At 41.0% G+C, this 257,059-nt stretch overlaps 7 protein-coding genes and 6 non-coding genes across 20 annotated transcripts; 9 read left to right on the forward strand and 4 right to left on the reverse strand.

Moving 5' to 3' along the window:
• Window positions 1–12,466: 12,466 nt before the first annotated feature.
• On the forward strand, window positions 12,467–26,581 carry Lctl (lactase like). The gene is made up of 13 exons (XM_046426476.2): window positions 12,467–12,615; window positions 13,023–13,186; window positions 13,646–13,733; window positions 14,001–14,110; window positions 15,732–15,860; window positions 15,950–16,045; window positions 17,995–18,049; window positions 18,137–18,298; window positions 22,070–22,344; window positions 22,843–22,969; window positions 23,151–23,350; window positions 24,527–24,590; window positions 26,265–26,581. The coding sequence occupies exons 1-13, from the start codon at window positions 12,501–12,503 to the stop codon at window positions 26,378–26,380; spliced, it is 1,701 nt and encodes a 566-aa protein (XP_046282432.1). The 5' UTR covers window positions 12,467–12,500; the 3' UTR covers window positions 26,381–26,581.
• Window positions 26,582–28,033: 1,452 nt separating this feature from the next.
• Window positions 28,034–58,048, reverse strand: Zwilch (zwilch kinetochore protein). 3 transcript variants are annotated; one of them, XM_046426473.2, is made up of 18 exons: window positions 57,826–58,047; window positions 54,770–54,821; window positions 52,173–52,268; window positions 50,541–50,659; window positions 47,642–47,841; window positions 46,972–47,042; window positions 45,883–46,038; window positions 44,326–44,397; window positions 42,814–42,907; window positions 42,116–42,165; window positions 41,482–41,581; window positions 40,336–40,415; window positions 38,341–38,497; window positions 37,804–37,832; window positions 35,771–35,907; window positions 34,087–34,182; window positions 31,889–32,001; window positions 28,034–28,148 (listed from the first exon to the last, which is right to left on the reverse strand). In XM_046426473.2, the coding sequence occupies exons 1-18, from the start codon at window positions 57,876–57,878 to the stop codon at window positions 28,060–28,062; spliced, it is 1,764 nt and encodes a 587-aa protein (XP_046282429.1). In that variant the 5' UTR covers window positions 57,879–58,047; the 3' UTR covers window positions 28,034–28,059. The 3 variants fall into 3 exon arrangements, with proteins under 3 accessions (XP_046282429.1, XP_046282431.1, XP_046282430.1); XM_046426475.2 differs by lacking the exon at window positions 31,889–32,001 and having other exon boundaries at window positions 57,826–58,048; XM_046426474.2 differs by lacking the exon at window positions 45,883–46,038 and having other exon boundaries at window positions 57,826–58,046.
• A 249-nt stretch (window positions 58,049–58,297) lies between these two features.
• Window positions 58,298–64,295, forward strand: Rpl4 (ribosomal protein L4). Its single transcript, XM_046426477.2, has 10 exons — window positions 58,298–58,428; window positions 59,645–59,816; window positions 60,007–60,113; window positions 60,598–60,736; window positions 61,100–61,224; window positions 62,197–62,326; window positions 62,590–62,746; window positions 63,587–63,670; window positions 63,770–63,890; window positions 63,972–64,295. Exons 1-10 carry the CDS (start codon window positions 58,426–58,428, stop codon window positions 64,206–64,208), a joined length of 1,275 nt encoding a protein of 424 aa, XP_046282433.1. The 5' UTR covers window positions 58,298–58,425; the 3' UTR covers window positions 64,209–64,295.
• LOC124080687 (small nucleolar RNA SNORD18) lies at window positions 59,863–59,934 on the forward strand. Its single transcript, XR_006847771.1, has one exon. It is a non-coding gene; the product is annotated as a small nucleolar RNA SNORD18 (small nucleolar RNA).
• LOC124080688 (small nucleolar RNA SNORD16) lies at window positions 60,303–60,401 on the forward strand. The gene has a single exon (XR_006847772.1). It is a non-coding gene; the product is annotated as a small nucleolar RNA SNORD16 (small nucleolar RNA).
• LOC124080685 (small nucleolar RNA SNORD18) lies at window positions 60,936–61,007 on the forward strand. The gene has a single exon (XR_006847769.1). It is a non-coding gene; the product is annotated as a small nucleolar RNA SNORD18 (small nucleolar RNA).
• LOC124080686 (small nucleolar RNA SNORD18) lies at window positions 62,384–62,453 on the forward strand. Its single transcript, XR_006847770.1, has one exon. It is a non-coding gene; the product is annotated as a small nucleolar RNA SNORD18 (small nucleolar RNA).
• Window positions 64,296–67,151: 2,856 nt separating the features above from the next.
• On the forward strand, window positions 67,152–71,361 carry Snapc5 (small nuclear RNA activating complex polypeptide 5). Its single transcript, XM_046426479.2, has 3 exons — window positions 67,152–67,327; window positions 69,345–69,437; window positions 70,460–71,361. The coding sequence occupies exons 1-3, from the start codon at window positions 67,238–67,240 to the stop codon at window positions 70,571–70,573; spliced, it is 297 nt and encodes a 98-aa protein (XP_046282435.1). The 5' UTR covers window positions 67,152–67,237; the 3' UTR covers window positions 70,574–71,361.
• A 2,247-nt stretch (window positions 71,362–73,608) lies between these two features.
• Map2k1 (mitogen-activated protein kinase kinase 1) lies at window positions 73,609–150,877 on the reverse strand. Its single transcript, XM_046426478.2, has 11 exons — window positions 150,352–150,877; window positions 112,211–112,421; window positions 110,331–110,477; window positions 102,737–102,814; window positions 102,035–102,086; window positions 83,728–83,852; window positions 81,209–81,410; window positions 79,279–79,343; window positions 75,885–75,946; window positions 75,332–75,377; window positions 73,609–74,635 (listed from the first exon to the last, which is right to left on the reverse strand). The coding sequence occupies exons 1-11, from the start codon at window positions 150,429–150,431 to the stop codon at window positions 74,522–74,524; spliced, it is 1,182 nt and encodes a 393-aa protein (XP_046282434.1). The 5' UTR covers window positions 150,432–150,877; the 3' UTR covers window positions 73,609–74,521.
• An 8,213-nt stretch (window positions 150,878–159,090) lies between these two features.
• Window positions 159,091–159,230, reverse strand: LOC124080698 (U4 spliceosomal RNA). Its single transcript, XR_006847777.1, has one exon. It is a non-coding gene; the product is annotated as a U4 spliceosomal RNA (small nuclear RNA).
• An 11,681-nt stretch (window positions 159,231–170,911) lies between these two features.
• Tipin (TIMELESS interacting protein) lies at window positions 170,912–184,972 on the forward strand. Of its 3 annotated transcripts, XM_046426519.2 has the most exons (9): window positions 170,925–171,061; window positions 171,749–171,812; window positions 172,711–172,849; window positions 172,969–173,047; window positions 173,249–173,324; window positions 176,532–176,654; window positions 176,890–176,953; window positions 181,158–181,364; window positions 183,630–184,972. In XM_046426519.2, the coding sequence occupies exons 3-9, from the start codon at window positions 172,720–172,722 to the stop codon at window positions 183,806–183,808; spliced, it is 858 nt and encodes a 285-aa protein (XP_046282475.1). In that variant the 5' UTR covers window positions 170,925–171,061; window positions 171,749–171,812; window positions 172,711–172,719; the 3' UTR covers window positions 183,809–184,972. The 3 variants fall into 3 exon arrangements, with proteins under 3 accessions (XP_046282474.1, XP_046282475.1, XP_046282476.1); XM_046426518.2 differs by lacking the exon at window positions 171,749–171,812 and having other exon boundaries at window positions 170,912–171,061; XM_046426520.2 differs by lacking the exon at window positions 171,749–171,812 and having other exon boundaries at window positions 170,925–171,114.
• Window positions 177,951–178,086, forward strand: LOC124080692 (small Cajal body-specific RNA 14). The gene has a single exon (XR_006847775.1). It is a non-coding gene; the product is annotated as a small Cajal body-specific RNA 14 (non-coding RNA).
• Window positions 184,973–185,819: 847 nt separating the features above from the next.
• Dis3l (DIS3 like exosome 3'-5' exoribonuclease) lies at window positions 185,820–225,035 on the reverse strand. 4 transcript variants are annotated; one of them, XM_046426515.2, is made up of 17 exons: window positions 224,818–225,035; window positions 223,419–223,572; window positions 210,765–210,893; window positions 208,440–208,575; window positions 205,979–206,155; window positions 204,226–204,304; window positions 202,892–203,071; window positions 198,969–199,138; window positions 197,461–197,622; window positions 195,351–195,598; window positions 194,733–194,825; window positions 191,427–191,960; window positions 189,784–189,938; window positions 189,505–189,683; window positions 187,754–187,899; window positions 186,994–187,168; window positions 185,820–186,905 (listed from the first exon to the last, which is right to left on the reverse strand). In XM_046426515.2, the coding sequence occupies exons 1-17, from the start codon at window positions 224,954–224,956 to the stop codon at window positions 186,597–186,599; spliced, it is 3,165 nt and encodes a 1,054-aa protein (XP_046282471.1). In that variant the 5' UTR covers window positions 224,957–225,035; the 3' UTR covers window positions 185,820–186,596. The 4 variants fall into 4 exon arrangements, with proteins under 4 accessions (XP_046282471.1, XP_058429257.1, XP_046282472.1 ...); XM_058573274.1 differs by lacking the exon at window positions 224,818–225,035 and adding an exon at window positions 224,053–224,071; XM_046426516.2 differs by lacking the exon at window positions 191,427–191,960.
• Window positions 225,036–257,059: the final 32,024 nt, after the last annotated feature.

Below are 257,059 nucleotides of genomic sequence, written 5' to 3' on the forward strand. Positions count from 1 at the left end.
GGATCTGATGGACCTTTTAGGATATCAAATAAAGGTCCCAACTCTCCTGTTGGTATACCTAGATAAGGCCTTATCCAATTTATGTCTCCTAATAACTTTTGAAAGTCGTTAAGTGATTTGAGTTGATCTACTCGTATTTGAATTTTTGGTGGACAGACCATGGTTAAGGATAATAGAACTCCTAAATAATTAATCGGAAAATTTAATTGTACTTTATCTATTGCTATCTCTAGATTATAATTTTTTAATAAGTTTGTAAGTGTGGCATAACATTCTAGCAATGTGTTTTTATCTTTGTGTGCTAATAATACATCATCCATATAGTGAAATATTTGTAGTTCAGGATTTTGATTTCTAAGTGGCTGGGTTACTTTGTTAACATAAATTTGACACATAGTTGGGCTGTTAGCCATCCCTTGAGGGAGTACTTTCCATTTATATCTCTGATCAGGACCTTCATGATTTAGTGCAGGGATAGTAAATGCAAAACATGGACTATCCTCAGGATGAATTGGAATTGAAAAAAAAAATCTTTAATATCTATAGCTAAAACATACCAGGTTTTTGGCAAAGCAGACAATTGAGGAATCCCCGATTGAGCAGATCCCATAATAACCATCTCATTATTAATGGCTCTTAAATCTTGCAATAATCTCCATTTACCAGATTTCTTTTTGATGACAAAAATGGGAGTATTATGGGGAGATACAGAAGGTTGTATATGTCCGTCCGCTAATTGTTGTTTGACCAGGTCATGGGCTGCTTGTATCTTTTCTTTAGTCAGAGGCCACTGAGGAACCCATACTGGTCTTTCTGATTTCCAAGTAATTTTTATTGTCTCAGTGGCCCTTTCTGAAAATCCAACCCATGTCTGTCCGTTCCTTCATCTATTTGTATTGGTGCTGCTATACCTTGTTCTTGTTTTTCTAATCTTTTTCCTTTCCTAAAACCTTGTCTAGCCATAATAGTGGGTGCATTTTGATTGATGTTATTTGTTAATGTCAAACCTAATTGATCTAGGACATCTCGTCCCCATAAATTTACGGGGAGATGATCCAATACATATGGCTGTATAGTTCCTTCACATCCTTCAGATCCTTCCAATCTAATATCATTGCACTTCTATGGGGATTAGTCACCACTCCTAGGCCTCGAAGCGTTTGAGTGGCTTGTTGTAATGGCCAATGTTTTGGCCATTCTTGATGAGAGATGATGCTAAGGTCTGCACCTGTATCCAGTAGCCCATTAAATTCATGTCCTTGAATATTTAGTTTTAGCATGGGTCGAGAATCTAAATTTAAAGAAAGCATAGCCCAATCTACACCTGTGGAGCCTAATCCCTTGGAACCTCTTTCTACAGTACAACTGGAAAATTTATCATGTAGGCTGGGTATTATTAGTAACTGTGCTATTCTATCTCCTGGTGAAATTACTGATATACCCTTTGGAGAACTGGCTATAATTTTTATTTCACCTTCATAATCGGGATCAATTACCCCAGGACTTATCATAAGTCCTTTTAGAGTAGAAGAGCTGCGTCCCAAAAATAAGCCTACTGTTCCTTTGGGAAGAGGTCCTTTTACCCCTGTGGGAATGATTTGAACTCCCATCTCTGGAGTTAGTACTGCTCTGGCGGAGGTGCAGATGTCCAACCCTGCGCTCCCTCTGGTTTGTCTGATGAGGGATCTGATGGACAATGTGTCCTGGGCACTACCCTGATGGGGTTGCTGGGTTCCTCCAGTGCTCTGTATATTTGTGGTTTGGGGCCCCGGAGCATTGGGCCCCCCTGTCCATTTTTTGGCAATGGAGCCCGATGCCTTTCTCCATGATATTGTGGATAAACACCTGGTCCTTGTTCATTTTTTGATAATGGAGTACCCTCTATGGTGGTTTGAGAACGGCATTCATTAGCCCAATGTCTCCCTCTACGGCATCGTGGGAAAATACCCGGTATTCTACTCCTTTGATACCTAGTTTTGTTAAACCCTCCTCCTATGGGGCAATTCCTTTTAAAATGTCCTGTTTGTTCACAATTGTAGCATGTTCTTGGCCTGGCATCTAAAGCCTGTTTTACTGCAGCTGCCACGACTTGCCCTTGTTCATTAATGTCTCTACATAATTTAATATATGTGTTTAATTCTTCATGTTTCCATGGTCTAATGACTTCTCTGCACCAACGATTTGCTTGCTCATAAGCCAGTTGTTTTATTAATGGCATTGCTTGTTCTGTATTCCCCAAAACTCTGGTAGCTGTTTGAATAAGCCTATCTACAAATTCAGTGTAAGATTCATTAGCTCCTTGTATTACCTTAGATAATTGACCTTGTAAACCTCCATGCCCTTGTAATGTCTTCCATGCCCTAACCGCATCTACAGCAATTTGTGCGTATACACCAGGATCATATGCAATTTGTTGCTGCTGATCCTCATAAGGTCCCTTTCCTAACAACATATCTAGATTTCTCTGAGGATAACCAGCTGCTGCATTTCGCCTAGCCGTCTCCTTGCAAAATTCCTCATTGGCAACCTTCCATAACAGGTATTGTCCTCCATTTAGCACAGCTTTACACATATTAGCCCAATCTGCTGGTGTCATGTTCAAGTTGGTAATGGATTCGACCATGCTTACAGTGAAGGGTGCTTGAAGACCATAGGTTGTTACAGCCTCTTTTAGCTGCTTCACTTTTTTGAAATTTAAAGCATGGTGAATTCGCTGCCCTCCTGCCTCAAATACAGGGCATGTTAATATTTGAGATCCTGTCTCAGGATCCCAACTATCAACTGCGGGGGTTGGGAGCCTCCCAGCATATGGAGGTGGCGCTGTTGGTTGGACACTTACGCCCTCTGGTGATAGAAAGGTGTTAGTAGCAGTCTCCTGTAGAGGTGGCGCTGTTGGTTGGACACTTACACCCTCTGGTGATAGAAAGGTGTTAGTAGCAGTCTCCTGTTGTAACTTTTCCCCTGATGGTTTTTTCTGCTCTAAGCTTTCTTCCTCTGACTAGCTCGAGAGACCTTCTCTTTTACTTGAATCTTTTCCTCTGTCTGACTAGCTCGAGAGACCTTCTCTTTTACTTGAATCAATATGTCTTCTCCTTCCTCTACCATTGTCTGAACTGAAGGCTTTGGACTAAGCAAACCAGATACGAACGTCCACAATGGCAATGTGCCAACTGGCAGAGTTCCTGGGCTTTTCTTTTCTATTCTTTTTAAATCTTCACCATGATGGTTCCATTGTGATATATTTAACAACTCCTCCTTAAAAAGCCATGGGGTACATTTTTGTATTGTATCAACGTATGCCCTGACTGCTCTTGATTTTACTGAGATGCCTCCTTCCTCTAACAATTTACTTAACACTCTTTCAGTTTGTTTTTTACTAATTTCTGATCCCATATTTCTACTATAATACAACCCAACAAGATGACACCAAACAAAACAGAGACAGAATGAAATAAAAATGGAACAACAAAAAATCATTATAGCCTTTCTATCCTCCTGAAATGTGCATCCGTCCTTTCTCCCTATCTGTTCCTGAGGCGTAAATAGTTTTTCCTCAGATGTGAGCGGTTTTTCTTCCGTCTCACTCATCTCCAGGGACAGGCAACTTAAAACAAAAGTGAAGCAAAACAAAAGAAGAATCTTAAAATGGCTACCCATCCTCTCGCCCTGCCCTCAGGGAGCAGTTTACCTTATCACTTACCCTCAGTCCTTCCTATGCGGCCCACCAAATGCTGCAGTCTGGCTGGGCACAATCAGGAGCCACTTGTCAAAAGAAACGAACTTTATTTTAAGAACCACACACGCCAAACAAAACAGCTCCTCAGGAAAAACCTTCAGAGCCCAACTGCCACCACCGGCTTCCCACAAGCCTCTCAACCTCCCCCACTCCTCCTGCTCTTGAGGCCGATTGGCTGGGTCACGTGGGCGGAGCCAAAAAAAGTCCCCCAATGAGCAGCTCCGTAGTCTGAAAGGGTGGGGAAACAGCCCAATGAGCATCATCGCAGAGGAGCCAATCAGCTAGAAGTTGCTGGGGCCACTGTGAGCCAATCATCAGCTGGCAGTCTGAAAGTTTGCTGGGGCCCCTTCGGCTGTGGCTCTCAACAGCTCCCTGTCTACCAAGCTTGCCTGCTCCTTCCTCAGCGTGGCGCTGTTCTGGAAGTGCTGCCTAGGGAAGGACTGCATGTCCCAGCCTCCCTTGCATCTAGGCATGGCCACCTCCTTCCCTGATTGCAGAAAGACCTGGAGGCCCCAAGCCATACACACCTGCTTAGAGGCTGCCATCCCACCGGTTGGCTCTGGGCCGGGGCTGGGCTCTGGGTCACCTCTGTCTTTCCCTTAACCCTACGGCTTTGCCCGGGCATCCCCGTGTGCACCTTCCACCCCTGGAATATCCCACAATCTCTGTATCACTCTAGCCACTGCTCTGGGCGAGGCTCATGGAATCATGGAGGTCAGCAGTAGCCTCAAACTCTCCTCATACAGCAAGCACTCACAGCACAGGGGCCTTTCTGAACATACTGACCTTTCAGAACATGGTCTAAAGCCAGTGGTCAGCCTTCTGGACTTAGACTCATCCCTGTCCACCCCTGCCTCCCTGTGTAGAGGAAGGTTCTAGTTAGCAGGAATAACATTGTTCAGATGAGGAAATTGAGGTCACGAGACATAGATGGGACTTAACTGAGCCTGCCTGCGTGTCTAAGTGGATGGAAAGCCCAGACTCTAGTGTGACCCCTGCCAGCCTAGCCTAGTTTCCACCTGTCCCCACCAAGAACCCTCAAGCATGGCAACCATTCGGTCTGTGTTCCTAGGCTGGGCAGGCCAAGTTTCGTATGTTGTGCTGTCCCTACAAATGTCCTGGGACTTGTTAGCCCACATGTTCCATGCCTCCCTTCACACATCCTATCCTCACTGGAAGGACCTACATCCATGGCTACCCCTGCACCATGTCACCATGTGCTGGGAGCCATTAGCCAAGTAGGTATGACAATTTCCTTGCCAGAGTACCCCATGTTGCTGACATGTTGCAGTGACATTGAATGTAAGTGACCTTGCTCAAGGACCAAGGCAGATTAGGGTGTTCCCGGTTTTAAGATAATCATGTTTAGGGCGTTCCCAGTTTAGGTTCCAGGTTTAAGGTTTAAGATTATTCCTGCTGGGAATAGGGCGTATCCTGCTGCCTGAGTTCCCCTTGAGTTCTCACGGGATTCAGACAGTATATTTTGGGAGATAGAAGCCCAGTGGAGGTGAATTTGGGCAGAGAACGTGGATTTGGGAAGAGAACGTGGATTTCCCCAGAACGTGATTGGTTCTGGTGTGAGTTCGGGAATAAAGAGTTGCTGTTTGAATCTACAAGCTGTGTGGTGGCTCGTGATTGTGTGCCCAGCCAGACTGAGGCATTTGTGCCCAGCCAGACTGCGGCAACCATGATTATCTGTCACTCGTGCTCCATGGAGCTGTGCAAGGTGGACACCCAGCAGCTCACTCCTGTGGCCCCCTGCACAGTATTGTAGGAGCATTTGAAGAACAAATGAAGGAACTTGTCTCATCAAATGACCAACAGAACCAGCTTCAACTGTCCCTCAGTGCCCAAATATCAAGGAGCCAAATAGCTGCAGATGCCACTTTCACAGAACCTGAAACTCTCAGCTATCGACTGTGAACGTGATCCAAGGAGAACCCAAACCATCACACGTCCCTAATTGCTCCCAGGATGAGGTGCTGGGGGAAAGTGGCTGTGTGCTGTTAGTGGAGCCTGCTGGGCAACCCAACTTAGTAGACAGCCCTGGGATCTGTGTATTCGGTACAGTTGACCCTGCAGGTCTGTGGAGTCTGTATCCATGATTCATCCAACCGTGGGTCAAAAATATTCAGGGGAAAACAATCGCACCTGTACTCAGCATTTCTTGTCATTAAATAATACAGTTTAACAATTATTTACATAACATTTACATTGTATCAGGTATTATAAGTCAGCAGAGCAGGTGCCATGGCACATGCCTGTAATCCCAGCAACTCTGGAGGCTGAGGCAGGAGGATCATGAGTTCAAAGCCAGCCTGAGCAACTTGGCGAGGCCCTAAGCAGTTCAGCAAGACCCTGTCTCTAAGTAAAATATGAAAAATACTAGGGATGTGGCTCAGTGGTTAAGCGCTCAGTGGTTCAATTCCTGTACCAAAAGCAAAACTAAACAAACAAAACAAAACAAAACAAAAAGAAAGCATCAAAGAACTAATAAGATATGAAGAAATTGCCTGGCCAGTCAGTCCAATGTCAGAAGCCTCTTCTGCCATGGCTGGATTTGCCAGCCAGAGAGTGAAGGCTAAGAAGATGGGCAGAGCCTCTGAGAGCCTTGAGAAGCCAAGGGACAGAAAAGAAGGGGAGAACTGGGAAATCACCCCCCACTTGGAACCAGAAAACCCCAGGCTGCATTCCAAGAGTAACAACGAACCAGGAGCAAACCAGTCCTAGCAATTACCGAACTCTGGCATTGAATGATCTGAGTAGGCCAGAACCTCTAGTTCAGTCAAGGTGCTCTTGGGTTGCCAGTGTCCCCACATACCGCAAAAGTGAAGTAAAGTCCTTGCCAAGGACAACGACATCATTTTGGGCCTCAAATAATTCGTAAAGGCAAGGTATTGGACAAATATCAGCCCTACAGTCAAAAATAACCAGGCACACAAGGTGTCGAGACAATATAACCAAGGGCCACCTGAAACAATAGAAATCAAAACCAGGCCTAGGACAACTCCAGGAACAAAAATGTAAGTTCATGTTAGGGTCTGTAAACAAGTCCAAGATGGCGCCTGGCATTTTGCCAGAGGGAGTGGTTTGTGAAGTAATGCCAGCGAGCCATTAAGTGTGGATATTCCTTATTGGTTGACTGCTGTATCTAGTTTATGTTAATTAAGATAAGCTGTGTGGAATGTATATATACCCCTCCTGTCCTACAATAAACGGCTCCCACTCCTGCTGTATCAATCTACACAAGTTGCTCGTCACCCCCTGGTTATTTTGCTGCAGCCGGACTGCAGCAAGTTCACACTGTAAGACAAACATGCTTGCTGGTTTTCATGAATGGAATCTTGCATCTACTCAAGGGCAAGGGCCGGAAGACGGTGCTTCATCCCCCACTCACAACTCACACCCCAGAGACCCTGAGGAGTCCTCTCTGCTCTTTCCTCTATGCCTGCAGTTCTGGCAGCATCCTCAGCCTGGGACTCCCAAGCCCCCGGATGGCTACTTACTGTGCCATTCTCCAGAAACTTCCAGACTTCCTTCAGCCAGAGCCCTGTCTCCTCTTCTAACTTCCTCTCTTAGAGCTTTTTTCTCCATTTTGTATTTTGGCCTTTTTCTTCACTGGACCAAGAGTTGTTTGGGGGCTGATCCTGGAGTGACGCCTGCTGTTCTCACCTCCAATTTCCTCTGTTCCATGCAGGGTACTTTGGAAGATGCCCTCAGAAAAGGATATGGGCTTGCTCAGGCTTCTCAGCCTGCTCATCAATATCCTACCACTGTGACCTCAATGGGTTTCTGAAGGCCAAGGTGCCCCTGGGGTTACCCCACTTCTGCCCAAGCCCTCCCAGTAGTGGACAGAATCACACATACCTGAACTTGCACCTCAGATCTCCATTGTTTTCAGCACCCACAGAGCAGGCCACATGGGCCTCACTTGACAGGTGAGAGACTGAGGCTTAAGGCAATGGGCCCAGGGGTTCTCAAGCCTGGCTGCACTTTGGAATCACCTGAGAAACTTCTTAAAAATTAAACCTGACTGCTGGGGGTAGAGCCTAGGTGCCAGTGGTATCAAAACTCTGGGGCTGGGATTGTGGCTCAGTGGTAGAACACCCACCTAGCAAGGGCAGGACCCGGGTTTGATCATCAGCACCCATAAAAATAAAGGCATTGTGTTTTGTCCAACTACACCTAAAAAATAAATATTAAAAAAAACAACTCTCTGGTGACTCTATCAAGGTTGAGAACTGCCAGACAAGCCCAGACCCACAGCCAGTGGGAAGCAGAGCCAAGACAAATTCGAAATCTTTTTTTTTTTTTTCCCAGTACTCAGAATTGAACCCAGGGGCACTCTATCAACTCTGCCACTCAGCCACATCCCTACCCCTTTATATTTTTATTTTGAAGCAGGGTCTTGCTAGGTTGCTGAGGACCTTGCTAAGTTACTGAGGCTGGCCTTGAACTTGTGATCCTCCCACCTCAGCCTCCCCAGTCACTGGGATTACAGGTGTGTAGCACCACACCCCACTTCAGAATTCCAAATCTTAAGGCATTCTCTTTCTCTTATATCAAGAAAAATTACAGGGAGACTCCTGGACTGCTGGCTGTTGGGGGTCGCACAAGCTGGAAGACAGAGCTTCACAAGAGTCTCATCTACTATGGAGCCAACCTCTTCCCTCCTTGTCCTTCCCTGACTCCACACAGCCAAAGCCCAGGGAGACAACGGGTGACTCAGATGCTTCCTGTTTTCTTGGCCACAGAGACAGGGAGATGGAAACAGCCTGGGCTGGGGTTCATGGCATAAGAGGGGGGCCTGGGGAGAGAAGGAGGCTGGAGCTGAGGGGCCAGCCTGTCTGGAGATGCAGGAGGAACAAGTGGTAAAGCAGATGGTGTGGTTTACTGGTCTCAGTGGGTAGTTTGTTGGATGACTGGGTCAGCAAAGGGAGGAAGGATTGGGGGCTAGATGTAAGGGATTTTCTGAGTCTTCAGGGATTGAAGGAGAGGCCTCAGGCTCTGTCCATATGTTTGGTTCAGGCAAAACAGACAAGCTGGGAGCCTGTGTGGGTGAGAGGAACTCCAAGCTGGGAGGCAAAGGACTTGGGTTGTCTTGTGCCTGCCCTCCCATAAATCACCGTATGGCCCTGAGTAAGCCTATATTAGCAATTTCTGACATTAGAACAAAATACCTGAGATAATGAATAAATAAAGAGAAAAGGTTTATTTGGGCTCCTGGTTCTGGAGGTTCTAGTCCATGATCCATGGCCCTACGCTTTGGGCCTCTGGTGAGAGCAGCACATTATGGATGGAGCACATGGCAAAACAGAGACTTTCCTCAGGAGCCAGGAAGCAAAAAGGAAGAGAGGACTGGCCAGGATCCCTTGGTCCCCCTCAGGAACATGACCCCCAGTGCCTAAGGACCTCCAGCTAGACCCCGCCTCCTAGAGGTTCACAGCACCTCCTGACAGTGTCACCCTGGGGACCAAGTTTAACACTGGGCCTTTGAGGGACACTCATCCAAACATAGCAAAGCTCCTGGATCTCCAGCCCCTGCTTCCTCTCCTAGGAAACGGGAGGGACGGGATAAGCTGAGCTCTGAGACTCAGAAGCGCACAACCTCTCCCAGCCAGGATGGTGGTTTGAGTAGTGGTTGTGGATGGCACCTGCTATTATGATGACAATGAAGGAGAAGTAGGAGGGAAGAGGGGGAGGGGAGGGGGAGGGGGGAGGGGGAGGGGAGGGGGGAGGCTTCCCCTCCAGCCAGAGCTTCCCACACTGAGCTCCTCTGCTGGTGATTTCTAGCATTTTTCTGTCCCCATCTCCACTCATACAGAGCCCCAAGATCAGTTATCAAAGACCCCAGCCAAGCTGTCAGATTTCAGCTGTGCCTCTTTCAGCACCCATCCCACCTTGCCCCAGTGCCTGGGGACCCACCCTGCCACCCAGGACTGAAGACCACACCCTTTGCTTTTACTAAGTCTATCCTCAGAATTACAGAACTCAGGCTACATCTTGGATGTACAGCGTCTATTATGAGGGGTCCCCAACTCCATGGCCCTGCAGGCATGAGGGGGAAGAAGAAGAAGCTGCAGAGACTAAGTGCCACTCATCTGTCCCCTAACACACCTTGTTTGTCATCCAGGACCTAATGCCAGGGACTTCAGGCCCCCACCCAGGGAAGGATCCTGCCCTGGCCCAGGTACTGGGAGATCCTGGCCTCAAGCAGAGCTGGGGCAGCCGCTCGCTAGAGTGTGTGCATGGAAGGGAAGGAGGTGGGAGGCTCACCTTCCTTCTAGCCAGAGCCAGATTTGGAGCCCCTGGGAGAGAACAGGGCATCAGAACTGTGGAAACTGGGTTCTACACAAACCCTGAGTCACCCTGCCATGCTGGGCTGACCAGCCTCCTCCCACACAAACACGGGGCCTGGGCTCCTGGGAAGAGGCATTTTTCAGAGATGACATCAATCCTTCAAGTTTTGTATTTCTTGCAGCCCTCAGTCTAGAGCACAGAGTGCCCAGGGCCTGCTGGTACTGCAGATGGCATGTGTGGGCCTGAGGCACCGGTAAGAGGTGGCCTGCAGCCCACTTGACCCTGCGGACAAGGCACTGCACAATAGGAGCAAGAGGAGGGAAGCTACCAACCCCCCAGGTCTCCAAACACACCTGGGGCAGCTGCTTCTGCTCAGTGTCGGTCACCATGGTAACCACCTCCAACTCCTTCCAGTCCCTTATGATGCCAGCCCCACCCCCAGCTTCCCAGGGTGCCGCATTTCCATTTCTGTCCCATCCCCCTGTGCAGTGTTTACAACCCCCCCCCCCCAATCCATTCCCCAGTAGGCCCGAAGCTGCTGGAAATGTCTGTGGAGGGAAGGATATGCTTGTTGGGGTGGGGGTGGCGATGGGCAGGAAATTTTTGCTCAGGGGCCCAGTCCAGCACCACTCCAAAAAGCATTCCTGCCCCCCATGAAGCTGGATGTAGAACCTCCAAACTTGGGGCAAGACCTCAGTCCCCTCACTACAGGCTTTGCCAGTGGAAGCCCAGAGGAGCCAGCACCAGCCCCCAGTTGGTCCCCTCCCCTGGTGTCCAGACACCCACCTCCTTGGCACACCACTGGCCAGTCCCTGAGGAGCTCAGGCAGGCAGTGGTGGAGGAGCTAGCTTTCTAGTTTCTTCCACCTCAAAATGGGCACAGAGCTGGAACAACCTCAGAGTGGGCCCACCTGAGGCTGGCTGATGGTCAGGTCCAGGAGAGACCCTAACCCACAAGGTGAAGCTGCTTCTAATTGCCTGCCTGACTTTTGGGGGAGAATCAGCTGTTTTTAGAATAATTATTATATTATTTAGATTCATCTCACACTACGGAGCACCAGCGTGAGGGGCACTGGGGACTCTAGGTGGACCAGGCTGGCACACCCCTGCCTCCCAGGAACCTACAAGGAGGCAGCAGGGACAGACCAGCACTTAGCCCACTGCCAGGGAAGGGCAGGGCTGCAGGGATGGAAACAGGAATGCCCAATCTGGCCTCGGGAAGCAGGTCCAGAAGGGCTTCCTGGAGGAGGTGCTGCCCATCCATAATGGGAGGAGAAGAAAGAAATGATCCCATACAGGGGTGAGACCTGCCCACAAGAGAGAGTCACACGGGGGTCTCAGCCGAGGCAGGGTGGCTGGAAGTGGAGCAAGGGTGCTGCAAGAGGAGGAGGACTTGACTGAGAAGGCACTGGGGGAAGGAAGCCCTGGTGGTGGCCCTGGCCCCCTGCCCACCATGTTCCAGCAGCAGCTGGTTGGATGAGTGAGGGAAGGAATGGATGGCAGGTCCAAAGGGAGGAGGCTGAAGTGGAAAACTCACCTTTACCTTCTACAGGGACTTTCTGTGGCAGCAGGGAGACTGAGACAGGCACCAAGGTGCTGGTCCCACCCCACCCCCCCACCCTGGGACGTGCAGGACTAAGGTGTGCTGAAGGTGGCACTGGAAGGTGGTCCTGGATGGGCCAGGAGGACTGGGGACCATCCCAACCTTGTTGCTCCTCTACCCTGGAAGGGGCCAGCTGGATCCCAGGGCCCAGGGCCAAGGCCACTGCTGACTCAGGCCAGCTCAGCACTCCTGTTGTCCCCTCCCCCTGGGGCTATTGAAGTTCTTTGTAGGGGGTCAGGCCACAGACCACACCCCCAGCCAGAGCCTTCTGCACTGTGGGCTCTGCTCTCAGGGGCAGTGCAGGCTCAGGGGTTAGTCCGAGGGAGCTCTGGCCATCAGCGGCTGCTCTGGGGTATCAGGGACCAAGGACAATCCTAAGTAAGTCGCCTGGGCTGGCATCAGAGTGGAAAGGAGTTCTCCTGATGGGACTGAGGGTCCTGGAGGGATAATCCCCCTGCCAGGAAGGGGAGTATGCAGGTGGGAGGGCTGCAGGGCCTGGGGTTATCTCATCTCCCCAGCCTGGAGCTTCCCCTCAGCAGAGATGGTTCCCCATCAGCTAGGGGCCACTCAAGGGGTAAGGGCTAGGTCTCCCCCATCAGACAGGGAGCCAGCATAGAGGGAGGGGCTGGTTTGGGCTTTGCCCACCCAGGGCTCCCCAAGCCCAACGCTGTCTTCTGCTCAGTGTTGAATTTGGGAGTGGCACCCAGTGCTTAGCTCAGCCCCTGCGGGTGGGTCCAGACAAAGTGCCCCACCTCTTCCTATCCCCCCCCCCCCCCCCCCCCCCCCCCCCCCGTCTTCGCCCCAGCCTGGCTGAATGGGCCCCACAGGTGCCTTTTCCAGGTATGGAGGAGGGCCGGGTGCCATGAAGCAAGTGCAGGCTGTCACTCTCTGTTGGGTGCTACTGTTGGTGTCCAGGCTGGGGGCCAGGGATGGCTTCCCAGAAGAGGCCTCCTTCTACTACGGAAACTTCCCACCTGGTATGTCCCCTCCACTCCTCTGCTGGTCTGTCCTCTGACTGTCCATCTGTCTGTTGGCCTGCCCACCTCAGGTGACTTGCCGAGGAGACTGGTGCTTTTACTCCTGATGGGGAGGATGAGAAACACACCTCCATATGATTATTCTAAAATAAAAGTTCCTAAAAGATTTGTTTAAAAAAATTACCAAAATAAGGCAACAAATGCTCATCAGAGCTAAAATTGTGCAAAAAAAAAAAAAAAAGTTTATAATTATTATATCTTCTTCCCACTGCTCCATACACTCTTGCTCCCAGGGAGACAGGGATGGGGGCCATGGAGGGGTCCTGCCCTGAGGCCAGAGGCAGGATGTCCTGGCTTCAGGTGAAGCACTGGGTGGCCCAGGGCCCAGCAGGGGTCTCCACCTACAGGTTTCTCCTGGGGTGTGGGCAGTTCTGCCTACCAGACTGAGGGGGCCTGGGACCAGGACGGGAAAGGGCCCAGCATCTGGGACGCCTTCACACACAGCGGGAAGGGGAAGGTGCTCGGGGATGAGACCGCAGACACAGCCTGTGATGGCTACTACAAGGTCCAGGTGAGTGAGGGGGGTGCACGTGACCTCACTCAACCAGACTCTTTGTTCAGGTGAGGGGGGCTTAAGGACTGATGCCCTGGTCCAGGGCCTCCAGCCTGCAGCTGCCTGAACCTGATCCTTGCCTGTGAACTTGCCTCCAGTGAAGGAGACAGGCCAGCTCATTGCTGGCACCCTCTTTCTTCTTGCATTGGCTTCTTGAGGGATTCATCACCCGAGTTTATCATTGTCATCTGGTAGACTTCTCAGAGTGCCCTTAGACCCTGCATTTCACCCGACTCTCAGCCACCGCAGCATGGAGAGGGAACAGGAGACCTCACCCCTAGTATTCGAGGAGCTATAGAGAGCTACGGACAGAAATGGGCCTTGGCCCAGGGGCTCCATGACCCCTACCTCCCCCTTGATGCCCACCTGGTCCCCAGGTGACCAAGCCCTGTACCTACTTATACCCCATCTGCTCAGGAGGACATCGCTCTGCTGAGGGAGATGAACGTCAGCCACTACCGATTCTCCCTGTCTTGGCCCCGGCTCCTGCCCACAGGCATCCGAGGTGAGCTAGAGCATAGTCCCCTTCTCAGCCCTAGTGCAGAGACACCACAAAGTCCTGGGAAGGGCAACCAGCCCAGGAGCCTGGCTGTGGCTGCAGCAGTCTGACAGGTGTGTGGGTCACTAGCTCCCAGCATTCCTAAAGTACTCTGAGGCTCAGGTGACTTCAGGTCTGGGGAAAGCCATAGGGTCCAGCAAGGTCCACCATAGGAGGCAAGCCCCAGGGCCTTTGTTGTAGAGTCCTCTTTTATCTCTTTTATTTCACCTACAGCTGAGCAGGTGAACAAAAAGGGAATCAGATTCTACAGTGATTTAATTGATGCCCTTCTGAAGAGCAACATCACCCCCATTGTGACCTTGTACCACTGGGATCTGCCGCAGGTGAGGGCTGGTGCAGGTTCAGCGGGGAGGAGTATGCTTGGAAGATCTAGGGTGGCCAAGGTGGGACAGAGTCTGGGGTCTGGACTCTGGCTCAGGACTAAAAAGGATTGAGTGAAGAAATCTCTTTTGGTCTTAGTTCATTTGTGCCATTGTAATAGAATACCACAGACTAGGTAATTTATAAAGAACAGTTATTTCTCAGAGTTCTGGAGTCCAAGAACAAGGTGCCCAAAGGTTCAGTGAGGTGAGGGTCTGTTCTCTGCTTCCAAGATGGCACTCGAATGGTACAACCTTTGGAGGGAAAAATTGTGTCCTCACATGGCAGAAGATGGAAGGGCAAAGGGGATGACCTTCAAGTTATTTTATGAGGGCCTCCAATCCCACTCATGAGGAGGGAGCCTTATGATTCAGTCACCTTCCTGTTGCCCTGGGAACTAAGTTTCAGTATGAATTCTAGGGAACCAAAAACACTCAAACCATAGCACCTTCTCACATGGCTGGGAGGATCCACTGCTTCAGTTGAAGTTTATAGTAAGTGAAGAGTATGAATCCCAGTGTTTCCCAAAACATTTGGCATGAAAAAATAAAAATAAAAAAAAATATTAAGAAACTTTCTTTTTCTTTGTGATGCCGAGGATTGAATCTAAGACCTCACATGTGTTAGACCAGTGATCTACCACCCAACTATGCCTCTGGTCCAAGAAATATCTTTTGATTCAGGTTTGGTAGCATGATGTATTTAAGAAGTTTATATATGTGCTGGGGAGAAGGTTTTGAGCAGGAGGTGAGAGGAAAGGGAATTCTGGCTCTCCGGAGGCAGCTCCGCATGAGGGTGGGGCACTGGGCAGGTGACTGGGCTGGAGGAGCAGGTAAAGTGGGGAGAAAGGTCAGAGGTTGGAGGAGTGGCTTGGGCCAGACCTGGAAGACTTCAATTATAGGGAGCGAAGGTGATTGGGAATCAGGGCTTATTCACAGAGAACTCTAGGTAATCACAACAGGACTGATCTGTGGAAACCCTACTGCAGGAACAGATGCCTTTAGCTGGGATAGGGCTCCCTGCTGAAGAAAGCAGACCCACCTGAACTGTAGAGACTCTTGGAGGTCTCTGATTCTATGCAGCCCTCAAATCCTCATTTGAGCCTGCATGTCTGGAGCCATATCTCATTTCCTCACAATTTATATTCCAAATGCTTTTTTTCAGTATTAGGCCTCTCCCTAGGCAAATTTTCTTAAATATCCAATCTGTCAGGTTCCTTCAAAGTCTCACTTTCCCTGCTCCCTCCCTCTTGTTTGTATGCTAGATGGCTTAAATTATTACCCACACATTTTTTAAAAAAGATGCTGAGGATTGAACCCAGCCCTCCAACACACACACTGAGCAGGTGCTATACCACCGAGCTGCATTCCCAGCCCTTCCCTCCATATTTAAATTGTTAGGTGGCTCCTTACTGCTATTGCAGTCAGAGCTCCGGGCCCACCACTCTGCACCTTTGCTCACCTCTCCCTGAACAAGGCTCTCTAAACATTCTCTGTGCTGTATTCACCCCTGTTCCTCTTACCCATTTGGCCAATTGGCTCCAGAAGTAAATCTCAGGGCACTGACTTCTCTCTCCATTGGCAGCTGCTCCAGGTCAAATATGGCGGGTGGCAGAACGCGAGCATGACCAGCTACTTCAGTGACTATGCTGATCTGTGCTTTGAGGCTTTTGGGGACCGGGTGAAGCACTGGATCACTTTCAGTGATCCTCGGGTAAGAAGGGCCCTTCTCCAGGTGGGAAAACTAGAGTGCTGCCTGCCACTTCTCACAGGTCCTGTGGTCCCTACTTGCTGTCCCCACAGGCAATGGTGGAAAAAGGCTATGAGACAGGCCGCCATGCACCAGGCCTGAAGCTGCACGGCACCGGCATGTACAAGGCGGCACACCACATCATTAAGGTGAGGTGGATCTTTCTGGGGTGCAGACTGGGTTCCAGGCGGAGGGATGAGATGACTCCCAGTGCCAGGCCAGCCTGCCCAGGGGTCTGGGGCTGAACTTGATCCTTTGCTGCTAGGCTTCCACCTCAGAGTATTCCATAGCACCTCCCATTCTGTGAGGACTTTGTGGAAAGTGTGTCCTGTCATCTAGCACTCTGCTATGACCTGAGGTGCTGTAAAAGTTGCTGCTTAAGATCTAGCCAACTGGGTGAAGCACATACATGTGGAAATTTGTCACCTATAGGTGATGGGAGGAAAAGGGTGTATGATATTGAGCTAAGGGCTAAAATCTTCAGTGAATGAGAACTGGAAATTGTGAAGGACAGCAGTTAATAAAGGTTAGTATCAATTGTTTAATAGCATGTTTTTGGAGGAGGAAGGAAATAGTTTGGAAGCATTGGAAAAGAGCAAGGCAAACACCAGCCCTCTTCTAGGCCCAAAGGCATGTGGGGTGTGAGGAAAAAAATGCCTTATGATATTTAGGGCAGCCAGGTGGTGTTCTAGGCAAGACAGGGGAGGAGACATTCAGAGAAGATGACTAGCCATGAGTTACAAGTACAGGAAAGCTGTGAGAAGAATGGGAGAAAATCAGGTCACATCATACATAGGATGTAGCTTCAAATACAAGTGATGATGCCTGCAGAAAAGGGATTCAAGGGGTGATGAGATAGGTCCAATGGACATTTTGAAGAAGGTAGATGTGTTGGCTTTTCAACACTGTAACAAAATACTTGACAAGAACAACTTAGAGAAGAAAATTAGTTGGGTTCGTGGTTTCAGAAGTCAGCCAACTCCACTGTTCTGGGCTGGAAGCGAGGCAAACATCATTCTTTCTACGCTTAATTTATGATTTAAAAAGAATTTTTTTTTTTAGTTGTAGATAGACACAATACCTTTATTTATTTTTATGTGGTGCTGAGGATCCAACCCAGTCTCACACATGCTAAGCAAGCGCTCTACCACTGAGCCACAATCCCAATCGTAAATCTGACTTACGATTTCTTAAACTGAATATTTAAAGGACAGAGCTCTGAAGACATCTTTAATAACAAACATGGAGATCACTCTTCAGGCCTTCTTATCTATAAAAGATATTAAGCTGAATAGAAGTGATTAATATTGTTTTTGAGATGTTCCACATTATCAGACAATTCTATAGTTCATTGTTTTCTAGTTGGTTATTGCTGGCTGGCAAAATAGGGAGAGAAGACTGATAAATAAGGGTTCTCTGGGAGTAACAGGCAATATCCCCAACCTTGTAGCCTTTAGATGTTAAGTCTGCTCCTCAAACTTCAGCAAGTGTGGGAATCACCTGAAAGCCTTATTAAAAGGTTGCTGGGCCCCACTCCCAGATCTTCTGATTCAGTAGGTCTGGGTAAGGACCATGAATTTGCATTTTTATCAAATTTCCAGGCGATGATGATGCTCTTGGTCCATACTTTAAGAACCACTGTTCCAGATAACCTTTCATCTCTCTTAGATGCTGACCTAGCCTTTGAAATAGACTTTACAGCAGACCAGAGAATCCTGGTAGAGAATATGGAGAAAAAATTGGATGTACATTTCCCATTTCATTTCCTGATTGTTCCATGTAGCCTTGTCCTAACTTGCAGAGCACCTGTAGGAAAGTACAGCCTGGTTGCAACAGACAAACGGGAACAAAGAATTTGTGCAACAATCTTAGAAATAATAAATGACAACATGAAGTGGTTTATGCCAGACAGTAAATAGAAATTTAAGTGCCTCTGGAAGTCAGAGGGAGACTGTAGATTGGGACAATCAGGGCTAGATTTAGAAAAATGTTAGGTCTTAAACTTTTTGAAGTTAGGAAGGAAAGACCATCCCAGATTGAAAGGGGGGAAAAGAAATAGATGAGTCAGGCACCCATGGTGAATTCCTGCTCCTTTCAGGCCCATGCCCAAGCCTGGCATTCTTATAGGAAGAAGTGGCGCAACAAGCAGCAAGGTGAGCTGGAACCCCACAAAGGAGCTGAAACACAGGTGCCAAGAGGAGCCATGTCATGCATACTTCCTACCCACCTTTTCTTTTAAGGTCTGGTGGGGATTTCACTGAACTGTGACTGGGGGGAACCTGTGGACATCAATAACCCCAGGGATGTAGAGGCTGCTGAGAGATACCTACAATTCTGCCTGGGCTGGTTTGCCAACCCCATTTATGCTGGTGACTATCCCGAAGTCATGAAAGACCATATTGGTGAGCTAAGTCATATTTTCAATTAAATTTATTTTTAACTGATAAAAACAAATATTATACATATCTATCAGGTAGCATGTGATGTTCAAATACATGTATATATTTTGTAACGTTTAAATCATGTTAAATATATCTATTGCCTTGAATACTATTGTTTCCAGGGCTGGGGTTGAAGCCCAATAGTAGAGCACTTTCCTAGCATGCACAAGGCCCTGGCTTAGATCCCTGGCATTAAAAAAAAAAAAAAAAAAAAAAAAAAATCATTTCTTTATGATGAAAACTTATAAACTCCTGGGCTGGGGATGTGGCTCAAGTGGTAGTGTGCTCGCCTGGCATGCGTGTGGCCCGGGTTCGATCCTCAGCACCACATACAAAGATGTTGTGTCTGCTGAAAACTAAAGAAATAAATAAATATTTAAAAAAAGAAAACCTATAAACTCCTTTCTTCTAGCTTTTTGAAAAGTATAGAACATCCTGGGGTAGTGGTGCACACCTGTTATAGTGATTTGGGAGGCTAAGGCAGGAGGATCACAAGTTCAAGGTCAGTCCTGTCTCAAAATAAAAAATGAAATAAAAAGGGCCGGGGATGTAACTAGTGGTATAGATTCCCTGGTTTCAATTCCCAGTACTTGGGGGAAGGGGAGTACATTATTGAACTGTGCAAGAGAACCCCAGAACTTCTTACTCCTATGGAATTGCAACAGTACCCCTTGATCAACTTCTCCCTACCCTACCCCATCCCATCCTCCACCAGGCTCTGGTTACTACTGTTTACTGTCAACTTCTGTGAGTTCAAGTTTTTATACTCCACATTTGAGTGAGATAATGCAGTACTCCCCTTTCTGAGCCTGGTTTATTTTACTTAAGGATCTCCACCACTTTGCCACCAAGTCACCTCAGGAGCAAGTTACTGAGTCCAAGTGAAATGAGCAGAAAGCAGGGAACAGAAGAGGACCTGGGCTTGGCAAGGCACTCAAGGGATAACCCAGTCCCAAAGTATTAACTAGTTATTTAAGAGCTGGAAGGTAGCAGGGTGGGATGGGGGAACATCAAACAAATCCCTAGAACTGGAATTGAGAATTCAGAACAAAGGAAAAACCATGCTAGGTCTTTGGGCTGCCCTCTGCTGTTATGCTGTCCTGTCTCCTCTGCCTGTCTACTCCCTCGTATCTTCAGTGAAGTAGATGACAGCCTAGATCCAGTTGGCGGATATAGGTTCCATTGTTGGTTCTTTGTGCTGCTTGAGAAATACTTTCAAAGCTGTGGTTTCCAAAGTGTCAGGGAATCAAAAGAATACAAGTAAAGCTTATAGAGCTTTTTCTTTTCTTTCTTTTTTTTCCTTCTTCTTTTTTTTTTTTTTTTCTTGTGGTGCTATGGATTGAACCCACGGCCTTGTGCCTGGTAAGCAAGTGCTCTACTACTGAGCTACATCCCCAGCCCTCAGTTTGGAAGCTATTAACTGCCCACATAACAGGAAATTCCAGGTAAAATGGCTTGAAAAGTAGGGAATCTATTTTCTCACTCTGGAAAATGAACAGATTAGACAAAGTAACCTCACAATCTTTTGGCAATAACTAGTTCTGTAATACTTTATATACAGACAGTCAAACTCTTAATAATTATTTCAAGGAAAAAGCCCTCATGGCCAGGGCCAGTATCCCTGCAGAACACCCTATCATTCACACAGTACATTTGCTTTCTCAGGACCCTGAGAAGCCATTGCAGGTGCCACTGGAGGACTGCACTAAAAAGCCAAATAGATTATTCACTACAGAGAAGTGTTTGGTCTTAAGGCCAATAATCCCAGACCCCATCAATTTCAATTTGGTAATGATTCAAGTGGGAACAGGGCTTTGTACAGTGTGGAGAGGAGGACCCTATAGGCAATTTTAATTATTTATTTATTTTTAGTAATGAAATTACTATACCAGAAATCTTGTTTACAAATTACTTTCAGGTTTTTGAGAATCCCCTTTTATTGGGCTGGGGATATGGCTCAGTGGTAAAGTATCTTGCCTGGCACGCATGAGGCCCTGGGTAAAGTTCTTAGCACTACCAAAAAAAAAAAAAAAAAAAAATCACCTTAATAAACATGAACAAAAGTAAAAAAGTAACTCTAGGCCGGTGCAGTCTGACATAACTTTGTGATGATGGATATGCTTTCCATCTGTGCTGTCTACTACAAATGACATGCTTGTGGCCATAGATGCCTATTTAAGCTTAAGAGTAAAATAAAATAAAAATCATTCATGTGATTGAATCTAGTCATATTTTAATAGACACATGTAGCAAGTAGCTACTGTATTAGTATAGAAACAGTATCTTATAGTTTTTCATGTTACTAAATATAACTGAAGGTAATAACATGCTAATATTTTAAAGGTATTTAATAATACAAACTTTTCATTCACTTACTCTAAACCAATAGCCACTTTGGAAATGCTTTTATGGTCATATTGTAGATCAACTAACAAAAATGTTGCTTTTCTTTATTAATTTTTTAAAAAATTTTCAAAGCTTATACAGAAGGACACATTTTAAATTTTTTCATGCACAAAAAAATACAAAGTGAAAATCAAGCCTCCCTCCATCTTCTTCCATCCTTCCAGAGGGAAGTACACTGTCAGTGTTAGACTGGGCCTATGGGAGCCAAATCATTGCTGTTTGTCCAAAGTATGTACTTATTAGTACATGCTACACTGAGCGTGCATCTTTTTTTCACTTACGCATTATCTGTTGGCATTCTTTTCATGTTAATATATAAAGTGCTGCCTCTTCCATTCTAATGGCTGCATGTTGTACTGGCGAATATTTCATTAAAAATTTTTTTTCTCCTCTCTCCTTCCCCTCTTTTTTGTGGTGCCAGGGATAGAATCCAGCATCTCGTGCATGCCAGGCAAACACTCCACCACTAAGCCTCATCCCCAGTTATTTCCAATCTTTTGCTGCTCAATCTATAATGAAGATTCTTGCACATACATCCTTTTACATGTGTGAGTAAAATATAGAATAAATAGTTTGGGGACTGGCTAGTGAAAGGACATAAAAGTTTACAATTGTGAAAGAACAAAATTGCCCAGTGCAGAGATTGTCACACTTCACACTACCAACTACAATGTGTGAACATGTCCATGTTGGTCCTATACCATCACTGACCTTCCAGAGGTCAAAATTACCAATTTTTGATGTAAGGAATAATACAGGAGTCCAACTCTACATTTTTCCAGATAGCTACCCAGTTGTCCACATACCACTTAACTAATCCATGAAAATGTTATTTTAAATATTTTTTTTTAGTTGTAGATGGGCACAATATTTTTATTTTTATGTCGTGCTGAGGATCAAATCCATGGCCTCATATGTGCAAGGCAAGTGCTCCACCATTGAGCTACAACCCCAGCATGAAATTGTTACTTTTAAATTTTTTTTTTTAGTTGTAGATGGACACAATACCTTTATTTATTTGTTTTTATTTTTATGTGATGCCAGGGATCAAACCCAGTGCCTCACGCATTCTAGGCAAGTACTCTACCACTGAACCACAACCCTGGCCCTGAAATTGTTACTTTTAAGCAATAAAAACTTTAAATTCCTTTGGATAGTATTCAGATGCTAAAATCCCAGTTTGGAAGGCAAAGATAATATTTTTCCATGCAGACGAATCCTGAAGTCCAGCTTTTATGTCCACATGCCAGTATCATAGTGGTACATAAAAATAAAATGATTGTGAGAATATAAGATTGGTTAAATCTTCTTGTTTTCTCTCAATAGGAAGAAAGAGTGAAGAGCAAGGCCTGGATATGTCCAGATTACCAGAGTTCTCCCTCCAGGAGAAGAGCTACATTAAAGGCACATCTGATTTCCTGGGATTAGGTCATTTTACTACAAGATACATCACTGAAAGGAACTACCCCTCCCGCCAGGGGCCCAGCTACCAGAATGACCGTGACTTAATAGAACTTATTGACCCAAACTGGCCAGATCTTGGATCTAACTGGCTCTATTCAGTGCCATGGGGATTTAGGAGGCTCCTTAACTTTGCTCAGGTACTTACTGTATTAAGCTCTGTAAAGAACTTTTAGACCTGAATTCATATTCTCACAGCTTAAACTCAGGTGACTACATGTGAAAGGTAATAAAATAAATCCAATTACCTATACTTCAGATTGTGAGAATAGGCCTTGCAGACCAATACCTTTTATGAGTAATTCCTTCAACATATATAATTTTAGCTAAAAATTCTTATCCCACATTTAGGTGTTTTGTTGTCCTTCTCACCTGAAATGGAATATGTAGGAAAGAACAAGACTCAAAGTGCATTTTCCCTCCAACAATGCCAATTTATTGAGAAATATATTCTTACACATTAATGCACCTCTTGCCTACACTCATCTCTAAATAAACATGTTAACTGACAGTACATGCTAAGATGTACTTGATTAGAATCTGGTAGCCTTGAATACATGTTGTTATAAGAGTATCTGATCCAGAAATCTACCTGTAAGTCAGAATTTTTAAGATATGTTACTCTGACTCACTTACAGACTCAATATGGCGATCCTCCCATATATGTGACAGAAAATGGAGCATCTCAAAAAGAACACTGTACGCAATTATGTGATGAGTGGAGAATTCAGTACCTTAAAGGATACATAAATGAAATGCTAAAAGGTGAGATACAAACCAACAATGTCTTCACATATTTTTCTGTGCACCTTAAACAAAATTTGATAACACATGATCAACTATGACTTGTCTCTAAATATCATAAATAAAAATATTTTAATATTATCTTCACAATATTATTTAAGTAAATGAAATATGTTAAAAGTGGAATAAAATGTCTTTTCAGCTATAAAAGATGGTGCTAATATAAAAGGGTATACTTCCTGGTCTCTGTTGGATAAGTTTGAATGGGAAAAAGGATACACAGATAGATATGGATTCTACTATGTTGAGTTTAATGTCAGAAATAAGCCTCGCTATCCTAAGGCTTCAGTTCAATATTACAAGAAGATTATCACTGCCAATGGGTTTCCCAATCCAAGAGAGGTAAGACTAACTATTTCTTCTGGATTTAGACAAGCTAAGCACTGGGGTGCAGTTTGGCAAGCACTTCCCCTCTTTTTTCCAAAGAGGACAGATGTATACAGCATGGCTCTGTCTTTCCTCCCCCTCACCACCTCTTTGCTCCTTTGCTTAGAATAGAGGAAGCACGCCTCAAAATTTAACTCACAACAAAGCATTAAGGACATGACTAGAGGTATGCATGAGTTCCATTTGCTCTAGGTTATAACAGGTAAAGTCAATGGAGACTTCTGGTTAAATGTTGTCTTAATGCTAATAAATACTATGTAATCTTCAAAATATGTAAAATCAGTGAAGTAAATCAAATGTAGAATGACGTTATTTTCATTTCTTTTCCCATCAAATATGAAAGCCTTATAAACATACTGGCTCCAAAAATGAGACAAAAAAGTAATCAAACTTTATAATCTTTTAAAACCTACCAAACATATCAATAATCTACAAATTTAATAATCTACAATAATCTACAATTTTAGCTCTCTATTACATGTTAATGCACCTATTGGCAAGGAATATAAATGATAATTAAAAATTCTTTGAAGGTGAGCCTAGAGGGACTAAAAATGAAAGTGGTGACTAACAGTTATAAGGCATTTGCTACTTTTATATCATTAGAAAAATACTCTGGTTGTGGTGGTGCACGCCTGTAATCCTAGCTACTTGGGAGACTGAGACAGGAGGATTTTGAGTTTCAAGGCCAGCCCTGGTAACTTAGTGAGATCCTGCCTGGAACTAAAAATTAAAAAGAACTGATGTAGCTCAGTGGCAGAGTGTCTCTGGGTTCAATCCCCAGTACCAAATTAAAAAAAAAAAAAAAAGGAAGGAAGAGAGGAGGAAGGAAAGAAAGGAAAGGGGGAGGGAAGGGAGGGAGGGAGGGGAGGGAGGGCAGGAGGGGCAAGAGGGGCAGGAGGGGAAGGAAGGGGAGGAAGGGAAAAAAAGCACAAGATTGCACACTCCTTAAAAATAATCTATTCTTTGATTCCCTCTCTATGATGCATATAGATGTACAATAAATATAACTAATTTAAACTACAAGTGGATTTTTAAAATATTTATTTATACCCTACATTTACTCCAAAAATAATTTCATACAGCAAAAAGTTAGTCTAAGACATTACTTACCAAGTGGGTTTTTATCAGGTGGAAAGTTGGCACTTCGAAGCCTTGGAAACTTGCTCTATAAACAACCAGTTACTTGCTGCAGGTGAGTATATTTTAATTCTTTTCTTTGATAATTAAATTACATAATTACACATATAATGACATTACCAAAAATCTCAAACTGTAGATCTACCTGAAGTCAATCTTCCCAAACCACTTATGATTTGATTGAATTTTTTCCTTACTTTGAAGCAATGTGAAATTTCTATCTCAGAAGCATTATAAATATTAAAAAAAATCACCATTAAAGAGTAATGTTTCAACTACTGAAATTTTATTCTTTCTGAACCACATTGTAAATTCATATACCTACCATTTTTGTTAAAGTGGGCTTATAGAAGGAAGGGAAAAGTTAACCATTATACCTACGGGAATGAAGAAAAGGTCAAAAATACTTTAGCTCTTGTACTCATTCATTCAGCAAATAATTATTAATCATTCACTATTAACTATGAGTTATTTTAAGCCCTGGGGATATAGCAATGAATAAAACTAGGTCCCTACCCTCACAGAAGGCATCATTTCTTATGAAATGGGATCTAAAAGGATCCAAGCTATAGAATAACCAAGATGCAAATGTGTATCAAGAAATGGCAACACATTTCACCTCTTTGAATTTTTTTTCTCTCCATAGGGACACTCAGAGAAATATACTTTCTGTTTTACTAGACTCATTTTTCCTCCCCATACTGAGGACTGAACCTAGCAATGCTTTACCACTGAGCTACATTCCCCAGCCCTTTTTATTTTAAGACAGGGTCTTACTAAGTTGCCCAGGTTGGCCTTGAACTTGTGATACTCCTGCCTCAGTCTCCCACATTGCTGGATTACAGGCATGTGCCTCTGTGCCCAGCAATAAACTTATCTTTAATGTGGTGTTCAAAGTAGAAAGTACTAAAGCAAACTCTTCTAAGCCAACATTTTTAAGAGCCAGTATATCACTATGTACCAACCTTCCCATATCTAAATAACAGAGACAATACTAAGGATGTATATTCCATTAAACTGAAATAAACAATGTATTTGTAACACAGAATTTGCTTAAAAGCTTATGAACTCTATAAGAACAGAGTCTGTGCTTTATTTATCTCAGTAATCAGAATGCCCAACAGAAAAATTAAAAAAGGGTATTACAGAAATATCCACTACTATATCAATGTACAAGAAACAGGCTCATCATTTAATTCTTAAAGATCAAACTATGCAAGAATCACCATATGATATTTTAACATGGGAATTCCCATAAGATACATAATAACATGCTTGAAAGTTTGGAAATGTTTCCCTCGATTTTTCTTTCATAAGTCTCTCCAGTGAAAAATTATGGGAACTATAAAACATGGCTGTTAATAATCTTGAGAGAGATACATGGTAAGCATTAAGTAACAATACACTTAGCCTTTATTATACTACCTGTAGAAAAATCCAAATTTAGGCATTCCCATATTCTTTGAAATATTTTATAAACTCTCACATAACTTGTGTGTGTGCGTGTGGTGCTGGGGATTGAACCCAGGGCTTATGCATGCTACCTCAAGTACACTACCACTGAGCCACATCCCCAAACTCCTAATTTTTAAATACCATTTAGTTTACTAGGTTCCCTTTTCTACAAAATGAGAATTAGAAAACTTGATGTCATTTCTCAAGTTTTTCCAATATACTTAAAGCTTCTGGGACGCAGCTCACCTGGTGGTTGTTCTCTGTCCCATTTCAGAGCCTTTGCTCAGTCACATGCACATGGTCTCGGAGATTGTGGTCCCCACAGTCTGCACCCTCTGCACACTCATTGCTGCCCTGCTGTTAATGCTGCTCCTCAGGAGCCAGAGTTGAGACAAGATCACCAATTTTGGAGCTTCGTCTTTCATAGAGAAATCTTCAGGATGGTCCTCCTATTTCTGCTTTGAAAGTTTGTTCATGTCTGTTTTCTGGATTTGTTATAATTACCTTTTCCCCCAACTCTTTTTGGTGTATGCTGGAATTTAAGAATTAGAAAATAAAAATAAGCATAAAATAAAAAAAATTACCTATAACTTCACCCCCGCAAAGTCAGCATTAATATTCTGCTTATATTATGCACACACTCTCACTTTACAAAAGAGATCACAGCATACAGTTTTGTGACTTGATTTTTTTCATTTTATGTAAAACATAAAATAGAAATATTACTTAAATGTACAAATGACTGCCATCTCAGCACCATCCTATGTAATGGATAGCATCACTCTACATACAATAATCCATTTAGATTATAGATCTATTAGCCAACCAGGAAAAAGCATTAGGTGGACACCAATAAATGAGCACACAAATTTTACAGAGGTAAATTTCTCATACTAGATTTGATTTATTTTAATCAATAAGCTACTTCAAAGAAATGTTTCAGAATATAAAAAGTATATTTAAGAGAAACATTTATTTAACTGTTAAGTAACAAGGTATATTTTAAAAACATTAAGGTCCATTGTATTCTTTTTTTTTTTTTTTTTTTTAAAGAGAGAGAAGAGAGAGAGAGAGAGAGAGAATTTTTTCATATTCATTTTTCAGTTTTCGGTGGACACAACATTTTTATTTTTTTTTTATGTGGTGCTGAGGATCGAACCCAGCGCCCCACGCATGCCAGGCGAGTGCGTTACCGATTGAGCCACATCCCCAGCCCAGGTCCACTGTATTCTTAAGTTTGCTAAAATTAATCTTCATTTATTTAGGAACATTTTATTCATTATTTGATTCTTCTTAATTTTGTTTCTGAAACATAAAGATAGCAAAACATATTATTCCATTAATTTTTTAATTGTTTTTTTTTTTTTTGGTTAACACTATCTGAAATCAAAAGATTTTTAAAGGGTGTTCATGTCTGAGACTTAGTCCTATAACTGGGCTGAGATGAAATTATTTTTTAACAAAACTTTGGTTTCATTATAAATGTTTATTTATTTATTTATTTTTATGTGTTATTTATTTATTTATTTTATGAGGATCGAATCCAGGGCCTTGCACATCCTAGGTGAGCGCTCTACCTCTGAGCCACAACATCATCCCCACTATAGGTGGTTTTGAAATTCAACTCTACTATACAGATTTGTTTTTAATTTTTTTTTTTTAGTTGTAGATGGACACAATACCTTTATTTTATTTATTTGTATTTTTTTATGTGGCGCTGAGGATAGAACCCAGTGCCTCACACATGCTAGGCAAGCGCTCTACCACTGAGCTGCAACAGCAGCCCCCTCTAGTATTCAGATTTAAAATGCAAAAACATTATCACTCCAAACGAAAAAAAATTTCATTTTGGTGGTTTTAGAATTGAACTGTCCTATTAAGTTGACTAAATAGAAGGTAGGAAGGAAGTAATATCTGGTAAGCCTTATATGTGATTACCGATAAATTATCCATATTCGTAATGTATTAAATCAACATTTACAATGTAGAAATAACTAAAACATAAAGTACTTAATAAAGAGAACAAAAAGTGAATTTAAATACCTTATGGAGGACCTCCTCAGCTCACTTCACTTAAAATGCACCAGGCTGCAGGTAACCATGCTAGTAAAGGGTATCCTTTCTTCCAGGCTAACATTTAGTGTTAATTCAGAAAAATCTGTAACCAGAAAGACAGTAAGATCAGAACTCTTTAACACCCTGCTGGCTTTTCTACACTGACTTTTTTATTAGCACAATAATCAAGAGGTTGACTGAATGGCATATATCTTCTACTTCAAGAGAATTTGTTAGACAAAATTTGGCCAAAACTCAGTTGGACATTGTCATCCAGGACAATTCATTTAAATATTAACCCTTTTGATGCATTTAAAATGTGATTAACAACCTAAAATTTAAGGCAGATTTTGAAAAAAATTTATCTATTTTTCATCTGGGAATATATGGCTTTATTTCTTGAGCCAAATCAACTGAGGTTAAACTGTCTTTTCCCCATCTAAACACATATTTCAGAAAAGAAAGAAATTCTACTTAGGATTTGTAGTCTTCAAGCTAGACATATATCCATTTTTTTCCTCCTTAGACTGATTGTTGTATTAAAAAAAAATGTTAAAAAGTCTAACATTTACATAGGATTAGGTCTGCTTCCTTGCAGAGCAGTATTTTAGCTTCCACACTTTCACCATTACCTGTTACCACTGAGCACCTCTGGGTGGGCAGCACTCTACTAGATACCATTTTTCCACACCACTAACTCCAAATCATTATTCTCTATTCTAATGGCAGCTAAAGGTGTATTCTTTTCTCTTAAGTATCCTACTTTTCACGTCAGTTGTTTTACTTAAGACCATAAAACCCATTAAGTATCTTGAAAAACTAGTTTTTGATCTAAGTGCAATGAAATAAAAAAATCTAATTTCTTAAATGCATATCTTTAACAAAAAATAAATCATTATTGAGCTTTAATGTTTACAATTGGGGCTTTGTTTGGATAGTTCACAACTTTTACAAATGAGGTCTTTCTTCAAGAATGCATCTTGTTTTGGGCCCAAAATCACTGAATAATTTCTAACCTAACATTAAGAATATAGGATAGTGAGAAGAGATTATAAAGTTCAAGCCAAAATTGAGTGCATTTTCAAACACACAAAATATACAATTTCATAAGAATTCTTTATTCAGATAAAAGGAGTCACTGGACCTATGCATTAGCAAATTGTTTTAATATTCAAAATAACTTTCACTTTTTTTGAAGTGATTGTGTCAAAAAGACTCTAAAAGATATGTTCAGTGTACTTTGCTTTTTCAGTATCATTGAAAAAATTTTGTTTCACTTTACATGATTTTTCTCCTAAGTTTTAAAATGGCATTTTTCATAATTGTATCACATATTTATGTCTTCAAAACTTTCTTCTGAATCATAAAAGCCATATATGTTTTCTTCTTAAAAAATGAAAACAAGTGTAGTTAAAATGTTTAAGTCAATGGATTTCAACTTTAGCTGTACCTGGAGAACTTTACAAATTATTGATGTCCAGGGCTGGGGATGTGGCTCAAGCGGTAGCGCGCTTGCCTGGCATGTGTGCGGCGCTGGGTTCGATCCTCAGCACCACATACAAATAAAGATGTTGTGTCCGCCAAAAACTAAAGAATAAGTATTAAAAATTTTTCTCTCTCTCTCCTTAAAAAAAAAAAAAATATTGACGTTCAGGCTTTCTCACCAAAAATTCGGATTTACTTGGTTGGAGTAACAGCACTTTAACAGCTCCCCAGATGATTGTTAAGGACCACCTCTGCCCTCACCAGTCCACACTTCAGGGCTAACATTTGGTTCTAGACCTCTTTATATGTCCCAGCCTGTGTTTTCCTATAGTAAATAACATTACAACTAATAGTGTTGTTCATAGGTCTGTTTGCACATGTCTGGTGTCTGATTATATGTGTGGATATTGTGACTAATGGAACGGCTAGGCTAAAGCATGTGCTCTTTTACAATTCTAGTGGATATCACCCTCCAGAGACCGTACAACTTTACACTCACACTGGCAAGGTGTGTGGTTGATTGCCTATTACCTCATACCCATACCAGCACAGTGACACTAAAGTTTTTGATCTTTTGCTACTCTGACCAGGTAAAAATGGTATCTGCATAATTTAAAAAAAATTTTTTTTTTTTGGTAGTTGTAGATGGACAGCATGCCTTTATTTTATTTATTTTTAAGTAGTGCTAAGGATCAAACCCATGCCTCACACGTGCTAGGCAAGCACTCTGCCACTGAGCTACAGCCCCAGTCCCTACATAATATAAATTTGCATTTCTTTTTTTTTAAATATGGGTAGGGTTAAACACATTTTATTTATTTATTTACTTACTTACTTACTTACTGTAGTAGGCATTGAATTCTACCACTCTCAGACCTATATCCCCAGCCCAAGCACCTTTTAAGAAACATTCAAATTTCCATTTTGTAAACTGCTCAAATTATTTGCCCATTTTTCTATTAAGTTATTAATTTTTAAAAACTGATTTAAAAGTGTTTTTGTTGTTGTTGTTTTATAGGGAATATATCCCTTTTCTGAACATGGGCTATAAATTTCTCCTCCTAGTTTGTCATTTGTCTTGCCTCTGGCATGTTTTGCCATGCAGAAATTTTTCTATTTCTAAAACTGACTTTCAATCTTTTATAGTGCCCAGGTTTTATATCACACTCAGAAAAGATAAGGCATGATTTTAACTGATGGCTCATGGAAAAATTCAGTTTTTTTTTTTAGGACTTTCACAGTATAGCTATCTGTACAGAGTCTTCAATTGACAGGTTTCTATTATGTCTGAATTAAAATATATTCTGGGGAGAAGAATAAACATTGTCTGGAAATAATTTTGAAAGATATTAATGAATAAAATAGAACGATTTGTATTCCCAGGAGTAGCTAATTAAGGTCTTTGAAGTCTTAGACTTTGTTAAAAAACTATCAGATTTGTTTTCAAACAATCCTGGCAATATCTGAATGTATTGATTGAAGACCTATGTGCATAAGAGACAACTGTATCACAATCTGTATGTCTGAAAATACAAGTTTATAGATGCTAAAGGAGGAGGACTTAGTAGGCCAGCTAATTATACAACTAACATGGGTAATCACTGAGAGAGTATAAGAAATTTTAACCCTTACTCTAGTCACAGAGAAGACACCAGGACAGAAATAACACAATTTCAAAGAGTGCAGAGTGTGGATTATGAACTAGCATTTCCATCTTATAACCTATTTTTACACCCATGTCCCTACTGCTTGACCTCATGCGATTAAAGTTCCTCTACCCAGGAAAACGAGGAAAAGCACTCTTTCATATGCTGGGCATGGTGGCACCTATAATTCCAGCAACCCAGGAGGCTAAGGCAGAAGCATCACAAGTTTAAGGCCAACCTCAGCAACTTAGCAAGGCCCTAAAAAATAGCAAGACTCTGTCTCAAAATAAAAAATATAAAGTACTCCTGGGTTCAGTTCCTAGTACAAAAAAGAAAAAGCACTCTTTCATGATTATCAAACTCTGAATTTTTCTAAGCATTACACTGGCACAAATATTTGTATGTCTCCCCCCTCCCAAACCCTTTATTTCTAAGAATAAGTTTGTTCTGGCTCAGCCTGGGTAATTCAGTGAAACCCTCTCTGAAAATAAAAAATAAAATGGGATGGGGACATAGTTCAGTAGCAGAGTGCCTCTGGGTTCAATCTTCAGCAATGCAAAAAAAAAAAAAAAAAAAAAAAGTCTGTTTACACTCAATTCAGGAAAATTATTTAAAACTAAGCACAAGAGCTGTAATAATGATCCCTTCCAGAAAAATTTAGTTTATTTTCACTTGGAATAATTTATCTAAATAGATTACAAATCATCTTTACCAGGTTTCTGAAAATTCAGATGGTCTACAGGTGAACTGTCACTCAATTGCCAAATTGTTTTAACCTTTTTCTGACCGCTATTTATTTCCACTCTCCATTTCTGTGGCTTTTCTCTAAGACCAAGAGGGAAAAAAAAATAAAAACATTAAAAGACAAAACAATGAACAGCTATTTCCTTTCTTTTACAGTCATCTAGTGAAGTCCTTATGGGATAAACACTGAAGAAAAATAGGTCATAACTCCCATTTTGAGTGCAATCAAGAGAGGAAAAGAAATAAGAATATAAATAACAATAATAGAGAAAAACTGGGTAAGAGGACAAGAGAAGCCTGGAATCTGACTCAGAATGGGGACTGCAGAGTTGAGGAAGAACCTCAGAGGTTACAGCATTTGAGCTGAGTATGAAATGATGAGTTAACTAAGCAGACAAAATCTAGGAGGAAGAAATGACACAGGCATAGGCACTGAGGGGTGAGGGTGAGATATCTGAAGAAAGTCAATGATAGCATCCTTGACTCAAAAGGGAGGAGGGAGGATGTGGCATCACCTGGGCCAGAAAGGTGCAGGGTCCAGGCACAGGAGGCCTTGAAGACCACACTTAGGCACAGGAGCACTGTCCTAAAGGTAACAGGGAGTCATTTAAACAGAAAGATATCACAAAAGAGTGTGAATTTTAGAAGATAACTTTGGCAGCAACATTGAAACAGAAGATTATGTTGACAGAGAGAACGGTTAGGAAAGAGGATTTTACCAAAGTCCAGTATGAAAAAGACAAACGTAAAGAAAGTAATGACGATGGGAAGAAAGGGCTGAATTCAAGAGGTACAAATAAGATCAGGACTTTATATCAATTTATTTTATTTTATTATTTCAATTTCTTTAACTGGTGACTTGGTAATCATTTAAAGGAGGGAGTACAGGACAACAATTAGTGGAGAATAAGTCTCAGGTTTCTATTTTAGGTATTAGATGGATACTAATGATGGTCACTTGAAAGATGAAATGCAGAAGGACGACAAAGGGGACTAGGGGCTCATTGTTGTTTTAACATTTTACTAATTTTTAACCAAAAATGTATGTATTTATCATATACAACATGTTTTCTATATATATACATTGTAGAATGGCTGAATCAAGCTGATTAACATGTACATGTACATGTAAAATTTATTCTAGCATTTTTCACCTAATACATAGGTGCCAGGTTGTACAACAGCTCTTAGCACTGGTTCAGAATTAGATTCTAGACTAACTACATGACCCTGAAGCTGGGGATTCACATCTAATAGGCATATAGAAATTTAGGTCTGAAGTTCAGAAGAAGCTGAAGACATAGATTATGAATTATCATTAGCCCAGAGAAACTGTTCTGGTGAAAACTCACATCTAGGAAGCAAGCTGACCAATAACTTAAAAAAAGAACTATTCTTGGGAGTGGGCCAGAGAAGTGAAATTAAAGTTAACACAGAATGCATGTCACAGAAACTAAGAAGATAGGTTTAAGAAAAGTATAGTGCTAAACAACAAATAGCCTATGGGTGCTTACTGAAGGAGAAAACTGATGGCACACAAGGAGCAAAAGAACATTCTTTTACTGAAAATCATCCACTGATTTTGGCAATGAGTGGCTCTTGGGGACCTTCACCTGAGCAGTTTCAGGGGAGAGATGGGGGTTTGTCTAAGAAAGAACTAAATAGAGGGGGGAAATTAACAGTGGCTGTAGTATGAGAGAAACTTCAAGTATTTTCTATGTGGAGGGAAGAATCAGGGGAGACCATCACTTGTAGCAAACCCAGTGCCCAAGTAGATAACTAACCCATCACCATAGCCTCCCCAATCCCACATTCTCCTTTTACTCCCACAGCCATATCCTTGGCCTTGCCACTCTCCTGATCATTCCACCCCTCCCACCCCAATCTGTCATTTCCTTTCTGGCTCTACTTTCTACTTTCTTTTGTGAACAATTTCAAATTGAGAACAAAATGAAGAATTAAAGGCTTGACAATCTAAAAAGAGCTGATATAAGGTCTGGGAGAAAGAAAGGGGAGGACTACTGGACTGTGGTCAGAGAGTGGGGCACTGATGCAGGTTTCAGAGGAGAAAAGGTTCTAGATTATGAGGTTCCCATGGTATAGACACCAAAATTGCCAAGAATCATGGGTGGACTTAAGGTAGAATTTAATTATTAAACTGCTTACCTTTGGTATAAGTTTTTTACAGCAGCTGGTCTAACTGGCAGCTGAAAAATGTGTTGCTCATCAAGAGGATTTTGTTTATAATATTTTATGCAGGATCTAAAAAAAAACAAAACAAAAACCAAAAACTCCTTTTGGAAGACTCATTTGGAGATAAAACTTTCCTTAGACTATCAGAAATATTTTATTGAGTACCATCTACCACAAAAGTACAAAATGAACAGCACCTGCCCAACTAAACTTAGGGTTTTTTTTTTTTTTTTTTTTATTATTAAAAGGAAATCTCAACATCCCCCTACTTCCTTTTTTCTTTCTCTTTCTCTCTCTCTCTGTACTGGGTATTGGACCCAGGGGTGCTAGGTCAATCACTTTAAAAATAAATTAATAATAGACATATTTCTCATAAATATAAAAACATGCTTAATATGTTTACGTTGAGCCCAAGTAAAGGCTCAAATCAGGACAAAGAGGTATCAGAAACATAAAAACTAAGAGGTAGAAGAGAGACAAAGACATGGCCTCCATGGTTTTCAGAGTCTGGGGTATATGAGTTAACTTGATTATACTACTGATTTTTAATGAAAACAATTCTTTTAGGTTCTGTAAAAAGTAACAATTTCAAACCTTTCTCTTTAAAATTGAGGCAAATTCTAAATTTGGAAAAGGCCCAATGGTTTATTTACTCCTCATTTGAGGGCTCTAGTACATGTAAAACACCAGCAATACATGTATAAGGATTATTCCAAATTGTTTTTAGTTCTAACTGTTCAGAATCTCTAACTACAACAATCCAACTGCAGAGGTCTGGTAATACTATCTGATTTCATCCAGTTGTCCATAGAGATGGCTGGTAATGATTGGTCTGACTCAGATTTATAGGGATGTAAAGAAGAGAAGAAACAACATTTATTAAGCACTTATTATGTGTCAGTGACCTTATACACAATTATATAATTTAATCCTTACAGCACACATAGGAGGATTATTTATTTGTTTATTGACACTGAGGATTGAACCCAGGAGTGCTTAACCACTGAGTCACATCCCCAGCCCTTTTTTATATTTTATTTAGAGACAGGGTCTTGTTGAATTGCAAAGTGCCTCTCTAAATTGCTGAGGCTGGCTTTGAACTTGCAATCCTCCTGCCTCAGCCTCCTAAGCTGCTGGGATTACAGGCGTGTGCCACCATGCCTGGCTTTACATAGGAAGTTTAATAATCTCTGATGGATCTAATGATGCTTTTCATAGAGGAGGAAACAAGATTAAGTGAGAGGAAACTTCCTAAGGAAGTTAAAAAGTGATAAAACCAAGTGTTAAGTCTGAGTATTCTGGATTCAAAACCCTTTCCTTCCTATGATAGTGACCTAGAACCATGCTAATCTGAAGACAGGGTGAACAAGTTCTATCCCGACTGGCAATAAAAACTACATATTTTGGCTGCAGTTTTTCAGAAGAGAACACCCATGTTCCTTCCTTTATTTCTTTTCCAGACTGGGGATCAAACTCAGGGCCTTGTACATTCTAGACTACTACTCTACCACTAAGCTACACCCCAGCCCTTTAGATTTTATTGAAATTTTATTTAGTGAAAAAGTTGGCCAGGCTTGTGATTCTCCTGCCTCAGCCTCCCAAATAGCTGGGATTCAGAAGAGAAGATGTATCTATGAAGCAAACAATAAAAACTTACTGTGTTAAAGAAAAGAGGAGCTCATGTTGAAGTTGAATGAAAAACATGCAACTAACTATTATTTCTAGAATATGGTGAAGTTTTTGAACACGATTAACCTGTTCTTGTATCTCCACTGATGAAGAAATGAAGTATTCCTGGAATGAAAAAAATATAAAAAAGGACTGAAACTGACCAAATTACGCTATATACATATATGATATCATGGTGAATTTCACCTTTATCTGTACTTTAAGCTATATCTCCAGCCATTTTATTTTATTTTTTTAGTATTTTTTTTTAGTTGTAGATGAACACAATATCTTTATTTATTTGTTTTTATGTGGTGCTGAGGATCGAATTCAGTGCCCCACACGTGCAAAGCAAGTGTGTATCTACCACTGAGCCACAGCCCCACCCCTTTTTCAGAGCAGGTCTCACTAATTTGCTGAGAGTGTTCTTAAACAAACGATCCGCCTGCTTCAGCCTCTTGAGTCATTGGTATTACAGGTGTGTACTACCATGCCCAGCTCCCACCTTTATGTATATCTATAAAGCACCAGTTAAAAATAAAACTATAAATAAGTACAAGGAAGACCAATTAAGTAGAGGAAAGGGAATGGGGGAGGGAGGAGGGGAGGGAAAGAGGAAATGGAGTGGGGATACTGAAGCAAATTATGACATGCATGTATAATTACATCAAAAATGAATACCAGTATTATGTATAATACACTAATAAAAAGAAAAAAGAAGGCTGAATGTTTTCTCTGATAACTGGATACTGATCCATATGGGGGGAGCATGGGATGAATGGAGGAATTTTGATTGGGCAAAGGGGAGGGAGGGTGGGGGCCACGGGGGTAGGAAAGATGGTGGAATGAGATAGACATCATTACCCTAGGTATATGTGTGATTGCACAAATGGTGTGATTCCATGTACAACCAGAGAAGTGATAAATTGTGTTCCATTTGTATACTATGAATCGAAGTGCACTCTGTTGTCATGTATAACTAATTAGAGCAAATTTTTTTTAAAAGTGAAAAAAATAAAATAAAAACAAAAAAGAAAAAAGTATAAGCAAAATAGAGAGTTAAAGAATAAGCAGAATCTAGGGCTGGGGTTGTGGCTCAGTGGTAGAGTGCTTGCCTAGCGTGAATGAAGCCCTGGGTTCAATCCTCACACCACATAAAAATAAATAAATAAAAGTACTGTGTCTAACTACAACTAAAAAATAAATATTAAAAAAAAAAATAAGCAGAATCTGTTACGTGTGGTGGTGCATGCCTATAATCCTAGCAACTTGGGAGGCTGTGCCAAAATACATTCCATTGTCATGTAGAACTAATTAGAACAACAACAACAAGAAAAAAGAACATCATAGCTGGGCATGGTGGCACATGCTTATAATCCTTGTGGTCAGGCGGCTGAGGCAGGAGGCTTACAAGTTCAAAGCCAGCCTCAACAACTAGCAAGGCCTAACAACTTAGTGAAAGCCTTTCTCAAAAAAAAAAGTGCTTAAGTGGTATGGTGGGGAGAGGGAGGAATATATGTGTGTGTATGTGTGTGTGTGTGTGAATTCTTTGCAAAATGATTCTTTAATATAAATGGGTTGATAAATATAAAATAAACCTTCTTTATAGGGCTGAAGACATTCCCTAATAATTCTAGAGAAAAGTTATAGCAGCACATTTTAAAAAAATATATTTTATTTTTTAGTTGGACACAATATCATCTTTATTTTATTTATTTTTATGTGGTGCTGAGGATCAAACCCAGGGCCTCACACGTGCTAGGCAAATGTTCTACCGCTGAACCACAACCCCAGCCCATATAGCAGCACATTTGCTAGAGCAGGATGAAAACATATATCAGTATCATCAATTTGTAAAGTAAGAGAAATGACATTGAGTAGACTAGTTTTTCATTTGTCTTACTAGATAGTAATAGTTAAGGTACTGACTGTCTTTTTCATGTTTCCTAGAGCACATTACAGACACTTAAGATAGAATGACTAAACAAAAGAAAAACCAATTTTAGAATTAAAAAAACTCACCAAGTGATTCAAAGATGCAAGTTCCTGACCTATGAAGAAAAAACACATATATGCAAATCAGTTTTAGGAATTGTCTATTACATGTTAAGGAACCCAAGCAAAACTTTCCATAGTTCATACATGAAAGAGATCATCAAGCTAAACACTTCCTCATAAAAGACCAATTTTTTTCTGACATTTTACACCATAAATACATATTAATACTATTCTAAAACTGATCACAGCTTGCTCTAATAAAAAATCACCAAGTATTGGGTATTAAAATAGCATCTCATAAAAGGCTTTTTAATTTACTAAACTTGCCGAATCTCAAATGTTTGAACTATAAGCAAATAAACAAAACTATAGTTATATTTAATTTAATATCTTTTTGAATGGCTCACAGGAGAGAAATGCTTGTTTCACAGTGAAGGGGGGGAGGGGGGGTGGACCAGGACTACAAATGACTAGAAGCAAGTAGAAAGATAAAATGTGAAAATATCTATGGATGACAACTGGACATGCTTTTTAATGTTTTGAGCTGGGAAAGGAACTTACCTACAAAAAAACTGATATAATCTTTTTTTAGTTTGTCCAAGCCAATTTCCAAAAGCATTTGAAGTGGAATAGTCCCACTGAGAGAAACTGTGTCCATGGTTCCATGATAAGACTGATGAATGAGCTTACTTAGTAGACTGTTACTCCCACTATGGAGCTAGAAATCAAGAAATTTTTATAAAACCATCCAATATGCAAAAGAGAAGTAAACTGCATAAGTTAAAAATTATAAGCTTTCATTCTTCATCTCCTGACACTACAAATTGTTTGAATATGTCAGTTTCTTAAACTGTCACTACAAATTGTTTGAATAAGTCAGTTTCTAAACTGTCACTACAAATTGTTTGAATATGTCAGTTTCTAAACTGTCTTTTCTACCTTAACTGTTGAAAAGTTCAAAGCAACTCAGAAGAGTTTAAACTTACCACCCCTAAGTGATAAGCTTAAGCTGTGGGAAAACTCTATCCCTCAATGGCCTGTGCATATATCATAAAGAATTCCTTTATGGCTATGATATCCAATATAACTTGATAATTGCCAATTAAAAAGAACTGTGAACTTAAAGATTTAATGTGTTCCAAGTGCTATATAATTCATTTTAAACATATATAAAATATTTGTCATTTTCCCACTAGTTTCTATTTATTTCTATTTTAACTTTTATCACAATCTTTTTGCATTTTCTTTTTAAAGTAGTTTCACATTTTGCACTTACTGTATACAAAAGAATTTTACTTGTAAACATCTCAAAAACACAGAAATTCTTAACATAAAATTATAAATAGTCAAAACTAAAATGCCTACAATCACTAATGCCCAATTAAGCAGAGCCTTTGCTCTCAAGTGTACCTCTGTTCAGAACTAAGAAAGCCTTTTTTCTTTTTGGTGGTGGTGGCAGGGTGTGCTAGGGATTAACCCAGGGCTTCATACATCTATGAAAGTTTTTAAACTTTCATAGTTGTGAATTGACAGCCAAGTTATTTAAGATTCCTATTAAAGAAGGAATTTTTGTTTGTTTCCAACTTTTAGCTTTTCCTTCATTGTAAAAATAGTGCAATTTCAGTATGGAAAATTTGTAAAGTACAGAAACATATAATGTAGTTGGAAAAAGTCACTTGTAATCTTTTCACCAGAGTTGACTGTTATTAATATTTTAGCATACTTGTTTTTAGATTTTTCTCTCCAAATTTTACATTTTTAAAAATATTTATTTTTTTTGAACAACTAATAAAAAAATTTATTTTTTAGGACACAATGCCTTTATTTAATTTATTTATTCTATGTGGTGCTAAGGATCGAACCCAGGGCCTTGCACATGCTAGGCGAGCACTCTACTGCTGAGCTACAACCCCAGCCCCCCAAATTTACATTTTTATACAACTGTGTATACTCCTTTTTTTTTTTTACTGAACATTATAAGCATCTTTCCACATCATTTGTCAGCAACACTTGCTAGCAACTATGATACATGCTATTATGTGGCTGTATCATTATGTACTTGCCATTCCTTTAACAAGGGGAATTTAGTTGTTTATAATCTTTTGCTACTATAAATGAAACTATAATGACTATTCTGATATATGCAATCTTGACATATTTTTGTTTATGAGTTTAGCGTGGATTCTGTCCATAGAATAATAGTTCAAAGGTCATGCTACATTTTGAGGATATCAATACATCTTCAAAATTACTTTTAAAAAAGAGTATCCCAGGAGCTAGGGCTCAGTGGTAGAACTCTTGCCTTGCATGCATGAGACACTGGGTTCGATCCTCAGCACCACATAAAAATAAATAAGTAAAATAAAGACATTGTGTCCATCTACAAATAAAAATATATTAAAAAAAAGAGTATCCCAGTTTTTATTTTCATCATTGGTATATGGAAATACTCAGACACAGAATAGTTAACAATGACAATATTAGTAGCTGCAGTGCCTGTGTCCTTACCCATCATACTATGCCACTGAGAACACATTCTAGCACTATTCAACCTACCCATGGCTGTATATCACCACGTTGTAGACTCTGGATGATCAACGTGAAACACTTCACCAAGTCTTGATATGAAACCACACCTTCAAAACCAAGTCAAACTAACATTATTTTCATATTTCTATAAATCAAAAATGTCATTAAACTTAAGAATACACAAATGAATTAGAAGAATCTGTACTTTATAGATGGGGGAAAGGAAAAAAAATTACAGAAAAAAGACTTAAAGCATTTTTAAAAAAATACTTACTTTTTTAGTTGTAGTTGGACACAATACCTTTATTTTATTTATTTATTTTTTATATGGTGATGAGGATCAAACCCAGGGCCTCGCACATGCTAGGTAAGTGCTCTATTGCTAAGCCACAACCCCAGCCCCGACTTAATACATTTCTAAGGTTGAACTGAGATTGCCAGAAAATAATATAGTAAGCAAAATATTAAGAAATACTTTTGACTTTTCTAATAATTATAAATTTATTAGGTATATATTTGTGTTCATATAAATATAACATAATCCTGGGGGTGTTGCATGCCAGTAATCCCAGCAACTGGGGAAGATGAGGCAGGAGAATCTTGAGTTCAAAGCCTGCCTCAGCAACTTAGCAAGGCCTTAAGTAACTTAGCAAGACCCTATCTCAAAATAAAAAATAAAAAGGACTGGGATGTGGCTCAGTGGTTAAGCGCACCTGGGTTCAATCCCCAGCACCATAAATAAATAAAAGAAACATAAAGCAAAATCTAATACTTTAAAAAGCAGGAGCAGAGCTGAGATTGTAGCTCAGTAGTAGAGTGCTTGCCTAGGACCTGCAAGGCCCTAGGTTCTTGATCCTCAGCACTTCAGAATAAAACTTGTCCCTCCAACCATGTCAGACCTCCTGGCTCTAATAAATTCCAACCAAAAAGCATATCAAGGTTAAAGAGAGAACTTACATAAAAAAATAAATAAAATAAATATACAAAAAAAAAAAGCAGGAGAAAAGAATAGACTTATAAAATTGCTTTATCTTAGTATAATTCTTGAGCATAATATGCCAATCTATTATTAGAAATGAATTTGATAATATAAACATAGACTGGTAGTACATACTGCATTATTTCCAAAAGATTTAAATAACAAAAAAATTTTTAATCACAATGGATACCTACTGCTGCTCATTTTGCACCAAAGTTGTTCAGCAAAATCAAGATCACCCCGCACTGTGATCAGTACGGACCTATCAACTGCAGCAGTGTCATGATTCACTGTCTGAAAAAGATATAAGTTTGAGAGAATGTCAGTTTACTTATTTTTAAAGTGAAATAGCTTAAGTTTTTAAAGGCTGCTCTGAGACATTGCAGATTTATCAACACAAAGAATAATATGAATATATTTTCTACACCTTTTCATTCACTGATGAGACATACAATAGATTTGAAAAACTAGACTTCTTAAAGTTATTTTAAAACTCTAATGCCTAGAAATGAGCATTCAGTTTTCTTTCCACATAATATTTATTAAATTACCTTAGTCTCCATTTTTCTTTTCATTAAAATGAGAACATACCTAGTTTTAATTACTAATACCACATTATGTCATAATAACATCATTTTAAAGTGTATTAGTATACTATAGCAATATCATCATATAGTGTACTGACACTCATTTCTCTGTAATTGAGTAGCTTAATAATAATGAGATTGTACCAGATCTACTTGAGATGATACAACAAGAAAGGTAATAGCATAAGCAAATTTTCAAAGCATTTCCTGTGTACATTTCTAACTAATAATAATCACTTACCTCTGCATCTTTTTTTGTAGGATCACCAAATCCATCCAGCTTATTTAAGTCTAGAAAGTAGCAAAAGCTAATTAACTTAATTTTTGTTTTCAAGTTTTCCAAATTATTTTCATCCTACTCCTATTCTCAAGTAGCAAATGGGAACAGTAAAAGCATGAAATTTAACAAATTAACCTAACTCTGCAATGGCAGTAACAATAAATACCCATCAGGTAGGGGTGTGAGAATGAACTGAGGTAACATGAAAGCCCCTGACACACAATGCTGGACACATGGCAGGTACTCAAGGGTTACTATTTCATCCTTCTTTTCCTATGATCTCAAATATGTTTGTGTTATATAAATTTCAAACTAAATCTTATTAGTTTTTTTTTTTTTTTTTTTTAGAATTACTTAGGTCTTTACCATTAGCACTTTGGAATAAAATCTGTCCCTTCAACCATGTCAGACCTCCTGGCTCTAATAAATTCCAACCAAAAAGCATATCAAGGTTAAAGAGAGAATTTACATTTAAATATACCAAGTGTAAATTCCTATTTAAGAAAAACAAGAGTGAATTAGGAATTTCATAGGGGCAATTTAGCAAGATGTCTCAAAAAATAAAAAGGGCCGAGGGTATAGCTCAGTGGTAGAGCACCCTGGATTCAATCCTCAATACCCCAGTCCCTGCAATAAGAATGAATTAGGAAAACAAACACCATTCAGAAATTCCTGCACAAGTTCAATAGCAGATTTTGGTTCCAGGGGCTCGAGCCATTCAGTCACACCAGTCTTCAAACCATCAGCCAAAACCTATGGGAGATTTTAAAAAGCCCAGAAGCTTGTTAGTAGAAAATATAGCTTAATAAATAAGGATGTATTTAGTACTATTAATGGTAGTGACATTTCTTGAGTATTTAAACTCAACTGCACTGTGAAAGTATATGGTAGATTGCTTGCCTACCATGTGTGAGGCACTGGGTTTGATTCTCAGCACCACACATAAACAAATAAATAAATAAAGGTTCATCAATAACTAATAAAAATTTTTTAAAAATGAGGTAGCTATTACTATTACTCTCATTTCATTGAGGCTAAGCTAAGGGAGGTTAAATAACTTGCTCATAGTCACTCAATTATGTAATTCCAATTAGTAAAGAAAAGCCAACAGCACATGAAAATATGCTCAAAGTCATTAGAAATGCAAATCAAAATTACAAGATACTAGTTTGTTCCCACTAGAATGGCTATCATTTTTTAAATTTGACAATATCAAGTGTTGGCAAGGATACAAAGAAACTGGAACCTTCCTACAATGCCGGTAAGAATGTAAAATGCGGCAACCACTTTGGAAAAAAGTAACAGTGTGACAGTCCCTTCAGAGGTTCAAACAGTTACCATAGACCTAACAACTCCATCTATGAAATATGTAAACATATCTACACAAAAACTTGCATATGAATGTTCACAGCAGCATTATTCATGATAGGCAAAAAGTAGAAACAACTACAATGACCATCAGCTGATGACTGGATAAACAAGATGTCGTGTATCTATACAATGGAATGCTACTTAGCACTATAAAGGACCAAACAGAAAGTAGATAGTGATTGCCATGGGCTGGTGGAGGTGGGAAGTGAATGCTAATGGGTATAGTGGGCACCATATTTCATGAAGGGGTGATGAAAATGTTTTAAAATTAATTGTTGATGTGTACAACTTGGGTAAATATACTAAAAACCACTGAAATGCACAGTTAAAATGAGCGAATTTTATGGAATATAATTTATATTTCAATAAAACTATTTTCAAAAATAAATGAAAAGAAATGAGCAGGACAGCAGCTGGATCATACCTGGCTTTGCATGCCAGGCTATATGGAATTTCTACTGTATTAAAATGAGACATGCTCCTAAGATTCAATTTGTAGAGTAGAGCTAAAATTACTGAAATATAAAATTCTTCAAACACACATTAATCTTTAGCATCAATCAAAATTCCAGTTATGAATAGGAGGCCATTTGGAATAAACTGGCAATTGACCCACCTGGAAAGGGGGGACCCTCATATAAATAAAAAGGAAACACTCTACTAGAAAATGGAAAGATTTGTAGTTACTGATGCTCCCCTTTAAAACTGTAAGGACAATCACCATGTAAGTGATATTAGCAAACTTTTTTTATGAAAACATGCAATTTAATGAAAGTTAAGAATTTCAGAAGGATACTCACAAGGACAAATTTCAGTTCTCTGTGAAGATGATTCAAACAACCTCTGGGCTCTCCTGATTCCACTTTAATATTCTAAAAAGAACACCAAATCTGTCAGTTTTAATGGGCAATAACTGCATAAGAGAGTAACTTGCATTTCAAACCAACCAAACATTTAAAAATATATTTTATAAAGCATCAATGAATTGAAAAATTAGATCAACACTTCATTTAAAACATTTTACCCAGATTCTGCCATCTTGATATAGTAACCTAAGCTCAGGGAATTGTATACCCTCTCTACATACCATAAACAACTGTACTTGCATGGAACAATTGCCCTTTTCACATGCACTGCTCTCCTGCTTCAAACACACACTTATTAATCTTTAGCATCAAGAGGACAAGGTAGAGAAATTTCAGTCAATGTATCTAAAGACTCAATGATAACTCAGCATTATCACACACCAAAAATAAAAATCCAATAGTTTTATAGACTCCTTCTAACTAAGCCAATAGAGCACTGTCCTAGTCAGAGGTTAAAGTTTTACAAATTTAAGACCTTATAATTTTTTTAAAAAGGCCAATATATGTAAATCCCTACTACAGGAAAAGCACAAAGAATGTAATTATCCAAAATCTTACCATGCTGAAGGAACCACTGTTAACACTATCCAGGTTTCTGTGCATGCATTTTTTTTAAACATAGTTGAGATCATACTGTATATATTATTTTGTATATTTCCTTTGTTCTTAAAAAGCATTTTCTATTTAAGACATTTTGAAACATGACTTTTTAAAGCCTGGATAATATATGTCACCATGGATATCTATTTTAACTACTTCCCTATTGAACATTCAGGTTTTGTTTTTAATATTTTAGAAAGAACTGTGTCCAAGATTGAATATCTTCTACATGATTTTTTTTGGGGGGGGGGGGTACCAGGGATTGAACTCAGGGGCATTCAACCACTAAGCCACATCCCCAGCCCTATTTTGTATTTTATTTAGCAACTCTCACTGAGTTGCTTAGCACCATGCTTTTGTTGAGGCTGGCTTTGAACTCAAGATTCTCATGTCTCAGCCTCCTGAGCTGCTGCACCATGGCACCCAGCAATATCTGCATTCTTAAGAACACAGGAAACCATAAATCATTTTAAGTCTCCACATAACAGACTTCATTAATCACTAGAAAATTCTGTTTTAATTTAATTTTAATTTTTTTAGTTGTTGATGGACTTTTATTTTATTCATTTATTTATATGTGATGCTGAGAATTGATCCCAGAGCCTCACACACAATTGAGGCAAGTACTCTACCACCGAGCCAAAAACCTAGCACTAGAAAATTCTTAAATTTCTAATTGTGGAATTGTGAGCAACTGATGGCTCAGCTCACTTGGCAAAACCTCCCCTGGATGCCCTGGTGAGACTCCAGGAGCAAGGCAAGACTTTCAGAGTTGTCCAGCCTTATACCCAGTGACTGCTAGAACTGAAAGCATGCAGCCCCAGCAATGAGCAAGTAAACAACCATTTAGGGGTCTTATAAACCCAAGCAGAAAAAAGGGTCCATTCGTACCAGAAATGCAGTTGAAGAGAGTGGGGGAATTTGAAGAATCTCATCGACAGGACTCCAGGAAATATCCAAAGTGATTGTAGTTTGTGATGGGGTGACTATATCATCCAAAACAGTGGACTTAAAGAGCTCATACTGGGCAAAGCCTCTGGCTGTTACCTGAAAAGAGTGCATCCAGCAGACCCTTAGCATTATGTTTTCAAATGGCTCAAGAGCCCATTTTTTTGCAAAACTACTTTGATTCTTGTCCCAAAAGAAAAAAAGCACCTTACTCTGACTTTCATTCCAAATGGAAAAATAAGAGTTCTTTTTAAGTGACAAACATTAGCTTAAAGGCAAGAAGTCACATATAGTCAGCCCTCTGTATCCACGGGTTCTGTACCAACCATGGAGCAAAAACATATCATTTTAAAAACTACATCTGTATTAAATATGTACAGGCTTTTTCTTGTCATTATTCTCTGAAAATAAAATATAGCAACTGTTTACAAAGCATTTACACTGTATTTGCTATTAAAAGTAATCTAGAGATGATTTTATGCACAAAGGAGGATATGCATCAGTTATATGGAAATACTACACCATTTTATATAAGGGACTTGAGCAACTGAGATTTTGGTATCTGAGGAAGGTCTTAGACTCTATCCCCATTGATACCAAGGATGACTGTATCTTAGCTGCTGATAATATGAAAATAAACTTGATAAATTTCAGAAGTGAAAAAAATCTCTTTTGGGGGGAGAGGAGGTACTGGAGATCAGAAATGAAAAAAAAAACTTGGGGCTGGGGATGTGGCTTAAGCGGTAGCGCACTTGCCTGGCATGCGTGCGGCCCGGGTTCAATCCTCAGCACCACATACAAATAAAGATGTTGCGTCTGCCGAAAACTAAAAAATAAATATTAAAAAATTCTCTCTCTCTTTAAAAAAAAAAAAAAAAAAAACTCTTTTGGGGAGAGGAAGTACTGGCCTTGCACACGGAAGGCAAGCATTCTACCACTGATCTACATTCACATCTTGAAAAAAATGTTTAAAACTAGGAGGGCAGGTCAATAACATTTTGAAAAAAAAAAAAACAAGAGAGAAATACTTACAGTAGACAAGTGATGTCTTTTCTTGTGTGAATTTTTTAGGTTTTCCAGACTTACAGAATAATTTTTATCAGCTACAGGATACGAAAGAAAAAATTAAAGGTACCACTGAAAATTATATTGTTAGAGAGTTAGAAAATCATAATTTCTTAAATTGTGAGGATGCCATAATACTAATAATTGTTGATATTAAATTTTAAATCACTGTGAGTGAAATGTTTATTTCAAAATAAAAGTGAAACAAAGGTCAATATCACCATCAAAAATATAATTAAAGCTAGGTGTGGTGGTACAGGACTGGAATCCCAGCAACTCAGGAGGCTGAGACCATAAGCAACTTAGTAAGACCATGTTTCAAAAATAAAATAAATTTAAAAAATCATTAAATGTTTACTATGAGTCTGGAATTATATTGTTATTATATTCAGTTATTTACATCTAAGGAAAGTTGCAAAAACATACACATGCGAATCAAATGAAACCCAAACAAAACAGGCATAACCTCCTTTCCAGACTTTCTGGTTTTTCCAGAATCCTTCCTCCAAGTTGTACAGTGGAGTAACTTCATGTAATCAACTAAAGTCCCACTGTGTACACTTCCCCTTTAATATAAATATTCAGTAAAAACCCAAAACAAAAATTATACAAATAAATACAAAGAATGAGCACTCACCTTTACAACTAACCACATACAAGACAATTCCTGTAATACTGTCATTTGTTGTGATGAGCTCAGCTCCTAGCCAACAGGTACTTTCAGGATCTGAACTGTCACATCTTATCCAAAGGGGAGGAAGGGCAGTAACTGGCTGATTAATCTTCAAATGGGTCATATTAGGATTGTGAGCCATGGTGTAAAGTCCAATTAATTGCCTTGAAAATAAGAGTAAGAAGAACAAATTTAGGTAAAGATCATAATCAAGAATTTTCTTTTTGGGCTGAGTGTGTAGCTCAGTGGTAGAACACATGCTTAACAAGGGAGAGGCCCTTGCATCTGATCCCCAGAACTACCACCAAAACAAAAGTGTGAAGCCTGGGTTTAATACCTAGAACTGCAAAAATAAATAAACACAGAACTTTAATTTTTTAAAAAATAAATGAAAAGTAAAAAATAAAAAGTAACACTATACCAAGAAGAGTCTCAAAAACATCAATTTGGAAATAAAGTAGCAAAATTCGTAAGTATATATGTATGTATATTTCACACAGAGATGTGAGAATAAAGCACACTAGTTGATCAAGAAACACAGACCATAAAGTTAAGAGTCTGACTATATGGGAGCAGCTACTAAAAAGGAGATCAATATGGAGATGGGGTGAGAATGGAAGTTGGGTGTGAGAGTAATTTAAAGAAATAATAGGTAGGAGCCAATAAGCATATCATAAGATGCTCAAAGTCATGAATCACCGGGATACTTAAGGAAATTTAAATGTGGCCTCTGAATTAGATACTAATTATAATGTTAAATTTTCAGATTTTGATCATTGTTCTTTGGTTACATAAGAGAATATATTTGTGGGCTGGGGATATAGCTCAGTTGGTAGAGTGTGCTTACCTTGCATGTATGTACAGGTCCCTGGGTTCCATCCCCAGCACCCCCCCCCACACACACACACACACAAAGACAGAGTAACAAGATAAAATCATAAACATTAAAAAAAGAGAGAATATATTTGTTTTTAGAAATTACACAGTGAAATATTTGGGGATAAAAGAATGAAGCTTCTGGGCTGGGGTTGTTGGCTTAGTGTTAGAGTGCTTGCCTTGTATGTGTGAGGAACTGGGTTTGATCCTCAGCACTGCATATAAATAAATAATAAATAAATAAAGGTCCATCGACAACTAAAAATTCAAAAAAAAAAAAAAAAAAGATAAAGCTTCTCCAATATACTATCTATACCTATTACATACATCTATACCTATATGTCATTTAAAAAAATTGCATATATATATATATATATGTGTATGTATGGTATGTGTATTTTATATGTAGCTATATAAGTGCATACTTACAACATAAATACGTACACACTATATATATTTCAATAGTTACATGTGTTGTATATAAAAATAACAATATATAATTAACAATATAGTTATACTGTGTACACAAGTGTATTGTATGTACATTGCTTTATGTATAGATCTACATAGAGAGGGAGAGAGATTGACACAGCAGATTTAGCAAAATAAAATAATTAGTGAATTTGGGTTAAGGGTACACAGAAGTTCCTGCACATCTTATAACTTTCTAAAACTTTATAAATATATCAAAACTAAAGGTTACTCACAAAATGTGTTTAAATTTTTGTTTTTTCAAAGAGATAAAACCTGAATTTACTATGAACAGATGTCCAGGAAATAAATTTCTAAACAATTTTATTTCAAAAAGGAAGTAAAATAATTCCAGAAGGATGGTTTAAAATGCAAGAAGAAATAGAAAGCAAAGAAATGATAGCATATGAATCAATCCAAAAAACACTGCCTGATGAAAACAATATCAACAATGTTCAAGTTGTCTGGGAGAAAAATAGCCTATATTAGGACTTAAACTCAAGAAGCCGTGAAAGAAAAGACTGAATAATTTAGCTACATACAATTTTAAAAAAACTTTCACAAAGCAACAAAAACAAAACAAACCTGCATGAAGGAAAGTCACTTTGCAAACAGTGTTATGGTAACTATCACTCTCTAATGATATTATTTTTATGACTCTATCCTCCAGAACTCCTTGAAGGCAAGGAATTTTTTTTGTTTTGTAAGTATGGAAAGGTTGGGCAAAGGGAACTACATATGGCTATACAGCAGGAAGACAGAAAGTGAAGCTGGAGAGGCAGATAGAGGCATTAGGGTTTCCAAAAGGGGCACAGTGCCATCTTGGGTAGGTAATTCCCAGTTGTGCTGGAAAACTCCACGCATTGCAGGACATTTACCATCCACAGCCCAATCCCAGTAAATGCCAGTCGTTTCCCTTGATGGTTATGACTAAAAATACCCCTGAATACTTCCAATGCCCATGGGGTACGGTACCATTCCATGTGGAGGATCTCCAGGACAAGTAAATGAAGCTCCTGTATGTTACTCATGTGGAATCTGGATTTTATCATAAAGGGAAGGAAGAACAACTGAAGGATTTTTAAGCAATATGATCAGGTTTTTATTTGATAAAGATCAGTATGGGACTGGGCTCAGTGATAGAGCACTTACCTAAGGCCCTGGGTTTGAGATTCTCAGCACCAAAAACAAAAAAATCACTGTGGCAGTAGTGAGGGAAAAAAAAAAATGTAGAAGAGGTGCCAGTTTAAACACAAGGAAAACAAGAAGCAACAACAAATTGGAAAAGAGTGGAGAAAGGGAAGATAACTGTGTTCTTCCTACACATTCATGATGCAGATGGAATGTCCTAATGGAGCTATTTTTAGAGAGCTGGGCTTGTATATCTTAGGGGAAAATGGAAGGAAGAGAGATATCTGGGTGCTAGATACCTATTTTTTCCCAATATTTACAAGAATGCTTCAAATTAAATCCTCCCCCCTTCCACCTCTGACCCTATGCTGAGGAAAAAACTTACCTTGCTTTCCCAACTGGTAAAGCAAGTGGTCCAACATTTTCACCAGTAGAGAAATCAGAAATAGCAGTTTCTTCAGTTTGTGGTTCTTCAACATGACTTGTTTCTTCCTTTTCTAATGGCTTTCAAAATGGTTTTAATTATTTAATCAGATAAAATAGCACTTTTTAGTCAACGCCTTACTATGTAAGGGAATAACTACAGACAGAACCTAACATACTCATTTCTATACCCATAAGCACAAACGATGGGGTTGTAGTCACAGACTAGTTTGGTACCAACAAATCACACCATTATAAGCATTTCCACTATCCCATAAAAAAGATATCAATTTAGTTGCTCCTGGTAAAGGAAACATCTGATGCCATTAGAAAAGTGCTCCAATATGCACAAAGTGATAAAATCAATATCAAGTTAAATCAAGGTAAAGATAAGATACCAAGGGAAATACCAAGAGAACCTCCCAGATTTTGTTGGATTTTTCATTTCCCAAACTGGGAGATCTTCTTTCTGGGATATGATCTTAACTCCACAGTCTTGCTCCTTGTACCTATTCCTCTTAGGGCTATCAGCAGTTGTCATTGGTATTATAGGATTCCAGTATCTATGTATTTACAAGATAGTTAAATAGCATAGCTTAGGTAGTAACAACAGTAATTTTAAGAGTTAACAATTCCTGAGTACTAAATACTGTTCTAAGTTATCTTTTATTCTTCACAAAAATCCTGAGCTAGATGTTATTATCATCTCTGGGAAAAGCGAGGTAGCAAAAGGCTAAATAACTTGCCTAAAAGCCAATATTTGAACCTAAGTGTGCTCACATGGAAACCTACATAAGAATGCTTACAATAGCTCTATTCATTATACTACCAAATGTCCTTCAAAGGGTGAATGGGTAAATAAACTGTGATACTCCATATCATGGAATACTATTCAGCAATAAGAGTAAATGAACTATTGATACAAACTGAATGAACCTTAAAGGCATTATACTAAGTAAAAGAAGTCAGACTCAAAAGCTTTCACATTGTGATTCCATTCATGACATTCTTGAAAAGACAAAACTATAGTAATAGAAAAGAAACCAATGGCTGTCAATGGTTAGGGGATAGGAGAGGATATGATTACAAAGGACTAGCATGAGGGAGATTTTTGGTGAGATGGAAGTGTTTTATATTCCAACTATAGTAGTGATTATAAGAATCGTTATGTATGTCAAAATTCATAGGACTGAACAAAAGAAGAAAAAAGTCAACTTTATTGTCTCAATTTCACTTCTTTCTTTTTCTTAATAAAACTACTAAAGCATTTAAAACTACATATATGGTTGACAGTTTATTTCTACTAGACAGCACTATGCTTATTCCTAAAAGAATTATATACACACTCCCTAATGCTGATAGAAAAATGTGTGTGTGATTATTCCCAAGGAAGCAAATCTACTTATTAAGAATCATACAGGACTAGGGCTGGGGCTTAGCAGTAGAGCACTCACCTAGCACGTATGAGGCCCTGGGTTCAATCCTCAGCACCATATAAAATAAATAAAATAAGCATACAGTGTCCAACTACAACTAAAAAATAAATATTAAAAAAAAAAGAATCATATAACCATAAAGCCCAAGCACTGCTTACCACTTTTTCCACAATGAATACTAAGTCATTTTCATTTAGAATATTTTTCAGAGGGTTTGGTTGACCTTTGTTGATCAATTGCACTTGGATATCAGCCTGTTAAAAACATACGTCAAGCAATGTTTTTTATATACATATATATATATATATATATATATATATATATATATATATATACACACACACACACACACACACACACACACACACTTTTGTACAAATATATAAACACACTAAGACTGGTTCTATGTAAGTGACCTGAAGAGATTTTAACAAGTCATATGTTTTAAAAGATTTTATTAATTTTTTTGTCCATGTTATTTCTCATGATGTTTAGAAAACTTAGCTCTTAAACCTAACACCTCTTCATGCTTCAAGGTCTACCTGAGGTGCAACTGCCTTGTAAAGTCATCTTTGCTTTGAACCACACTGACATCCTTTTCCCCAAATCACACTCTGTATTTACTGTTTTGTAGCATAAAATTACCAATTTATTAAATATTATCCTTTCTTTTGATTGTACTATAAAATTTTAAAACTTTACCACTATCAGTTTGCAGAAACTTTATATTTTTTCATTCCAAATGCAATACACAACTATTGTAAAAAATGCTTTTTTTAAATATAAGTTTTTTAAAAATCACCCATAATTCTACTACCCAGTATAATTACTACTGTTTTCAGTCTGGTTGGCTTATATTCTGTCAGATCTTTTACAAGGCATACAAAAAATTGTCACTTATGTAAAAAGAAATGTGGGGCTGGGAATATAGCTCAATTTGTAGGATGCTTGCCTTGCATGCACAAGGCCCAGGGTTCAATCCCCAGCACCATTAAAAAAAAAAAAAAAGAAAAGAAAGAAAGTATCTATTTAGATATCTGGACAGAATTTTGTTTAGTAAAGACAGGATATTCCAATAATTTTCATGAACCTTTTTCCATGTCATTATTCTTTTTCTTCCTAGTAGTATGGTTCTATCATTCTACCATCACATATTAATTCTATTTTGTGCAACATTTTGGTAGTTTCCAGTTATTTGCTACAATATATAATGGAAAGTAAATATCTATCAAAAATGTTAAGATGAACACCTAAAATCACATTAATATTGTCAAATACATCATACCCAAATTATTTGTTTGTTTGTTTAGCAGTACTGGGGATTGAACCCAGGAGTGCTCTATCACTGAGCTACATGCCCAGATCTTTTGAGACAGGGAGGGACTCACTAAATTGCCTAGGCTAGCCTTGATCATGGAAGCATGGTCCTAGCAACACCTAGATTTCAACACTGAGAATAAATTTCATGTTTTAAGCAGTCTTATTTGTGGTACTTTGTAAGAGCAGCCCTAAAAAACTATTCTTCTATTAATTTTTGTCTTGTGAATTTTTAAGAGCCTTACATATTTTATTTATACAGATGGATATACATATTAACACTTATCCACAATTATTTCTCCTCAGCTTGTCTTTTAATATATACTATTTAATTCACTAATTATTCCTATGGAATACTTGGCACATATCAGATGCTTAACAAATACATGAATATTTAAAGCAGCTTTACTCATAAGCCTCAAAAACTGGAAACAAATTGGGCTTGGTGGTGCACTCCTGTAATCCCAGCAGCTTAGGAGGCTGAGGCAGGAGGATCGCAAATTCAAAGCCAGCTTCAGCAACTTAATGAGGATCTAAGCAACTTAGTGAGACCATGTCTCAAAATAAAAAATAAAAAGGACTAAGGATGTGGCTCAGTGGTTAAGTGCTCCTAGCTCTATCCCTGGTGCCAAAAACAACAACAACAAAAAAAAAACCCAAAAAACTGGAAATAACTCAAATATCCCTCAATCAGGATTGGATAACACAATTGTAGTACACCTATAAAAATGAATTATTGATACATAAACAATATAGATGAATCTCAAATGCATTATACTGATTGAAAAAAAAGCCAGAAGGCTAGATGATTTTATCTATATATACAATGAAAAAGGCAAAACTATAGTGACAAAAAACAAATTAGTAGTTGCTAGGAACTAAGGGCAGGGGAAAAGGTTATCCTCACAAGAACATGAGGAAAGAAAATTTTGTTTGGTACTAGGAATTAAACCCAGGGACTCACACATGCTATGTAAGCACTCTATATGCTGAGCTACATCTCCAGCCCTTTTTACTTATCTAAGTTGCCCAGGCTGGACTCAAACTTGCAATTCTCCTGCCTCAGCCTTAAAGCTGTGTGCTACCACACTCAGGTAATACGAGAAAATTTTCAGAGATAAAGAAATGTTGGGGCTCGGGTGGTGGCTCAGAGGTAGAGTGCTTGCCTGGCACGTGTGAGGCCCTGGGTTCAATTCTCAGCACCACATACAAATAAATAAATTAAATAAAGGTCCATCAATGACTAAAAAATATTTTAAAAAATGTTCTATATCTCAATTATAGAAGTGATATGACTAAAGGTATTTGTCAAAACTCACAGAACTGTACCCCAAAACAGTGAAATTTGCTGAATGTGAATTAATTTCAATAAATCTGACTTAAAACCCTACAATTTTAGGGTAGAGTTGTGTTTAAAAACCAAATAAACATTTCATACCTCATAGATAAATGGGTCTTTACAGATTCCTTTCTTTTCTTCATTAAATTCTCTGAAATGAAGAACCACATGTGAAAAGTAGAGCTATAGCTTAATTAAACTCAGAAGTTAGCTGCACTTTACCTCTGCATGATATCAGTGAGGGGAAAAATAAAAATACCTATGGCAGCCCTAGGGCATAGTGGGAAAGAGGAGAAAAAAGAAGTGCTTAGATTAAGAAGGAAAAAAAAAAAAGAATTGTGATAGATTAATGAACTGCTACCCACAATTGTACACAAGTTTCTTCTTCTTTTTTAAAATTTTGGTACTAGGGATTTAACCCAGGGGCCCTTTACCACTGAGCAACATCCCAGCCCTTTTTATCTTTTTATCTTGAGACAGGGTCGCATTAAGTTGACAAGATTAGCCTTGAATTTGCAATCCTTCAGCCTCAGACGCCCAAATTGCTAAGATTACATATGTGCACCACCACACCCAGCAGACATATTTGTTTCTTAGAGGCAGCAGAAATTTATGTCGTTGGCCTCTTCACTTATGCTTTTTCAAATACATAACCACATAAATTTTGTAAGATTAAAAGTGAGTAAATTCTGATCTGACACTGAATCAGTGGTTAACTTCTGAGAAGTTACTTAAAAGTCTCAGATCTTAGATTTCGGCTAAATAGAACCATCTCTTCTCCATTTTGTGAGCTTTTACTTAAAACAAACAAACAAACAAAAAACCAGTAAATTTGACAGTTACTAAAAAAAAAATTTAAATATTTCCTTTTTAAAATACAAGCAAAAACCTCTAGGATATCATTTAATAACTATCACTTAATTCAATACATTTTACATATGAACTATAAATTAACATACTAAAATGCACTACCAAAATCACATCAGCCTGATCTACTCTCTTAAAGAGTCTTTGAAGGGCCCCAATAGCATTGTTTTAGGATACCATTTACATCTATTTGATCTAATATATGACCTACTGAAATAGAAACAGGAGAGCAGGCCTGTGACTAATTTGCTTTTGCCATATTGTGTTAGATTATGACTTATTCTTAAAGACGTTTACCTTTTAAGTATGACTCAGGGATATTACTTAGTCATTCAACAATTGTCAACAAACATACATATTTTAAGCCAGGCAGTCTTGCTAGATGCTAGGGATGTTAAATACAGTCTTAGCCAGGTAAGGTGGTAAACACCTATAATCCCAGAAACACAGGAGGCAGGAGGATGTCAAGTTCAAGGCCAGCCTCTGCAATTTAGTAAGACCTTGTATCAAAAATAAAATTAAAAGGATTGAGGATATAGCTTGGTGGTAGAGCACTATTGGGTTCAATCCCCAGCATGGGGTGGAGGCAGAGAGAACGCAGTCTTGACTGGAGTCCAAAGAGTAAATCAAGAGCTAGCTACAGGGTCATGAGTGCTCTGTCAGAGGCAAGTACTGTACAAGAAGCTGTGGTGGAGATTTAGCTAGGGCTTGAACTTTATCTGAAAGCCCAGGGGAATTTACTGAAAGATTTAAATGAGAAATATAACTTGGAGTCCAGGAAAATAGCTGTGAATAACTTACAGCACTTCAGAGAAGTCATAGTGGCCTCAACAGGAGTGAAGCAAAGATAAAAGGACAGCCTAGATGAGGTGGGAGTAGGGGACAGTGGAAAGAGAAGGAAGTTGGGGTCTTGGATTTAGAACTCTTTTAATTCAGAGACTGAATTCAAGAGTGGAGCTAGGTTCAGTGGCATACCTCTGTAATGCCAGCAACTCAAGAGGCTGAGACAGGAGGATTGAAAGCTCTGGGCCAGTCTCAGTAATTTAGTGAGACCCTGTCTTAAAACAAAGCTAAAAGGGCTGAGAATGCTGCTCAGTGTACAGTGCCCCTGGGTTCAATCCCCAGTATATTCTACAAAAATCAATCAATCAATCAGAAGAAAAACATCAGGTTAAGTGGAAAGATTAATTCAGTCTTCAAGTATTGACTTTGAGACTCCACATAAAAATTTCCATTAGGAAGCTGGATATAGAGGAACAAGAGAAGAGACAGAAACTTTTGGTGCTTACAAGTGAAGAAAAAAACTAATAACACTCATTAAATATTTGGGAAGTATAAAGGGCTTAAGTTTTATCATAGAACAACCACAGAATGAAGTACTGTATACTTCCAGACACTGGAGTAAGACCGGGGCAGAATGTGGGAGCAAGTAAACGATCAGATAGATACATACATTCTCACACTGAAAGATATCCAAGACATTGTTAGTTTCTTTTAAAATGCTAGTGTTCATCATAATGTAAAGCATTACTGCAGAGGGGAAAAGCAGTAAAGACCATGAAAAATTATAGCATTTAAAGAATAATGAATTTGTAAAAAAGGCAAATTCTGTGGCCCCCACTTCAGACCTAATAAGTGAGAAACCCTGGAGGTGGAACCTAGCAATCTGTGTTTTGAGAATCCTCCAGGTGATTCTGATACACACGCAAATTTCCGACCCACTGAATTAGACCTTTTTTTTTTTTTGTCTGAATTAGACTTTAATGTATGGTGAAGAACTTAATAGAATCCCTTTGGTTGTAATACTTAACTATAAGAACAAAATGAAGTAGTGGAGCAGTGAAAAAAAAAGGTGCTTTTAAAATCAACACCTCATGCCGTTATCATTAAAAGTGTAGATCATACGGTAACCACTTTGAACACACTATAACAATCCGTTTCACTTTTAGCAAGGCTTTGAACAGGTGAAGGATGGCGACATCCAGTTTTCCATATCCTGGGAGATGCCTCTACTTAAGTAATCACAAGCGTGCGCAAAAACAGAATAAATAAGTTGCCTCCTAAATATGTGTCACCTTCTGCCTATTTTGATAACGTGCAGATATTTTCTCCTAGGACCACAGGCAGGGCCCCCACTCTGGAGCAGGAGGCCGGTCTCTTCCCCAGCAAAGCAGGCCAAGCGCTCATTCTCAAGGTGCAGTAAAAAGCTTGGGGCGGGATCTAGATACCTAGAGAGTATCTAGAAATGCTGTTCCTATATCCAGCTATCGGTATAAACTACGACTCACTGAAGAAGGCGAGCGTAAAACTCCTCAGCTCCTCGGCTCACTTGCGCCCACATTCTTCCCCGGTCTTACTCCCGACTCCGGAACCGCCAAACTGAACTGCGCGCCCGGACGCAGACGTCAGAAGCCGTAACCCCGCCCCGCCGGGACTACTTTTACTAGTTGGAAACCAACTCCTTTTGTTCGTATAATTAAACTTTGTTTATAGAGCACCCAGTGAAATTTCTTGTTACAATAGTTTTCTATTCCCGTCAGAAATTTTTTTTTAAATAAATGTAGTGGTTGCAGAGAAAGACTCCTCCTCTCGCGAGATTGGTCACGCCCTCTTAAGAATTATTCCGCTAAAAGGAGTCCCTCCTTTCTAAGCAAGTTTTCTAAGATTTGGAAACACAGATCCCATGCTTTGATACATATAAAAAATAATACGCTGTTTTTTTAATTTACTTAGTATAGTAGAGAGATATTTTGTGCCTGCGTTTGTTCTGTGGCGGGGCACTATGTGAACAAGCTGAAGGTTACATATAGAGTAAGGAGTTCTAAGTACTTCCTTTTCCTGTGGGAGCAGCTGGGGCGAGAGGAGCGTGGCCCTCTCCTGTCCCGGCAATGGTGAGTGGAAATCTTACCTGGACTTTCGCCTGCCCGGAGCGAGAACGGAGCGACGAGGGTTCAGAAAACAAAATATGCAGGGGAGGAATCGAGGACGAGAGTTACAAAAGCGTCTGTTTTCGGGGAGAACTGGGTTGTATGGCAACCCGGCAGCCATCTTAGGCAACGTGGGCGGCTGGGCACTAGGGCGCGCCTGGAAGCTCCTCGGTCGTTCTCAACGAACTTTCGGATTCTAGCTGCTTTTGGATCCTGGAAAACTAGAGTTCTGTTGAGAATGGGAGCTCTGGGCGCCTGAGAAGGTGGGTGGTAAGGACAGGTTTGTGCCTTATATCTAAATGTGCTCTTTAGCTAGGTATATTTCCATCTTTTAAGGAACTTTGTTAAAGAGGGGAAAACTTGTATTAGGTCCTTTTTCCTGAATGCCCAGTATTGAGGTGATTTCTGTAAAAAGCTTTGAGACTCAATTAAGATTCGTTGCTGTATTTGACACCGTCTAATGTTTAAACTTTTAGCAAACTCACGGTATGACTAACGTTGGGTGTCCACTATGTTTCAAATACCATGCTTGTGTGCTATGTAATGTACTGGAGTTTCTGAACAAGACAGACAACACTATGCATGGATTGCAGTTGACTTGGACTGAAAACATAGTAATATTCAATTGTAAGTGCCTTTGACATAGGAAATTGGAGAGGATGTAATATCAACTTAAAACAGTGATTGGAGAAGGTGACCTCATAACTTAGTGGTCCAGCACTGTGCAAGGCCCAGTGCTGAACCCCAAAACTGGAAAGAACAAAAGGTGGGCCAATATCTGGAAGAGAGGAGATTGTATAAGCCATCCTTAAGACGCTACTACTTCCAGTGAAAAGTTTTTAGGAAAGATGAAGGAAAAGTAACCTGACAAGTTTTTACTAGCAAGCTTTGGAAGAGGTAAGGGGGAGCAGCAGAAATGAAAGGTTGGATGAGTGAGTTCAGAAAGTTTAGGTGGTGAAATTAAACTGCATTTTCAACCCTTGAAAATTGTGGAGCTTGGGACAGGCCTAAGAACTTATTGAAGTGTTAATAATTTGATATTGTTTGAGGCTTTATATGGTATTTAAGCCTTAAGCAATGTCTGCCTCACAAAACTGAGCTCTTATATAACTGATAGTTTGCTGTTGGCATATGAGAAGAGTTCACCTCTAATGTTGCTTGTCAATTTTTTTCCCCCAAGGCGTGTGCTCGACCCCTGATATCTGTGTACTCTGAAAAGGGGGAGTCATCTGGCAAAAATGTCACTTTGCCTGCTGTGTTCAAGGCCCCAATTCGACCAGATATTGTGAACTTTGTTCATACCAACTTGCGTAAAAACAACAGACAGCCCTATGCTGTCAGTGAATTGGCAGGTATGGATTCATGTTTTCTCTGGGTTGGTATTTTAAGGTTGCTTTACAGTAGTGATGAAATTCTACTTCATTGGTCCGTGTTTCTGAATCACATGATTTTCTTGGATATTCTGATGCTGTTTGTTGCCATGCACAAGTCAAATAGATTGGTTATGTCTAGGTAGCTAAAATTGAATTTCTTCCCATTTAGGTCATCAAACCAGTGCTGAGTCTTGGGGTACTGGTAGAGCTGTGGCTCGAATCCCCAGAGTTCGAGGTGGTGGGACTCACCGTTCTGGCCAGGGTGCCTTTGGAAATGTATCCTTTTACTACCTACACTGGTCAGTTTGTGGAATCTAGCAGACTGTGCCCGGTTTATACACATTAAATGTATTTTGAACTCTTTATGTCTAAAATATTAAGTGTTCAAGTTATCCGTTGCTTGAGACACATGTGAAATTAAAATTATTCTTCTAGAGAAAAGGCTTCACACAGGGAGGTTTCTCTTGCAATGATGTCGTAATTTGCGTCTTACTCTGTTCTCAGCGACAGTTGCCTGCTGTCAGTAAGCTGTTACAGAAGGTTGACGAAAATTGTTACTGAGCAAGACATAACCATTTCCTAATGAGTAATTTTAAGAAGTGTTATTTTTTAATATTTATTTTTTAGTTGTAGTTGGACACAATATTTTATTTATGTGGTGCTGAGGATCAAACCCAGGGCCTCACACATCCTAGGCGAGTGCTCTATCGCTGAGCCACAACCCAGCCCCAAGAAGTGTTATTCTTAACTAAGGAAATAGATGTGTAGAGGAGGCCGCATGTTCGCACCAACCAAAACATGGCGTCGTTGGCACCGGAGAGTGAACACAACCCAAAAGCGATATGCCATCTGCTCTGCCTTGGCTGCCTCAGCCTTACCAGCACTGGTCATGTCTAAAGGTTTGTAATATTTTGTTATAATTTGCCTGTGTTCATCCTAGAGTGTCTAAATTTCCCTTTATTAAGAATAGGTTTTGAATACTTCTAAATAACAAGTTGGTGATCTAACAATAGCTATGTAACTGGAAATTCTTCAAATAGTAATTATATAATTAGAAAGCTTTTCATATCACATCTCCCTCGTGCACATTTTTATTTGTCAAAATGATGAGATTCCACTTAATTGGTCCGTGTTTCTGAAACAAATGATATTTGTGGAAATTCTGATTTGGCAAATTGTGTACCATATTGCTTTTGTAAGTTATATAAAATCTTTTTCAAAGAATTCAGGTAACCAGATAAGTATTGAATTGGTTTTGTCAGGTCATCGAATTGAGGAAGTTCCTGAACTCCCTTTGGTGGTGGAAGATAAAGTTGAAGGTTACAAGAAGACCAAGGAGGCTGTTTTGCTTCTTAAGAAGCTTAAAGCCTGGAATGATATCAAAAAGGTAGGCTTAGCTGGGTGCCATGGCGCCTGCCTGTAACCCCAGCAGCTAGGGAGGCTGAGACAAGTAGAATCACAAGTTCAAAGGGCCAGCCTCAGGGATTTATCAATGCCCTCTCTAAAAAAATACATTTAAAAAGGACTGAGGGTGTGGCTCAGTTGTTAAGTTCCCCTGGGTTCAATCCCCAGTACCAAAAAAAAAAAAAGGTAGGCTTAATGTGCATATTTACAGTTTGGTGGGTTTTGTTTGTAAGTTGTACATGGACACAATACCTTCATCTTATTCATTTATTTCTATGTGGTTCTAAGGATCAAACCCAGTGCCTCACCACATGCAAGGCATGTATTCTACTACTGAGCTCGAACCATAAGTCCCAGTTTGGTGGTTCTTGATGTATAGAAATTTGTCAGATCTTGATTTTCTTTTCTTTTTTTTTTTTTAAGCATTTTTTAAAAATATTTATTTCTTGGTTGTACACAATACCTTTATTTTGTTTATTTTTATGTGGTGTTGAGGATAGAACCCAGGGCCTTGCACATGCTAGGCCAGCCCTCTACGGCTGAGCCACAACCCCAGCCCCAGATTCTTGATTTTCAAGAGGAAAACTGGGAAAGATAGGACAGTCAACCCTTAGTATCCATTGGGAATTGATTGCAGGACCATCCTTGTCTCCATAATAAGATCCATTAATGCCCAGGCTCACAAAGTGAGGTACTATAGTATTTCCATGTAACCCATACACATCATCTTAAAAAATTATTTTTACCTAATATAATGTAGATGCTACGTAAATAGTTCTGCATTATATTATCTAGGGAATAATTACTAGGAAAGACGTATACACAGTATAGATGCAATACTTTGTCAGAATGGTGTCTGAGGAAGCAAGTACTTAACTGTGAAGATCCAGGACAGATCTATACCTTAATAATTAGTACTTCATTTACCTTAATACTGAAATTGCTCATTTTGTAGGTCTATGCTTCTCAACGAATGAGAGCTGGCAAAGGCAAAATGAGAAACCGTCGTCGTATCCAGCGCAGGGGCCCCTGTATCATCTATAATGAAGACAATGGTATCATCAAGGCCTTCAGAAACATTCCTGGTAATCCTTACAGTGTTTTTGTTTTGATTACCCACACTTTGCATCCTTGTTCAGCTTTGATTATGATGAAATTCCACTTTATGGTCCGTGTTTCTGAAATAAATGATTTTGTGGAAATTCTGATTCTTAGCTGAATGAATTGTACTATCGATAGTTGAAACTTTGTAAAATTGAGAAGATAGTTCTCGGGTTCCTGGTGAAGCCATAAAGATTGTTTATATTATGTTGAAAATGCCTTTCTAATTCTCCTTTCCCTTTAAAAGGAATTACTCTACTTAATGTAAGCAAACTGAACATTTTGAAACTTGCTCCTGGTGGGCATGTGGGGCGTTTCTGCATTTGGACTGAAAGTGCTTTTCGGAAGTTAGATGAACTATATGGCACTTGGCGTAAGGCTGCTTCCCTCAAGAGTAACTATAAGTGAGTGCTTTTTTATATTTAAATACTGAACGTAGATTTAAACTGAAGATGAACTTCAGCACCTTTATTTTTAACCATTTATCTCTATGCACATTAGCATTCAGAATTGGTTAGCATAGTTTTCATGGGTTTTTAATATTTATTTTTTAGTTGGACACAATATATTTATTTATTTTTATGTGATACTGAGGATTAAACCCAGCTCCTCGCATATGCTAGGCAAGCGCTCTACTGCTGAGCCACAACCCCAGCCCCTCATGGGATTTCTTTTTTGGTTTTGTTTTGGTAGTATTAGTGTTTGAACCTCGGAGCACTCATCACTAAGTTAAATCACCCCTTTTTTTCATTGTGAGACAGGATCTTTCTAAGCTGCACAGGCTGGTTTCAAACTGCTGCAGCCTTGAATTAAAGGCATGTGTCACCACACCTAGCTGCATACTTTGTATAAATAATGGGTTTTATTTGGCTGACATTTCCCTTTATGTGCAAACAGTATGCTGGAATGGTAAATACTTCTTTGGCCAGTGCTTCTGAAGATAGTTTAGTGGAAATTTTTACTGAGTTCTGGAGAGAGAAATGGTTAAAAATAGAGATGTTGTTGGGCTGGGGTTGTAGCTCAGTGGTGGAACTCTTGGCCTAGCATGTGTGAGGCCCTGGGTTTGAGTCTCTGCACCACATATAAATAAATAAAAGTAAAGATCCATTGAGGACTAAAAAACTATTTTTTTTAAATAAAAGAATTGCCATTTAAAAAAATAATAAAATAAAGGTGTTGAAGTTTATCATCCTTAGTCAGTTACTTGAGAATTTAGGTATCCATTGTTAATCATTTTCCTACAGCCTCCCTATGCACAAGATGATCAATACAGACTTGAGCAGAATCTTGAAGAGCCCAGAAATTCAAAGAGCTCTCAGGGCACCACGGTAAAGTTCTGATGTTTATAGTATCATTCTTTCTGCCAAATTATTATTTCAAAAATATGAGTAATGTAAGTAAATTAATAAGTGTCTACCTTTTCATAGTAAGAAGATTCATCGCAGAGTCCTGAAGAAGAATCCATTGAAAAACCTGAGAATCATGTTGAAGCTAAACCCATATGCAAAGACTATGCGCCGGAATACCATTCTTCGCCAGGCCAAGAATGTAAGTGATCCGTTTGTTTTTACTAATAATGTGGAGTTTTTTTTTAAAAAAACTTAGATTTTTTTACTTAATTTATTGCAGCACAAACTCCGGGTGGATAAAGCAGCAGCAGCTGCAGCCGCAGCTAAATCAGATAAGAAAGATCAGAAGGGGGCTGCAGGCAAGAAGCCTGTGGTGAAGAAGCAGGGAAAGAAGGCTGTTGGTGTTAAGCAGAAGAAGCCTGTGGGGAAGAAGGCTGCACCTTCCAAGAAACCAACAGCTGAAAAGAAACCAGCAGAGAAGAAACCTGCTGCAGAAGAGAAAAAGTCTGCTGCATAAACTCTAAAATCTGTTTTATTCCATAAGTTTAAATAATTTTGGACAGTTTATTTTGAATAAAGAGCTGATCAAAGATGCAGTGACAAACATGTTTTGTTGGGTCTGTTTAGTAAAACTTCACTGGTCTTAAGAAAAAAATTTTTTAGTTGTAAGTGGACACAGTATCTTATTTCATTTTTATGTTGTGCTGAGAATGCAACCCAGTGCTTTATGCCTGTACAACTGAGTCATAACCCCAACCTTCACTGAGTGGTCTTTGAAAAGTAGCACTTTGTTATTCCTAATTCCAGTCTTTAATTTGGCCCCTATTATAGTCTGGTATAATGGAGATTTGGATTTACATTTAGACCATGCATTTGAGTGGAATAGTAATTTCTAAGAGCTTGATGTGGCATTCCATTTTATAAATCACTAGAAAAGCAGATGTTAGAAATGTGCCTCACACACAACCTTATGAGGTCATGGTTGCCTGTAATCCCAGCAGCTCAGGAGGCCGAGGCAGCCTCTGCAACCTAGACCATCTCCAAGTTTAAAGGGGGGGGGGGCTGGGGATGTGGCTTGGTGGGTAAGCACTCCTTAGTTAAGTCCCTTGTACCCCCCAAGAAAAGTATTTGCTTCCCAAAAAGGGCTGGATGTGAGTTAAATTCCATAGAAATTTAACATTTTGAGCAACCACAAGAGGGCACAGTTGTCTTAATACAATGTTGGAAGTAACCAGTGAATTTGGTTACCTCTGGAAAGTGCTTCTGTTAGCTTACAATGATGGAAGTCTGTTGGCACTTGTCACCCATAATTTAAAAAGATTCTAGAGGGGTTTTTTTTTGGAACCATGTGCTGGGAGCCATTAGCCAAGTAAGTATGACAATTTCCTTGCCAGCGTACCCCATGTTGCAGTGACATTGAATGTACTTAACCTTGCTCAAGGACCAAGGCAGATTAGGGTGTTCCCGGTTTTAAGATAATCTTGTTTAGGGCGTTCCCAGTTTAGGTTCCAGGTTTAAGGTTTAAGATTATTCCTGATGGGAATAGGGCGTATCCTGCTGCCTGAGTTCCCCTTGAGTTCTCACGGGATTCAGACAGTATATTTTGGAGATAGAAGCCCAGTGGAGGTGAATTTGGGAGAGAACGTGGATTTGGGCAGAGAACGTGGATTTCCCCAGAACGTGATTGTAGACGGCTGGTGTGAGTTCGGGAATAAAGAGTTGCTGTTTGAATCTACAAGCTGTGTGGTGGCTCGTGATTGTGTGCCCAGCCAGACATTGGCATTTGGTGGTCAATTGGCTTGGTGTCGTGGCATTTCTGTATCCTCCTCCCTTCTGCTAGTGATGGTCTAAAATTTGGGGGCCAATGGCTTATGCTGGACCGGTAGTCAGTGACGGGTATGATCCAATTGCAGTGGTATCAACCTAAGACAGGAGGCTGACGCCTAAAGGTCAGTTTTCCGATGACGGGTAAGAACCATATGTTGAATTGGACAACCTACCAGGCACGGTCCATAAGCCACATTAACCTCACTCCCCCACTGGCACCAAGGCCAAATTTGGGGGCCAACAGAGGTGAGGCAAAGAACCTCACCCCCCCACTGGTGCATAGACCTATCCACAAGTATGGCTGTATGCTGGACCGGTAGTCAGTGACGGGTATGATCCAATTGCAGTGGTATCAACCTAAGACAGGAGGCTGACGCCTAAAGGTCAGTTTTTCCCATGACGGGTAAGAACCATATGTTGAATTGGACAACCTACCAGGCACGGTCCTTAAGCCACATTGCTTGTTGTTTAATTAATCAGAAGGGGGGAGATGCTGGGAGCCATTAGCCAAGTAAGTATGACAATTTCCTTGCCAGCGTACCCCATGTTGCAGTGACATTGAATGTACTTAACCTTGCTCAAGGACCAAGGCAGATTAGGGTGTTCCCGGTTTTAAGATAATCTTGTTTAGGGCGTTCCCAGTTTAGGTTCCAGGTTTAAGGTTTAAGATTATTCCTGATGGGAATAGGGCGTATCCTGCTGCCTGAGTTCCCCTTGAGTTCTCACGGGATTCAGACAGTATATTTTGGAGATAGAAGCCCAGTGGAGGTGAATTTGGGAGAGAACGTGGATTTGGGCAGAGAACGTGGATTTCCCCAGAACGTGATTGTAGACGGCTGGTGTGAGTTCGGGAATAAAGAGTTGCTGTTTGAATCTACAAGCTGTGTGGTGGCTCGTGATTGTGTGCCCAGCCAGACATTGGCAACCATGTGCATGTATTAGTGCATAGATGTGTTAACCAAACATAGATAAACAAGGTCGTTTTGTATCTGGATGGTTGGCGAAGGTTCACAGCCACTTAGATCTGGTTCCTGGGCCAACTATTGGTTCTTGGTAGACAAAATGGTGTATATCATTGCGTTTTGTCCTCACAGCTTCATCTTCATGCTCTTTAGCTCCTTAAGTAGCAGTCTGTCCCCTGTAGAGTCCACTAGGAATTAACAATATGGTTCAAGTACCACAGCTTGTAGTAGAAACGGGTGATTTTGATTCCTTCCTTGGTACTCAACTGGAGGCTTGTGGAGTCAAACAGCTGCTTGGGCCAGGGGTTGTAGTCGCCTAGCCTGCACGAAGCCCTGGGCTCTACCCAAGACAGCGGGAGGGTGGGGGTGGGGGTTGAAGCACCACGTTGGAAGTGTTCCGCAGCCAGTACTGCTCTCCTGAATTATTACAGTTTGGCCACTTAGTGTGAGGAAATGCACTACCGGGGTTGAAAAACCTGTCCAAACTCAAGACTTATTTTCAGGTTCTTTTGTCCTATGCTTTAGAAATCTTGATCATTATTCATGCGTCCAAATGTCTCCTAGAAAGCCAAGCCCTTCACGTAGCTCACCACCCATTGAGTAACCGGACGACTGCACGCGCCAGAAGGAGGAGACCTGCTATGCGCTTCCGATTTGTCTTCAAGCCCCGCCCCCTATGTTTCCGGGAATTGGCAATGGCGTCATCACCGAGCGCCAGGCTGACAGAGCGTGGAACTTGGCGTTGTGACGAGCGGAGATGCTGAGCCGGCTTCAGGAGCTGCGCAAAGAGGAGGAGACGTTGCTGCGACTGAAGGCGGCCCTGCACGACCAGCTGAACCGCCTCAAGGTGACCCCACCGCCCCACCATTTCGCCTGCGTGACATCTCCCCGAGCTCAGCCCTTTGAGGAGCCTGCCTCTGCCGTCGATTGTCCTGGTCCTCATCCGTCCGTCGTGGCGCGGACCTAGCAGGTTACAAACTCGTGTAGCTGAAACACCTGGCAAGCGAGCTTTCGAATATTAGGCCCCACATCTCTAAATCTTGACCCTGCTGGTCTCGACTGAGACTCAAGAATCCGTTTGGCAATGTGGCCCCCCAACCCCATCTCCGCCCTCGCCCCGCGTCAGTGCTGATGGCCCACACGTCACATGCTGAGGACGTGTCCTCTTCTCCAAAGCTCACTTAGTCTTCCTACCCATCCATCTCTTCCTGAGCCAGTTTACTAGTTTGTACTGATTGTTGAAATGGCTTTAGTATTGCAAACCAAGAATAGACCTTTGAGATATCCCATGGTGTGAAAGATATTAAGCCCTGGGAGAGGGACTGGTCCCAAAGCTCAGAATTCCCAGTAGTTCTTGGAGCTGTTAATGACTCCATGAATTTGAAGGTTGGTGATTCATGCCTGTTTACGTCACTTTCCAGACCTGTGGATAATTCAGCCCTTGTGAGATGATCATGCTAATCCCTATTCAACTGTCTTATTTAGGTCTTGAAGTCCAAATGACATGAGGATTAAAAAGCCCTTTATAAACTGAAAAGCGTTTTACAATTTTGACTTAGCAAAACAATAAGCATTTTCCTCCAGGGTAATTATAATGACCCACAGTTATGTCTATACTGCAACAGTACCCCTACAAGTACCTAGTGATAGTGTGGATGATGGTCCCCAAAACCCAGATTCCCTCATGGTTCAAGAAACACTTCGATTTTCTTTTCCCCCTATCTTTGCTTTCTCATTACTGAGTAGACAAGCTCAGGTGTGAAGACTCCACCTTCTGTGGAGTCGGGTGTTACCTGGTCTTTTGTGTGTGTGTGTGCGGGGGGGGTGTACTGGAGATTGAACTCTACCACTGAACTACACTCTCAGCCCTTTTCATTTTTTATTTTGAGACACGGTCTTGATAAATTGCACAGGCTGACTTTCACATCTGATTCAATGATACACTTGTGTTTTCTTCCATAACTCCTAGTTCTTGGTGAATGAAAACCATAATTGAGCCAGAACACTTGTACTGCCCACTGTGCAATGTATGCCTATAATCCCAGTGTTATTGGCAACCAGGCCAGGGAACCTGTCTGGATCCCAGCTAGCTGGATTCAGCTGCCTATGCACATAAGAAAAAGGTAAACAGTGGCTAAGGTTTGATCAAATTGTATAAAGTTCATTTTTTCTTTTTCCATTGTTTGCCTATTTTTTAATGCAGGTGGGAGGCTAGATATAACCAGTCAGAATCCAGGTAGGTTCCTTGGCTGTGCTGCCAATAACACCAGTAACTTGGAACACAGGAGGATCAAAAGCTCAAGGCTGGACAACTTTGATATCGTGTCTCAAAAAAGGGTGGTGGTGGTGGTGAGGAGGAATGGAGGCTGGGGATGTAGCTCAGTGGTAGAGTGCTTGGCTAGAATGTGGGAAGCACTGGGTTCAATCCCTAGTAAAATACACACGACACACATACACATATACACAAAACCCACCTGTACAGTCCAAAGGGAAGAAGGTGGAATTTATTCCTCTCTTTAAAAGGCAGGGAAAACAGCTGTTCATGATGCTGAGGCAGGATCACAAGTTAAAGGCCAGCTTGAGCAAATGGGTAAGAACCTGTCTCTGAATTTAAAGTGTTGAGGATGTTGGGTGAATAATAGAGTGCCTACCTTGCTCAGTGCTCTGGGATCAATCCCCAGTACTGCAAAAAAGCAAAAATAAAAGGCATGAAAAGCCTGGGGTTGATCAGTAGTAGATCACTTGCCTTGCATGCATGAGGCACTGGGTTCGATCCTCAGCACCACATAAAAATAAATAAAGATATGTGTCCATCTACAACTAAAAAAAATGGTAATGAAATATCCTCAACTCTTCTTTTCTAGGTTGAAGAATTGGCCCTCCAATCAATAATCAGTTCTAGAAAAGGAGATGAGATGCTGTCTTCTCAGCCTGGTATACCAGAACAGTCACATGATGTAAGTAAAATTAAGTACATGCACCCACACCTGTATTCGCAGCAGCTCGGTAGGCTGAGGCAGGAGAATGGCAAGTCCAAAGCCAGCCTCAGGAAAAGCAAGGTATTAAACAACTCAGTGAGACCCTGTCTCTAAATAAAATTCAAAATAGGACTGGGGATGTGGCTCAGTGGTCAAGTGCCCTGACTTCAATCCCCAGTACCTCCCCAACCTCACAAAAATAAGTTAAGTACAGGCAGAGAGAGTGCAGAGTTCACTATGCTCCCCTGCTGCTTGGGTGGCCAAAAATTATAAAGCATGTTGTCAAGCCCAAAGGACTTGAAGTGCTGCTGTTTTTTTGTTTTTTGTTTTTTTTTGGTGCTGGTTCTGGAGATCAAACCGAGGGCCTTGTACATGCTAGGCAAGCACTCTGCCACTAAGCTGTATCTCCAGCCTTGGATCAGTTTCTAGTTTAAGAAGCTGGCTATTCTACATTAGTTGGCTACACTTTTGACCAATTTAGGGAGCCTACTCTCTCCTGGTCACCTGTTTGTTCTCTCTAGTTACTCGGATGAACCCTGGGGAAGTATGTAGATCTCTGTAACGATGTGTCAAAACAGAATGTGGCTTCAACTACAAAGTGTAATACTGAAAAATGAATTTCAGTCCTCATCCTACCCTCCTCTTACCACATGCCTTCAAGGAAGTCAATAAAATCATACTCTTTCTAAATACATCAAATGTGAGCAATTCTGGATGTTGTAGTTATGTCTGCACAATTCTTAAGTTAGAACTTTCTCCCAGAACCATGTTTGTAAATGAGGTAACATTCTAGTAAATCTGGGACATTTTACTCTTACCCCATTTTGGTAACAGAAGTGAGGTAGAACTTAGAAGAACAGAATATAGCAAAGTGGCTTACCTCTTAGTCATAAATGCTAGGGGTGAATATACAATTGAGATTTGATTTTGAAACATTTTAAGAATTTGCTGTTTTGCTGCCAGTATCCTTTCTACTAATCTTTGATGTCCTTGGCTAACAGATGTTGATGCATGTAGATAATGAAGCATCGATCAATCAAACTGCACTAGAATTGAGCACAAAGAGCCATGTGATGGAAGAAGAGGAAGAGGAAGAAGAAGAATCAGATTCCTAAAGGAGGATGAGACCCAGGATTTGTTCTAAAAATTATATTTCTAAGCCTCAGACACTTCTTCAGAGAAGTCCTATGGCCTACTTGAAAGGAAAGCAAGAATCATAGGAGGAATGTGTCATTGTACAAGTGGCTTCATCAGTAATAACTCAAGTTCCAGAATGTTTTAGGAAAAGTAAAACATAGTAACAAAATCAAAGATATAATGTCTTAAAGTTGAGCAGTTTGGATGGTGCAGTGTCTATGACAGGATTAGATTTAGTAATTATGTTCAAAACAAAATTTCCTCTGAAATCCTACTTGAGAAAGTCTGGAATTTGCAAAAGGCAGAGTTTAAATACAAATTAGGCTTTCCAGTCAACAGGTCTTTCAGGAAACCCAGTTAAGAGCTGTTTATGTGCGACTGAACCCTTGTGAACAGTTAGGTCACAGTCTAGGAGAGAAAGCTAACAAGACGAAGGACGGGGCACTTGAGAGCACAAGCTGCTGCCAAGTTTCAGAGACATGGAAACACTGCCCACCTTAGACTCCTTTGTGTGGCTGTTACCACATCTAGCTTGAAACATCATTGATAAAAGATTCAGAATTAATTATAAATAACCATCATAGAGCTTGCTGGTTTCCAGATTCAGGAGGAGAAAGCAGCATTTCCTCCTCTGAGGGAAATGGCAAGATGGCATAAAATAAGATCCATTTCTGGCCCTTAAAGAAGAAATGTGTCATTAAAGAAGATATTACTATGCTTGGGAGATTGGACTTTTATAATAAAAGAGATGACAACTGTAGAATAAGAGTTGTTGAACTTTGTATTTGAAATTGAGATTTAATTCTGCATATTGTCCCTTTTCTACTGAATAGTCACTTAATTCTATAATTTCCTCTCCAGCTAACAGCCAATGCAAACTAAGAATGTCTTCACACAGAACTTATGTAGCTGTTCCAGAAAAGAAGAGGAATATACTTTTTTTGTTGTTAATGTTTCATTGAGGTTATTTTAAGCTACTCTTATAGGAAAGAGCAGGAAGTTTAAGTGATATGTTCCTTAAAACACAGTGAAGACAGTTTTGGAACAAAATTTATCAAGGTATACATTTTTGGGGTCTGATTTAAAACATGAACAGGGTTTTTCAAGAGCTGGAAAAGTTCGCTGTGTATTCTAGCTCTACTGCTGACTGGTAACTGGTTGCTTGTTTTCACACCTCTTCGCAACTCTACTTTTACATCTGTAATGTGAGGATATTCACATCTGCTCTAGCAGTTTCACAAGTTGTTAAGATGCCAATGAGGTATCATCTAAAAACCCAACTGTTACTGGTGTCTCAGTAAAAGGAAGTTCGAGGCAAGAATCTGACTAAGAACTCAAAGCACTGACACTGGGAACATCATTCTTGAAAACAAGATCATTCTTGGTAAAAAAAAAAAAAAAAAAATTACTGGAAAAAAATCTTTTGACACTAAAAATGAAATACATTTAACTGTGGATAGAGAATTAAAGCACCCCTCAAAAGAAACCACTCATGAAAGCATTTACATCTGGGTTTTATTTTTTTGATACTGAGGATGGAGCCCCAGGGGGACTACCACTGAGCTACAACCCCAGCCCTTTTTTTAATTCTGAAACAAGGTTTTTCCAAGTTGTCCAGACTGGCCTTGAACTTTTGGGTCTCCTGCTTCAGCCTCCAAAGTAGCTGGGGTTACAGGTATATGCCACTGCACCTAAATCCAGGTTTTAGAAAAACCTTAAGCTATTCTTTTCTCACAAAGGATGTAGTTCGTTCATTTTAATGAGACATTCTCAATAGCCAGGCATCCTCTCCTTGTTGGCAAGACACAGGGAGTAGGTTTTAAAACTCAACTTAAGTGTTTATATGTTGAAAACATGTAAGTTAGACTGTTCTTAGAACAGCTGTTGGCCTCGTGAAAAAAAATTTTTTTTTTTTTGACTATCGTAGGCAGCAGTGTACACAACACTGACCATTTTTTAAAATCCTGGCTATAACCCAAGCTCTGGTAGCTCCAGAGTGGAACTATCTACTTTGGGTATTACTTACCAAGTTCTCTTTAATCTAAAAATGAAATAGCCTTTTTATTTTTAGACATATACATTGGATTTGGTTTTCTATAATCTGCCCTTTCAAAGAATACAAGATTTGACGTACCGATCAGGAAGCTTCATGCGTTAAAGTTCCACATATTTAAGGAGAGGGCACCAATGACCAAAGGGGAGACATGCTTTTTTCTGTTTTTAATTTTTTGTACCAGGGATTAAACTCAGGGGTGCTTAACCACTGAGTTACATCCCCAGCCCTTTTTATTTTTTAAGACAGGGTCTCACTAAAGTTGTTTAGGGCCTCTCTTAGTTGCTGAAACTGGCCTCAAACTTGCAGGCTCCTGAGCTGTTGGGATTACAGGTGTGCACCATCACACCTGGCTCATGGCTTTAATTACACTGCCCACCTTAGACTACTTTGTGTGGCTGTTACCACATCTAATTACTGTGATTTCACTGCCACCTCACAGACATGACAAAGCTGGCATCAGGCACATTTCTCCCTTCCAGGAAGGTGGAGTTAAGTGTAAGTGGTGCAAGAAGAGCTCTGCCTGGCTAGAGACTCCAAAGCCTGCAGGGCCCTCGGGTGAGCAGGTATACCCCCAGCTCAGCTCTTTGTTAATGGAAAATGGGGAATGTTCACTGAGAAATGGCTTGTGATTTTTCTCAGACTTGTTCCCAAACCCTACCTGCTGCTTTTTCCTATGTAGAGAGAAGAGGAAAAGAAGGGATCCGTCCATAAGTCTAAAGTCAAGTGGTTGAAAGTCACAGGTAAGGTGATGTAGCAGAAGAATTAGTACAAAGATTGAAATCACAGGAAGACCCATTAGTCCAATGTCCTGAATTTGTTGTTGGTGTGATATTTCTGCCTTTTAGCCTCCTTCCTACTTTCCCCACTCCCCACAACAATGCTTGACTAAATCATTTGATTTCTTCTACATTAGAGAAATTGCAAAGCCTACCACAAAAGTAGAAATACCTTTCATCCTTTAACTTGATAGTATATTTATTAGAATAAGAGACTAGATTTGTTAAACATCTGGATTAAAATGATTAAAAGGATTTTCATACTTTTTTTAGGCACTATACACGTTGTTTACAATAGCATTGGTACTTAGATTGGGGGAAGATAGAAATCTGACATATTTTAATGCCTTGATTCATTTGTGACATTCAGAGTAACTCCACCATTTTAGAAACACTAATCTAAACTTAAAGATACATATACCATTTACTACCCCACACAGTATATTTAAAAATAAATATAGAAATACAACCAGAAGTCTACAAATCAGACTGGTGAAGCCCCAGCTATCATGGCAGTGAATGGCTCTGGCTAGATTTTGATGGAAACTGCTGAATTCTACGTCAAAAGCAAAAGATGGTAATAAAATAATATGATGTACACTTTCTGGTACTCATTTTCACAGCAGCAAAGCATGCTTCACATGCACTGCCTGTGAAGGGACTTATGAGGCTCCCTCGCACTCACACTGAGAGAAGGTCCACTTGGCAGAAATGAAGGACCACCAAGTGTCAAGAATCCTGGAGATACAGGCGGCCAGCCAGTCGCGGAGCAGGAACAGCAGTGCAAATGTCAGTAAGAATGACTACCCACGGTCACCAAAGAGTCACTGTATTTCAGCTTGGCATGTGTTTTGATCAACATACACACAGACAGCCCCAAGCACAAAGCCAATCCACTTAGGGAAATAACAGTAGTAATAATAAAGACAGTAATATTAAAAATGACGACGAGTACAGTTTTGGCACATGCTGTGTTCTTCATCCTTTGTCATAAGTCAAATGCACATCTGAACAGAGACAAGCATGGGAGAGGCCCAAAAGCAACATGGCACACCACTGGGCAGAGGACTCGCTCTTTGCTGCTTCCCAAAGGATTAGACGCCAGCTGCATGGGTTGGTGTGCTGGGCTGGTTAAGGCCTATGGTGGAGCAGAGCCAACCTGCAAAATCCACTTCCTCGGCATCAGATCTCTTGATAAAAGCATGAACCTGCAAGCAAGGAAACAGGGAGAGGTGTTTTAAAAACCACCAATGGAAGGAAAATCCAAGAGTCACGTCTAGCACTGCGCCACACTTGGAGGGAGCTCCTGGCCTGCCCTTGAGCAGCAGTAGGGCCAGCTGCAGGCCCAAAGACCTGCTCCACCTGCCTCTGCCAATTATACCAATCAAGAGGCCCTAGGAAAGTCACTCACCTCCCTAGCTGCTCTTGCAGAATGAAACGGGAATAGTGACCTTCCCTTCAAGACCTCACAGACTTGTTGGGAAAGACAAAATCCCTGGTGGAGGTGAGAGCATGTGACACTGCAAGCCACAAAAGCTATGAGGTCTAGGTGTTTCACTCTCCCTGCTGCCAAGCAAGAGGAGGCAGGTGCAGAGGTTAACATAAAATAAGTCAGCAAGAGAAAAAGGCCCAGCCCCACGAAGGCCGCAGACTGGCCCCTTCTTTCCCTCGACTGCCTCAAGCCTTTCTTCCAATATCCCAGCTGTGAGGTGATTTCAGCCTTTTCTTTAAACTGATGGGAGGACAGAGGAGACTGGTGTTTGAGTCCCGCAGCCTCAGGCTCTCAGCTGCGCCACGGTGGTCAGGGCAGAAGCAGGGAATGGAAAGTAAATAAGTGCCAGAAAGATGACAGGAGACCAAATTAATAAACAGGTGCTGTAAGAATCTGAAATAAATGGACTTACCATGAGTTGCTTCAAATCTGCTCTCTCTGCGGGGTTTTTTATTAAGCTGAAAGGAAAAAAGTAATGTGAAAGCTTCTGCCTGGCGCTGGTTCTGATTCAGATTGCTTCTGTTTGCATGCCTTTCCCCCTACGCACTATAGGCTCTGAGGAGGAGTGCCAGAGCCTTATTCATCTTCCCGTTCTTGGTACAATATCATGCCCACAATACGTTAATGACTTCTTGCTGAATTAAATGAAGGTCAAAAAGCAACATGCTGGGGAGGGGCTGGGGTTGTGGCTCAGTGGTAGAGCACTGGGTTTGATCCTCAGCACCACACAAAAATAACTAAATAAAGGTACTGTGTCCATCTACAAAAAAAGAGCAACATGCCAATCCATGTAGAGCAAGTGCTGGAAGCAGTCACACCACTAAGCCCTGGCCCTCCACGAGAAAGGCTATGGCAGCAGCCAGGGGGTACTCAAGAGGGGAAAGGGCAAAGCTGGAGGGCTCAGAAATGGGGTGGGAAGTCTGACAAATTCAGGTACCCTTTCAAAAAACAATGAGCAAACTCACCATTTATTCACAAAATCTTGAAATTCCAGACTGAATACTCCACTGGGCAGTTTTGGAGGCGGCTGCAGACACATGTCAAGACATGAGAAATGTTAGACCCTGCTCCAGCCATCTCTTCCCATCCCATCCCTACCTCTGGGCAGTGCTGTGCTCCAGTCAAAAACAAAGCCTGCTGGGTCACCCTGTTGGACCCAATGGTCTCACACAGCACAGTTAAAATTGGGACCACATTATATTTTACTATTCATTCATCTGGTGAAAGAAAAAAACATCAGTGAACCTCTGTAGCCTCAGTCTTTTCTTAATGAAATGAGGAGGTTGTGCCTACTAATCTCTGGAACCCTTTGAACTCTTGACATGTGGCATGGAAACATCACCAGTAATTCTAACAGCAGCAGCTAGGGGGGTGTGCAAACTACCAGGCATGGATCAGGCCTGCAGGAGCAAGCTTTAAAAAGGAGGGGGAAAAAAAAAATCCCTTCTCTGAACCCTGGGGAGGCAGAGAAAGGTTAATAAAACATTAACTAGCAGAGGGTTGGTCAACCTGGAAGAATGTTGCCTGTATACTCCAGAAATGAGGCCGCTTTTCAGGCCTCCGACACTGGCCACAGATCTTGTGTTCCCATGGCAATTGTTCAGGGCTGCACAGGTTTATGATGCTCCAGGCAGTCCAAGAAATCTAAATGCATTTATGTGACCTGTGCTGGAAACTTGTGTGTAGCTTCCTTGGAATAAGCTGACCCCAGTGCCTAGGATGTCACTGCTCTGTGGCCTAAAACCAACAGGTGATTCAAAATTAAAAATGAAACAGCTCTAGCCTTAGCTACTCTAGTGACTGAGGGAGGTCATTTGAATCCAGGAATTCAGGACAAGCCTGGGCAACATAGACCCCCATCTCAAACCGAAAAAGATAAAAACACTGACACCGCCTACCAAAAAGTCCAGCCTAGCCCTCTCCCCTGAAGGTTCTGTCAGTCTGACCTAAGGCTAACTGCAGCCCAGCTCTTGGGAACAGTGACTCAGAGCAAGCACTGCCCTGCAGGCTGTCCCTGCTGCTGAGGGGGAATGGGGGAATAGAGGTACACAGGCCAGCTTCCATTCCTTCTCTGTGGGAGGGGCCAGGCAGGATAGGAATGTGTGCCAGCAAAGGCTCCTGGGAGGTAGGGGGTGGAGGCATGGGGGTTGGGCAGGAGGTGGGGGTTGGGCAGGAGGTGGGGGTTGGGCAGGAGGTGGGTATTGGGAGTAGGTGGTAAAAAAGAAAGAGCACCAGGGCACTAACTGGGGAGACCTGAGCTACTTTTTTCCTCGGAGCCTCAGTTTCTTCACCTGTATGAAGAAGATAAAACCAATCTGGCCCATCTCAACAGTACTTGGAAGAACTGAGTAGGAAAACATGGAAGAAAGCAGCACCAGTGCAAGTCCTCTCTCAGTAGGACTCCCAGGAACCCAGAACCATGCAGAGCAGTGTCCCCAGCAGTAGGGGATGGATGGCTTTTTCCTGACTCCAGAAACACAACATGCTCTGGCTTCCTTAAAACCTTAAGCTGCAAGAATCAGAACCCAAACTTCTTTTCTTCATCCCACATTGCTTTAGTCTAAAGCTTTGTAGACTGCAAAAAGAGGTAAATACCCTAGTACCCTGAACCAGTGAGAGTGATTTATTAGCCTCCAGGGCAAACCATGATTTTCCCTGTTGAGTTTGTAATAGACCAGGCGACATTTTTGAGACCTCTAAGGTCTGGTTTCAGAGAATGGTAAGAAAGAAAGTATTAAGAAGGCATTCTGCTGGTTTACTGAGGAAGACAAGATAAGAATGAGGGGCTGGGGATGTGGCTCAAATAGTAGTGCGCTCGCCTGGCATGCGTCCAGCCCGGGTTCGATCCTCAGCACCACATACAAACAAAGATGTTGTGTCTGCCAAAAAACTAAAAAAAAAATATTAAAAAATTCTCTCTCTTAAAAAAAAAAAAAAAAGATAAGAATGAGGTGATACTATATCTGACACCACAGCTACTTCCCAAACATGCCAGAACTTGCCCCTTCAACTACCAAGGCTGTTCCTGAAGCCAGGAATGTTGGCCCTACTGTCTCCCCTAAAATCCTGTCCTGCCCACTAGCCAAGCCCCCACCTCCTGTGAGAACCTTGGTGCTCCTCACCAGCTTCCCAACACCCCAAACCCAAGTTTGATGAATGATTCTCCATATGTTCCTTCCTTGATCCTTTTGTCAATTAAACTTACTGGCATATATTTCACAAGTATATGAGTTCTTTGTGGTTAAAGTTGGCCAAAAGCAATAAGAAAATATTATCTTTAATTTCACTTAGAGAAAACCAATCTATTTTATTCCTTCCCAGACTTTATAGGCACATATATACACATATAGTTCATTAACTGATAATAGTATACATACTATTTTGTTATTTGCTGCTTTCACACAATTTATGAATATGTTCCATATCTATTTCCACATTCATTTTAATTTAATTTTCCTAGCTTTTTTTTGTACTGGGGATTGAACTCAGGTACACTTACCCACTGAGCCACATCCCCAGCCATTTTTGTATTTTATTTAGAGACAGGGTCTCCCTGAATTGCTTAGGGTCTCACTAAATTGCTGAGGCTGGCTTTGAACTTGGCATCCTCCTGCCTCAGCTTCCCAAGCCACTGGGATTACAGGCCTGCACCACTGTGCCCCATTTTTCCTAGCTTTTAAACAGCACTTACAAGCAAAAACCCTACAATGCAATTATACATACATTTGCCTTGCTTCTCCCTCCCAATTAGTTTTCAAGACTATAGATTTTATTTTCCATCTTTGTATCCCTGGCCTACTATCCCCGTCACAGTGCTTGGTATACAGTAAGTACACAAGAGAGGTTGGTGAATGAAGGCACAAGAGTATGTAAAGGAACAAGCTAAAGCCTCCTGAATCTTGGAAAGGAAGGACTCAGAGCTACAGGAAGATGGGGGGAGGGGATGGAAGTGGGGGATTGGAACACTCCTGTAGTTTCTCAACCAGCCAATGTTTTCAGCAGCAGGAGGCATAAACCAGAACACAAACATCCTGGAGGCCATACTGTGGGAACAACTTCCAGGTCTCCCAGGCAACTCAGCCATGGCTATTAGGGCAGGGGTAGGAGTGGGGGTTGGGGGTGGGCAGTACTGGGGATTGAACCAAGGGGCACTCAACCACTAAGTTACTTCCCCACGCTTTATTTTTTATTTGGAGACAAGGTTTCACTAAGTTGCCCAGACTGGCCATGAACAGGCAATCCTTCTGCCTTGTCTCCCAAATAGCTGAGACACAGGTACGCGCTACCACCCAGGACAATGGGTATTTTCTTAAGGGGAGTGAATAAATTCCAAGGTCAAGGAAACCAGGCCATACTTACCTCATTGACTATGTAATCCAACAACTCAAAAATTGCCATGGGAGGTCGACTGTCCATTCCATATGCTACAATTTTACAAAAGGGAAAAAGAAAACAGTTCTCAGAAACACACAGGTGATCACTTATCAATGGGGCAAGGGGCTGGGCATGGACCCAGAACAGGGTTATGACAATAAACAGATCACTCACAGATAAGGCCTCAACAGAAGGAACTAGCAAAGCCCACAGTATAGAGTACTGATTTAACTTTCAAGCAGCCATCTTAAATGTTAACCACCATCTTTTTTTTTTTTTTTAAGATAGAGAGAGGGGGGAGGGAGGGAGGGAGAGAGAAAGAGAGGTTTGTTTTTTTTTTTTAATATTTATTTTTTTTTACGTTTTCGGCAGACACAACATCTCTGTTTATATGTGGTGCTGAGGACCGAACCCGGGCCACACGCATGTCAGGCGAGCGCGCTACCGCTTGAGCCACATCCCCAGCCCTTAACCACCATCTTATTGGTTTTGCTTTCCTGTACTTCCTCTTACCCAAACTCCCCCGCCTCCATTAGTGACCTACCCCACGGTACCATAACCCTAAGCCAATTCCAGAAGGCCAGGACCCCTTGACTCTGGAAAGCGCCATGGTGCCATCAACCTAAGCCAACCCCATGGTATTCCCCACCCGCCTAGCTCTGAGGCAAGCACTCCCAAGCCCATCCCCTAGCACCACAACTACAACTCCAAATCCCTACCCCACAAAAGCTGAACACCCAAACATCTCAGGGCCTCTCTCCACTCTACAGAGGGATGGCCTTTATTTGTCAGCTTTGACAACTAAACCTTTGTGTGGATCTCTGGTCTCTGTCCTTCATTTCTCGCCCGCACGGCTCTCGCTTTCTCACTTTCCTTTCAGAGTCACCTGGCCAGAGTATGAGTCTGGGCTCTGCTATATCCTACATTTGTGACTTTGGGCAAATCAGGTGACCTCTGAGATAAAGTATTGAGTTACCTTTTTTTTTTTTAATTTTCTTTTTTTTGGTTGTAGTTGGACATAATATCTTTATTTATTTATTTTTATGTGGTGCCAAGGATCGAACCCAGGGCCTTGCACATGCTAGGCGAGTGCTCTACCACTGAGCCACAACCCCAGCCCTGAGTTACCTTTCTTTATCCAGTAATGGGAACTGAAATAAGCTACCTCCCCAGCCCTTTTTATTTTTTAGTTTGAGACAGGGTCTAAGTTACCAAAGCTGACCGTGACCTTGCAATCCTTCTATCTTAGCTACCCAAGTTGCTGGGATTACAGGCATGTGCCACTGTGCCATATTAAGTACAAAGTTTTGTAAAGCAGACATAGGTAATAAATACATCTGCCCATTTCTCCTCCTTTATATTATGTGAAATAATATAATGACTAAACAACTAAAGCATTTAGTTGTATGTGGTGTTGTTGATCACCTCTCTCCCACAATGCTGGGGACTGAACTCAGGCCTTTCTATATGCTAGCCAAGTGTTCTATCACTGAGCTATACTTGACTTAGCTTTAATTCTTCCTGAACCTGGGTTTCTTCTTTTCATATCCCAGAGGTACAGGCCAGCCTCAGGGGCCACGTGTATTTTAAAATGTCAATATTGTGTTATGTGAATTTTATCTCAGTAAAAACAAATCTACCAAAACTGTCTTGACTAAAAAGAAAATTAATGTATATAAACTGCTAATAAGCACAGCACCTAGAACATAGAGGTACTCAACAAATGGTGGGAAACTGTTCATGGTTATGATAATTTTCTGCTCTTACCTGAAAACCCCTGCTGCTTCCCCCTGGCCCCAGCCTGGCATCGAGACAGAGAAGCAGTGCCGGCAGAATTACAGAGAGTCTGCCCTCCAGAAACCCATTACAACAAGGGACCCCACAGTTCAAACTGGAGACACAGCAGGCCACTCACAGCTAAGGGGCCTCCCGGGTGTCCTGGGCCTGGGGGGTGTCTCAGCTGCATCTCCCTCCACCTGGCACCCAAACATCAGCTCCAGCTCCTTGGCATCTGGAGGAGGGATGGGGTACCTCCCCACTGCCATTTCCACCAGAGAGAGCCCCATGCTCCAGATGTCCGACTGCACTGAGTAATGAGTCCCCTGGAGTCTTTCTGGCTGCAGAAGAGACAGAAACAGTTATCATCAGCTAAACTAAGCACGATCCTTGGTTTGCTAATGTTTTATCTTCTTCTGTCCCTTCCTCTGGGCAGCTCACATGCTCACATCCTGTTTGAAGAGCCCCACAAACATCTTGAATCTCACCTCCCATTTGCCTCCAAATGTCATACTTAGCAAATCCTAGCTGGTTTCATGGTTCTGACCCCTCCTCACTGTATCCCTTGTAACACACACTAAGGTGACAGCATCCAACCCACTGGGCCCCAACTACCACTTCATCCTGTGGTTCCAGCTTTGTTCATTCTGCCCACTGACTTGCATATACAGGGCAGCCTCTCCCAAGCCCACCATGAGAAGCTCATCTTGTCACCTGAGTCTAAAATAGGAAGCTTGTGAAACATGGGTATGAATGAAGTAATGCTGTGGGTACAAGAAACAAAGGATCTGAGGTCAGGTCCCAACCCTGGGACTTACAAACTACGAGATGTGAACCTCAGTTTCTTCATCTATAAAATGGGGCTGGCTGCTGATGGTAAAAACAGTAACAACAACATAACAAAATACCCACCCTTTTTACTAGTGTTATTGTGGTCAAATCAAATGAAAACATGTCAGATACTGCAAAATTCTATATAAACAGTTTGATATTGGGAAATATCAATATATTTGGTGGGAAGACTCAAGGAGAAAAAAAGTATATAGTGCTACAAAAACCATTATTTTTACTAAGCATTATTTCAAGTAGTACACGATTTCAAAAATCCTACAAAAAAATCTTTATTCTGACCATAGTTCATTTATTTAGACTGAATTAACTTCTCCCATAGGATTTTTCACTAACTCTAACGCTGAACTATTTTGGAACTGACCATGTAACCACGAAAACCCAACCAGTAAACCCTGGATCAATAAGTCCCAGGGCCTATTAATTGATTTTGAACTCGAAAGCTGGCAATTGAAGGGCCCAGGGTGCCAGCTGTTTAGTTATGATCCACTTAGGGAAGAAGTGATGAGGAGACAACAGGCAAAGAGAGCAGAAGAGAGCTCACCATGGGTCATTGGAGTACAGAGGGATGGGGACATGTGTCAAGCAGTGTTGAGTGGTGTTGACAGCAGGTGAGGGGCCAGCAAGTGGGAATGAGGATAAGTGCAGGAGTTGGCTTTCAATCCTGGCTTGGCAAGTTATGTAGTTGTTCTCTTAACCCCTCTAATCTAGAGTTCCTCACTACTGAAATGGGAACTATGCTCTATCCTTGATGGAACAACTGCATGGATCAAATGAGAACATTTAAGGATGTAAAAGTGCTTTTGACAAAGAGCACATAAAATACTGTGCATGTTAAGGTCTCCTGGGCCTCTGAGCCCGTCTTCACAATCACTGGCTGCACTTACAGTGCACAGACCACCCACTCTGACCCAGCAGAGTTGGGTCAGCACTCACCCAGACTCATGTTCCCACCTTTCCCTTCAGTCAGCTGACATTGCCCCACTCACCCAGCCTTCCCTCAACACCTGCACATGTCAGATCCCATGCCGATGCCAAGGACAAGAGAGTCACTTACAGCCTTCCCAAGGGGAAAGAAAATGATCCTGTGTTGATGTAGCCATGGGCGTGGGACAGCCACAGCACTCTGGTGGCACTGGGAGCCAGCAGAGTTGTGAGCAGGAAGAAATACCCCCAAGATGGAGTGTTGAAGGAGGGAAGATCCCCAAGATGGCTAAACTAGAGCAGAGACTCCAGCCAGGAGACCGGGTGGGCTACAGTGAGAGGCAGAGGTAGAAGTTGACATGTAGTGAGGAGGGAAAGAGGCGAGATGGAGGAAACAACTCTAAACAAACTCAGGAGTTGGGGGTACTAGATGTTAAAAGAATGGGGAGCTAGAAAGGGAGGTTAAGTCAACTTCTGCCTTGGACACAGTAATGCTATTTACTGCTAATAGGAAAGGAAAAGGTAGGACAGTTTGGAGTGCAGTCATGTCTGAACTTGTTGGGTGTGAGGGTCTGTAAACAATCAGGTAAAGACATCTAGCTAGAACTGTCTCTTTGGAATGGAAACCAAGCTCTGAAGCTGGGATGGTACAATGTCTCCTAGTGAGTTAAAAGACTCCAATTATGCACCTAGGTCCATGAAAGGCCAAGTATCTTCCTGTTAGACTTCAACTCCTCAGGGAGGACCATTGTGCCTCATCCCTCATTTCTTGTCCCCCACCCATTATCACCCATCACAATGCTCTGGCTCCACAGGGAAGGTAACCATTTGGCTCCTATCTCTGACCAGCTGAGAAACTCAAGAAAGATGACCTGCTGTTCGTACCGACATGTAGGACCTTGTGCCCACGAAGGAGTTGGCCATGGAGTCAATGAGCTGCCCGCTGACCCCAAAGTCACAGAGCTTGATCTCCCCACGGGAGTTGACTAGGATGTTGGATGGCTTGACATCTGTAGGAAAGAAAAAATAGAAAAGTAAGGAACTGACATAAGGAGCCTGGGTAGGGGAGAAGAGTCAATGTTCCCTAAAAAGGCCACCGTTGACAGTGAGTCCAGGACAACACCCCAGTCTCCCATCAGAGGCAGCCCTTGGCTTGCAAATACTGGACACCAGAGTTCCTTATTTCCCCCCTTTTTCAGGGTCCAAGGAAGGACTGTCAGGGAATGAAATGATTAGCTGCTGGAAAAGTAGGACAAAAAGCCAGTAGATTTCTTTCTACCCTTTAAGGATTCAGGCTTGGCCAAACAACCCATGGAAAGGAGTCAGTCCTCATGAATAGTCAAGATTTGAAAGTCTGTTGCTTCAATGTTAATGGTTTGGATGTGAGGTGCCCCACAAAAGCTCATGTGTGAGACAATGCAAGAAGGTTTGGAGGAGAAATGATTGGGGTGTAGCCTTAACCTAATCAGTGAATTAATCCCTGATGGATTAACTGAGTGGTAACTGGAGGCAGGTGGGGTGTGGCTGGAGGAAGTGGTTTATTAGGGGCACGGCTATGGGGTATACATTTTGTTATCTGGAAAGTGGAGTCTCTCTCTTTGCTTCCTAATCACCATGTGAGCTGCTTCCCTCTGCCACACACTTTCACCATGATGTTCAGCCTCACCTCAAGCCCCGAGGAATGGAGCTGGCCATCTTTTGGACTAACACTTCTGAAACTGTAAGCCCTTAAATAAACTTTTCTTCCTTTAAAATTGTTCTGGTCAGGTCTTTTAGTCCCAGTACTGAAAAAAGCTAACTAAAACATTCAACCATCCTTGTTGGCAGGACACAGATCTATGGGTGGAAGGTATGAGAAGCAGAAAACATAAATAACAAGAACTATATGCTCGCTGAGGCTGCAGAGCAAAGACTTAATAAGGGCAGGAATTTCTAATCTTGACCTCTATACCAAGCACAAAGCATGGAGTGGGTGCTGACTTGTGATTTTCTTTAACTGAAGTCACTTACCTAAAAGTCAGCTCACCTACACTTGCTCTGTTAGTCAAGGTGAGCCCCTAGCTACTCAAGGCCAGAGAACTCAGAGGCCTGAAAGATGCTCCTCAGAGTCAAGGCAATATGCCAGCATAAGGTCTACTCACGTCCCTAGGTTCACAATACCATCTCACATTCCACACCTTCTGCTGCCACCAATAACAGGCCACTGGCCCTTTGTCAGCAGAGAGCAATAACCTTTCACATGTCTTTTCTCCTACCATCTCCTTTGATCAGACAACTGTGAAATGGACAGACCAGGGTCATTGTCTTGATTTACAGGTGGGAAAACCCAGGCTGGGACTTGGAGTCCCCAGGCCAGGGTTTTGTGAGCAGACATCAACAAACAGTGAGAGAGTCACTCAAGGGGAGGCAATGTCAGGAGAAAAATCCTAAACCATGACAGGGAATCTTTGTGTGTGTGTGTGATGCTATGGATTGAATTCAGGGCCACCTATATGCCAGGCATATGGGTGCCCTACCACTGAGCTACAACCCCAGCATGACAGGGAATCTTTACTGAAAGTAATATGGACACTATAATAGAACATGTGGAAAAATCAGAGGAAAAAACCCAAGCCACAAATAATTCCAACCTGCCAGAGCAATTATTAACATTTTCATTATTTTCCCTTCAATACTCTTCCACATGAATCAACAGATTCTTTTTTTTTTAATTCAAAGGTCTTTTTTTTTTTTTTTTTTTTGAATCAACAGATTCTAACAGGTCTATTTGAGTATCCTTCCAAGAGCAAATTGGAAAAAAAAAAAATTTACCTTTAATCTCTCAGCAAACCCCTCTCCCACACAACTCATCTCCTGCCTCTCTCCACCACCAACAGCTCCAGCAGGGCACTGGCTGGATGCCCTCTTTACCACTCTAAGATGTGAGCCAGACAATGCTGGGCACATGGGAGATGCTTCAGAAACTCTTGTCCAATGCACAGATCCAAACTCACCATGTGCACATGCAAGCTAGCATATACACAGGTATACCCACACAGCCATGGCGTGCTCTTTCTAAGTCCCAGCCCTCATCATGTCTCCACACACAGCATTCAGATCCAGGTCAGGCTTTCGCAAGGAGCACAGGAGACAAGACCTTCCCAAATCTCTGGGCAATGCCAACCTACCACAGGTGTCAAGGCACAGACACCAGGAGGGGCCTTAAAGGGCATCCAGTTCTGCCTTTCATGGTAGAGACAAAAGGTCTAAGCCCAAAGGGTCCAGGGGCTTATTCAAGGTCACAGAGCAAAAACTGAGTAAAGGGCTGGGGATGTGGCTCAAGCGGTAGCGCGCTCGCCTGACATGCATGCGGCCCGTGTTCGATCCTCAGCACCACATACAAACAAAGATGTTGTGTCCGCCGAAAAATGAAAAATAAATATTAAAATTCTCTCTTCTCTCTCTCTCAAAAAAAAAAAAAAAAAAAAACTGAGTAAAGCTAGAAGCAGAATCCAGACCTTCTGACATCTGAACCTATCTGCCCCCCACCAGCCTTGCTGCCATATTCTTTAGCTCTCTCTGTCACTAATAGTTACAGAGAACCAACCACATGCAGGCACTCTGCAAGCTTCCAGGCACACAGAGGTGAACAAACTGATCTAGTCCCCACTGTCCACGAAGCTTAAATTTTAGTGTGAGGAGACAATGAATAAATCAATGAACAAATGTGTAATTTCAGGGAGTTTCATGGGCCATGAAGAAAATAAAAATACATGAAACCAGAGAGTGAAGGGTGCAGCTGTGATGGCTGGTGAGGGTAGACCTCTGTAGAACACGTGGTAATGACTGGGACAGAGAGGGAGGGAGCATGTGGCCTTCTGGAGAATTATACGAAAAAGTTTTGGGAGATGAGGAACTAACTGTTCCTTCCTCCAGCCTAGTGTAGGACAGGTCCCAACAAATACTTTCAGCCAAGGAGCAAGCCCAGCAGCTTTACTGAAAGTAATAAGGATCCTATAATAGAACATGTGGAAAAATCCTTCAGTGCCACTTTCAGAGGACAAATTCCTGGAAACCACTTGCTCGGGATATGGAATAGGACACTACAAAATAGGACCAAACTGGGAAGAGGGAGGTGTGTGACATGCCTCCTGGGACGTAGGGACAGATAGGCAGTCCAACATGAGTCCCACAAGAGTCCCCTCTTTCATACGCCCCACCACATGCCACAGCCTTTCTTCTGGGTGCTGAGCACACCAGCCACACTCCCTCACCCATCCCCAAAGCTCCCATGGCCTGTGTGGTGTGGTCTGTGAGACCTTGTTTGGAAGCTAGAAAGGAGCACTGGGTAAAGGGGCAGGAGGCCTGTATTCAAATCCTGGTCCTGTCACCTGCTCTACGTGCAGACTTGAGCTAGATTTCACTTCTCTGGGTTGTAATGTGCCATCAGTAAAGTGGTGACAACTGCAGCTCTTGAAACAACACAAAATGAAGACCAGGATCAAAGTGATCAAGAACAGCATATAAACAGCACACTGAACCAGAGGAATACAGACTGATGATTTCACAGGTTGCCCTCCCAGGCCAGCAGTTCATGGAACCAGGTGTCCCCTCTCCTCCTCCTGGCCCCAGCCCTCCTCCGCTGGCGCAGCCCTTCTCTGGTGCAGCTGCGCTCACGAGTGGCTGCACTGCCTCTAGCTGTCCTTGCATCTGATTTCTACTCACATGGCAAGCAAGCCTCCTGTTCAAACTTACATAACACTGCTCCCCCACCACCACCCAGACTGTCATCTCCAGCTCCCTGCACCCACCCCAGCAACAACACTGCCTGGGAGACTGCAGAGATCTATGGCAGTGGAGGGAAGGAAAGGGATCCCCTGGAGGGTTTTCCCTGCTGGAACACAGGATCTAGGAGCCAGATGCACTGCACAAGGCCCCTCCTGGTGACCTGGACACACCAACTCACTCAACTCCAGTATGCTGCTGGAGCAGCCAAGCCAGAACATGCTCTCCTTCCCCACCCCACCCTCAGGAAGCCCCAGCCAAACCGCACTCCTCTGGAAGCAGAAAAGAAGTATATGATGTCAGATAAGGTCCAGAGTTCACTTCCTGATCTCTATCAGCACCTGGAACAGCTTCACACTGGAGCCAGCCCCTCCCCACCATTCCCTTCCACCCTGTCTGTGGCAACCAGAACTCCAACGACAGAGCCCCTGCTGCTATGGCTCACCCTCTGCCTCAGAGCACAGTTCAAGACCCTTTTCCTGGCTTTCTCAGCCTTCCATCAATTCTTCACCCTCAAGGTGTCTCCTCAGCTACCTACTCCCAGTCCAGGCTGGCCTGCCTCTCAGACTGCCACTGTACAAGGGTGTGTCGCCTCCTCATCTTCTTTCTGCTGGTCCCGACATCTGAAAATCCTCCTTTCCACCCCCTCTGTTACCTCCATTGCTTGCTTCTTTTGAGTCCTCTTCCCAACATGAGATACTGCCTCGTTCCTGGAGTCCAGGGGGATTTATCTGGGCTTCCTCCCACACTGTCCTAACAGATCTCTCAAGGTGGTTCAAATGATAGGCCCAGTCCCTCAGGCCTCTTCCAGACCTCAGTGTGTGTGTCTCTCTCTGTCTGTCTGTCTCTCTCTCTCTCTCTCTTTCTTCCACTAGGGATTGAATCCAGGGGTGTTACATGCCCAGCCCTACTAATTTTTGAGACAGAATCTCACTCAGTTGCTGAGGCTGGCCTCAGATTTGATCCTTCTGCCTCAGCCTCCTGAGCCACTGGGATTACAGGCGTGTGCTACCATGCCTGACTCTCAGCTTCTCTTTCTCATCCTTCAATATGAAGAAGTGATGTGAGCAGCCTCAGCAAAAAGCAGGCCAGACTACATTCTGGAAGAAGCATCCACCACCCACTAGACTCCCAGGTTGGTGGGTTTTCCCAGGAATCCCACAAGATGCTGAGTTTGGGATACCCAATGCTGCTCCTTCTCTGCAACAATGGGCAAACCCTCCTTCCCCAAAAATGAGCAGATGAGGGTTGGCAGAGCGCTTCCCCAGCTTGTGTAAGGCACTGGTTCACTCCCCCACACCACAAAACAAAGTACACATATAAGAACAAGGAGATTGTATGAAAAAATAAAGGGAATAAAGTATTTTCTTCTGAAATCTTCTACCCCAGATATGACCACTGTTCAAAGCCCCCTGAATTTTCCCTTAAGAGCATATATTCTGAGCATTTTTTTTTTTTTTGCCACTCTAAAACAAGGGTTTGGATAAATAATTTGAGGGCCATTTATTCTACAAATACTTTTATAACATGCCTGCATGGAGCAATACATAAAAAGGGTACTGTCTTCAAGGGGCAGGGTGATGGAATCCAACAATAACAAGAACATGTATGTGCACACAGGTATGCTGGTGACAGCCAGACAGAGATATGGTCTAAATTCGACCAAGCAGCTGGAATCAGTGCCACCCTTCTGAAGCCAGCCGAGAAGGCACAGCAGACAGACAACCCAAGGTGCATGGCAGACCTCTAGCAGATTCCATCTAGGTCATTTTCTTTCTTCTTATTTATTTGTGGTGCTGGGGAACAAATGCATACTAGGAAAAGCACTCTACCACTGAGCTATATCCCCAGCACTCTTTATTATTTTGAGACAGGGTCTCATTCAGTTGTTGAGGCTGGCCTTGAACTTATGATATCCTGCCTCATCCTTCCAGGTCGCTGTAAATACAGATATGTGCCACCATGCCTGGTTCCTCAATGTCATCTTGTTGATTTGGGTAATATTGAAGGAACTTCAATAAAGATGTATGAGCATGGAGGAGGAGCAGAAGGGTAGAAGAGAGCAGTGGGAAGCACAAGAAAATCAGAAAAGTGCAAGGCAAGGAGCAAGGGCCCACTGAGAAACAAGAGTGACACATGGAAGCCCGACTAGCCCATCTGTGACAAAGGCTGGATCCAAAAGCAAGATGATCTTAGATAAGTGAGAGTAGAAGGTTTTAAAAAAGAAAGAAAAAAGCAAATGAGATTAAAAAAAAAAAAACTTATCTATTTATTTACTGTGCTGAGGATCAAATCCAGGGGCTTGGGCACATGAGGCAACTGTTCTACTACTGGGTATACACCTCCAGCTGCAAGGGAGATTCCTGGGGCACATATGAGTCCAGGTCTTTTTAACACATTCTCTTCTTTAATCCTCATCATAATGGTGTGAGGGAGGCATCATGAGCCCCTGCCCGTAGATAAGGAGAGATAAGGCTCAGCATGGAGTTGTCCCAGCAAGGCTGTACAGTAGGGAGAGGGTTCTAGAATCCTGAGGGAGTGTTCTTGCCAGAACCCAGATAGTCGGGGCCCAGGCAGCAGAGCTCATGGCAAACCACCAGGAGCTGTGCCCCAAAAGTTCAGGGAAGCCATTATTAGGAAGCTGTGGCTTGGGGAAAAAGTCACTCTCATTACAGAGGCAATAAGCTCTATTTCTGGAAACCACATCTGACTTGGGGTATGCTGAAATCCTGCAAATCTGGTTGTGAGAGAAAACACTGCGCCCTGGTTTAGCAAGTGAGCATGATGGCTCTTCCTCAGCACAGCCCATTCCCTCCCAACACATCTAACTGCAGAGCCCTGCTAGCAACAGGAACTAGAGCTAATTTCCCACCTCCTTCTGATGAACAACCGTGTTCCAGCAGGGAGCTCTGGGAGGAGGAGCATGCCTGTCAGGTCCTAACAAGCCACTAATTTTATCTCCTCCATTTTCAAGATTCTTACAACCAAGCCCAGCAATTGCATTTGAAAAGTTTTCCCTCCTTCCCCTGCAAGATTCATTAGTTTTGAAATGTTTTTTGTTCTCTAACCTCATGCACCCCTCCCTGACAATTCACTGCTCATCCCTGGACCAAAAGGAACAAAATCTGACACTTAAACATGAAATGAAGATGCAAAAGAGTTCAGGGCTTGGTTTTGTTAGCACATGTCATTCAAAGCGGTTACACTCAGAAGGGCAGGGGTAAGGAGAGGGGGATGTAATAAAAGAAGGGAAAAGAAAGCGGGGCAGTAAAGGAAAAAGCTATGGGCCCTAGATTTCCTGACACATTTCTAATATCCCCATAGTAACACCTGGCAGAGCAATCCCAAGTTACAGTAGGGAAATCCACAATGAAGTCTCTCACCAAAGATCAAAAAGTATCCTTTTTCCATTAAAAGAAACCTGCATTCAGCTGAGTGCAGTGGCACACACCTGTCCCAGCAACTTGAGAGGCTGAGGAAGGAGGACTGCAAATTTGAGGCCAGGCTTCACAATTTAGGGAGACCCTGTCTCAAAATAAAAAAGGCTGGGGATATGGCTCAGTGACAGAGGACCCTGGGTTTAATCCCCAGTACAAAAAAAAAAAAAAAAAAGCAAGAAGGAAAGATACGAATTAGAAGAAACCAATCAACCAACCAGCCTACATTCTAGCAGCACATTTCCCTCTCCAGACTATTTGGGTTACCTGGGAGGAGAAAAAGAGCCAATCAACCACCTACTGACAGGAACACCATGTTTACTAACTTGGATTCTTTTCATATGCTATTCAAGAGCAGAAATTAGCTCAAAACTTGTTTTGACCTGATGAAAGCTAATTGTGCTCAACAGAATGAGAGAAAAGACCTTGGTAAAAGGGGACAAGTCACATGGAAATCTGTTAATTTTTAAATGGAGAATTTAAGAGAATTTGTAGTAAGGCCAGTATGTTTAAGGTGACCCAGGATTTGTGCCTGGGTCACAGCTCAGCATATTTCATCAAGAAGTCCAGAAAAAAAGGTGAGGAGGCTACTCACCAGTCACTCCTAGTTAGCTCTGGGCAGGTCCCCAAGGAACAAACTCAGAACTCTTAGAATGAAGTGTCCAGTGACACATAAGGGGCAGTCCCCGGTTAGTCTACTGAGGAGCCCCGTTTCCCCTCCATGCACACGGTTGGGGAAGATTCTCTTTCCTCACACCCACTGTGGAGAATGAGGATCAGAGAACCCTGTTCCCTGAACACAGGGCAGCCCCCAGCCAGGCTGAGCCACTTGTACCTCCCATCCCCTCCAAGGGTTGCCAGCAGGTGTGGGCACTTGACCCATCCACGTTAATCAGAGCCCTCCCTCAGAATTAGCAAGATGAAGCCAGGAAGAGCTCATCCCTTTCTGGTAAGAGACTGTGAAGCCAGAAGCAATGGTTATAGTCTAGAGAGGCAGCTGGCCTGAGAGAATAGAGCCAACATGGAAAGAGAAACAAATGAGAAAAAGAGCTAACAACAATGAGTGAGTGTGTGTGTGTGTGTGTGTGTGTGTGTGTATGTGCCCGCAAGCATGCGCTGGGGATTGAACCCAGGGCCTCAGGCATGCTAGACAAGCACTCACTGAGCCATATCCCCGGTCCCTACCCATGTCTTTTATAAGTACCTTCTAATAGAAGCATAAGAGTTAATGGCATTTTAGTTCCTCGACAAAATTATCCCTCAAGTCAACAAACTGCATCTCTATCCTTCCTGAGATTTGGTTAGTTAAACCTCCAATATCTTCCCACAAAAAAAAAAAAAAAAAAACCCTCAAGAACCCTAATGCCCAGTGATCCTTTCCATAAATTACATTAGTAAATAGGATGTTTCTGTGGTGTGGAGACAGCACCACTAACTTTGGAGTAGTGAGATCTGATGTTTGAATCTGAACTCCACCATTCACTAGCTGACCACAGCCAGGTAACAGAACCTCTCCGAACCTTTCCTTGGGTGTTAGGCAGGAAGAGTAATTCCTACCTGACTGTGTCTGGCAAGTCCTAAGCACTCAATAAATGAAGAAGTTATACGTGGAAAGCACAGACTTTAAAGTTCAGTGGCTTCTTCAGCTAGGAGGGGGAAAAAAAGCTATCATTTATTTGAGAAAAAACCCAAGTGACATAAAGAATGCGGCTCCTTCTCAGCCTGGCTCTTGCCTGCAAGATCCCCATCAATACCTGGAGGATCTACGTGGCTCCCTGGTACCCTCTGCATGTCTGAATCATTTGCTCATTAGTCTCAAAGCCAGTCTTCCCTATTTGCACATGTCCAACATCCTCCTAATCTTCTGGTTACAGGGAGCAAGGGAAGGGCTGCCTGGCTCAAATGCACCCCTGGAATGACCTCCTAAACCTCTAGGGAGGAGCCCCAATGGCTGTAAGTTTTTGCTGTGTTGTTCAAGGACCTGGCAAATGGCCTGGGCTGAGTCTGGAAGAAACTCAATGCAGGCTAAATGCTGAGGGCTGCTGCCTTCCTTCTACCCATGGACAGAGAAGCAAAGAGCAGAGGTTGCCTGGGATTCTAGTGGCCTTCAGGTCCCTGTCCTGGTCCCTTCCTGGGCACAGACTACGTCTAGCCCTTGGGCTCCCTCAGGACTCTCTAGATTCTTATAAGGAATCCTCTCTTCTGTTAATACTGGCTCATTTTGGTTTCTGTGACTTGTAGCCAACAGTCCTGCCTAGGACAAAGCCCAGCTCCCAGACGGGAACCACCCCTAGTAACTGTTTTTTTTTTTTGTTGTTGTTGTTGTTGTTGTTCTTTATATGTTTGTTTGGTTTTTTTTAATTCTTTATTTATTTATTTACCTAGTAACTGTTGGTCCACAAGATTCAGTCTCTTTGGAATCCTGGGGGTTATTAACCTGTAAGTCATTTATTAGGCCAGAATGTACGCCACCTTCTTTTAGTTAAATATTTTCTCTGAAAAGATCCAAATACAAAAATAGAGATAGTAACCATGTACTCAATCACCAGGCCTCAACAATACCCTTTCATTTCCCATCTTATTTCATTTATAACCACCATTTTTTTCTTTGTAGGGTGGAAGCTAGAAGCCTTCCACAAGGTTCCATCAGCAGCCAGGATATAAAAGTGAGAGGACACAGTGGATCTGAGGCCATTTGTTGGGCATCAGCTCCCCAGGTATTCAGAGGCAGCCACCACCACCTAACAGCAATGTTCACAGCTTAGTGGGGCAGTAAGAACTTCACTCCCACAATAAACCTAGAAATGTGTACTTCCAAATAGAAACGTTCACCACATTTGGCTCTAATTTGGTATCATCAAGCCTTAAGCTGGCCCCCACCCTCAAGCTGAGATGCACCACAGATTCTCCTGTTGTTTCTCTATAGCACTGGGCATCATGAGCCGGGTTCCCCCCTTGCTTTGGGTAGTGGTTAATAAAATCTACCCCTAGTTCATCAGGTGACCAGATTCTAAATCAAACCAGCTCTTAGGGCGCAGGTCCCTCCAGGAAGTTACAGAAATCTATAACTAAAGATAATGGTAGTTCCAGCCAGGTTTCCCTTAGAATGAGGCTCTATGGTGCAGGAGGGAATAGGACACAGCTCTCCAGGGGTCACCAGGTACAGCCTCAGCTCCCTCTTACCACAACTTCCGACAAGGGCCACAGAGTCAAGTCTGCTTGCCACTTCTCCCCCTTTCCACCCCAGTACCTGATCTCTGCTCTCCAGAGACATCTAGAATAAACCCTGACTACTTCACCCCCTTGTGTCCCCTCATGTCCCTTCATTCTGCCGTTATCCTAACTCAGACCCACGTTCTCTCCATTGTGCCATGGCAGCAGCTTCCTAAGTGATCTCTCACCACTCTAGATCACCTTGGCCATAGCAGCCAGAGTCCTCTTCCTCCAAGGATAGCTAACCTCTCTTCCCTGTGCAGGAAGATTCCACTGCTTCCTGTTACCATGCTAAAACCCAGCCCCTGAACATGGCGGTGAAGACCCTCCCTGGTATTTCAACTATCCTTACTTTGTTCTGCCCCAAGCCATCAGGGACCCTGTGTTCTAGACAACTCAAATGACTGCCATTTCCTGTTGGATAAGTCTGTTTTCCTGCCTTTGTGTTTCCCTCTACCTGGACTTCCTTCCCCCAACACTGCCACACACGCCACTTTTACCTATGTTTTCAAGTCCAGCTCAAATACCACCTCCTCTCTGATGCTTCCCAAAAGGGATATGAGGAAGCACTCTTCCTCCCATCCTGTCAGCCTCTCCTGAGGAACTTTGAGACAAACTCATCTGCAACTATAATCCATCCCTGTGAGTCTAGCAGTTGAGATTATTCTAGAGAGAATGAGACATTTCGAACCAAGAGAATGGTTAACTGTTTCTCTCTGTGCGAAAGGCAGGGGAGACTAGACAGCGTGTCAATTCACTGTCCTCTTGAAGCTGTCTTCCACATAGCTATGGGATGAGATGTGTAGGCAAAGGAAGGGCTACTGCATGCATGTGATGGGCAACCTCCCAGTTAAGGGAGCAGATGATATGCCTTGGCACACACAGAGACTACTTGAGAAGGAACCTTGGATGTAGCCTCAGGCCAGATGGTGGGTGGGGGGGGGGGGAGACAGGGCCACCCTGACTTTCCGGCTCAGGGAAACCTTGCAAGAGGCCACAAAAGCCAAGGCAGACAGGACAGTGTCTAGTAAGAACTGCAGCTTCTGCAGCTCAAAAAACCATCATGTGCCAGTCTGCTGCAAACAGCCATAAAACGACAAGACAACCAACTTGATCCACTTCAGATCTTGCCTATTAGCACCAGCATACCTGAACGAAGTGGTGAAGAATTTGCTAAGGACCCCAAAGGCAGAGGCTGTTGCTGGGCCACCTGAGATACTTTGGAAACTCAGCTCTCGCAGGAGCTAGGAACTGAGAACACTCTCATAACAGTCTGCAAAAGCCTTAAATCTCATTCTGACCTGAAATCCCCAGTTTTACATAACTCTCTATCCTAGCCATCAGGGACTCTTTTGGAGTGCATTCCAAGCAGGATGGCCCCAAGGTCTAAGCCATTCTGGTATAATCCATCCACAGCTTGCTCAGATTATTGGTTGTATCTCCTTAAAAATCCAGGCTGGCTTTCTCAGTATGCTATAGGCCCAGGCTACTAATTCAATACTGGGCATAAAGACCAGGCAGGTTACACAGAGTCTGTGAACGGAAAAGAAAAACAAGGCATAATTTTAAACTGTTCTTAGCATGTATTGATATTTATCAGCTGGCAACTCTAAGGCACAAATAATTCACAAGCTAAGTTGTATGGAATCCTTGTTGACCTAATTCATGTAATGCTTCTTCAGGGTCTTGATCAAAATGAGGCTTTGATAATTAAAGTAGTCTAAAAGGAATGGCATGGTGGTGATATAAATCACTGCTTTAAATAGCATAAGACAGGCTACAGCCTAGCACCCTCTCTACCTCAAACTCTAACTCAGAGCTGAAATGGACCTTTGATCTACCACAGTAAAAAGAAACTTACCACAGATAAATTTTTGTAACTGACACTAAATGTCTCTCTCTCTCCCCTAACCCTTTTCCTTTCTTTCTTTTTTCCTTCTTCTCCCCCACCCCCAACCTCAGAGCTGGGGATCATGACTAATTCTTTTCAGAGGTCCAGGGTCAGAAAAAAAATACTCTTTCCAACCTATGTCATATATCAGGTTTTCCTCAAGAACTTAAAGCTGGTGAATCAAAGCTAACTTTTGTGCTTAAATTCTAAAGTTTTCTCTCAGGGAATTCTTTCTCTTACCTCAGTTTTCAGGAAGCTTTTTCTGTAAAGGACTAGAGAGTAAATTATTTTTTCAATTTGTGAGCCACACAGTCGTCTCTTTCAAAGGCAGCTGTTCAATTTGCCATGATAGCACAAAAGCAGCCATGGATAACACTTAAGCAAATAAGCATGGCTGTGTTCCAACAAACTTCATAAAATGTCCATAAAATGGACACAAAAATCTGAATGGACATTTGTCACATGTTCCAAAATTTTGAAAGCCATTTTTAGTTTGCAATCCATATGAAATCAAGACAGCAGCCCAGGCATGGCAAGTGGACCAGTTGCCCACTCTTGCTGCAACTGCTTGATTACTGTTTTGACCCTATGTTGATAGTTTTTTTTTGTCTTTTTGACCCAATGTTTAAAAGTATTTCTCATGGAAAAACGTTTCTTTTCTTTTTTTCTTGGGGCTGGAACCCCAGACTTCACACATGCTGGGCCTGCACTCTACCACTGAGTTACATTCTTTGCCTACTTTTTTTCCTTCCCTTTTTAAAATTTGCTTGCTTTCGGCATCCATCCCCTCCTCCTATCTTCTAGTAAAACAAAACAAAACAAAAAGAACCTCCCCATTTTTTATTTGGGATATATTCCTACTCAAACACCAAGACTTTTTGCTAGGGTGTCAATCATTGATCCCACCAAGGTGCTGAGCATGTAACTCACAGTGGCTTACCCTCTAGGGCCCTGGGCATAGCAATGGGCCCAGCATGGAAAGACACTCCCACCACAGCCAATCAGAGTAAACCAGTGGGTCCAGTAGGAATCTGGATGCTGGGGAGATCAAGTGAAATTCTCTCTCTGGGATAGGGAGCACTAAGGTCTAAATATGTCTGGGATCAGTGAGGTCCATCCAGTCCTCAGTAAAGAGAACCTGCCTAAAAGGGAAACAAACCCACACTAGAATGAGCAAGGCCAAGAGGTGACAAGAATTCTGAGGCTGTCATTTCAACCCCATCTTCATCCCTGTCTTCAGACTTCGTGGTGACTTAAGCGAACACATTCTTGAGTTCTGACACAACCAAAGAATTCTGACTAATAAATTATGTCACATCATATTCTATTTGAAAGTTGATAAAGTAATGATTCATGCATAAAAATGACAATGGTTATGTTCCACCATATACTAGTGTCATCTGTAGATACATCTTTCCTCTGGAAGACACAATTCATTTATGAGCCATCTTTATGGCCTCCATAGTGATTCATCCAGTATCTTACACTTGGCAGGTATTCTATAAATATTTTACAAATATGAATTACTTGTCTCAGATGGGGGAAGAGACTATGAGGAGAGGGGTGAGGAGCATATAGAGTTACCTATTTATGGCCATTCACCAGAAAGTCATACAGAGACTTCAGATGAATCTCATACTTCCAGGGGCTGGGGTTGTGGCTCAGAGGTAGAGCGCTTGCCTAGCATGCATGAGGCACTGGGTTTGATCCTCAGCACCACATAAAAATAAAATAAAAAGATACTGTGTACACCTATAACTAAAAAATAAATATAATGTTTTAAAAAATCTAAAAAAAAGAAACTCATACTTCCAGAGTGGTCATAGACCTCACACCAATGCCCTGATCAGCAGGCCATAAAACACATGTACCACAGTAAGCCACAGGATTGTTTCTCTCTTTGAATACCCAGAGGAAAGAGAATACACTGACCTGACAATACCAGAAGACATTACAGGGGACCAGTTCACCATGGATGAAATCCAGAATAGCTGGCGGTACCTATCCTGCTCAAGAAACCCTGCCAATGAGTCACTCTAGAATGAGGATGAGCCAGGCACAGTGGTACACATGCCTATAATGCCAGCAACTAGGGAGGCTGAGGCAGGAGGATTGTGAGTTCAAAACCAACCTATGCAACTTAGCAAGGTCCTAAGCAACTCAGCAAGACAGTCTCTAAATTTTAAAAAAAGGGTGGAGAGTGGTGGCTAGGAATGTGGCTCAGTGGTTAAGTGCCCCTGGGATTAAACCCAATTACCCACCCGCCAATTAAAAAAAAAGAATGATGAGAACCTGCTTATCTCTAGATTCCCATTTGTTGTAGACATGCTACATATGTAAGAAAGCTGGCCATGTTTACAACAAGGCAAGGTACCACACTAGGACCAGGACATATTCACCCAGTTGAAGAAAGGTATCTACCACCTAGCTGGAAAAACCATATCCAAATGCTACCCCAAATCATTTGGTCTTCCTTTAAATACCATTATTGTACTTCCCCTCATCAAAAAATAATTGTCGGGCTGGGGATATAGCTCAGTGGGTAGAGTGCTTGGCTTGCATGCACAAGGCCCTGGGTTCAATCCTCAGCACCACAAAATAATAATAATCATTATTACTATTATTATTATTAATTTCAAATGCAGGTATGCCTAGCTTTATGTTAATGGCATATCCCTAAAGAGAAATATTCTAATCAAGTTGTCATAATTTGGAAGTTTCTATGAGAAGTGATATTTGAAGGATCCTGAAGTGAACACTGAATTCTTTTTGTAAAACAATTTTTCATTATTTTTACTTATTTTTTGTTCTTGTACATTAGTTTTACTTACAGCAGAGCACATCTAGAAATCATTTCCAACCATTTAAAACCCTAAGTTCCTAAGCTAGTCTTGAAAATGAGGTGTCAACCTGCCCACAACACTCAGCAGGAAAGAATAGTGTCCCCTGATACCTTCATAATTATTTGTTTTGTTTTGTTTTTGTGATGCTGGGGATTGAACCCAGTGCCTTGTGCATGTGAGGCAAGTGCTCTACTAACTGAGCTAGATCCCCAGCCCACCTTCATAATTATTGTGGGAGCAGATGCTTCAGAGGCACTGATCCTGGACCCCCTCTAGGTTCAGGAGTTGGTGAACCCACAGCCCACCCCACCCCACAGTAAGAGTGAAAAGAGCCAACAGGCCCAGAGGCAGCAGCAGCAGCAGCACTATGGTAACTGTGAACCAGGGTGGCTGCTTTTCTGCTCCAGTGAACCAGCTCCCCAACCAGCAAAGCCTTGCTTCCTGCCAAACTAGTCTATAGGTTCAGCTTCTCAATGAATTTTATTTATATATATATATATATATATATATATATATATATATATATATATATTTAGTTGTAGTTGGACCTTTATTTTATTTATTTTTATGTGGTGCTGAGGATCGAACCCAAGGCCTTGCACATGCTAGGCAATTGCTCTACCGCTGAGCCACAACCCCAGCCCTCAATGGATTCTTTAAACAGGATGCAGTGGCGCAAATCAGTAATCCCAGCAGCTCAGGAGGCTGAGGCAGAAGGATCACAAGTTCAAAGCCATTCTCAGCAACACCGAGGTGCTAAGCAACTTAATGAGACCCCGTCTCTAAATAAAATACAAAACAGGGTTTGAGTGCCCCTGGGTTCAAACCCTAGTACCCCCCCCCCCCAAAAAAAAAGGGCTTCTCCAGCTTCTTCAGAATCCTTCTAATGCATAAGTTTTAAGAAAATTAAACCAAGCCAGGATGGTTTCTGTTGCTGGTAATTTGTTATTTATTTGTTTGTTTATTTATTTATTTACTTGGTGGTACTGGGGATTAGACCCAGGGGGGCTCTACCACTGAGTCATATCTCTAGTCCTTAAATTTTTGAAACAGGGTCTCACTAAGTTGCTTAGGGCCTTGCTAAGTTGCTGAGGCTGGCCTTGAACTTGTGATCTTTCTCCCACATCCTCCCAAGTTGCTGAGATTACTGGCATGTGCCACTGCACCCAGCACTGGTGATCATTTAAAAATCTCTACTAATCCATGCAGGGCACAGTGGCGCACACCTGTAATCAGCGGCTCAGGACACTGATGCAGAAGGATCACAATTCAAAGCCAGCCTCAGCAACTAAGAAAGGCTCTAAGCAACTTAACAAGACACTGCATTAAAAAAGGGGGGATGGGGGAGTGCATGGCTGGTGATGTGGTTAAGTACCCCCAGGTTCAATCCCAAGTACCCACCCAAAAAAACCCACTAATCCATCTACTAAGCAGCAGTTAACATTTATTAAGTGCCAACTATGTGTCAAATACTATTTCAAGTGCTTTGTATTGTCTTAATCTTTACAACATTTTTGGGAGCCTCTGTTTTCCTGAGTTTGGGGGAAGTTAACTAATTCAATCAAGGTTAGACAGTGAGTAGCATATATAAGATTTGAACCTGAATTTTAATTACTGTGAAAATAAACTGGCCATTCCTTCTAACAAGAAACGGGGTCTTCACACTGCTTTTAAATCTTGACTCGACCAGGCAACCTACTTTGACCAACAGGACATCAACTAACCTGACATAAACAGAGGTTTAAAAGGTGCCTGAATATTGTGATGTACCAGCTCTTGCTGCTGAAAACCCAAAGATAGCACTGAAAGAAGCCAGGGCTTTAGACTATCAGAGGACAGTCAATCTGCCAGCCCACAGAATGTTGGAAAGTAACAAACTGTTGCAGTTTTAAACTACTAAGTTTGTTATATAGTAAAAGGTAATTGAGGGCCAGGCAATGGCACACACCTGTAATCTCAGTGACTTAGGAGGCTGAGGCAGGAGGAACACCAAGTTCCAAGCCAGCCTCAGAAACTTAATGAGGTTCTAAACAACTTAACAGGACCCTGTCTCAAAATTTAAAAAAATAATAATAATAAAAAGGGTGGAGGATGTAGCTCAGGGTTAAGCACCACTGATTTCAAACCCTGGTACCAAAAAAAAAAAAAAAAAAAAAAGACTTGAAATAATCACTAAGCTCTCTCCAGCAAACAAATAACAAATAAGAACAAATGAAAATTCAAAGCAGAGAAGAAGCCTTTTACTCTTCCCTATTTTTTTCTCAAGAACAGAATAAGAAGAAATGGAGTTTAAGTTTCATCAGGAAAGACAACAGTTAGACCAGAGATAGAACTTACTAGCAGTGAGGAAGCCTGAAGACAGAGACGCTAGGGAGACTTGTGCTCTCTCATTCTAACCCTAACTCAGGTTTCCACAAATCATCCACTGTCTTTTTGCTCAGGAATCAAGATATGCCTTATTGTTAATTCCTCCAGGGCTTCTGGAAAAGACCCAAGAGAGCAGGAATCTGAAAAAGGAATCTGAAAAGCTGGCCAGGCTGAGCCATAACAGCAGTGCTCGATGGGGCAAGAGTCCTTCTAACAACTTCCCCTTCTTGGCTGGGCAAGTGGTGAACTCTCCACCAAAGACATCTGCACAGACCCGTGTGGCTTACCAAGCAGCTCCTTGGGTATACACAAGATAACTGGGGAAGCCAAAAAGAAAGATTTGAGAAGGTGGGAGCTGCACTAGGCAGAAGGGAAAAGAAAGCTGGTTATTCCAGGTTGATCTGAAATCTCCCACCCTTTAATGGAAATGATGGCAGAGCTCCTTGTGGAAAACCAGAGGGCTAGTACACACTGCGGGAGGGACAGGCGCGTACCAGGACCAGACAGGTGAAAGGCGCTGCCTCAGCCACCACACTACACAAAAACATGTCATGAAGACTAAAAGCATAATTCAAAGGCTTTTACCCCAAAACAAAATGAAACACACAAAAAGATGGTACAAGAACCTTGATTTCAGTTGAAATTCAGAACATAATAACTATCAAGTAATTTCTTACCTCTGTGCATAATCTTGTGCTTCTCCCTCAGATACGTCAGGCCTTTTATTACCTAGAGGAAAGGGAATGTAAAAAGATGGGAAATGGAAATAGTTATGTTCAGAAAAATAATCTATTTTAAAATGACCTAGAAAATATTTCACCAAACATCATTAGTAAATTTGCCATCCTTCCTTATCCTTTTTCTTTTTTGGCGATGTTAGGGCTCAAATTCAGGGCCTCACACATGCTGGGTGAGCACAGAACTACATCCCAGCCCTTTTTGTTCTTTTGTTTCACTGTGTTAACCTGTCCTATCAAGCAATCATCTTTTTATGTGGTATATAAAGTGTTATTTTTAAGTAAACCTAATTGTCTCAAAATTAAACAACTTTAAAAAACACTACGTGTGAATTCAAGTTTTTCTAAATCTGCAATTTAGAAAAGCAGAGCTTTTCTAATACCATGAATGGGGATTTTCTCAAAACCTTGTCTTGTTTTTCAGACACAGATTTTAACATATAAAAAGTAACTTTTCTCATTCTAATGAGAGAGAGAAAGAAAGAGATATTGTATCTAGACTCTAGATAGGGAAAAGATAGTGAGAAAAATCCCAGTTTTAAAATAAACTTTCCCTTCATTGGCTTCCTCCCCACCTCATCTATTCCCTACCAACTCAATTTATAAATGAAAGAACTTGGAAGAACAACTGAACATACTCACTGCAATGCTAACTTTTCCTAAAATTTGTTCAGGAATTCTTCCAGCTTTCTTCAGGACTTGATCCAAAGAACCCCCATCCTAAGAACAAGAATAGCAGACATTTTAATTACAATGTTTCTAATGATCATTTCAAGTGTTAAACTTTAGGAAGAAAGTAACTCTTACTTGGCAAATCTTCCTAAGAGGTTAAGGGTGAGCACCCTGTGGTTTGCTCTAAACATCAAATATGACATGAATGCAACACATTGGGGGAGGCAAAAAATTCAAGTAACTCCAATCCCATGAACTTCCATAAACAAATTAATAGTGGTCAAAGTCTTGGCTGGCCCGGAGCTCACAGCATGGGGCACTGGTCAGGAATACAGGCAACCTGTCCAAATTTAAAGCCCAATTCTGTTGCTTACTATCTAGGAGACCTTGAATAAGCTACTCAACCAGTAAAATGAGGATGATGATAGTTAAAAGGCTATTATAATAATCACAGGGCTATTATAAGGATTAAGCAAGCTACTACACCTAAAGTACTTGGAACAACATAACAGCACATAATAAGTACTCAATGAATGTTAGCCACTGTTTAAGTCACAACTTGCATTTGATATTATCCTAACAAATCAGAATTGACAAAATCCAAACAAAAATGTCACAGAAAGCAATCATTCATCCCACAAATCCTACAAAATGCTACGGACTATCTTAGGTGTTAAAGGGGACAAAGATATAAAAAGCTAATTTCTCCCCTCAATAAACGTATTACCTAATATAACAAACCAGAAATGTATAAATGAGCTACACACATGCAGAAGGGAGAAGCCGTTCTGACTAAACTCAGAAGATAACATTTGATCTGAAATCTTACTCAAGAAGCACCGGTTTCTATACCTGGAAAGGGGAGGGACAAGGCAAGGAAAGAATAGGGTATTTCAATAAGATCAAAAGCAAAGAAGCATTAAATTGCCTAGTACTCCTGGGATAACATATGGTTCATTTCTGCATCTCTTCCTGAACCCATAGTGACAGAGATCAGGCTGGAAATGACCAGCTGTGGCCAAGGCCCCCCACTGGAAACCCAGACTGCACTTTTTAGAAAACAGTGAAAGAATCCAGCCCTAGAATTTTAAGATGAGAGCCACAGCAGCTGAAAAAGAAAGAGAATGCACCCTCTGCTTGAGGAGACAGAACACATTCATAAGAAGGAAGGCACCATGAATCCTCCTCTGAAACAAAGCAGGGAATAAATGCTGCTGTGCTGAAGCTGCTAAGGGAAGGCTCAGAACAGGAGCAGCAGAAGCTGAGCCTTGGAGGTGGCAAAACCTGGACAAGCAGAGATGCTCCTACAGACAGCCTGCCTCCCAAATCACCAAGCCTCTAAGAAGCAGCCACTGAATGTGAAGACAGGGAATAATACACAACGTGATAAACAAAAGAACAGCACAACTCCACTTCTATCAAAATAAAAAAGTGCACATATATTCACACAAAACAAAGTCAAAAATGTTAGCATGAGTTACCTTCAGTCTAGGCAGTTAAGATTATCAGGGATTTCTGCTGCATGATGGTTTCTTCTTTGTGTTTTTCTATTGTTTATACATTTTCTACAATGAATAAATGTTTTACCTTTTAAATAACTAATTTGGCAAAATAGAGAATTAAATCTATAAATAAATTAATAGATACTGAGCACCCATTTTGTGCAAAGGCACTATTATGTAAATACAGAACTTCTTTCTTTGTAGAGGAGGCAAAACTCATTCAAGGATATAGATCTCCCAAATAATACTACACCTGAATCTAAGGCTAAAACCAGATTATCAACTTAAAAATTCTATGCTTATATAAAGGATAGCTCAAGCTGGATGTGGTGGTGCATACTTGTAACCCCAGCTACTAAGGAGGCTGAGAGAGGAGAATCACAAGTTCAAGCCAGCCTTAGCAACACAGCCAAGCCCTGTCTCAAAAATAAAAATGAGAAGGGCTGAGGGTGTACCTCAGTGGTAAACTGCCTCTGGGTTCAATCCCCAATATGAATGAATGAATGAATGAATGAATGATAAACAAGTAAGCAAGCAAACAAATAAATATAGTTCAGACCAATTAATTTCTGTTACTATCAACTCTGGATCACTGATGCTGATGGGAAGGTAAAATGATATGGGTGTGGATTCTCAAATGTAGGACAGTCTCACATAACATATATACATCCCTATGTACACATGAGTGACTTTTGACCAGTACAACCACCTAGTGGAGGGTAAGCTGACCAAGGAGAACAGTAGAGGATTCCAAAACTCAACCTGAATTTCAAAGGTGCTATGGATAACCTCCACAAAACAGGAAAGTGGGATCATAAATCTAAAACCAAAAAGAACTCCCCTTTAAACACACTTATTTTCAAAAAGCCCTTGGGGGCTGTTACCTCCGCTGAACTCCAGCAATCAAATCAATCCTATGACCTTGGCTGCCTTCACCATGCTGCAGAACCTCCTTTTGGTCCAATCAGGACAACACCACAGTCCAAGTTACCACCCCAATTTACCAGGCCCCTAGGAACCCCACAGTACTTCTCAATTTCCTTTACCAGTGGGAAGAGGAACTCCAGTGCAGAAAGTTCCCAATTAATTCTATTTTGCCTCCAATTGATATGGTTTTAATTCTTTTGTATGAATGGCTTTGCCTAATCATAAGAAATATATATTTAAAACAAGATTATCAAGCTGGGCTCAGTGGCACACGCCTATAATCTCAGCAGCTCGGGAGGCTGAGGCAGGAGGATCTACAGTTCAAAGCCAGCCTCAGCAAAAGCAAGGCAATAAGCAATGTAGTGAGACCCTGTCTCTAAATAAAATACAAAACAGGGCTGGGGATGTGGCTCAGTGGTCGAGTTCCCCTGAGTTTAATCCCTGGTACCCAAATAAATAAATAAAACAAGATAGCACAGCCACTGCCAAAACTGGATTCAAATAAGGTGGAAAAGTTAACCCTGTGGTTTTCAGGTTCCTTCCTCCATTTAGCAATGAACAGTACTATCTCTCAAATGAACAGAGAGCAGCCCTAGCTAACTGAAAATGTATGACTTTCCCTGGGAACTGGTAAGGTAAATATTTCTATTAATCAAGCTAGGGATGGAGTATACCTCAGTGGTAGCACATGAGCTTCCCAGTATCTCCCACCCAAAAAATACTGATTAAAAAGGAAGAAACATGGGCTCTCTTCCCTTTAACCTCCTGAGCTATGAGCAGAATAACAAGAAGAACAATGGTATTAGCAAGATGTAAGAGGCATAAGCTATCAGGAGCACTCAGAGTTGCCTACGACTAACCCTATAGCCTTCTAATTCTACTTCACTGCCAAGAACTTGCCTTCACTGACTAGAGCTGCTGAAACTGTGCTTATTTTTAGAAGCCAATTATTAACTAAGTCAATGGTACTTTTGTGAAGGTTTTCTATAAAGAAGACAAACACTTTATAAAAATAATAGCTCAAAAGCTTTTACTCCTGCATAAGAACCATCAATTCTGAGTCCCCAGTTCCCTGGTTGCTCAGCTACCACTTGAGCAGGAATTTACTTCCCTGAAGACAAGAGCATTTCTGTTCTGATCAAGAGCATCACAGCCCCCTTGGGTCTCAAAATTTAGACTGGGCAGTGCAAATACAGTTCATTTCCAGGAAAGGTAAGCTCCTGGCTGAGCACTTCAGAAGATAGGGCTCAATGAATGCTGATGATGCAAATTAATTTTTAAATGCATCCAGAAAAAAATTGATTTGAGCAGTAAACAGACAATACGTGGTGAGAAAAATATAGCAAAATGTTAGTTGTAGGCTCAAAGTGGTGGGTTTGTGGGAATACAGTGTACAATTCCTTCAACTTTCGTTATGCTTGAAATTTTTCATAATAAACTGATGTGACTTGAGCAGAGCTCTCTATGTGACACACTTTTTTTCTTTTTTTTTTAATACTGGGGGTTGAACCCAGGGATGCTTTATCATTGAGCTACATCCCCAACCCTTTTTATTTTGAGACTAGGTTTCCCTAATTTCCTGAGGTTGGCCTCAAACTTGTAGTCCTTCTGTCTCAGCCTTGCAAGTTGCTGAGATTACAGTTATGTGTCACCACATCCAGTCCACGACACCACTTCTAAAATGCTGAAGCATAAATGCCGAGCATAAATCCCAAGTGGCAGCCAGAGCAGAGTTTTCTGGTCAGGGGCAGCTGGTACAGGGGCTCTGCTGCAAGGGCCTGCTTGGAGACTGAGGAAAAGATGAGAGGTCCACAGCTGGAGCAGAAAGCTATTCTGGCACTTTGAATCCAGAGTAATCATTTTAAAACAGGTCCTCCTGGCAGGAGGACATACAAGAGGTACTGACAAATCTAAATAAAGGAAGAGGCCACTCTCCATGTTCCGGGTTAAGCCTAACCCTATTTCTGAAGCAAGCATCCTGGAACTCAATCATGCTCACCCCCCAAATGGTGTCCTTTTTCCTCTATAAAGGAATAAATCTGGGGCTGGGGATGTGGCTCAAGCAGTAGCACGCTCTCCTGGCATGTGTGTGGCCCGGGTTCGATCCACAGCACCACATACAAACAAAGATGTTGTGTCCGCCAATAACTGAAAAATAAATATTAAAATTCTCTCTCTCTCTCTCTCTTTCTGTCTCTCTCACTCTCTCTTAAAAAAAAAAAAAAAAAAGGAATAAATCTGGGTGGTATGGAACTTGGAGATGACCCAGGAAAGAACTGAGCAGGCATGAAATGACATACACGGTGCTCAGGAGCTTTTACATCTGCACTGACATCTCCTACTTGAGAAGGTGCCAGAACACAGCCATCCAGCCTGTGAATAGCTCTGGAGGACGAGAGATGCTTCTCTCATGTCTCTGTCCTCAGATCAGGTCATGTGGCATCACACACATAATAAACACCAAAAAGAGTTTGTGAACCCAAGTTGATTTACTTATATAAACCCTGACTGGTTACAAGTGCTAAAAACCATAGAAACACAGGATGTGAGCACAGGGAGGTGCCCTAGAAAAGATCCCATCCAATCAGTTCTCTACAGAGATGCAAAATCCTGAGTATACATTTACACAGAGTAACAGGGAGAATATGAAATTTAAAGAAAACAGACTTCCTCAGAGTCTCTGATGCTTGTAGACTGTGAGAATAAGCTCATTACAAAACCTGTCTGAGGCTTACTCTCTGACTAGCAGCTGGGAGGTCAATAATCTATCCCCTGAGATGGGGCTGATGTGATTAAAACTTACATAATGTGAAAAGGACTTAGAAAGTGGTGAAAGATTCAAAACTAGCTACTGTTATACCTAATCATACCACCACCCACCTTCTACAACATTAGCAGGACCTCAGGGAAAGAAGCCACCCTGGCCTTTCCTTCTAGGTTTCCAGGACCTCCACTGCCATTTATATATCATCATCTAAAGCTCTTAGGCTAGAGATGAAAACTCAGCATCACCACAAAGAGCAAAGAAACCCAAGGGATATGAAACAAGAACCCAAGGGAAAAATAATCAGCATCCTGGGCCAGGTTCAAGGACCAAGCCAGAAATGTCTCCTGCAGAGACTTACTCTAGTTGCAACAAAAAGGAACAGGAGCATTCTTGATAACCTTTAGAAGCACAGATTTTTCAAGATCTATGTTCCATATGGTACCCACAAATGTCGGCAGATGCCTACAACAGTGTATGCAGCCCTTCTTCTGATCGGAATGAAGAGACATTCAAAATAATGGGGGCACGAGCAAGATAAGAACTGCCTGGAAGGATTCTCCTTGAGTTCATTAAGACCAGGCACCAGGGATCTGGTTCTAAAGGTCAGGGCAGCTCTAGAGGGTCAGGAAGGAAATGGAGAAGGACACCAGGCTGGACTGAAAACACAGCAGCCACCAACTATGTAGACTCCTGTCAGCCTTCATCTCTAAATTGTCAGTCCATGGAAATAAAGCAAAGCTAACATTTGCAGAATATATACTCTGAGTCAGTGTGCTGGAAGACTTATATCTGTTATTTTAATTAATCCTCACCAAAACAAAGCAGCTATAATAATGCCCTTTTACAGATAAGAAAGCTGAGAATCAACAAGATAAAGAAATCTGTCCAAGATCATAACAAAGAGGTGACAATCATTCAACAAATAAATATTGAGCACCTGCTATGTGCCAGGAATATTCTAGGCTTTTTGAAGACAGTGGCAAACATGACAAAGTCCCCACTTGGATTTCCATGGAGAAAAGAGATGTGGATAAACATATGTCAGATTCCAAAGTCCCCTATCATATGCTGCAAAAAATATGACATCAGCATCTCTAGGAAATTCTAGGCTTCCAAGATAGAAATAGCCCTGATCCCCTCATCACTATCCAATAAAGTACAGGTTGGGGTCAGACTGCCTTGGCTTAAATTCTGCCAACACCACTTACTAGCTGCATGATCTAGGGCAATTCATCAATTTCTCTGTACCCTGGTCTCCTCACTGGGTGGGATAATATGCCCACTCACAAAGGTTGCTGTGAAAATGCAATAAAATATTGACTTGCCAAGTTGGGAAGCTAAGGCAGGAGGATGAAAAGTTGGAGGCCAGCCTCAGCAACTTAGTGAGACTGTCTCAAAATAAAAAATAAAAAGGGCTGGGGATGTAGCTCAGTGGCAGAGCGCCCCTGGGTTCAATCCCCAGTACCCAAAAACACTTTTTTTTTAAATTTAAGATAAGCTTGAGGCTGGTCGCAGTGGTGCACACCTGTGATCCCAGTGGCTCAGTAGGCTGAAGCAGGAGGATCGCAAGTTCAAAGGCAGCCACAGCAACTTAGCAAGGCACTAAGCAACTCAGTAAGACCCTGTCTCTAAACAAAATATAAAAAAGGATTGGGGATGTTGCTCAAGGATGGGGAAGTGGCTCACTGAACTTAGGGATATTGAGTACCCCCTGGGTTCAATCGCTGGTACCAAAAAATAATAATAATAATGCTTGATATAATATGTACCATATAAAAATTAATTTATCATTATTAGCATTAACATTACTATTGTTACTCACTAGAAATTAAAGGGACCCCAGGCAGCTAAAAAGACTGACACTCATACGTGTGAGCCCATAAGCCTGTCCCTTACTTGGACTTCCACTAATGGGCATAGGGTGGGATTACTTCTCTCCTTGTCCAAACCCCTTAAAGTAGATTATAACTTCTCAGAAGGCAGAGACTGTTTCACTCATCTTCATAATCCCAGAACTTTGTACCCAGCACACAATATTATTCGCAATAAATGATTAAAACTATATTAACCATATTTTATCCACATCAAAATCTTAGGGTCATCTGGATAGGAGAAAACTGGAAGATGTGCTTCAGACACACCACCAAGGAATCCTGGTTACTATCATCTCTCTGAAGCGAGGCAAGGAAAGGAAGCTTGTCATCCTATGAATTTGCCAAGTTCTACAATCAAGCTACCCAGATGCTCAAGATGGTGGTGTGATACAGGGTATCATAGGGAAGCAGCTGATCACTTCCCTGACCAAAGATTAGGTCAGAATCGCCAATTTTCAGGCTGCTGCTCCAGGGACCAGCAGGTCACTACATACCATGTGCTCCATGCAGATGCTGATCTCCCCGTCACTATAGAATGCGCCATAAAAGCCCACGATGTATGGGGAGTTGCATTCATGCAGAACCTGCAGCTCCCTGATGATCTGGTTCCGGATTGCAGGTTTGATCTCCAGGTGAATTAGCTGGGGAAAGAAAGGTAGAGGAAAGAGAGGTTTGTATGAGAGGGAGGGATCTTTCTTCTTAAATGTTTAAATATAAGGTCAATAGAAGCACAAATTTCTGTTCTACCAAACCACTAAGTGTCTATGTATAAGGTGGGTGCTGGCACCAAAGAATTGTAACCAGAAAGCCAGCTGTGCTTCTGCTTCCAGGAGCCAAGCCTGGGAACAAATCTAAATGGAGAGTTTATGCCAAAAGAACCTGTAGGGCTGAGATCTGAGGGGAAACTGGCCTCAAGGACTTGGTCAAACTCAGGTTGAAAGATAAAAGGGCATGAGGAACTTGGTATACTGACCCAAGATGCCCAAGAGGTTCCTCCCTGACCTCAGGTGCCTCATGTGGTTGAGAGTTAGCCAAAATCTCAGGTACTATTCTATGTCCCCTTAACACTGGCCCTTATTCTAACTGGGGAGACAAGTAACAGACAAATCAATGGTCACCTAGGGCTGGGGATGTAGCTCAGAGGTATCACACTTGCCTAGCCTGCATGAAGCCATGGGTTCAATCCCCAGCACCACAAAAAATACTGATAAGGTTGAGTATCTAAAAAATGCCATAAACAATGGTCAAAGGACATGGAAGTGTTGGTTATCGATAACTGTGGGTTGGAGCAGCTGGAAGTTCCTGACGACAGGCACTGTTGGAAAAAAATGAAAGGAACAGCACACCTGCAATCCCAGCAGCTCGGGGGCTGAGGAAGGAGGATCACAAGTCCAAAGCCAGTCTCAGCAACTTAGCAAGGCCCTAAAAGCAACTCAGCAAGACCCTGTCTTTAAATTAAATATAAAAAAAGGGTTGCGGGAGGTGCTGGGGTTGTGGCTCGGTGGTAGAGCACTCGCCTACCATGCACAAGGCACTGGGTTTGATCCTCAGCACAACACAGATGTAAAATAAAGATATTGCGTCCACCTAAAACTAAAAAGTAAATTTAAAAAAAAAAAAAAAGCGGGGGTGGGGTGGGGATGTGGCTCAGTGGTTAAGCACCCAGGTTCAATCCCCAGTACCCAAAAAAAGGAACAGCACAAGCACAAACATGGGGGCAGGAATGAACACGATGAGCTGAAAACCACGGAAGAGGCCAGCTTTCTACATGGGGGCTGTGTTCAGAAAAATGACCAAGGGGAGATAGGAATGGGAAGTCCAACTCAAAGAATGCAGCCGTGGAGGGGGTTCTGAGGCTGACTGCAGGGAGACGAAGGCAGCCCCTGGCAGGGTAGGAACACAGGAAACAACGTGATCTCAGCGTCTGGCCTGAGCATTTCTGGGCCCAGGTGAACAAAAGCAGCTACTCCTACACTTGATAAATGATAAACTGGCACCTGGTACCCCTTCCACAGCACACAGAGAGCTAAGGTAGGGTCACTTACTATTATTTCCCAGACTGAGGATAGGGATTAATACATTAACAGTCACTAGCGCATTTACCCACCACTTGATAGATGATGAGTTCAAGATTCAAACAACATAAAAAATACAAGTTAAAAATTCCATCTTCCGGGGCTGGGGCTGGGACCCAGCAGTAGAGCGCTTGCCTAGCATGTGAGGGGCCCTAGGTTTGATCCTCAGCACCACATAAAAATAAATAAATAAATAAAGTGTTTTAAAAAAAAAAATCCATCTTCCTTCCACACTTGTCCCCAGGCCTCCAGATCTTCCCTGAGATAATTCAATTACCTATCTATCCTGGTAAACTCACCTTTCTGGCCATGACCAGGCCAGACGGCTTGTGGGAGACCTTGAATACCACACCGCCATTGCCTGCACCCAGCTCGCTGATCTTCTCAAAGTCATCATCTTTCAGTTCTCCCACCTTCTGCTTCTGGGTCAGAAAGGCTTCAAGGCGCTTCCGCTGCTGCTCATCAAGCTCCAGCTCTTCCAGCTTCTTCTGCAAGGCCTCCAGATTGGTCCTGTCCAAAGGGGATCCACAGGTCAACACTATCACGAGAGTAGTCACCCAGAGGAAGACTCCCATCGTGGACAGCTCTAGAACTGGGGCCAGAGACAGAGAACTGGAGGAGGGGACTGGAGGGCAGGGTTCATCCTGCTGTGGATCTGCCACCTCTATTCCAGCCACCACAACTACTTCACCACCAGCATGCTTTACCTCTCAGGGCTTCAGCTTCCTCCTTTGTAAAATGAGAGAATTGGGTCTCTCTTAGTGTGCTTTAAGTATACAAGAGGAACCAAAGAATAAAATTGAGAATGAGCCACATTAAATTTCTTTAAAGTCCCAGTTTAAAAAGCCCCACTAAGCTGGGTGTATTGGCACAAGCCTATAATCCCAGCAATACAGGAGACTGAGGCAGGAGGATCACAAGTTTGAGGCCAGCCTTAGCAACTTAGTGAGGCCCTGTTGCAAAAGAAAAAAATAAAAAGGGCTGAGGATGTGATTTTAGTAGGTAAGTGTCCCTGGGTTAAATCCCTGGTATCAAAAAAAAAAAAAAAAGCCCCAATAATGTTGGTTTTATTAAGTTTACACCATATACAAAATAAAATTCCTTAAATCTTCTCAACTGAAAACAAACCCACTGTAAACTGAATCACAACAGTAAGAACCTTCAGATCCACTGTGATCAGGTCCCAGAACCAGACAAATCAGAAAAGTTACAGCAAGATATCCACAAAAATGATAGACCTAAAAATTTTATTTTAGTACAATGGATATAAACCCATATTCATCATTCAGCCTTTAACACAGTCCAAGGCCCTTTGAATAAGGGTCCACTGCTAAGAACTCCACATCATCTTTCTTACATGAACCAGAATGTAATATACTATTTATGATGTCCAAATCCTGATTCTATAAAATGAAGTAAAAATGAAGACATTCACAGAATAATCACAACATAAAATTTTAGGATCTTTTGATTTTCCCCAAACTTATTGCTCATCTAATCTGGCAATAACATATTTCAGGGACTTGGCCTTACTGAATCTTTCCATGGCTTTTAACTAGTGTTTAAAGAAAGGAAAGAAAATCAGTTCAATTGCAGTCATATTTCATCAGTTATCTGGTACTTAACTACATTACTTAGCTTCAATGCCAGCTAGAACTGTGCAAATGGCTTGGGAACAAGCTGGCTCTTGGTAAGCACATACTTCAGCCAGTGGGTGCTGAGCGAGTGGGCTCGGCAGAGAGCAGCCTGCTAGTCGCACACAGTAGGCTGTGGGCCTCGCTCTGTATGTTTTACACAGAGAATTGAAGAGTGTTCTGTGAGTTGGTAAAGACAGCTTCCACTGTTTCATTTGATTTCACTCCCCAGTCTAAACAGATGACATAAGTGACAAAGGTGACAAGACAGGCCTATGACACATCTGAATGCTGGTGCCCCCCACGTACACACCAGTTCTGAGCTTGGAAGCAGAAGTCAGCATAACCTTCTCCTCTTCCATCACACCCACCATCCCAAACCTCAAGAAGGCTAGGAGACAGGGGCCTCCCCACGTATGGGGAGGTCCAATGCCGCTTCACAAATAACAGTGTGTGGGGCCAAAGAAGACACAGGATGATGTCACCGACTTTCCTCACTGGATATCTCTGGAGGGAGGAAGGCTAGTGTTATGGGCTGAATTGGGCACCCCTCCCCCAAATTCCTATGTAGAACCCTAAACTCCAACTGATCGGAGACAGGATTTTCAGAGGTGATTAAGGTTAAATAGGTTCTAAGGGTGGGATCCTAATCAGACAGAATTGGTGGCCTGACAAGAAGAAAAATCTATTCCATCTTCCTCCTGACACATACACAGACAAAAGCACACAGCTCTCTGCAAACCAGGAAGCCCAACTGTGCCAACATCCTGACCTCAGACTGCCAACCTCCAGAACTGAGAGAAAATAAATGTCCCTTTAAGTCACCAGTGTTTTTGTGTTACAGCAGATGAGCAGACTGAGACTGCTGGTCAGTATTCTCACACCGCTAAAATTTTAGGTTTTAGGGCTGGGGTTGTATGTAGCTCAGTGGTGGAGTGCTCGCCTAGCATGCATGAGGCATTGGGTTCAATCTTCAGTACCATATAAAAACAAAATAAATATATTGTGTCCACCTAAAACTAAAAAATAAATATTTTATAAAACAATTTTTAGGTTTTAGCCAGGCATGGTGAAGCGTGCCTGTAATCCCAATGGTTTAGGAGGGTGAGGCAGGAGAATGGCAAGTTCAAAGCCAGTCTCAGCAACTTAGCCAGGCACCAAGCAACTTATCAATACCTTGTTTCTAAATAAAATATAAAAAGGGCTGAGAATGTGGCTCAGTGCTTAAGCACCCTGGGTTCAATCTCTGTACCAAAAAATAAAATAAAATTTTAGGTTTGACTAAGTCTCACAGTGCTCCAGCCCCTCAGGTGGAGGGACCCAGTACACATGGGGCTGTGAGTACACAGCCTGCACATGCTCGGTTTCGCTCGGTTTTCTTTCTCTCCACAAAGCAGCCCATTGATTATGTCATTTAAAAACATATCCAATGCAGACAGACCCCATAGCTAAAACTTGGATGATGTTACAGCTGCCTGGAGGGCTCAGCAGGCCAGCTGGAAATGCAGAATCCAAAAACTACTGTCATGCATGCATGTGCGCGCGCACGCACACACACACATACACACAGGGTGCATGAAGGAGAGCAGAAAGGATACAGAAAGGAGACTTACTCTGCTCACAATACTGTACCCTTCTAAATGCTTTATATTTATTACCTCACTTAATCCACACCCTACAATTAGAACAGATGAACAAACAGAAATAAACTGCTCAAGGTCACACAGCTAGTAAGTGGCACAGCCAGGGATCAAACCCACAAAGAATCTCTAACCTTAACCATGATGCCTCTTCAAAATGCTCAATACTTTCAAAGGAGGCAACTTACAAACAGAGGAAAGAATCCCAGCATGTGTGTTTAACACACTAGGGCTCAATCACACATGATGGTCTACCTCGGTGAGGGGCCCTTTATCTCAGATACAACCCTGTCTGCTGCACAATCTGCTGAGGATCTAGAGGCAGGTTAACTCTGCACTGCAACTAATACCATCCGCCAAAGACTCCCAGAAAATTCACTCCTTTTGGCAAGGAAAAAGGAATGTTGATTCCACTCACTTTCCAGCCTTTTGGGGGGGCGGGCAATTCTTTAGGAAGAAAACATAAGTCTGCACCTTGCACCACCTTCCTTCCTCCTCCACCTCTACACCGTCTCCCTCTACAGCTCACCTCACCAGCTAGGTAACTGGCTGCTCATTTGTGCTTTCAGAGGTGGAGCCACAGAGAGAGACAACAAAGTCCCTGAGTCATGATGGCAAGACGGAGGCAGGTAGGTTAAAGGCAAGCACTCGGGGTGGATTAGTATTGCAAATTAACAAGTCACTAGTGTTCAGAAGCCCTAGATTCTTATCCTAAATTGATCAGCAACTAACTGCATGACCAACAAGTCACTCAGCTTTGCCACATCCCAGATTTATCTTCTGTAAATGGAAGTAACAACTCCATACTTACTCCACCAGGGGTCAAAACAGAAAACTAATGGGAAGAAACTCCAATATTTTTGGCACATTTCTACACTAATGTTGGGGATGGGAGAATAGGGATGGGGAGGAACCAAGGCAGCAACTGCAGAATCCAGAAATCACTGGCTTTATTAATTTGCAAAACACTTTAAAAGTTTTTTTTGTTATTGGTGGTGGTGATATTTTTTGTTTTGGTTTTGATACTGGGGACTGAACCCAGAGATGCTCAACCGCTGAGCCTCATCCCCAGCCCTTTTTATTTTGAAACAGGTTCTTGCTAAGTTGCTTAGGGCCTTGCTAAGTTGCTGAGGCTGGCTTTGAACTTGCAACCCTCCTGCCTCAGCCTACCAAGCTGCTGAGATTACAAGAATGCACCACCATGCCCAGCATTTTAAAAGTTTTTTAAAATTTTTTTCAGAGAACGAAAGACAAAATATTGAATCCAAAGGTGAAACGAAATTCCTGGCTTTCAGTGCTCATGACAAAGAGATCAGTCAAAAATGTAACAGTGTTCCATACTGCTTCTTCTAGCACGAGGGATCAATGGTGTTCCATAAAGCTCATTTCTGCCCTCCCAGTGTGAAATGCTTAAAGCAATGGAAATAAAGAGTTCCTCAAGACTCAGTGGGCCAAAAACTGCCCTTTTACAACCCTTAGTTTTAACTAAAATCAGCAAAAATGAGACTAGAGATCTAAAAACAAAAACTGGAGTTCCATCACAATCTCCCTCCCCCCCCCTCTCTCTCTCTCACACACACACACACAGAGTTGTCATTCCAGGGACCAGCTGTGATCAGCTCCAACTGTCATCACATTCGCCATGTTGGAGAAGACAGCTCACTGTAACTCATTCTGCAGCATGGCTGTCTAACAGTAAACACAAGTTCATCGAGATACAAGAAGATTATAGGTTTGAAATGGGAACACAGAGAAAAACAAGGGTTGTCACTTGTGTTCTGAAAACACCAGGGAGGCACAATGAAGGAAAGGCTGATCTTATGGGCAAGAACATCTCCTTCCCTCTCACTCACCCATCTGCTGAGCCTAATTACACTGCCACGCTGGAGTCTCTCATTTATGGCTCAGCAGTTTAAAAGTCAGAAGCAGTATAAAATGCAACACAGAGAGGGAACTTAAAGACTACCTGATCTAACCCTCATTTTACAAGTAAAGAAATGGGTCCAGAGAGGACAAGGCCACATTATTTAGGGTGGCAGATCATCTAGAACAGAACTTTTTTCAAGACCCCGAGCCACTCCCAACCCTGATGGTGGCTGAACATGGAAGCTGCCACCATAGCGGGTGGCAGGCCCTGCCTCAGCCAGGAGGGCAGACTGAAGGGCAGGCAGAGGATGACAAGCAATCACCAGGCTGGGAGGAGAACCAGGTGCCAGAGCAGTGAGCCTCATCAGAACACAGGGAAAGATCATGCTCCCTTGCCTGGCATTTGGCAAGAAGGAAGGCTACTGTAGCAGGACCCAAGCTAAGAGGGACCAGCACTTGGGAGGCTGAGGCTGTAACCCCTGGATCCTCTAACACTACCATGCCCCATCAGTGAGACTGTGGGCAAGTTACCTTCTTTCTGGTCCTCAGTTCCCAAACCCATTTAAAAGACAAACAAACAAAAAAAGTAGGAGGAGGAGGAGGAGGAGGAGGAGGAGGAAAAGAGCAAGGGAGAGCTGTCTAAATATCTGAGGGCCAAGTCTGTCAATGTGACTGCAAGTGGAGGAGGTACGGAATAAGGTAGAGTGTGTGTTCAAGTTGAGGGGCTGATAAACTTCAATGGCTGCATGGGGATGTAAGAATGGGGTGGGGGACTAAGACTAGGAAGGGAGGAAAGAAGAAGGGGCCTGAGGAGGAAGGCAGGGAATGCCAAAGGCACTGCTTATCAACTTCTGTTCTTCTGCCAGTCCATCTGGGTTAGGGAGTGCAGAAGCACTGGCTAGGGCTGGTGCAGGCAAAATGGTGGGGGAGAGGGTCTATGTTCTCCCCCACCTCCATCCTGCAGGCCACTCCAGGAATGGCTAGTCAAGTAACTAGGCAATAAGATCCTAGGATTATGTACATGGGCTCTGTGAAAGAAGCCAGGCACAAAAGAGGAATATATACTGTCATTCCATCTATATGAAATTCTAATCTATGCAGTTATAAATGAGGAAAGGTCACCTTTCCAAGAGTAGCAACATGAGGGAAGTGTGTGGTGGTTAATTTTATGTGTCAACTTGGCTAGGTCACAGTGCCCAGATATTTGGTCAAACATTGTTTGGTCCTTTCACTTTCTGTGAAAGTTTTGTTTTTTTATGAGATTAACATTTCAATTGCTGGACTCTAGTAAAGCAAATCACCCTCCATGTGGGCAGGCCTCATCCAATCAGTTGAAGAGCAAAGAAAACAAGACTGATCTCCCTAAAGAAGAAGAGATTCAGCCAGTAGACTGCCACTGGACTTGAACTCCTGCTCGGTCTTCAGCCCACTGGCCTACCCTAGAGACTTAACACTTACCAGTCTTCCTACCATGAGAATTTCAAGTCCCTAAAATTAACATCAACATTTCTTGATGTCTCATGTGCACATCTGCTCCCTTTCTCTCTCAACACAGACACACAGACATACTACACACACGCCCTGTTGGTTCTGTTCCTCTGAGGAACCCTAATACAGAGCAAAAGGAAATTGCTATGTGCTTGTAATGCTCTGTTCTTGATTTGAGTGCTGGTTACATGGTGTGTCTAGTTCCTAAAAATTCATCAAACTGTGCATTTAGGATACACAAATATATACCTAGGAGTCAAGCTGTCTGGGTTTAATCCCTATTTGGCCCCTTAAGTAGCAATGTCATCTTCAACAAGTTACTTAAAAGTATTAAGCCTCAATTTTATCAGTAAAGTGGGGCTGTGATAATCACACATAGGACGTTGATGACATTAAAGCAGCTCATCATAGTAGAATACCTGGCTCACAGTAAGTGCCTAATAAGTACTATCAAGCTGAATGTTATTCTGTCCAACAATAGCATATATTAACTACTGGTCTGACATTCAGATCATTCCAGTTTTGCTTTGTTTTTTACATTTAACTCTTACCTTGCTCTCTACCACCTCCTTTCATCTACCATCACATCTTGACTCAACTTGCCCTTAACTGTCTGTTTCTTTAGCTGTTTCACTAAAGGCCTGTTAGTGCTGAAAAGCATGTGTTCTCAGAGAAGACCAGAGTGAACAAAAATGATGCCTTTATCTTGTCAATGGAGCTTACATGTAAGCAAGAATTACCAAGGCCCCGGGAACCTGGGAAGCCAACCACTGTGTGTGCAGAGAAGCATAGCCCTGATACTTACCTGTGAATTTTATACTTAGAATATGTATATGATATTAGATTAGAGAATATGATATTAGATTAGAGAATATTAGCACTGGATAGGACTTAAAGACCACCTAGTTATACTCCACTATGAGGAAAAGTGATGTACATAAATTCACAGGGCAAGTGACCCCACGTTAAACCCAGGTCTTTTGACCTCCGATGCCTTCATACCTCTTTCCCAAATACAGTATCTGACAGCCATATGAATGCTTCTCTTTTGAATAATTTTATATTCCAATGTGAAAGACCAGCTCTGTGCTGGCCCAGAAGCAGCTGATTTCCAGCATATGTCACTGGCCCTAGAAATGGGTCTGGGGGCTCCTTTCAGGAACAATGACTGAGACTTTTCTCACCTACACATCTGTCAGCAAGCAGAGAAGAGTAGGCAGCCAAGATGTGATTTGCATGTGTAGTCAATGTCAAGGAAAAGGTTAAAAAAAATCTCTGCTGAGTTCAGTGAAGCACATGATGAACCATGCAAGAGAATGACTGTACTGGAGCATGGCTTCCCATAACTGATGAAGAATCTAAGCCCAGTTGGGCATGGTGACATGCACCTGGAATCCCAGCTACTGAGGTGGGAGGATTGGTTGAGACCAGGAGTTCAAGGCTAGCCTAGGAAACATTGTAAGACTCTACCTCAAAAAAGTGTGTGTGGGGGGGCACCCTTGCCCTGTGTGCTAAGGAGTTCTGAATCCTGCTCTCACCTTCTTTCAATAAAATTCCTGCTTGCTTACCAAAAAAAGAAAAGGAAAAGAAATTAAGCCCAAAGCCCTGCACAACACCAACACAAAGCAAAGGTTACTATTGCAAGAGGAGTTATAAGAAACTTGTTCTGCCCAAGACACACCACAGATACACAGTAGAGTTTGGCTGGGAGCAGGGTACACACCTATAATTCTAGCAACTCAGGAGGCCAAGGTAGGAGGATTGCAAGGCCAGCCTCAGCAACTGAGTTAGATCCTATCTCAATATGAATAAAATAAAAAGGACTGGGGATGTAGCTCAGTGGTGAAGCACGTGTGGGTTCCATTCCCAGTACTGGATGAAAAAAAAAAAGGCCAAGTAGAATTTGGCATCCATGCAGAAAAGGGGAGAAAGCACTGGGAAAAACCCACACTTGGGAACCAAATTCACAGGGCCTATTAATGCTGAAGTGGGACAGGAACAACACAAAACTTTCCCTACCTCTATCTCAAGCCTAGCACCAAATAAAAAAGCAAATGTAAGCCAGCACAGTGATGAGTACCTGTAGTCCCAGTCATTTGGGAAGCTGAGGCACAAGGATCACTTCAACCCAGAAGCTGGAGGCCAGCCTGGGCGGAACACTGAGACCCTGTCTCTTAAAAAATAAAAATAAATAATGTAATTACCATCTATCCCTAAGCCAAGGAAAAGAGTGTGCAGAAAGACACCCCGGTGTCTAGGCATTGAGGGGCAGTTCAGAGCTGAGAAAGCAGTAGGAACACTGAGAAAAAACCTGTGCAACCCAGGCTCCACTCTATGCACAAGAAAAAAGCCACTACTGGAGGAATCTGAAGTATGTGCATTGAAGGTACACACATAAACACAATGCACACATGCCTGACTGTGAAATACTCCACCAGCGTTGGATACTTTCATTATAGATATTTTCTTATAGGTCAATTAGTCTAAACCCCTGATTTTAGACAAGGAGAAACTGGGTCTCAGAAAGAAGTGACTTGCATAGTTGTATAGACTCATGGGCATCAGAAATGTTGACACCTAGCTGGTAGTGGTGGTGCACCCCTGTAATCCCAGCAATTTGTGAGGCTGAGGCAGGAGGATCACAAGTTCAAATCCAGCCTCAGCAACTTAACAAGATCCTGTCTCAAAATAAAATATATATATAAAAAAAAAAAAAAAAAGGGCTGGGGATTGGCTCAGTGGTTAATTGCACCTGGGTTCAATCCCCAGTACCAAAGAGAAAAAAGAATGTGAAATTCTATTATGTAATGGGAGTTCATAACCCACTTGAATCAAAGTGTGAAATATGATATATCAAGAACTATGTAATGTTTTGAACAACCAACAATAAAAAATTTTTAAAAAAATTCTATTATGTATGAGGGGGGAAAAAACTGCATATGAACAAGCACTGGAAGGAAATGCAGATTAATGAAATCAGGTGTAATGGAATAGGAGATAGTTTTCAAAACTCCTGCATTTTCATGTTGTTCATGCAATAAATAGTGTGGGGAAAATACACAATGTCTTTAAACACTACCTCTATTGCTTTTCACTGTTTCACTACTACCACCAGAGACTGTGAGGCCAGGGTCATCCCACAGCATCCCTAACTCTCATAAGGGGCCTAGGATACAAACAACTCCATAGTTTAAGACATGCTAGAAGAATGAGAATCAGTTTTGCAGGAATAGGAGATATGAGGATAAAATTTGAAAAGAAAAAAAAAGAGAAAGAGCATTCTAGCAGAGGTTAATCTGTGGACAATGGTGCAGAATTGGAATTAAAAATATTGTAAACAAGTGGCTGGGGTTGTGGCTCAGTGGCAGAGTACTTGCCTTGTAAGTGTGAGGCACTGGGTTCGATTTGGGTTCAATCCTAGCACCACATAAAAACAAATAAAGGCACTGAGTCCATACACAACTAAAAAATATATTTAAAAAAAATATTGTAAACAAAAACTAAATGCTGGGAGAATAAAGATTAAAAGAGAAAAATTAGAAAATGAATTAGGACAGGTGTTTATCTTGAATTTTACTTTAAATGAAGTTGATTTTAAGCTTCTAAATGAAAGTTTTTTAAAGTTAACAACAGTTTGATTTAAAAAAAATGAATAAGGGCTAGGATGGTGGCTCAGCGGCAGAGCACTTGCCTCACACGTGTGAGGCCCTGGGTTTGATCCTCAACACTACATAAAAATAAATAAATACAGGTATTGTGTCCATCTACAGCTATAAAAAAAATTTTAGACAGGTGCGGTGGCGCATGCCTGTAATCCCAGCAGCTCAGAAGGCTGAGGCAAGAGGATCACAAGTTCAAAACAAGCCTCAGCAAAAGCAAAGTGCTAAGCAACTTGGTGAGACCTTGTCTCTAAATAAAATACAAAATAGGGCTGGGGATTTGGCTCAGTGGTTGAGTGTCCCTGAGTTCAATTCCCAGTATCCCAAAAAATAAAATAAAAAGGGCAGGACATGGCTCAGTGGTCAAGTGCCCCTGAGTTCAAGCCCTAGTATCCCAAAATAAGTAAGTAAATAAATAAAGATGTGTCTACAACTACAAGAAAAAAAAACACTTTTTAAAAAAGAAAAAAGAAATGAATAAAAACCATGTGCTCCTATCAATTTTTACAACAACCCCACCACCACCAAAAAAAAAAAAAGAAAGAAAGAAAAAAACTTATCCCTTGGAACAAAACAGGCTTCCGAAATCATATACATTACCTCCCACAGCATGTTTCTGCAGATAGTCACACACACACACACACACACACACACACACACACACACACACACACTTTGGAATGATGGGACCACCCACTCCCTAAGACTCATCTCAAATATTGAACAACACTCTGAATCAAAGAGGTTGTTGCTTGAAAGAACTGAAAGCCTAGAGTAACTTCTGCCCCAGTGGACAAAATTTGTTTCATGTCAGCAGAGATTAATTCCTAAAACATCAGTTTTCTCTAAACTTACAGAAAAATAAGTGATAATGTTTGGAGGGTTCAAAGATCAAAAGATAGAGGACAAAAAAGGAATATAACCTTTACTTGGTGGGGATAAAAAAGGTACATAACAGTATGATAAAGAATGAAATGTACCTGGGCATGGAGCTGCTGTAATCCCAGCAGCTTGGGAGGCTGAAGCAGGAGGATCACAAGTTCAAAGCCAGCCTCAGTAATCAGCAAGGCCCTGGGCAACTTGGCAAAATCCAGTAACTAGCTCAATGGCTAAGCACCCCTGGGTTCAATCCCAAGTACCAAAAAAAAAAAAAAAAAAATGAAATTTAGATTCAGCTGAAGGGATGAATTTCCTAAATACTAGGCATTGATCACCCATTAGTCCTCACAATCTGAAAAAAAAAAATAATTATACTGTTTGCACAATCCAGATATGGAAATAAAGGAGGAACAGTTAAGTAAATTAACAAGGCTAAGAGCAGAACTCCAAATTTTGCTCTTTCCTCCACACCATGCTGAAGATTTTCATGTCATTCTTACAAAATACCCTACCCGCTCATTCCTAACAACAGTTCTTTCTCCATTACTTGTTACTCCTTTAGGTTAAAAAGTGTGCTCTGCTAAATTGTGAAAGTTCCTAGAAGGACAATAAATTAAATCTACCTGAAGAGGAACTCCCCTCAGAGGAACACCCAAGACTGATACATTTTGATTGGAGAGGGAAGGGAAGAGTTATAACACTGTGCTTGGTAAAGCACTCTGGTAGAAGCAGCAAGAAGTAAAAATCGTGGTGGCCAGAAAAGAGCTGAGATTCCCCCATCGGTGGAAAAAGTAAACCAGAGGGGTCATGCGGACCTTATAAAAACAAATGAAAGGAGACCTGGGACTGGTGGAGGCGCTAGGACAAGCTGGCTGATTGCAGCCTGGGAAAGATGATCTACTCATCATTACCAACTGCCTGTTCTTGAAGACCTAATATAGAGAAGAAAGCCCTCTGAGAAACTCCCTGAGTAATAATGGTCTAGACCATTCTGTGAATCAGGGGTACCAACTCTTCAATGTGGGAGAAGGTATAGGACCTGAGGTGACCAGGATCTTAGACCTCACAATGCAGAACCACAAGGACAATCGAGTTACCAAGGTCAATAGCCCATGTTCAGAAGCAGAGCTAAGGGCAGGAAGATGCAGTGAAAGAAACACAGAATTCAAAATGTGTTTCCAATTTTGGTTCACACTGAGAAATCCTTTTTCTCCAGACTTAAATGTACAAGAAGTACATTTTTATTACCAGTGGATCCTTCTCCTGTCCCAAAGTACACAGGTCGGCCAGACTCACCTGAGTATACATCACCTCTTGGAAAAATTCCACTCCTACATCATTCTCTATTAACACTCAGAGAATCCTGATCTCGGGATCAGGGCAAACCACCACATATATGCTGGCTTAGATGCGTACCTTTATGGGGGGGGGGGGGTACAGGGGTGAAAAATTACTAGTCAGGTCCCTAAAGTAACAGCATTTGCCCTAGTACAGTCAAAACCTACTAAGAATTAGTAATATGTATCAAAAGAAAGAAACGTAATTAAAACCAAAACTGAGCTGGGGTATATAGTTCAGTGGTTCAGTGCATACTTGGCATGTGTTAGGCCTTGGGTTCAATCTCCAGCACCAAAACACAAAATCGAAAAAACTTAAATACTGATAATGCTCACTTCTATCTTCAGGGTCAGGGGTTTAGAGAGACAGAGGGTGGGGAAATAAGTCTCTATGCTAACAACCCACCACTCAAGCAGAGACCACTAGAGGACCAGAAAGCACGCCCATAGTTTAGGAGAGTCCGCACCTGAGCCATGGAATAGGCAGAAGGGAGGCTGAATAGCAGGTAGAGGTGGAGCTGGAGAACTGAATTATTTTGCAAAATAAAATGGTAAACATTTGGGGAGTGACTAAGAAGTAGCAAGAAAGGAAGGAAAGGATGTACTACAGCAGAGTGCAAAGGTCTTTTAAAACCTGATACCCAATACCACGAGATTTTAAGTTGTCTTTATTGCTGTAATAATAACACACCCTTTCCACCCCAGACCTTCCACCCAATCTGCTACACACAAATAGCTCTGTATATATTTTGTTCTTACTGTTGTTTGGTGAAAACCAGAGAAAGGCAGCCAAATTCCAAACTAGTTCAACATACAGTAAAAAGAAAAGAAAAACAACAGAAAGGGAAAAGTAAGTCCCATTAAAGAAATGACCATGAGAATGTAAACTTCCAGGACTGTTCCAGTCCAGAGAAGGACATGGAATAGGGAACTTGAGTGGACAACTGGGTAACATCCACTAATACTACAGATACATAAATGCAAAGCAGATTTATTCTAGAGTGCCCCCTGACAGGCACTGCGTGTACTAGAGGTAAGAAATGACAGGGGAACACACTCCTTGCCCTCGAAAGGCAATCTCAATGTGTATACTGTGGATATGTAAGTGACAGGGAGAAAGGACAGACAGACATTAAGCAGGTAGGTGGGTAAACAGGTAGACAGGCATCATGATTGAAGCTAAACACAGGAAAGGATACTAATAAAGGCAGTAACAACTCTACTTGTAGGACAAAATGCTGAAAGCAAGCTGGGCATACAAGGCTATTAGAACAAAGAGAAAAGACCCTAAATGCCCTCTAAGATGATGAAAATAAAGAGAAGGTCAGAAAATGTAATGCCCAAGTTTCATCCTGAAGGTTATCAATTTTCACAGAGGACAGGAAGGAAAAGCAGTCCAAGCTTGCGCATCAGCATGTACAAGCGGTTCCAAGTATCCAGAGAGTAGGTGAATCTAGGAGAAAGCCGAGATGAGGCTGGGGGTCAGCTGAGGCCAGACTGTATGGTGAAGAGCACAGCACCCCAGTAAGAAGCTGAGCAGGGTAGATGTCTATAATTTTACCAGACATTAAAAAAAGAATAATAGGTGCTCATTACAAACAATCCAACCAGTCCAGAAATGCACATGTGCCCCACCTTTCCTCAAATAATTATTGTTCGTATTGTTGAATATGTACTCTTCTAGATTCCTTCTAAGTACTATTTTGTGTGTGTGTGTGTGTGTTTGTGTGTGGTACTAGGGATTGAACCGAAGGCCTTGTGCATGCTCTACCAACTGAGCTATATCAGTAGCACACCCTTCTAAGTACATTTTTACAGAGTATGTTTTATTTTATTGTGTTTTACGCAAATGAATTTATAATATATACATTGTTCTATAACAACAAATTCTATAGTAAGAAAGTGGTAAGATCATTTTTATATTTTGGAACCAAATGTCTGGCAGCAACAGCCAGGTTGGAGATGGGGAAAAACAAGGGAGGAAAATCAGTTTGAAGGCAGTGAGGAAAGCAAGAGGAGACAAGAGCATCACATCACAGTAGCCAGGGGACAGTGAAGAGAGTGGACGCGACAGAGACTGAATTTAGTGTTGCCACATCTGGGTGACCATCTGGACACAGGCAGAGAGAAGGGGGAGTTGAGAAGAACTCCAGATTTCTGGCACGAGCAGCCAAGGCATGATTTACCACATCACAAAGATGAGGATTAGACAGCTTTGGGGGTATGAAGATGTTATATAATAATTTGACTTGCCAAGCATGGTGACACACATCTGTAATCCCAGAAACCCCGGAAGCTGAAGCAGAAGGATTTCAAGTTTGAGGACAGCCTCAGTAATTTGATGAGACCCTGTCTCAAAATAAATAAAAAAAGCTTGCCTAGCATGTGTGAGGCACTGGTTTTGATCCTCAGCACCACATAAAAATAAACAAACAAACAAAACAAAGATATTGTGTCCATCTATAAGTTAAAAAAAAAAAAAAAAAAAAAGTCCAAGCATGTAGCTCAGTGGCAGAGCATCCCCAGTACAATGGGGGGGGGGGGGGGGAGGCGGCTGGCCTTTATATGTTTCTGAAAGGTAGCCTATAAATACTGGCAATTTCCTGAAAAATAGGAGTGTCTTTGTTATTCATAGTGGGAATGGCAATTTATGCTAACAATGTGACTCATGATGTGCCCTTAGTCTGTGCCAAAGAGAAGACTAGATGGGACACTGGCAGTATCAGAAAGGCCAAATACCTGATTAGTGAGCTGGGGCTTTGAGACATGTGATAACAGCTCAACTTGCAGGGAACTGAGGGGGCTTGAAACCAAGTTCAATCATGCCTGAGTAATGGAGCTTCAAGAAACACTCTAAAAGGCTGTGGGTGAGGGGGTTGTGGCTCAGCGGTAGAGCGCTTGCCTGGCATGCGCGAGGCCCTGGGTTCAATTCTCAGCTCCACATAAAAATAAATAAAATAAAGATATTTTAAAAAGAAAAACTCTAATCATCGAAACTCAGGGAAGCTCCCCTAGTTAACAATACTTTGCATATTGTTAACATATCCATGTGCCATGAGAGTGATGTGCTGACTCCACAGCAGAAGGTGCCAGAAGTTTCACATTTAGGATCCTCCTGGACCTTGATCTATAAATCCCCAAAATCCCGGCGGCTCTGGAGGCTGAGGCAAGAGGATCACAAGTTCAAAGCCAGCCTCAGTAATGGCAAGGTGCTAAGCAACTCAGTGAGAATAAAAATAAAAAATATGTTAATATTTAAATATCTAAAGTTACGCAAGAGAATTCATTTTGACCAGGGTGCAATTTAAGTATGTAGCTTTGGGGCAAAATCACCCATCTTCCACTCATGTACACATCCTGTACTCAGGTACACATCTAGGCAAGTATAAAAATTATAGTTTAGGCTGGGTGCAGTAATGCACACCTGTAATCCCAGTGACTCAGGAGGCTGAGGCAGGAGAATCACAAGTTCAAGGCCAGGTTTGGCAACTTAGTGAGGCCCTAAGGAACTTAATGAGATCCTATCTCAAAATAAAAAGGGCAGGGGTAATAGCTCAGTAGTAACATACCCCTGGATTCAATCCCCAATAACCACCCCCCACCAAATTATAGTTTCAAACCTTCAAAGAAATGGAGTCAAGACCTGCACACACTGGCTTCCTTGAGGTGAGGAACTATATAGAAAAGTCTAGAAACTGCTGAGCTCCATTCCAGATTCTTGGAAGCCTACTGGGGATTTGTCTTTTAGGTGATGAACCCTTTCATTACCTGGTCAAAGGACCAGCTCAAAGAAGCCTTTGACAAGACAGTCAAATCCAGCCCATTGTGTATACCAGCACATAGTAAAGGCAGAGATGTTTCCGTGTAGCAAACCATAGATCTGGAGCCTAAAGTCCCAATTCCTAAACCCAATGCAGATTTTAAAGTGTTACTTTTTTCAGAGATAATAAAGCCTTACCAAATTCAGTTCACTTATTTCATTTATGCATTTTTTATTTGTAAAACTGTACCCTTCAAGGGCTGGAGTTGTGGCTCAGAGGTAGAGCACTCACCTCCCACATGTGAGACCCTCGGTTCGATTCTCAGCACCACATTAAAAAAATAAGTGAAATAAAGGTATTGTGTCCAACTACAACTAAAAAATAAATATAAAAAAAACCACAACTGTACCCTTCATTGATAATTTTCTTCTAATGTATAAAGGTACCAAAGGGCCGGGGCTGTAGCTCAGTGGTAGGTCACTTGCTTAGCATGTTTAAGGCCTAGGTTTGATCCCCAACACTAGAGAAAAAAATAAAAGAACTAATATTGTGGAAACAACCCTGGACTTTAAGTCAGGAGGTCTGGAGCCCTCCATCAACTCTGTTGACAGCTGGTCATCTGATGTAGAACAAAATCTGTTTGAAATAAATGAAAGCACTCTCTTGTCCTGTGTAACAGGGAACTATCATCAGAACCTGCTCAGAGAACGAGCAGAAATGTGTTCTGAAATGGATAAGTAGCTAGAAAAAAAAAAATTAAAGTACTGGGGATTGAATGCAGTGGCACTCTATCGCTGAATATCACTCTATCCTTGGCCCTTTTATTTATTTTATTTTTGAGACAGTGTCTTGCTAAATTGGATTGGGATTACAAGCATGCACCAGCATATCCAGTCTACTAATAAGCAGGTAAATACATTAGAGAGACACTTTTCTAAAAAATATATCTCTCTTCTAATTTATTCTTGGTTAGAAAAAATGTGATTTCTAGATGACACATCATGTTCACTTTAAATCTTCAAAGGGCATTAAAGGATATATCAAGAGGTGAAGTGGGGGGACAATATACCAATAATCAAAATTAGAAAAAAATCTAGCCAAGCATGGTGGTGCATGCCTGTAATCCCAGCAACTTGGAAAGCCAAGGCAGGAGGATCGCAAGTTCAAAGCCAGCATTGGTAACTAAGTGAGGATCTAAGCAACTTAGTGAGACTCTGTCTCAAAAGAAAAAATAAAAAGGGCTGGAGGTGTAGCTTGGTGTTAAAGTGCCCCTGGATTCAATTCCCAGTACCTCAAAAGAAAAAAAAAAAATCTACTTAGACAATACTCCACTGCATATTAAACTTGAGTTACTAGTGTGGAGCAGAATAAAACAACTCCAAAACCAGCATTACTAGCATCCTTAGGACCTTGGTCATTTGGGGTCAAAATTCTACAGGGTTGGCTTGGCATTCAAACAAAAAGCATATTCTTACAGCAGAGATAAAAAGATCTGTCCACTGAGCTCTTCCTCTTTACTTCTCCCCACCTACTTCCTTTTCTTCCAAAGGAGAAGGGCTCTCATTTACCCACTGGTTTGCCACATCCTGCCTCTGAGCTACTTCCTGGGAGCTGCTTAGGCTATTCTGAGAGGAGCTTTAACTCTTTCAGGCCCTCAGATCACAAATATATTTATAATATCCATACCTAGCATATTCACTTACAATCTAATAACTAGACTACATGACTAGATAACACTTCCAACTTCCTTTGTGTCAGGCATTATGTAAGCACTTACATAATAACCCAGGAAAAAGAGTCACATCCCTTGTTCCCATCTGAGGGCTCCAACAAGTCCAGCCTTGCTTAATCAGTCAAAAAGGAAAAAAAAAAAAATTCAATATTTATCAGCAAATGGAGGTGTACCTCAGTGTTAGCTCTCTTGCCCACATGTTCAAGGCCTAAGGTTCAATTCCAATACCACACAAACGAAAAATCAGTGTAGTTTTGATGACAGAGCACACATTTAGCATATGTGAGGCCCTGGGATCAATCTCTACCACCAAAAAAAAAAAAAAGGATCAAGAAATTCAATGTTGGGCTGGGGATGTGGCTCAAGTGGTAGCGCGCCCGCCTGGCATGCGTGCGGCCCAGGGTTCGATCCTCAGCACCACATACAAAGATGTTGTGTCCACCAAAAACTAAAAAATAAACACGAAAATTCTCTCTCTCTTAAAAAAAAAAAAAAAATATATATATATATATATATATTAAAAAAAAGAAAGAAATTCAATGTTCATAAATATTGTATTTGACATCAGCAAAACTCAATCGTATAAAGCTTCAGTCACACATAAGGTCTGTACACCAACACCGGCTTTCCATGTTTACTGATGCCTACATATGCCAGGCCTGGGCTAGAGAGGCGGCATCAAGACTTAACTCTTCATCTCTAGAAGCTCACAGAGTAGGTGGTAAAACAGAACAGGTATGTATAAAGATCACCACACACCTCCCCACAAGCGACTCTTCTCCTGAGTAGTTCATGTACAGTCCTGCTGGAGCTTTTCTGATAGAGACCATAGTCATGGTAATATCTGACCTGATTTCAACCTTCAAAGAGAGGTAGGCTCCCAAACACTGGCAATAATGAAGGAGAAACCCCAAATGAAATGTCAATAGTAATGGGTAAAATTATTTTGAGCACTTTCTATGATTTAGGTGTCATGCTGAGGACTTCTACTAACCCTCTAAACAACTGTGTGAAGTTACTTCTGAACCCCCATATTTATTAGTGAGAAAACTGGGAATCAGAGAGGTTAAGCAATCAATTCAACTAACACAACTGTTTAAGGTAGTGCCAAGATCCCGACCTCAGCTGTCTGCCTCCAGGGATCACTCCTAAGACCCCAGACAGAAGAGTCTAGGGGTGTGTGTGTGTGTGGGGGGGGGGGGGTCATACACACAACTATCATGGTATTAGAAGCAGAATAGGACATAATTAGCATCTCTTTTCCCCCTCAATTAGAAAAGACTTGAGACTTTTTAAGATTTTTCTAAAATCAATAAATCTGTAAACAATGACCATTTACTACAAGAGACACTGTGTGCCGCTAGGCATGGTGGCACACACCTGTGGGCCCAGTGACTCAGAAGGCTGAAGTAAGAGGATTGCAAGTTCCAGGATAGCCTCAGCAACTTAGCAAGACCCCTATATCAAAAAATAAAAGGAGGTGCTGCTGTTCTGGCTCAGTGGTAGGGCACTTGCCTAGCACACATGAGGCACTAGGTTCGATCCTCAGCACACATAAAAATAAATACATAAAATTAAGGTATTGTGACCATCTACCACTAAAAAAAAAATTTTTAAAGGGGGCATTGTGGGTGTAGCTTAGTGGTAGTAGATCTCCTGCCAAGAAAAAAATATACTGTGTGCACGTGAAAATCATCATCTTCAGCTGAGTTAAAACTACACCTGCTACACAGAACATGATACAGGTTGATTAGGTCTGGCTGGCTGGCCAGGCATGTGTATCCCTCCCCAAAGTTTCCACTTGGACACAAAACACACCCCCCCAGATAGGAGAGGACCAAAGACTAGACAATGGCACATCAGCAGCTGAGCTCCCAAAGCTCCCAAGCTCAGTAGCAGGAGAAAGTAGAACACTGAAGCTTCTACAACAAATAAGAAATAGATTTTCAAGTTCCAGAAATGGACCTATAGTTACATTTTTAACATCTTCAGCAGCCTGGACACCTGCTTTTGGATTATACATTTGTCTATTGTATTTGAGACATTAAAAGCTGATGATTTTTAGAGCCAAATGGTATATTAGTGTTATTCTAGATTAACTGTTAAAACAAAATTTTCTCTCCCTCCAAATATACTTATCCATTGCTTGCCTGATTTTTCCCGGCCCAAAGGTTAAATCCTATCAGTCAAACCCACTCACAGTTAACCCTTTGACTACACTTTACTGTACAAAAATCTGACAAGTCTTTAACTACCCTTATCAAAGATGTCAAGAGAAAACGTTATGGCTAAAAGGAAATTAATTCATCCTGTGCTTGGGCCCTTAAGAATGAGCAACATTTATTGATTTAAATTGAACACAGCATTAACTCTCCTCTAGTCCTAACAGAAGCAAAGGGCAATCGATGGAGCAGGGCAGAAATCAGGAGCCCTGATCTCATTCAGGTCTTCACTGCCAATACTCTGGGTTCACCACCCAATCTCACTGGCCTCAATCCCTTCCTAGGTATACAAAAGAAAGAGGTTGAACTATTATGATCAATTCCACCTCTAGCATTTTAAGGACAGGTGGCTATATTCATGGGAGAAGAAATTAAAAGGGAAAAGGATGATTAATATAATTCTATCCTAGACCCAGAAATAGCCTGGCTTAGCACAGCATTCACCTTATCAGCCTTGATTTATTAGGGGGTGGGAGGACTGGTGGGTGGGAATCACAGCCACCTACAGCAAAATTAAGCTCTGTTCCCAAATGAGTTCTGCTGAAGTGTGATTTATCCAGAATGTTAAACAACTTACCAGCAGTACAAAACCATGTTACCAAAATTGTGTTATTGCACAAACTTAACTTTTCCCCAAATGTGATTTTGCAGAGATGAGGCAGAGCTCAGAATCCTGTGTCTGTGGCCATCTGTCCTATCTCAGTCCCCAGAGAGGCATGAAGGGGAGTGTGAAAAGCCAACAGGTGCCATGTAAATTCAGCCACCACTGTCACTTATCCATCAAGGGCGCAACATTTGCTGGGAATAAGAAAGCAGCTTAACCTGCAAAAGAGGCTCACAGACGCTTTCAAGCCTTCCAAACATTCCCCGAGCCTTCCTCCAAGCCAGGCACAAAATTAATGTCACCACCAATATATGCTTCCCACCCGTTTCTCCTCTGGGCTGAAGAAGCAGATCCTTGGCTGCCTGTTTGACATGCACAAGACCTTCAACAAGAAATCCTGTTTCGGAGCCGGAGATGTGGCTCAAGCGGTAGCGCGCTCACCTGGCATGCGTGCAGCCCGGGTTCGAGCCTCAGCACCACATACAAACAAAGATGTTGTGTCCATCCACCAAAAAAAAATAAATAAATATTAAAAAAAAAAAAAAAGAAATCCTGTTTCCTCATTTGTCAAGCAGAGATAACACATCCCTCATGCCTAAGGGGGATTGAGTGAGGCAATGAATGGATGTAAAAAACATGAAGAAGGGCTGGAGATGTAGTTCTGTGGTAGAGCACTTGCCCAGCCCATGTGAGGTCCTGAGTTCAATTCTTAGCACCCAAGGGGGAGATAATAAAGAGCCCCCAGAGTTCTCAAATGCAACAATGTGACCCCCCTGTGACTAATACTATGAAAATAGCTGACCACCAATGATGTCAAAGTCAGAGTTCACTGGGACTAACAGAGCCTTGCCTTTTGGAGAAGGATGTCCTCAAGTCTCTGTCTTCCCACCAACTCAAGGCTTGTTTAGTTGCCAATAAAACTGTTCCAAATCAGATTCCAGGTCCTACAGTCTGGACCTGAAATGTTCCCCAAAGGCCCATGTATTAGAAGCGTGGTCCCCAGCTCAAAGCTACTGGGAAGTGGAAGAACCTCTAAGAGGTAGAGAGGTCTTCAGGTCATTGTGGGGGGAATGAACCCCGGTCCCCTCCCCTCTCTTCAGCTTTCTGGCCATGAAGTGAGCTGTTTTGTTCCAAATGGGCTGCCATCATACTGTGCTGCCTTGGCACAGGACTAAAACAAGAGGGCCAATCCATCATAGACTGAAACCTCCTCAATTCTGAGCCAGGATAAATATTTCTCTTTACACATTTATCATCTCAGGTATTTGTTTTAGTGCTATAAAGCTAATGTATCAGGGAACAGCTATGCACCGGAGTTAAGGAAGAATAAGGCTGGGCTTCCCCAAGTTCAGTCCAACTGTACAGAGTTACACAAACTAAAGTGTGATGGGAGATGTAGAGAACAATTTGGAGGGTGGAACAGACAACCTCTGCCCGGAGTGGGGCAGAAGAGAGGTCTGGGACAGATTTACAGAAGAGGTGACCTACCAGTTAAATTTGGGCCCTAAATCATAATTTTACATACACTGAGAGTGGAGAAGGGAATCCCCAGAAGACACAAAGCAGAGGCCTGGACCCAGGGGAGAGATGTCTAGATGAACCATGAGCCGATTCCCCCACTGGTGTCAACCACAGGAAGGGAGTGTTACCTTCCAGTTACTCCACCAAAGGTCAGTGACTCCAGGCATGTGCATGCACACAAAGCCCAGGAAATCCTTGTTAAACTCTTGAAGAAAGATGGGCTTCCTGGTGGTGCTCATTAGGCAGATGGCTGACCCAGAGAAGCTGGGAGGAGTCTATATTAGGATGCACTATGCAGCAGTTGTTTCCGAGGCACCTTTTGAAGACTCCTGTTTCACTGAAAATAATTCTTTTGCTTCCCATACATCCTAAAAAATTGCAAGTATGCCCGGTTGTTTCTATGCTAATTGTGTGTGGGTAAAGAAAGCTACAGAGGTCTGTCATTGGACGTGCTTTGAGAGTAAGAATTTTCTCTCCTTCTCACCTGATAAAAGCACCCTGGGCTGGGGATGTAATCCTGCCCTTTCCATTAGCTCTGTTCATCATGAAAAACAGTTTACATACATGGAGTATCTATGATCCTTTCTGCTGGGTAAGTATTATTATGCCCATTTTTCTGACTTAAGGATATGAAAACTTTCACAAGGTCATAAAGATAATAAGAGGCAGCTTCACTCAATCTTTTTGGGCTCCGGGACCCAAAGTCTTTCAGCGGTACTACATGGCCCTCAAGCTGTGTTACTCAAAAGTCACAAATTTGAAATAGCACTGCTATATGACACAACCAACTTCCTGTAATCCTTGTTTGTAGTCCCAGATTCTTTCTCTGCAAACAGAATTTCAACAGAACATTTCTAAGACTCCTTTAAACTATAAAATTTAATCTACCTACTATCTACTTAGAGCTTAAAAGTGTGCTGAGTGGTGACCAATTTAAATCTGTGCAACTCATACACACCTGGGAGATAAAACACCACTCCCAGTGCCCCCAATCTGCAGAGAAGAAACCAAGGCACAAAATGGTCAAATGGCAAGTATTCAGTTGCACCAGGAAAGACGCTCAGATCTCACACTTATACTCTACACTTACTGTCATTCCAAAGTACTGTGCCCTGAAAATTCTAAAGCTTGAAGACTTTCAGACTCCTCCGAAAAAGGAGTTAGTCTCTGGATTCAAATGAACCACTTGGGGAGGAGGAACTATCATTCACAATCCAACTGGGAAGCTAAGCCTTTCATGACTGCTAGTACTCATCTAACAAGAACCCTCTGAGTGGTGAACAGTCCTTTCTCAGACCATCCTGCAGTTGGGCCTACTGCCTCCAAACTCTCAAAAGCTTATTCCCAACCTTCTAGAAATTAGACCCAACTCTACAGAACAACAGAGAGTCCTCTGGATGCTCATCCCCCACCATATGATCAAGCAATTAGAAAGACCAGATGTCAAAGCTCCTAGGGATTCCTTCCAGCTGTTCCCACCATCTTTAAAGTCCTTTCTGTGGCTGTCTTTGTGCTCTCAGGGAAGACAGGCATTTTTCTGGATACGCTGTCGTCATTCCAATTTCTCCATTTTTAATCTAAGCATACTCAAACATATGATTTTAACATTTAAGAAACCCAAAACTTTAATTTCTCAGTTTCTGAACGATAACTTTCTAAACCCTGAGTGTGTTAGTTATACTGCAATCAAACATAACATTTAGGCTTCCTAAAAATATTACCCCAGTACAATGCCTCCTTTTTGCTCCCACGTGCCCATCCCCCAAGCGTGCACACATGTACTTTAAACTGTCATTTAGACACTGGAGGGTATAATTTAAATGTCTTTAATAGCATCTACTACAAGGACATTTGCACAATTCTTCACTTTGCTTCAGAGTTATGACCTAAACTGAAGCATTTACTGAATTCCAAGACTAAATAGGTAGAATACACAGATGGCAAACACCAACAATATAATTCAGACAAGAATTTTAAATGCATTAGGCTTCTCCATAACATCTGCATTTTTTTTCCCCCATTTTCAACAAAATCCTTTTAGTCCGCCTGCAACCCAGTGCCTGGTATGTATTACGTATGTAGTAAGTATCAGTTCAATGAATGTTAATACATCTTTTAATCTAACATATAAATTAGAAATCTACTGTAATTTTGGTCATAATCTAAATGTATTTGACCCTAACACAAATACCATTTGAATCAACAGCAAATAATGGGCAGCTGCTCATATTCAAAGTATACATACCTCTGTCATCTGAACTGTTTTGAAGTTGGTCTTGTTTGGAAGACAAATGGTTAGCAGCTGCAAGTTCAATTACAAAGTGGTAGGAAGGCAGAGAGGAACCAGAGGGAATCCAAGTGCCACTTCATATATTAAGCATGGAATTCCTTTCCAACAAACATCTTTCATTTCCTTGGGGGAAACTAATCCGGACATGCCCTTTGAACTTGGGAAAACACAGGGCCATGCTTTAGGAGAAAGAATCTAATTTAAAGGCTGAGCAAAGCTTAGAGAGCAGGGAAGTCTCTCTTTTTACATATCTCCATTCTATTATTTTTGTTTCTAAGGGAGAGGGTGGGTCATGGGAAAATTCACCAGGCAACCAGTCCAAAGACCTAGATTAATGAAATGTATGAGGCTGAACAGGTTACTTCCTTCCTTTGTCCCTCATTTTCTCCTTTACAAAATAGGGGCAAATTTAATTAATTAAAAGGGCAAGATTAACTGACCTCTAGACCAGCACTAATAGAACTTTCTGCAAAGATGGAAATGGTCAAATCTGTGCTGTTCAATACCGTAGCCACCAGCCATATAGGGCCACTGAACACTTAAAATGTGGCTAGAGCAGTTTAGAAACCGATTTTTAAACTTTATTTGATTTGGATTAATTAATTAATTAATTTAAGTACAAATAGCCACATGTGGCTAGTGGTTGCAGTTTTGGAAAGTACAGCTCCATTAAAACCTGTGGCATTTTATATAGTGTAGGAAGGGCCACAGGGAAAAAGCACTGGACAGACCAGAGCTCTAAACTTCACTCCACCACTTACTAATTGTGCAATCTTGAGGAATTACTTAATTTCCCTGAGCTTCATTTCCCTTATTTGTACAATAGCATGCTATGATCTTTTTATAGAATTTTAATGCAAACTTGAGACCATGAATGTAAAGACACCAGACAGGCCTTCAATAAATGGTAACTTATTTTTCCAGTTGTGTTCTTTAGGAATAAAAGTGTCCCACCTACCAACTTCATCCCACTGTTCCTTCCCGCATTCAGATCCATTTTTATTACCTCACAGATTAAAAGCTATAAGTCCTACACATGCAGCCTTGTCTATCAAGAAAGCAACTTGCTCAGGAATTGTTCCAGGTCCTCAGCTGTGGGCAAGCCTCTTAATTACCCACATCCTCTGAGCTCCCGGAACCAGTAATTTCCGCTTACCCAGTGTCCCTTCCACCTCAAATAGTCATGCAGGAATTTACAAACTCGTCCAAGTGACTGCATATCAAGCTGAAACTTTGTTTAGTGCAACCAAAAAAACCTGTTAGTGGTTTCTGGTATTTTCCTCACAAACTCTGTCCTCGACTGTCCATAAGCCAAAATGGTATGTCTTCTTTTCTATTTGGAAATACTTTAGTGGTTTTTTTTTTAATTTTTCAGTGATTTAGAATACTCAAAAATAGAAATGCAATCAGTTACATTTATGGCTAAGCCAGCATTAATTTAGTTACCAAAATAAAACAAAACAAGAAAGTATTAGAAGGAATGCTTCAATAAAATAACAAAAGTGTTACAATCTCCAACTAAATCAATATTAGAGGTATCTAATATATATATAAGTGTAATGTAATGTTAATATGATATGATTAAGAGTCTGGCCCAAAGTATGCTGGTCTTTCCTTTAGTGAATGGAATCTTTCCTAGGCTCCAATGACCAAGTTTTCTCAGTGGATTCAAATGAGTGCCTAAGATAAGCAGGATAAAATTTCTATTATACTAATAATTACTGGAATGTTAAGTGGCTCTCTTCTTCCTGTTTCTCCACCATTCCACAAACCCTTAGAGGAAGAGAAAAGCTGAAAGACAGGCTGGCAATTTGGTAGGATTTCAATCTGGATTTAAGTAAACCATTACACAAAAGTTTTACAGTTAGCTTGAAATTCTTGTTAACTTCTGAGGCCTCCCCCAACAAGGACTTTTTTGAAGGACTGTTTAACAAAGGATAATGCAACAGCAAATAATTTTGACTCTACACTCTCAAATAAGGTGAGGATCTGCTGGGTGTCTGTGTGTGTGTACGCACACATGTTTTGGGCTGGAGATCAAACCCAAGGCCTTGAGTGATCTAATTTTTTAAAACTAACCTGATATATCAGTTACAATTCAATTAAAAAAAAAATAGTTAAGCTGAATCCAGACAAATCTATGAAGACAACAATGATTGGCTAATTAGCCATGTCTTCTCCCTACAATTCCCCAGATTTCAAGACTTAACCTGACTTGCTGGTGCATACTTATGAATTATAAGTGACTCGGGAGGCTGAGGCAAGAGGATCACACGTTCAGTGCCACCTCAGCAACTTAGCAAGACCCTGTTGGGGATGTGGCTCAGCAGTAAAGCACCCCTGGGTTCAATCCCCAGTAGCAAAAAAAAGATTTGACCTTTATCTGAAACCCAGGTGGATTAATCACTCAGTTGTTCTACTTTCTATGAAAAGCAACTGCATTTAAGAACATTTGAGATTTTGAACCCTTCTTGCTAGCAGTTAAATTCAAAATAGGTCAATTCCAGAAAGGCATTCATTTCAAGGGGATTTTCGTCTATGGTTATTTTGAAAACCACTGCTTTTAAAACTGACATTATGAAGCTTAAAAATAGGCCCTCCTACTAAGGATCAAGGACTAAAATACCCTTTCCTTCCCCCATTTCCTTATTCTTTTTTCCCTCAACTACCTAGGAGAGTAGGGATACAGAGGGGTAACTTTTCCAGAGTTCAATTATCGCTTGAAAACAAAACAAAAAACAAAAAAAAAAAAAAAAGAAAGAAAGAAAGAAAGAATACTGGCTGAAGTAACCAAAATTCATTACTGGGGAAACTTGGAAAATTTTCAAACCATTAAGTGTCCCAAATGAAAACATGTAATATATACACCTTATGAAAATGAGCTGGATAAAAGTTCAACCACCACTCCAGCAATCAGAACTCTTTAACAAGTTCCTTCCCCTCCCTGGCTCTAGTTTCCTCATCTCTCAAATGAAGGCAAAGGGCTAATGTCCCATTCAGCCCTAACAGGGTCTGCTTCTACAAAACTGGGCAGCTGCTTCCTATTTTCATGGCTCCTTGGAAAGAATATAAAGATCCCTGGCCCAGAAGGTTCTTGTGAAACCTCATTATACTTGAGTGTTCCCGAGACACAAGAATTGCCCCTGAGAGCAAGAAAAGATGAGACTGTTGAAAAGAAAAAGTTATGTTTTACAGATAACAATAGTAAATTGAGAAATGCACATACTTTTAAGCAAAAAAATGATCATATAAGTGAACTTAAACTATAGGATACAAAGAAGTAAAATTCAGTTTAATCATGATGAAAACCACAAATTTTAAAATGTTTAATCACAACAGTATCGAAGTGTTAAGTGCTTAAAGTCAGGCATGGGCCACCAGTGACTTTGGAGGCAAAGGAAGGAGATCACAAGTTCAAGGTCAGCGTCAGCAATTTAGCAATACTCTGTCTCAAAAAAAAAAAAAAAAAAAAAGACTAGGGTGTAGCTCAGTGGTAGAGTGCCCCAGGGTTCAATCCCCAGTACCAAAGTAAATAAATAAATGTTAAATACTTGAAATACTAACTCAGGACACACAAGAATTTTTTGGAAGAAACTAAAATAAAAGGAAGCCATATACTCCATCTAGTTGCAAAGAGATGACAGATGTCTAAATGCTAATGAAATGTAGGCTAGTCCACACAAAAGACATGCTTTTGGAGATTAAAAAAAATATTCCTTCTTAATATAACATTAAACACAATGGGACAATGCAGTAACCACACAAAATTATAAAACTTTAGTTACAAAGCACATTAAAAATGGCCAGAAGTTTGCATGCAACTTTTCAAAATGTTCAGCCTTGTAGCACAGAACGGTTCCAACCTACCTCTCCAGCTTCATCTTTTGCAACTTGCACGGATGCACCCCTCACACTAAATTACTCCTGCACACATCCCAAGCATTCCCACTTATGCGAAGCTGCTCATCCTGCAGTCTCTTCCTGCCACGCCCCCTTCCCCATTCCCATGAAAATCCTAGCCATCCTCCAAGACCCAGTTCAAATGTCATCTCCACCATGAAGGGAGCTCTCCTAAGCTCCCTGCTGGATGGTGTTCTCCCTCCTCTGAATGAGTTTCAACAGTGCATTCTTTGTACCTCCTCTTTTGGGGCACTTTTCTTCCTCTGCAGCCATTTGTTCCCTTTTCTGGTGCCCGAGTGATAGCCTCCTCCCCTCACCTAGCATGCACAAGGCACTGCGTTCAATCCTCAGCACCACATAAATGTAAAATAAAGATATTGTGTCCATCTAAAACTTAAAAAAATAAATATTAAAAAAAAAAAGAGATCTTTGGAAGCAAAGATACTCTTACTCATCTCTGAGTCACCTACTGGCAGCTCCCAGCATAGTGACTTACGTTCAGTAAGCATTCAATAAATATTAGTTTAAACTGAAATGATGAAACACTGAAGATAATGCCATTTCAAAAATATAACTAACAATTAAAGGAAAGGATACTGGTTTTAAAGGAGGCCTTATAGCACCTATTAAATTTGCCAAAATACTAGCCTTAAAAAAAAGTCCTGGTTAGGGATATAGCTCAGTTGGTAGAGTGCTTGCCTTGCATACACAAGGCCCTGGGTTCAAATCCCCAGCACCACCACCAAAAAAAAAAAAAAGGTAGAAAGTCCTGAGGCTTGAGGAAATAGTTGAAATATATATTATGAATTGGTTCAGCCAGGCTTGATGGCCCACACCTGTAATCCCAGTCACTCAGGGAGCCTGAAGCAAGAGGATCTCACATTTGGGGCCAGACTAGGCAATTTAGCAAGACACTGTTTCAAAAAGGGCTGAGTGTAGCTCAGTGATAGAGCACCCCTGGGTTCAATCCTCAGTACCACACACACAGAAAAAGTTTTAATCTATTTTTCAGAACGTATTCTATTAATATGTGACAACAGTGGTAGCACAATGCACTAGCTCTGATTTGGTAAGTGAATTCATCTGAAAGCAAAATAAAACAAATTGGTTCAAAAACATAAAAATATCATCAAATAATAAAAATCTGGGAATTACATAAAACACCAATAAAATGCCATTTGCTTAGCCAACCAAAAGGACAAATATGAAGATTATGCCCAAGTTAAAAAAAAAAAAAAGGAGGGAGGTGTTCATTAAGTGATCTTAACTACTTAAATAAAAATGCATATAGTAGAATAATCAAAAATTAAACTAGAGAATATAATTTCTTTAAAAGGTGTTTATACATCCAAAATTTCTAGAGTTGTAATTTATTCAAAGAAGTGGGGAGGGCAGAGGTCACTCTACCCTTTTCTACTTTTTCATCAGCACGCTATAACCTCTTATTAACCTGACTCCCGCTCTGACATCAAAGCAGGATGCCCATGGGAACTACACAGAGCAATCTTAAGGCAGAATGAGCATTTTCAGCAGTTGGTTCTACACTAGGATTCAAAGAACACCTGTTTTAAAACAAAATGCCATTCATCCTGGGACGAGTTAAATTAGCAAACAGGTATGTGAGCCTCTAAATAGGTCTTCTGGGATTTGACAACAAAACCAGGGCACTGGACATGAAGGAAAAATACAAATCAAGTAGCAGTAAGAAACCACTACAAAACTGGCAGTTTTTGGAAAGGAACAACAGAAACAAAACTGGGACCCTAAGCTTTCTTCTCAGGCCCCCCTCTTCCTCTTCTCAGCCTGTGGGTTCTCTGGACTCATTTTCTCAACATGTCAAAAAGATTCACCACTTCTTGACCTGTACTTCATGTGGATGTGGAGGAAATAACTATCACATATAAAGGGGAAAGGTAGTCAGGAGGTTTTGTTGTTGTATTTAAACACTGTTTGATTTTTTTGTTTTTAGATGAGGGGGTGGGGGGTAGTCCTCACTATGTTGCCAGGCTGGTCTCAAACTCATGAGCACGCCTCAGCCTCCTGAGCAGCCGGGATTACAAGTGCTCACTACCATGCCAGGCTTGATTTTCTCAACTCTACCAATAATTACGTGCTGTATCAGCAATGCAATAGATCCAGGTGTTCAAACAGGTATCCTCCCTAATAATTAAGGGGGGAAGATATACATAAGGTACACTTAATAAGTAAGAAATTATATGTGGTAATGTAATAAGTACTAAAATGTGTGATTCACTAAAATGCCTGATATTTTTGGCCTGTGCGCAGTGGAGTTCACCTATAATCCCAGTCACTTGGGATCACAAGAGGATCACCAGAACCAGGCCAGCCTCAACAATTTAGTGAGACCCTGTATCAAAATGAAAAATCAAACGGACTGGGAATGTAGCCTGGTGATGAAGAGCCCCTGGGTTCAATCCCCAGTACCAAAAAAGAAGATGGGCACAGTGGCACACACATGTAATCCCCCAGCAACTCTGGAAGCTGAAACAGGAGGATCATGAGTTCAAGGCCAGCCTCAAATTGAGAGCCTATCTTAAAAAAAAAAGGGGGGGGGGGTGTATAACTCAGTAGTACAGTACCTCTAGGTACCTATATAGGAGATATACTTTATACTAGATCTTGAGATATGGCTAGCTTTATTCATGCTAGATCTTGAAAGATGGGTAGTATTTATCCCAGGCACCATGCTAGAGGCTAGGGAAACAGCAATGCAGTGTCTTGGTCCCTGCCCTCAAAAAAACTAAAGTTGTCAGGCACAGTAGCAGATGCCTGTAATCCCAGCAACTTGGGAGGCCAAAGTAGGAGGTCAGCCTCAGCAATTTAGCAAGATCCTAAGCAACTTAGTGAGACCACATCTCAAAATTAAAATAATAAAAAGGGCTGGGGATACAGCTCAGTGGTAAAGCACCTGTGTTCAATCCCCAGTAAAAAGATGACAACAATGAAGAAGAAGCAGCAGCAGCTGCTGCTTAAGTCTGATGGCAAATATAAAGCAAAAATAAAATCATGCAAAAGAGTAGTGGATGGGGATAAGCTCAGTGGTAGAGCACATCCTCAGCATGTTCGAGTCCCTGGGTTTGATCCCCAGCACCACAAAAAAAAAATATTGGGCTGGAGATAACAGTTCAGTGGTAGAGTGCTTGCCTAGCATTCATGAGGTCCTGGATTCAATCACTAGCACTACAAAAAAAAAAAAAAAATCATTCAGTAATTTAGTAACATGAATCAGGGTGTTTCAGATAAAGGAAGTGTGAGAAAGACCAGACAAGATAAGAAGCAGGGTGCTAGAGTGTGCTGGGGGGAGGCCAGGACAGTAAAGGGATCACTTTGTGTCACTTGGTGTGGATCACAGTAGGTGAGCTGGGAAAGAGGAAAATCAAACTGGATAGTATGGCAGGATAAACAGTCACTCTATTCTAATGTCATCTCCTTTTCTTTCAAAGGAGCATTGATAAGCAGGAGTGGAATTTTGTGTTTATGTTCAAACAAGAGCCCCACACATCTCCTTGCCACGGGCTGTCATCTTTATGAATGTCTTTTCCACTTCTGAATCTGCTATGACAGCAGAAACATTCTTCCCAAGGACACAGAGTCCACAGAATCTGACATTACTTTTCACCTGAAGTAATTATTACCTCAAAGAGCCAATAGAAGCATCCACATTCAAAACTATGAAATCAGTGTAAATCCACTTTAAAAGCGCCTAGTTATCCTGGCGCACATCTCAGAAAAGGCTATAAGAGGCCCCCCCATCAAAAGCACATCCACTTGTCTCAACTTTTCTGTCCCCTTCCTCAAGGGCCTTCACACTCAGATGTGTGTTCCTTATAAATGAGGCAGAATTGCTGATGCTGTGAACTATGCTCTGAATGTAATAATTAAGTTTGAGTATTTCAAGGTTACATACAAATAGTTCAAAATCCAAAATCACAGATGCCACCAAAGCTAAGCAATGAGCCCTCCTAAGTTTATTCAGCATCTTGAGGCCTTCAAAGCACATTTTCATACACTATCTTCCTCTGCACAGTACTCCTTCCAGGAAGAAACTGTCCAACCACTTAATCAGGTGTTTATCAAGTACCAACTATGGGCTGGGGATATAGCTCAGTTGGTAAAGTGCTTGCCTTGCATGTACAAGGCCCTGAGTTCAAACCCCTGCACCATTTAAAAAAAAAAAAAAAAAAAAAAGAACCAACTATGTGCCAGATACTGTTCTACATACCGAGCAAGGAATGAAGCAAAGCCTCAACCTTATTATGAAGCCCTCATAGTTGGGGGGGGGGGTGGAGTGGATAAACACTTATATGCTGTGCAACATCAGTGCTGGAATATAGAGAAAAGGGACAATGAAAGAAAACAAAGAACCTGATAGGTAGGACCTGTAGATCAACATGGTACATTCTTATCATCCCCATTTCATAGATAAGGAAACTAAGAATCAGGAAGTACAAAGGACTTGCATTTGGGAAAAAAAAAATGGTCAGGTCTTGGGAGGTTCCCTGCCCCACTACTGAAATGTCTGAAATGTCTGTTCAGAGTTCAGGCTTCTCCTCAGGGAGATTAAAAGTGTTAGGTTTTGTTTGTTTTGCAGTGCTGGGGATCAAACCCAGGACCTTGAGCATGCTGTGCAAGCATTCTATCCCTGTGTTGCAATCCCAGTCCCAAAAAGTGTAGTTTTAAAGAGCTAACAATGTGCCTTAAGCTGATGATGCAGCTCAGCAGGAAAGCCCTCCTTAGCATGCACAAGGCGCTGGATTCAATCCCCAGCACCAAAAACAAACCATGCCTCATCTTGGAAGGAGAGACAAACTACCCTAAGACCCAGTGATCCCACTTTTGAGTACATTCCACAGTGAACTCTCACAAGGATCCAAAAGGATCTGTGTTTAAGGAAGGTCATGGAAGCACTGTTTAAGGCAGCAGTGGTTGGAAACAACAATGCCTCAGTCTCACTCTAGGAGAACAAGTAAAATGTGGTACATGCACATAATTGCCTGTTCTGCAACCAAGAGAAATAACGACCTAGATACACACATAGCATCATGAATAGAGCTCAAAAACATGGTATTTGAGCCAAGCCTAGTGGCACATGCCTGTAATCCCAGCAACTCAGGAGATTCTCAAGTTCCAAGTCAACCTTAGCAACATAGTGAGACTCTGACTCAAACTAAAAAATGAAAAGGACTGGTAGAGCACAATTGGGTTCAATCCCTAGTACTGCAAAAACACAAAACAAACACACAAGGTATTTGCTCAAAAAAAAAAAAAAAAGATATAAAACTTTGGAAATGGTTATTGGTCATTGAATCAGGTTCAAATATTCCCTGTCTCCTTTGAAGAAGATCCCTGCCCACTTTGAAGGTCAGCATGGCCAAGTGATTTGCTTTGGTCAACAAAATGGAGCAAAAGTGATATGTGCCACTACTGGACAAAAACTTTAAAAACCTGAATGGGGCTCACAAAATTTCCTTCCCATGTAAGCACATTTCAGAGATAGTGCCTCCATCACCCTGGGTCCCATAGACAGAGCCTTTCACTAACCTGAAAGTGTGTTCACCTTCTAAGGTTTTGTTGTTGGTTGTTACCTCAACATAATGTAGTCTATATTGTCTGATGTCGATTTACAGGACAATAGTATTTAGTACCCCAAGTACAGAAACACAGAAAATAATACCCTCTACTTCCCAAGGGCAACAAAACAAGGGGGGGAGGAGGAGATATAAAGCCATAATTTAATACAGATAAAAATACAACCAAGCACATAAGTAGAATTATAAAGCCACAGATTAAACACCCTAAAGTAGGTAAGAGAGTATGTGGGAGAAAAAAGGAAATGGGAAGGAGGATGAGACAAAAGGGGAAAATAAAAGGAAAAATTAAAGGGCATGAAAAGATGTATTAAACACATTGCATAAATGTCCGAAATTTTGTTGATTTGATTCGTCCAACAAACATGCACATCTGGGGCTGGAGATGTGGCTCAAGCGGTAGCGCGCTCACCTGGCATGTGTGCGGCCCGGGTTCGATCCCCAGCACCACATACAAAGATGTTGTGTCCGCCAAATACTAAAAAAATAAATATTAAAAAATTCTCTCTCTCTCAAAAAAATCTTCAAAAAAAAAAAAAAAAAAAAACATGCACATCTATCACACGCCAGGTACTATTTCAAGGGCTACTTACAGAGTAGTGAATCAAAACTGGGAAGTTCTATGCTTAAAGTTTATGGTGTACAAGAAAGGTGGATATTAACAATCCCCAGTTTAAAAAAAATAGACAATAATTAAGCCTCAAAAAAATCAGGTGACAACAAAGAAGAATATACTTTAGATGAGGTAGGCTGTGAGCATCTCTGAGGAAATGACATTTAGATATTTAAGCTGAGAGGTGATAACTGCTTCCTCTCCAGTTAGGAAAGAGGGAGAGATTATTCATTCTAGGAAAAGGGAAGAGCAGGGCTGGGGTTGTGGCTCAGTGGTAGAGCACTTGCCTGGCATGCATGAGGCCCTGGGTTCAATCCTCAGTACCACATAAAAACAAAATAAAGGTATATTGTGTCCACCTACAACTAAAAAATAAATATTCAAAAAAAAGGGGAAGAGCATGTACAAAAGCCAAGAGGGAGCACAAACCTTCCCATGAAGGAAGTGAAAGAGGACCAATGTAGAGAAAGAAAGGAAGGGCAAGAAACGTGGTTAATGAGATTTGAGGCAGGCAGCTCACTCAGGGTCCTATAGCCCAATATAAGGAGTATAAATTTTATTTTATGATGGAACCAGAAAAACATTTTTTACAAAGAGGGAATAATATTATCTTATTTCTAACTTATTGCATTTAACACTTCAGATCCTAGAAATATGCTCACATATTTTTGTAGAATTTGCAAAAGAAGGATATGTTTGCATTCTTTTTGAGGATCCCCAAAACTTGCATAAAATTTAGGATCCATATAAGCAGCTTCATCTCTGAATGGGGTAAAGCAATTTTGACAATTTGTTACCAAGAGTTCTTCACTAGCAATGGATTTTTTTTCCTTCATTAATTCACATTATCTGATCATTTTAAAGTTGTGCCAGGACCTAATCACAGAAACGATGACCACAACAGAGTTCTTTCTACTGGCAACCCAAGATAGAGGAAGCTTTGCCTGAGAAATACTATCAGAGGGAAAAGGTGAAGAAGTACACAGCTTTCCTCCTCTTTAGTGCTAGGAAAAAGGGGGAACAGTCCCTGTTTATATCAGCAGCCTACACAAAGATGCCTCCTATTGTAACAACAAGGAGTCATGGAGGTACATGCAGATGCCATGGAAACTAACCTAAGGAGGGTTGTTTGTACAGAAGCACCCTAACTTACAGATCCACCACCGTGAATGGAAATTACCTTCCAATGTCTTTCAGTCTTCTCAACACTTACCAATAACAAAGGCATCATTTTTGGAAGGTTTACTACATACAAGCTCATTTAATCCTCACAACTATCCTAAGTAGGTTCTATCATTAGCCTCATTAATATGGATGATAAAAAAAAAATAAACCTAAGCCTCAGAGAGATTACTAAGACACTTGTCTCAGGTCATAAAACCACCACAAGTAACCAGAGTCAGACTTCAAATCCAGTCTGACTCCAGAGCCCAACCTTCTAACCACTATTTAGAACCTCCCAGTCCCACCCAAATTTTTCTCCTCCCAACTTCAAGGTAGTTTTTTCTTATCCTCTTTGTATCCTTTTCATGTAATTTCTTCCCCTTGCAAGAATACAGCTGTGGAGTCAACAAAATAATAACAGGTACTTCCACTCAATATCCACCTCTAAATCAAAGAGGAAAAGGATGATCAGTTCCCCAGAACCCACTGAGTCAAAACTTGTCCTGAGCTGGGTGTGGTGGCAATGCATGAAATCCAGCAACTCAGGAGCTGAGGCCAGGGGATTGTTAAATTTGAGGTCAGCCTGGAAACTTAGTGAAAATCTACCTTGAAATAAAAAGCAAAGGGCTGGGGATGTGGCTCAAGTGGTAGCGCACTCGCCTGGCATGCGTGCGGCCCAGGTTCGATCCTCAGCACCACATACAAACAAAGATGTTGTGTCCGCCGAAAACTAAAAAATAAATTTTTTTTTTAATTTTTTATTGTTGGCTGTTCAAAACATTACATAGTTCTTGATATATCATATTTCACAATTTGATTCAAGTTAAAAAATAAATATTAAAAATTCTCTCTCTCTCTCTCTCTAAAAAAAAAAAAAAAGAAAGAAAGAAAGAAAAAGCAAAAAGGGGGGACTGGGGTTCATCACTCACCCAGCATGGTTGAAGCACTGGGTTCAATCCTTAGTACCATATAAAAATAAATGAACAAAAACAAAGGTTAAAAAGAAAAAGTAAAAAGGGTTGCAGATGTAGCTCAGTGGTAGAGTACCTCTGGATTCAATCCTCTACTAAAAATTAAAACTTGTCCAGAAAACAGTGAGGATTACTGAGGAATCCCCTGCCCTGGGGGCTTTCTCTCTGTTTTAAGGGCACAAAATACTGTACACTAAAACTGAAGGATAGTTTCCAATGCAATCCATCCATATGTACAAGTCAATATCATGTAAAACAGCAACTCCAGTACTAAAAGAGCCTTAAAGGGTGGTGGGGGGGGGGGGGGTCTACTGGGAGCAAGTCTGAAAAACCTAGCAGAATTCACAGAAATCTACCACCTACTGCCCTTGTGACCATTACAGGTAAGGACAGAGTCATCAAGCCAACAGAGTCCCTCTAGGGAGAGGAAGGGAGGCTACAGAAATCACCAAAGGGCAGAAAGTCCATACCTACTCTATTCATTTCATCAGCAAGGATAAAGGTAAAAGGTTAGGACCCTTATCTTTTCTGGTTATGTCTCCAGCTAGATAGGCATCTCTCCCTCACATGGTCACGTTCTTTACTCAGGACCCAAAAAGAGTTGAGAGAGCAGGGCTGGGGCTGTAGCTCAGCGGCAGAATGCTTGCCTAGCATGCATGAGGCACTGGGTTCGATCCTCAGCACCACATAAAAATAAGCAATAAAATAAAGGCATTCTGTCCATCTACAACTATTAAAAAAAAACAGAGTTGAGAGAACTGAGAAATCCCCATGAAATAAGTGAGCCAACTGGAAACAGCGACTGAGCAACCTTGCATGTGGTTTCCATGGTCATGGTATTCACGTCAGGAGTTCAGACCCCATGGTCAAGTAAGGAAAGCCTGGGGAGTCACTGGTTAGGGGATGTTTATTTAATGAATGGTCAGATAAAGAAGAAAACCGCTTCCTTTTAGCAAGAGAGTTGCCAGGAAGAAGGCCAGGGACTGGGAGTCCCCAGAGTCAGCAAGGGAAAAGTCACATAGAAGTCTGTACACACACGCCCCCGCTGGCCATGCGGCCCACCGGCTACAAGGACCCACAGGTGTCAGGCACGAAGGTAAAGATAGGGAAGCTGATCCCAACTCAATACCCTTACCCTAAGCCGGTCTCAAAGGCACAGATGTGCCCTTAATTTTTTCCAAGACATTTGCCTCCTCGTCCCGTTACAGGCCAGAATCCCAGGGAATCTATTTAGAAAACAGCAGCGGGAGGCTAGGGGCGGTGTGCTAGCTTTCATTTTCTTGGGAGAAGACTGGTCAGTGGCCAAGACGACTGAAAAGGGGGAAAGTCGAGACTCGCTGGGTCCACTCACTGGTCTGAGTCAGGCGCGCAATCAGTGCTTAGTCACCGATACCTCGGCGGCGGGGAGTTCCTCGCCCCCTTCCAGTCCGAGCCCTACGTGACCAACCCGAGCAGAGCCCGGCGCGCAGTGCACGCTCGACTGGCGCTCGAGCGCCCCGGCCGGGCCTCCCCAGCCCGGCCCCCGCGCTCGCCGCCCACCCCGGACTTACTCCGCGGAGCTGGTCCCGTTAACCGCCGAGCCGTCGGGGGCCGGGTTCAGCTGGATGGGCGTCGGCTTCTTTTTAGGCATTTTGTACCGGGAAGGAGCTTCCAACTCCGAGGGGAAGGTGGCCCCTCTCGCTTCCTCCCTCTGCTCTAGCCGGCGCCCGCTGCGCGGGAGCAAGTCGGAGCCGCGGGCCCGAGGACTGACTTGGAGGGCGCTTCCTGCGCGGTCCCGTCAATGCCTAGGGGCCAGCGGCGGTCTCAGGGGACCCCCACCCCACCCTCCCGGAATCCGCGCGCAAGAAGCTGAAGGGCTGCCCCGCCGGCGCGGAGCGGGCTGCGTGCGCTCGGCAAGCTGGGATTCCCTCCCTCTCTCCTTCAGTCAGTGGGTCCCTCCGGCTCGGGCAGCCCCGCCGCGCGGGCAGCAGAACCTGGCTCCAGCCCTGGCCCGGGAAAGTGCAGGCGCCACCGCGCTCCTAAGAGCTCCGCGCAGCCGTCCCTCGGAGGGACTGGAGGGCGGGGGAGGGGCGGGGAAGGGGGAAGCCTCGCCCCCACCCTGGCTGCTGCGCTGTCTTCACCCCAAAATGGCTCCGCCCCATTGCCTCGCCGACGGCCAATGGAAGCAAATAACGACGGCAGATGACGCGGAAATACGTCACGGGGGCGCGGTGCGCCCGCCTGAGAGCCGTGGCGACTCAGGCTCCACGGCGCCCTCTGCTGCCTGGAGGCACCCAGATAGACCCACTGGAAAAGAGAGGTGTAGTGTCCAGACTCCTGCTTCCAGCTGTGCGTGAGATCCTCAGGGCCAGGTACCGCGGGCGTCCTCCTCTGAGAGCCTGGGGATCCTCTCCTCCCTCGGAAAAAGTTATCTTGATGGAGACGAAATTACAAAATAAGGAAAAGAACCTATTCTCTTATCAAGAGGGGCGACGTAGGAAAAAATAAAACTAATGGAGACACACCTTGCGCCGAACTGGGGGGGGGGGGGGGAGAGAGAGAGAGAGAGAGAGATTTTCCTGTTGTAATACTACCTAGTATAGAAAGGTGGGTACGCATTGCTGATGATAGTAAATCAATGCAACCTTTTTTGAGAGCAAATTGATAATTTTTAAAGCCTGAAAAAACTATCAGGCCTGGACTTGGGAGGCTGAGGTAGGAGGATTGAAAGTTCCAGGCTAGCCTCAACAACTTAGCAAACCCCTGTCTCATAAATAAATAATTTAAAAATCCTGACATGATGGTGCACGCCTGTAATCGCAACAACTCGTGAAGCTACTGCAGGAAGATGGCAAGTTTGAGGCCAGCCTGGTAAACTTAGACCTTATCTCAAAAAAAGGCAGGGGGTGATGCTGGAGATGGAGCTCACTGGTAGTGCAATCCTGGGTTCAGGAAGGGTGGGGTGCGGGAGGGACATTAGGTGCAGAACAAAATAAGGCCGGTGCGAGGATGCCCGCCTGTAATCCCAGCGCTCGGGAGTCAGGTGGATCGCGAGTTCAAAGCTAGCCTCAGCAATTTAGCAAGGCACTTAGCAACTCAGCAAAACTCTGTATCTAAATATAATATTTTTAAAAGGCTGGGGCTTGATGCGGTGGAACACGCCTGTAATCCCAACTGCTCGGGAGGCTGAGGTAGGAGGATGGCGAGTTCAAAGCCAGCCTCAGCAAAAGTGAGGCACTAAGCCACTCAGTGAGACCCTGTCTCTAAATAAAATACAAAATAGGGCTGGGGATGTGGCTTAGTGGTCGAGTGTCCCTGAGTTCAATCCCCGGTACCACGCGGGGGGGGGGGGGTTATTTGGGATGTGGCTCAGTGGTTAAGCCCCCTGGGTTCAATCCCTGGTATCAAAAACAAAAAAACAAAACAAAAGAAAAAACACAACAAAGTAAGATGTGCGCGTGGAAGTCCAAAGCCAAGTGTCAGCCACCTGGCAGGTAAGGAGGCTATAGAAATCTGAGAAGGTGAAGAGGGCTTGCATGTTTAGGGAAGCCGCTCTACACTGGTATTCTAGCCCTAGAGCCCAAATGGGAAGAGCAAGGCAATCAAGCTGGGGAGGCCTGGCAGCTTTAGATGGGAGATTTGTTACATCATTATGATTGATCAAATAACTAGATAAATATCAAGCATGATGGAGCCAGTTTTCTCACTGTGGGAGAATTAAATACAGCCAGATGCCATGGTGCAAGACTGTAATCCCAGAAACTCCTGAGGCTAAGACAGGAGAATCACAGGTTCAGTGCCACCCTTAGCAACTTAACAAGGCCCCAACCAACTTAACAAGACCCTGTTTCAAAATTCAAAATATAAAAGGGTTTGGGGATGTGACACAGTGGTTAAGCACCTCTGGGTTAAATCCCCTGTAACCACCCCTGACCAAATACAAGTCAGAAAACTGTTATATTTGAATTGGAGATATCAGTGTAACTTTTAGTTTTTGCCACAAGAAAGTGATACTTTTTTTTTGGGGGGGGGGGGGGACTGGGAATTGAACCCAGAAGGGCTTAACCACTAACCCACGTCCCCAGCCCTTTTTAATATTCTATTTAGAGACAGGGTCTGAGTTGCTTAAGGCCTCTATAAGTTGCTGAGGCTGGCTTTGAACTTGCCATCCTCCTGCCTCAGCCTCCTGAGCCACTGGGATTACAGGCAGACACCACTGCGCCCTAGTAATACTACTTTTTTATGCAAAGTTCAAAACTGGCAAAACTCATCTCTGGTGATAGAAGTTGGTGTAGTACTTATTTTCTAGGCGGGTGCAACAGGAAGGTGAAAGGAAATGACTTTCAAGGGCACTGGTCCCATTACAATCCATGCACTTTTCTGTCTGTGTGGTATCCTTTAGTAAAACAATTTCTAGAAAAAGGGAAATTCTTTGGAAAAAAATTTTTTGTGTGTGATACTCAGGATCAAACTAAAAAACATTTGTTTTTACTTTTTGGTGTTACTGGGGATTAAACCCAGTGACACTGAACCACTGAGCTATATACATCTCCAGCCCTTTTTAGTTTTTATTTTGAGACAGAGTCTTGTTAAGTTGCCCAGACTGACCTGCAACTTAACATCTTACAGCCTGAGCCTCTCAAATTGCTGGAATCATGGACATGTGCCACTGTACATTTTTTTTTAATCCTAAAAAGTAGGCGAATTGACCCAAATATAGTTTTATTCTGTTTTGTTTTTTACATTGAAAGAATAATATAGGCCTTTCTCAAACGCTTTGTGTCTTCTAAGTATTTTATAATTTTCATTTCAAATGTTGTGTTTTTAAAATATTAGTATCAGCTTATGTGGGAGGGGAGAGCCAGAAAAGAACTTAAAAGGGGGCTGGGGATGTGGCTCAAGCGGTAGCGCGCTCGCCTGGCATGCGTGTGGCCTGGTTCGATCCTCAGTACCACATACAAACAAAGATGTTGTGTCCACCGAAAAACTAAAAAAAATATATATATTAAAAAATTCTCTCTCTCTCTCTCTCTCTCTCAAAAAAAAAAAAAAAAGAACTTAAAAGGTAATAAAAACTGCTAGTCGCGGTGGTGCACACCTACAATCCTAGGGGCTCAGAAGGCAGAGGCCAGAGGATCGAAAGTTCAAAGCTGGCCTCAGCAACTTAGTGTGGCCCTAAACAACTCAGCAAGATCCTGTCTCTAAATAAAATACAAAAAAGGGGGCGGTGGGGATGTGGCTCAGTGGTTAAGTGCCCCCAAGTTCAATCCTCAGTACCAAAAAAAAAAAAAGGTAATAAAAACCATTCATGATATACTACTCAATGATAATCTGGTTATATGACTCCTGTGTTCATCTGCAACTGTATTGAATACAGTTGGTATTATAGAATCAGTTTTTTTATATAATCAGTTTATGAGTTTTATTTTAGAGGCAAGTCCATATTTGTCCCCTTACAAATTAAGATTCTTTTATTCTCATGCTATGAAAAGTTCAGTGGGGAAATTCAAAACTAAAACACTTCTGAGTATTGCAAACAGAAGTTATTCCATATGAAAAGTTCCACCTTCCCCCCCGCCCTTTTTTTTGGTTTTTAATCTTTACTACCACATGTTCCTACACTCTAATGAGAGAGTTCTGGTTCTGGCTCTTTATCAATTTTTTTTTTTTTTTTTTTTTTTTTTGGTGTTTGAGATTGAACCCAGGGCCTTGTGCATGCAAGGCAAGTACCCTACCAACTGAGCTATGTCCCCAGCCCCTATCAGATGATCAAATGTTTTTACTATCTTTAGTTCCCTTTGCCTAAAACTCATTCTGTTCATGTGAAGCTATTTATTAAATTTTTTAAATAATTAGGAGGTGAGGAATGTAACCCATTGTCTGGATTTTTAAGTTCATGGGTTTGGCAGCTGTTCCTGTTGAGTAACTGAGTAGAGTCAAGTGTGAAGGTTAACACCAGGGTCCCTCCCCCTCGGAGGAGATGCATCCGCTTCCTCAGTCTTGATGTCAGATATTCCGATGGCAATGAAACCACTGGGTTATTTTGGGAACCACTTTTAATGGTGACTTGCCCTTCATTTAAAGGAAAAGATGCCTCCACAAGGGTGGAGGATGATGCAATTTTAGGTGCTATCTAAGGATGTGGCTTAAACCAGACAGGATGTGAGATCCAAAACCTATGCTTTTGGAGGGTGGGGGTAGGTACTTCACCCTGGCTTCACAGATGTAGTACTGTGTTATTTTGATTTTTACCCTTGGGTAGCACAGTGAAAGAAGATACACTTGGGACTCACCAGTTTCCTAGAGAGTAGCTATGGAGAAGGAAATCTGACTTCCTTTGGAGTCAGTCTAGGATCCAGATCCCGGATATTCTTATTCTCAGTCTGGTGTAAGATTAAACAAATCTCAATTTTCTTTCCTAAGGCATTCATTTAAATGCTTGTTGTCATTGATCTTTTCTAAATTCCTCTTGCTAGGTGCAGTAGTGCATGCCTGTAATCCCAGCGACCTTGGAAGCTGAAACAGGAGATATCAATAATTCTAGGCTAGCCTCAGCAATTTAGCTATGTCCTAAGCAGTATAGTGAGATTCTGTATTAAAATTAAAAAATAAAAAGAGCTTTCAATATAGCTCAGTCCTAAAGCACCTCTGAGTTCAATCCCCAGTGCCCTCCCCCCAAAATAAATAAATATTCTTCTTCTTAATGATTTCTTTACTCAATGGAAAATTCCTGCAGCATCCTTCTCCTGTCAGGTATATTGTGAAGATTACAGGCAAGAAATTTAAAATAAGTGACCACTTGAGCTTTAGTGATCTGAAGCTGTGATCAGATAATATGGGACTTACACAGGCAGAGTCATCAGAAAGTCTGATTATACATCTTTCTATAATTTGTTCTTGCTCAGAGGCAGATCAACTTATAGAGACCTGAGAATTTGCCTGAAAAGAATTTTGTTTCCAATAATAAAACATGTATGACACATAGTCCTGGGTTTATATGTATTTTAAGGTATTATAAACTATAATTACTGGTACATCTTTGTGTTTTGTAGTTTTATATACTCCCAGGGAGCAAGGAATCTCTTCTCCACAATGTGCCAGGTTGTTGTAATTGTACAGCCTCATAAAATATAAAGTATTATGTTTTGTCATTAGATTACTGCTGAACCATAAGGCTATTTACCTTCGCTCCTTTCTATGCTTTCTCTGAATAGGTAGACCTTTGTAACTAGATCCTAGACTGACATCTGATATGAGGCTTTTGCACTTGGACAATGGGAGACTGAGTTCATTTTTGAATTTTAGAACTAGATTATAGAGGTCCTGGTGCCCAATCAGCTCACTTTATAATTGTGAAAACAGCCTCTCAGGGTATGATGGTGTCCTCCAGGGTCACATAGCTACTGAGAGGTAAAAGAGGGATATCTTCTGAGTCCCTGTGATCTTTTAGCTGGATTCAGTAGGACCAGCACTCAGGAAACCAAGGTGGGAGGATCACTTGAGCCCATGAGTTTGAGACCATCCTGGGAACTTAGCAAGAAAATAAAGTCTGTTATGTTGCCAAATAGTAGATAGGTAAAATTAATTTTGTTAGACAGTCATAAAGTGGATTTGTTTGGTGGTGATATTTTCAATTATAAAGACACTAAAGCAGGTGCTGGTGATAGTTCAGACCTGTAATTCCAGCTACCAAGGAATCTAAAGCAGGAGGATCAAAAATTCAAGGTCTTCCTGGGCAACTTAGCAAGACCCTACCTCAAAATAAAAAATTAGAAAGACTTTGGATTTAGCTCAGTGGTAGAGTGCTTGCCTAGCATGTGCAAGGCCCTAGGTTTGATCCCCAGTACTGAGGGGAAAAAAAAAAATGACACTAAATATCTTATAATATCATAAATAACAAAGATTATTTTTCCTTTCCTCCAGTTTTTTTTTGAGAATTTTTAATATTTATTTTCCAGTTTTCAGCGGACACAACATCTTTGTTTGTATGTGGTGCTGAGGATCGAACCCGGGCTGCACGCATGCCAGGCGAGCGCGCTACCGCTTGAGCCACATCCTCAGCCCTTCCTCCAGTTTTAATACCTTCAATTTCAACTGATATCATACCATATTTTATATAAATTCAATAGATTTTAATTTATCATACTTTATAATTCTTTTAAGCTTTATAAATTTGAGGCCAAATTTAGAAATTGACAAACCTAAATATCATTCAAATTTAATTCCTAAAATATCTCCCCCCACTTCTGTCTCTTTCTCTCTCTTGATGTTGCTAGTGATTGAATCCAGGCAGGGCCTTGTACATGCTAAGCACGTCCTTTACCATTGAGCTACTTCTCCAGCCCCTGTAAAACTCTTTTTTTAGAAAGTAATTTCATATAATATCCATCATGCTTATAGTTCAAATTTAGGACTTTATTTAGAAAAATAATCACAGATGTGCAATGGGGATGTTTGTTTCGGCATTTGTTTCATAAAAATAAAATGTAAACACAAATCAATGTATCTTTTTCCTTTGGGAAACTATAACAATTTGTTGATATTGGTTTCTTTGAAAGAAAGACTTGCTAAGTGGGAAGAGGATCTTTTTCTTTTCATTTTATATACCTTTTTTTGTATTTTATTTTTCTGTCTAGTTACATATATTACTTTATTTTACTTTATTCAAAACAACAAGAAGCCAGGGTATTTATAAAAAAATTTTTTTTGGTTGTAGATGGACTCAATACCTTTATTTTATTTATTTTTATGTGGTGCTGAGGATTGAACCCAGTGCCTCACAACCCCAAATAAATATATTTTTTTTATCTTGGGGATTGAATCTATGGCCTTGCTATAAACTATAATTGAGCTACATCCCAGCCCTAAAGTGTACATTTTGAATAGTTTTGACATACGCAAATAAACCATCATGACAATTAGTATAATGAACGTATCAATTATCCCCAATAGTGTCCTTATATGCCCGTCTTGAAACTCTTTCTCATCTGTCCCTTCTCCCACTATAGTTTGCATTTTGTAGAATTTTATGTAAATGGAATTGTTAAATATATCCCCCCTTTGGATTTTTTTTGGGGGGTCTGACTTCTTTCACTTGCACTTTTAAGATTCACCTATGTTGGGGCTGGGGTTGGGGCTCAGTGGTAGAGTGCTCATTTAGCATGTGAGAGGCCCTGAGTTCGATCCTCAGCACCATATAAAAATAAACAAAATAAAAGGTATTCTGTCGAATTACAACTAAAAAATAATTTTTTAAAAAAGTACCTTTATGGTACTTTAAAAAAAAAAGATTCACCCATGTTGTTGTATATATCAGTTGACTCACTGATTGCAAATACTATGTCATTTTATGGATATATCACAATTTATTACTCTTTTTAAAAATTTTTTTAGTTGTAGATAGACACAATACCTTTATTTATTTTATTTTATTTTTATGTTGTGCTGAGAATGGAACCCAGTGCTTCACACATGCTAGGCAAGCACTCTACCACTGAACCAGAACCCCAGCCCTTGTTACCTTTTGATAGATATTTGGGTTCCCCAACACCTGCTTTTTTGGATATTACAAACAGAAGTGCTATAGACATCTGGTACAAGTCTTTATCTGTGTACAAATCATTTCTTTTATATAGGTAACTTAAGAGTAAAAGCCTGGGTCATATAGTAGTTATATGTTTAACTTTTTAAGAAACTTCCAAACTATTTTCTTAAGTGTTTAAACTCTGTTACATTCCTATCAGTACCCAAGGAGAGTTCCATTTGTTCTACATCCTTGTCAATATTTGGTAGGATCAGTCTTTTTAAACTTTAAACTTTGTGTAGTTGTGTCTCGTTGTAGTTTAATTTATATGTCCTTACTGACTAATGATATTCAGACTATTTTTGTGCTTGTTTGACATACAGATATCTTCTTTGGCAAAGTGAATGTTTAGAATTTTTTTGCCATTTTAAATTTTTTGTCTATTATGGTGTTATAAGAATTCTTATATTCTCCAGATACAAGTCCTTTGTCAGGCATATATTTGCAATGATTCTTTTCTTGCCTATTAGTTTGCCTCTTCATTTTCTTTAAAGAACAATTTTTTTTTAATATTAGAGATTTAACCCAGGGGTACTTTACCACTGAGCTGCATCCCCAGTCTGTTTTGTTTTTTTTAGTTTGAGACAGGGTCTCACTAAGATGCTTAGGGCCTCACTAAATTGCTGAGGCTGGCCTCAACTTGTCATCCTCCTGCCTCAGCCTCCCCAGTTGTTGAGATTACAGGCAAGAACTGACCATTGCACCTGTTTTGTTTTGTTTTAATCAGTCTCCATAGAGACTGTCAAAAATTGCCTAGGCTGACTATATTTCAAGTTGTCATAGCATAGTATTGGGAAAAGTTTTCAATAGCAATAATCATACCTCAGATAAATTTCATAGGCTACAATACTGCCTCTGTGCAAAGCTAACCTTTAAATCTTTAGTAATACTCCTTCCTTGTGAAAATGCTTAGGGATAGCTCCCCAGCTCCCTCACCTGGTAAGAATGTTCTTTTCAAACATTTGAACAAAAGACATTTCAAAATTGTGAGAGTTTATAAAAACCTAAAGTTTTTTTTTTCAAATATTTTTCAGAATTGCAAAATAACTTACCTTTACTATTGAGGATATAGTATAAGTAATTTAAAAAGTGAGACATGAAATCAAACGGTGCTGGTCTTCTTATGCTGCATAGTTGAGTGCTTTCTTTCTTTTTTTTTTTTTTAATTTTGAGACAGCATCTTGCTAAGTTGCTTAGGGCCTCACTAAGTTTCTGAGGCTGACTTTGACCTTGTGATCCTCCTGCCTCAGCTTCCTGACCTCCTGGGATCACAGGTGTATGCCACTATGCCCAGTGGGAATGCTTTCTTATTACCCTTCTTTTCCATCAAATTATAGTTGGATGAGCCAAGCATGGTGGTACATGCCTGTACCTACTCAGAGGCTGAGGCAGAAGGATCTCCTGAGCTGGGAGATCCAGCAGAGCAACATAGCCAGATCCCTTCTCAAAACAACACAACCATTTCAGTTGGATCACATTGTATTTGGATGGAGATGAGAACAATTTACTGCTTTAATATATGGCATTAAAGTCCTCTGTGGAAGTGAAATATTCTAGTTGGGAAGAATACTGTATTTTAATAAGTCCTTTAAGTTGGTAAGCACCTGTTTACATTGCTTCTTAGTTCAACCTGAGGGTGTTAGCCAGCTTCAAGCTTAAGAAAACTGGGGAACATGGTCTACACAACAGAAGACATGGGAAGGAAGGAGAAAAATAGGGAAGGTAACATTAGGATGAAGGCTTTAGCCAGGTACAGCAGGCCGCATGGTGGAAGATAATTCCAGTGGCTGGAAAGGCTGAGGCAGGAGGATTTCAGGTTCAAAGCCAGCCTCAGCAATTTAGGCTGTAGGCAACCTAGTGAGACCCTGTCTTAAAATAAAATATAAAAAAAAGGCTGGGGATATGGTTCAGTGGTTAAGTGGCCCTGAGTTCAATCCCTGGTACCAAAAAAAAAAAAAAAAAGAAGCAGTCTTGATCAAGTACCATGTAACTCTCTCCCCATGAAAACTACAGGAGTAATTTTATTGTTGAAATTGGAGAAAGGGCCTACAGGCCTACGTTGAATGTTTTAGAACAGTAATAAGATGTGAGATTGAGCAACTCAGAGGCCCATATAATCATGAAAACCCATCTCACTGTGAACTTACAGGAATCTTGGGAAGGTGCTGGGGATAAGACTCAGAGGTAGAGCAGTTGCCTAGCATGTATGAGGACATGGGTTTAATCCCCAGGATCACAAAAAGTAAGAGAGAAAGAAGGGAAGGAGGTGGGGGGACGAATAAATAAATAAATTTTGGGAGAGACACAGGCAGTGAAAGTGAAAATGATCAGTGTTAAATCAACTGTATTTGAACTATGAAGAATAGAGAGACTGTAGCTGAAATCCTGGGCATTTGCATGATTCTAAAATAGTACAGTCTCCAGTATCAAAATTTAAACCTTTAGGCTGCGGTTGTGGCTCAGTGGTAGAGCACTCACCTCGCAAGTGTGAGGCCCTGGCTTCCATCCTCAGCACCACATAAAAGTAAATAAAAAATAAAGATATTGTGTCCATCTACAACTAAAAAAAAAAATTTAAGCACTCTACCCTTTTTGTTTGTTTGTTTGTTTAAGAGATGGGGTCTCATTATGTTGCATAGCTTGATTCAAATTTCTGTGCTCTAATTGTCCTTCCACCTCAGCCTCCCAAGGAGCTGGGATTGCAGGTGTGAGCCACCAAGACAGTCTACAATCTGCAATTGTATTTTTTTTTTGGCTTACTTGCTCCAGTGCTTGCCTAGAATCAAACCTCAAGCACCATCCAGAGCTCAAATTCAGTTAAGTTTCCACCTTAACCCTGTCTCCTTCCGTAGTCATTTCTCCATTCAGCTCAGATCCAGTTCAGTGGTTAAGTTGCTTTCTGCAAAAACTTCAAGTCCATGTCTCTTTTATTTTTCATTGTGCTTTCTTGAGAAAACCTCAACTCTGGAGTGACCTGGTTTTATCTTCTTTGACTCTTCCTATCACAAAACTGTCACACCTGCATCTAAACTTATTGTCCTTCATATTAAGAGACAGGTAGGGGCTGTGGTTGTGGCTCAGCGGTAAACGCTTGGCTAGCCTATGTGAGACACTGGGTTTGATTTCAGCACAAAATACATAAAAATAAACAAATAAATAAAAGTATTAAAAAATTTTAAAAAAGAGTGAAGTAATTCACCCTCCAATCAAAGGCTATCCCTTCTGCTTGTGACTTAAATCATTCTCTCCTATTTTCTCAAGTTTTTGCTCCTTTAATTAACATATATGTTACATGTATAAGAATGTGTGTGTGTCTATACACACACAAACACACATCAGGCATGGTGGCACACACTGTCCCACCCATCTTGGGAAGCTGATGTAGGAGGATGGCAAGTTCCAGGCCAACCTGGAAAACTTTGTGATATCCTGTTCCAAAATAAAATTTTATGGAGGGCTGGGGATTTAGCTCAGTGGTAGAGAGCAGCTAGTTTCAATCCCCAGTACCAAGGGGAAAAAAGAATGCTCAAAAGTAACACTGTTCATGGTTGCAAAACAACTGGAAACATTCCAAATGTTCTTCAATGAGAGAATGCTTAAATAAACTGTAGTGATTCAAAAATAGAATAGTATACAGCAGTGAAAATTTTCTGAACTACAGTTATCTGAAACAATGTGAAAGAATCACAGAACAAAATATAGAGTAAGACAAGCAAGCCCAACAGACTGCATATAGTTTTAATTTTTATAAAGCCCCCAAACCGTATTAAAATTGTTTATATTTTGGGCCCATATGTATATGCTAAAACTATTTTTTCGGGGAGTGGGGATACCAGGGATTAAACTCAGGGGCACTCAACTATTAAGCTACAGCCCCAGCCCTATTTTGCATTTTATTTAGAGACAGGGTCTCACAGAGTTGCTTAGTGCCTTGCCATTGCTGAGGCTGGCTTTGAAGTCACAATCCTCCTGTCTTAGCTTCCCAAGATGCTGGGATTACAGGTGTTCACCACCGTGCCCAGCTCTAAAACTATTTTTAAAAAGAATGGTAAATATAAAATTCAAAATAGGAGTGATCTCAGTAAGCTGGAGGATTCAGGAGAATGGGAAATAAACTCATATATGGAACATATAGACCAATTCTTAGAATGGATATTAGATTCACAGTTTTTATTATGACATGTGAAAACATGTTTTATATGTATCCAATATTATATTAAAATAATATTTAATATGAGGATGTATTAACAAAAGAATACATGATGTGATCTCTCTGTTTAAAATAGTTGTCCCTGGGTTGGGCTGTAGCTCCATGGCAGAATGCTTGCCTAGCATGTGTGAGGGACTGGGTTCAATCCTTAGCACTACATAAAAATAAATAAAATAATAAAATAATTATTTTTAAAAAAATAGCTATCCTGTATGGGCACAGTGGTACACACCTATAATCCCAGCAACTCAAGAGGCTGAGGCAGGAGGGTTGCAAGTTCTAAGCCAGCTTTAGCAACTTAGACTCTTAAGCAATTTAGCAAGACCCTGTTTCAAAACGCTAGGGATGTAGATCAATGGTAAAGTGCTAAGGATTGAACCCACCAAAAACATAGCTATCCCAATTTTATTTTTCTCAGTATCAGTTAATTATGTCATATCCCAATTTTATTTTCCATTTTCCCAACACAAGTTATTTCAATCCCCTCCCCTCCTCCCTCTCTCCCTCCCCCCCCCCCCCTCCAGGGTCTCACTAAATTGCTTAGGGCCTCACTAAGTTGCTGATACTGACTTTGAACTTACAACCCTCCTGTCTCAGCCTCCCAAGTCACTGGGATTACAGGTGTGCACCACCATGTCCAATCCCTTTTTTTTATTTTTTGAGACAGGATCTTGATAAATTGTCCAGGTTGGCCTGGGACTTGGAATCCTCCTGCCTCAGCCTCCAGAGTTGCTGGGATTACAGATATGCACCACCACACCTACAAAAGTTAATTATTTCTTTATACTTCTGTTATCTTAAAACAACTGTCTATCCATCTATTTAAATCCTACTTAATTCCAAGATACAGCTCAAGTTCCAGATCTTTCCAAAAGTCTTCCCTGACAACTCTTGTTCATTTTTCTTTCTTCAGAACATCCATAGCACTTATTTATTTATTTATTTGGTACTGGGGATTGAACTCACAGTGCTCAACCACTGAGCCACATCTCCAGCTCTTTTTTTGTGTTTTATTTTGAAACAGGGTCTCATTGAACCCTGAGCAGGGTTCACTGCTTAGGGCCTCGCTAAATTACTGAGCCTGGCTTCGAACTCATGATCCTGCTGCCTCAGCTTCCTAAGGCACTAAGATATAGGTGTGCACCACTGTGCCTGGGTTGTAGCACTTATCAATCTATTATTTCCAAATTAATCAACATTTAATTATATGTTGTCTTAATTATAATCAGTCAGTGTGTTTTAGTTAGGATCCACAGTTGCAAATAACAGAATCTAGTCTCATTTCTAGTTTAAACAGAAAATATATTTATTAAAGGATCCAGATGTCTCCTAGAATCTATGAGTGTGCAGAAAAAAGGCTCAGTAGCTATATAGGACTAATACCAAAATTATATTGTTCTGCTATTCTAATGTTGATCTTGTTGATGCCACCATGGGGTGCAAGTAGATCTCCCACTCTCGCTGCTGACACTAGACACTGAACATGACCTCTAACACCTCTTGCCCTACTATTTTTGGATGCTGGTTATTGTATCACAATGAAATTCCAAGTAGTGCCTCCATCTTCACTCCATCTCTCTTCTGACTTGAAATCTCATGCAGTTGAGAGACCAGAGTATACAGTATACATCTGACACATGGAGCCCTGGGAAGGTGAGTTTTTCTCTTTTGTCTCGGGAATGAACTCATAAAATAATGGGCATCCCTAGACATTTTCCATGTGTTCAAAGGTTATCTTACTTTACCAATTTAACTGTAAGCTTATTAACAGAAAAGACACTGTTTTATTACAAAAATAGAATGCTCAGTCAATACCTGTTGATTTTTACTTTAGGCTTTAGTATTCTTCATTAAAATAATACCTTTGGGGTCATTTAATCTATACCTTGTATATTACAAAAGACCAGACTCAAAACAATAAAGTGAATTGATCAGGCTTTTAGTTATTAGTAGAGCCAATATTGTGGTTTGAAGATAAGTTCTTAGGTTCCCAAAGGTATAAATCGGTTTACAGTGACAAAATAAGTCTTATGCTGAGAATTACTTGTGTACATTCTTATTAAAATACTAAGTATCATATGCTTCATATTTTTGCAAATGGTAAATTTGCAAAATTAATGTATTCATTTTTTTCAATCTTGTTATTTATGGTCATTTGCTAGTTGTGCCTGACATCGTTTCACCCCTCTTCCACAGTTGTAGAAATCCTGTGTTCCTACTGGGCATGTGGCCAACAAGAATAAAGATTACATTCCTATCATCCCTTACACCTAGGTGTGACCATGTGATTGATTACATTCTGGATAATAGGAGTAACCAGAATTGTATGCAGCTTCTGGGAAATGTTCTGAAAATGTGGGGCCATCTCAATCTTTTTTCCTCTTTCCTATTGACCAGAATATAGTTGGAACTTGGCAAGTGAGAGCTCTTGGACAGAGCTTGAGAGACAAACTTGAGAGAGGAATGATTGCATGGTAAGGAGATAGGGGACTGGATTCTAAAAACATGGAGCCCAATGCTGACTGTGGATTTACTACCTTAAGACTTCTTATATGGGAAAGACAAAATTCGATCTTGTTTATTAGAATTTTAGTTTATTTAGCTTATTTTCTTTTTCTTTCCCTTTTGCTTCCTGTAATTTGCAGTTGAGTTGATCCTAATTTGTAAACCCTGCCTTGTCACCTTGGTTGCTAATGCCACTGCAGACCTGCCTAGGTGATATCATCACAATTTTGATTTGTCACACACAAGTCAGGGGGGCAAGGGTAGCCATATTTTTGAGACAGAGTCCTCAAGTACACAGCAGACCATTATCTCCAGCCAGCTCAGTGTTTACCTAAGTGAGGAGTCCAGATAAAACCAGCCAATCAAGTGATCTTCCTTAAATACAAACAAATCTATCAAATATGTTATGCTGATTATCTTTGTAACAAAGTTATAAACTGGTAAAAATCTCAAGCGTTAAAGAAGCTATTGTAAACAATTTTAAAATCACTTTATTTTAATAAAACTGAAAATTGCCACTTTAGTTTCATTGATTCTAATGAAAATCAAAGTTATACCATATGTGGACAATGATGATTTATATTTGTAACTGAAATATTTCTGTCTCTGTTTATACTAAAACAACCCCCCCCCCAAAAAAAAAAACACAAAAAACCCCCAAAACAGCAATCAACAAGACCTGAAGATTTTGCTTTTTTTTCCTTCAAGGTACTGTTTCGGGAAACAGACTGATCTGGAAGCAGCAAGCAGCACTCAGAGAGGAGAATCTAAATGTTCTATCATGCCAGCAGGCCCAGAGGAAAACGAAACTCCAAATTCTGAGCCCTGATTCACAGTGTCTACATTTATAGGTTGTTTGGCATCATTTTAGACCCATCCTATCATTGGAGCTTTTTCCTCTTAAAAAAAAGAAAAAGAAAAAAAGCCCTAATTTATGCAACTGGCAGCCTGGTGCAGGGTCTCTAACATACAGCTTGCTTACAGAAACAGGTAAGAAGAAAGGGCTCTTTTCACAGGCTTCTTTTACATTTCAAGAGTGCAGTCCGGCTCCTAAGGCAGTTATTTATAACCCAAAAGGTAGGGACTCATGGTTAATTATGCTTCCCAGAGAAAGGCTAGGGGGTAGGGAGGACAAAACTGACCCTTTCCTCAGGCATTGGTTTATGACCATAACTTTTTTTTTTAACCAGGGATTTAATCCAGTGGCGCTTAACCTCTAAGCCACATCCAAGCCCTTTTTATATATTTTATTAGAGCCAGGGCCTTGATAAGATGCTGAGGCTGGGTTTGAAATCATGATCCTCCTGCCTCAGCCTCTGGAGTCACTGGGATAACAGGCGTGTGCCACTGGACCTAACTCATTTTTTAAAAATATATTTTTAGTTGTAGACAGACACAATACCTTTATTTTATTTATTTATTTATCTTTATGTGGTGTTGAGGATTGAACCCAGTGCTTCACACGTTAGGCAAGAGCTCCACCACGGAGCTACAGCCCCAGCCCACCATCACAACCAGGTCTGGTTTTGCCATCACAGTGTAACAAAAAACTCGGTCCCTGTCCCTAATGCAATCAACGCCAATTTAATAATGAGGACACCGTTTTGAGCAAAAAAGGAAAAAAGTTTATTGCTTTGTTAGCAAAGGAGAAACACAGAGGACTCCAGTTCCAAAGGTTGTGACTCTTGATCAGGAAGTACTGGAGGGTTTTAAAGGAACCTTTCAAGGATTACCTTCCAGGTGTGCTATGGTAGGGAATCCTAAGGGGGGGTCTCAGGGTACCCTAAAGGCGTGTTAGGATTCACTTGTTAATTTGGGAGATATTCACTTCCCAGATCCTCTGTAGGCATCTCCTTCTTGTAGTGGGTGTGTACAAGGGCAATTAACTTGGGGAAGAAAAGATAACACTTCTCCCTAATCTTGTTAGGGATGGGGGAAGAGCAGAGAGGAGAGGAAAAAAAAAAAAAACTTTTAAAAAAAACTTGGGTCAGGTTGTGGCTCAGTGGTAGAGTGCTTGCCTAGCTTGCATGAGGCACTGAATTCGATCCGAGGCACCACATTAAAAAACAAAACAAAACAAAACAAATGAAGGCATTGTGTCCATCTACAACTAAAAAAAATATTAAAAATAAATAAGCCTTAGAGCAATAAGGGGTACATTCAGAAGGTGAGAGGGAGCTTTTAGAGCCAGGGCCTTGATAAGTTGCTGAGGCTGGGTTTGTTACAATATTACTAGGGATTGAACCCAGGATTTGTGGGCTAACCAAATGCTCTACCACTGAGCTATATCCCCAGTCTGAGACTTTCCCCCACTAGTGATTGAACCCAGGGGCATTTTTAAAAAAAATATTTTTTTAGATGTTGATGGACCTTTATTTTATTCATTTATTTATATGTAGTGCTGATAATCAAAGCCTCACACATGCTAGACAAGTGCTCGACCAGCAGCTTGTGGCTACAACTCCAACCCAAGGGGGGCACTTTTACTACTGAGCTGCATCCCCAGTTATCTAAATTTTCTTTTTTAATATTTATTTTTATTTTTCAGTTTTCGGCAGACACAACATCTTTGTTTGTATGTGGTGCTGAGGATCGAACCCAGGCCGAACGCATGCCAGGCAAGCGCGCTACCGCTTGAGCCACATCCCCAGCCCAGTTATCTAAATTTTATTTTGAAACATCATCTTGCTAAATTGCCTAAGCTGTCCTCAAACTTGTGATCTTCCTGCCTCAGCTTCCCAAATAGCTGAGATTACAGGTGTGTGCCACTGTGCTTAGCAAGAATTTTTTTTTTTTTTTTAATGTGGGATGTAATTCATGGTCTTTTGGTTTTAAAAGATTTACCTCACTTCTTTTCTTCCAAACCACATCTTGAAAGCCTATCTAGATCTGTGGTAGACTTGGTTCCCTGTTTGCCAGAAAAACTTGCACATTCAGTACTCAATGTTTGATCTTTTGATAGTTTTCATTTTTCTTTTTTAACCCTATTCAGTTTTGTTTGTTTTTGATCCCAGGGATTGAAACCAGGGGTGCTTAACCACTGAGCAACAGCCCCAACTCTTTTTATCTAAAAAAAAAAATATTAATTTTTATTTTTTACTAGGGATTTAATCCAGGGTATATAACACTGAGTCTCATCTCCAGTTCTTTTTATTTTGAGACAGGGTTTCAATAAGTTGTTTAGGGCTTCACTAAATTGCTGAGTCTGGCCTTGAACTTGCCATCCTCCTGCTCAGCCTCCCCAGTTGCTGGGATTATAGGTGTGCACCATTGTACTAGGCCCCTATTTACTTTTTAAACCTTAAATTGTTTTAAAAGACTTTTTATTTTTATTTATTTTTTTGGTTATAGTTGGACACAATACCTTTATTTTTATTTATTTATTTATATGTGGTGCTAAGGATCGAACCCAGGGCCTCACACATGCTGGGCAAGTGCTCTACCACTGAGCCACAACTCCAGCCCCTTAAAAGATTTTTAATGACTTGTACTTTAGGAATATTTTTGGTGAAACTGATAAAGAAAAGATAGTTCTGTTTTTTTGTTGTTTGCAGTGCTGGGGTTTGAACCCAGGGTCTCAAATGGGCCTGGGTCAGCACCCTACTACAAAGCTACATCCCCAGCCCCTAGTCTTCATATAAGGAAAAAAAGACAATCTGGATTTGGCAATACCAATTATTTACAGGTGTGATCATTTATTCACATGGGTCTACAATTACTTAACAAAATCTTGACATTTCCTAAGAGTAAAGCATTCTAAAAATGGTGTGGCTATGGGCTGGGGATGTGGCTCAAGCTGTAGCACGCTCGCCGGGCATGCGTGCGGCCCGGGTTCGGTCCTCACCACCACATACAAACAAAGATGTTGTGTCTGCCGAAAATAAATATTAAAAAAAAAAAAATTCTCCTTTCTCTCAAAAAAAAAAAAAAAAAAAAATTTGTGGCTAATGATAGATACTGTTAATGCCTCACAACTGGAAGTAGGTACTATTTATTAATACTGTAATGAGGAAACTGAAGCACAAAGGTCACCAACCAGAAAATGATGGGCCTGAGTTCATACTCTGAGTATACTTTCAGTTCTTGTTTTGTTTTGGGAGAGTGTATAACTTTTTAACTTCTCATAGTGCTTTCACATTTATTTGATTAAACAAAAAGTGTATAATACAGATATATCTGGATAATAAAGAGTGTATTTCTTGCCAGGCATGGTGGCACACGCCTGTAATCTCAGGGGCTAGGAGAGGCTAAGGCAGGATTAGGAGGATTAGGATTTCAAAGCCAGCCTCAGCAATGGGCAAGGTGCTTAGCAACTGAGTGAGACCCTGTCTCAATAAAATACAAAATAGGGCTGGGAATGTGGCTCAGTGATTGTGTGCCTGAGTTCAATTCCTGGTACCAAAAAAACAAAAAACAAAAAACAAAAAACAGGTGCTAAGCAACTCAGTGAGATCCTGTCTCCAAATAAAATACAAAATAGGAGCTGGTGATATAGCTCACTTGGTAGAGTGCTTACCTGGCATGCACAAGGCCCTGGGTTCAATCTCCAGCACCACAAAAATGAATAAAATACAAAATTGGGCTGGAAATGGGGCTCAGTGGTCAAATACCCTTGAGTTCAATCCCTGGTAACCCCCACCTCCAAAATGAGAAAGTTTTGGGCTGGGGATATAGCTCAGTTGGTAGAGTGCTTGCCTTGCACGCACAAGGCCGTGGTTTCAATCCCCCAGCCCCCCACCACACACACAAAATACAAAATAGGGTTGGGGACCCAGCTCAGTGGTCCCCAGCATCAACAGCAAAGAAAATTGCTGCCTCAGCCATTTGTACTGAAGTTGAGACATTTGTTTCAAACTGATGCTAATTTTGTTAATTTATATTAATTTGCATATATTTTTATGGAAAAATAAAGCAAAAATGTGCATACACATTTTCATACACAATTTCAGGCACATAGAACTGGCAATTTTGTCATATTCTCTTCACATATTTGATCCATTCTTTAAATTTTTAATTTCAACATACAGAAAAGTAGAGATGGTTGAAAGTGTAGCTCAAAAAACGGAGGCATGCCAGTACCAAAAAAAAAAAAAAAGTACCTAGGATATTCTTGCTAACACTTTATCTTTTGGGTTTGCCAAATCGGGATGGTTAGATAATTTGCTGCAGATATCATTTTTGTTTTTCTTTTCTTTTTTCCTTTTTTGGGAGAAATAACCTGAGGCGCTTTACGTTATACCCCCCAGCCCATTTTTAAGACAGGGTTTCGCTAAATTACTGAGGTGATGGAGATCCTCCTGCGACAGCGTGGCGAGTCGCTGGCATTACAGGCGTGTCCCGACGCGCCTGGCTAGTTTAAAAAAAAAAAGTTAACTTACGTTAACAAAGTGCATCTACAAAGTGCGACTCGTGACAATGACAAGTTCCATGCCAGCCTGGGAAACTTAGGCCACTTCAGAGTAAAGAAATAAAAAGGGCTGGGGAAGTAGCCCAGTGGAGGCCCCTGGGCTCAATCCCCAGCCGGCACCCAGGAAAAGCCGCACTCACGCTCCAGGCATTCCGCCATCAACTCTGAAAAAACGGCAGTTTCGCAACCAATACTGCTTCCCTCTACCCTTTTTTAACTTCCTCCACAACTCAGTTTTCAACACTTCCAAAGTATAAAGTGTCCAGGAAGTAACAACTATGAACTTTAAGCAAAGGAGGAGAAAGAACCCCTCGGAAGAAGCACGGCCGAAGCAGGGAAAACTCAAGATTCGGACAGGTGGACAACGGCGTGGCCGCGTGGCGGGGCGGGGCTTCGTAAAGGCCCCGCCCAGGCCCTGCGTGTATTTGGCGCCAAACTCCGAGAGCTCTTACACTGCGGGTGTGTCGGCGTCTCGCGAGAAGTTCGGTTCACTCGCTGCGTCCAGCGGGGCGCCCACCGCGCAGAGGCTGCAGGCGGCGTGAGCTGAAAGCCGGTTCCGCGCGAGTGAAGTTCTTGGTGAGGAGGCTTCTTTCGGAACTTGACAGGAGCTGGGGAGTCTCAGGGAGCTGGTGAGGAGCTGGAGAACAGGATTTCGGCGGAGCGCGCCTGGAGCGGGGGGCGGCCGGGCCGGCCTGGACCGGTGGGGGCAGGCACGTTTACCTGCGTTGCCGTTCAGGGATGCCTGCCGCTAAGCCGAGCCTTCTGGCGAGAGCGAGCGCGTTTCCGGGTCCCTCCGCTTCTGTAGATGGCCTTATAAACACAGAGGGCGCCTTGTGGATGTGCAGTGAATGAACCCGGTTGAACCGGGGGAGAGTTGGAGAGGAGGCTGGGAGGGGTGATGTTTTCAGCGGTGGGACCCAGGGGAATTAAAGTCAGACAGAGGGCTTCTGTTCCGACGACTTGGGAACATGGGAAAGTTGGACATGGGAAACGGAAGGGTCTGGGAACGAATTGTGGTTTGGATATTACGTGTGTTAATCTTCAATCCTCTGAAAGTTTGGGGATCAGAGGAGGAAGTTAAGAGTTTGATCAGTGTCTTAAAAAGAGGCAGTTATGCCACCATTGTCAAGGCGTGAAAGAAGTGAAGGAAATGTGATCTGCAGCTAAGGAGCATCAGTTTACTGACACTCCTCGCCCTATGCCCCATGCCCGAACACTTCCTTGATGAACTTAATATAGTTTGTGCCTTGTCACCAAACTCAGAGCTCCCTGTCAACCTCGAATTTCTGAACCCCACTTGTTTCCAAAGGACTTAATTGAAACAGAGGTAAATATACTTGTTTTATTTATTTTTAAAGACTGAGTCTGTGTGTTCCCCAGGGTGACCTGGAATGCTTGGGCTCAGGGATCTTCCTGTCTTAGCATGCTGGGACTATAGGTGCATGGCACTTTGCCTGGTTTGTAATTCTTTTCTCTACTTCCTTCACTAACAAATATATATTGAGCACCTGTTGTGTACCAGCAGTAGGGATGCAGTGGAGGAACACAAAGAGCCCTACCTGGTCTAGTATGGTAAACAAACATTAAATAGGCACACAAAACCTAAGGTTGAAATGATAATTACTGTGAGACTTGGTATTATCAGTGCTTATTAAAAGAGGATTTAAATTGAGGAAATTGGGATAGATTTTCTGAGGAGGTGGTAATGGAAATCTGAAAGGGATTAGGAGTCAGGGAAGAGCATTTAAGATAGGAAATAGCAGTTGCAAAGATCCAAGGCCATGAGGGATATGGCTCTTTCAAGGAACTGAAAGAAGGGGCAAAGAGAGTTATGTAAAGTGGGGCCAAAGAGGTATAAAGAGGCCAGTTTACTCATGACTTTGGGGTTTTTATTCTTAAAACAGAAGCCATTGAAAAGAAGTCTCAGGTGCTTATTAACTCATCAAGTACAAGTCTCAGGTACTTATTAACTCATCAAGTAGTTGATGTGAAATGATTTTGTTCAAAATCATATTCAGTGGTATAGTCTATATTAGAACTCAGTGCCAGTTTCTAGCCTAGTCTTTTTCCTCATTGTTTTCTTCTTCTTCTTCTTTTTTTTTTTTTAATGATGTGTGAGTCTAAAATGTGGCTTACCCATGAACTTGCTTCATCTGGAACTTAACTGTATAATAGGAATATTATTTTGGATAAATAAGAATAATTTTACTTTTTTTTTCCCCTAGAGAAAAAAAATGTTAGAACCGCAAGAGAATGGCTTAGTTGACCTGCCAGATTATGAACATGTAGAAGATGAAACTTTTCCTCCTTTCCCACCTCCAGCATCTCCGCAGAGAGATGGTGAAGGAGCTGAACCTGATGAAGGTCTGTATAGAGTTTCACAAAAGTGTCCATGTTCACTTATCCATCCATCAGCTTATAAATAATAAATTTGTAAGTAAGGCTTAAATTATTTAATGCTGCTTCTTGATATATTTCATCAGGGTCAGGGACCAGAGCACCTGTTCCTGTACCTGTAAAGAGAACAGTTAAAAGGAATATTCCCAAGTTGGATGCTCAGAGGTATGTGTTTTCCATACACATTTATACTTTATAGCTATTGTTTTTTTCCTAATGTTACAAGCTTTGGGTTGGGATGAATTGAAAATCAGATTGTTCTATAAACATTTGTTTCCATTTAGGAGAAAATATTTTTTTTTCTATGGTCTTGGTTTGGACTTTACTCTAGGAAACTTGAAATTCAAAATGTTTTTCTATTTACAGATTAATTTCAGAGAGAGGACTTCCTGCCTTAAGGCATGTGTTTGATAAGACAAAATTCAAAGGGAAAGGTCATGAGGTAAGAAAGGTCTTATTTTCCTTTTTTTTTTTTTAAATATCTTTTATAGTTGTAGAGGGACAGAACGCCTTTATTTTATTTGTTTATTTTTATGTGGTGCTGAGGATCGAACCCAGTGCCCCACGCATGCCAAGCAAGCACTCTGCCACTGAGCTACAGCCCCAGCCCTAGTCTTGTTTTTTAAAATAGCAGTAAACTGTGGGCTCATTATGGTCTTGAGAATCTTTAAATATTTCCATTAATCATAATATCACCTGAAAAGTAGTTGTGATGTAGTGGAAAAGGTACTATTTAAAGAATTAGAAAATATGTCTGTGTAGTCTCATTTTTTGTCACATCATATGTAGATATACATACATATTATGTAAAGTTATAGCTTTAGGTAAAATCATTTCTGAGTCTCTAAGCCTGAGTTTAAAGTTATAAATTTAGAGGAAGCTAGGTGTGGTGGTGCACACCTGTAATCCAATGACTTGAGAGGTGAAAGCAAGAGGATCACAGGTGTGAGGCCAGCTTGGGCAACTTCTTGAGACCTATCTCAAATTTAAAAAAAAAAAAAAAGATGAGGTATAGCTTAATGGTAAAGTATCTCTGGGTTCATTAGCAAACACAAATACACACACACAGATAGGAGGGAATAGAATTTACTTTGTTCTTCAAAGAATGATTTTAAACTTCATGAGGGCAAAGACTCTGCCTGTATTGATCACTTATATGTCCCCAAGATATGAGACAGTGTCTGGTTAATAGATATCAGTAAAGTTTTTGAAAAAATGAAAACATTTAATAACAGATGTACACTGTATAAATGTATGTTTTAAAATTCTCTTATCTTTGAATAATAAAGCTAGGTAGGTTTTTGGTAGATAATCTTTTTATAGGGCTTTGCAGTTTAAAGTATTTCAGATATGTTCTCTGTTAATTTTCGTGAGTGATGGTCCCATTATCTAGTCACAGACTTAGGGTTTTGAGTGAGTGACCAATGGCCAATAATTAAAACTGAGCCTAGTCTTCATGTTTAATTGCCCAACTAAAATAATATTGACAGTAACATTTAGGTGTATGGTATGCAGGATAATTTGTAAGGAGAAAGAAACTGGAGGTCGTCAACAACTCAGGCTGTTGTACTACCTGAGGGATAAGGTAGTAGTAGTAGTAGTACTAGTACTAGATGAGATAGGATAGTGGTAGATGAAATTTTCAGGTATTAGTGGTGAATTGGTACTTTGAATGTATGAAGTCTTGATCATGTTTATAATAAACCTTTATTAAAATAAGTAAGTTTGTATGAAGAATAGGCATTTTGTGTTTTTTCATTGGGCCAGAATGTGCTTTGAGTTTACTTTATTCTGTATTTTGCCCTTAGAAATTTTTACTATTTTCTCACAATTTTGAACACTCACTACTTTTTCTTCTTATATTAACTTGGGACTTAACTGTATTTAGTTTTGTTTTTGTTTTTGTTTTTTTTAACTATCATGTTTTTGCAATGTTGGGGATTGAACCCAGGACTTTGAGAGCACTAAGCAAATGCTCTACCACTGAGCTATGCCCCCAGCACAGTTTTTTCTTTTCTTGGTTCCTTTGTGTCTAATGTGACATTGTGAGGTGGTTAATCAGCTACTTCCAACTGGAAAATGATTTTAGGTAATTGAATCTTTAAAATAATTTATACCTTTATTATCAGAAGGGGAGAATGAAGAGAGATTGTGTTCTTAGTATTACATATTTAGTCAGTGATAGAGTTGGTAGTTTTGACATTTGCTTCTAGTCATGGTCAAATAAAAATAGCAACATTTCAGAATTTACATAGTGTCAGGTGCACTGTTTGCTTGTTTGATACCTGAGATTGAACCCCAGTGTGCTTAACCACTGAGCCATATCAGGGTTTTTATTTTATTTCTTTATTTTTTAATTTTTGGTACTAGGGATTGAACCCAAGGGTGCTTGACCACTGAGCCACATACCTAGCCCTTTTATATTTTATTTTGAGACGGGGTCTCGCTAAGTTGCTAAGGCTTCGCTAAGTTGCTAAGACTGGCTTTGAATTTGTGATCCTCGTGCCTCAGCCTCCTGAACCTCTGGGATTACAGGTATGCTCCACCATGCCTGTGGCACATTGTTTTTATTAATCCTTACAATAACCCTGTGAGGTATGTATATTAGTCTCATACATGAGGAAATAGGTACAGAGATGTAAATGGCTTTTAAGTGATGGAATTGGAATTTGACTTTATGTAGTCTGATGTAGAGCCTGTGCTTTAATCATTCTCCTATTTTAAAATACTGTAAAGTGAAGAATGAATATTTTATAGCAAAACCAGGAATTTATAACTTTACTTTTCATGAGTCAAGTTTATTAAAATTTATTTTTAATTGACATTTTAAAAAAAAATCTTAATTGGAATTTCAAATATGGAGAGGTATTAATGGTTTGAGAATGTTTAAACTGTTCTTTCTAGTCTCTGCCCTTGGGGTTTTTAAATATATTCCTTACAGTTCTGAATTCTCAATGATTTTTTCTAAGTATATGATTTTGGGGTCTGTCAGTGTTTAGTTATTCCTGAAAGTTTTTTTTTTTATTATTATTATTCTTTTTAGATACACTTGATAGTAGAGTGTATTTTGACCTTTTATACATATATGGACTATAACTTATTCCAGTTAGGATTCCTGAGAGATATTTTGACATATTAAAGCTCATTTTGGGGTTTTACTTTACAATTCTGAAAAGACACATATTATTATCTTGGAAATTTTCTTACTGGTATTTTTTCATCTGTTTTTTAATTTTGTTTGTTTATGTTTTGTGGGGCTAGGAATTGAGACCAGAGGTGTTCTACCACAGAACTACACCTTCTGCCCTTTTTATTTTTTGAGATAGGATCTCGCTAAGTTTCTGAGGTTGGCCCTGAAATTGTGATCCTCCTGTGTCAGCCTTGGAAGTATCTAGGATTGCAAACATGCACCATCATGCCCAACTTCAGCTCCTCTGATTTTTAAAAATATGTATCCAGTGCTCTTTTAGAACTGTAATCCTCCAAGCCCTTAGTAAATATTTTTCTTCGTAAATTTCCTTCTAAAAGTTTCCTAACCTTATAAATATGACACCAATGACTTTGGCATTTCTTTTCAGTTCTGAAATCTGTTGACAAGGCCAATGTGAGAATGAGTCTTCTATTTAGCATTTTTATTTTTATGTGCCAGGCTGAAGACTTGAAGACACTAATCAGAAACATGGAGCACTGGGCACATAGGCTATTCCCCAAACTGCAGTTTGAGGATTTTATTGACAGAGTTGAATACCTGGGAAATAAAAAGGAAGTGCAGGTAAGTATTGTGATTATTATGAATGTTGTTCATAGTGCTAAACAGAACAAAGGTAAATGTAGCTGAGGTTAGATTGCTATTTTGGGGTTTTCATTTTGAAATTTGTTGTGGTAGAGAGGGAAAATTAATAGTGTTTATTTGAAGGACAATTCTTTAGAAACTAAGAATTGAATAAATGATCATTTCTCTTCCTAACATTTAGATGAAAATGTAAAAATATCTTCTTTATTGTCAGACCTGTTTAAAACGAATTCGACTTGATCTCCCTATTTTACATGAAGATTTTGTTAGCAATGATGGTAAGTATATAGGTTTATTTGCTTTATAACAATTTTGCTTTTAGAAATGGATCCAGTTGGGGTAGGTAACAGAGGACTGTGTTCTCAATCTGTATTGTGTATATAATCAGTACAGTTGATAGGAACAAGTTAAAATGCATTAGGAAATCTAGAATGTATATGAAATTTGTTTTTTTTTTTTCTTTTTTAGGGGAGTGGTACTGGGGATTGAACTCAGGGCCACTCAACTACTAAGCCATATCCCCAGCCCTATTTTGTATTTTATTTAGAGACAGGTCTGAGTTGCTTAGCACATGCCATTGCTAAGGCTGGCTTTAAACTCATGATCCTCCTGCCTCAGCCTCCCAAGCCACTGGGATTCCAGGCATGTGCCACCACACCTGGCTGAAATTTCTTTTTCTTTTCTTTTCTTTTCTTTTAATATTTTTTAGTTGCTGACAGATTTTTTTTCATACGTGGTGCTGAGAATCAAACCCAGTGCCTCACACATACCAGGCACGTGCACTACCACTCAGCCCCAGCCCCAGCCCCTGAAATTTGCTTCTTAAAGATATAGTTGCAGGGCTGCGATTGTGGCTCAGTGGCAGAGTGCTTGCTTAGCATGTGTGAGGCACTGGGTTCAATTTTCAGCACCATGTATAAATAAATTTAAAAAAAAAAATGTGAGCTTGTGAGAATTTGACAATTAATCCTTTATAGTGTTTGTTAATAAAAATGTATCAAGATAGAGTGGTCGGGCATGGTGACACATGCCTGTAATACCAGCAGCTCAGGAGGCTGAGGCAGGAGGATCGCAAGTTTAGAACCAGGCTCAGCAACTTAGTGAGGCCCTAAGCAACTTAGTGAGGCCCTGTCTCAAAATTTAAAAAAATTAAAAAGGACTGGGGATGTGGCTCAGTAATTAAGTGCCCCTGGATTAGGCAGAATACAGTGATGATGAAAGTTTGCATTTCACTTATAGTGCACATTCTGAATGTAGGATTTTAGTAAGACTCATGTGACTGTTCCTGATGTTGATTGCATTTGTTAGTTGTACAGTGCAACCATAGACAGTCACACACATTAACACAGATGGTTCCTGCCGACAGGATCTGTACAGTTATCAGATTTTCTGTGCGATGGCTCCATACATGTTTTGTAACTTTTAATAGATGTGGGAAATACAGGTTCCATATTGAATCCCCCAAAGTTAATTATAAGTTGCTTTTAAAAGTGAGATGGAGGGGCTGAGGATATAGCTCAGTTGGTATAGTGCTTGCCTCACATGCACAAGGCCATGGGTTCCATCCCCAGTATCACAAAAAAAGAAAAAAGTGAGAAGGAGTTTGGTGTGATGGTGTACACCTGTAATCCCAGTGACTTGGAAACCTGAGCAGGAGGATTGCAAGTTCAAGGCTAGCCTGGTAAGCTTAGTGAGTCCCTAAGCAATTTAAACTCTGCCTTAAAAAAAAAAAGGGTAGAGGGGAAGGCTGGGAATGTAACTTAGTGGTAAAGTATCCCTGGGTTCAATTCCCAGTACCCACCACCCTGTTAAAAAAAAAGTGAAGGAATGTGATTTAAGTTATCTGGGGTTTTAATTTGGGGGGAGGGCAGGTAGTGGGGATTGAACTCAGGGGCACTCAACTTCTGAGCCATATCCCCAGCCCTATTTTATATTTTATATAGACAGGGTCTCACTGAGTTGCTCAGTGCCTTGCTTTTGCTGAGGCTGGCTTTGAACTCACGATCTTCCTGTCTCAGCCTCCTGAGCTGCTGGGATTACAGGCCTGCTAATTGTTTTTTTTTTTTTTGGTTTTGTTTTTATCCCCTTTATATCCTAGTTAAAGCAATACACTGCCTCATCAGTGGTTACATTCATATCTTTTCCCCCATACAACATTGTTTATATTAAAGAGATCATTTACTACTAAAGCAGTTTTTCTTTTGTGGCTCATGAAAAATACTTGTTTGGGTATTTCATTATTATTGATGTAGAATCTTGTAAGCTCTGTAAGATAAAGCATATTAAAAACGTCACTGGTGGGGCCTGGGGTTGTGGCTCAGCAGTAGAGTGCTCACCTAGCACGTGTGAGGCCCTGGGTTCCATCCTCAGCACCACATAAAAATATATAAACAAAAATAAAGGAATTGTGTCCAACTACAACTAAAACTAAATATTAAAAGAAAAAGAATACCTCACTCATAATTGGTTCTAATGCCTGTTTCTTCTCCAGCAGTATTAGTATTCTATTAGTATTTTTTGACAAAGGAATGCATTTTAGTTTCTTGACACATAAATATTTTACCATTCCAGGAAGGAAAAGTGGCTTTTTAACTACAAAGGAAGGAGTTTCCAAAGAGGGTTTTGTGTAAAGGGCTGGATTAAGTATATATCACTAAGTAATTGTAGAGGTTTATTTTCATGTTTTGGGATATTTTCTACTATTTTACCTAATATCATAAGTCATAATATATATTATAGGTCAGGGATGAGATATAAATTCATATTTCAAGTGGGGATATAGTGATTTAAAATTTTCAAGTGGCTTTGTCAGATCTGTTGGAGTTATCATATCTTTTTAAAATATTTTATTATTTGTAGTTGGACACAATAACTTTATTTATTTATATGTGGTGCTGAGGATCTAACCCAGGGCCTTGCATGTGTGAGGCGGATGCTCTACCGCTGAGCCATAATCCCAGTCCCTGGGGTTATCGTTTTTTAATCCCATAATGTAGATGACGCAGAGAGAAAGTGAAGTCTCATCTCTGCCATTTTGTTATTTTTTGCTTGTGTTTCTATTCTACCTGAAGGCATTTTGTTCTTTTTCAGATCTTTTTAAACTACCACTTGTGCATTTTGCTGGTGTTTGGTAAAAACACAATGTCAGTTTACTTGCCTAGGCAATCAGAAGCATCTCCATGTCATATTATGCTGAATTTTGAAAATGAACGAGGGCCTGTTTCTTGCATTTTTCAGTTCAGTTCATAGAACAGACTAATTCTGTCATATGGACAATTGGTAGTTTAGCACTTAAAGTCCTTTCATTTTTGGCTTTTGATGCTGGGGATTGAACCCAGGTCCTTGTGGATGCTGGACAAGCACCCTACTCACTGAGCCACATCCTCAGCCTTGGCCCTCATTTTATTTTCAGTTTTTGAGATGGGGTCTCATTATGTTGCCCAGGTTGGCCTCAAACTTGCAATCCTCTTGCCTCAGTCTTCTGAATAACTGGGATTAGAGGTGTAAGCCACTGTGTCCAGCTTCCCAGTCCTCATTTTAAATATGTTAATAAAATTTAATTTTTTTTGTTGGGGGCAGATACTAAGAATTGAACTTAGGGGTATTTAACCCCTGAGGCCACATCCCAGCCCTATTTTGTATTTTATTTAGAGATAGGGTCTCACTAAGTTGCTTAGTGCTGTGCTTTTGCTGAGTGTGGCTTTGAACTCATGATCCTCCTGCCTCAGCTTCCTGAGCCACTGGGATTACAGGCATGTGCCACTGCGCCTGACTTAATTTTTCTTAATTATTATTTGCAGTGTTGGGGATTTAACTCAAGACCTTGCGTATGCTAGGCAAGTACTCTGCCACTTAATAATATTTTCATTTGACTAAACATGCACCTTTAAGGTGTTTCATAAAAATTTCTTGGTCAGGTGTGGTGGCACATATCTATAATTTAAGCAGTTTGGGAGGCTGAGGCAGGAGGTCACAAATTCAAAGTCAACTTCATCAATTTAGTGAGGCCCTAAGCAATTTTACAAGATCCTATCTCAAAATAAAAAGAGCTGGGGATGTTTCTCAGTGGCTAAGTGCCCCTGGGTTCAATTCCTAGTATTCCCCAATAAAAAAATTTTTTTTTCTTTTACTTGTTTGAATCAAGCATGTATTTGCAATATTCTCATACCTCATGAATTGTTTCTTCAGATGCAGCCACTTGCCACCATTTTATTATGTTTTGTTTTCTTTTGTTCATACTGGGGGTTGAACCCAGGGGCTACATCCCTACCCAGCCCTTTTTTATCTTTTATTTTAGCATAGGGTCCAAACTGACCTCAAACTTGGGATCCTTTTGTCTCAGCCTCCTGAGTTACTGGGATCACAGGCATGTATCACTGTGCCGTGACCTATTGCCTCTTCAAGCCACTTTTCAGTTAAAATCTGCATAATCTCTTTTTTTCTAAGGCTTCAGTTGTACTAATTTTTTCTTTTCTACTGCAGATGAAGTGGGGGAAAGCAAAGGCCTTGATGTAACTGCTGCCGAATTAGATCCCTTTTTGACAGACTCATCTGAAAGTGAGAAGTTTGCTTCTGAGTTAAGTAGAAACCTAACAGAAGAGCAACAACAAAGAATTGAGAGAAATAAACAACTGGCCTTGGAAAGAAGGCAGGCAAAGCTACTGAGTAATAGTCAGTCCCTAGGAAACGGTAAATTTTATGCTTGGTTTTATGAGTTGCCATTAATATATCATAGGCATGTTGAAAATTTTAACTTCTCTACTATCTACCTAAATAAACTACCTCCTGGAATGGAAAAGTGTGATATTAAGTTTGTGTGTGTGTGTGTGTGTGTGTGTGTGTGTGAGAGAGAGAGAGAGAGGGAGGGAGGGAGGGGAAGAGAGCTATTTGGAAATATTGAAAGAATGAGTTTAAGATGGTTTTCTGGATAGCTTAGTATCTCCTAGGATTCTGAATTGTTCAAAAATATATTCTTCCCTGACTTTAAATCATAGACCAATTGAGAATTTTAGAGCCATTTGTTGTGATACAAATAGGTACTAAAATTCTTTTTTTTTTTTAATATTTATTTTTTAGACACAATACCTTTATTTATTTTTATGTGGTGCTGAGAATCGAACCCAGGGCCTCGCACATGCTAGGCGGGCGCTCTACCGCTGAGCCACAATCCCAGCCCCACTAAAATTCTTTTTATTGTATTGTGTTCTGTTATGAGGTGCACTTTTGGTGGCTGTTCATTTGCTTATCCCTTCCCACTTTACAAACTGCCTTAAGATTTGCTCTTTATTTATTTGGAGCCAGGGATTGAACCCACAGCTTTGTGTATGATAATGTACCTGCTCTACAGTTGAGTTATATATCCTCAGCTTTAAATTTGCTGTTTTTAAAAATGATTATGGGGTTAATGCTATATAAATAAGCATTAAAACTATATTTAAAAAGAATCACAAGTTTTCTCAATTTCTAGATTTTTCCTTCAAAGTGGGAAAAATAATTATATGGTAAGTAAAGACCATATTGTAAAACAAGTTTCACTTAATATTACAACATTCTTAAATATTGTGACTACCAGTCATGATATTTTTTCAGCTAAAATGAACTTAGTTTTTATCTTTACCAATGTTTTATTAGTACCATGTGAAAAATTACATGAATATTGGGCTGGGACTATAGCTCAGTGGCAGAGCACTTACCTAGCATGTGTGAGGCACTTGGTCCGATACTTAGCAATACAACAAAGGTATTCTGTTCATCTACAACTACAAAAATAAATTACATGAAGATAAAATTAACAGTAGTGGCTTTCTTGCCATCTCAATATATACCTGGTAGTAGGTATTTAAGTCTAACCTCTTTATAAGATATAACTTAAAATTTGCCCAAATAAAAGTAATTTTCCTTTACTTTAGATCACTTTGACATAAAATTATTATGCATTTGATTTTTTGAACCTCTTTCAAGTAGTTCTGATTTTGAATGAGAAGTTACACTTGGTTGTGAGTCAGCAGTTTGAATTTAAGCCAGGTGCAGTGGTGCATCCCTATAATCCCAGCAGCTTGGGAGACTGAAGCAGGAAGATCACAAGTTCAAGGGCAGCCTCTGCTATTTAGTGAGGCCCTAAACAACTTAGCAAGACTCTGTCTCAAACTAAAAAAAAATAAAGGGCTGAAGCTATAGCCCAGTGGTAAAGTATCCTAATACCAAAATATTTTTTTAAAAGTTGGAGTTTAGTATCATTCAAGACCCCTTGCACCAGGTGTGGTGGCCCATGCCATAATCCCAGCTACTTGAGAAACTGAGGCAGGAGGATCACAGGCTTGAGGCCAGTCCCAGCAATTTAGCAGGACTCTTTTAAAACAATATCTTTATTTTTATGTGGTGCTGAGGATCGAACCCAGGGCCTTCCACATGCTAAGCGATTGCTTTACCACCAAGCCATAACCCCAGCTCAAGACTCTTTATCAAATAAAATGGGCTTGGGATGTAGTTCATTGTAAAGCATCCTAGGTTTGATCCCTAGTATAGAGCAGGGGTTTGCTAAGTGCACACATAGTGCCACTGAGCTATTCACCTAGCCCCAAGACCCTTTGCATTTTAAGTGGACTTTATACAAGTGTAAAAATCTCATAGGATTAGGTGTAATCAAGCTGGGTATCTGTAATCCCAGTAGCTCAGGAGGCTAAGGCAATAGGATGGCAAGTTCAAAGCCAGCTTCAGCAACTCAGTGAGGCCCTAAGCAACCCAGTGATAAATAAAATATAAAAAAGGGCTGGGGATGTGGCTCAGTGGTTGAGTCCCCCTAGGTTCAATCCGTGGTAACAACAAAAAAAGTAATCATAATTAAATGATCATAGGTTTTATTTCTACTAACCCAAGCTTTTGAAGATATTTATACCTTGGATATAAGATTGAATCAGGTCCTTATGAATAATAATAATATAATTTTTCCTTTAGACATGTTAATGAATACACCCAAGGCACAGACAGTTGAAGAGATTTGTATTGATGAAGACCAAAATGAGGAGTCAAATGGATTAAACAAAGACATTTTAGTCAGTTCACATAATGATGCTTCTGTAAATGAAGAGGAACAATTAAAATTAGAGGAAACACAACTGGACCAATCCTTTTAAAATGTGCAAAGGTAATTTTATGCTTCATCCAGAAGTGTTATCAAAGTTAGATACTCCTCCCCTAGAAAAAGTATCTATTAACTCTTCTGCAAGTTTGGGATTATTGTGTATTTTGTCTGCTTTGTAAGAAAACCCTTATGTAGTAAAAGTGTTTGGATTCTTGTTTAAACTCTGATATTTATTTATAATTGTCACTAATATTAGTAAAGTCTTTTTTTTATATATAGATATGACTTCATAAAGTGATTATTAGTTAAGCAGCTTCTAATACAAGTGTGTATTAAATGCCTTATTTCCACTAAATTGCATGTTTTAAGATGTAAATATGTATTTAAATTTTTTGGGGGGGTGCTACTGGGAATTAAACCTAGGAGTGCTATACCATTGAGCCCTTTTTAAGACAGGTCTTGCTAAATTGCTGAGGTTGTCCTTGAACTTGTGATCCACCTACCTTTTCCCCAGATCACTGGGATTGCAATTATGTGTCACCAAGCCTGACTTGACTTCACTTTTAAAATTTTGTTTAGAGACAGGATCTTGCTAAGTTGCTTAGAGCTTCACTGAGCTGCTGAGGCTAGCTTTGAATTCACAATCCTCCTGCCTCAGCCTCCTGAGCCGCTGGGATTACAGGTGTGTGCCACTGTGCCAGGCTTAATGTCACTTTTTTTCTTTTGGTAATGGGGATTGAACTCGGGGGCACTCGATCACTGAGACACATCCCCAGCCCTGTTTTGTATTTTATTTAGAGACAGGGTCTCACTGAGTTGCTTAGTGCTTCACTTTTGATGAGGCTGGCTTTGAACTTGAAATTCTCCTGCTTCAGCCTCCCAAGCCACTGAGATTATAGGCATGCACCACTGTGCCCAGCCTTGGTGTCACTTTTTAATTAATTTTTTTCATGGCACTGGGTATTGACCCCAGGGCCTTGTACATCCTAGGCAAGCAGTCTCTGCCACTGAGTTACACCTTCAGCCCACTAATGTCTTTTTTTTTTTTTTTTTTAATATTGTTTTAGTTGGACACTATACCTTTATTTTATTTGTATGTGGTGCTGAGGATCAAACCCAGAGCCCCACATGTGCTAGGGGAGCACTTTACTGCTAAGCCACAACCCTAGCCCCCTAATGTCTGTTTTTTAAAAAGAAATAAAAATGTCTTTGGAAACTTTTGTGAAAGTTTTTGATCACTGTTCTGCAATTATATTTTTGATAAAATGTTCACAGTGTTGCCTGTAGTTTGAGGAGTCACTTTAATAATTAAAAGGGCAAATGAAAGGCCAACATTATTATCTAACCATCATAGATTCTGGGGAAGTTCAAAGAATGCTCCTTGCTACCTTTTTGAATAGTTGGGAGGAAATTTGCCCAATATTATGAGTAACACAGACTGAGGGATGATTCATAAGTGAATTCAACAGATTGACCTTTCAGTTGGGTCCAAGTATTGGGAAGAACATTGTACAATGACACAGAGATAAAGATTTAGGAAATAAGGAAGATTTGGGACTGATGACTGTGAAGCTGTAAGTGTTGGGACCAGATGGAGAAAGGACCTGATTAGAGTTCTCCTTGCCTGCTTTATCAGGTTGATAGAGAGGTTAATTAGAGATGGGAAAGGATCATGTTGACAACAAGTTTAAAGAAGGTCTGGTTCTTGGTAGGAGATTCCTATGGAGAGGAGGGAAAGAACTAAGCCAGTTTTTAGGAAGTTTTTTCCCCCCTTATGAGAAAGATTATAAATATTTATAAAATTATAAATGTTATAAGTATTTATAAAGAAATGCTCTTACCTCTTAGGGAAAGAGTGGAGTGATGGTGCTACATTTGCTTCCATCCATAAAGCCAGGATAGATGGACATCTTCACAGAGCTTTTCAGGCTTTCTGACTTCAGATAGAGAGAGGAAGTGACAAAGATGGTTTGATTGAAAATCCAGGAAGTTAAGCACAAGAACAACGTATGGGTTGTGTGCTTGATACAAATTGCCATTAGTGATGGGCCAGGAGGCATGTGTATCAAGAGGATCATGGTTTATTGTTGCCAATAAGCAGTCAGCTAGATGATGGAGTTGCCATTGATGCCTAGAGAAACTGCTTCCCAGGAGTCCCTGTTCAGGCCTCTGTCCATAATCATGATCTAGATGAGGAGGGGATTGGGAGAGGGGGGGTTGTTTTTCCGATGATGGATTTACTGGCATTAACAAGTTTCCAACAAGTGGAATCCAACATACCTCATTATCAGAGGAATACACAACAAAATGGGGGGTGGTGTGGGAAAGGAGATTTGCGATAATAGTTTGCTATGTATCCCACTGCCCTCTCTATGCCCTATCCCCATCTGGTGCTGGGACAACTGGGAAAGTTTGAAGTAGAGGAGTTTTAAAGTGGATAGGTGGACAGGACTGGGTCTTCCCTGAAAGTGATTGAAAAGTTATTTGATAGATATTAGAAGGGACTATGTCACTGGCACTTTTGTCCCAATGAGGCAATTATTTTTTTCAATAAGACCTTTTTTTTTTTTTTTGTAAGAATTGATTTGAGACAAGATAACTAAAAATTAAGTCTAAGTTTATGAAAATTAGGCTAGCAACCTGCTTTGCACCGCCATTCTAGCTGAAAAATCAGTTTACTTAGTAATCTAGTTTTACTTTTTAACAACTTCAGTGAATTATGAAAGAATATTTTATACATATATGAAATACCTCTCCAATCTTGAGCAACTGTAGTCCTAACACCAAATTAGAAGTTTGAAAGAATGTTAAAACACATAAGATAAAGTTCAAAGAATATTTTATGTCCTGTAATTGCTTGAAACATCTAGGAGAGCTAGGTCCCTTATCTCCTCTAGAAGTGTGTATAGACTTTGCCCCTTTGTTTGGCAGTATTCTTGATATTCTTCCTGAATGATGTTTACTTTGACTTCTTGGGCAAGCTGAGCTTCTTCCATAGATCTGGTCACTTCTTTCACTAATTCACTCTTCAGCAAGAGAGAACTCTGATGAAAAAGTTCTGTGTTTGGTATCATGTATGGTTTGTTGCTTATTATTTCAAGCCTGATTGTATCAGAATGGCAACGCAAGGCTTGTACAGATATTCTTACCTATCATGGAGGAAAAAAATACATATTACTAAATCAAATTCTTTGTTATTTACAATGAAAATAATACTTAATGTAAATATAGACTTACTGTCACATGGTCAAACAAATGGAATGTAACAGATTGCCCTGCTGTTGTGGTAGAGATTATTTTGTTTTGAAATCGTTGAAGAGATCCTGGTTTCCATTCGGAACGACTATCTGGACCACATGAGATCACTAAACCATCTTTATTTTTTAGATAAGCAGCACCTTTAATCCCAAACCTGAATCAGGGCCAGAATAAAAATTCAGAGATAATGTACTTAGTATATAGATATTGTATGTTTATCTAGGATGCTAGTTTTTCTTCTAGATTAAAAATACCACTTTTCCCATGGTTTATTTATTTTTCTATAGTAAATGAGAACACAAAATATTTAGCTACGTAAGATCCTAAAATAGATATAGATGGACATACATATGTACTCGGGAGTATCCTAGGGACCAACCTCTCAGGAAAGGGTCCCACGGGTGAGAGGATGCCCCAAAGAGGTAGGTGGATGCTGGCCCGGCCCAAGCCCTTCTGTCCCAGGAAGGGGGCCCAGGGTCCCAGGTGACACTAAAATGGCCAGTTGCCCCCGTTTTGTATCTATAGTAACTTTATAAATAGTTGCTTAATATTTTTATTTTTTGCAGTCTGTGGGGTCAAACCTAGGGCATCGTGCATGCTACGTAAACACTCTACCACTGAGCTATGTCCCTAGCCCTAAATAAATATTTTAGTAAATTATATCTAATGTACTGTTTTGGTTCTACATTTTTAGTTTAATTCTGATTTCTTATTACCTATTGCATTGGATGTGACATACCTCGGTATAAATACAAGCACACCATTTGTTCTAATTGAGTAAATAACTCCATCAGATATGCATCGCTCCTCAGTTTCAGGGTCCTTGTCTTTAAAGTACATGCACTGGAAGAGCTCAGTAGACTGCTTTTGAGAATGCTGTGCTGCCTGGAAGAAGCACAACCTTGAGCATTATAACAGACCTTCCTGAGAGTCCCAGAAGAAACCTAAAATTCACATTTCTTTCTTTTTTTTTTTTAAGTATTTTCCAGTTTTGTTTTTTTTTTAAAGAGAGAGAGAATTTTTAATATTTAGTTTTTAGTTATCTGCAGACAGAACATCTTTGTATGTGGTGCTGAGGATCGAACCCGGGCCGCACGCATGCCAGGCGAGCGCGCTATTGCTGGAGCCACATCCCCAGCCCTGAAATTCACATTTCTACAGAAAATATGTCTTTAAAAAGGTTAGAAGATGTCTAACTATTATTAATATAAAAACTGTTTTCTATTATGAATCAAATCAATTTTTTGAGAACTTAGTATATCCAGTATTATCCCATCAAAAAAGTCATAGAAAATAGATTATTTTATAAAAATAAAACTTGTTTTTAGTTCATTGAAGTAGAGGCTGGCAAATTTGGGATATGTCCTTAGAGCACAGAAAAAGTATTATATATATATATATGTCCTGTCTTTTTAAAGGCTGGGCTGCCAGTGTCTCTTTGGTGGAAATGTAAATTAGCCCTACTATTACTGAGCAATTTAGTAATATGCATCAACATTTTATTTCTGTATACCTTTTGACTCAGTAATTCCCTTTCTAGGATTTACCCAGGCAATAATCTGAAAAATCCATAACAATGTATGCACTAGGATGGTTATAAACAAAACTTTCTGTAATGATGGAAATGTTCTGTATCTGTTACTAATAGGTGGCTGCTAACCACAAGTGAACTGAATTTTTAATTCTAAATAATTTAAATAATCACTGTGGCCAATGGCTACAGTATTGTACAATAGAGAACACAAACATTGGATACAGAATATTATCTTAAACATTTAGTTACTTTGTAATATTCTGCATCACCCAATGGTTTAGTTCTATACTTTACAATCTTATAACTACTAGTAATAATATGAAATAGAATAACAAGTAGCTTTGAAAATAATTAGCATATCATGTTGCTATAACTATTATATCAATTATAGGTTATATAAATGAAAAAATTTAAAACAGCACATATTGTATATTTTATAAATGAAAATGTTAGCGATGTCTAGAGTTGAGTGACAAGGGGTTAGGTGAATTTTTTGTCTTCTATCTTTATGTGTTGTTTGAACCTTTATATTCCTGCCTTTTGGGAAGAACATATAAACTATCATCAAATTTGGAAATTCAAGACAGCCATGCTGATGTGTTCCTATAGTCCCAGCTTCTAGGAAGGCTGAGGCTAGAGGATCATTTGAGACAAAGTTTGAGACTAACTTGGGCAACATAGTGAGACTTTGTCATTTAAAAAAAAAAAAAAAAAAAAAACTCCCAAATCCACATGTTATCTAAGAATACTTGCAAATATATTAAGAGTATTGTTAGAATAATTCTAGAATTTGTTAATGTGTATGGTATTCCATTCTATAATAAAGCTCAGTAGTAGCGCGCTTGCCTAGAATGCATGAGGCACTGGGTTTGATCCCCGGTACCACATACAAATAAATTTAAAAAAACAAAAAAATAAAGAGATGATGGTAAAAGAATTGTAAAATGTCTTCTTACTCGGTTTCTGTTGTTGATATGTCTGCACAATTCCTCAAGATCCTTGTTGCTGAGTAGGTTTTCTTTCATTTCCATTTTCTTATCTTTTGAAATGGCTGCCATCAACAGTCTGTGTACTATAATATCTGAATATCTTCTTATTGGAGAAGTAAAATGAGTATATTTATCTAACGCGAGACCTTCAGAAAGAAACCAAAACATCAGAATTAAAAAATGTCTGTGCTTTTTAAACAAATTGCTGAAGGTTACAGTCACACAGAAGAAAATTTTATCATTTACCATAATGATGGAACTCTTCCTCCGCACATGATCCAGTAGAGAAATACAGTGCATTAGACATAGCCTGCGTAGCCATAGAGCGTAGCAGTCTGTTTACAATAGGATCATTGGGGTCATTAGCATTATCCAGAGAATCAGCCAGTGTTTTATTGGACCTAATAAAGAACAGAAAAACCTTTATGTAGTCCCAAAGTTAAGTTAGAAGTAAGGGTTTATGGGGAACCCTTTGCTTTTTGGTCTGATTACCTTTATCTGCCAGCAGTTAAATTTTTTTTGGACACATTTCAGAAGCAACTCTTTTTAATTACAGAAATCTAGTTTGCTTTTAGGATTTAAACAAAAGAAGAATGTCACAGATTAAATAAATTTCTTTAGTAAAGCATTGTCCTGAATAATACTAGGTTGAGTTAATTCTTGTAAATAGCAGGTGGTTAAATTCTTACCAAGTTGAATTCTTTATTTTTTTTTAATGTTGTTTTTAAGTTGTAGATGGACCTTTATTTTATTTATTTTTATGGGGTGCTGAGGATCGAACCTAGTGCCTCACACATGCTGGGCAAATGCTTACCACTAAGCTACAGCCCCAGACCCCCAAGTTGAATTCTTTTTTTGTGGGGGGGTACAGGAATTGAACTCGAGGGCACTTGACCACTGAGCCACATTCCCCAGCCCTATTTTGTATTTTATTTAGAGACAAGGTCTCACTGAGTTGCTAGTGCCTCACTTTTGCTGAGGCCGGGCTTTGAACTCGTGATCCTCCTGCCTTTGCCTCCAGAACCACTAGGATTACAGGCATGTGCTACTGCATCTGGCCAAAGTTGAATTCTTTTTTAATATTTTAATTTTTTAGTTGTAGTTGGACACAATACCTTTATTTTATTTATTTTTATGTGGTGCTAAGGATCAAACGCAGGGCCTCACATGTGCTAGGCGAGTGCTATACCACTGAGCCCCAGTCCCAGCCCCCCAAGTTAAATTCTTAAAATACTTAATTTGAAGTCCCCCTGGCTTAACCTCCTGAGTTGCCTATGCCTGGCAGCCTTTCTTTTTAAATATGCTCTCAACTACTGAGCTACATCTCTACCCCTTTTAATTTTAATTAGAGACAGGGTCTTACAGAGTTGCCTAGGGCCTCGCTAAGTTGTTTTGGTGGCTTTGAACTCACAATCCTCCTGACTTAGACTCCCAAGCCACTGGGATTACACACATGTACCACCACGCCTGGCTCAAAATAATTTTTTAAAACCCAACAAGTAGGGCTGGGTTGTAACTCAGTGGTAGAGCACTTGCCTAGCATGTGTGAGGCCTGCGTTTGATCCCCAGCACCACATAAAACTAAATAAACAAACCAGGAAATACAGATTTATATAAATAGTTAAACTAGCCAGGGACTGTGGTGTCTTCCTGCAATCCCAGCTGTCTGAGTGGCTGAGGAAGGAGGATTCCAAGTTTGAAAGCCAGCCCTGGCAACTTAGTGAACATTATTTGAAAAAATAAAATAAAAAGGGCTGGGGACATAGCTTGATAGAGTGCTTGCCTAGATGTGGAGGACTCTGGGTCTGATCCCCAACATGGCAAAAATAAAGATCTGCCAATGTACAGTACTTCCTGCCATTCATCTGCCTGCCTCAAAGGAGGAATACCGTGTATCAATGAAGAAGCCTTTTGCTTTAGCACATTCCCTGAGCTCAGAAAAAAACTCCTGGTGTGGAGAAGGATGTTGGCGCAACAAGGCTTGATGAGGGAAGTTCTCCCAGATCTTCTTGGCAACCCAGTGGTTGGCCAGGATCATGCATTCAGCCACTGTCTCATGGACCTCCAGGGGTTGCTTGGGGATGAGGTCATGAATATTCTTTTTTTCATCGAGCTGCACTCGAACCTCTACCCCTTCCAGTTCCAGGGCACCACAACGGTCTCGTTTAGCTCGGATATGGCGAGCTATATCAGTCAACTTTCCAATTGCCCACACTAATTCCTCCAGTTTGGCTTGTCTGCTCTTCTCATCCAAGTCTTTAAGTTCTGGAATATCATCAACAATGCTGAAGTTTCCATCCAGTAGTTCCTGGGCTGCTTCATAGAAGAGTTTATAAGCTGATCGAATAATGGTCCTGCCATACCACACTTTCTTAATTTCATAAGAGGTTTCATCCAATTCCCACATGACACTTACAGCATACCTACAAAACCAGTAACATTGACAACATCACTATTCAGCTCTTATTTTTGAAGCAAACAGAACTTGACCCTAAAAGTAACTTGAAAGAAATTATATCACTACAGGTTTTTGGTCCAATTATTCAATCCAACCACACTAATAATAAATCAAAATGTATTTTAACTTTAATCAATGATGCTAGATAGGTTCTAAGTTCTGAAAAAATCTGAAATGAGTTTATATGTAACAATACATAATCTACTTTACAGGTCTTTATTTTGACTAGAATATAATGGCACTGATAGAAGAGTCTATTTAGCTTCCCGGGATAATACAGCAAAGCCTTTTAGATTCTACAGGATGACAGTAAGCTAAGATACCAGTCTTGATGACAGCTTAATTTAGCAAATGTTCATTCAGCAAAGAACCATTTTGCCATCAAAACACGTTGTTTCCTGGGTGTGGTGGTGCACGCCTATAATTCCAGTGACCAGGAAGGCTGAGGCAGGAGGATCACAATTCAGACCAGCCTCAGCAGCTTAGTAAGACTTTGTCTCAAAAAATAAAGAGGTTTATGGTTGTGGCTCAAGTGGTTAAACACCCCTAGATTCAATCCCTGGTACCAAAACACTTCATTTAAAAACTAGTTGGTGTGGTAGCCCATACCTATAATCCCAGTATCTGGGGTGGCAGAGGCAGGAGGATCACAAATTTAAGGCCAGCTTGGGCAACTTAGCAAGATCTGTCTCAAAAATTTAAAAGGACTAGGGATGTAGCTCAATGCTAGAACTCTTGCCTAGCATATAGTGAGGCCCTGGGTTTGATCCCCAGTAATGCTAAAATGTGTTTATGTATGTATATACAATTTGTATTTAGAAAAAAAAAAAGACTAATTTACCCATATCTAAAGAGTTCTCAAGTCAGTAATGGATCACACAACCAAACTGAAAATGGGAAAGGAATAAGAATCCCACAGAAAAGGATACACAAATGATTGTGAAACATAAGAATGTTTAACTTTCCTCATAGTAGGAAAAATACAAATTAAAACTACTGTGGGCTGGGATGTGGCTCAAGTGGTAGCATGCTTGCCTGCCATGCGTGCGGCCAGGGTTCGATCCTCAGCACCACATACAAACAAAGATGTTGTGTCCGCCGAAAAAACTAAAAAATAAATAAATAAGTATTAAAAATTCTCTCTCTCAAAAAAAAATAAAACTACTGTAAGATACCATTCTTCAGGCTGGGACTATAGCTCAGTGGCAGAACACTTGCCAGGTATTCATGAGACACTGGGTTCGATCCTTAGCACCACATAAAAATAAAACAAAGGCATTTCTATCCCTCTACAACTACAAAAAATTTCTTAAGACGGACACAGTAGCACACACCTGTAATCCCAGCAGCCAGGGAGGCTGAGACAGGAGAATAGTAAGTTCAAAGCCAGCTTTGGCAACTGCAAGGTGCTGAACAATTTGGTGAGACTCTGTCTCTAAATGAAATTCAAAATCGGGTTGGGGGATGTGGCTCAATGGTTGAGTATGTCTGAGTTCAATTCCTGGTACAAAAAAAAAAAAAAATTGTTTTCAAATATCAAATTACCTAAAAGAAAAATACAATGCACTGTGTTGGCAGGGCTGTGGGGAAATAAACACTTGCATACCTTAGTGGTAGGAATATATTGGTGCAAATTCTTGAGGTCAATTTATTGATCCAAACACAAATGATGTACCCTTGATACATTCCATTTCTAAGAATTTAAGATACACTATTTTTTTAATATTTATTTTTTAGTTGGACAAAATATATTTATTTATTTTTATGTGGTGCTGCAGATCGAACCCAGGGCCTCGCACATGCTAGGTGAGTGCTCTACCGCTGATCCACAACCGCAGCCTAAGATACACTATTTTTTAAAACACAAAGTGACTTGTGTTCAAAGTAGTTTGATAATTTTTTTTTTTTTGGTACCAGGGATTGAACTCGGGCACTCGACCACCGAGCCACATCCCCAGCCCCATTTTGTATTTATTATTAGAGACAGGGTCTCACTGAATTGCTTAGCACCTCACTAAATTGCTAAGGCTGGCTTTTTTGGTGTTAAAAAAATCATATTTGTGTACATATTAAATCTAGGAAAAATCTGGTTATCACCAGGTATGGTGGCGCACGACTGTAATCCCAATAGCTCGGGAGGCTGAGGCAGGAAAATCATAAGTTCAAAGACAGCCTCAGCAAAATTGAGGCACTCAGCAACTCAGTGAGACCCTGTCTCTAAATAAAATACAAAATAGGGCTGGGGATTTGGCTCAGCGGTTGAGTGCCTCTGAATTCAGTCCCCATACCAAAATTTTTAAAAAGTTACTGAGAAAAAGCAATAGGAAAGAACATTTCATTAAATATTTTTTGGAATCTGTGAATTTGGATTATATGATTTTATTACCTATTCAGAGATAAACAAACTTTAACTATAATAAATGAACAACTACCTAAATTCATTATTCTGATGTAGAACAGCTTCAACCAGGGAATGCATGTGTACAAAGCTATTTGTTCCCAGACTAGCTGAATTTAAAAGCTAACAGGGAAAAGAACAGAAAGAGGGGAAGGGAAGGCTGGAGAAATAAAGCTGCCTAAAAATAAGTGTACAGCAGAGTTTAGAGGAGACAGGGAAAGCAGGCCACAGGGGAGAGGGTGGTAAGAGATATTTGGAAGAGGAAAGAGGCCTGAGCAGAGAGCATCAGGTACCTCAAAGGGCCAAGACAAACTTTTAAGATAAAAATAATAAACTCACCTATCAACACCTCCCAGCAGGGAACACAAATCAGCACTGAGGATAGAGGGCAGCATGTCATAGCGACGATCTGCTAAATAATAAGTGGTGGCCCTGTGAATGACACATATGCAGTGACTGACCTTCATCTGGGAGAAACAGAACTGCTGACAGCATAGGCTGCAGAGAGGTAAATGGCTGAGACCTCAGTACAGATTCCCCAAGGCTGCTCCTCTTCATAAAGTGCAGCAGACTGCATAATAAAATGATTCCCATGTTCCTACTTTTCTAAATGATTCTCCTTTGGGCTGAATATTCTTCCACTGATGTAAGAAAGAAAGAGCAACACAAATCTTGGTCATATAAGAAAAACTGGAGTGTAATGATCCAATGTTTATATAAAAGTAGTATATTACTACATGAAAATTTAACCCATTTCAATTTAGTAGGAATCATGGTGTAAAAAGGTTAAAAAAGGAAAGGTAAATTGACCAAGCTACTATTTAAAGGGGGAACGACCACAACTTTTTTTGGAAGGGATTTTTCAGAATTGTACAAACATTAAATCTTTGCACATCTGAAATTAGCACAGATAAAAAAAATAATAGTCACATACACACACCATGGTGCTGATCTTACCTTGTTCTAGCTTCCACATCAATGTAAGAATTGGGAGCCACAAAGTGTGTTACATCTGCAATGTGGACTCCAAGTTCCAGGTTGCCATTATTTAAGGTTCTGACTGAGAGTGTATCATCCACATCTTCACAACCTTTGGGGTCAATGCTGAACACAAGATGGGTTTTCCTCAAGTCTTTACGTTCTTGTTCCTCTTCGGGACTCACCTTCCAAGGATTTTCTGGTGTGTTTACTGGCATCTCACACATCTACATGAGAGGCCAAATATTCAGCAATTTATATACCACAAGTTTCTATTAAAAAGCTCTCTTACGTTCTCAATGTAACCATGTAGAAATTTATTAATTTCCAATTACCTTCTGCATCAACCTATTTTGCTTCTTTTGATCAATCATTATTTAATGGATGCCCCAGATGTGTCAGGCCCTGGGCGAGGGTGTGGAAAGTAGGAGTCAACAGAAAAGAAAGACCCCCTTGAGGACCTTTGCAATCTGACAGGAAATGTCCCACAATTTCCACCAGCCTCATCAGTTATGCAGGCTAGCACAAAATGAATTAGCAGCTTATGAGTACAAATAATGTAATCCATTTCCAAATGATTCATCTATTTAAATGAAGATTAAGCCTTTTTTTTTTTTCTTTTCAGTACTAGGGATTGAACCCAGTACTGAAACTTATTGAAATACATCCCCAGCCCTTTTTATTTTATATTTTGAGACAAGGTCTCCCTAAGTTGTGGAGGCTGTCCTTGAACTTGGGATCCTCCTGCTTCAGCCTCCTGTGTTGCCAGGATTACAGATATGCACCAAAATGCCTGGCTGTCCTTGAGCTTTTCAAGTCAAGCCTGGAAAAAAATCAACATGTCCCAAATAATACAAAGCTTATTCCTTAAAGATTATTTAAACAGGACAAATCTAGGACATTTTCTCTCCTTTATTACCTGTTTAAACCATCAATTTGCAGTTAAGTAGGCTGAAAGGGGAGAGAACTCTAGTCTTGTGAAGTCTAATTCACACTTTATTTTATTCTAACATTTTCTCTGCTGCCAAACAAGTCAACAAATAATTTCCAGAAATTAATGTTAAACATAAAAATTTAATAATGTAAAATATTCTAAAATATTTTCTTATTATAGCTCCTGTCCTGTCAAGTACTTTAATGAAAATAAGAATATCCATACACTCTTGATGGTAATGCAAACTGGTCTAATTTTTTCTGAAAAACAATCTGCCAATACATAATGAAAGCTATTTGAATTTTTTATGCCCTTTGACTTGGTAATCTCACTGTAAAGATTGCATTCCAAGGGAATGATCAAAAGGGAAAAAAAAGGCTATGTTGATACAAATGTTTGAAGTAGGATTTTTTATATTACTGAAAAATTAAACAGCCCAAATGCCCAACAATTGAGGAATGTTTAAGCAAACTAGGGTACATCAATATGCAGTAATTTGTCATAACTACTAAAAATAAGTAGGCTATATCAATACATAGACATAATTTTAAGTGAAAGAAGCAGAACAGAAATAAGTGCACTCAATGAATATGGCTATGCAAAAATAATAAACAAGATTTATGGGGATTTTAAAAGACCATAAAGTGATGGAAATGGCTGATGTTTTACGTTCATTGGATTTTTTTTTTTCTGTAAAGGTTACAAAAACTTTTTCAAAATGAGCATGATTTTTTTGACCCATGGGCTGGAGATGTATGGATCAGAGGAGTCTGTTCCCCGTAGTTTTATGAAGCCTCTGGCTGAACAACTCTGAAGGGGAGTAGAGTCCAATGGGTCTATAACCGAGTACATTTACAGTTGTTGAGGATGGATGTATACTGACTGCAGGACATTGACATGTCATTTTTAAGCACAGTTGGAAAATGTAAAAATTTTAGAACTATGAGGCTCTAGGAAACAAATTTTACACTTGAAGCAGACTTCAGTCTGGTTCAAATATGAAATAAAGTGGAGTGAGATTTTTTTCATTACTCTGTGGCTTTAGACAGTGGGTTGTTACATAGCATAAAGATTTTTCTTTCTTAATGATGAAACAACAACAAAAGCAAAAGGAAAATGTGTGCTACTAGATCAAAGGCCTCTGGGAAATCTGACCTGAGCTTCTGAGAAAGGGACAACTGAAATACTGTTTTCCACCAGGATGGTTGCAATCTCCCCTTCCAGATCACCGATTCTTCCTAAAACACGCACAAAATGCCCATTTGGATACACAGATGTTGACTCCCAGGAATCGATGCGCACAACCACCCTGAAGTCCTGCACAAAGGAAAAAATAAAACATGAGTCAAGCACTAGGAGTTAAGTGGTTCAATTAGAAACATCAAGCAAACAAGAGATAAACAGCACTCAGTTCCAAAGAAAGGGGCAAATTTGCAATACTGGTGTGTGGTGGTTTATTTTATTTATTTTTATTCTTCCTGTTTTATTGAATTGCCAGATGGCATTGCAAATGCTTGGCTCATTGCTTTGAAGGGAGGCATTACCTCTCTACATCAAATAAGTGGGCTGGAAATTTTAGTTTGTTAAAGAAAAGCAGTTGTAATACATTTTAGTTAATACTTGCAACACAGGGATAAACCCAATTGTGCATGGTCTAAATTAAGTTTTAAAATGGCAGTCTCAATTTTAAGTGTTTGGGAATTACTTTCTAATTTCTTTTTCTTTTCTTTCTTTCTTTTTTTTTTTTTTTTTGTAGCAGGAATTGAATGCAGGGGCGCTTAACCACTAAGCCCCATCCCCAGCCCTTTTTTATATTTTATTTTAGACCAGGTCTCACTGAATTGCTTAGGGCCTCACTAAATTGTTAAGGCTGGCTTTGCACTCGCAACCCTCCTGTCTCAGCCTCCTGAACTTCTGGGATTACAGGCATGTGCCACTGCATCTGGCTTCTAATTTCTTTGAAGTCTTAAGATGATCTTGGGTAGGAAAGAAGATATCAGTGTAAATTGGAACATCACTACCCAACAAGTCCAGGAAACTATGGAAATGGAATGTGTGTAGTTGCAACTGACCTCTGAGAGTCTGCAAAAAGCTGTCAGATGTAAAGATACAATGTCCAGGTTACAGACTGGGGACATTCTGCCTTAGTGTCTCATAAACTGCAAAACATCAGGTGAATTAAATTGGGCAATGCCCACACTCTTTGCCACAAGAAAAGTTTAATTTCTAACTTTCTTGTTTATGTCTTCTCTCCAGTGCTATTTTCCTTTATGGATAATCGATTCTGTGAAGTACCACTACATCATCCCTACAGGGCAGAGTGATCGTATTTCTATATCTCTTGCTGGAAAAAAGCTTGTTAGTGTTGGCAAAGTGTATCTATTGAAAGTTTCTGGGTTGGACAGCTGAATAATGTATGTTGGTTCAGGTTGTCCTACACAGCTCTTTCTAGGACGATTTCTCTCTGGCCTTCATTTATTAACCACGGACTACTTAATAGATGGTTCTTATATATTTAGAACTTTTAAAAAACAGTATCTTAGAGTGCCAGAATCCATCAATAATTTATTTTCTCTTATGCAAAGGAATTAATAACGCTTCCTGGTACTACTCAGAAGCTGGTAAAGACAGAAGGAGAACAGTAGAGGTACAGTGTTGGCTACCTGGAGGGCTTCTGCCTGCTGGGTACTAATTCGAATTTTGGGGATTCTGTAATCCCAAGGTGTAACTAGGATTTTCTGAGCATTTTTGCCCTGAGATTGGACCTCTTCTTTGGATGGAAATGTCACCACATAATCCCGCCAGTTCTTCTGAAGAATGCCCACCACTCGACCTTGGGAGGACAAAACAGAACAAAGCAATGAATTAGTAAGATGTCTTTTACCTGGACTGTGAGCAGCTCAGCAGTAAAGAAGCAAACAAGAATGCAAAGTCCCATTTTTTACAAGCACATCCACACAAGAGGTGTTTAAAGATTTGCCTTCTGAGCATTTTAAAGATATTTTTTAAGATAAATAATTTTTTATATGTGATCATCATGCCCCTTTTTTCTTTCGGACCTGATGTGACATTTAGAATCCATTGGTGCCATTTTCTCTTTTGCTAGGTCTTTATCAATCTTAGGTTCTGGAATACTGAACCTAATAAGAGTCAAATGATTTTCACTTTTTAAAAAAAAAAAAAAAAAAAGGCTAAGGATGAGATATAGGAGATTGGGACTGGGACAGAGACTGCTAGTTACCACTCACTCCTTTTTTTTTTTTTTTTAATATTTTTTTTTTTAGTTTTCGGCGGACACAACATCTTTGTTTGTATGTGGTGCTGAGGATCGAACCCGGGCCGCACGCATGCCAGGAGAGCGCGCTAACGCTTGAGCCACATCCCCAGCCCTCAAATGATTTTCATTCTTAAACCATGCCCTCTTCTTTGGGTTTTCACTGTCATCTTTCATTCTTTCACCAGTGAGGCTTGCTTGGCTCATTATTCACAAAAAAATATACAAATCATAAGTCTGATACATAGCACTTTTAATCAGCACTTATTGAAGCCAAGAAAAAGACAGATGTAATTGTTAAAAGTGCTTTTCTTTCATAAATATTATTGAGCCCCTTCCTAATATGAGGGCCTGTTGTAGATACAGAAAATACAGCAAAATCAAAACAAAGTCCCTGAATTCATGGAGTTTATATGTAATCAGTTTGAGTGGGAAACAGACAAAAATAAAATATGTCAGTCTGGCACGGTGGTACACACTTGTAATCCTGGCAATGCAGGAGGCTGAAGGAGGAGGATTGCAATTTTGAGGCCAGCCTCAGCAACTTAAGACCCTGTCTCAAAATATACAGTAAAAAAGGTTGGAGGTGGGCTGGGGATGTGGCTCAAGTGGTAGTGCGCTCGCCTGGCATGCGTGCGGCCTGGGTTCGATCCTCAGCACCACATACAAACAAAGATGTTTTGTCCACTGAAAACTAAATAATAAATATTAAAAATTCTCTCTCTCTCTTTAAAAAAAAAAAAAAAAGGGCTGGAGGTGTAGTTTGGTGGTAGAGTGCTCCTGGGTTCAAGGTTCAATCCCCAGTACCACAAAAATAGAAATAAAGAAATACATATGAGGTAGTGATAATTACTAAGAAAGACACTAAATGGGGTAAGATGATCAATAAAGACAAAGGGTCAGAATTGGCAGCTATTTTGAATAAAGGGACATTTGAGCAGAGATTTGAAAGAAAGTGAGGAAAACAGATATGAAATCATTTGGGGAAAGCTTGTCCAAGTCAAGGAAGATCAAGTCATGTCAATGTGGCTGGAGAAGAAAAGAATAATAGAGCAGCCCAAGCTGGGGGGACTATATAGGATAAGGACTTTGAATTTTACTCTTTTTTTTTTTTTTTAATAGTTTTTCTTTTAGTACTTGTTTTTTAGTTGTAGTTGGACACAATGTCTTTATTTTGTTTATTTATTTTTATGTGGTGCTGAGGATCGAACCCAGGGCCTCACACGTGCTAGGCGAGCGCTCTACCGCTGAGCCACAACCTCAGCCCCTGAATTTTACTCTTAAAGAAATAGGAGTTATTGGGCTGGGGATGTGGTGCAAGCTGTAACACACTCGTCTGGCATGCGTACGGTTTTGAGTTCGATCCTCAGCACCACATAAAAATAAAGATGTTGTGTCCACTGAAAACTGAAAAATAAATATTAAAAAAGTTCTCTCTCTCTCTCTCTCTAAAAAAAAAAAAAAGAAAGAAAGAAAGAAAAGAAATAGGCGGTAGCCCTTGGAACATTTTGAGTAAAGACATGGCAGGACCCAACTCATTTTTTAAAGTCTCACTGAGAGTAAGAGTAGGGGCAGGGAGGCCAGTGAGGAGTCTGATGCGATAATTGTGTGAAAGGTTCCTGTGGACCATGCACAGAGAGGTGTGATAAGAAGTGTGGGAAATGGCTGGATTCAGGTCAGATGTTAAAGTTGACCAGATATGCTGACATATGAAGAAAATTTAAGGAAAATCCCAAGGTGTTTGGGTTGACCAACTCTTAATAGTCAATTTGCCTTTTACTGAGTTGGGGAGCATTTGGGGAAGAGCAGGCCTCAGGGTAGAGGTCAGACATCTGTTATTGGGTGTGTTAAGTCTTCAAGGGATGATGCCGAAGAGATGACTGATTAAATGAAGCTGGAGGGTGAGGAAGGGTCTGGACTGCAGATAGAAAGTCAAACACTGAATGAAGTCTCTGTGGAAGAGTGCAGAGAATAACAGGTCCAGAGCAGAGCAGCTGTATGCCCAAGAGGATGACACCATGGAAAACCAGCAAAAGACAGAAGGACCACCATGGGCTGTCTCCTAACCAGAGCTGAGCGAGCCTGGGCTCCCAGACTCCAAAGGGAGAAGCAATGACCCATCAGTCAAATACCACTGACAGGCTGAGGAATGGGAACTGACCAGTGTTTAGCAACTCAAGATCACTGGTGATCTGGACAAGACCAGTTTTAGAGGAGGGGAGTTTTTTTATTTTTGAGTTTTTATTGAGTTTCATCATAAACTGATGCAGAAAAGGGGGCGACAGATGGAAGGGATGTGGGACCCAGAGAGGGTTTTTGTTTTTTTTTTTTAGAGAGAGAGAGAGACAGAGAGAGAGAGAGAGAGAGAATTTTTATTTTTTTAATATTTATTTTTTAGTTCTCGGTGGACACAACATCTTTGTTTGTATGTGGTGCTGAGGATCGAACCTGGGCCGCACGCATGCCAGGCGAGAGCGCTACCGCTTGAGCCACATCCCCAGCCCCGGGTTTTGTTTAAAATGAGTGACATAGCATATTTGGCTACAGATAAGATTAAAATTCATGAGGGGATGCAGGTTCAGCTCAGTGGTAGACCATGCACTTAGCATGCTCAAGGCCCTGGGTTCATTCCCTAGCACCAAACCAAGGGGTACTTTATTACCATGCTTCCCCAAATTTTGAGACAGAGACTAAGTTCTTGAGGGTCTCACTAAGATAATTAGACTGGCCTCCAACTTGTGATTTTCATGCCTTAACCTTGCAAGTCACGGGATTTCTGGCATATGCCAATATGTGCAGCAAAGAGACTGTCTCATATTCCAAGTGTTATTGTACAACATGCTGACTGTGGTTAACAATGTACTATAGTCTTGAAAATCACTAGATTTTAAGGCTCCTCACTATAAAAACAATTATAAGTATGTGAAATAATTCATGTTAACTAGCTCAATGTAGCCCTTCCATAATGCATACATGTATAAAAAGAGGATGTTACACATGATGACTATGTATAGTTTTTATTTGTTAATATTTTTTTTTAGAGAGAGGTGAGAGAGAGAGAGACACACATACAGAGAGAATTTTTAATATTTATTTTTTAGTTTTCGGCAGACACAACATCTTTGTTTGGTGCTGAGGATCGAACCCGGGCCACACGCATGCAAGGTGAGCGTGCTACCGCTTAAGCCACATCCCCAGCCCTGTTAATATATATAAATAGAGAGCAAACAGTATTTCTGGAATGCTAGGCAAAAGAAAATAATAATTCCACAAGAAAAATGGATGCTGGAGTGACTTTCCAAGCAGGCTGACCTGTAGGCATGGGCTCACTTGGGGACTCGCCCAAGGCCTTGTCGTCGCTGTCATTCTCACACAGGGCAGCAATTCTTCCTTTCCATTCATTTTTAGGGAGCAGTTCCACAACCACCACATCTCCATGAATGGAGCGGTTCCGAGCCTTCATGCCATGGATTAGGATGTCACTGATTAAACCTAGGTAGCACACACAAACACCAGAAATCATTTCAATACATTTGAAGTCTAATCAGCATTCCTGAAAATAAAAACTTCCTTTCTAAGGTGAAGTTAAACTTCTTTTTGGAGGTTAGGAGTGAAGAAATGCTGCCACCAAGTCATACTGTACAGTGTGCTTTCATACAGACTACTTGATCACCTTTTAACAAATTCTTCTTATTACCTTTCAAGGTAGGTATTAGTTCCTTGCATGTGGGCCTACACTGGAATTATGTGTGATACCTTCAGAATCTGCACAACCAAGGGGGCCATGGTCAGCGGGTTGATGAACTACATATAATTGCAGAACTGCCACTCTGACAAAGAGAAGCCCCCAGAAAGCCATTGCTTCTCAGTCTGCTTCCACCCAGCCCCACTCCTTGGAAGCTCAGGGTTTGGTTTTGTTTTTCCACTCTGGGATCACAAAATTAACCATATGGTACAATTTATTTTCACACTTTTTCATTTTGATTACTTTTTAGAAATGATTCAATGAGACAATATAGTACATTGAGGCAGTACAAAGGAATGTCTGAGTCAACAAACTGCCTTCATTCTAAGTTAAGCTCTACCAATGACCAGGTGTGTAGCTCTGAGCAAGTTACTTTGCTTCTCTGTTTTAGTTTATTACAATAAAACCAGAAATAAGGGGTACAAAGATAGGAGGAATAACTTCTAATGTTCTGTAGTTCGATAGGGTAATTATGGTTAATAACCATAAATTCTATGTTTTAAAACAGCTGGCAGAATTTTGAATGTTCCAAATACAAGAAATTGTAAATGTTTGAAGTGATGGATATAACAATTACCCTTATTTGATTGTTACACATTGTATACAATGTATTGAAATATCACACTGAAAAAAAAAAAAAAGAAATATCACACTGAACTCTGTAAATACATGCAATTACTAAGTGTTAATTGAAAATATTTTAATCTTTAAAAAGCAAGATAAGATGAAATAAAACCAACAATAATAGACAAAAAGCTAGGGAGAAAAAAGCCCAAATTCCAGAAACCCAGTGTACATGGGGATGTATGATATGACAATGAAATTTCAACTTTGCTTTCTTCATTGTGTAATATCAGAATAAAAAAGTAGTATGGAAATTTATATAAGACTTATACTAAACCTGAATCTTTACTGCTGGCTCCTTGAAGTCGAACAAAAGCTTCTATTTGTGCTCTGTGTTTATTGACATTCAGAATCCCCTAAAATCATAATAAAAAAATCAGTGTGAAAATTTTTCTTTTCTCCCAGGTTTTTTTTTTTGTTTTTGTTGTTGTTGTTTGTATTTTGTAACAATATTTGTATTGGTTCTTTTTAGTTATGACATAATTATAAAAGCATGGAATATGATTTGTTGTACTTCAATCCCCAGTATTTACCCTCCCCTTCTTTTCCTCCATCCCCTGTTCCCTTACCTCTACTTTTCTCTTCCAAAAGGTCCAGGTTTAAAAAAATTACAAAAGATATCCTCATTATATTCCTATAGGTTTATGATTCTTTTCTTTAGGAATTATACTAAGGTTTCTTTTCTTGATAGCAAATACAATCATTTTGAAATACTGACTATACCAAGTGCTAGACACACTCATATTCATATTGTCAGCAGGAACTTTAGTGTGGCATTCCCAAACTTTGCCAGCATAAAAATCTTCTGAGGCTGAATGTTTTCCTTGATTAGTGGATGCTGATCTATGATGGAGAGGGGGCATGGGAGGAATGGAGGAACTTTGGATTGAGCAAAGTGGAGGGTGGGGAGAGGTTATGAGGGTAGAAAGATGGTGGAACAAGATGGACATCATTACCTTAGGTACACGTAGGATTGCACGAATGGTGCATCTCTACACCATGTACAATCAGAGAATTGAAATGTTGCACTCCCTTTGTGTACAATGAATTGAAATGCATTCTGCTGTCATGTACGACTAAGTAGAACAAATAAAAAATTGAAAAATCTTCTGAGTTGCTTGTTAGAAATGTAAAATCTTTTATAGAACAGTTCTGTGACTTGATTGTGGTGGTGGATGCACACAGATCTATGCATGTGATAAGACTGCACAGGGGGGCTGGGGGTGTGGCTTAAGCGGTAGCGCATTTGCTTGGCATGCGTGCGGCTGGGGTTCGATCCTCAGCACCACATACAAACAAAGATGTTGTGTGTGCCGAAAATTAAAAAAATAAATATTAAAATTCTCTCCCTCTCTCTCTCTCTCTCTTTAAAGGTATTGTGTCCATACAACTAAAAAAAATGAATAAAAAGTTAAAAAAAAAAAAAAGACTGCACACAGCTATATAAGTATATAGTTGTTGAAACCTGAATAATTTGTCTGATTCCTTCCCAAGACCCTCTCAGCACCTGGGTTCTAGGTCCAGGGGGATCACAAAGAGGTCCTTAAAAGGAATGGGAAAATGTACAGGAGCGAAGAAGCTAAATTTCAAAGATTTTATAATGTTGTTAAACTTCCACACCTGATTCAAAAATATTTCTTCCCTAGTAACAGGAGGTATTTACAAGTCTACTCCCACACTCCATTTGTATGATGCTCTACATGCAGCACAACTAACAACATCATAATAAAGCAGCTTCAAATTGGATAGCCTAGGGCTGTAGGCAGAATGTCCCCCCAGTCACCTTAAATTTCAACAGCCCAGGCTTATTCTGTGTATAGCCTTGCAACTTAGAGGCCTGTGACAGGAGACGAAGAAAAAAAATGATGGATCCTGACATTCATTCTTTATTTTTGCAATACTAGGGACTGAACCCAAGGCCTACCACATGTTAAAAAAAAATCCTCCTGCCTCAGCCTCCAGAGGACCTGGGATTACAGCTGTGTGCCACCATGCCCTACTCTGACAGTGATTCTTTTTACCATCCTCACCTGGATATAGCGTCCAGATTTGATCCCAGCTTCTAACACTTCCAAGGGAAGATGTTCTGGGTACTCTTTGCCATGGCTCTCCTGACTCTCATTCTCTCTCTCCTGTCGAGACTGAAGGATAGAATCATAAAGCTCATGGGCGGCTTTTAAGTCTGGCCAAAAGTTGTCCAGGTAATTCTGCATTTAATAAAGGGACAGAGAAACATGGTCAGAAGATAACATTTTTTAATTATAGTACTACTGAAAAATCTTGCCTAGGGAATGCTATTCCTGAGCCTCAAGTTACTGGCTTATTTTCTTCTATTTCCTGAAGCCTTGCCAAGAATCCCACCACGGTGCATTTCTACACCTTACTTAGGTTTTCTGTATTTTTAAACTTCTCTGTCCAATGCCCCAGCCACCCACCCACCTAAAACACACACACACACACATACACACACACACACACACACACACATGTAGCCTGACTTTCCATATATTGCACTGCTACAGACAGTAGTCTGTATGGACAGGAAAGTCTCCTATGTGGGTATTCTTACCTTTTTATTTGTGATTTTAACTCAGTTTTAATTCTAAGGTAGAGTCTAGCATATTCTCTTTTCTCAAATTGAAAAAAAAAAATCCTGATTGTCAACTCTATCATTTTGCTCATTAACTTCAGGGTCCTAGTCAAACAAACTGTGCTAATGCTAATATTAGTATCCTAATTCCATAGTCACTTATCACTAACACCACCAAACTTTTGTCATTGTGAACCACCTCTTCAAGTGGTATTTATCATATTGGCTCTTTTCCATTTAACTTCAAGTCCCCAAAGAAAATTCTGGACTTCCCTCTTATCTGAACTTCACAATCTCTCTCTTTTTCTACCATCATTCACCTCTATGAGGCCCTTGGTCACACAGCATACTTGAGAAATGCTATACAAAATAAAACTGTCCTATCCTACTGAACTACAAAGAAAAGTAATTTTCACAAAAAATAGAAAAATGTAATTTTAGTCAACTGTCCTCTGCAGGAACAAGATATGATATATTACAACAGAAGAAACAAGTGACACTGCCATTAATATCTAGTGCCCCTAGAACTCTCTGACATGCCAAAACACTTTTTTATAGCAGGGCTAAAAAAATTCTATTGGCAAATCTTTAGCAATACATGCACATGGGAATCCTTATAGAATCTACAATTCAAAATCCAACTAGTCTTTCTGTAAACCGACAGGGGTAATGGAGAGCCTCATTCTAGTTTCTAAATCATAAAATGAAATCAACCAGTAGAAGTTGATTGACCAACTTGGCCGAGAGGGGAGACCAGTCATCTATTGAGAGATTAACAGTCCTCTTGTTTTCTCAAAAGGTGCTTAAGAGATAGGAAGAACTGTATTGTCATGACAGCCTGAAGAAACTGGCACTGATAATGCCACTCCTGTTATGATCTCCACCACGCTGATCTGACAGCCTTCACATAAATTATATCCTATCTCAGCCCCCTTCACTTGTCCATACGAACTCCCAGGAACACTCCTAAGTGGGAAGAGTGAGGAATAGCTGGAAAATAAAACTGCCTTAAAATATTTTGTGTTTTGTGTGTGTATTCAGGAAAATAATCTGGGAGTCGGGTCTGAATGGTGGTTAGGAGCTCTGGAGTCAGACTTCCTGAACACCTTCTGGCTCTACTATTCTCTATCTTGTGACCCTGGCAAGTCACTTACCCTTTTTGTGCTTCAGTTTCTTTACCAATAAGATGGGATAATAACACCTACTGCAGAAGATTTGGGCAAGAATTAAATGAACTAATACACATTGGTGTGTATCATTCCATTTAAATAACACACTTAGGCTTGGCATAGATGCATGTTGAGTATTAGGAGGGATTATAAAACTGCCAGTTTGTTGGTCAAAAATAAGAGAATTGTGGTAATCTTATTCAACCTATTGTCATAATCACTATTATTGTATAAACATTAGAGACTGGGGCATAGCTCAGTGGTACAGTGTGTGCTTGCCATGCACGAGGCCCTGGGTTCAATCCCCAGCACTAAACACCCTCCTCCCACAAAACAAAACAAAACAAAACAAAATTAGTCTACTATCAGTAAGAGCTTATTAGGCTGGTCTTGGATCTGTGTGCCTTATAGTCGCAGTAGTTTGTCCACATTTGCTAAAGTCAAGGTTAACTAGTTGGAGAATAATAAAGATATGGACTTTTTTTTTTGTATAGGGACTGAATCCAGGGGCACTCTACCACTAAGCTTGCTCGTTCTATCCATCTCTCTCTCTATTGACAGGGTCTCACTAAATTGCCCAAGTTGGCCTCAAACTTTCGATCCTCCTACCCCAGCCTCCCAAACTGCTGGGATTACAGGCCTGCACTATCATGCCTGGCTGTGCTGCCAAAGGGATCTAGAGCCATATGAGGGTATAACTTAGGATGCACACACACACACAACCACAAATACCTTGAAAGAAATCACGAATACTCCTTCTGTTTCACTTCCATACTGCTGAATCGCCTCTTCATCTTCTGTCACCATAACAATAGGCATCCTATCCTGGCAGTGATGATAGTACCAAACAGCCGCATTGTATATGCTCCTGGAAAAGCAAAGAACACGTGAACTCTCCCAAGGCTGACAGACACAAGCTGTTGTTCAGAGTTTCACATTTGGCTCTTAATCTGCCATCCTTTTATGCATATAGATATCCATTAATTCATTCATCCCCTTATCAAATTCTTCCTGAGAATCCATTATAAATAAGCCCTGGAGTTGGTGCTCTGGGGGACACAGAGATGAATGAAAAAGCATCTAACATCTTTTCTCCCTGAAGACATCCAACAATCATAGCAACCACTTTTATTTCTTGATTATGGCTTAGAAACCATCAGGCTCTGTCATCTTTTAATAGCCCTTAGTTGAAAGAGTATGTTTCCAAGGAAGTGTACAAACCTGTATGGTCTCTTTTTGTGGGCATTTATTTCCCTTTTGAAAATGAAGGTGCTCTGTAAGGTCCATTTGTGTGTGTGTGTGTGTGTGTGTGTTTAATTTAGCCAACATTTATTGTATACCTACTATGTGCAAGGCTGTGTACTCAGCAAATGTTATCATTTTGAGTGCTTCTATGTGACTCAATCTGAAGAAAGATTTGCTTTTTTCTTATATTGAGCCCAGTGGGAATTTGGAGACTATAAGTAAAAATTCTAAGCCAGGAGCGGTGGTGCACACCGGTAATCTCAGCTGCTCAGGAGGCTGAGGTAGGAGGATCTCGAGTTCAAAGCCAGCCTCAGCAAAAGCTAGGGACTAAGTAATTCAGTGAGACCCTGTCTCTAAATAAAATATAAAATAGGGCTGGGGATGTGGCTTAGTGGTCGAGTGCCCTGAGTTCAATTCCCAGTACCCCTCCCCCTGCCCCCAAATTATATGTATCGTTGATTATTTTGCTTTGGAGAATTGAAATATTTAATGGCTCTATCAGATAAATAATCACAAGGAAAAAGATAACTTAAATGTTTTCTATAGGTAAGACATTTTAAAGCTTACAGTCCCTTTGTCCTATACAAAGAAGTGTCACAGGGGCTACTGGTGCCTACCACCTGTACCCTGGACCCAATCTCTGATTTGGATGCAGCTCTGGGAAGCAGTTCTGTCCCTCCTCATGGAGTCATTGAATGGAGTTTACAGCCCTGGGGAAAATCTCTCAATTAAAGGAGGGGGTACTAACTAAATCCTAGCCCTACCCTTTGGGGTGCCTTCAAAGGTACATTCTATAGGGCTTCTCAGAGGTTCCCCAACAAGACTGACCGAGCCTTCATTTCCCACAACAGTGTCACATCCTTTATTCTTTCCCTTCATCCCTCTTTTTTTGTTGTTGTGGTGCTGGGGATTGAACCCAGGGCCTTGGCATGTGAGGCACGCACTCTACCAACTGAGCTATAGCCCCAACCCAACCCTTCATCCCTCTTTCTGCCCCCACTTCCTCACTCCTGTTTTGGGAATCGCCCCCATAAACGCCCCACACCCAACTGCTTACCTCAGGCTGTTTTCAGGTAGATCTTAACTAAGACACTGTATTTCCTAAAACAGCTTCTGTCTAACAAGACTGGTCAAGGATATTAAATTGAGCATTTGACCTCATTAGCTTAAAAGCAATACTCCTTCCCCCCACACAGACACACAGGCAGTGAAGTTACAACTTCTAGATCACTGGAAAGATCCTGCTAGCTCTTAGGGTCAGAGGCAAACTTACCCTGGGGACCTACGTCTCCTTTTTTTTTTTGTGGTGCTGGGGATTGAACCCAGGGCCTTGTGAATGCAAGGCAAGCACTCTACCAACTGAGCTATATCCCCAGTCCACCTACATTCTCCTTAATTACAATTTTTTTTTTCAAGGTCCTGGGGATCAAATCCAGGATCTTGCAAACCGTAGGCAAGTGCTTTGACACTGAACTACACCCCCAGCTGTAGTCATTTCTTTCTTTCTTTTTTTTTCTTATTTGGAGACAGGGTCTCTCTAAATTGCTCAGGCTGGCCTGAATATCTTGTGACCTGCCTCAGCCAGCAAAGTCACTAGGATCACAGGTGCACACCACCACACTGGCTCCCCTAATAACAATTTAAAAATTTTAACAATTATATATTCAAATGACTTATCTGTTATACTGGTGCATTAAGCATTTGAGTATTAATCATGGCTGCTGGATAATTGTTGGTTTATTCTGGCATACTATTTAGATCAACTTGCAAATAGTCAATGATGAGGAAATGAAAGATGACTTGCTGCCACACCTGGTCTGCCATTTTTCCATGGATTCTCCTCTTTCCCGGGGGAGATAGCAATGCTGCTGGAATTCATTAGCAAAGAGAATGCAATCGTGACGCGCATCCTTCAGGAGGTTTCGAAGTTTGTTATATTGTCTGTAACACAGAGGAGAAAAATGAATCTAACACAGCAGGTACTCATCTCCTGCAATCTCCTGCTAAGGATCCAGTAAGTAAGTGAGTAAATAAATAAATAAATAAATAATAGGGAAAGAAAGAAATAAAGGAAGAAAGAAAGAAATTTTAGAGCAAAAGATTGATTATTTAAAACCCGAGAAGCACTTATTGGCCTTAGTGTTATTGGGCTGCTATTTTCTCCATTTTGCCTGCTAGAATGTACTTCAGCAGGGCCTAGTTAATTAGTTTGCAGATTAATTAAACTCTTTTTCTTTGCTTTCCCCTCTGTGACTTCTGGTCTTTTTACTATGTAATTGTATTGCCCTGTCCCTCTTCAAAGCTTGAGTACACAGAGGCTAGCAAAATCTGACACTTTATTTTTGTCCCTCACTTTGTTCTGTAAATGGCATTAAGGACTAACACATTGTACTTTTTGCTGGCAGTCCCAGGAAAGGACATACAAGGTAAATAAGTTTAGGGACTTATTTGTGAATTTTATTTAGCAGTCACTCTGATATACACGAAGGAGAGCTAGCCTCACCTGTCAGACACCTAATAGAAAGTTGTAAATCTTTCCCCATCAAGACACCTTTCTAACAACACCAGCCACAGTCATAATTCAAAAATTAAGTCTAGGGGCTGGGGAAATAGTTCAGTTGGTAGAGAACCTGCCTCGCATGCACAAGGCCCTGGGTTCAATCCCCAGCACCAAAAAATAAAAATAAAAAATAAATCAAGTAGACTATGGGTCAATTTCTAAGAAGGTGCTTTTGAAAAGTCTAAGTAGTATGAAATTACAAAGACCATTCAATTATTTTAAAGGGAGTTAACTGAGGTTTTGTTTCATTGTGCTAGGATCTCACACATCTGCACACATCTACCTCTAAGGTACACTTCCAGCCACCAAACTAATGTTTATAGTTCTTATAGTAATAGTAATGATGATGATTATAGTTTGACTAAGACTGGAAATAATCTCTTGTTTTTTACTTACAAAACATCAATTTACGTGGTTCCACCTAATAATGATCACCAACATGTATTTATGCCAAATATGAGTGTATTATTTGAGTGTTTATTGTCTATTTAAAAATTGATTCAGTGGGGCGTAGTGATGTACATCTGTAATTCTAGCAACTTGGGGGGCTGGGGCCCTATAGCTCAGTGGTAGATTGCTTGACTAGAATGCACAAAGTCTTGGGTTCAATCCCCAGTACCACCAAAAAAAAAAAAAAAAAAAAAAAATTGCAAGTAGTTCTAGCAACTTGGGATGCTAAGGCAGAAGATCACAATCAAGGCCAGCCTTGGAAACTTAGTGAGACCATATCTAAAAAAAAAAAAAAAAAAGGGTGTTTGGGGGTGCTGACAATGCAGCTCAGTGGTGGAAGTCCCTCAGTTCTCTACAAACCCCAGTACTCCAACCCCGCAAATTAAACCAGATGTTAACATGTTATCCAAAGTATCATTTAACATGTGAGGTTTTTTTTTTTTTTTTTGGTGGCGGTGGCTCTGGGGATTGAACCTAAGGATGCTCTATCACTAAGCAACATCCTCAGCTCTTTTGAAATTTTATTTTGGGAAAGGGTCTCACTATTTGCCCAGATGGGTCTTGAACTTGCAATCCCCCTGCCTCAATCTCCCAAGTAGCTAAAATTATAGATGTGGACCACTATACCCAGCTAACATGTTTAATAAAATTCGTTCTTTTCCACTCCCACTTCCAGCCTGCCACCATGGATTTAAAAAAAGAATAAATGAGGGCTGGGGCTGTGGCTTAGCAGTAGCTCACTTGCCTGGCATGTGTGAGGCACTGGGTTTGATTCTCAGCACCATGTATAGATAAACAAAATAAAGGTTTATCAACAATTAAAAAAAAAAAAAGAATAAATGAATCTTTTGGGCCAGGTGTGGTGGCATATACTTATAATCCCAGTGGTTTAGGAGGCTGAGGCAGAAGAATCGAAAATTTGAGGCCAGCCCCAGTAACTAAGTGAGGCCCAAAGCAACTTAGTGAGACCCTCTCTGAAAATAAAAAGGGGCTAGGGATGTGGCTCAGAGGTAAAGCATCCCTGGATTCAATCCCCAATACAAAAAAAAAAAAAAAAGATTTTGGGGGCTGGGAGTATAGCTCAGTGGTAGAGCATGTGCCTAGAATGCTTGAGGCCCTGGGTTTGCCATCCTTCCCTGCAGCCTTTTCATTAAGGCAAAGACAGAACTCCCCAATTTACCCTACTAAAGCCACGGCAACTACTGATATCTGTGTGATCTTATAATTCACATGAAAACAAGAGACACTGACATTATTTGGAATCCCCTTAAAACAATCAGGCTTGGGGGGAAATCTCAATGGTAGAACATGTACTTGGCAATGTGTGAGGCCCTGGGTTATATCCCCAGCATGGCCAGAAAAAAAAGAAACAAACAAAAATTATCAATAGTAACTTATAAAATGTCACAATGAACAAAGGGACTCAGTTCCCTTTCTACCAATGCATTGTATTTTTCTTAACATAATTCCATTTGTACAAAAGCCACTCCCCTCCCACAAGATTGGCAGAACATGTGAAGTTGGTAATTTCCCATCTTCACAAATACTTTTTTAAAACTTCTACATTGAGCCAGGTGTGATGGTGCACGCCTGTAATCCCAGCAGCTCAAGAGGCTGAGGCAGGAGGATTCAAGGTGCAAAATCAGTCTCAGCAAGTCAGTGAGGCCCTGAGAAGCTCAGTGAGAGCCTGTCTCAGAAGAAAAAATAAAAAGGGCTGGGGATGTGGTTTGGTGGTTAAGTGCCCCTGGGTTCAATCCCTGGGACCAAAAGACAAACAAACAAACAAAAAACAATCATTTCTACATTGCACTGTTAACAGGGGTCAGCTTTGCAGGAGGATATATTAGATTTTCATTTTCTGCTTTACACCTTTCTTTAACATGTGAACTTTTAAAAATGAACACTTATTTGTTAAGCAATAGATTTCGAAAGTGATTTTATAAACAACTGTAATTTATTATTTCAGAGAAAACAGAAAAAATACAGCCTATTTTTGGTCTTATCTCATGCTATGGTTTGAACATGGCCCCCAAAGTTCCCATGATGCACACTGAACTCCCAGTGCAGGGTTGTGGAGGAGTCGCTTTAAGAGGCAACTAGCCGGCCATTCAGGAGGCTGAGGCAGGAGGATCGCCAAGTTTGAGGTCAGTCTCCACAACTTGGCAAGACCCTGTCTCAAAAAGAAAAGGAGGGGATGGGCGCAAGGTGGCACACACCTGTAATCCCAGAGGCTCTGGAGGCTGAGGCAGGAATATCATGAGTTCTGCAATTTAGCGAGGCCCTTGGTGGTGAAGGCTGCATAACAATGTCAAAGTACTTGATGCACTTGAACGGTACACTTACAAATGGTTAAAATGGTTACTAGTGGTTAAAATGTTAAATTTTATGTATATTTTACCACAAAAATATGATTTAAAAAATAGAAATCCTACTTGGCAAAATCAAAACAGAACCACTCGTTTCAGTGAAATAAAGTGCACTGAAAGGAGATGAGGGAGGTTTCTTAGAATAGGTGACCCTTGAGGCCTGAAAGATGAATGGGAGCTGGCTGGAGGAAGGGCCGAGGGGGGAAGGCGGCAGACAGTACACGCCACTCCAGCATCTTTGGCTCACAGCCGAGGCTTAATCAGTATCTTCCAAATGCTGTGTGTGTGTGTGTCTCCCCCCGCCCCCCCCATCCAAGTCCAGGGTAATAATGTTTCTGAATAAACTCTGATATTTTCAGAACCCAGTTACCCTCCTACTAGGGTTCATATACATCCCCTTCACTCTAGGACCAGGATTCCTTGCCAAATAATGACATGCCACAAGCCAGACCCAGTATAACCACCAGACCAGAATAATGCCTATATATATATGAATATATATAAATTATTTGGCATTTAACCACTGACCACATCCCCAGCCATTTTTTATATTTTATTTAGAGACAAGGTCTTACTGAGTTGCTTAGGGCCTCACTAAGTTGCTAAGGCTGGCTTTGAACTTGCGATCCTCCTGCCTCAGCCCTCTGAGCTGCTGGGATTACAGGCATACACCACTGCACCCGGCCCTTCCAAATATTTAGAAAAGTATCTAACCTAACAAGACTTTTCCAAAACTTAGTTTGCACTCCCATATATTTTTCTTAGACTTTTATTACATGCTTCCATTTGTCAGCTACCTATCAGCCAGATAAAACAAATGAACAAATAGCCCAGGAATACTAATGGGAAAAGCAGGAAACAAATTACAGATTACTCTGAGCATGACAATCAGCTTCCTTGTAGATGTGTCAGCTTATAGTTATAATTTAATAGTGCATACATGCAATATAGTCATATTTTCTGCTAGTCAGAGTTTGTAGTGCTTATGATAGAATTAGATAGATGAGTGTCCTGTGTGGAGTCAGCACAGAGCATCATGGGACCTTGAACAAGTTTGACCAGAATGACAGGAGAGCAGTGGTTTTGATAGTCAAGTGCCATAAAAATATCTTAAGTTTTAAAAACTTCACAGTCTTGCAGAAAAACCCTACCTCCCTTGGACTGGCTTGGACTTTTTTCTAGATCTCTATCACCTAAATATTTCAAAAATTTCTTGGGGCCAGCTAAACTTCCTTCTGTAGGTTGATCCCCCCGCCCCCTCCCAGATGGAGTCTTGCTGTATTGCTCAGACTGATGTCAAACTCCTAGACTCAAGTTATCCTTCTGCCTCAGCCTCCTGAGTGCTGGAACTGTGACAGTCAAGCCAAAGTGACTCCATTTTGTTTAGTAACTCCATTTTGTAAAACAACCATGCCAAGTAGAAGGGTCATGACCAGGGCAAGATGTTTTTTTGCTTTTGCTATAGAAACCTTTAAGAACACAGAACTACCTAATGGGGCATTGTTTTTATAACTAGGGTAACGGGGCTCTGTTTCTGTAACTGGGGTGACTGGGCTCACTGTGATTAGCTAGGCGTCCCTCCGCCTGACTGCACTCTCCTGCTTCTGGCTTGCTTGCATTGGCTAAACTCCCCCCCACCCCCCACCCCCGCCCAACATCCCTTTTGTGGTTTTCAGGCTTATAAGGAGTGCCTTTGCAATTGTTTGGGGCTGATCAGGGGAACTGCTTTATGTTCTGGTCAGTTGGCACTAGTGTGCTTCAATAAAGGCTTGATTCAATTATATGTGAGTGGTCTGGAAGTCAGTTTATGAAACCCAGGGACAAAGCTTTAACTATAACAGAACTACAGGCACACACCACTGAAACCAGGTTAAACTGTTTTTTTACTGTTTTTATTTGATGGCGACCTTACCTACAGATGCAACAACAATCCCCACATGACCGCACTCTCGAAGGGTTAGAAGTGGGCATCCCACAATCAGAGGGAAGGCTTACAAGAGGTAAAATCTGTACTAAATATGTTTGCCAGCTAGGTTACAATAGGCTGGCCCTTCTAGACTCACTTTCAAAATCCTTGGGTTTTCTACAAGAGAAGTTTGTTATTTATATGTAGCCAATACGCTCAGTGCATTTTTGAGGACTGCATATTGGGCCATCTGAGTGACTACAGTTATAGTCTGGCTCCTGTATGTCCCCAAAGGCCCTTGTGTTAAAGACCTGGTTCCCAGGGTGCTGCTATTTAGAGATGGTGAAAGCTCTAAGAGGCGGGGCCTAGCGGGAGGTCTTCAGGTCTTTGGGAGAGGGCCTTTGAAGGGGACAGTGGGACCCCTGCCCCTTCCTCTTCCTTTTTTTTTGCTTCCTACCTACAAAGTGAGTGGCTTTGCTCTGTCACTTGCTCCTGACATCTGATATGCTGCCTTGCCACGGGACCAAAAGCAATGATCATGTGTCAAATGCCTATCCATCATGGACTAGAATCTCCACAATGTCAGCCAAAGTCCACCTTGTCTCTTTATGAGTTAATCATCTCAGACAGCTGACAACACACACTTTCCAACTTGCACTGCCATCAGGGCCCTGCCTCTCAGAAGCTAGACACTTGGTCTTCCTCTAGTGTTCTCTCTCTGTCCAGTTACATAAGCCAGAAACCTCAATATTATCTTTGACACCACCTTCTCACCATCTTACATATCTAAAACTATCACTAAGTTCTATAGGTCAAAAAAATTGCTATTTTGAGATATAATTCATTTATATTTGTAAAATGTACAATACAATAATTTTCATAGAGTCACAGAGTTATACAACTATTACTGTTATCTAATTCCAGACCAGTTTCATTATCCTAAGAGAAACCTGCATCCAGCCAGGTAGAGGGGTCCACACCTATAATCCTAGTGACATGGGAGGCTGAGGCAGGAGGATCACAAGTTTAAGGCCAGCCTGGGCAACTTAGACCTTGTCTCAGAATAAAAAGGGCTGGAGAATATAGCTTAGTGGCAGAGCACTTGCCTAGCATGTGTGAAGCTCTGGGTTGGGTCCCCAGTACCACAGAAAAAAAAGAAAAGAAACCTGCCATTCCTCCTTTCCCTTAGCCCATCCTTTGGCAACACTAATCTGCCTTCTGTCTCTATTGATCTGCCTCTACATGACATTTAAATAATGAAATTATACAATAGATGGTGTCTTTGTGTGGTTGGTGTATTTTACTTGGCATGATGTTTTCAAGATTCATCTATGTTGTAAACATGCTCAGCTTTTTATGGCTGAATAATATTCCACTGTATGAATGCACCACATTTTGCTTGAACATCAGTTAATGGACACTTGGTTTACTTCTACCTTTTTGCTTATAGATAAAGCTTCTGTGAATATTCCATCTTTTTCTGTTTCAATGTGGATACTTTTCAGTTTCCTTGGTTATATATTTAGATAGTTTTATAGATTTTTACCTACTAAGTAGCTCTTGGAACTATCCACTTATCTCCGTGTCTAAGCTCCCAGCATCTCTGCTATGATTGGAGCAGGTTTTGAGTGTGTCCCCTAAGGGTTCATGAGTTGATCGTTTATTTTTTTTGTTTGTGGGTATATAGTCCTAGGGAATCATTTGTTGAGATTTAATCCCTATTGTGAGATATTAAGGGCGGGTGGCAACTTATCCCACTGTTGTATTTAGAAGTGGGGCCTTTGGGAGGTGGTTAGGGTTAGATGTCATAAAGGTGGAACCCTCATGACAGAATTACTGGTAATTTTTTAAGAGGAAGACAGACCATCAGAAGATATACACATACATACATGTGTTCCCTGCCTCTTGCCATGTGGAGACCTGCACTACCTTGGGACTCCATTAGTAACAAGTCCATATCACCAGGTGGAGCCCATCACATTGGGCCTCTAGAAACATGAACTAAACAAACCTTTTTTCTTTATAAAGTAGCCTGTCTTGAGTATTCCATTATAGTAAAACAAAATAGACCAATATATTCTCTCATCTGGACTACAACAGTAGCCTCTTCCCTTTTTTTCTTCAGGACTCTTTTCTACTTGGCCCTGCAATTTTTTTAGAAATATTTTTAGTTGTGGATGGACACAATACTTTTATATTATTTATTCATTTTTTATATGGTGCTAAGGATCAAATCCAATGCCTCACATGTGCTAGGCAAGTACTCTGCCACTGATCCACAGCCCCAGCCCAGGGACCTGCAAATAGTTTAAAGACAGGAATCTTATTGTGTTATCCCACTTTACTTAAAACCCTTCCCTGACATCCCGGAGGTCCATGGGACTTCCCAACTGATCCAGCTGTGCTTTCTCAGTTCCTTGAGAGTGCCACACCCCAAGCACCTCCCCTTGCCTGATAAACTTTTCTCCTTTCTCTGCGTGGTCTACTCCTACTTATCCCTTGGAGCTCAGCAGAGGCATCTGCCCAAGGAATGCCCTTCCTTGCTTCCTGGCTGCTAGGAGCTCTGTTGCTACCACCTCCCTGTATTTCCCTGCACACTTCACGATCACAGTCCTACCTCTGTGTGAGACTACCCGATTCCTGCTTGTCGCCCCTTCAGGTGAGTCTGCTTTCATTTACCACTATACCCTCAGTGCTAGCAGTTTCTGGAGACTATGTTCCCTCCATACGTATTTGTTACCATCTGAATACATGAATGTAGCGGACAGGGCAGCCTTATTATAGATTTACCAATTAACACTTGATTAAATAATTTAAGGATTTAGATGACAGGCATGTGATTATCTTAAACAACCAAAGACTTGACATTATTCACTCTTTTGTACAATACACTTATGAGAACAGGCATTCTCTGCATTGAAATTAAAATCAAAATGTAAATTCACATTACATATAGAATCAGATAGGAGATTATCTTTTTACGGTTAAACCCAACTCTGGTGATTTCATTTCAGTAACACAGTGTCATCTGCCACATTAAATTATAGTTGGCCCTCTGCATCCTCGTGTTTCACACCTGAGGGAACCTCATCTATAGAGGGAAATAATCAGATAAAAAGAATTTCAACTGTACTGAAAATGTGGAGTTTTTCTTAAACTTATTTCCTAAATAACATAACTGTATACATAGTATTTATATTGTATTAGGTTCCTCCTCCTCCTTCTCCTCCTGATTGAACCCAAGTTCTTGAGACAGGGTCTCGCTAAGTTGCTGAGACTGTCTTTGAACTCACCTTCCTCCTGTCTCAGCTTCCCAAATTCTTGGAATTATAGGAATGCACTAATATGGTAATCTAGAGAAAATTTCAAACATGAAGGAGGATGTGCATAGATAATATGCAAACACTATGCCATTTCACATAAGGGACCTGAGCATCCTCAGCATTTGTTTCCCTCAGGTGTCCTAGAACCAATTTCCCCTGAATACTAAAGAACAACTATCTATAATGTTTGTTTGTAGTTTTCTAATTTTTAAACTATGTTTATTTACTTTAAAGGTCTGATTTGGTTTTATGGTTGTATTAAGTATTTAAATATGAGAACTTATACCTAGACTTTTGTTTAAATACCAGTACAGTAAAATACATATAAAATATATTAACATGGGATATCCAGGAGCATTTTTGTCTTTTAGAAACAGGGTTAATACATTATTCATGTTGAAAAACCCTGATGTATTGGAGAAGAAGTTGAAACCTATGTGACCTCATAGAGCCCCCCCAAGTATAATATGATTCCAATCTTATACTGTACACCACCAAAAAACAGAGGCACAGAATACTGATACTCTCTGAAGCTCTATGGAAGGAATTCAGGAGGGAGTCAAAAGGAGAAGGCAAGGCATCCTCACAGTGGACACCAGATCACACCAGGCATCATTAACCAACAAAGCTTTCCCAAGCAATCAGGTTCCTAGAAGCATATTGTATAGAAGGAATTATATACTGACATCTCAAAAATATCCAAGGAAGAACTGAAAAACAAAACATTGCCAGACAGTAAATGAAACAAAACACCAGAGAGCCTCTTACTAGGCCAAGTTTGTTTAAATGTAGAAAGTTGATTTTCACCACACACACACACACAAAAAAAAAAAAAAAAAAGAAAAAAAAGATAAGGAAATGGACATATTAATCAGCTTGATTTAGCCTTCTAAACATATTTCAAAACATGTTAAACATCATGTTTACATCATTTATTGGTGAACTTAAAAAAAATCAAATGATTTGCACTTACATAGTATTTATATTGCACTTAACATTAATGAAGGCCAAATTAATAAAGAGATTCTCTTAGATCTTATATATTCAATGGCAGTACTGAAGGTTGAACCCAGTGTTTCCCCCATGCTAGCCAAGCATTCTAACACTAAGCTAAACCCCATGGCTGGCCTCAACTTTGTAGTCTTGCCTCAGCCTCCTTCTGAGTCGCTGGGATTACAAGTGTGCACCATTGCACTCAGCTTATAATAAACTTTTTTTTTTTTTTTTGGTACAGGGGTTGAACCCAGGAGTGATTAGCCACTGAGCCACACCTCTAGCCCTTTAAAAAAAAAAAAAAAAAAAAAAAATATATATATATATATATATATATTTACTTATTTTTTAATTGTAGTTGGACACAATACCTTTATTTTATTCATTTATTTTTATGTGGTGCTGAGGATTGAACCCAGGGCCTCACACATGCTAGGCAAGCACTCTACCACTGAGCCACAACCCCAGCACCCCCAGCCCTTTTTTAATATTTTATTGAAAGACTGGGTCTCGAAATATGATTTGTCAAGAACTATGTAATGTTTTGAACAACCAACAATAAAAATTAAAAAAAGAAAAAAAAAAAAAAGAAAGACTGGGTCTCACTGAGTTGCTTAGGGCCTCTCTAAGTTGCTAAGGCTGGCTTTGAACTTGTGATCTTCTTGCCTCAACCTCCAAAGGTGCTGGGATTACAGGCATGGGCCACTGCACCCAGCTCATAATATATTTTTTAAAAATATTTTTTAGTTGTAGATGGACATAATACCTTTATTTAATTTATTTTATTATTTTATGTGGTGCTGAGGATCAAACCCAGTGACTCATGCATACTAGGCGAGTGCTCTACTCCTGAGCCACAACCCCAACCCTCATAATAGATTTTTTAAGACCAGTTTCAAACCTGTTTCGCTTTTTGACCTAACCTCACACCCACTTATACGTTTGTACTTTGTTTTGTTTTTTTTTTAATATTTATTTATTTTTTTAGTTTTTGGCGGACACAACATCTTCGTTTGTATGTGGTGCTGAGGATCGAACCCAGGCCGCACGCATGCCAGGCGAGCACTCTACCGCTTGAGCCACATCCCCAGCCCACGTTTGTACTTTGGATAGTTCACATTAACTATCCTTCTGTGGCTATGATCCTTCATAATTACTTTCTTGTTCCTTGCAGTTGACCCCAATGAAACAACAGGTTTATTATGAGAGGAATTAAGACTTCTTTTTGTATCCCTCAAGGCCTAGAACTAGGAACTCAAAAAGTATTTATTAAGGTGGGGGGGTGGGGGCATGGCTGGTGGAACATGCCTATAATCCCAGCCACTCAGAAGACTGAGGCAGGAGGATCTAAAATTCCAGGCCTCCAGGCCAGCCTGAGAAATTTAGCAAGACTTTATCTAAAAAAAAAAAAAAAAAAGTATGGGGGAGTAGCTCAGCAGTACAGTGCCCCTGGGTTTGATCCCCAGTACTGGAAAAAATAAAAGGGCTTATCCAGTGAAAAAAAGCAGAATGTTATCATAAAAACCTATTTCATAAAACCTTATCTTTTGTTTTTGCATTTAGTATATTGAGAGACACGGTAAAGTACTGGAAAACCAATAGTTTTTCATCAAGTTAACTGCTTTTGAAATGTTCAGGAGAAAAGACATTTAAATTCTGACTCTTTGCTTTTGAATGTCTCAGGAATTGGTTTTTAAAACAATCCTTAATGTTAAAAATATATCAGAAAACAGAATTTGAAAAGGCTTGCAGTGTGTTAGCAATTTGAACGATAATAACACATTGATTTTAGTAGTAGAAATTGAAATACGACACCTGAAGCAGCACTGAAACCTGGATGTGTGTAAACATCTACATCTTTGTGTCTGAATAAAATCAACTTCAAGTCATTTTAAAATATTCTATCTGAAAAAAGCCTGTACACAGTCTAGTTAATGTACGTTTTTAACTGAGCGTATCATAAGGACAATTTATCATTTTCATATACAAATAAAAACAACTTTATCTTTTAGTATCAAGTTCTGAAGAAACTACAACATTGAAAAAAAAGAATAAACACGTAGTTTCTGCTTATTAAATAGCTTGGGATGTTAAGCTTTTGGATATATAATTCTAATATGCTATTTCCATACAGTCTGAAGTTCAAATCATAAAATCTTTCTCAGTATCCAATGAAGCAAAACCATTTTTAGGGCACTTCTTTAAAACGTGGACAATTATTCTTCATTTAAGTACAAGGCAAGTATTTTAGACTAGTTCAATTAGAAATTTTTGATCAGCAAATACAATTACTGTGGCTAATATTTACACTAGTAATCTAAAAATAAAACAAGTTATTTATGGTTTTATTGGATAAATCATTATAAGTACAATTTGTAATTCACAATAAAGGTGAGCGCTCTATCACTGAACCACAACCCCAGCACTACCCAGTCCTTTTTAAAATATTTTATATAGAGGCTTTATTTTAAAAGTAGTCCTTTTCTAAAGAAAACAATGTAGGTTACTGAAACAATGTATCTATAAAAAAAGAAGCTTAAATAATATACATTAACAGAAAAAAAAATGCACTAACACTGCTACCATAAAAATGCAAACCAAAAGTTAGTTCATACTAGAATCTTAAATACCTATATACTGGGGATACTGCAGTTTATTGATCTACAGTCAGTTTTGGGCCAGGTGTTGAAGCAGAAATTTAAAATAATGTTACTGCATTCTTCACTAGCAAAGAGAATACCAAATTAGTTTCAAAAGTCCTTTCTGACAAAATAATGAATTCTTCCCCTCCCCCTCCAACAAGAGACCTTTTCTAAAGGGAGAGAAAAAATCCGCACTATAAATAAATAAATAATGCAAAACAGATACCTCCGGCCTCTTTGATGCTGCACAGCTTGACAAGCCGTTTGCATGCAAATAATTCCCTTCAACTCTGGAAATTCAAGGATCTCAAGGTAATCTTGAACAACTTTCCAGTCTGGGATCACATAATGAGTCACATCACTAGACAAGAGCTTCCCCTCTGAAACATAATTCAAATTGTAAGATATTAGATAACATTTTCAAACCTGTTTTATTACTTTCTCAATGTCATGGTGCCCCCGTATGCAAAATAACTTCCCATCTTAATTCCAACATAAAGTTCTTTAAAAGACAAGACAAATCTACTTTGGTAGAAGCCCAAAGTTCTGGGAAACGCTGCGCCTTCTTTTTTTGTTTTTGAAGCTGTGATAAATTCATGCTCAAAGTGGTTTATGGTGTTGCTAGTGGTGCAGGAGAGGACAACTGATATTTTAAAAGCAATCAAGTACATTTCAGCACAAGCTGGATATTTCTGTTACCTCCTCATTGACATGCTATCACATTCAAATGAAGCACTGTATGTATATGTTAACCACTTGTATGTACCCAGCAATTTCTAGTAGGTCATGTTTCAAGCTTCTAAACATGCTCAGAAGTCTCAAGTCCCAGAAAGATGGAATTGACTAGAAAAGATGCTTACTGCAAGCAACCGGAAGTGGTAGGCTTTCCACCCAGCTGAGAGCTGTTTAACCAAGCTGGACCCCAACCATAAACAGAATTCCAAGCATTCCCTGAAAAGGACCACCGTGCTCATCTCCCACGAGGGGGAAGGAACAGTAACCCTCATTGTTAAACGGGCCACTCCTGCAACTTGGAAACCAAGCGGGCAAGTCTGGTCCGCAGCAGTCTCCAATCCAGCTTTCACACCACCTTCCCCCACGACGAAGGCCTAGCTAATTCACAAGTCCTGCTCTCCACTGTATAAACCTTCAAGGCGTCCGGGTTGGCAGGCCTGAAAATCTGCAGGAGCGGAGGAGGCCATGTCAAGTGGGCGGCAGCGGCGCGCGGCAGCCTCTCACCGCAGAGCCCGAGCGGTCAGGAGCCGTCCCCCAGGCTGCGAGGTGCCTGCGCCCTCAGGGCCGCTCTGAAAACCCGAACCACCGGCCTCTGGGCTGGGAGGCGCCAGTCTCTGGGGCTCTTCCATTTGATCAGGAGAAGCCGCCGGAGCGTCCCGCAGCGAGCGTCCCTGCAGCCGCGGACCCGGGCCGCCCGCTCCCAGCCCCAGTCAGGCTGCAGGTGATCCTGAGGCGGGCGGAGGCCGCGGGCCTTGGACTCCGCGCCCTCGCCGCCTCGCGCTGCGCCCCCCGACGCTCCGCCCCGGCAGTCCTCGCTCGCGCCCGGCCGCCCCGGTTCCCGCCAGGCCCCGGCTCCGCAGGCTTCCCCAGGCCCCGGCGCAGGCCCTCACCGTTGCGGCAGGCGGCCGGCTGCGGGCAGAGCGGGCTGTTGCACGGCACGCAGGGCCGCAGGTAGTGCTCACGCACGATCCGCAGCGTCCGGCCCTGGAAGGTCCTCAGGAGCAGGACCTTCTCCCGCTTCTGCAGCATGGTGGCGGCGCTCGGCCCGGCGGAGCTCTGGGCCCCGGGAGGCCGCCCAGAGCTCTGCCGGGAAGCGCAGGAGGCGAGGCCGCGGCTTGGGGCCCGCCCTTCGGTCCCCGGCCAGCCCGGCCCACCCGGCTAGGGTGTGAGCGCTCCCGGCATTGAACCGCCCTAACGGACGGACGGCCGTGCAGAGGGCTTGAGGCCCGAGGCCCGCGGGGCGGATTCTCCAGTCCCGGTCCAGGCCTCTGCCCTCCCTCCTGCACCTAAATTTCTTTCTAATCCGCAATTGCCTGGGCGTGGTAATAAAATATAAGGAATATATATGGGAGAGAGGTGATTAAAATGCACCCCAAATACTTAGGGGTGACTAGGACACTATATGCAAGAAAGCTTTTGTTTTGTTTTGTTGTTTTGGTACCGGTGATTGAACTCAGGGACTATTAACCACTGAACCATATCCCCAGGCCTTTTTGAATTTTGTTTAGAGACAGGATCTCACTGAGTTGCTTAAAACGGGATTTGAACTCGTGATCCTCCTGCCTCAGCCTCCTGCCTCAGCCTCCCAAGCCTCTGGGATTACAGGCGTGTGCCACTGGAAGCTAGTTTAAAAGTACTCTGAAAAAAGGTTTGGTTGAACTATAAACGATTACTAATACTTTGTTTCTATCTATATCCATATGGGAATCCGGCTGCCATATAAATACTGGGCAATTACTAGAGTTTTCAGTTATTTATCTGTCCTCGCTAAAAAAAAAAAAAAAAAAAAAAAAAAATCAGAAACTAAACAGCCCCGCTAGCCCAGCCTTTATTCCTTTCTGGGGCTGTGGCTCAGCAGTAAGGCTCTAGCCTAGCACGTTTGAGGGCCTGGGTTCAATCCTCAGCACCACATGAAAATAAATAAAAGGTATTGTGTCCGACGGCAACTAAAAAATAAATATTTTAAAAAGTGTACTTATGGGCTGGGGATGTGGCTCAAGCGGTAGCACGCTCGCCTGGCATGCGTGCGGCCCGGGTTCGATCCTCAGCACCACATACAAACAAAGATGTTGTGTCCACTGAAAACTAAAAAAATAAAATAAATATTAAAAAAAAAAAAAAAAGTGTACTTATTTTGAATTTTAATACATGTAAACATTCTCAGATAAAATGAAAACCAGTCCCATCCCTTGGGGTAAACACTGTTCAACTTCAACTTTATAGCAGTGGCATTCTCTGGCAAAGGAATTCTTAAAACTGCCATTGACAATCACAATGGTACTGCAATGTAGCTTCTGACGAAAAGGTTCACTGTGTCTTCTGAGATCACATACCTTTGACTGGCTAGAACTCCTTTTTATTGTTGTTTGTTTTATACTGGGGACTGAACTCAGGGGCGCTCACCCACTGAGCTACATCCCAGCCCATTTTCCGTGTGTGTGTGTATTTTTTTAATATATATTTTTTAGTTGTAGTTGGTCACAATTTTTACGTGGTGCTGAGGGTCTCACCCAGCCCCTGGAATGTGTGAGGCGAGTGCTCTGCCGCTGATCTACCAACCCCAGCCCTTTCCTTATATTTTATTATGAGACAAGGTCTCACTGAGTTGCTTAGGGCCTCACTAAGTTCTGAGGCTGGTATGAAACTCGCGATCCTCCTGCCTCAGCCTCCTGAACCACTGGGATTACAGGCATGCGCCATTGCGCCCCGTAGAACTTTCTTGACAGACTTGAGCGGATCGGGTGCTGTATGTAAGGGTCCGGCGAAGCCTCGGAGAAAGAGACCACCAAGTGACCACTCATGCAATTGGCAGAAGGGGATTTATTGATCTAGCATGCTGGGGCTCCGTGCCCACTCAAGAAGGGAGAACAGCCCAGAGCCCCGAGCAGGGGCTGAGCACTGCTTAAGTACACTTTTTTTGGGAGGGCTGGGATTTTACATACATCACAGTCTCCTTTAACAAATCATCATACACCGCGGGAAAATCAAACAACAATTCTGAGACATGATTAGTTCATACATTGGCGGGAACAGGTGTGTGGGGGGTGATAGGTCAGTTCTAAACGGGGTACACATTCAAACTGATTGGTCCAGGCCCTGCAATGCCTACGTGCAAGATCGTACAGAGCCCTGAGTTATTAGACAACCAAGCGGTCAGGGGGAATATTTACTGGGCGGTTCCAAGCATTGTCTTAACAGCTACAGGAATTTCAGGTTTTGCATGTAGCATAGGAACTTAACAATACCTAATCCTTTACATTTTAACTCAGGCCTTGCAGCTTAGAAACTTTACAGTGCCTGGTCTTTACCCTTTAACTTTTACACTTTAACTTCAATTTCTTTTACCCTTACACTGTACATTACCAGTTTAACTTCCACAAATCAAAGCAGTGGGCATTCACATCCACATTTTATAACCGAGGCAGGCTCAGTTATTAAGTGGTAGAATCCGCATTCAAGCCAGAATCTAATGAGTCCAAAGCAGATTCTTAACCTACTATTCAGAGATGAATAAAGTACAGTTCCTGCATCTAAGGAATTTATAGTGTATATATTTAGCAAGCTCTAGCTAAGACAGCTCAACCTTCTGGCTGGAAACATCACAGCCTCCTATTCTGCTTAAGTAAGCAGAATTGAGGGTGCCCTATTGGATCTCTCCCTTTATTCTAAGGGAACACATAAAAATAACCATGGCCACAGTGAGTCACCCTATATATAATCCCAGTTAGTAGGGAGGCTGAGGCAGAAGGATCACAAGTTCAAGGCCAGCCTCTGCAACTCAGACATTGTCTTAAAATTAAAAAAAAAAAAAAAATTTTTTAAAGCAGGGGAAGTGCCATCCAGCACATGCCTGTAATCCCAGAGTCTCAGGAGGCTGAGGCAGAGGGATTGCTAGTTCAAATCCAGCCTCAGCAATGGCAAGGCACTAAGCAACTCAGTGAGACCTTGTCTCCAAATAAAACACAAAATAGGGCTGGGGATATGGCTCTGTGGTTGAGTGCCCCTGAGTTCAATCCCCAATACTCCCCTGCCCCAGGTTAAAAAAAAAAAAAGGAGGGGAAGTAGCTCAGTGGTGTAACACTTGTCTAGCAAGCACAAGGCCCTGGAGCAATCTCCAGTACTTCAAAAATAAATATTAAAAATGAAGCCATGGCCCTTCAGCGTACCTCTGTCAAAATACACAGCGGTGTGAGATCTGAGATGAAATTGCACAAATCAGAATCTAACAGAGTGCTTAGTCCACAGGCCAGAGTGCAAGGATCGAACCCAGATGCATGGTGCAGGAGGCCCCAATTCAAGAGGCCAATTCTAAAGTGCTCAGAGCATAGCAAGTAGCCAAATTTGTCCCCTACACAAAAATGCTTCAGACAGCTGTTCACAATTCTCTCTAAAATGCTTGTGCGTGCGTGCTTTCTCTCTATTTTTTCTTCCTATTCTGGGGACAACTCAGGGATATTCTACTACCAACATCCTCAGCCCTTTACATATTTTTATTTTGAGACAGGATTTCCTAATTTGCCCAGCTGACCAAGAACTTGCCATCCTCCTGACTCAGCCTCCCACAAAACTGGTACAGGTGTGCATCACTGCACCTGGCTAAAGGTCTCCCATTTTCATCTTTTTTTAAACATTTGATTATATGGGGATGAGGATAACTTTGATTAGATTCTAATGTGCAGATTGGGACAAATGATCTTTCTATTTAATATTTTTTTAAGTTGTAGTTGGACACAATACCTTTATTTATTTATTTATTTATTTACTTACTTACTTATACATGGTGCTGAGGATGGAACCCAGTGCCTCACACATGCTAGGCTAGCACTCTACTACTGAGCCACAACCCTGGTCCTGACAAATGATCTTTTCAGAAATAGAATATGTCTGGGATTCTACTGAGAGTTGGTTTCATCAATATTTTAAGTAACCTAAGGCCCATGAAGAATTCCTTTTGCTTGAATTGTGACAGTAATGTATAAACTGTTCTCTTTTGTTTTGTTGTACTGGGAATTGAACCTAGGGGCACTTTACCACTGAACTACATCCCAACCCTTTTTAAATTTTATTTTATTTTATTTTGAGATAGCGTCTTGTTAAATTGCTTTGGGCCTCACTAAATTGCCAAGGTTAGCTTCTAACTTGTGATCCTCCTGCCTCAGCCTCCAGAGTCACTGGGATTACCGGCATGGGTCACCATGCCTGGTTACAAAGTGTTATTAAAAACATGGTCCCTCAGTTCTTAGAACTGATCATGTAAAATGGATGAGTGCCTTTCTGGTTGGTTGGTTGGTTGGTTTGCCTCACAGGCCGTGTGATGCCTTTTGACTGAAGAAAGGTGTCTGTATCAGAATAAACCAGCTGATGCTGTAGTAACATACAACTTCAAAAATCTCAATGTCTCAAGACAACTAGAGGTTGCCTAGGTGCCAAGAGCACTGCTGTCTTTGCCCAGGACTCAGGCTGATGAAGTAACCCTTTCTGGAACGCTGCTGGTTATTGGCAAAGGGGAGAGAGAGCTTCACACCCATAATCAGAAGCGTGGTCCGGAGTGGAAATAATGCAAGTCATTTCCTCCTGTGGTCAGAATTAGTCACATGACCAGCAACGGGGACAGGTGGGGCAGGAGGTGCATTCCTAGGTCTGAAGGCAGGTGGTGAAACCCTTTGAACAGCACTAGTGACTACTTGAGTGCCTCTACCCAAATCCTTTACCCCTAAATGAGACAATTTGTTCTGCAATCTCCTTATTCCTTGTTCTGTGGGATACCCCAGCTCAGCCCACTACCTGGTCTCTGCTTGAACATTCTGTTACTTTTTACATTGGACTCTCTCCACATGAGCCAGTACACCAACCAGTCATCACCACATCATCTCTTTATCCTTATCATAGTAGTTCAGTATGTAATTTTTTAAAATTTTAGTTGTAGTTAGACACAATACCTTTATTTTATTCTTACGTGGTGCTGAGGATCAAAGCCAGGGCCTCCACAGATGCTAGATGAGCGCTCTATCACTGAGCCACAACTCCAGCCCCAGTATGTGATTTTTTTTTTTTTTAAATATTTTTTTAGTTGTCAATGAACTTTATTTTATTTATTTATATGCAGTGCTGAGAATTGAACCCAGTAACTCACACATGCTAGGCAAGCACTCTACTGCTGAGCCACAACCCCAGTCCCTCAGTATTTTTTTTTTTTTTTTTGTGAGAGAGACTTGCTCCTCACCAAATCCATGTTCTCTTCTTCTCTGGACACAGAGATGACCCATATTTCCTAGTTTCTCTTGCAGGTAGAGAGGTATGACTGGGTTCTAGCTGGCAGAATGTAATGGCACCAGTTCCAGGCCTGGCCTATAAAACCCCCATGTATGCTCTTCTTTCATGTTCCACTGGCTGAATTCCAATGCACAGGGGATCTTGGAAGCTGGTGTTAAAGATGGCAGAAACTTTTCTCTCCAGGACATCTTTGGTTCTTAAACTGTACAGAGGAGAGCTCTGCTTCCCCGGACTCAGGGGCATCCACAGTGAACTCTTATAAGGGAGAAATAACCTTTTGTTATAGCAGCTACTATTATCCTATTACACTCCCACTTTACAAAGGAAGCTAAGGAACTTGTCCAAGAGTTGCAGGGCTGTTTGTTCAGAAAACTCCTCACTAGATACTAAGTGTCTTTATGAAGCTGCTCAAGGATTTCTACAGCACTTCTAATGGTACAGTCTTCTAGCAGGTGGGAGAACATCAGTGATCTGCTGTGTTCTGCTTATGTCTGGGCCGTAATGCTACACTGGGCAAGGATGCCTGGCAGCTTGCTTCTCTCTTTAGTTTCTCCTTTCCTTGTCAATCCAAGTGCAGATGGGCAGCCAATTGCCCAGATACCAGAGTGCTGCGACAGCTTTCAGCACTCTGTTGCTGATGGAAATCTCTGACTGTGGCTTGGTTTCCCTGGTGCATGACTTCAATCTGCAGGCTGAGCACCCGGGTGCTTACACGGCAGAGTTTGTAGCACTGACATGCCTTCTTGCAGATGCACTCTGGGAGTGCAGACATCAACATCTATCTACTGGATCATAATCAAAAGGTCTCATCAAAAGGTTAACCTAGGCAGAGTGGGGCATCTTTACAAAGGGCTAAGAGGACAGGGAGGTTAAAGGTATAAAAGAAATTCCAGAAGATGAGCTCGAAGCATTTGAGGGGTTATGGAAGCTAGCATTGAAACAATCTGTATTTATTGATTGATTTAAAATTACAATAATTAAAATTAAAATTACATTTGATTTAAAATTACATGCTTACTGCAACACAAACAATTCTGAAGAACGAGAAGTAAAAACATTAAAGTTCTGTTTCCATCTGAAACCTACTTCTCTGTAATTACTGTTGTTTGATAGCTTTGCATCCTAAGAGTCATTAAAAAGAAACCAAAGTTTTCAACCTATGCTGAACCAGCTAATTACAGCTAATGCTTTTCAGGCTTTTACCAGGGGCCAGGTACTGCTGTACACACTTACTGCATTTTCACATTTAATCCTCAAAACAATGCCTTGAATGAGCTACCATTAGCAAGTACACCTTCCAAGCAAGGAAACTGACCTAGAAAAGGACTGAAGTGATTCCCAGACCACTTACTCCATGGATGGCAAAGCCAGACTTTGAACCCAAGCAGTTTGGCTGTGCTGTTTATGCAATGAGTCAGCTGAGCCACCCTTTAATTAGTAAATGACAACCGTCTAGGATGGGGTACATTCTATGTGGTGGACTGGGGATGAACCCGATTACAGGGATAAAGAATTGGAAATGGTAGCATTTAAGTATCGACTCTCCTAACTTCCCTGAGTCTTAGTGATTTCATTTGTAAAATACAGCCAACAGGGCAGATGTTACTAGGTATCGATATTAATAAATCGATGATTCTAAAGGGTCATGTAAATACCTAAAATTACTCCATTTATCTAAAGAATCAGCTTGCTTTCATTTGTGCTTTGTGTCAGTGGAGAACAAATGGCTGCTGAAATTACTTTTCTACTTGTATTAGGGATAATTTAATTTCCTATATGTTAAAGGCTGTTAATCCTTAGTTTTCATTTTTCCCGGCAGATATGATGGCTCTATTTTGGCATTCGAAACACTCTGTGATTCCTCAAAATCCACTTTGCAATGATTACTCTAACACGTTCTGCTTAATTCTTTTTTTAAGAGAAAATTATTTTTGCACTTACTATTGTAAATCTCAGCAGATTTTGTCTGTACTGTTAACCTGCTGATAATTTTGTTGTTCTACCACTAAAGGGCGCTGTTTCATTGATTTTTTTTTTTTTTTTAAGTGGTTCCTCTAAAGTCTCCTCTGTGTTGATATCTGAGTAATGCAAATCTGGCCTTTCACAGACCATGTTAAAATGCATTCAATTATTTGAGACCAAAAACAAGCAAACAAAAAACCTTGGTATTTTAACAATACCTTTATTCAAGGAGCCCAAAGGTCCAGATACTCCAAAATTAATTAAAAAGTAAGCTTCATTGATTAAGACAGGAAAGAAAAAGAAAATCCTTTAAGTCTTAAAGCCGACTAGAAAAAAATTCAGTTATGTGGATTGCCATTTGTAATTGAAAAATAGAAACATCACTATTGTGGTTTAATTTTTTGAGTTGGTGTTATTTGATAAAATTAAATTATCATCCATTTTGTGGGATTGTTACCAGTCATAATAAACGGTTTTTGTATTGGATGAGTATATTATATGAAATTTTTCCTGTTTATTTTGCTATTTAGTTACTGAATCTATTTGCATTTGGGAGAGCACCTCCCATTGTCTGTATCTGATAGACTATGAATTTTTTTTTTTTTTTTTGGTACCAGACATTGAACCCAGGGGTCTTTAACCACTGGAGCCACATTCCCAGCACTTTTTATTTTTTATTCGAAGACAGGGTCTTGCTAAGTTTCTTAGGACCTTGCTAAGTCGCTGAGTCTGCCCTCGAACTTGCAATCCTCTTGCCTCAGCCTCCTGAGTTACTGGTATCACAGGTGTGCGCCACTGTGTCTGGCTAGACTGTGAATTCTAAAAGCATATAATTTATAATAGAAAGGTTATGAAGAAATGAAAAATAGAATGAAGAGTACTAAGCTTCCAGGTTTAGGATAAATATAAACAAAGTATTAGGATTTTCAATTTAACTTTTATTATTTCATAAAATGAAAGTCACATTAAGCTATGCTTTTGTGTCTGGCTCTAAAGGAAGAATATGGACCAAAGTTTAAAATGGCACATATAATTAACTTTCTTTATATTTTAGGTCAGGGCAAATACACTATTTCTGCTTGCCTTCAATTCCTGTATAAAACAAAGTACCACCAACAGTAGTTTAAAGCTGTTCATTTATTATCCAGTGTCTGTAGGTCAGAAGTCTGGGCACAGCTAGGTTAGATATTCTGCTCAGGGTCTCACAAGGCTAAAATCAAGGTGTCTGTTGAACTGTGTTCTTTTCTGGAGCTTGGTATTTCCCTTCAAGTTGGCAGGTTGGGACTAAGGCCCCTGATCCCCTGATCTCTTGCTGGCTATTAGCCAGGGGTGCTCTAAGTGCTTAGAGGCCACCTGTAGTGCCCTGTCATGCAGCCCATTCCATGTACTTTGTACCCTTCTTGTCTCTGTCATCAGAAACCAGTCCCTTTAAGACTTCACCTGATCAGGTCAGCCCACCAAGGCTAATCTACTATCTTAAAGTCAGCTGATTTGGGACCTTAAATGCATCTGCAAAATCCCTTCACAGCAGCACCTAGATTCTCATTTGGTCGAATAACCCGGAGAAGGTGTGTGTATACCAGGGTGCCAGAATCTTGAGTGCGTCTCAGAATTCTGTCTACCATAATGATTCAGAAAAAAAATGTCTGAGTTCCATAAATCATGTTTAAAACAATGGTATTTGAAAGAAACAGAAATAATGTTCTTAGAAAAGAATGGGATGATCCTAGCTATTTGGGAGGCTGAGGCAGGAGGATTGCAATTTTGAGGCCAGCCTGGATGACTTAAAGAGACCCTATCTCAAAATAAAAATAAAAAGGGATGGGGATGTAGCTCAGAGGCAGAAAGTGTCCCTGGGTTCAATCCCCAGCACCCAAAATAAGTAAGTAAGTAAGCAAGTAAAGGAATGGAAGATGCAGGCCTATATCCAGAGGGAGACAAAAATAATGGCCGATGGGCAGCACTGGCTGGGCTGGTTCAGGCTGAGGGGGAACCACCAAAGCACCTGACCCTGCGTGCTGTTGGGTTGAGGAGCCTCGGTTCACACTGGACGGGGAATTCACTCAGGAATCCTGTGCAGAGCCCAGCCCTTTGGCTAACAGGGGCCCAGCGTGTGGAGGGGCCTGGGTGCTTTGGTCAGGGCACTCCTAATTGGCGGACCCCTCAGCTCTTCCCAAAGAAGATTAGGATCCTCCAGATTAGGATTCTCTCTTAAAGATCCACTGTGACAGGTGACAGGAGGCCTTGCAGTTTTTGAAGATTTGAATTTTAAATTTGAGATGTCATCCTCCTCAGAGGCCTCCTTCTCCGTGTGGCTGGCTGCACAGCCTTCTGAGAAAGGTGATGGAGTCAGAGCCCAGACTGAGGAAACTCCTCTGATTGCAGTATTTGGGTGGGGAGGGGGGAAGCAGAGGGCTTCCTCTTTTTTTTTTTTTTCTATTAAATTTGACATTTTAAGAGACATCATTAAAAAATATTCTTCTGCCCTGGAGAGAAAAGGCTTGGATATGAGCTCACTTTCCCTGAAACCATAAGGCTCTTGTCATGTTTACCATTTTAGCCTTCAAGGCCGTATTTTTTTCTGACTTGGAGAACTGAAGGCATTTTGATCCCCTTCCAGTTCTACAAACAATGTTCTTTAATTAGCTTGAGGCATCACTGTGGATCAGAGAAAGGCACTTCCTCTCCCTGCCCAAGCTCCCAGCACCTGCTAATCCCCCAACCAGAAGCAAGAGAGGAAGGGGTGTTCTCTGAGCTCTCAGAGCACTGCTTCCTCAAATGTACACAAAACTATAGAAAATAACCGGAAACCCATTGCTTCATTAGTAAATGCAGAGCGTGGTGTTTTTACTAGACCCAAGAGCAACGCTGTGGACCCATGTGTCCGCCAAACCCACTTATTGACTTAGGGCTAGTGTGATATTCATGCTATGGAACACATGATGTATCCTTTCCAGTGGCACTAAGTTCATCATCTTAGAGAAAATGTAAAAAGGAAGAATGACTAGGTAGAAAATAAGAGTATACTGCTGATAATATTGTTGATTAATACTGAGTGGGCCCTACTAAACCACACCTTTCTCTTCCAAGGTACTTGTCTTAAGCTTTCCCCAGTTTTTTCTTTCTTTTTTCAATATTTTATTTTTTAGTTATAGTTGGACACAATACCTTTATTTTATTTATTTATTTTTATGTGGTGCTGAGGATCAAACCCAGGACCTGGCACATGCTAGGCGAGTGCTCTACCACTGAGCCACAACCCCAGCCCACATTTTCCCCAGTTTTATTTATTTATTTAATTTGTTAACAGCTTTATTGATATAATTCGTACACAATATAGTCCACCACGGAGAGTGTACAGGTCAGGCCTGGGGGTGTTGTTCAGTAGGAGAGGGGTTGCTTGGCTTGCCCCATGGCCCTGGCTTCAATTCCCAGCATCAAAAAAGCTAATAAATAGGTGGGGCTAGGGCTCACCAGTGGAGCGCTTGCCTCGCATGTATGAGGCTCTGGATTCAATCCTCAGCACCACATAAAAATAAATGAACAAAATAAAGGTATAGTGTTCATCTACAACTAAAAAAATAAAAATAAAAAAGTAATAAATAAAAAAATTAAAATGCACAATTCATAGATTGTTTATCTTTTGATTTTTGAGACGGGGATCTTGCTGGCCTTGAACTCCCAACTCTCCCGCTGGTATTTTAAACATGCACCCTATGCTTGGTAATTCATGGGGTTTTAGTGTATATATAGATCTATTCAATCATTCACAAATATATTTAAATATAGTCAATTTTAGCACATTTGATCATCTCAAAAAGAAATCCCATCCTTTTTAGCAGTTACCTCTCATTATCCTATTCACTTTAGACCTAAGCAATCACAGTACTTTGGGTCTTTGTTTATTTATATGGTGGTACCAGAAACTGAACCCAGGGGTGCTTTACCACTGGGCTACATCCCCAGGCCTTTGTTATTTTTATTTTGAGTCTGGGTCTTGCTAAATTGCCAAGTTGTCCTTGAATTTACAATCCTTCTGCTTCACCCTAGGATTATAGGCATGCAGCATGGTGCCTGGTCTACTTTGGATCTTGGTAATTGGCATTTTCTGGACATTAAATGGAATTATATAATATGTGGTTTTTATGTGACTGGCAGTTTTTTCACTTAGCACAGCATTTTCTTTGTTTCTTTTCTTTCTTCTTCTTTTCCTTTTTTTTATTTTGGTAGTGTTGGGGATCAACCTGGGGCTTCATGCATGGCAGCCAGCCACATCTTCACTATCTCACTAAATGTTTTAAAGTTGTATCCATTCATGCTGCAGTCTGGCTGGGCACAAAATAACCGAGCCACGAGGCACTTGTAGGTTCAAACAGGAACTCCTTTATTGCCCGAACTCCACCAGCACTCCACGCTCTCTCCGCAGGAACTCTCTCACCCTCCACCGGGCTCCGCAGGAACTCAATGGGAACCCCAGGAGAACTCAACAGGAACTCCAAAGTAGGGGTGCCCAAGGCAGCAGGAGCCACCCTATTCCCAGAGCCGCCCTATTGCTGGAGCCTCCCGACAGCAGGGTCCAATACACAGCCTGTTTCAGTCCAGCATCATCCAGTCACAGCAATTATAACTTAATTATCATCACCTTAATGGCTCGCTGGCATCACCTCTTAACCACTCCTTCTGGCAAAATGCCATGCGCCATCCCGACTTGGCTGTGGCCCTCGACACATTCAGACTTCATTTTTTGTCAATACTGCATTTTTTGTGTCTAAATACAGTTCATTTTATTGTTAAACCAACATTTTGTTATCTATTCATCAGTTGATGGGCATTTGGATTTTTTCCCCATATCCTGGTTACTATGAATAATACTATTATATACATTTTTGTATGTTTTGTGTGAACATATTATCCTTTCTATTGGATATATATCTAGAAGTGAAATTGCTGTGGTAAATGGTAATTCAGTTTTAGAAGGTAAATGGTAATTCAATTCAACATCCACCAGGATAATCTCAACATCCTTAACTTATATATTAACTAATATGTATATAGAATATGTAGATATTTCACATACATATATACATTATATATTGTAATCCATTATGATTGACTAGGATATTGCAGTAACAAAAACTCCTTGATGGCTGGGATTATGGATCAGTGGTGGAGCACTTACTTAGCACATGTGAGGCACTAGGTTCGATCCTCAACACCACATAAAAAAATGAATAAAGATATTTAAAACAAAACAAAACACAAAATCCTCGAATTGGGGCTGGGGTTGTGTTTCAATGGTAGAGTGCTTGCCTAGCATGTATGAGGCACTGGGTTTGATCCTCAGCACCACATAAAAATAAAATAAAGGTATTGGGTCCACCTAAAACTAAAAAATATATAATATATATTACATATAATATACATGTATATATATATATATATATATATATATATATATATATATATATAAAAGATAAACAAATGAACTCCTTGAATGTTAGTGGATTAAAACAATAAGGATTATTCCCCATTCGACTCTATGTCACTCTCCTCCGTCATGCACACCAAAGGACTGAGGCTGATGGCGTTCCCTTTCTGTGTTTCTGCAGTTGGGTGGCAGGGGAAAAGAATGAGACAAATTGTATACTCGATCCTAAAGCTTCTAGTTGGAAAAGGCATATGTGACTTCTGGTCACAAACCACCGTTAAAGCAAGTCACTGGGTCACACAGGATTCCAAGGACAGGAAGAGGAAAGCCAGAATATTTGGTGAGAGAAATAAGGATACCCTCATCCATATGTATATAGGAGGGTGTACTTTGAAAAGAGGAAAAAGTTTTAATTGTAGCTAAGAGAGTCAATTCTGATTTATCATTGTAATATTGTTACAATGATAAGTTGTGAGTAGATAAAAACAATGACATAAACTGTTAATAGAATATACTGCAGTCCCTGAAAAGGACAAGGCAGAGCTTTATGTTCACACATGCAAATATCCCCAAGAGATATCAAACTTAAAATAGAGCAAGTAGCAGATTTATTTAAAAACATACAAAAATACATAAAAATATTCATATGCACAGGTTTGTGTGTGTGTTTTAAGTGCAGAGGAAAAGGCCTCAAGGGGTTATTACCAAGCAGTTACTGTTCACAGGGAATAGAGTTGGATTGGTGTAGCATGTTAACCTTTTTACTTTATGTCATCCTGCATTGTTTGAATTAATTACATTGAACATTTATTTAAGTATAGCTTGTGGGATTAGTTTCCTTAGTGCTCTGTAATGAATGACTACAAACTTGGTAAAACAGAAATTTATTCTTTCTGGGGTCTGGTGGTGCAGGCCTATAATCCTAGCAACTCAGAAGGAAGGCTGATGTACGAGGATTGCAAGTTCAAGACCAGCCTCAGCAACTTAGTAAGACCCTGTCTCAAAATAAAAAATAAAAAGGGCTGAGGATGTAGCTCAGGGGTGAAGCACCCTGGGTTTAATCTGTAGTATCAACGAACAAACAAACAACAAAGTTATTCTTTCATGGTTCTGGAGGACAGAAGTCCTCCAGATTCTCTCTCCAAAGGCTCTAGGGGACAATCACTCCTTGCCTCTCCCGGCTCTAGGTCCTGTGAGCATTCCTTGACTCATGACCATGTCAATCTCCATGGCCACATTGCTTCTCTCTCTTGAGTACATCTGTGTGTCTCTCTTACAAAGACACTCTCATTGGATTTTGGACCCACCAGGGTAATCTCAACATCCTTAACTTATATATTAACTTATTATATCTGCAAAGATCTTTCTCCAGAGAAGGGTACATTCATAGATTCTAGAGATTAGGATGTAGAGACATATATCTTGGGGAGGGGGGTCATTCCACTCTCTACACTAGTATAATGTAAAAATATTTAAAAAGGAAAAAAAATGTAAATCATTATTAATGATTACTTTCAGGAGAGAAACATTTCCAAATTAGTTTTACTGAACTAATGTAACATTTGTAATCAGAAAAAAAAAACAGACGAAAATAGTAGAGCAATAGTAATAACCACCATAACCAAAGCAAAACAGAGATGGGTCCTAAGTTAAATATACCATATGAACAAATGGCCCTGACACATCAGAAAGAGTAAAGGGGCCACATCCTCAAATAGTGATGGAGAAGGTAGGGGAACAGATTTCAAGCGAAGGGGTTTCTATCAGCCTTGACTTATCAGATAGACCTACAGGAACATCAGCGTTCTATATGCAAAGCAGGGTCCTACCCTTTGATGAGTGCCTAGGAGGAGCCCCATATTTCACGGGGAAAATACTTCCCCACTGTCAACCCATAGAAATTAAAATGCTGAATGTCATGTTGGCCCATGACTGTAATTCCAGCAACTGGGGAGGCTGAGGCAGGAGGATCACAAGTTTGAGGCCAGCTTGGGCAACTTAGAGAGATCCTGTCTCAAAATAAAAAGGACTGGGAATGCAGCTCAATGGTAAAGCAACTCTGGGTTCAATCCACAGTACCAAAAACCAAAACAAACTAAAGACCCCAAAACAAAACACAAGAACAACAACAAAAAAAAAAAAACAAACAAAAGTAATTAAAATGCTTTTTTCCCCCCTACCAAAGAAGCAACATTACTGAGTATAGGTTGCAAGCTTGGGCCAGTTTCAGCCCCCTGATGTATACAGTTTCATCTTCACTGTGCTGAAAAAATTTTCAATTAGTTGCCAACAATTTTCACATAAAAATTTGGGTTTTGGCTCCTCCTGATCTGCCGCATAGGGCCTGCATTCTCCCGTGGCAGTAGTTAGCTGGAGCTGGAGAGCGGCTCTCTCTTTCAGAAGGGTGATGCCTGGCATTGTCTGTTATTCCCTGTCTGACCCTTCTCATTTACACTGTCCTCCTGGCCTCACAGCCACTGCAGTTTCCAACTCCCCAGTGAACAGAATAAAAATCGCTTTGCTTCTTTCTAGTGCGGTACATTATGGGTTAAGTGCCCTTGTGCTGGTTGGCTGGGAAATCTAAACACTTGCTTCCAGGGAAAAATACATTCTAAGTTCCAAATAGCCAACAAATGAACTTGAAGCCTGCAACCTCTTCATATATTGGTGATTCCTCTACAGTCATGTTTTATAGTCTGCCTAAACAAGTAATGGGAAATGCATATCCATGTGTGCACTCAGAGATCAGAAATTCAATTCCATGGGCTATTGGGGAAGGAAGTTTCAAAATTCTGCTCATCATGCTGTTGGAACCTGTGCACGCGCACCAGGGGCGTGTGTGAACCTCTGGGGCCATGGAGGCGCCTTTACTCCACTAGGGCCACTGCCTGTCCTCCTTAGTTGTGGGGCCTCTTAAGTCTAGGGCCTAACCTATTGGGTTAGAAGCAGGCACCTTGACAGATTTCCTTGTGGAGAGCTGTGCTTTCCAGTGAAGCTCTTGAATTTTTAATTTGACCAGAGGAGGTGGCGTGCTTGCTTTGGGTGGCAGGGAATGTTGCTGCCACTGGGGCTGGATCCTTCTTGGAAGTCAGTGAAGAATGTCCTTAAAACTCTGACAAATCACTATTTAGTGAGCACCTACTCTGTTCAGGGCACCAGGCGAGGACACATGCACACATTAAGACATGCACAGGGCCTGCACATCAAGGAGCTTTCAACCTGATTGAGTCAAAGAGGCAAAACATTGAGTAGTAGCAGAGCGTTGTGTGAAGCAGATGGGATATCACAGGTGGTGAGCATGTCATAAGTGGATGGCGGAGACTCTAGGTGCTTGTCTGTACCATTGGGGCTGAGGAGTAGCAGTGTGGGCGTGGGGGTGGCTATGAACTAAGTCTAAGCAGAGCAGATGAAGCACCAGCAGGCAGGGAGCAAAGGGAAATGAGAAGGTGGCTTTGGCTGTGATAGAGGATAGGTCAGAAAGTTTAAGGCAGGCTTGTAGAGGGTCCTGAATGTCAGGATACCTGATTCTGGGGTTTGTCCCACAGGCAGTGGAGGACACTGGGAAGTTTTTGAGCAAAGCCATGGTGTGATCCAAGTAGCAAGTTAGTGGATCAGTCTGGTGATGACCTCGGGAGGATTTGGGGGGATGAGGAAGCAGACGGGAGGGGAAGCACAGGCAGGTCACTGGGGCTTAAAAGGAAAGGGCAGGTGGGGAGAAGTCAAGGGCTTGGTGGGACACGTATGGCCATGAGTGGGCAAGGAGGAGCAGCTGCAGTGTGATGGAGGGACAGCTCCAGGTTTGAAGCCAGAAACCAGATAAGGGTGGTGCCCTGGGGCCAAAAGAGCCAAGTGCAAAGGAAGACAACAAGAACAGACTGATCTGAGTCCTGCCTTGATGCGCGCCCTGAGGGTAATGATCCAGCCCTGGCTGCACATTCTCATCTGCTGCCTGGTGGCATGTGGTTTTGTCCGCCCCCCACCCCTGGGTACCAGGGATTGAACCCAAGGGTGCTTAACCACTGAGCCACATCCCCAGCCCTTTTTATATTTTATTTAGAGACAGGGTCTCACTGAGTTGCTTAGGACCTCGCTAAATTGCTGAGGCTGGCTTTGGACCTGCGATCCTCCTGCTGAAGCTTCCCAAACTGCTGGGATCACAGGCGTCGGCCACCGCGCCCCACTGGTGGCTTGTGTTCACTCACACCCTAAGGTCTCAACACCAACCCCTGATGGGAACCGTTGAGAATACTGGTGGGTCTCCAGGCCCCTTTGCCTCCTCCAGCTGGTAGTCACTAGTCTCAGGTCCAGCAGCCCACCCACCGCATCCTACCAGGTCGAGCAAGTGTTTTGCACTCCGATGATTCAAAAGGCGTGCAGGGGTTATTCTGGCCCACAGCAGACCCAGACCTCAGTTCAACGGGCTCTCCAGGCTTTGCTTCCTTCCTCCACACTCCCCACTGACCGAACGTCCTTCCTCATGCTTTAGGTGGCTCCCACAGACCTTGACCTGCACAGTGCAGTTCCTGTGTGCTGCCCTTCTTTGTCTGAGCTGACTTAAAGCGTAGGAGCCCACATGGATATGGAATGATCACCTCTTTTAAAGGAAGCACCGCTCTGGCATTATTATGCTTCTGCAGAATACTCATTAATGACTGCCATGCCTTCACCAGAACGAAGGGAAGGAAAGGAACTGGCGACCTGAGGGGCTGGGATTGTTGTTAGCGCAAAGACAAAAACCACCACTGAAGTTTGTGCTGAGGTGCGGTAGAGGAGGTACGGTCTAATGTGGCTCAGAGGGAACCCATCCTTACTCCTTTTATTCTTTTGATTCCTTTGTCCTCTTCAATTTACCCCTGTCCAGCATCGAGTCGCTTTTCTCTGCCCTTTGTTCGCCCTCTGCTTCCATCCACCTCTCCCCACAACCAGTCTGCCTTGATAATTCATTCCAAAAGAATCAGCCAGTCCATTCTGTGGTAGCCAGCCGAGACTGGTGACCGGTGCCACTGTTGGAATATATAAACATGACTCTTTTTCAGGTAGCATCTAGGATGCCAGTCTTAGCAGCCTCATTTAAAAAACTATTTATATTCACAAAAGTCTATAATAGCATTTTTATTGTGTATGCCTGTGATTTGGGTGCATTTTCCCCCCATGCCCGTTTCTTATGATTGTTCAACACTGACTACAGCCTTAAATGATAATGAGAGCAGAAGCGGTCTCTTTAGAAAACGATGACTGCGTTTCGTGTCCTTCACTATATGTGCTCCCCTGCCTGAAGGGGGTGGGTGGGGGTTTGAATGGCTGCTCTTGACTGGCTCCGAACCCAAGTTCATATCCTTGCAGCATTGATTCAGTCTCTTATTCTTCTGCAAAGAATAAATTGAATACCAGGCTCTTTAGTGTGTGGGTGTCTTTCAGACGAGACCTTAAAACCCAAGGGTTTTCTGTGGCCAATGGGGATATTGGAGTTCTTGTCTTGCTCTCTTTGCCCTGGGTTCCAGAGCCTGGCCTGGCCCCAGATGTCACACATTCGATTTTGAAGAGAGATGTTTATTGGAGCCTTTCTTCCCTCAGCTCCTGCTGTTTCTTTGCTTCCGTGATGTGACCTGCTGCTTTCACCCCTCAGTTTTCCAATGCATTAAAAAATCAACCAACAAAAACAGTTTGTCTCAAAGTGCTGCAAATCCAAGCTTGTTATCTGTATTCCATTATTATGAATAACTCACCACCTCTCGAGGCTTGCGTATGATTGACTTGCAATTAGGGGCTGTGTTTTACAGCAGCTCTGAGTGGTATTCCCCCCTGGCTATTCCTTAAGGCAAGCCCAGAACCCCTGGGTCACATGAGAAAGGGTGAATTCTTATGGACTCCACCCTATTGTTGGTTACCTCCACCCCTCTGCAAGCCTGGATATTGGATCTGTAATTACTGATGCAATAATAATACCTTCCATTGCCATTTTATGCCTTTTCAAAAATGTTTTCCATCTTGTGATTGATTTTCACAGAAATGCCCTTGACATAGGCAGTACAGCTTTTATGGCCTGCCTAATTATACCAATAAGGAAACAGATTTGTGAGGTTAAATGACTTGCCCAAGTGCTTTCAACAAGTCTAAGAGGGGCCTGGGGTTGGAACCAGATTTCATGGTTGCAGGGTGGGTGGTTGTCCCTCCGCCACAGCATGGATAACAAACTTCAGACAATAGTATTTATACACAAGATTTCATTTGCTCCTGGGATGACCTTACAAGGTTGGATGAGCAGATATAGTCCTCATCTTCCAGGTTGGAAGTAGAAGCCCAGAGAAGAGATGTGGGACAAACAATGGAGGATTGATTTGATACCATGTCTCCAAGTCTGTTTTTATTTTATTTATTTATTTATTTTTTGTAAGGGGGATTGATCTCAGGGGCTCTTAACCACTGAGCCACATCTCCAGCCCTTTTTATTTTGAGACACAGTCTCATTAAGTTGCTTAGGGCCTCATTAAGTTACTGAGGTGGCTTTGAACTTGTGGTCCACCTGCCTTAGCCTCCAGAGCTACTGGGTAATTACAGGTGTGTACCACCACCACTGGCTGCTTTTTTTTTTTTTTTTTTTGGTACTCAGGATTGCACCTGGGGACTTGCACATGATAAATACTCCTGAGCCACATCCCCAGCCCTTATTAAATTTATTATTATTATTATTATTACTTTTTGTGTGTGTGTGTGGTGCTGGGGATTGGGCCTGGGGCCTCACGTATGCTAGGCAGACGCTCTACCACTAAGCCATACTTCCAGCTCTTAAATTTTATTTTGAGACAAGGTCTGCTAAATTGCTGAAGCTGACCTTGAATTTGGGATTCTCCTGCCTCCGCCTCCCAGGTTGCTGAGATTACAGTCGTACTGTACCATTCCTGGCAAGTTTGCTGTTCTTGCTGACACTTTGTTGCCTGATTAATGATACCACCACTCATTCAGTGGCCTTGCCCCTAAACGTAGACTCATCCTTTACTGTTCTTTCCCTTTTTATTCCATATTTGAGTCATCAGCAAATCTTACTGATCCTGCTTTCAAAATATATCCCAAGTTGATCATTTTTTTTACCATCTAAACTGCTATTGTGGTCTGAGCCTTCATTGTTTCTCATCCAGATCTCAGCAGTGGTCTCCTGCATGGCTAGTCTCCAAAGAAGGTCCCCTGTGAGCCAGTCCTCCCTGGTGTCACGCCTTTGTGTATTTTTACATCAAATCTCAGCTGACCTGTGACTCTTACTTTAGCCATGGAATGTGGAGGAAGCGAAGCTGACCCATGTATCAAGAAAGCTTTTGTACCTCTGGGAGCCCTGAGCTGCTCTGCTGCAGAAGCCAAGTGAAGCGGGAGAGGCCAGGAGACTGCATATCAGTGTTCCAACTGAGCGTCCCACACAGGTGCCAGACATGTGCCTAAGCACCATGTACAAGTTGTACCCTCCTGTAGCCTAAGCTGGCGTCCCATGGAGCAGAAGAACCTTCAGGCTGAGCCCAGTCAACCCACAGACTCATGAGGGACAATAAAATGACGGTTGTTTTAAGCCACAGTTTTGGGTTGGTTTCATATGTAGCAATATATAACTAAAACATCTAAGGGGTCTCTCTGCTTCCATTCTTACTTGTTGTCAGTCTAGTTTGCAGACACAGAAGGGTTTTTTTTTTTTTTGTACCAGGGACTGAACTCAGAGGCACTAGACCACTGAGCCACATCCCCAGCCCAATATTGTATTTTATTTAGAGACAGGGTCTCACTGAGTTGCTTAGCACCTCCATTTTGCTGAGGCTGGCTTTGAACTCATGATCCTCCTGCCTCGGCCTCCAGAGTCCCTGGGATTACAGGTATGTGCCACAGTACAGTGCCTGGCAGTTTTTTTGTTGTTTGTTTTTGTTTTTGTATGGTGGATTGAACTCAGGGTTCTTTATCACTGAACCACATCCATGGTCCTTTTTATATTTTATTTTGAGACAGGGCCTCATTAAGTTGCCAAGGCTGGCCTTGAACTTGTGATCCTCCTGCCTCAGCCTCCAGAGCCACTGGGATTACAGGTATGCATCATCATGCCCCTGACTATAGATGATGTTTTTAAAAATTATAGTAAGATATGCATAAAATCTATCATCCTTATGATTTTTAAGTGATATTTTAATAGCATTAACAGTATTCACCTTGGGGCTGGGGTTATAGCTCAGCGGTAGAGCAATTGCCTCACACTTTCATTCCTTAGCACCACATAAAAATATATATATAAGTAAAATAAATAAAGATATTGTGTCCATCTTTAAAAAAATCTTTATTAAAAAAAAAGAAGAGTATTCACCTTGTTGTGAGACAGATCTCCAGGACTCTTTTATCTTGCAATTCTGGAACTCTGTACCCAGTAAGCCACAGCTCCCCAGCCCTCTCTCTCCTGTTTCTGGCAATCACCATTCTATTTTCTGTTTCTATGGATTTGACTCTCCTAGATATCTCCTATAAGTGAAATCATCCATATTTGTCCTTTTATGACTGCTTTATTTATTTAGCTTAATGTCCTCAAAGTCCATCCATGTTGTGGGGGTGTCAGAATGTCCTCCTTTCTTTGTGTGTGTGTGTGTGTGTGTGTGTGTGTGTTGAGCACTATGGATGTCATTTTTTAAAAAAAAATTCTAGTTAGTTATACATGACAGTAGAATGCACTTTGACACATCTCCATAAATAGAGTCTAACTTCTCATTCTTCTGATTGTGCACGATGTGGAATCACATGTCGGATAGTCATATCTGCACATGGGGTCATAATGTCCAAGTCATTCTACTGCCCTTCCTACCTCTGTACCCGCTCACTCCCCTCCCTTCACTCTCTTCTGCCTAATCCCTATTTTTTCCCAGCTCCTCCCCTCATGTGAATTAGCATCCTCCTATCAGAGAAGACATTCGGCTTTTGGTTGTTTGGGAACTAATTTATTTCACTTAGCATGATATGCTCCAGCTCTATCCATTTCCCGGCAAATGCCATCATTTCCAGAGTGTCTTCCTTTCTAAGGCTGAGTGATGTTTCCTTGTGTGGACATTGCACTGTGTTTAACCATTCATCTGTCGATGACAATTGGTTTGTTCCCCCCACCTTCTGACTATTATGTGATGGGGGTGTGAACATGGGGGTGTCCAGCTATCTCTTCAAACTGAGCTTTTGATTATTTGTGGTATATATCACTGGATTAAATGGTAGTTCTGTTTTCAATTTTTTGAGGAACTGCTATACAAAGAAGATATTAAAACATAAATTTTGTTACTCCCTTGTTCAAACCTCTTCATTAACTTCTTGTTGTTCTTAGAATAATATCTAAGATCCCTATGTGGCCTGCAAGACCCGAGACAGCCAGGCCCATGGGCACTTCCTTAGTTTCCTCTCTTTAGCTAGTTTTAGTATCTTGCTCTTCCCTGTTACCCCAAGCTTGATCCTGTCTCAGAGATTTTTCATTTGCCATTCACTCTGACAAGAATGTTCTTCCTTGTTTTTGTGTTTTTTCCGATTCTGAGAATCAAACCCAAGGCCTCCTACGTGCTAGGCCAGCACTCCACCACTGAGCTGCACCCCAGCCATCTTCCTTGGTTATTGTCATGACTCATGTCTCTGCTCAAACACCCCCTCCTTCAGACAGACCTTCCCTGATCACCCCATCTAACAGTACCTCCTATCGTCTGTATGCCTTTATTTTTGATTCATTGTCGTATCTCTGCCTTATCAGTGAGGAGTTCATATTACTAGCACACAGCCATATGGGACTAACTATGGTAGAACTGGCGCTGCTCTAAGCCCTTTACATATGTTAACCTGATCTTTTTTTTTTTTCTGTAGTTGTAATTGGACATCATACCTTTATTTTATTTGTTTATTTTTATGTAATGCTAAGGATCAAACCCGCTGCCTCACACACGCTAGGCAAACCCTCTGCCACTGAGCTACAGCCCCCATCCCAACCTGAGTAATCCTAACAGCAATTCTGTGGATTAGGTATTACTAGTACTATCCCCATTTTACAGATGAGAAAATTGAGACATCAAATGTTAAATAACTTCCCTATGGTTCTATACCTAGCAATTAACAAAGATAGTACTTAAACTAAGGCAGTTAGAGTCCAGAATCCACTACACTGTACTCTTCTCATTATAAATGTCTATCCTGTGTGTTGGTTGGTTGTCTCCCCCATGGGGTGTGTGATCCATTAAAGCAGGGACTTTGAGTTGTTCTCTGCTCCCCAGGGCTTACAGCAGTGTCTGGCATATATTAGGTTTTCAATAAAACCATGTTGGATGAATGAGTAGATTCTTTGTACATTGAAAAAAAAAAAAGAAAGAAAACATTCAAGTTTTCTTTCTTACTCTTGCTCCCCCTACCTCCCATGAACTTGATTGCATCTGGAAAAAACAGCTAGTCAAGTAGAGTAGTTACATCTAGTAGATACTCAATAATTATTTATTCCGTAAATCATTTGGGAGTTCCTTGAGGATAGAGACCTGTGTCCTTTTTCCTCACCCTTGCCCCTCCCTATGCCCATTGATGACTCTCAAACTTCTGTCATTACTGTGGAAGAGAAGGAAGAATGTATTTATCCTGCAAAATTTTGCCTACTGTATTGTGGCAGCAAATAGATGAACTTGTTTGTGTGGAAGTAGCTATGAGAAAACTAAGCCGGCAAATTTCAGGCCAAGGATCATGTCGAAGAGAGAAGCCATTTTCAGAATTTTTCATGTCTTTTTCAATCCTGGGCATCAACAGATCATTTTATATAGGACTCGGGGTCAACTTTGCACATGTTCTAGAACATACCCATCATTTCCCTTGTCATTTTTTTCCTCATACAGAGATTCTCTAATGCAAAACACATCCCCCTCTCAGCTTTTGAAAGAGCCAGGGGCTTCTGAGGTCCCTTGGTGCCCTGCATGGAGAAATTGCTCTGGAAACAAAGGCTGAATGACTTAATTATTTAATTAATAGATCTCTTTAGAAGTAGCCCTGAGGAACTTAGTTCCGTGATTGGTTAGCTGTCTACTCAGGATCCAGCTGTGGTTCAACATATTCTTTTTTTCTCTCTAGTTTCAAATGTACTTTGGAGAGTCCTTCCAGATACTTTTCCCATCAAATTGTCATCAAAATGCAGGTCAGATGTAAAGAAGACCAGTGTCTATTGAAGACTGGCATCAATGCATTAAAAGGTACCCTGGTGGCCTTAAAGACTTAATGCTGCTTTTTAAAATGGATAATTTATACACTGGGCTGGTCCAGCTCACCCTGGCACCCCAGATCACATTATACAGAGAAGTAGATGGAACACACATATAATAGGCGACGGCTGGCTTCGTTATGACCTTATTTTCACTGATAAAGACAAATCTCATAATTCACTGGTATCAATGTCAGTCTTTTATCTTCCCCGGGACTCATGAGGACACAAGTCACATCCGCTGAGCCTGCTCCATGCATGACAAGGAAACTCAGGCAGCCAATCACCACAAAGGTGATTCATTCATTTGCATCCAGAAATTCTGTTGGTTAAAAAGCAATAAAACTGTTTGGGCTTTTTTTTTTTTTCACTCTATAAAAAGTGGCTTACTTTGGTGAGATATACGCCTTCACTCATCTCACAGAGCTGCTGTAAAAAATAACATTTGGCAGTGGGAAGTGGGACTTTTGCTAGAGGAACTGATGTGTACATATAATATTTATACATTTCTTAGATGGCCATGGACACGTGTCAATGTTTCATGTTCCAAAGTCGTGTATGGATAGAATTTACTATGGCATGGATCTGGGTTTTTCAAATGTATGAGTCAGGTGTGGTGGCACAAGCCTGTAATCCTGGGTACCTGGGAGGCTGAGGCAGGAGGATCCCAAGTTTGAGGCAAGACTTGGCAACTTAGAGAGACTCTGTCTCAAAATAAATAAAATAAAATAAAAAGACCTGAGGATGTAGCTCAGTGGTAGAGCACTTGCCTAGCATGTGTGAGATCGTGGATTTGTTCCCTACTACTGCAAAAAATAAAAACATAAATTAATAAAAATAAAATATACCAGAGGATTTACAAAGTGTGAGATTCCAGAATGAAATGATAAGACATATCCAGGGCCTGGAGTGGTAGAGGGGCGACATTAGGTATTTTAACTTGACTCCCACCAGTCACAGAAAACCATCCCCATGCCCCCTTCCTGCTCTAGTGCCACCTCAGGGTCCTGGTTGCCCTTGTCTGTTTCTGTCCTTTGCCTGTTCTTTGAGCCCTGACGTTGGCCACAGAGGCCAGTTGAGGGCCAAACAACCCAGGAGAACCTTGTAACACAGAGCAGATTCCAGAAGATCTGAAGTTGCATGAGAAAAATGAGAGACTGCAGGGGCTGTGGGGGCAGGGGGGCAGGGTGGCCTGGGCTGCTAAAGGCTGGCGCCACCTGCTGAGCGGTAAATCAGGTCCCTAGATATTTATTTTCAAAGCAGGAGCTGGATCATCCTTTATGCCAGTGCTGTGCTAAGTACGGTGTTGGGGCGGGATAATGTTAATGACAGCAGCAGCTTCACCACAATGATGCTGATCATGTGGTAGCCCTGCCTCTTCTACGCCAAGGGAGTCTAAGGGATTTAACCCTTTCTTTCGATTGACGTTAATGTGCCCAGGGGGTGGGTTCCTTGTCGGGCAGACTGACCTTTGGCATTTTTCCTGTTCTCCCATCTGATGGAAAGGCTGTGGGGGGATAGGTCCCAGAGAACAGGGCTTCCTGTATCTTCATTTTCAGAACAGTCACTCTGAGGATGACAAATGTTTCCCGGGTGTCTTGGCTGCCAATCAGGCCCCTCTGTCCATGAGACCTTTTGAAGAAGCAATAACAATACACCCATTTTAATTATTTATCCCTTGCCCCCTCGGATTGTGCCTTTTAAATAAACTATCTTAAAGTTTCTTTTTTCTAATCTTTATCATAATTAAGGGCAACAGGGGGAAAGGGCTATCTTTTGTTATACACACACACACACACACACAGTCACTCACACACACACACACACATATATATATATTTTGTACTGAGGGGATTGAACCCAGGGGCACTTAACCACTGAGCCACATCTCTAGCCTTATTTGTATTTAATTTGAGACAGGGTCTTGCCGGTTTGCTTAGGGCCTCCCTAAGTTGCTGAGGCTGGCTTTGAACTCTTGATCCTCCTGCCTCAGCCTACTGAGCTGCTGGGATTATAGGAGTGTGCCACCATAACCAGCCTGTTATAATTTTAATTACACCAATTTTGGCTTAAAATGGAACCATTTACATACCGAGGAGATATTATTTTGGGGCCAGTGAGAGTTTTTCTCCCTCACATACCTCAGAAAATGACTTAGCTGTGAGGGGGTCCAGCTAGGCACCAAACCTAAGCTTGTCTTACCCTGGACAAAGGATATAGAGCCCCAGTGGAGACTCTAGCTGCTAGATCCTCAAGGACTGGTGTTTTGCCACAGGGAGCAGTCATCATGGTGGGAAATCAGGTTGGGCTGTCAGTCCTGAGAATTGTCCCAGGAGACCACAGTGGTGACTGTCTCTAAAAGTGAAGATCTAGTTGCACTCCCTGCCCACCCTGGCACCTGGCCCGTGTCCACTTAGAAGCACGGCCACCCTGCCATTTTCCCTTCTCTTCTTCTATATTCTGGCCTGACATTGCCTTCTTGGGGTATTACCCCTTTCTGCTTCCTGGAGTCCATGTGATCCAGAGTAAAAGAATGTGAGCCTTGGAGGTCAAGAGAGAGATTGAATTTCAGTTGGCCAATAACTGGGGATACAGTCTTGAGCAATGATTTATCTTTGAGCTCTGGGGTCCTTTCCATGAAGGAGGATCATGAGGTCTTCTTGGCAGAGCGGCTTGGGAAGATGCATATGGTAAATATGCCTTCTGCACACAGTGGGTGCTTTATTAGTGTTTGTTGCCTCCTTTCCTGTGTAGGATAGCTATGGGTGAGTACCTCGCAGGGAGGGCAGATATTTGAAGGGATGGATAATAAAGACAGTAATTCCTGACAACACTCTACCACACAATGACTGCCTGCTCTTGCTGCCTGTCCCCACCCATCCTTTTCTCATGATGCTTTTCCATTGCCTCTTACTTTATAAGGTTTATCCCTGATTATTCCCAGCCTGCAACGAGGCTTCCCAACCCTCTTATGCTTATTGCCTCCACCACTCAACATTTCACCATGAACCATCGGGTTTATAGATTACAATCTTCTCTCTTGAATAAAATACACTCCTTGGAAAAGGACTAAGTATGATTCTTTGCATCATTTGGCATGGTGCCAGGCATGCAGTAATGCTCAATAATTGATTCTGAAGAACAGTGCCATTGCTAGTCCTACCTGAGGGCAGAGGTATTTTATATGTTTTTGTGTCTCCACAGTAGTTCACCCAGTGCTGAGTATCCAGGCACTCATAGATACTCAAACATTTCCCCCTATTAAAATTCTGGGGGAGGCACTTGAGGGGGTGATTAGCCATTGATATGAAAAGTATAGCAAGAATTCTGAGGAGTAAAGCTGAGTCTACAGAAGGTTCTAGAATGTCTGGGGTTTGAGGAGGGCATATCTACTTTATGAGGGCTTGTAAATCATGCCCTGGGATTGCAGGAACATTTTGGAGAATTGGTGACTGGTATGGACTGGGACACCTAATCTGACATTGCCCTGTAGACTAGGTCTGGAGCCAGGTGACCCTCTGGCTTTTGGTAAAAGAAAATAATAAAAATAGTTCCCTCTTGACTCAGGAGCCCTTTGGAAATTTGTCACCTGTTATTGATCTATTGACAACGCCTGGTTTCTTCTGATAGGTCTGATCTTGGCCCATAATCCTTAAATAGACAAAACTTCCAAGGAAGCTGATTTTCATTGGACTGAAAGTCAATCAGGCTGCTGCAAGAATATGAAATTAGGCTTTAGGGGAAGGAGTGGTGGTTAATTTCCAATTATCTGCAGGAAGAGGGCAGCAAGGGCTGTGCACCCTGCAGTCGCCCTGAGAAGGCAGTCCTCTGCATCCCCTGAGCATGATCAGGAAATTCAGCTGGGTCCCCTCACAGGGCTGCTTTTTGTCCACTTCCCTGTCCTGCCATGAGGCCCTTTATTTTTCTGCATGTGCTCACAGCTCTGGCTCATCCCTTTCTGGGCCCCTGGCTGAGGGAACCCCCACAACTGGTGGTCAATTTGTTCCCTGACCTAACAGAGGTCATTTCTAAGTTTTATGTCAGTTTTATGCCATGGATACTACAGTAACTATGAGATGTAGCCTTGTAGACTGGGTTAAACAAACAAAAAAGGGTGGGGGCTATAGCTCAGTGGCAGAGCACTTGCCTAGCATGTGTGAGGCCCTGGGTTTGATCCTCAGCACCACATAAAAATAAGCAAATAAAATAAAGGCATGCTGTCCATTTACAACTAAAAATAAAAAAAGAAAAGAAAGAAAAGAAAAAGAAATTCAAAAACCAATAAAATTAGCCAAGGCATGGTTCCAAATTCTGACCCTGAGCTAGCTTTATGCTGTTCTAGTAGCAACATGCACGGGAGGCCTTAAACACACAGAACTGGGAGTCAGGTAAATCCTGCTTTGCTGTTGTTCCTCACAGCCTTGTTTCTCTTCCATACAGTCTGATTTCTTTCAGCCTTCCCCAAATGAAGGACAGGACTCCTTCCCCGCCGAGCTTGGTGAGGCTTCCAGGGCAGCGAGGCAGCTGTCCTGGAGGGGACTCTCTGAGTGTACAGCCTGCAAGCTTTCATTAATTCCTGAAGTACTTTACGAGGGAGCCAGACAAGCAGCATTATTATTATCATCAATCACTCGACACTGAAGAAACTGAGGCAGCTGAGGGGAGGAGTCTGCGGAGCTGGCCCAGCCAATGGGAGAAGGAGGGGGAGGAGGAGGAAGCAAAGATCCAGGCAACTGGGCGTGACTCCCTCTGCCAGGGGCTGGAGGTGAAGAGGTAGAGCCGGTGACAATGTGGCCAGGCTGAGGCTGCTGCATTTCAAACCAGACACCTCACCCCACCACAGTCCTCTTTCTCTTTGGGTCCCTCAATTGAATACATTCTGATTCAATTTGAATGTTCTGGATTAGTGGAAGGGAACGAGGTTTAAAAGAGGTCAGCTCCATTACTCAGTGTTATTAATGATGTTGTCGGCCGTTAAAATCTCAAAAAACTAGGAAACTAATAAATTTTACATATTGAAAAATCACAGATGGATCAGGCAAATGGATAAATTCTTAAAGGTATTTAATATCTGTTAAGAGGACAGAATGATAAATTCAATATTGAAAACCAATATCAGATTCACAATTACAGGCCATTTATCATAACCAACTGCATGGACAGCGTCTTATTGTGGGGAGCCCAGTATGATTCATAAGCAGAGACCCGGAACAAGTCCATATGAAACGAGAAATAAATCTGCTTTACATATTGGAAACTTATTTCCACTTCCTATCTTTATTGCCAACAATAATGTTAGCTTTCAAGAACAAATTGTTACACATTAAACCCATGCATAATGAGCCCAATTGAGTAAAAAAACTTCCCTAAAAGAGCTTTAGATTATTCCAAATTGGGTTATTAGCTTTAATTCTAATTCCTCTGAGAGGACCCAGCAATTGTATAGTAAGTTTCTGCACTTAACCAGCCAGTAGCTTTCCTGGGTTGGACCCCAAAGTTCCAGATCTGTTCTCTCTTCTCCTTCTTTCCCACTTCCCTGAAGAATTACTAGGGTCAGGCTAAAAAACAAACTTGACAATATTTAACAAATGTGTTAATTTAATGAATTGCAATAACATAAAAATTTTTAATTTTAGGATGAATTATGCTGCCTTCTTTGAATATTTAAGTGACTATGGGTAAATGGAATGATTTGAATTTGGACCCTTGATGTCATGGCGAGGGCACCAGCTCAGTCAATGTGTTGATCTCCAGACATCTGAGGGTCAAGTGCAGTAGCTGATTTGGCCAACACGGCTGTTACTCATCCCTCTGGCTGCCCAGGATGGAGTTGCTTTTTTTTTTTAATTCTATTTTTTTTTCCAGATGTTAAAACCGAGGTGCTCAAATGTAGAAAATTTGGGACGTGTAGGGGAAAATAAAATCACTTCTAGCCCCCTTTTCAGAAGGCTACTCTATAATATTTCTTTTCTTTTCTTTTTTTTTTTTTGTTGCACATTTTTAAATTTATGCAGTTACCATTATATATACATAATTTTTTATCCTATGCAAATATAATTTTAATGATTATATAATAAGCCATCATTTTATAAGAAAAACTTTCCTAATATTGGGCATTTTGTTTGTGCTATAAATAACATTGCAATAACCATCTTTGTGCATATAACTTTGGGTGCATTTCTGATTACTTCTTTAAGATTTGTTTCCAGAAATCTCATTTTGGGTTAAAGAGTGTGAACCATTTAAAGTTTTAATATATATACTAAGTCTTAAAAAAGTTTCTATAAACTCCTAATTCATGAATTTGCTTAGAGTTTGTACAAGTTTCAGCCGTAGCCCAGAGGTTGAGGTCACAGGCCTTGAAGTCAGACCCACCAACTTAAACTTGCATTTAAGTTCCAAGTCTGCTACAGACTGGCTGAGGGACTTAATCAGAGCCTCCATGGTCTCATCTGTAAAATGGGCATCATGGTAGCTTCATCCTAGGGTTGTCACGAAGATAAAATGCAAGTTGCCTAGCAGATGCCTAATCTGGCACCTGCCTAATAGAGTAAACACTTCACAAAAGGCAGGTAATATTGGCCCTTCTCTGTTTTTTTGTTACAGAGTATCATGATGTATGTCCTTAGGTATATATAAAGGCATCATAAATTTTAAATGTTTAAACTTTAATGACATTCTCCCTTGTCCCTGGAATGAAAACTTACCTTGTTATCAGTCAATATCCTTCACCACCTGCGTGCCCTATACCTCGGTCACTGTGTTCATGACACGTCCTTCTCCCCAGCTGGTCTCTTCCCTTATTTCCACTCTTTGCCAAACTCTGCTCATCTATTTAATCTCCACCCAGGTATTGCCACTGGTCAAGCCTCTCTGCTACCTCCAGGGGCAAAATGAACGTGTTGGTCCACCTGCTCCTCCAGCACCATGCGAACCTACCCGGGCCGCAGCGTTTCTCAGTCTCACGTGTTCGAGTAAGACGGTGCTGCAGTCTCCCCCACTAAACTGGGGACTCTTTAAACATCAGGATCAAGTCCTATTGATCTTTTTTTTTTTTAATGCTATTACAGAACATGGCAGAATAGGAGGGCTCCATATGAGTTTGTTCAATGTAACGTGGGTAGTCAGTGTGATCAAAGAAGTCCATAAATGGCATTTCAATTCAATTCAATTGAATTTCATCTGGATTGAAAGCTGATTGGGCTTCAATTTTTTATTTATCATGGGATCTGAAATACAAATGCATTTTGTGCACTTGTGAAGTGCTTTCTAAGCCTTGAAATACTTAATGCTATTTGCAGAACATTTCTAGGCAAATTATTGAGATTTTAGAATGTAAAAGGAATTTCAGAGGACCCTGAATAAACATATACTAAAATATCTCATGGGAGACTACTGTATGTATCCATTAAGGAGGTGGACAAGGAAAGAGAGACCATTGAGGCTGCACACCGTGGTGCACACCTGAGAGATCACTGTGTCATTAGGACCCTGAATTTCCTGCTGAATCTTAATGTTAGGGTAAAAGCTGAAGTTCAAGCACTTTACTACCCTGATAAAATATCTGGGTTGTGTCTAATTGATAAGCACCCTCTTTATCATCATTTTTGTCTGTTTGGCTCAGTGCTGTGTCTCCCCCACCCAAAGAAGTGCTTGGCACATCACAAGCACTCAATCAATGTTTGCCAAATGACCAAATGAATCAGCAATCACATTTGGTATGACCCAATCTGCATCTACTTGGGGCTGTTTAGTTCAAGTTGACAAATCTTTATGGAGTGCTTTCTATGTTCCAGACACCTTGCCAAGGAGCTGAGGGTATGAAGATGAATAGCCTCTGGTCCCTGTCTACAAGATGCTCTGAGTCCAGTGCAGGGAGCAGACACACACCAGAAAAATGCGGTATCCTGTGGCTAGTGAGAAGAGAGGCCTCTCTACAGGATTCCAGAAACTCAGAGGAAGGCTGTTTGGTGTGAGCTAGGGGCTTTAAGAAAGGCTCAGGGGGATGGGGATGTGGCTCAAGCGGTAGCGCGCTCGCCTGGCATGCGGGCGGCCCGGGTTCGATCCTCAGCACCACATACAAACAAAGATGTTGTGTCTGCCGAAAACTAAAAAATAAATATTAAAAAAAAAATAAAAAAAAAAGAAAAAGAAAAAGAAAGGCTCAGGTTGGAGAGCCAGGCATCGTGATGCATACCTGTAATCCCAGTGGCATGGCTCGGGAGGCTGAGGCAGGAGGATCATGAATTCC

This window comes from Marmota monax, unplaced genomic scaffold (assembly GCF_021218885.2).
Source record: "Marmota monax isolate L192 unplaced genomic scaffold, Marmota_monax_Labrador192_F-V1.1 WCK01_AAM20220418_F8-fsc00078, whole genome shotgun sequence".
Classification (NCBI taxonomy): Eukaryota; Metazoa; Chordata; class Mammalia; order Rodentia; family Sciuridae; genus Marmota; species Marmota monax.

Bases quoted from the DNA above. Each gene is read 5' to 3' on its own strand.
- Map2k1 (XM_046426478.2), bottom strand. From the start codon at position 150,431: ATGCCTAAAAAGAAGCCGACGCCCATCCAGCTGAACCCGGCCCCCGAC. The intron at 75,947-79,278 runs GTAAGTATGGCC...ATGTGTCTGCAG, and splicing joins TGGATTACATAGTCAATGAG to CCGCCTCCAAAACTGCCCAG. The intron at 75,378-75,884 runs GTGAGTTTGCTC...TTTTCCTTTCAG, and splicing joins CAAGATTTTGTGAATAAATG to CTTAATAAAAAACCCCGCAG.
- Rpl4 (XM_046426477.2), top strand. The intron at 59,817-60,006 runs GTATGGATTCAT...CTTCCCATTTAG, and splicing joins TGCTGTCAGTGAATTGGCAG to GTCATCAAACCAGTGCTGAG. The intron at 62,747-63,586 runs GTGAGTGCTTTT...ATTTTCCTACAG, and splicing joins TCCCTCAAGAGTAACTATAA to CCTCCCTATGCACAAGATGA.
- Snapc5 (XM_046426479.2), top strand. From the start codon at position 67,238: ATGCTGAGCCGGCTTCAGGAGCTGCGCAAAGAGGAGGAGACGTTGCTG. The intron at 67,328-69,344 runs GTGACCCCACCG...CTTCTTTTCTAG, and splicing joins ACCAGCTGAACCGCCTCAAG to GTTGAAGAATTGGCCCTCCA. The intron at 69,438-70,459 runs GTAAGTAAAATT...CTTGGCTAACAG, and splicing joins TACCAGAACAGTCACATGAT to ATGTTGATGCATGTAGATAA.
- Tipin (XM_046426518.2), top strand. From the start codon at position 172,720: ATGTTAGAACCGCAAGAGAATGGCTTAGTTGACCTGCCAGATTATGAA. The intron at 173,325-176,531 runs GTAAGAAAGGTC...TTTATGTGCCAG, and splicing joins TCAAAGGGAAAGGTCATGAG to GCTGAAGACTTGAAGACACT. The intron at 176,655-176,889 runs GTAAGTATTGTG...CTTTATTGTCAG, and splicing joins GAAATAAAAAGGAAGTGCAG to ACCTGTTTAAAACGAATTCG.
- Lctl (XM_046426476.2), top strand. From the start codon at position 12,501: ATGAAGCAAGTGCAGGCTGTCACTCTCTGTTGGGTGCTACTGTTGGTG. The intron at 14,111-15,731 runs GTGAGGGCTGGT...CTCCATTGGCAG, and splicing joins ACCACTGGGATCTGCCGCAG to CTGCTCCAGGTCAAATATGG. The intron at 24,591-26,264 runs GTGAGTATATTT...GTCCCATTTCAG, and splicing joins CAACCAGTTACTTGCTGCAG to AGCCTTTGCTCAGTCACATG.
- Dis3l (XM_046426515.2), bottom strand. From the start codon at position 224,956: ATGCTGCAGAAGCGGGAGAAGGTCCTGCTCCTGAGGACCTTCCAGGGC. The intron at 204,305-205,978 runs GTGAGGATGGTA...TTATGATTTTAG, and splicing joins AATCTGGACGCTATATCCAG to GGGATTCTGAATGTCAATAA. The intron at 191,961-194,732 runs GTGAGTTTATTA...CTGGTTTTGTAG, and splicing joins CTGCTGGGAGGTGTTGATAG to GTATGCTGTAAGTGTCATGT.
- Zwilch (XM_046426473.2), bottom strand. From the start codon at position 57,878: ATGTGGGCGCAAGTGAGCCGAGGAGCTGAGGAGTTTTACGCTCGCCTT. The intron at 50,660-52,172 runs GTAAGCAGTGCT...CCATTTTGAAAG, and splicing joins TATTCATTGTGGAAAAAGTG to CCATTAGAAAAGGAAGAAAC. The intron at 32,002-34,086 runs GTAAGCAGTTTA...TCTTGGTCTTAG, and splicing joins GTAAAAAACTTATACCAAAG to AGAAAAGCCACAGAAATGGA.